At 44.0% G+C, this 245,263-nt stretch overlaps 14 protein-coding genes and 3 long non-coding RNA genes across 29 annotated transcripts in view; 7 read left to right on the forward strand and 10 right to left on the reverse strand.

The window, feature by feature from the left end:
* The window catches only part of per1b (period circadian clock 1b), a 24,352-nt gene extending 17,359 nt beyond the window's left edge, over positions 1 to 6,993 (reverse strand). For 2 of the 3 annotated variants that reach the window (XM_042069489.1, XM_042069486.1), the window contains exon 1: positions 5,533 to 5,805. The gene's annotated coding sequence lies outside the window, so the exon portion shown is untranslated. Of the gene's footprint in view, positions 1 to 5,532; positions 5,806 to 6,946 lie in introns of those variants that run through there. The other variant, XM_042069487.1, reaches the window with a different exon arrangement.
* On the forward strand, positions 4,814 to 12,302 carry LOC121690210 (G2/M phase-specific E3 ubiquitin-protein ligase). The gene is made up of 4 exons (XM_042070639.1): positions 4,814 to 5,038; positions 10,822 to 10,994; positions 11,290 to 11,504; positions 12,094 to 12,302. The coding sequence occupies exons 1-4, from the start codon at positions 4,913 to 4,915 to the stop codon at positions 12,300 to 12,302; spliced, it is 723 nt and encodes a 240-aa protein (XP_041926573.1). The 5' UTR covers positions 4,814 to 4,912.
* Positions 12,303 to 12,613: 311 nt separating this feature from the next.
* LOC121689588 lies at positions 12,614 to 13,822 on the reverse strand. The gene is made up of 3 exons (XR_006024825.1): positions 13,576 to 13,822; positions 12,978 to 13,196; positions 12,614 to 12,887 (listed from the first exon to the last, which is right to left on the reverse strand). It is a non-coding gene; the product is annotated as an uncharacterized LOC121689588 (long non-coding RNA).
* A 7,964-nt stretch (positions 13,823 to 21,786) lies between these two features.
* LOC121690351 lies at positions 21,787 to 29,819 on the forward strand. Its single transcript, XR_006025043.1, has 2 exons — positions 21,787 to 22,283; positions 25,647 to 29,819. It is a non-coding gene; the product is annotated as an uncharacterized LOC121690351 (long non-coding RNA).
* An 8,835-nt stretch (positions 29,820 to 38,654) lies between these two features.
* On the reverse strand, positions 38,655 to 42,490 carry LOC121690435 (macrophage mannose receptor 1-like). 3 transcript variants are annotated; one of them, XM_042070988.1, is made up of 8 exons: positions 42,426 to 42,490; positions 42,034 to 42,080; positions 41,905 to 41,928; positions 41,667 to 41,687; positions 40,972 to 41,352; positions 40,512 to 40,844; positions 38,952 to 39,034; positions 38,655 to 38,852 (listed from the first exon to the last, which is right to left on the reverse strand). In XM_042070988.1, exons 2-8 carry the CDS (start codon positions 42,056 to 42,058, stop codon positions 38,772 to 38,774), a joined length of 948 nt encoding a protein of 315 aa, XP_041926922.1. In that variant the 5' UTR covers positions 42,059 to 42,080; positions 42,426 to 42,490; the 3' UTR covers positions 38,655 to 38,771. The 3 variants fall into 3 exon arrangements, with proteins under 3 accessions (XP_041926922.1, XP_041926921.1, XP_041926923.1); XM_042070987.1 differs by having other exon boundaries at positions 41,905 to 42,080; positions 42,426 to 42,459; XM_042070989.1 differs by lacking the exons at positions 41,667 to 41,687; positions 41,905 to 41,928 and having other exon boundaries at positions 42,426 to 42,488.
* Positions 42,491 to 43,885: 1,395 nt separating this feature from the next.
* Positions 43,886 to 49,323, reverse strand: LOC121690492. The gene is made up of 19 exons (XM_042071085.1): positions 49,223 to 49,323; positions 49,067 to 49,119; positions 48,889 to 48,975; positions 48,682 to 48,809; positions 48,341 to 48,484; positions 48,126 to 48,206; positions 47,765 to 47,935; positions 47,587 to 47,683; positions 47,238 to 47,458; positions 46,811 to 46,964; positions 46,470 to 46,678; positions 46,257 to 46,374; positions 45,771 to 45,976; positions 45,557 to 45,674; positions 45,268 to 45,437; positions 45,053 to 45,150; positions 44,785 to 44,894; positions 44,038 to 44,203; positions 43,886 to 43,959 (listed from the first exon to the last, which is right to left on the reverse strand). The coding sequence occupies exons 1-19, from the start codon at positions 49,243 to 49,245 to the stop codon at positions 43,935 to 43,937; spliced, it is 2,379 nt and encodes a 792-aa protein (XP_041927019.1). The 5' UTR covers positions 49,246 to 49,323; the 3' UTR covers positions 43,886 to 43,934.
* A 145-nt stretch (positions 49,324 to 49,468) lies between these two features.
* Positions 49,469 to 52,786, forward strand: LOC121689625. 3 transcript variants are annotated; one of them, XM_042069591.1, is made up of 4 exons: positions 49,469 to 49,648; positions 49,900 to 50,005; positions 50,659 to 50,747; positions 51,524 to 52,786. In XM_042069591.1, the coding sequence occupies exons 1-4, from the start codon at positions 49,622 to 49,624 to the stop codon at positions 52,364 to 52,366; spliced, it is 1,065 nt and encodes a 354-aa protein (XP_041925525.1). In that variant the 5' UTR covers positions 49,469 to 49,621; the 3' UTR covers positions 52,367 to 52,786. The 3 variants fall into 3 exon arrangements, with proteins under 3 accessions (XP_041925525.1, XP_041925526.1, XP_041925527.1); XM_042069592.1 differs by having other exon boundaries at positions 49,905 to 50,005; XM_042069593.1 differs by lacking the exon at positions 49,900 to 50,005.
* Positions 52,787 to 53,957: 1,171 nt separating this feature from the next.
* arhgef15b (Rho guanine nucleotide exchange factor 15b) lies at positions 53,958 to 71,902 on the reverse strand. The gene is made up of 17 exons (XM_042069594.1): positions 71,517 to 71,902; positions 65,629 to 66,212; positions 62,165 to 62,321; positions 61,341 to 62,095; positions 61,034 to 61,079; positions 60,878 to 60,930; positions 60,351 to 60,634; positions 59,100 to 59,260; positions 58,566 to 58,718; positions 58,061 to 58,190; positions 57,630 to 57,704; positions 56,564 to 56,656; positions 55,903 to 56,057; positions 55,111 to 55,275; positions 54,679 to 54,764; positions 54,441 to 54,545; positions 53,958 to 54,178 (listed from the first exon to the last, which is right to left on the reverse strand). The coding sequence occupies exons 2-17, from the start codon at positions 66,128 to 66,130 to the stop codon at positions 54,012 to 54,014; spliced, it is 3,087 nt and encodes a 1,028-aa protein (XP_041925528.1). The 5' UTR covers positions 66,131 to 66,212; positions 71,517 to 71,902; the 3' UTR covers positions 53,958 to 54,011.
* Positions 71,903 to 73,800: 1,898 nt separating this feature from the next.
* Positions 73,801 to 99,437, forward strand: hdlbpb (high density lipoprotein binding protein b). The gene is made up of 28 exons (XM_042069590.1): positions 73,801 to 73,895; positions 76,550 to 76,630; positions 77,716 to 77,817; positions 79,205 to 79,353; positions 80,011 to 80,226; positions 81,367 to 81,573; positions 82,494 to 82,709; positions 84,014 to 84,220; positions 84,961 to 85,068; positions 85,755 to 85,859; positions 86,739 to 86,817; positions 87,881 to 88,020; positions 88,230 to 88,334; positions 88,517 to 88,630; positions 88,809 to 88,895; positions 89,145 to 89,276; positions 89,850 to 90,068; positions 90,436 to 90,657; positions 91,282 to 91,500; positions 91,835 to 91,973; positions 92,633 to 92,760; positions 92,991 to 93,095; positions 93,348 to 93,482; positions 93,924 to 94,067; positions 94,511 to 94,690; positions 95,448 to 95,564; positions 95,783 to 95,938; positions 96,979 to 99,437. Exons 3-28 carry the CDS (start codon positions 77,742 to 77,744, stop codon positions 97,069 to 97,071), a joined length of 3,798 nt encoding a protein of 1,265 aa, XP_041925524.1. The 5' UTR covers positions 73,801 to 73,895; positions 76,550 to 76,630; positions 77,716 to 77,741; the 3' UTR covers positions 97,072 to 99,437.
* A 2,718-nt stretch (positions 99,438 to 102,155) lies between these two features.
* On the reverse strand, positions 102,156 to 127,440 carry neurl4 (neuralized E3 ubiquitin protein ligase 4). 3 transcript variants are annotated; one of them, XM_042070151.1, is made up of 29 exons: positions 127,243 to 127,440; positions 122,709 to 123,294; positions 122,470 to 122,535; positions 121,584 to 122,047; positions 120,652 to 120,763; positions 120,261 to 120,349; positions 119,996 to 120,068; positions 118,984 to 119,257; positions 118,322 to 118,503; positions 117,865 to 117,950; positions 117,259 to 117,421; positions 116,710 to 116,920; positions 116,167 to 116,243; positions 115,977 to 116,055; positions 115,622 to 115,791; positions 114,842 to 114,970; positions 114,290 to 114,435; positions 112,964 to 113,182; positions 110,647 to 110,745; positions 110,014 to 110,157; positions 108,865 to 109,029; positions 108,463 to 108,621; positions 106,984 to 107,163; positions 106,158 to 106,251; positions 105,409 to 105,516; positions 104,938 to 105,082; positions 104,537 to 104,649; positions 103,024 to 103,186; positions 102,156 to 102,399 (listed from the first exon to the last, which is right to left on the reverse strand). In XM_042070151.1, exons 1-29 carry the CDS (start codon positions 127,405 to 127,407, stop codon positions 102,195 to 102,197), a joined length of 4,866 nt encoding a protein of 1,621 aa, XP_041926085.1. In that variant the 5' UTR covers positions 127,408 to 127,440; the 3' UTR covers positions 102,156 to 102,194. The 3 variants fall into 3 exon arrangements, with proteins under 3 accessions (XP_041926085.1, XP_041926084.1, XP_041926086.1); XM_042070150.1 differs by having other exon boundaries at positions 118,313 to 118,503; XM_042070152.1 differs by lacking the exons at positions 102,156 to 102,399; positions 103,024 to 103,186; positions 104,537 to 104,649; ... (1 more) ...; positions 105,409 to 105,516; positions 106,158 to 106,251 and adding an exon at positions 106,266 to 106,900 and having other exon boundaries at positions 118,313 to 118,503.
* A 5,223-nt stretch (positions 127,441 to 132,663) lies between these two features.
* Positions 132,664 to 138,533, reverse strand: shbg (sex hormone-binding globulin). 2 transcript variants are annotated; one of them, XM_042070155.1, is made up of 8 exons: positions 138,353 to 138,533; positions 138,078 to 138,169; positions 137,779 to 137,968; positions 137,307 to 137,468; positions 136,985 to 137,144; positions 135,699 to 135,844; positions 132,998 to 133,208; positions 132,664 to 132,834 (listed from the first exon to the last, which is right to left on the reverse strand). In XM_042070155.1, the coding sequence occupies exons 1-8, from the start codon at positions 138,443 to 138,445 to the stop codon at positions 132,704 to 132,706; spliced, it is 1,185 nt and encodes a 394-aa protein (XP_041926089.1). In that variant the 5' UTR covers positions 138,446 to 138,533; the 3' UTR covers positions 132,664 to 132,703. The 2 variants fall into 2 exon arrangements, with proteins under 2 accessions (XP_041926089.1, XP_041926087.1); XM_042070153.1 differs by having other exon boundaries at positions 132,664 to 132,837; positions 138,353 to 138,532.
* A 569-nt stretch (positions 138,534 to 139,102) lies between these two features.
* On the reverse strand, positions 139,103 to 141,112 carry LOC121690074. Its single transcript, XR_006024984.1, has 4 exons — positions 140,643 to 141,112; positions 140,349 to 140,534; positions 139,599 to 139,731; positions 139,103 to 139,250 (listed from the first exon to the last, which is right to left on the reverse strand). It is a non-coding gene; the product is annotated as an uncharacterized LOC121690074 (long non-coding RNA).
* Positions 141,113 to 145,745: 4,633 nt separating this feature from the next.
* zbtb4 (zinc finger and BTB domain containing 4) lies at positions 145,746 to 166,376 on the reverse strand. Of its 2 annotated transcripts, none has more exons than XM_042069635.1 (2): positions 166,279 to 166,376; positions 145,746 to 154,693 (listed from the first exon to the last, which is right to left on the reverse strand). In XM_042069635.1, exon 2 carries the CDS (start codon positions 154,260 to 154,262, stop codon positions 149,232 to 149,234), a length of 5,031 nt encoding a protein of 1,676 aa, XP_041925569.1. In that variant the 5' UTR covers positions 154,263 to 154,693; positions 166,279 to 166,376; the 3' UTR covers positions 145,746 to 149,231. The 2 variants fall into 2 exon arrangements, with proteins under 2 accessions (XP_041925569.1, XP_041925568.1); XM_042069634.1 differs by lacking the exon at positions 166,279 to 166,376 and adding an exon at positions 159,278 to 159,568.
* Positions 166,377 to 171,353: 4,977 nt separating this feature from the next.
* polr2a (RNA polymerase II subunit A) lies at positions 171,354 to 190,456 on the forward strand. Its single transcript, XM_042069687.1, has 29 exons — positions 171,354 to 171,689; positions 172,530 to 172,662; positions 172,778 to 172,914; positions 174,108 to 174,281; positions 174,712 to 174,993; positions 175,215 to 175,376; positions 175,605 to 175,825; positions 176,009 to 176,141; positions 176,232 to 176,356; positions 176,983 to 177,193; positions 177,494 to 177,703; positions 178,012 to 178,180; positions 178,493 to 178,587; positions 179,105 to 179,308; positions 179,650 to 179,872; positions 180,010 to 180,193; positions 180,661 to 180,832; positions 181,057 to 181,162; positions 181,845 to 182,050; positions 182,449 to 182,712; positions 183,036 to 183,243; positions 183,505 to 183,605; positions 183,754 to 183,858; positions 184,073 to 184,255; positions 184,491 to 184,694; positions 184,988 to 185,174; positions 185,594 to 185,707; positions 185,815 to 185,964; positions 186,217 to 190,456. Exons 1-29 carry the CDS (start codon positions 171,603 to 171,605, stop codon positions 187,374 to 187,376), a joined length of 5,910 nt encoding a protein of 1,969 aa, XP_041925621.1. The 5' UTR covers positions 171,354 to 171,602; the 3' UTR covers positions 187,377 to 190,456.
* A 2,315-nt stretch (positions 190,457 to 192,771) lies between these two features.
* On the forward strand, positions 192,772 to 204,124 carry capgb (capping protein (actin filament), gelsolin-like b). The gene is made up of 9 exons (XM_042069882.1): positions 192,772 to 192,876; positions 196,219 to 196,412; positions 198,596 to 198,750; positions 200,804 to 200,965; positions 201,525 to 201,674; positions 202,252 to 202,338; positions 202,627 to 202,759; positions 202,949 to 203,040; positions 203,663 to 204,124. Exons 2-9 carry the CDS (start codon positions 196,220 to 196,222, stop codon positions 203,726 to 203,728), a joined length of 1,038 nt encoding a protein of 345 aa, XP_041925816.1. The 5' UTR covers positions 192,772 to 192,876; position 196,219; the 3' UTR covers positions 203,729 to 204,124.
* Positions 204,125 to 207,784: 3,660 nt separating this feature from the next.
* On the forward strand, positions 207,785 to 216,072 carry si:dkey-219e21.2 (E3 ubiquitin-protein ligase TRIM39). The gene is made up of 10 exons (XM_042069881.1): positions 207,785 to 207,882; positions 208,115 to 208,158; positions 208,625 to 208,779; positions 209,350 to 209,448; positions 212,296 to 212,418; positions 212,750 to 212,908; positions 213,077 to 213,205; positions 214,491 to 214,566; positions 214,672 to 214,698; positions 214,838 to 216,072. The coding sequence occupies exons 2-10, from the start codon at positions 208,143 to 208,145 to the stop codon at positions 215,371 to 215,373; spliced, it is 1,320 nt and encodes a 439-aa protein (XP_041925815.1). The 5' UTR covers positions 207,785 to 207,882; positions 208,115 to 208,142; the 3' UTR covers positions 215,374 to 216,072.
* Positions 216,073 to 216,447: 375 nt separating this feature from the next.
* LOC121689770 lies at positions 216,448 to 228,323 on the reverse strand. 3 transcript variants are annotated; one of them, XM_042069878.1, is made up of 10 exons: positions 227,859 to 228,323; positions 225,764 to 225,956; positions 224,147 to 224,207; positions 223,294 to 223,429; positions 222,921 to 223,098; positions 222,080 to 222,342; positions 220,788 to 220,961; positions 219,959 to 220,237; positions 217,609 to 217,896; positions 216,448 to 217,299 (listed from the first exon to the last, which is right to left on the reverse strand). In XM_042069878.1, exons 2-10 carry the CDS (start codon positions 225,843 to 225,845, stop codon positions 216,643 to 216,645), a joined length of 2,118 nt encoding a protein of 705 aa, XP_041925812.1. In that variant the 5' UTR covers positions 225,846 to 225,956; positions 227,859 to 228,323; the 3' UTR covers positions 216,448 to 216,642. The 3 variants fall into 3 exon arrangements, with proteins under 3 accessions (XP_041925812.1, XP_041925811.1, XP_041925813.1); XM_042069877.1 differs by having other exon boundaries at positions 223,234 to 223,429; positions 227,859 to 228,320; XM_042069879.1 differs by lacking the exon at positions 227,859 to 228,323 and having other exon boundaries at positions 223,234 to 223,429; positions 225,753 to 225,882.
* Positions 228,324 to 245,263: the final 16,940 nt, after the last annotated feature.

Here is a 245,263-nt window from a genome sequence, read left to right on the forward strand (position 1 = left end):
CACCTGCCACCTATTTTCTGCCTCCGAGACAAGTAATCCTATAAGCCAGTGAATGGCAACCTAAGAAGTAACCAGGGTGACACTGTACAACAACTGTGTGGGCATGTGTGTGTGTGTGTGAGTGGTGGAGTGAGGTAATTCATGCCCTCACTGTTGGGTCTGGGTATGTGTGACTGCAAAGAATCTTAAGATCACATGCTTGGTCCAGGTAGGCCACTTATTTGATTTAGCAACATCATGGTAATGGCTTAGGGATTCTTTAGTAGATGAGTAAGCATCAATAAAAGTTGCACTAAACCAGTTTTGATTCTGTATAAGCTGGAGATGCTACCAGAATACCAGATGATGAACATCAACAAAAACAGAGCCAGATAAGAGTGCAAAGGTTGACAGGAACTGATGGGACATTTGATTGGTGGCCAAATGCCAAAGCCCATCAGTTCCTGTCAACCTTTGCACTCTTATCTGGCTCTGTTTTTGTTGATGTTCATCATCTGGTATTCTGGTATTCAGACAGCAGAGGAGAAGAGGCAACAGTGAGAGAGACAGTGAGTGTGAGAGAAAAACACAAAAGAGAAAAAGAAAGAGACACGATAGCAAGCATGACAAAATGGGACAGATATGGGATACAGGTGGGACAGACAGAGGTACAGATAACGAAATAGAAAATCAGTGGTAGAGACAGACAGATAGAGAGAAAGAGAGAGAGAGAGAGAGATAGATAGATAGATACAGTAGATAGATAGATAGATAGAGATATAGATAGAGAGAGAGAGACAAAACATTCTCAGTAACATGATGGACAACTGGACCTTCTCCATGCATCTCAGAGCCCAACCCAGTAGAAGGACACATGTGAGTGTGGGTATATCTAAGTACTGAGGCACACTTCCCACATCCTCTCCTCTCCTCTCCTCCAGTCTCAACCAGCCAGCCGTTTGTGCTGGAGAAGCAGCCTACATGCTGCATCCAGTCCACCCACACATACACTTTCACACAGACACGCACACACTCGGTCAGGACCCATCTCCATACTTGCAGGCATCAACACAATAACAACCCTGCGCGCACACGCGCGCACACACACACACACACACACACACACTCTTGTCAGGACCCATCTCCATACTTGCAGGCATCAACACAATAACAACCCTGCGGAAAACAAGACCTCCTGCATAAAGAAAAGCCTATAGCATTCATTAAAACATCTTCAGCTGCCTTCATTCTGCTGTCACAAAAGGTAGCTTTCCAGAGCTGCCCAGCACCCACAGTCTTCACTCTCATGACTTGCCCATGAACTGGTGTTACCTACCCTTTGAGAGCCTGACCACAAGAATAGTTTACTACAAATACATTTAGCTGGTGTTCTACCGAGAACCGCATGTTTTCCACCACAGACTTTGTCAATTATGCAATTAATATTATGCAACTAGGATGAATCACTGGTAGGCAAGTTCTGATATGACTCCATGTACCAATCAGAACTCCATCATGTACCAAAATCGCCTCTGCTTTACAGAACTATGGTGCCAGAATCAATAAATGGAATGATGTTTTCCAGTTATTACACAACTGTGCATGAGTCATGACGATTAATACTTATCAGGAGATCTACTATTAACACTGAGTTCTTAATGCAACAGAGATCTAGTTAATGTACATAATATGGGCAACTGAATCTGCCTGGCTGATAGCCAGGACGATGCCAGAATCAAAACGCTAGCCAGACACCTGCTGAACACTCATCTATAGCCTGATATAGTGCTGGCGCTTTTGGCTTTTCTCTATCAGTATAGCCTACATCATCACACGATTTCGTAAAGTGAACATCGAGCATGCAGATTTGCCTTATAGTTACAGCGCAGAAAAACAACATTTGTGATTGATACATTCATTTAGAATAATACTCTATAATATAATAATACAAAATTGCGCTCCCACCCCGGCTCAAGAATAAAAGCAGCACAATGAGTTGCACCCACCGGTATAAGAAGAGGGCGATGCGGGCGTATTCGGTGCTTGTAGCGGAGTTCAACACATGGTTTGAACGGCTATGGTCGTGGCGGTTTAAAATAATGATTCGTGGAGAGGATTTGACAGTGGGCAACCTGAAAACCCACTCGTTGTATTATAATGGTAGGCAGAAATTTGTAGAATTATTCTGCTTGCTGGCGTTCCCCGTAAGAACAGCGCCCTCGCTGCTCATTTCTGATTATTCGCCTGCCGTTGAAAGCATTGCATAATGGAGAAACGCGATTGGTTGGTGGCCTTCCACTCGGTCTGCCTACGACGCTCCGTGTAAACACTCAGCGCACGTGTACAGAGCAGTGATTTCGTTAGGCCCTCCTCGCTCCTCACTGGTCAGCTCCACTAGCCAATGACTGAGTCTAGCGTTCTCATTTTACCCTAAACCGGACTGCGATTGGTCCATCGCTCGAGCACATTCTGAGCGTAGGCGACTATCACCTGCGCTTTCACGCTTTCGTTCATATTTTAAGTAATTTAATAATTTAGCCTACTGAACTTCCTGAATGCACACCCAGTTGTTCGACAAAATACCCTAACAGACAATTTAACACTATGTTTTGACCTTCAGATAGAAAGCATGGTAACTTTACCTGAAATAAAATCATTGACTAAAATAATTGTAGGCTATACATTGATACATCAGAAGCTATTGAATTTGAGGTTATCTTTCGGTGTCTTACTGTGTGCCAGTTCCTTGACGTCTTTCTCAGATAGGCTACGATTAAGCCATTTCCAGGTCCTTCTCACAATAGTCTGCCTAAAGATAAACACTCTCTGCTCTGTCAATTCAAGCCTTTCACACAGGTCTGAAATAGTCACCTACGCACTAGAAACATTAAAGACGTAGGCAGGGCTATCAGCCTAACTCTAGTGAATCCTTTTGTATCTATAATTCTGGAGCGCCACCTCTCTGGGTCTGCTAGGCCGCCAGCCTACAACTCCCACAGTGCATTGTTTTTTTTATTTATTTATTTATTTTTTGTCCAGAATCACAACCCCCCCCCCCCCCCCCCCCCCCCCGGCTTTGCTCCAAAGGAGATGGAGCGAGAAAGAGGGTGACAATGCACATGAAGAAATTCCATATGAATTATAGCCTACGCAGTATTTCTCTGTCGCATACAAGGTCATCAAATCACAGCTGCTATATGAAACCAACTCAGGTCAAATAAAATTGACTGATTTGAGAATTACCGGCCTACATTTTGATCTGAGGAATGAAGATTTTGTGTCTTTTTTGCAGAGGTTTTGTATATGTAATTCTTTGTCTCAAACTATCTATAACAAGCTTATTTGTCTATAGTCTTTCTATTTTATTTTTTTATTTTTGTAATTCACCTTAAAAAAAAAAAATAATAAACAGGTGCAGACCCAGCCTGCAACATATGCAAGCCATGCAAACTATTCACAGTGAACACAAGTCATCCAACTAATGTATCACTATCTTCCAAAAGGCAGAGGTCACATGACATTCCCAAGTGACACAGTTCTTGTAATCCACTAACACCATCAGTGCCCCGATGGCTAGGCAGCTGCCATGCAGTAAGCCAGTGAGCACACAGAGAAACTGGAAAACCAAGAATACGATCACTTTACATGGTGTCGTATATTATAAAGAATGAGAAAAGCTTTGTTGCCAATTTTATATTTTGTCTTTGCTATATTTGTCTTTGCTTTTGACCTGGTCAGTCTCTGTGTGCTTCAAACTCCCTTCACACTACCAAGACCTGCCTGAAGCACGCTCTACAATACATGCATCTTAATCTATATTTCACTTTCACTTTGAAGAATCCACCTATTATTAGCTCTACTACCCAGACCATTAAATGGATTTAATTTCTTCAAAGAAATATACTGCATTGGACAGTGACAAATAGAATGAGTCTAAAAAAAAATCCAACCACGGAAACAGAAAGTCCTTGAGATATAGATAGGGCTGGTGTATTTCAGCCCTTGGCTTAACACCACTTTGTTACATTAAGTTACATCTTTTTACAATGTTCTTTTCACTACATCTCCGTTCTATCAAAAGGAGCACGTAGCAAATCCAAAGAGATTACTTAGCAGCTGGGTTTTCCTTTTGCACCTTGAGATGACGAACAGACAGACGTATGGTGGATTACATGAAATACAGCATCTAAATGAGCCTATACTTGACCTAATTATATTCAGATAAGCCCAGACAATTTCCACCTTTGTAAGCAGTGAACTGCTACAGCCCGGAAACGTCCTCATCCCAGAGCCATCACGTCTCTCCTGTGCACATCACCAGCTGGGTGACTGATACTATCTGACCGCAATGAACAGTGGCGCTGCTGCACCACCCATCTCCATGCTGCACTCTGAGCAGCGTTTCGTGGAGGAAACAGACTGGACACTTATAGGCTACTGGAATTTGTTTACATTTTGTGGTGCAGATTCCTCAGCTAGCTGCACAAGCCTGGCATATGGCAGAAAGATTCATTTGATGACAGACAGAAATAAGGCACATTAAAGAGATTGTGAGGGTGGTGGGAGGATTCTCATTGGTAGGCCTATATGAAGTCTATCTTCACACAGGCTAAATAGACATAACAATACTGTTCTGGTTTCTCAAAGTGGAATGTCCTTCAATCACTGTTCAAAATGACATGGGCAATCCCAACATTGGCCAAGAGGTAACCTACCTAGGTGGAGGTGACCTACCTAGTTGACACAGGTTGACTCATTTTAAGTACCTATGCATCTGTATGCCTGTCAGGTAGCCTATCTGCATGGCAAAACCTCACGTTTTTGGAAAGGGGTATCAGTCGGCAAGCTGATAAAGCTGAAGCTGATTTAGTGGCAATGGCCGTCACTGCTGATAGTCATTACGGCACCATCGCACTTGTCATCTTTTCATTTTATGCCTGGTGAAATGACAAGTAGCCTAACTCCACATCCATTTGATGCTACCTGTGGGAGAGAGCGTGACGGCGAATGTGCACATGCGCCTTCTGTGAGCTGTGGCCAACTTGTGCAACTACAGATGGTAAGAAAAGCGCACATCGACTAAATAAGTGCCGATACAAACAGAGCTATGCAATATCTTCAAGATCTTCTACCTGCTGACACCTTTTTCACACTATTATAGTCCAGTTACAACAAATTTAAACACAAACCGTCATGTAGCTATCTAGCGTATTTGTATGATAATGTAGACTATATTAAAAAGAGATATTTACCGAGTGATTCCACGCAACACAATGTTATCATGCAGCAACTGGCTATGCAATGACATCCACTTATTGCATTACAGTGACCGGACATAGGCTACTGCTTACAACGTGAGAGCAGCGAAAAGCACGGGTGGACATTCCAGGAGATTTGACATTATTCACGTAGGATACTGAGCAGCTACAGTTAAACAGTCAACAAATAAAAAGCACTGTTAAAATGAGACGTTGTCTAGGCTATTTTATCAAGCCGCAAAGCGACAGACAGTCACCTTAGTATCAGCAAACGTTAGAGATGAATCCTTCTCACCTTTTAGCAGCGGGATATAGGATATTATTCCCCGGTTCTTGATGGCTGATGTCAGTATCGAGACGTTGTCTTCATAATAACTTCATAATAACTACTCCTCAAAACGCAGATGTCGGAGGTTTGGTTATAGCGTCCCGGGTTGATTCAGCCTCACTCATGCACTTCTCCAGATACTGTGGCACACATTTGCCTTCACCACGCCAGTACACGCATAGATACACGTGTTTGTGTACCTTTTTTTCAAGGCATTAACTTCCCGAAATATTATTGGTTTGTTTTTCAGCATAGCTTCGCCTACTCAGAGCGGGCTCTGCACCTACTCATAGCCTACTTTATTCTGATTGGCTAAGGTGGGAACGAGGTGGGAGGAGCTGGCCGCACGAGTTTCAGCTCTCACGTTGCACCGTGCCTGCTCTGAAGGGAACACAACAAGCAAAATGTTGACGGCTACTGTCGTAGTACCGTAAATTGTACAGTAAACGTCCCTACAGAAATTCAGTCCATTAAGTGGCATGCAATGAACAAGCCATACAGGGGGAGTTGTATCGAATATAATTTCCTATGTGTTACGTTAACCATTATTTAACTTAATTACTTATTTAATCACTTATTGATCATTAGACCTACTTCACAATATCTGTACATGTACTAAATAAAATTATACGGCCGCGCCCTCTAATTTCGTAGGCACACAGCAATTCATTCTTTACGGTGAAGCGAGCTCCTTGCATGCACAGTTCCACGTGTTGGCAAGGCACTGAACAAGTGACGTCAATTTGGGCTCAGAAACCTATGCAGTCACGCGGCTGGCGAGCTGGCCAGGCTCACGCAAGCGCACTGCATCGTTTACCCAACACCCATCCTTCTGCCTTGTCAATGTATGTGAAGGACTGAAATGAGCCCAGTGAACTTATATACTGGTTGTCAGGCCATGTTGGAACGAACCTAAGGAACCCGTGTCAAACATTGCATCCAACGCCCCTCACCCAAGAAAGAAAATAGGTTAGCATGGACTGCATGGACGTTTTTGTCTTAGTCCTAAAAAAAAACATTTGACACAAGCATATTATAAGGGGGAATAATTGGTCAATGTATGGGGGTGTTTGGTTATATAAGTCATTTAGGGATATGTGCAACATTTTAAGGCTTTAGTCTATTTTTGTCTGCGCTTATCGTAGGTCTATTGTACACATATTTATCACAAAAAGTTAATTAGGCCTACTTGTTACAATTGCTTGTCAGTGCATGACAGCTCCCAATTAAATCAAACAGTCCATCCCATCATTTTAACTAATTGCCTAAAAACGGATGCCCGTTGCAAGGACCGTTTCCTGAATAACATGGGATAGGCCATCAAGTGTTTCCTCATAGAGGAATTACATGCATATAATAATTCAAGCGAGAAGAAGCTCACCTGAGTAATGTTGCTTCTAGTTGCTCGATACCGGAGATGTCCAGAATTGATTTCGAAGTAAACAATAACGTGACCTAGTTATCCTGTGTGCGCGTCCTATGGTTGGATGGGCGGAGTTTACACACGCACACACGCTACACACGTTCACATTCACTAACCCACAACATTCCATCATCCACAGTAAACACATAGAGGGAACACATAGCTATCTGGGATATAGGTGACAGCAGAGTCATAGGCCTAGACTAGAGACTCTAGGCTACTGTAGGCCTAGTTCCTAGGCTACTTTAAATGTGTTTTTTTTTGGACATCAAGTTTCTGTACGTTATAGACAGGCTTACTGTATTCTCTGTGACCTCTGAAATTCGCCTACAAAAAAGAACCAAAGCTTTTTGCCTATATAAGGAGATCCGGGTGTTGATTGAAGCTAACATAAAACATAACTAGGTGGCTTGCATATAGCTCTGGGGTAGCACAAATCTAAGGTTGCCGTCGTAGGCTACCGAAGATCACAGGAGCTAGGCTACTCTAAGGCAGAGGACAAAAGTGTGTTGAGCAAACATCAGCATTTCCAATTTCTTCGTCCCTGCGAAATTTAACAGGTGCGATATTCAAAACCCCCATGTTGATTTCCCATAGAAAAAATGGCAAGATACCGGATATCAAAGATGGCAGCTTTTTTGTAGGCGAACTTCAGAGTCTATTGCAGTGGCAGTTGAAGTCATGTTGAATCAGGGTGAGAAGGTTTTGTGTGACAATAGCCTACTATTACAACAGGGCTCTCAAGTTTTGAAGTTTGCAAGGAGTGAGACTTTGTTTCTCAGGGGGGGAGGGGCGTGGTATTGACACAGTGCAACGCCCCCTCCCCCTGATCGAAGTACATGAAAGTCCTACGTCTGCTTGAACTACTCGTGGCGCCACGCCCCCTCCCCGATCAACAGACCCACCCTCCCCATGTCCCATCGACCCAGCTTCATGAGAGAGCATAAATTCCATTATTTCAAACACACTGTTTTATTACAGTGCATGAAAATGCACTGTACTGTTCTTCCTAGGCAACTTATTACAGTGCATGACTGTACTGTTCTTCCAAGGCAACATCAACAACTTCTTATTATTATTCCGCTTACCACTTTTTCCGTATGCTATTTCTCTTGAACAGTTTAACTTAGAAACTTCATTCAAACTTTGTAACGTAGGTATTCAAACGGACCAAGCTGCTATGTCTTTTCAACTTTGAAACTTTTATACTTTTTAAACTATTAAAGAAAAACTTTTTAAAAATCCCCATAGACTTAACATTGCCGATTATGACATCATAATACGGCCGTTAAGCAATTAGAATCCTATGGCAGGTGTTCAGGCCACCTGCAGCCTCAGGCTTTAAGCATACAATCTGGGTCAATTAAGACTACACATCCTATTCAACTGTTTCCTCTGCCCAAAACTGTTAAAATAAAAGTCCTCACTACAATAATCCACTGTTAAACAATGTAACCCATTAAACTACTGAACTTTTTACATTCAACTTTTAAACGGTCTACTTTTAAACTATCATTAAACTATTTATCTATTAAACTAGCTGTCTATCAACAACTTTTAAACTATTTACATTCAACTTTTAAACTTTTAAACTATATACATTCAACTTTTAAACAGTCTACTTTTAAACTATTATTAAACTATCTATTAAACTAGCTGTCTATCAACAACTTTTAACTTGTCATCAACTATGACTCCTACCCACTGTAGCTAGTTAGCATGGTTAGCATGTTAGCATTGTTAGCAAAACTGCTAAAAATGATTAGCTAGGTTAGCTAAGTCACATGGTTAGCATACTTAGCATGTTAGCATTGTTAACATGCTAGTTAGCATAACTACTAAAAATGATTAGCTGGGTTAGCTAAGTCACATGGTTAACATTGTTAGCATGTTAGCATTGTTAGCATGCTAATTAGCAGAGTTAGCACAACTACTAAAAATGATAAGCTAGGTTAGCTAAGTCACATGGTTAGCATTGCTAACATAGTTAGCATGTTTAGCAAAACTACTAGAAAACGTTAGTTAAGTTAGCTAAGTAGCGTGGTTAACATAGTTAACATTGCTAGCATAGTTAGCTAAGTAACATGGTTAGCATGTTAGCATTGCTAGCACTGCTATAAAACATTGGCTAAGTAGCATGGTTAGCATAGTTAAAAATCTTAGCATAACTGCTAGCAAACATTAGAGCCAATCCAACTTTCAGTTATCGTCAAATATCTACCTATACACAGCCATTAAACCATTTGAATATCAACATTCATTAAACTTCCAGTCTGTCAACAACTTTTAAACTATTTACCTTAAACGGTCTACTTTTAAACTATCATTAAACTATCTATTAAACTAGCTGTCTATCAACAACTTTTAAACTATCTACTGTCTATCAACAACTTTTAAACTATCTACATTCAGCTTTTAAACAGTACTTTTAAACTATCAACTTTTATTAAGCTATGCAACCACCATGTCTATCCTAGCATCACCGTAGTAACCATCTCTGTATTATCTGTTTTAACTATACATGATATTTTACATGACAACTTTAGCATTTTCATGCACTGGTAATTCCTTGGAATTGCATTTCTAGTTTATTCTAGAACCCTATTGTAGAAAAGGCTTGGACTGTTACGTGCATTTGCCGCGATATATCATTTGTCGCGATATTTTCTTTGTTAGATTTACGTATTTCCTGATGGGACAACCGACTCTTATACGCAAGTCGGTTCAACCGGACGGTCGTTGGTTGGCCTACCGAGTTAATAGATTCGGTCACCGGTTCGCGCGACGGGGGGGGGGGGGGGGGGGGGGGGATATATCGCGCGTTACTTCCCCCGCCATATCGCTCCAAGACATGTAGCCTCAAGCTGCAAATGTCATGCTCTCCATGTCTCTGAAATTAGCTGACATACACACTCATATTGACCTACACTAGACTCAAGCGCTGCCCATGGTTAGCCTACATTCGGTCTTGTTCAGTAGTCAGCTGTGTGCGCGGTCTCCTCGTGAGCCTACCAATAGACTTCTAACATTTAACTTAACTACCAAGATAACATAGCCTATGTCATTTAATGACTATAGGTCATTTTGCGCCGTATTTGTCCTTTAAAGGAGTACTTAACCGATTTGAATTAAGCTTTGAATAATTAGAAACCTGGTCATAGTTTTGAAAATGAATGAATGATTTTAATTTGCAGCTGTCAGGGAGGATGAGTACTACATGGCAGGGAAGATGATTGCAGTTTCTGTTATACATGGCGGTCCAGGCCCTCATTTCCTGTCAGAGGACTTTGTCCTTTACCTTGCAGGCCAGCCATCTTTCAAAGCTACTGTTGATTTAATAACTGATGAGGACATAGGGCAAGCTTTGCGAGAGGTAGGAAAAGAATAGGTGTCCGACCTTGCCACACCCAGAAAGCCAGAGTGGTATAGAAACAGAGTGGCGACACTTCGGCGTTGGATATCATTCATTTGCACTGCTTACAATCGAAAAATATCACAGAATTGGTCTAATCTATGACTTTTTATTATCCTTGCGCTGTCTGTGAAATAATAAAATAGTGAAGGTAGGCTTTTTTGTAACTATGAACCAGGTTGGCCCCGATAGCCAATCATATCGATAGTTCCACATTTTCTGATGAGTTCAATGACTGTCGCAACTCTGTTTCTATATGGCTCTGCTGAAAGCTATATGTAGGGCATGATTTATTTATGAGCACATGTACTGTCATGTACACATTATGTGATTTAACCACAAATGGGATCAAAAGAGATTGAAGAGATACTGTAGAAATGGTGTGTATACTCCATGTTTCTTGGTCTTTTCTGTCTTCTAGATTGAGAGTGCTACTTCCATGGAACTTCTGCAAGACTGTACTCTTAAACACCACACCATGTTGCAGACTGCAGGATGCTTGAGATCTGTGATGTCCCTTGAGGACAAGATGACCATTGTGTCCGACTTCCTGAGATGGTTTATCATTGACCGCAACGTGTGTGTGATTGACAGGTATTAAAGGACTAGAAAGCATGCTTAAAAAGATAAGAAAAATGGTTTAGAACGAATTTGATGTACAGTAGGAATTCCACCATCCCAATGACTCTTGACCTGCTAGATAAGGTAGGAAGGTAAATTAAGCTAAAATTGCTGAATAGTTCCTCTTTAATCAATGTAAAACATTTCATTGTTAACTTTAAGTTTAGGTATGGACATGTTTTTTGCTTCTTTGTTTGTTGGAATTTTGCATGCAGATTAGTGACATGTAAATTGGGAAAATAATCTGTCTGTCACGTGTTCTCTTCAGGTTTAAAGCAGGACTCTCAGCTCTTGGATTGTACAGTGCACTGCAGCAGTACCCAACACTGCTGTCCCCCGTCCTGTGTCACGTAGAAAAGCAGCTCATTGCTGAGGTACTGGAGAATCTCTTCAGACCAGACTTAAGTCCATTGGGGAGCAACAGGAGGGCCAGAAAGGGAAGAACCCTAGGATTTTGGGCTGACTACCTCCTCGATTGTCAAGGTTTGCAAAAATAAAGTGCAAAGTACACTGCAAAGTACTTTATAAGGAATTCAATAACACACATGTTTAAGCAAGCACTCCGATTGGTCAATTCACATTCTAGAGCGTGTTAAAATGCCTGATAAAAGAACGGACAGGAAGAACGTGCCTAATTACACACAGTGTCTGAAAGTATCGCTACGCTAACTAGCCGAAACTACCATCATGAGCCTAGTTTCTAAACAACGTTCAACTGTTACGCCCTGTAACTTCGCAAAATTCATTTTTGTGTCCGCTCTCTGGCCTCCAACTCGGGCAGAAAGCTTGAATTTGAGGGCAAATTAACCCACAGTATGAAAATATTGTACAATATTGTTGATAATGAAGATTGTTTGTGTTATTGAATCACAATCTTACACGAGATGGCGTTCTTGATTGTCATTATTGGTACGCGAAGCACAGGACTTAGGAACTCGGCGCTTGCGATTGTACAAGTCCTGTGCTTCGCGTACCAATAATGACAATCAAGAACGCCATCTTGTGTAAGATTGCTTATTTCAACTTTTTAACACTGACCAGGATATTTGTAAACAATTCTATTAATTTATAGAAGGCCAGGCTGCTGTATCAGTGGAAGAAGTGCTCATGTTTGCCACTGGACTGAATTCTCTCCCCCCATCTGGGCTGATCCCGCAGCCATATCCAATGGCCAATACATGTGCTAACACAATGAAATTGCCACAGTTAGATCATTTCGAACTCTTCAAATCCAATATGGATTTTGGTATTCAGAACGCTCCTGGTTTTGGCTGCTTCTAAACCGAATTAGGGTTGTATTAGTGTACACCCATTTACCTGTTCAGGATCACTAAACAATGTTCTTTTTTACTGTAATGTTAAAATGGAGTTTATGTGAATGTCTTCAAATGAAATATGTTATGTATATGTAATATGAAATATATGTTTAATATGAGTATGTACAATGAGTATGTTTAGAGATAATTGAATTTTCTTTGAATTTCAGAGACAGGGGAGGGAGTATGTTAAAGTAAGAGGGAGAAAGAGAGAGGGTGAGGGTGTCTGCAGTGTTTAAGAATTTGTAGGAATAACATGGGAAGTAATCAAATAAATGGATTTGTAAACATTTATGTTTAATTGATTTTTACTGTGTATACTCAAAATACTCAGCTGTGCAATTACAGCTGTCCAATTTCTTTGAGCCGTAGATATAGTTCTGATGCAGACTCCCAGTTCCCTGGCCGCTGTAATTGGAAGTGCTCCATTACATATTCCAAGTACTCCTGAATGTTTGCATCACCACATGGAGGCAGAGATGGATTTGCTTCTGGAAATGCATCCAGTTTTTCCAGGTCAACCCCAAAGCCACAGTCTCTGGAGCCAAATCTAAATTGAGATGTGTATCTTTAAAATCCATGTACATTTGACAGAAATTAAATGTATAGTTATAGGGAAGTAAGCCACCACCCACATTACCTGTGTGGTAGGTGAAACAACTCATTGGGAACTCCTCCAGGACAAGAAGCAGTTCGAGAGGGGCGAATCCTGTGAGTGTTCCATAGTTCCACACATTCGTCAAGGTCCCTCTGAACAACTTAATTAAAGCAAAACCTGAGGACACATTGGTCTTCGTGACTACCACTGAAGTGTCCAGAGTCTCTCAGGTCTGCAAATAATTCCATCCAGAATTGAGATCTGTAAAGGAATACATTCAACTGGTCAGCAATGTTATTGAATGTAGGCTATAGGCCTGCAGAGGCACATAATTTTCGGTCATGTTCACTTAGGTATGTTTGTTAATTTGGGACGTCATTTTTTTTTTCACTGGTGTACAGACCCATTTTTTTAAAAAAAGTCAAATGTCACAAAGGCTTATTTCATGCAATCGGTTATTTCACCTAAAAGTAGGCTAGGCTATATGTTAACCTAGACATTGGCTACTCTGGATTAACCTACATTTGCAAATGTAGCCTATAGGAATTAGTCTATAGTTCTAGACATATTTTCGTAACTAGAGTATTTTTGTGTTAGGAAAAACATTGAAGGAAGTGGGATTGAATTTAACATCACATACCTTGACCTTCTAAATATGGACCACCATGACTCAATTCGTTGATTGCTAGTGGATGTGCCATACTGTACATATGGCTGGACGCACCAGCGAAGTGGTCAGTGTGCTGGTGACGTAGGGTGGACTGAATTGTTGGCATGGTGCCGTTCTCTGTTCCGCAATCAGTCCGCAGTCTCATTGGGACCAGCCCAAGAGATCGCACACATGACAGGTAATTAGCGGCGATGACAGATGGGTTGTTGTTCGTTGGACCCATAGACAGTAAAAGAAATGGACGAACAGACTCCGTCGTTTTCAATGGGAGGGCACTGAGTCAAATAGAACGATTTTTCAGTTGGTCCCCCCAGTACTGCGCAGACTCACACTTAACTTCGTGACGTTAGCCATCGAACTGAATCTTGTAACTCATATGATAGATACACAGAAATTCTTCTCACACTTCCTTCGCCTTCAAAGTCATCAAAGTTAAACATTTATTTATGTATTATTATTAATATCATCCTCACCTAGTCGTGTTAATGTTGAAGCTACCATACATGATCATCTTCAAAAACAGTCAACAAAACAAAAAAGTTATAGCCTTGAAGCTAATCTTCTTTCCACTTTTCCGACCTACGGTCAATCCATCGAAAACCTCTGTAATGATTAGTGCCGTTTTTTTTAAAATTAGGTTTACTTTTTTTTTTTAATTATTATTAGGTTGCCTCTGTGTAATGCTTTACCTTAACATACGGTCGTGTATGCTAGGTTTTGCTTATGAGTTACCGTCATAGACAGGTGGACTGAGCTTCTTATCCAAACAATACGGTTATCTCCCTACGGCGCGAAAGAGAGATTACGTCAAAGCTAGCTTCCCTCCAACCGAACAAGCTAACCATTCTTCTTACGGGTAACCAACGTTACAGACGAGGTAGTGGAGTCTGTTTTGCCTTTGTAGTGTTTATGTGGATTACACAGAAGCTACAATATCGGCACAGGATATATGTTATATGAAGTTATGGTATTTCAAAAAAATCCTAGAATGAATGGACTTCTATGGGAGTTAGCAGAGAAGTGGTCCCTCCAGCCTACGTCGATTCTTCTACTTCCGGGAATTCGCCTGCCCCCTTGGTTGGACCACATACCAACCACAGCACCTTCCGGGAGAACCCGTCTATACACCCTGAGATGGCCAAGCCAAACGGTTTTAACTTGTCATAACCGTCTGCATTCCAGAGATAATTTGGGCCCATGGAGTGGTATGTTCTTCGGACAAACCTCCTCCGCGATCTCCTTTCGCATCCGACAGGATTGAGCTCACGTAGGAGTACCATCACATCATCCCGTTTAACTGTCAGCTGGTACTTTTGCTTCAGAACTTGCCACATTGTTCTGTAGCCAAAAAGTTGCCCTGGCCCACGAAGTTCCAGCCTGATCGCTCTCCTCACTATTCCTTGGGGAATATCCTTTGCGACGAGACAGTCCAGCCTCTTTTAGTTTGTTTTTCAAACCGCGCAGACTAATCTTAACCCCATGCAAGGTGGCCATCATGTCAACTATGACATTATAAGAATGGCCTCGATTAAAGTAATAAATTATCTGACGAATAGCGGATTCGCAATACATTTTAGCTAACAAGAAGGCTAGGAAGTGTGAAGTGTCTGATAGACCACATTTCCGTATATTGTACCTACCCTTTCCGTAAAAAACGTACATTTGTTTAAAAACTTAAAACTTGTAAATGTGTTCACTCATTGTAAATTTGTGTAAAACTTGTACATTTGTTTAAAAAAAATGTAAATTTGATTAAAACATTGTACATTTGTTAAAAAAAACTTGTAAATCAGTTTAAAAACTTGTGAATGTGTTTTTAATCTTGTAAATAATTAATTTACCATTGTAATTGTTTTTTGCCCTTCCAGGCCACCATACCTTTGTAATTTAGGATATGAATTTCAAAGATGCACGAAACATAAAGGCTTTTGGCAGTTGATAACTCAATTTACCAAGAACCTAGACACCCGTTTGATTAGGCTACTCATGCATTAGCACGGTTACGGTCTCTAACCTGTTGTACAGTCTTCGTGACAGACTACCGACAAACATCTTATTTAACATAACTACCAAGATAACATGACGTGTATTTGTATTTTAAATCCATCGGTAATGTAGATGAACCTCTATGTAGGCTACACAATCACCTAAGATGCACGAGAAATAAATAGGTTTCTGCGATCGGTTGATAACTCAAACTTGCGATAATAACCGTTTGATTAGACTCATACCCTCGGTTACGGTCTCCTTCAGTAGCCTGGCTCGCGGTCACTTCGCGAACCTACTATGATGAAGCCAGCAACATTCACCTCTAACATTTAACTTTCTAACTACAAAGATAACATGACGTGTATTTGTAGGCTATGTGATGATCTTCTCCATCGATATATGAATGGCCATGAACACAAGCATCTACGATGCACTAAAAACAAGGCATGGTTAATAACTTGTCGCGAACCTAGACAACCGTTTTGATTATATAGACTCATAGCCTATACCTCGGTTACGGTCTCGTTTGGTAGGCTAAGTAGCCTGATGCGCGGTCAAGCCAGCAACTTTATAACTAGGCTACCCAGATAACGTGCCTATTTGAAGCTTATGTGATGTAAGCTACTTCCCCATCAATAATGTGTAAATTGCCATGAACACAATCATCTACAGTACGATAGGCTACTAGAATAAGGCTTGGTTAATAACTAACTTGTCGAGAACCTAGACCAGGGGTCTCAAACTCAAATGAGCTGGGGGCCAATTCTGCCAACGTCATCTGATTGGAGGGCCGGCTATATCTGAAAATACAATGTTCTTTTTTTCAAATACCACACAAAACTGCAAACAGAAAGTGCAAGTGTGCTAACAGAAAGTGACACCTGTGCTAGCAACCTTAGCTTATAAATAAAATAATGATAAAATAAATATTAATACAAATTATAAAATAAATGAAAAACATAAAAACAGGTATGTGTGTGTGTTTCACACCAAATAAAAATATTTCCTCTCATAACTTTTTTAAACCTGGCAAACTAGGCATCAGGGTTAAGAAAGCAACACCATTGGATTTTTATATCAAAATGTCAAAAGGCCATGGCTTGAAAGTGGTCAGAGATGAAGTCCTACTGTAAATGTAAAAATCTTTGAGTAAAACAAAAGTTTATGAAGGGGGTAAATTTACCCATGTAATTTGTCACTGGATGGCAAGCACCTCAAATTATGCACCTTTCAGTAAATACTGGATGAACATATTTAAGCAGGTTTACTTTCCTTTTTTCATATTACCCACATAACAAATTAACAGGAAAACACCTAAGATGTATACCAACACCTAATATGTTGTGGTTTAGTAATAGATTACTACAATATAGGCCTACAATAAAGTATTCTGGTCAAACAGTTCCTATCGCGGGTAATCTGCAGTAGCCAGAAGTTTGCATCATATTGCGGTTGACTTTGTAGTTCTTTAGAGCCCTATTTCTACTAGCCCTGCTGTCTGTACCACATCCATTACGGTTCATCATCACGATTACCACTGCAACCTCCAAGCTATGTTGGGCAGAGGGTCGAAACAAGCATGGTATGCTTAGTGGACACCGCTGTATACACGCACCTCCATTCACAGACGCACCGTGACTATCACTGTCATAGACGATCGATCATAATCTCCAAAAGGATATTTCTCCTTCAGAATTAGAATAGGTGAATAACATAGCTTATCTAAGACTTCATCGCACGTGAACGTTTTTCAGCATTTGGTGTAGGCCTATTTCTGCTTAATTTCTGCTTCAATTTCTGCAACACTATGGCCTGCATCGCTTCCGCGTCATTACATATGCACGTCTTTGTTTTTCTCGCGTGTAATACAAGTATTTCCTGAAAACTTTGCGCAGCGATTTTGGGTTTGACAAAGTGGAGCAGAGCAGGCCTATAAATGAGATTTGTCACCGTACCTGGATCTATCGTCTACTTTAATCAGTATCGTTGTTTGTCGCAATTAATAGCCTCAAGGGCCGGATTACATTATTATTTTGTCATACGTCGCGGGCCGGAATTAGGCAGGACGCGGGCCGGATTTGGCCCGCGGGCCGGGTGTTTGAGACCCCTGACCTAGACCGTTTGATAACATTAGACTCACCCTCGATTACGGTCTTGTTCAGCCTGGCACGGTCTTCGTGAGGCTAAGCAGCATTCACTTCTCTAACATTTAACTTTATAACTTTAAGATAATATGACGTGTAGGCTAATATGAGATGTAGGCCTACTTCCCCATCGATAATGTGTGAATTGCCATGAATAAATAATCTAGGCTACGATGCACTAACAAGGCAGGTATGAATCAAACTTGCCGAGAACCAAGACAAGATAAAGGGTACAGCGTTGTTGTTGCACGGTTACGGTCTCATTCTGTCTCCTCGTGACAGCCTGCAGCCTAGTCATTCACTTCTAAGCATTTATTTAACATGACTACTAAGATAACATTAGGCCTATGTGTATTTGTAGGTATGTGATATAATACTTTCCCATCCATAACATTTCCATGAACAAGCATCTAGTTTGCACTAGAAAGGCTTACGTGATCGATTGATTACAACTTGCCGAGAACCTAGCGAACTGTTTGACTCGTGTGGCAGCCACAGTTACGAAGCCCGGAGAACCTAGCGAACTGTTTGACTCGTTTGACAGCCACGGTCATGACGCCCAGAGCCATATTCACCCCTTGCAGACACGTGACTTAAGTCACGTGACGGCTCCATGCTTGGACGGCAAAAAGATGGGAGACGGAGGGCAAAGTCCTGAGTAATCCAGTCGTTAATATTAAGAGTTTCGAGTCATTGACTTAAAGTAAGTTTGTATGAAGTTAATATCGAGTGAATCCATACTGGTATGCAAGAAGTTGCTAACGTAGTTAAACTTGCTCTTGCTGTAGTTTCCTTGAAGTAATATAGTGTAACTGTTCTAGGAGATTGTAATATTTCATGTGTTAAGCTTAGGAATTTACCACCTGGTGTTTAGACTGTTGTAAGAACGTAGCATCTCCGAACGGAGGAAAAGAGTCTACATGTGCCGTTAACGTCATTACACAGTACCGTTTTAAGCCGCTAGATGGCAACATTGACCATGGAATAGTTATAGTCACGAACTAAAGTTCTACTTCCTAATTTGAAGGGAATTCGTGTTGTATGTGTTTCTAGCCTACTATTTCAGCCTGATAAGCATAATAGTGCATTTATGTATGATGAGCTGCAGAAAGATTATTTGCAAGGAATTAGAATCCAAGTTGTATTTGTTCTTTTCTTTCAGACTATATATGTATGTGATATGTATACATGTGTGTGCATATTGGCAACTGAATATCAATGCTGGAACAATACAGAGTTAAACCCCATCTCTTCTTCGTCATATATTCTGACTGATATACCATCCAGTATAGCGCCACTACCCTACACCCGAATCAGTGCAACCTTATAACCTCCCCAATACCTATAGTAAATAATGATAACATAGATTATAATAATAATTTCACCCAAATGGGCCCTTTGAACAGCAGTGGCTCATTCTGCTCTAAACAAACAGAAAACAACCAAATCAGAAAAAGCACATTTAGCCCCAAAATTGTCTCTTGAACAGTGGTGGTTCGGTTTGTGTGTGTGTGTGTGTGTGTTTATGAGTGATGATGTGTGATGTAGGAGTTTGTGGCAGATTTTGATGCCTTGATGACTGATACTGGGAGCTCCCATTTAAAGCACTGTGGTTCAATGTCAGCCATTTTTACAGTCATGAGGCCATCCTTAAAAATATTCTTGTTTGCAGTAACAGCCAAAAAAAAAAAAAAATGGGTCAGTAGGTAGGTCAATATTTTTTTTTCAAGATTCTAAATAAAAAAAGAAAGTACAATTTTGGTCATGGTGATTACGTAGGTATGAATTTAAACAAATGTGCATATTGTGGCGTAACTGACTGGGTCCTCAACCCGTGCCTTCAGGCGCATCACTGCAAACCTCAATCTGATGCAGGTTATGTAGACCAGCCTTTCTCAAACTTCTTTGACCTGAGGCCCAGTCATGGCAGACTTGGGCCTCAGGGGTCATAGGGCTCATCTACACGTACCCAACCCCACTCCCTCCAAATCAAATTGTCATTATCATTATCACAATCCTTATTATGCCTATTGTTATACATGCACTTTCACTTAAATGTTTTGTGACATGCACATCAGAGGACTGCTCAGTAAGATATAATTAGTTTCATTGCTTTTGCATGGTTGCATGATGCTTGCATAAGAAAAGAAATACTTCTCAAAACAGCAACTAGCAATTATAGGGGTGCTATTGTTTTGGGATGTTTCCCTCAAGCCTAGCATTCAACTGGTTGAAGCGGAGCTTTGATACCAACGTTATCAATTAGTTTCAGTTTCTCTCGCGCAGACGCCTGCATTGAATGAACGCTCATACGACCAGTTTATTGTATGGCTCCATGTTTAATGACATCGATAGCAGAAACGTTTGTTTTCTTTTTTTGTCGGTCCGCGGTATCTTGATCAACTGCGCAGCAAATTATAAGACGAAGCACCGGGCCTAATTTCACTCCACGACTCCGCGGACCAGCAGTCTCCACGTTGCGGACCAACATCAAAACAAAACTATTTCCTGATTGGTTGAGAAATCCTATTTTCTGATTGGCCGATAGGTTGGTTAGTAACTGAACAGCAGCTCTCTGAGCTGAATGAGCGCACAGACAGCATGACACGTTTGTAAAATATAGCCCTTAGAAATTTCTGTGCGGGCAAGTTAATAATTTCTCGGAGTGAGAAATGCCATGTGTGGCGTGTGAGCGTGTGAAGTCATTGAAATGCGTGTGTCTCACGCTCAATGCGTGAGACTTGAGAGGTCTGTATTACAGATACAGAGCTCTGAGTAACTGTCATGTAGGACTTTTGAGACAATCAAAGAAGTTGCATTTTATACACTCACTGGTATCACTATAAAATAAATGTTTCTGTTTGATATTTGTCAGAGCTAGTTACAGTATCAGCTACAATAGTTGAAAATAGTAGTTTCAAATAAAGCTGAAAAACATACATTACCCATAATAATAGTAACAATAACAACAACAATATCAGTAATGATAAGAATAACTAGAAAAACAGGTGTTTATAGGAAAAACATTAATGTGGCTTCAATCTTTATTCCAATAAAAAGCAATCTCGGGCCGTTTATACGAGGACGATTGCGAAGGAAGACGACAAAATATTTTATCATAAGTGCCTTTCGTTTACACGGCGACTTTTGCGTCGCCGTGTAAGACTTGAAGACGCAAAAATCTGAAGACTCCTTCCAGTGTAGAGTTTTGAAGACGACCCGGGTTGCGTCTCCGTCTAAACGGCTAAACCAAAGATCCTTGATTACCTCTCTGGCTAAACTGTCAAATTAGAATGTCTGCGCGTGACGTACCGGGGTTCTATCACACCACCACCCAGCGGTCTGGAATGCATATCCAATCGAATATCACATACTCTTGCGTCTTCATATAAACAAAGATTTCCCCCTGAGAATGCTTGTCTAAACGCGAATAAAAAAATGAAGACGAGACGCCACTTCTGCGTCTTCTCTTTTCATCGTCACCGTATAAACGTTGCCTCAGAAGCACGTTGGACATCTGGGCACCGATCTTGTAGAGTGAAGCTTGATAAGTGACTTGATGAGTGAGCCTAGAGCTTCTCCTCTTGGCATATATTCTGTTTCAAAAGTCCCTCCTACACTCTAATGCTAATACCATGGTCTGGTCACCTTTTGTAATAAAACTCCACCTTGATTGTGTGAGGGGAAAATGACAGAGGGACCTTAACCTTTGATTTGATACTTGTGTTTCTGTATGATTTCACACTTTTGAATGGACTCTTCTGTGTTTAGCCTAGCTCGTGATGTTCCGTATAATTGATACTTCTAATGCAGTGTGAATTCACTTTTTCTGTTTGACACAAATCTAGTTCTTAAAGTTCTTATTAGTTCCTATTATTTGATACTTCTGTTTCAATACCTAATGGTCCGATGGCAAATTATGTGTTGTATGACGTTAGAAATGTTCTTAATGTCCTTGATTCTTAAATAACCCATTTGACAAAGTCATGTGTATGTGCAGAGAGGGTGTAATGATACAATGAGATTATGATACTGTGTGAGGTAGCCTATAAATGTGTGTGTGAGAAAACAACTGATTGTCTCTTGGGTGCACAGACTTTGTCTCTGTATCCTGATAGCCTGATGCTTATGAGACCTCTCTGCGCAGAGATTAATAAACTACTAACAAGAAAGACAAACCTTATTTCAGACTTCAGGTTTTTACAGACCTTTAAGCTAAAAATTCTTCCACATACATGGCGACGAGGATGGGATTCCTTGGCTGACAACGTCCGGAATTCAAGGCAAAGGTGACGGATCATCCTGGGACAAATTCCCCAGCCCCATTGTCTCCAAGTTGAGACCAGAGTGGGGACCTAGCCTGAGGACCGGACCGTCTCCACAGGAATCCCAAGCAAGAAGGAAGAGGGCAAGGATCTACAAGGGCACCTCAACCAGAGAGGGTTCAAGCGGAGCTAGTAATCAAGGATCTACAAGGGCACCTCAACCAGAGAGGGTTCAAGCGGAGCTAGTAATCAAGGATCTTTGCCTCAACCTGTTTAAACGGTGAGAAAGACTCTGATATAATGTTTGAAATTATATAACTTGTCTTTTGAGCGACATAATTTAATTTGTGTTTCAAATTGAGATGGCCTACTAATTTTGGGGGTTGTACCACTATGGCTATAATTTGGGTGGGTCAATAGGTACTGGATTGCTGCTTCATGTGGAAGCACCTCAATGTTTAGCTAAACTGTAGAGTTGGAGCGCCAGACCTGAGGTATAACTGGTTAAGTTTCGTTAAGTTTCGTCATTTGACTGAAGCTCCAGATCTGAGGTAAACGGGCTTTTCGCTGGTGTAAAAGCCCTACGTTGAGGGAACTGGACTTTGGTTCACTGGGAGATATAAGAAGGGGACATTTAGGTATTGTTTTCCTTCGTAGTCCGTATTATCTCCGTTAGCATTCCGGGGTTGTGGCGACGGCCTCAGCTTTATCACAGTGGTGTCCAAGTGACGACCACACGTATAGGGAAAACAGATAGCTCGAGTTATAGCCATGGGTGGGACATTAAGTGAAAATCAAAAATCGAACTCTGATCCAGTGCAATGGCACAGTCCGCTCATAATACAAATGAAAGAAAGGTATGGTCAACGGGCCGTAGCGCCCCTTCTAGTTTGTTAACTACCACAGTCAAAGTCAAAGTCAAAGTCAGCTTTATTGTCAATTTCTTCACATGTTCCAGACATACAAAGAGATCGAAATTACGTTTCTCACTATCCCACGGTGAAGACAAGACATATTTTGCCAATTTAGGTCCACAGACAAACATAACATTCAAGTAAACAAAAAAGTAAGTAAATAAGTAAATAAGAGGGCACATATAATAATGAAAAAATAAGAGCAGCAAAATTTGGTTGAAATTGTGCATAGACAGTCAATAAAATACTAGTGCAAAGTCAGGCCAATAAAAGGCTTGGGTAGTTCTGTTTGACCTAAGTAAGAAAGAAAGTGGCATAGTGGTGCAAGTTATGTAAGAGCAGCAGAAGTGTTGTTGTTTTCAGGACAACAACACCAAGTTGTAAAGTGTACAAGTGTGCAAGTGTGCAAGTGGAGTAGTGCAGGCGGCCATTTTGGGTCCAATGTCCAGGATGTTATGTAGCTGAGGGTGGAGGGGGGAGAGGAGGGAGAGAGTTCCGCATCCTTACAGCTTGGTGTATGAAGCTGTTGGTGAGTCTGGTAGTGCGGGAGCGCAGGCTTCTGTACCTCTTCCCAGAGGGCAGTAGATCAAACAGATTGTGAGCGGGGTGACTTGCATCACTCACAATTTTGGTCGCCTTGCGGGTGAGGTGGGTGGTGTAAATGTCCTTCAGGGAGGGGAGTGAAGCACCAATAATCCTTCCAGCTGTGTTCACTATGCGCTGCAGGGCTTTCCTGTTGTATTCAGTGCAGCTTCCGCCCCACACAGCGATACAGCTGGAGAGGATGCTCTCAATGGTGCCTTGGTAGAATGTGGTCATGATGGCTGGTGGAGCACTTGCTCGCCTGAGTTTCCGCAGGAAGTACAGGCGGCGCTGAGCTCTCTTCGCCAGTGATGCAGTGTTGGTGGTCCAGGAGAGGTCTTCACTGATGTGCACCCCCAGGAATTTGGTGCTGCTCGCTCTCTCCACCACAGCACCGTCGATGGTCAGTGGCAGGTGTTGGGTGTGACCTCTCCGGAAGTCAACAACAATCTCTTTGGTCTTGCTGACGTTCAGCAGGAGGTTGTTGTCCCTGCACCACGCGGTCAGATGGTCGACCTCCAACCTGTATTGAGTCTCGTCGCCCTTAGTGATGAGACCCACCAGAGTTGTGTCGTCAGCAAATTTCACTATGTGATTGTTGCTGTAGGTTGCAGTGCAGTCATGCGTCAGCAGGGTGAAGAGCAGCGGACTGAGCACGCAGCCTTGGGGGGCCCCTGTGCTCAGTGTGATGCTGCTTGAGGTATTGTTGCCAACACGTACTACTTGGGGCCTCTGACAGAGGAAGTCCAGTAGCCAGTTGCAGAGGTAGGTACTGAGGCCCAGTTTGTCAAGTTTGCAGATGAGTTGTTGTGGTATTATGGTGTTGAATGCAGAACTGAAGTCTATAAACAGCAATCTCACATATGAGTCTCTTTTTTCCAGGTGGGTGAGGGCTGGGTGGAGGGCAGAGCAGATTGCATCCTCTGTAGACCGCTTGGCTCGGTATGCAAACTGGAAGGGGTCCAGGGTGGGGGGGGAGAATGGATTTGATATGTGACATGACAAGCCGCTCAAAGCACTTCATGATGATGGGTGTCAGTGCCACAGGGCGGTAGTCATTGAAGCAGGATGGAGCAGTTTTCTTCGGCACAGGTATGATGGTGGCAGCTTTGAAACATGATGGGACGATGGCTTGCTTCAGGGAAGTGTTAAAGATGTCTGAAGACATCCTTAAGCTCCCCTGCGCAGTCCTTCAGCGCACGACCTGGGATGTTGTCTGGACCTGTTGCCTTACGGGTGTTGATAGCAGCAAGTGTCCTCTTCACGCTGTCGGCAGAGAGGCACAGGGGCTGCTCATGTAGAGGGGGATGGGTCTTCTGTGGGCAGGTGCTGTTTTGTGCTTCAAAGCGAGCAAAGAAGCGGTTCAGGTTGTTGAGCAGAGGGATGTTGCTCTCACAGCTCTGTGGCGCGGGCTTGTAGTCCGTGAGGGCCTGAATGCCCTGCCATAGGCTTTGTGCGTTCCTGCTGTCTTTGAAGTGGGTGGTTATCTTGTGAGTGTATTCCTTTTTTGCTTCCTTGCAGTCACGAGTTGGGTCGCGATAGTCTGTCATTTTTTAAAAAAGTGGGTCCCCAGAGAAAAAGTTTGAGAAACACTGATATATGGGTACAGGAATTTGGCTTTCCCTCAAAGGGGAGTCAACGTATGAGACAGATAGAGCAACTGGAAGACAAATTTAATGAGAGGAAAAGGTTGTATAAAAAACAAAAAAAATCTAAGTTAACAGTGAAAATGATGCAGGACATTGCAATGCATTATGATGGTTTTATTTATTATTATTATATATTTAATTATTACTTTTTATATATTTATCCTTTATTTCGCCAGGGTAGACACATTGAGACAATAGCCTTGTTTCCAAGTGAGCCCTGGCCAAGAAAGGCAGCACTTAACTAAATAAAAAAATAATAATAAACACACACACACACACACACAATACAAGCAACAAAACAGGTAACCTGGGTAAAAAAGACAATCATGATACATTTGCATTGATAATTGTGTCTGTGACACATTGTTTTTTTTTACAAATCAGAAAGTGTGATGAACATACTAAGTCTATGGTCTTTTTGTATGGAAATGTTCAGCTACAAAAAAAGTAGGGATAGTGATAAATCTGCTCAGAGAAATTCTACTTTGTGTCCAACAGTTCCCCAGTGTGTGACGGTGGACCCTGACCTCGACTGCTTCCACCCCCGCCTCCGCCACCACCACAACCACCACAAGTCCTGCCAGCAAACCCTGGATTCTCAGCGGCCCTGGAGAATACTCAGGGGCGCGCTGAGCCATCATCATACAGCCAACAGCAACGACAACTATCTCCTGATTCCACAACGCACACGCTGACGACTGACAACCAAAGATCAATAGTCCAATGGCAGTCTGAAGACAATGACCGATTCTATGACTCCAGGGGTCAGTTCTCCGACGTTGAGGAGGATGAACCTACTTCATCGATGAGTCCCCTCAACCCTTTTGTAAGAGGGGGAGAGGGGGGGGCGTCTGAGCACACCCAAGGCTAGCCTGACGAGCCAGACCCACATTAAAATGTAGGGTCTGGAAACTCACCGTTCGCAGTGTTCAGTCCGAAGGGGCGGGATAATCAGGTGTCTTTCAAATTCCCTCTGCATGCAATAGGACAGCGGCAGCGCTATGAGTCAATGGCTATTGCCACAGCATAGTCCTGTGAGTGTGTCCCTCCTTGAGGAGGCTAAAAATAGAATGCTCAATGGCCGGGTTGTTTTTGTGCCAGAAGATGAATTACATTGTACCGCTCATTTGGCCTTGGAGCCAGACTCACAGTTTGAAGTGAGATGGGACAAAGTCACCCAGCCAGAGGAATTGATCATAACAGCCCTGATATGGTCAACTCATGTCTGTTTTGCTCTGGTCACTTTGTCAGAAAATCAGTTATCTTACTTTGATGTTTCCCATGCTCTTCCCCATATCTTGCTTGCAAAAAGGGAATCAGATAGGTGGGAGGACTTGGGGCGCTTGGCGGATGACTGTAAGCATGTGAGTGATCGGATACAAATCTCAGAGAGTTTGTGATTTAGCAAGAGTCTGACAATGTAAAACCATGTTTTGGTGTGGTAACACATGCGCAGCGAACTGTGAGACTGTTTTCACTTTCTACTGACACTGACTATCACATGTTGACTGAGACTGAGGCTGCAGCCATTCCAGCACTACAGAAGGTCCCTATGACTCTGTGGGCAAAACTCAGATACCGGTATGACGTTGGGTTAATTAAAGACGATAAACCAGAGGTGATCACCCCCAAATCTGACTGTAGGCCGTGCCAACCCTTCAGACCACCCCAACTTTGGACCTTCCCAATCCTGACAAGCCTTTTACTATTGATGAAAAGGGGGGACACATGTCTTCTGTTCTTTTACAGGACCATGGAGGGAGACAGCGCCCTGTTGCTTATTTTTCTGCTAAACTTGATCCTGTGGCGGCAGGGCTGCCCTTGTGTCTCAGAGCGCTGGCAGCAACTGCAAAGTCTGTGCTAGCCTCTAGAGACATTGTAGCTTATTCACCTCTCACTCTGTTGGTTCCTCATGCTGTATCTCTCATACTCCTTGAACAACGCACCTCTCACCTCTCTGCAGCACGACATCTCCGTTATCACGCATGGCTAATATCACAATACAGAGGTGCACAGTTCTTAACCCTGCTACTCTTCTTCCCACAGCTGATGATGGTGAGCCACATGACTGTGTGGCCGAACTTAATCATGTGTGTTCCCCCAGAGTTGTCCTTGCTGATATGCCACTGCCAAATGCTGAACTGTAACTGTTTGTTGATGGCTCTGCTTCCAGGGACCCAGCCACAGGCAAAAATGCAGTAGGTTATGCGGTAGTGTCGACCCATGCCACACTCCAATCTGGCCCTTTGCCACAACACTATTCTGCCCAGGCTGCGGAATTGGTTGCACTCACTGAAGCCTGTAAATTAGCTGAGGATAAAACTGTGACTATTCTAACTGATTCTCCATATGCTTCTCAATATGCATTTGGGGTTGTGCATGATTTTGGGGCTATTTGGAGACATAGATTTTTTTTTTTAAATCTGATGGTAAGCCTATTCTTGAATTTCCCCTTGGATTAATAAATTATCTATCTATCTATCTATCTATCTATATATTCTGCATCATGACAAAGTGGCTGCGTTACTGGAAGCAATATTGCTCCTCAAAGCAATTGCTGTGTGTAAATGTCAGGCACACACTAATGGCACTGATCCCGTCTTTGGGTAATGCGAGGGCTGACGCTGCTGCCAAGGCCGCAGCTGCTCTGACCCTCAATGTGACTGCATCTTGTCCTGTTTTAACCTCTTCTCTCCCACAAGACTTACTTGCTTTGCAAACGTTTGCCTCTCAGGGTGAACGAGACCCCTGGCGCCGTAATGGCTGTATCCTTTCAAATGGGGTTTGGCAGAGTGCTGATGGGAAGCCCTGCCTACCACGTCACTTCTTTACACATTTTGCTAAACTAACGCATGCGTTGGACCATGCGTCAAAAGGAGGGATGTTTGAGATGATAAATAAAAAAATGGTTTTACTGCATATGACCAAGAATACTGTCAAAAATGTCTGATTTGCATGACGCATAATGTAGGGAAAGGATGACCTCAACCACTGGCAGCCCACCAACCACTTGAAAAAACCTTCTGATCATGTAATAATGGATTTTATTGAATTAACACAGTGAAGAAAAAACTAAATATTGCTTGATATTTGAATGGTCAGCTTGTTTGAAATAACCAGTATTTAACCAAATATTGCTTGATATTTGAATGGTCAGCTTGTTTGAAATAACCAGTCAATATGGAGTATGGACAGATAGGGAAAGATAGCATTTCCACTGGATATTGTCATGATCAAATGCTCAAGTATTCTGCAAGCATGTCTTCTGTTTTTATCTCAGATATCTAGGCAAGTCAAGGTTCCCAACACCATCACAAGGACCATTACACAATTACAAACCTTGTGACTATGTGCTAATCAAAGACTTTAGAAGGAAACACTGGAAGTCAAAAAGGTGGAACAGGCCATATCTGGTGCTTCTTACCACTCAAACAGCTGTCAAGGTAGCAGAAAGAGCCACATGGGTGCATGCCAAACGTGCACCAACACCGGACATTTTGGATTAGAGGGATCAAAATCCACCACAGGTTGAAAGCTCTCTGAGTCGGGGTAGGAGTGATGGGGTGTGCCGCACTCCAAGCTCGCAACAGTCAAGAAAGCTGATATCTGGGTGGTGAGGCCCTTGAAGACATCATGAAGAGGATACAGCTGTTTGAGTTGGAAAGAAGGGTTGTGCGAGAAGAGAAAAGTGTGAAACTGTGGGAACTAGGACTATTGTTACTTATCTGTTTTGTAACGGCATTAGCTCTTCTGTGTGGAGGAGTGAATTGCACCGAGGTCAAGAAGGTCTAGAGGACGTGACAAGACTGGCACACGATCTACAAGAGCGGCAAAAGGCGGATGGGAGGATTGGCTTCCTAGTTTGTTCCCAGGACTCAAAGGCTGGTTTGTAAAATGTTTAGCCCCTGTGATGGTAGTGTTTATTCTGTTAGCGTTTGTGGTTTGTTGTCATACCTTGTGTTAGGGCTTTAATTATGCGCCTGGTTGAACGCACTGTGGGACTGCAAATGGTTTAGTATACTGCTTTAGCAATGTATGACAAGGAAGATGAAGAGTGGCTACCACCCTTTAATGACATGACGACTCAAGCCTAAAGCTTATGTGTATGAGACGGATTGTGTCTGATGTGATGGTTATTAAAAATAATAAAAAGGGGGGAATGTGAGGGGAAAATGACAAAGTGGGACCTTAACCTTTGATTTGATACTTGTGTTTCTGTATGATTTCACACTTTTGAATGGACTCTTCTGTGTTTAGCCTAGCTCGTGATGTTCCGTATAATTGATACTTCTAATGCAGTGTGAATTCACTTTTTCTGTTTAACACAAATCTAGTTCTTAAAGTTCTTATTAGTTCCTATTATTTGATACTTCTGTTTCAATACCTAATGGTCCGATGGCAAATTATGTGTTGTATGACGTTAGAAATGTTCTTAATGTCCTTGATTCTTAAATAACCCATTGTATTGACCAAGTCATGTGTATGTGCAGAGAGGGTGTAATGATACAATGATACAATGAGATTATGATGCTGTGTGAGGTATAAATGTGTGTGTGAGAAAACAACTGATTGTCTCTTGGGTGCACAGACTTTGTCTCTGTATCCTGATAGCCTGATACTTATGAGACCTCTCTGCGCAGAGATTAATAAACTACTAACAAGAAAGACAAACCTTATTTCAGACTCAGTTTTTACAGACCTTTAAGCTAAAAAAAATACCACAATTGTTCTCAAAGGCCTTCCCCCATACCGTTTCTTCAAAAGTTAGTGTTACTTCTGTAAGATAATTCATTCATTCATTAAGTGCAAGGTCCACAGGTGAGTCTTTAACCATTTCTTGAAATTCCTCAAACTATAAGAACGTAGAACACATAACACATTCCCCCAATGAAGAATCACTGAGAAAAAGAGTCTTGACTGTGACCTCTTAATGGGGGGTTGACAGAGTAGACTCTCATCAGGGGACTGCAAGAGGGGATCTAGAGTTGGATCATGGAGTTAAAGTACCAAGGTGCCGATCCATCAAGTGTATATGGGCCAGAGAGGGATCTGAATTTAATTCTGGCTGCTAGGAAGCCAATGAGGTAACAGAGGAGTTGCACATGTGTCTTCTTTGGCTGATTAAAGACCAGATGTACAGCTGTATTTTTGACAAAAATCATTGCCTGCACAAGACGCGTTACATATTGTGCTAGAAAAGGTCTGAAATTCCTAATATTGTATAGGATAAACCAACATGACTTTTTCACATAGGTCTCTGTTTATCAAGGTCACCGAGTACTGTTGTTACGAAAACCCCCCTGAAAACAATCGGTTCTACCTAGCTTGAGTATAAGTATATTTTGTTCCCGTGAGGGAAATTTGGTCTCTGCATTTATCCCAATCTGTGAATTAGAGAAACACAGTGAACACACAGCACACAGTGAAGCACGCACTAATCCCGACACAGTGAGCTGCCTGCTACAGTTAGGTGCCTTGCTCAAGGGCACTTCAGCCGTTCCTACTGGTCGGGGTTTGAACCGGCAACCCTCCAGTGACAAGTCCAAAGCCCTAACTAGTAGGCCTGTGAGTTGCTTTAGCCAACAGGCAGCTACAGTACTACACTCTCAGGGCAAGATGGGGACTCATGAACCGACTGTTTTTTTTTTTTTTTCATAGCCTACCGACAGTACTCAGTGACCTCACAGAGATCTATGTAAAAAATCATTGGAATTCTAAGAGCTGAGCTACACCAGGCGCGTAACTGAAGCGTTCCGTTCGCGTTGCGTCTGCTGCAACAATTAGCGTCCATTATAATCAATGGAAGTAGCTACACCAGACGTGACAGTGGGGCGTACGTTCGAAAAAAATAGACCATTCATCTAAAATGGATTTTACGCGTCGCGAACGGAACGCTTCAGTTACGCGTCTGGTGTAGCTCATACCTAAGGTTCAGGTTCAGTGCTATTCAGAATATCATTGTGGATTAGATGCTAACAGAACTCATGACTGGACCAAAAAATGGCAAACATCTGAATATGATGTGCAATGCTTGCAAAACAAGGAAACGGCAAAACAAAGAACAAGATGTTTTGTCATCTGTACATCATGTGCTGATAAAGCACTACTCAGTAAAGACATTTTCCGTTATCATGTAGCCTAACCATTCTGTGCAAAGGCTATGGAGCTAAATTTGTCTCAATAATATTTGTATATGCGCAGAGGGGGATCCACAAATATTTGCATGTGTGTTTTGATAGCTACAAATAAAAAAAAAAAATCATATTTGTAACTTGTATATTGATTTTTACAAATATAGATGTGCATTTGCAATAAGAATTACTGCAACCTAATTACTCTTATCTTGCCTTATTTCTCCTCATTTCGAATGTTGCCTTTAGGCTACTTATTTTATTTCACATTAAACATTAGGCCTAGGCCTACAACTAGGCTCCATCCATCCCGAATATATATTATTAAATATTATATATATATATATATATATATATATATATATATATATATACACATACATACATACACACACATACACAGCCTAAACACGCATGTTAAACATTATGATGCTCCGGACCTTTGCTTGAGGAAATTTTCCGTAACTGGACCTCGCTGAACATTAATTGAATACCCCTGGTCTAGAACAACAGGTCCAGTGTACTTACTGGCTCTCACCTTTGCATAGGCAGAGAGCAGCATTGTATTGTATCTGCTTATGGATGTCATGTCAGTCCCCATTAGCCACGCCAGTGCTCAGGTTGGTTGACGTTTCTTCATCGCAGTATATGATGTCACTCCGCACCTGGCCGACTTGTCTTTTCACCTTTACAAGTTTTTGTAGTCTGACCTTGTTTCTGGAATTAACCATGACCAGGTTCCCTGGTGCTGCTGAATTCAACCAACTCATGGTTAATTCCGGAAACAAGGTCAGATTACAGAACAGCTGAAAAGACTAGTGGGTCAGGTGCAGGGTGACATCATATACTGTAAGGGTGAAACATCAACCAACATTATGCCTATGCAAAGGTGAGAGCCAGTAAGTACACTGGACCTGTTGTTCTAGACTGCGAGGACACAGATGTGTATGTCCAAGCAGCTTACATTTCACAGCAAGTCAGAGGTGATCTGCTGATCAAGCACAAGAATGCGTTAATCATCTGCCACGACATGCTCTAGGAAGAGGTTGCAGATATCATCAATTAATGGCAGTGACAACACCTCAGGGTTCTATGGGCATGGGAAGAAGAAGGTGTTGGAGATGGTGAGGATCAATTCTGAGGCAAGAGAGCTCCTGGGACGAGCGGGTGAGAGTCTGGAATTAAAACATGAAGTCGGAGCGGATATGAAGGCATTTGATGGTGCTTTCTATTTGTCTTGTAAATCATTGTACACCCACTCGTACAACATGTACCAATGAGTGGCTATAGGAACGCGTTTCTCTCGAGCCACGAGGGGCATTAGCAGGAGGCTAGTCATTGTTATTGTTTTGTGCTACATGTAGCCTCTAGCTAAACGGCTGGAAAACAAATTGTTACATTGTATTGCAGGCACAGCAAAACCGTGCAATGCATGAATTGGCGACCGGATTGAAGCAGCAATGTAATCTAGTACATATGCAAAAAAAATACATGTCATCTCATCTCAACTATGGGCGCAGCCATGTTTGTTGTAAGGTCGTACGTCCACCTCGGGGTACCCTCAAGTTTGTTGTAAGGTCGTACATCCACCTCGGGGTACCCTCAAGTGGGCGTGCCTGCCCAAAATGCCGCAAGAAAGCTGGGTAATTTACACTTTCCAACTCGGGCGGCGGATTTACGAGACAAATAGAAAGCACGGTTAGTCCTCTCCGTCATTTATGCTGGGAGCAGCAGGCAGGCCAGAGTTTCCAAATGGCACAAACTGAAGAATAAGTGTACAATCCGTGTCCCACCTGATGATGACTCTGTGAATCTTCATATTGAAAGGATAAACTACCTTACATATTGCCAGCTCCATTACAATTTGCAAGAGAATCCTTCTTCCATTGGTCACGGCTGGGAACTAGTGAACGGAAAGTGTCGTCCAGTGTGTCTGTGTCACACCCTCTGCCCCAGCAGCTCACACCTTATGACTGCTCAGATGAGAGTAGCAGTGATGAGAGGAGTCAGTGTGGAGAGGATTCAGATGGAAAGTCTTTAGGTAATTCAATAAAGAAATCATAATAAATAAAATAATTTAAAAACGACAGACATCTGATGACCTACGTTTAAGTTGTAATTTTACTGTCCATAACTGAACTCAGTATGAGCAGAGCGTCCATTTGAGCCTAATATTAAGGCTCTATGACAATTTTGAAAAATTGACATTTAAAGAGCCAAATATTGGTGGCCATCTTGAATTTAAAGGTCAAAAATAGGTCAAATCAAAACAACTACATAATTTATGAATTGCTTTACCCTAATAGTCTCAGAAACAATGTATTATGCAGCACTGTGGGCAAAACCATTAAAAAAAAGTGGTTTTAAATTTCCAGTTTGGCTGTCGGCAGCCATGTTGGATATAGGGCTCTCAATAAATTTCCCCACATTTTTGTGAGGGGCACCCCGGCTAATTTTTTCTTCTACCTTTATAGATGACAAATCCAGTGAGAAACGAACCTTCGCTCTCCACGGTCACAGAACTGCTATAGATGACCCAACTACTAGTCTTGCACGCTGCACTGTTTGTAACAGTGACTTTAGCATTGCCCATGGTGGGTTAAATGATTGCAAAAGACATGTTGAGGTGAGTTTAACAAGTGTCAATTTATGTGCGTATTATTCATGCCTATAGCCTACTAGATGGCTAGTTGCCAAGGCTACTTGAAAAGACCAAACTACCAAAATCTACATATTTTATTTTCACAATTTCTATCTATAGGCCTTCCTTATTTGTTGTACTGACTATACATTATTGAACATATATAATGTGTATTTAGATAGGCTAAAGTTTTTATTTATTTATTTATTTATTTTTTTTGGGGGGGGGGGCTTCGTAAACTTCAATAAACACTTTGAATAGCCTAGGCTACTTTGGACTTGAGACTTTGAATAAACAAACAACAATCCCGACTGCAAGATCCCAAATTAAAACAAGCGATAGGCCTAATGGTCCTGAATTTATCGACGTTTCAGAATGCCACACAGCTAGACAATAAGTGGTAGACAGAGCGACGTCACTTACCAAAGACTGTTTTTGAGTCAAATCTCATATGATGCATCTTTCTACAAAATGGTTTGTATTCTATATCATTAAGCTATTCAGGCTAAACATAGTCTTAGCCTACATCAAAACTTTAGGATTATGACATTTCGATCAGCTACAGACAACGAGTGACAGACAGAGCCTGTCATTTATATGTTATATGTTGAGTCACAACGTTGCAAATTTCATATGATGATGCATCATTCCACAAAATGGTTTGTCTTCTCGATCAGAGAGTTATTCAATAAGCTTAACAATAAACATATAGCCTTAACTCAAAACAGCTGTTATGCTTATGTCATTTTGATCTGTAAAAATGTTACATGCAGCCATGCCTCAATTCTGCTTATGCACATCAATTATAGGCTATATATTATAATATAATATTCAGTATTAATTATTGAATGCTTAGCTGGAATGATGATGTGGACTGCTGTTCGTAATGGACCATCTCCAGCTGTTCAGCACATCATCATAAAGTCCAATCCAAGCAGAGCCAGTCTGGCTGCCAAGCTGAATGAGTGTGTTCTCATCGTCCGTGTCGTAAAGGGTGGCCAGGTCTGTGTAATTGGTCCTACAGTAACTCTGGGCTTTATTCCAGGTTTTTGATTCCTTCACAAAGTGGTATTGGTGAGAGAGAGCTGAGCTGAGGGGGAAGAAGCCTGTTTGTAAAAGACAGAAGATCATATCTGGTGATCAGACTTTCTTTCCTAAAAATAAATGAAAGAGTTGTCTTGTTTTCCAAATGTTGTGCTGAGGACAAATTGTGAGTTTATAATAATGAAAACTCCCAACATTCAAATTCCACATCAAGTCTTTTTGCAAAATACACTATTCTAAATGTTCCATTTTCAAAATGCACTTCATTTTTGCAATCATGCAGGTGTTTGTGCTTAATTTAAAAAAAACATATGACAAAGTATAGCACAAACTTACCAAATAAAAGAATGACAAGGAACATGATTCAGTTGTGTCCTGGAGTTTCCATGCCAAACCGACATGAGAATCAGAGAAACAGCCTGTGTGTGATAGAGAAGGTAGAAGGACAACACCTATACACAAATAAAACAAAAATAGAAGCACCCCCACATGCTGTCATCTCTAACTTGATGACATCCGCATTGTCTTAGCAGTTGTAGCAGAAGAAAAGCTTATCGTGAGCTGTATCGTGAAAAGCATGCAGGCATGGTGATAATCTCAGTGATTTTATGTCATGCCTAGTGCTTCTAGTGTACAGAGTGGAAAAGTGCTTTTTTACATAACAGCACTGTAAAACCTGATTTGTATGTTTGTCCTAGATTCGATCAAACTACTTTACAACAAGAGTCTTTGCCATGGGGAGCAGAGGTTGTGCCACTGCTGTAAGCGTATTAACTGTAAAAAAGTTTCTCTAAAAAAATACTAACGGCCACTTCAAGATACCAAATTAGATATCACAAACTAAACAGCAACACTGCCCATTAAGCTTACATAGAAACGAAACTCAGAAATATGGGATAAGAGGAATTATGCTGCCTTGTGCACAGATGCAGTGCTGTGCTGGCTTTTTAAGTGTGATCGCCATATGCAGGCTAGTAGAGCTCAACAGTGAGCTCTATTCACTGTTCTATTCACTTCCGGGGAAGGAAGTAAAGATCTAGGTAGTCTTGAAACCAGCAAATAAGTATAAGTATATATACTTTTTTGATCCCGTGAGGGAAATTTGGTCTCTGCATTTATCCCAATCCGTGAATTAGTAAAACACACTCAGAAAACACTGAACACACAATGAGGTGAAGCACACACTAATACCGGTGCAGTGAGCCGGCTACTGGTCGGGGTTCGAATCGGCAACCCTCCGGTTACAAGTCCAAGGTGCTGACCAGTAGGCCACGGCTGCCGCACAATTTGACGATGAAGTGATCGCATATGCTCATATTATACAGTATCCTCATATAGGTGCCACAAGTTCATATGCCATCAATCTTGTTTTACAGAAAAGCACTACAATACCCAAAACACTAAAATTTAAAAGCAGTGTCTTTGATTGGAAGAGACCACCGTTGCCATGAAAATGTTTGATTTAACACCCGTCTCAACACACATTGGTTTGCTTGTTAGAACAAGATGGCTACCAAGACAGTGAAGAGCAATGCATGATGAACAATCTGATGAAAAATGTTTTTTTCCCTCACCTTGAAAGTTGAATTTGCTTAATGCAAACAGAAGGAAGTTAGTCATCTTGTTGTCTTAAATTGAAGAGGAAGAATGTTAAACTATTGTCTGCAGTATAAGTCCAGTGTTTGGACTTTACAGGAAGTGACTGAGAGGTATGTGGCTGCCTGTATTTATTTTTGTCCTACCAGTACTTGGTGACCTCGATCAATAGGGCCCTTTGTTGAAAATTGCCATGGTTCCCCTTTACATTTGGTGTTTGCTGCATGGAGTAAGCCTTAAAACTATATTTTCTAAATCTCTCTCTCGTTTAATTTTGTGCCGTTTCTACCACTGTGTGTGGTGCCAGATGTCCAGGGGACTGAGGAACCGTGGCCACACTACCTACTCCACTGTGGTCACCCAGCCAGTGATGTATGCCTAGGACAGAGAAAAGCAAAGCCACAAACAGGCACATCCACAACTCCACAAAAACACAAATATGTGCAGAGTTAATACGGTAAAGCAACATAATGCAGTTACCCTAAAATAATGGCTTCAAACTCATTTTGATGATCTGCTGACTTATACTAGGCAGAATTACGACTCAACGCTGATGCGTGTCAGGAACCCCTGGTATGGCATTATGTGGCTTTGTTGTTCTGGCCCTTTGTCAGTTGCATTAGGGACCTCCTTGCGCTAAGAGGGAACCCAGTATGTTTAAATTTGACAAAAATGGGGATTTCAATTTCCTACATGTTAGTTTACTTTGTTTTTTTTTTTTTTTTCGTTTTACTGATTTACACTTTGTTCTTACATACTCTGCATATCACGTCTGCATATGTATCTCAGTGGGCTTGTTAACCTGTTACAAACTGGCAAGTTTGACTAGGGTCCTTCAATTCTAATGGAAACAAGGACTGAGAGGACCGAGTGAGTGCAGGTTCCTGGACAAGTTCCCTGTCTCAGGTTTTACCCCGTAAGCCCGTATGGAAACAAGCCTTGAATTAGTCTATTCTCCTCGGAGGGGCCACGCTAAAGTAGGCCTACCTACCCCGAGGCAGGGACTTGATTTAGCCCCGTAGAAGTTCGCGGAACTTTGCGCCATCTGCTTGTCATTCCATTCCAAGCACTCCTAGTGAACTTCTCATTACAAGATAAAGTGCCTAATATTTGGAATGGTAAATGATGACAATGATTCATTTTGTAAAATACATAATCATGATTTTATTATGTTTTAAAAAAGCACAGAATATTTATGACTGGTCATTTTTTTTTATTAAATCTTCATGCAGGCAGGATTAATTTAGCCTGCAGTGCAGTTCCCAAACATTTACAGGCTGTTGTTAAAGGAAGAGGTGAAACAACACAGTGGTGAACATGCCTACATGAGAAATCAGGATGCGGAACAAGACTCTGTATTTGGTCTCAGTGGAAGAATACAGTGATTAACTATGACAATCCAAATCATACAGCATTGACAGCATTGAATGTGAGTGAAGACAAATTGGTTTTAAAGCTGAAAATGAGAATTATGTGTTCACATTTCTCGTTCACTTGTAATCTGGGAGTAGGCTCATGGGCGGATTATGAACTTTTGGGCCCCTGGGCCCAGATGTGTTAAGGGCCCCCCACTTTGTTGTCGTAAATGTGGGAGGGGGGGTTTGGGGGTCCTCCCCCAGAAAAAATTTAATTTGTTTGATGTGATTTCCTGTATTCTGGTGCATTTTGGGCATGGCCAATACTAAATTCAATTAGATTCATAGCCTACATCCTGATTTGTTGATATTGAGGCAATGATTCAATGCAAAGGCTTGGGTTTCAGGGCCCCCTGATCCCTTGGGCCCCTGGGCCTGGGCCCGGTAGGCCCGTGCAGTAATCCATCCCTGAGTAGGCTACAGAGCACCTTTAGAGACATCAAAGTCCATTTTCCAAAAAAACAAATGGTTTTATATTTGAGCTGAATAGCAAAATAAAAGCTTACTTTCTGGAAGGGGGAAAATAACACAACACTTGCTCTTGATCGGCTAGGTGATAAATGCATGGCTCTGTATGATATACAGTGCTTCTTACAATCTTCCTTTACAATAATAATAATAATAATAATAGAAGTGTGATTTTATATGACAAAAATAATTGGCAAAGCCGATTTCAAGAAATTAATTGATTGGCTAGGCCTACCGTATATGTTTAATGGATAGAAACAGGAATTAACAAGATGTAATAGGCAGTTAAACATACGGTGTTGATGGCTGGACACGTAGCCAGACATTTTCAGGGATTGATCGGATAGACTCGCCTTAGACTCAGGGTGGTGCTGTTCGGAAGCCCATTCTGGAGGAGTTCCTCACGAAGCTGAGAATCAAATCAGGGCAAGAACATACTGTGAGTACCCAAGGACAATGGCGCCATCTGGTGGACACAAACTGCAAGGAAGTACAAGTATTTACTCACTGGTTTTAGGACGGTCTCCTCAATCTCTGCTTCGGTGAGTTCAGTTTCAGTGTCAACCACTACCCTTAGACTAGACACATATGCTGTGAACAGCGAGACAATTCAATCAGCATGACATTTCAAATCATCAGTTAGAATCCAAGATGTAGCCTAGCGAGTAGAATATGAAACGGATAGATCAGCGATTAGGCCCATCCTACATTCAGAATGATGGATGTAAGACGACCTAAAGGAGCAGAATTAACAAGTGAAGATTCTCAGCAGAAAATCAATACTGTGTTGCCTTCATTTGTGAGAGTAACTTCCTTATATCATACAGGCTATGCTTAATATGGGCATTTTTTACTGTGCAATCCGTTCAATTATTACACTGTTAGTATAGCCATAGTCGGGGGGTGTAGTGGGCGTTGGACGCGGGGGAACGCTGTCCCCCCACTTCTTGGAGCATTGTTTTGAACATTTTAATAAGCATTTATTAATATAACTGTTGTTACCAGTGATAACAACGCATCACGCAAACGTCTCCAATTAGGCCTCCGTCATAAAATTCAAGAATGACAGTCATGCTGTAGCGCTCCACCATGCGTATAAGACATTAAAAACTGCGCAGCTCGTCATTCCGCGTTACCCGAAAGTAGCTAGAAAACCATAGATTATACAACTGCCTGTATCCGAATCTAGCAAGCATCTTCATTCACTATTGCAATTCCTTCTTTTGTGTTTTGCAGAAAGCAGGTAGGCTAATCCAGTGGTCAAAATGACACGAAGCATGTGTGAGTACGAGTGATTTTTAACGAGGGAGCTCCAATATAAGTCATAAGGCTATTTTACCATAAATGACCCAACGGTGAACCTGAACAACTTTAGGAAAAACTTACGATTGGTTCAGCGTGCAGCTACTTCATCCAAACAAAAACTTTTCAAATGACTGGCACTTGCCTGCCCAATGTTCTTTGTTGTTTTATTGACTGTGCACCTCTGCATTTTAATCATTCGCAATGACATTCATATGACGCCTCAAATTGAGCTACGCTGACCACACAGCGTGTTGAATGCGTGAGTCCTGCTTGTGCTATTGTTATTGTTTACGTGTGGAAATGAATGAAGCCATGCCGCGGCATGTTATGCGTCAAGGAGATTAGACTACACTAGATTACATAGGCTACTCTACATTATGGTTTGTCTGTTTATTGTATGATACAACAAAAGTAAAAGCTACAGACCATATTCATAGACTTTGGTGGAAAAGTGTAGCGTGGGTGAAGACATTATGCTACATTTTGAAGCTAATCCATATAATTTAATTGTTTTTTTTTTATTCGATTTCATGTTCACGAAAACTGGTCATTTTGGCCTTATGCACCGATGTATGTGGAGGTGCGTGACAGTTTTTGCAATGATGTCATTAAAATAGCGTCCCACCACTTTAAAAATCCCCACTACACCACTATAGTAGTGTATCGAAACAGTATTGATTTATTTTCAGTGTGTTTTTAAAACACAGCAACTCATATGCAGTAGTAATAATAAAGAAGGCATGAAGAGCTGCCAGATGTTTACCTGTGTAACAGAAGAAAGGGAAGAGATTAATTGAACATTCCTCATCGGTCCACTTGCCCGAGTCACTAAAGCGCACTACAGCGCATTGCAGATCAAAACTGCTGACAGGTTGGCCTGACCCCCAGTTTCTGAAAGAGGATTCACTAGCGTCTGACCACATTCTGGTTCTGAATAGACCGATGTACACCGCATTTCCTGAAGCGGCTGTAAGGACATCATCATTTTCCGTCAGATTCCTTATGCTTGGAAGATCGACAAAGTTGGTCCTGCAGTATGTCTGGGCAGCACTGAATGTTAGGAACAATTTAACTAAAGTGTAGCTGCCACCGGTTCCTATGGCAGAAAACAAAGCCTCCTTCGTTAATCTTTTCAAAATTATTATTATTATTTTTTTTTTTTAAGTTTTAAAAATGAATGAGATTTTATGACTACTGTCTTTCATGACCATTTGAGTACTAACCATAGCAAACAAACTGTAGGGAGTCTCCACAAGATACATCAATCCAAGTTCCCAAGGAGTCCATTTGTACACAGACCATTTCCCCACCCCTATCGTTTGGCTCTCCTGTTGCCCAGTTTCTAAACGCCGTCTCTCCTGGACCATAGAAACTGCTGTTCGTAATGGACCATCTCCAGCTGTTCTGCGTGTCGGCATAAAGTCCGATCCAAGCAGAGTCCGTTGGGCTGGCAAGCTGAATGAGTGTGCTCACATCGTCCATGTCGTAAAGGGTGGCCAGGTCGGTGTAATTGGTCCTGCAGTAACTCTGGGCTTCACTCCAGGTTTTTGATTCGTTCACAAAGTGGTATTGGTGAGAGAGAGCTGAGCTGAGGGGTAGAAATCCTGTGGCCCAAAACAAGAGAGAGAGGTGAATCTTTTTTCTTGGTCTCAAACAAAAAGTGTTTCAGTCTGTTGGAGTGAAATGTCTGATGCACATCAGTTGATAAGTTGAAAGTGCTTCCTGGATGAGTTACGTGTAGCCTACACATTCAACTTTAAATGTAAAAATGTAAATCAGGTTTATAGGCCAAGTATACTTGCTTATACAATGAATTTAGTCTCTGCACTTATCCCATCCGTGAATTAGTGAACACACAGTGAACAGTAAGGCGAAGCACACAATAGGCAGCAGTGAGGTGAAGCACACGCACACTAACCCAGAGCAGTGAGCTGCCTTGCTATAGTGGCGCTCGGGGAGCATTGAGGGGTAAGGTGCCTCGTTCAAGGGCACTTCGGCCGTGGGCATGGAAGAGCAGTGCTCAAACACTTCCCCCGCCCACATTTTTCCTACTGGTCGGGGATGGAACCAGCAAGCCCGAAGCCCTAACCAGTAGGCCATGGCTGCCCCAGGGTCTTTAGGGTCTTTGTTTGTCATTTTGTGCAGTGGCTACACAATGAAATGTGTTCCACCTTCAAATGCTGCAGACACGCTCAAGAATAATAATTTAAAAAAAACTTCCATTTTTTTCCTTTTTCATAAGATTGATTAAATGATTCAAGTTTGAATGGACTTTGTACACCAACCTGAGAAAAGCAGAGCGAGGAACATGATTCTGCAGATTGTGGACTACCTGTGGGAATACAACAGAAAATAACTGAAATGACATCAGTATAGTGGAATGTGGACATCTTGAACTGTCTAAGAGGAACTACTTTTTTTCCTTTTTGATCATATAAAATTGAAGCGAACATAACGGGACTTCTACCTATAAATAACAAATACATAATGCAATGTTAATTGTAATGCAATGCTAATTTGCATCTAATTTCTATGATGACAAAATAGCCAGTTATTTTCTCTGCAGTAAGAGTAAGCACCAAGATTCAATATTAACTTTTTACATCTGTTAGAATGAACCCTCCACCCCCAAATGATTTGGTGGAAAAAATATCCTGAATATCGAAAAGTTTCTCACCAGGCTTATCACTCTGCCGTTCAACAGTCTTCAGCTTCTGACTTGGGAGATACAAGACCGTATGGTTTTGATCAGCAGCAACAAGGTGTCTACTGGAAACACCCTGACTGGTTTGTGCACAAACCAGTTCCGCAGATATAAATGACTGACTGTTTCCTGGACGACATCACTGGTCATCAGTTCAGTTGTTATCATCCAAAGCCACTGTTTGAAACCAAATATCCTGAGCTGCAGGTATCCTGATCTTGAGTTGCTGAGTAAGGAGGTTAGCATGGGTATGCTTCTCCAGTCATGCATTTGGCATTAGCACCTTCAGAAGTCCTTAATAAGGATATGCATGATCTCACCCTCTTGCCAGCTCAACAAAAGATATGATTTAATAATGTTACTCAGATCAGCAGTCTTAATTATAATTAAAGTACCAGTACTATACCCAAAAACCACACACTGTGATACATGTAGAATTATTATCGAAATGCAAAATGTGTTTCATTATGACCACTTTTGTTCATGTTAAAATATTGTACAATCTGGTAAATCTTAGGAAAAGTAGGATAAGGGCATTCATCCTACATATACGAATATCCTTGCAGCTCACGTAGATATGACTATATGTGAATCATCAGCTCTGATCAGCATCTTAATGAGTTGCTGATTCCAAATTAAAAGGAGTAAATTCAGTCAGCTCTGGTGAAACATGCTTCATCCTTTAGGCTTCTCCAGTGTGGAGGGTCTGCCACCTGTGTGGACCATGGAAGAGCTCATCTTTATCTTCTAAAATGAACTCCGAGATGCTTATTGTTGTGTTAATAAATGTATAAGCTTGGCTATTTGTACACTGTAGATTTGTATGGAAATCACTGGTTGGCTAAACCAAAAGGAATGGGATGTTTGTTTTGGAGGACAAATAGTATCACTTTTCTGCATTAGGTAGAATGAGGTTCATATCTCTGAATATAAGTTCTCAAAATACATTCCTTTACTTGCAAACTTCCTGATACTAAATATAGATGTCAGGTATTGACCATGTGTCCAACCAAGACTGTTACTCTAGTTCCCTGCTATGAGTGAAATGTAATCAGGTAATGAGTGTCTGCTCACATAATTTAAGGTAGGCCAACTGGTTCCAATGTGCTATACATTTTCATAAAGGGCAGAGGGTCACCAGACCTCAGTCTTTGTACGTGATCATCCAGATATAGCCAAGATAAAACAAAACAATAGGCATGCCGTCACACACACACGGAAGCACATACTTGAAAAACGGCCTAACAAGATTACAGCATTTTGAATACAGATCTTCTCATTGTGCCACCAATATGACTGTCTGTAGCACACAAGATGCTGAATATCAACATAACAGTATACAAACCATCAATCCCCATTCAACAAACATACTGCATTAAACTCCAGAGGTTGTGAGTTGGAAAACTTTGTAAAAAAAGGAGATAGAGACCGACTTCTGTTTGTATTTTATTTGATATGAACAAGAATACTGCCACTCACATCTCATGAGTGGATCCTCCATTTGTACCTGACAAACACAACAAGTTTGTTTTACTTTTGAGAGACAGACACAAACACTTTAGAACTTCACGCATAATCACTATACCTTCTGTAGTCTGGTTCTGAGCTTTGACTCTTGGCACTGTGGTGGCTGTGGACCCTCATGAACTTGGCAGGCCTCTGAGTGGGAGGAGTCTTTATCCTGGGTGTGATGGGGACACTGGCTGTGGTTACCGCCTCCGGTGCAGGCAGCATGATGGGCTTCGCCAGAGCTGTAGGGTGAAAGTTATGAGTCTGCTTAATGGGTCTCGCACACAGTTGCGTGCGTTGCAGTGCTGGGGACTCATTCCGTTCACTATACATGGGCTTACGTCATCCGTTGCCGAACCGAATTGTGGGTCCGTTGCGTCGCGTTGCTCCCGTTGAGAAGTTCAGCTGTTGCTGCACCGACGGACGGCACCAGCCAATCAAATTACGAACAAGCGAACAACAGACGGCACCAGCCAATCAAATTACGGTTATACCTTACAGTAAGTAATTTGCATGGCTACCGTCGGGAACACCCACTGGCGTGCGTTGACGGAACGCAACTGTGTGCAGGTGCCGTAAGAATGACCATTTCTCCTCTTAGATCCAACAGTAAGAAAAGGAACAAGGGGGACAATCGAACACCCTACAACCAGTACTTGAAAGTGCATGTAAGAGCTGTGTGTGTTAGATTAATATAAGCACTACAAGCAGGGCAAGCAACCAATGCATTGCATACCCCTAAACTCCAAATTCAAAAGTTTTTTGGAAATCTACTAAATAAAAATCTAAGCAAATTACAGATTAAACTTAATCAGTTCCTCACCCGTCTCATATGGCTTGGCTTCTCCCACAGAGCCCCGGCCTGGCACGCTGGATGCAAAGGCCACGTCCATATTGACAGCCTTCACTGGGTAGGAACACTGGACAGCCAATCTGTGGGAAAATATGCAGCCAATTAATAACAAACAAATCAACAAAGCCACCGACTAAAAATGGTGACAGATTGATGCAGCATAATAACACACAAATGAAAGAAACACGAGTGTAACAAGTGATTTCCATATTGGAGATATTTCACTGAAAGATCATACCTGAAGGTGGCGTCTCTTGTAATTACTGGGCGGTGACTAGGGAGCGGCTCTTGCTCAAACATGATGGTGTTCTCAAAGATCATCAAGTCATTCTTCACCTGATATAGAAACGAAGGGGGAAATAGGGGATTATTGTGGAGACATGGGATAAAGTGCCTGGTTTTGCATGCTGTGGTAGACCTGAATTAAAAAGGAACCTTTTTTAAAAATCACACCTTCATTCTGGTTCCACATGTTCTAAGATCAAACTCAAAGAGAACTCTGGTCTCATCAGTCTCTTTAGGCTTGCATGTTGTGTCAAGCAGGGTGGTCCTCTGTGGGTCAGCTTTAGGAATGGATTTGACCACACTGGTCACCACGGTCATGACCCCTCCTGTGGAACACCCTACAGAGAGCAGAGGAGAAGGCCGCATTACATTACACCCCGCTCATCTGATACGGATCTGATACGGATCCGATCTGATCTCATGCTTTCCACTGGTAGCCAGGCCACTGCTAACCCACCGATGAGCTCTGTGGTTGGGAAGGGACAACGCTTGACTGAGTGCTTCTGAATCTCCAGGGTTTTTGCATCTCTGGAGAGGATCTCAAAAGTGCCAAAGAACTGGTTCAAGTTTATATCCTACAAGGGAATGAAAAAGTATCCTTCACCATTACACAAAAATAGACATTTACAACATGTTTGCCTGCACAGGGTTGCTGTAATGGAGTGCCATACCTCATAAAGATATCCAGGAGTGAATAGGGGCACATCTAGGAGAATTCCCTGGCTGTCATTGGCCATCAGGTATCCCTGCCTCACAGCATATAGCTCTGTAAGAAGATTGTTACCAATGGTAATGTCCCACATGTGATGGAACTCCTCATGGGCCAGTTTAAAAACTATCCCATGCTCCTGGCACAGTCCACTGAACGAGGGAGGATCTAAGAATAGAGGAGAATGAACCCCAGTCAACCTTGAGATCACCCATACCATCTTTGAAACTTTAAACTAATAGTGTGGAGCTTGATATACAAATAGTTGTACTGTGAATTGCATACAAGCATTTAGGCAAACATTGCTATAGGGATTGGCCGATTCAGCTATTGAATATAGAGTTTTGTTTGGACATTGTTCACAGTAACCAACAGTTCTTGGCTGATTTCACAGCTTACTGTTGCATTGAGGAAAACATGGCTCTTTTTTCAAATTAGCACAACTTACAGACATCATGGATCCTAGCTTTCAAAGAAGTCAAATGGAAGAAGTAATTCTCTTGAAGCATGATGTTAAAAGTGAAGTTAACAGACAGCAGGTATTGCAGAACACCCTCTGTAAAATACTACAGAAAGAAAAGAAATTTGAAGACACATTAATAACTGTTAAAGTTAAGTTACTGAAGTTACTGAAAAAGTAACCCTGAACTCCCCAACCTACCGATTTTAGCACCATGGGATCCTCAAAAGGAACCTTGATAATGTATGCATGGGTTCCATTGGCATGCGGAGCCTTCACAATGGTGTATCCATGCTGGGTTGCCTCAACAAGGTTGAATTCATGTCCATTCAGGGTCACAGTCATCAGCACCACATCAGAAGGAAAATTTCCCACGTAAAGAGTGAACGCCCTCTGCTCAATGACTGTCTCTGCCAGAGGAGAAGACCTCATAAATATTACAGTAGTCATACATGAAAAAATATAGGGAATACACATGACTATACAAACCTTACAGATGTCTGTACTATATTAAAATGATATTTTCTTTAAAGAACACTTACGGTTTATAGTGATGGGGACGTGTGGCAGTGATTGAGTCATCAGAACCTTAGTATGGCGGTGTCTGTTCTCAGTGTGAAAGCTGTCCATGAACACGCCCTCATAGTAGAGGTAAATCAGGTAGAACTCCCAGTAAGTATTGTTAAGCACAAAGCTCTGTAGGAGGAGTCATCCAGTATGGCCACACACACACAGTAAAGTGAGTTCAAATCAGCGATCATTTTTCAGCATCACTATCTCCAATCTTTAACCTCCACCTTCAAAAGGCCTCAGATTCCTCCGACATGTTCTCACAGTAGGCTACCTACCAGATGTTCTCTCCCACGTTCAGATCAAATTCTCACATGGCTGTTCTCAGCTTTACATACATGTACATCTGGGGCTGTATCAATACGAACTCAAAGACTAGATGACACTCTGGTCACTTACCTGCCGATGGCCACCTTCAGCCCCATAGGGAATACCAATGTCAACCATTCCTTTGCCAGTGCTAAGGCTATATCCTCTGTCTGCGGTCACCTGTGGGTCCAAGAGTGTGCCATGGACACCAATACTGATATTTTTGGTCTCAAAATCAGTGTGGCTGGATAAAGGGAACATCACAATTGGAACTTGCCAGTGGAGACTGGTTCCATCAAAGAATCCCACATCTGAAAGTCAAATTTAAAAAAAAAAAGGATTATGAATGGATGTATTATCTGATTATTAGAAATGAATGGATAACAAATCAAGCCCCCACCACTTGGTATAGGAAGATAGTCAGAGTCTAGATTCATACCTTTACTACATGCAGCCACCAGATCAAATATGACAACAATCCATCTCTGTCTAGAGAAAAGGACGGCATGAACGACTTCCACAGGAACCCCATTTACCTGGTGGGAGGGGATAATTTATCCACAACTCATCCTATAAATCTCATTTTGGAGGGCAACATCTAACAGGAAGCTTTTTACCAGGGAGTCATGAGACAAGGGTTTGCCATAAGGCATGCGGAGGAGCACACGCCCAGGGGTGAAGTGTAGCCTGTAGCCTTGCTCACGAGCCTCGTCGAGGGAAAGGTCTGTGGACATCTGGCCCTCCTTCAGGAAGATCAGCTGCCAGCCGGAAGAGGCCAGAGTGTATGCCTGGAGCCATGAGGACCATCAGTTACACAAACAATTAAAATGAGTCATCAATAACCAGGCATCAGATACACAAATGAAATAGGTCATCTATACCAGGCATCAGATACACAAATGAAATAGGTCATCTATACCAGGCATCAGTTATACAAAGTAGCAGTCTATCAGACATGAAAACTGACTGAGGACTTACAGAGGAAATGCCATCATCCCATTGCTGATGCATGACAGTGCCCCCAGTGCTCACATGTGGAACTGCACCATCTACATGTACCTGAAAGTCATACAAGCAATGCCCTATGCAATGAAACTGAATATGTTAAATGTGTATTTCCTTGCCACTTTAAAGAGAATAAGCCCAGTCAAAAATATTCAACCTTACAATTAATTTTTTCTAGAGCAAAGTACCTCCATGTAATCCAGTTCACAGATAACCTCTCGAGGAGACCAGGGTAGAGGCAGAGTGCATGCCTTAGACACTGCATAGGTCGCCTCCTCTCCATGTTGGTCTGTCATGATCACACTGAAGTTAAATGTGAACTCCACATCACCCTGGAAACAATCTATAGTTTAGATTTGCAGGCCTAGTTTTGTGCATGTGTGCGTGTGTACGCATGTGTGTATGTGTCATGTGTGTACGCATGTGTGTATGTGTATGTAGTATGCATGTATGTGCATAGGCCTATATATAATCTCCAACTTTTACATTAAAATTAAGAATGCAGTGTAGTTTAAAACGGGCCTATTACCTGGTTTCCTGTATGGCAAGAGAAATAAGATGCCTTTAACTCGGCAATTCCAAGCTCACAGAAAAGCTCATAGGTATACCCGCAGCCTGGACCATATTCTTTTGTTATCGGATGGACACCTATGGTATCTGAAATGGAAAATTCCCAATGTTTAAATAGCCAACGTTCATAGATGTCAGAAAATTAGATCATAAAGAGACATCTTACCAATGGCCTTAAAGTGTGGCTCAGAGCCATTGTTCAGATGAACTTGTACAGCAAGATATCTTTCTCTGCAGTCTAGCTCAATAACGCCTGTGAAAATATCTACACGTGAAATCCTATTTCTATTGTTGTCAATTTAATATGTGCATTATAGGCCTAGGCCTATATAAGAAAAACCCACCTTTTGCCATTTCTTCAGTTCTCACCTTTACACTCAAGAGGAAAAGGAAAAGCCTGTGGATTGACACACGTTAATTTATGCAGGACAAAAGACTGGCTTATTAAAAATGTAAACAAAAATGTAGGCGTGCAGTAGGCCTATGATTTGTTCACTTACGCAAGCGAAAAATCCAAATACATTTTCCAAAACAAAGTCCTTGCTAGTGGTGTAGCCTACCATCCCATTTAAGCTTTTAGAAAATTAGCAATCATTGCTAAGCAGCACACCTGTCTATGAGTCAATCAAAAGACACCGTTGTTGTTTTAATTAATTTCAGGTGGGCGCTGCATTTTGCGCTGGGTTGCAGAATGTTGGTGGGAACCTGGGAACACGATGCCGTGCTTTTAATAAAAATCCACTAGATGGCGCAGTGAACATTTCGAAGTCATAGAAGTCTGTTCAACATTATCTTTTTCAAGGGAACGACCTGCCTTCGGGGTTTGCGTACGGCAGAAGTTGTACTAGTCCATACGTTGTATTACCTTTATTGTTTTTTTGTATTTTTGCCCGACCACGATGAATAATGGCACATCCCAGACCAGCGTGAGTTGACCTGTCAATACCATCCTGGTAGAGGCTAGGCTATAACCTCAAGACTCAAGTTTGTCCGAGTCGAAATAGGAAATGTCAAGTTTGTTTAAAAGTGGGGCTTCAGAGGTGACTCTTGTTGTCTCCTTCTATTTAGCTTAGGCCTAGGCTACTATCTTACCCGATATGAAACAAGCCCTTGAAAAAACATAGGCTATGGAATCAAAGTTAGTATTTACAACGACCATCTCAATGTTTTCCCTTAGAGAAGGCCTCCTGTCTTGACTTCATACTCAAATCGCACAATCAGTCATCCAACGTTCATGCCGATTTGTCAAGAGCCTCTGCGGAGGTGGTCGGCTACTCCACCAGGTGAGAGAGAACTGAGGTTGGGTTAGCCTGAAGCGGCCTACACAGATGAAGCTTGAACATTAGGAAACGCACGGTCACTCTTCGTCATAAGCTCTTTAAAGAGCATATGTCAGGTTAACACATTTTTCATTCATTTTAACTAATGTGTAGATAAATCAGAGGAGATGCACACATTTGAAAAATTATTACTCGAAATCAGTGGTTCTCAATTTTTTTCTGTCATTCCCCACGTTGGAGGTGGGGAATTTTCAAGCCCCACCTGACCCCATAAACCCGGCCAAATGGAAACATTCAAATATTTTTTCCCGCCATTTTGGTTCCACATTACATTTACCGTCTTAGTCCACTGGATCTGATGTTATTTTGATTCATATGTCAGTCTATTTATGACTCCTATGTTTGTGTGTGGCTATTTTGTTTTGGATCTATGATCTTCATTGTCAAAAAAGAAAAGGCATTTTTAAAGATAGGCACAAAAAAAACAAACTTCTTCCTGTTCATAGTGCCCCACCTGTCATGTCTTGCCCCACACTTTGAGAACCACTAGCCTACTCTAAATGCACTATAACATTTACAGCCATTTTTGTTGCCAATGCCTTAAATGATTAAGCAAAAGGATTATGCAGATCTGTGTTTTCTGTGTCGTTTTACAGTGCCAGTGATGACCCCCATGGATTTCTACTATACTGACCCCAGCCTGCCCCCAGGCCACCGGGTGCCCAATATTGTTACGAAGTTTGAGGTCAGTAACCAGAAATGGGCCAATACTGGTTGTTTTCCTTGAAATCAGTATTAAAGATAAACATTAATTAACATGGAGGTGCCTGCAAAAGCAACATAGGCCATGCTTCTTCTCAGACACAACAGATTAATCTTGTCCATGCGGTATATCCTGGGGCTTTTCTCAAATCATCCTCACCCCATGCATGACCTGTTAAATTTATTTATTTTTTTGAACCAGCAAAACTAGCAAATGATTTTTGTCACCCAGCCAATAGGATGACTGGGGCTTTAAGCACACAACATTAATTCTGTGTATTAATTTCACAATCTTTAAACACATACCACATAATGAGATCTGTGATATTAACTATGGTTGATCCAGCTTACCCAGGATTAGATGACCTTTATGGCTCAGAGAGGGTGCTGGTGGGGTTTTAGGGAGTTTGGGGAAGGGACTGGGGTCCAGCGTAACCCATGCAAGATTAACATGGGATCAGACAGACTGACCAGTTTAATAAGATTGGCCCCTGCTCTGCTCAGACAGATCTAAGCAGTGGGCTTTTTGAGAGGAAATTGCTCTTGTAATGACAACATGGACCTAAAACCATTTGCATGTAAAGCGACATACATGATGTGGTAACTCAGTGAATTTTGTTAAGGTAGCAGTGTTACAATGGTTTGCAAGAACTGGGCTGTAGAATGATTAAGTAGTTTACCAGCATCCAGCCTTTTTTTATGTTGTTTACATGTTCCGTTATTGCATTTCCACACTTCCACACACTCCTTCATCCCTAGGCCATTGAGAAGTTCCAGCTCAATACTCCCCCTCCAATCATGTCCTCTCAGCTGGCTCCCCGTATCCAACCAGATCCCTTTCTGAGCGGCACCCACCCAACCCGCAACCTCGGCACCCGGTCGTGGACCCTAGACCTCTGCCACCGTCCCCAGCCCTACATGACCCGACCTCAAGCCAAAGGGACCGTGGAGGTCATTCAGATGTCACAGGCGGAAGATGAAGCCATCACATCTCTTCTGCTTCTCCACCACAGCTTCGGCGCTACGAGTCAGCGAGACGAGGTCAAGAGGTCGCCGTCTCCCGAGCTTAGGCTTATGGCTCAAGGTCAACAGTTTCCTGGTCAGTCTCCCTCAGGGGATATCCGCAGTCAAAGCCGAGAAGCCGGATCAACAAGGTCGGGGAGAGCTCCTGAAACATCTTTATCGAGGGCCGTCACTACCACAATTAATGCACCTTCCCCTAAGGAACATGCCTCAAGTCCAGGAGGAGTCTCCCCCTCTGGGTCCTCAGAATGCCATCCTGAGCTTCCCATTGGTTCGCCTGAACAGTCACCTGAACTTGAGCATCAGCCTGGTTTGAGTTCAGTCCTGGAGGTGGGCGGTGATCTATTTGAGCCAAAGGACCCGGGGCCTGCTGATGTGTCTCCTTTGACTGAAGTGTGTGTGCCACCTGTGGACAGAGGGCCAGAAGGTACATATCCTCTTGTGTGTGTAGAGTCTCCGCCCAGGTCTGCAGCGGAACAAGAGTGGAGTGGATGTTGCGAACATCCATCAGAAATCCCTCAGGAAGGTAACCAGCTGGAGAAAGCCAGGCCACCTGAGATGCCAGCAGATGAGGGGTAGTTATGTGAACGTGTGAGACTTGACCACCTCATTCTGCTGCTGAGGGCCATGCATTTTGTCCACTACCAGAGGAAGAAATAAGAGACTTTTTTTTCTGTGATTGTGTTCATAGTAATACAAAAGTTTTAAATCCTGGTCTTGGTGTTTTAGTCTCTTGTACTAAATTACAACTTGTAATTTACTTTGGCATAACGAGACATTTGTTTTTGGCTACCAAAATGCATGTGGATCTCTGATATGCTCAGATATGACATCACACATTTTTCTTTTATGACTTGGCAAAGAATGCTCCAACCTGTTTGTTCAGATGTTTATTAAAATAGAAAAGGCATGACTTTTTTTTAATTTTTTTTTTTACTTAGAACAGTTTTCAATGGGAGGACATCCATCCCCTTTCACATATAGTACATATATACAACATAAAAAACAAACATGCATTACTTGTTCTATATGGCTACAAATAGATACTGAGCTGGTGACAATCTCTCCAGTACACCAAAATGAGCAGTCTGCTCCTCATTGTGCTACTTAAATCCTGATTTATGCTTTTTGGAAATCCTGTCACTTTCATTTGTTAAGTTTAACTGACAAAGCAGTAATCAGTTACCTTCTCCTTCACACCATTCGAAAGACACAAGTCACTTAAGTGAAAATTACTTCAGTGCTAACCTAACCATAGCATTTTAAAATTCCAAGCCTGATTCTGTTTTGTTTTTTAATAAAAAAAAAAGTACAAATTCTGATTAACGTAAGAGCAGGATCTTCATTTAGAATGAACAAACCCAAAGAAAGGGTGGTTGTCGTGTTGTTGCAACGTATGTGTCTGAGGGAAGTAAACAGTATTCCTGAGAAACCGCAGTTAGTGGTTTGATACAACTCACTCCACCAGAGGGGGCAGTATGCTGTCTGACTCCCATCCTCTGTGCCGTATCCAGCCTGCACTCTGGTGTATATATATATATATATATATATATATATATATATATATATATATATATATATATATATATATATGTCGCAGCAGCCTGGCAGAGAGCAGAAGTAGGAGGATTCTCAAGGATGGCAGTGATGGATGACTCACAATTGATTATGATTCATTTCTTTCCTTGAACCCTCAGGAGCGATAATGAGGCTGGGGTGGGTGGGCTGCTGCAGTTACCATGGAAATGGGAGGGACTTATTTGGCAGTCTAATGAGCATGTTAATTTCTGTGGAAATGACAGATGTTTGACTTGCTCCGTTGGACAGGAATGGTCACATTTTTTGGAGCTAAGTTCAGGTTACTGTGTGGAAATACTCACAAACAATAAAATGTACTCTGAGGAGGGTTTGCACAATGTGTTTCCATATTTAAAATATATATATTATATTCTCAAGCTATAAAAAAATCAAACAGCAGGGAAGTTTCCATGAGCACAGGGCTCCAGACCAAAGGCTTAGGCCTGTTTTTCCATCCTTCGTTTTGACCTAAATCCTGCTGCTTGGTGAGGCTCTTCCTGGGAGAACCATCTTGTGGTTGATAAAACAAAACCACTGATGAGAACATCGCCCATTGTTTCACAGGCACTTCAGAGCCTTGTGTGTTTTTTGTCCATGTGCTTATTAAATTAGTATGTCTGCTTTTTTTTTTTTTTATCCCCGTCTGTTAAAGGGTAAAACCGCTCTTGCCGGTGACGATGCTGGCCGCCTGAATGACGCGGTACCGTTCCCGGAGGTTCCTGCGTCTCACGTGCTCGTTGGTAATCTCCAGAACATTCGGAACCGGGAACCAGCCTTTCTGTCCATCAGACAACCGGATGCCCTCATACCAACCTAAACAAGTGCAGGAAGATCGTGAAGGGGAAGAAGGGAAGAAGGAAAAAAAGGAATGCAGAGAAGACAAGAGAAAGGAGAAAATGGAGTCAGTATAGACGGAAACATGTCACTGAAAATGTCATTAAATTAGTGTCTTTTAGTACTGAACCATTGAGGTGCTAAGTTTGCTGGTCTCTAGTTGGACCACTGTAATGAATCAAGCGTGAGTGGGTAAGATCTTTACACATAGGGGGCTAGAGGGCATAGGGGTCGTGCTCACCTTCGTTGGTTTTGCGGATGACGTTGATGATCTCGGTCGGCTCTAGACTGATCTCATCAGCCTGCTGGGCAACATACTGCTCCACACACTGCACCTGTGGACAGTCTGAGGTACGCACACACACACACACACACACACACACACAGAGAGAGAGAGAGAGAATTAAAATCAACAGATGAAATCGTCTTCATAATGGCAGCTAGGCTAAAGTGTACTGAAGTGTGTGCCCAGTACTAACCCCAGTCCTCGTATATGACTTCCTCTGCGTCCCGGTCGGCGTCGTTTGGATTCGGGAATGCAGCAACCCATCTGTGCATTTCCGACCTACGTAGAGAAGGACAAAGTTAACAATGTCCTCCTGCCTATGGACCACTTTGGAAACTGGACTATGTACTTCAGCTGTGATTACCGATGGAAAAAGGAGTTCACAGTCTTGTGTTCTCAATGATTAATGGTACAAATAAACAGGAAGTGTACTCTGTGTACAATGTGGAACATACAACAGCAGGAACAAAAGTCAACTTCATGGTATCACAGATCCAAATACTTGCCCTTAGGGGGCATGTGTGCTTGTTATTATAGGAGCACATGAGTTCCTGCTTCCAGCGTTTACTCAAGGAAGTCACACTAGTCATTAAGGTGAATGATCCGGCGTTGAAGTCCCACTCACTCGGTGGCAGCCTTGAGCACACGCTCAGTCAGGCGCCCCTGGTGGTTCTCCAGCAGGGTGAGGAGAAAGCAGTTGTCCAGGCCCCCGCTGGACAGCTCGTCACTCATGGTCGTCACCTGGACCAGGGAGCGGTGGGCATAGTCCAGAACCACGTGCCGCTCTGAGCTGGAGGAATGAGTGAGTAGACGTGGTGCAGTTTAGGTTACAGATTTTTCATACGCATATGTAAGTGGCTGTGACTGACATCTGTTTCAATGGAGATGCACACTGAACATTGTATCTAAATATTTGGATAGTCAAATGTGTCTGCTGCACCACCTGCTGCAATAAAGGCAAACAGCTGAAGTAACTGTTTTTTCAAATCTATTCATGTTGTTTATGTAACAAGTTATTGGCATATGCAAATATTAACTGCAGCCCAGCCTCCTGTTATTCATTGTCCGTGATGAGGATTAAATTACCCTACCGCTGCCACACTGTAGTCTCACCAGCTAGTTTTTTGCAGAGACTAATCTGTAAACCATAGTAGATTGTTGACCAGGGTTGGTTAAATGTATTGCTTGTTATATCACCCCTCAAAGGTATAAAAGGAAATCACAAGGGCAAGGGTTATGTGGCTTAAAATCATGCTGCTATGGGTGGGATAATAAAACAAACTCTCTTAATTACAACAATAAACATTTTCTCTTCTGTGCATTTAAAGTTCCATTAAAACAGCATAAATAAAATCTTATGGCAGAAGGTGTGTGTGTGTGTGTGTGATTCAGAGTGTTAATGATATGCAGCCCTCACCTCTTCCTACTGGCGATGACGAGGAGGTCGTTGAAGAGGTAGAGGAAGACAGGCGTGAATTTGGACCGCAGGGTGAACATGGTCCCACCTTTAGCCACATCCTGCAACTCTCCGCGTTTCTCTAGGAAGCGCGTTTGAGAAATAATGGGCAAAGCCTGCAAAAAACATTTAGAAATGGGAGAGATGTGTAAGAAAAACTTCTGGAAATTCAAATAAAAATATACACCAAAGATATACATTTGTAAAAATGTTCTCGAGAGTGTATGAATACAGCAATTAGAAAGCTGTAGTATAGAGAGCAGTCCGGCTTAAGAAAGTAAAAGTCCTGCCACATTTTTGTTCTGCCTATTCACTTAATCAGCTGATTCTAATTAGCACAATAGCCAGATAGATCAGCTAATTAATGAAATCACCTGTGTTAAGCACACAGATAGAACCAACACATGGCAGGACTTTTACTTTGTGAAGCCGGACTTTCACATCTCTGTCTAGTAGAGAGAGTGAGACTGAATTATTCTCGGATGTTGTGAAAGATGGAGCATTAAAAATGTTGAATATTATGGAAAAATGAGTCATGGAAATCCAAAAGTGCACACTGGCGGAAGCTCATCCAGGCCAGCAGCTGGCGCCCTTAATGAGCCCTCTGGCCCTCTCTGCTCACCTTGAGTTTGTCAAAATGCAGAGTCTTGTTGATCTCAATCAGCTCCTCCATCTGTTTCATCTTCCCAACCTGCCTGTTGCACTCATCTATAATCTAAAGAGGGAGGGAGAGAGACTGAGTACAAGTACAAAGAAGTCAGTATAGCCAAAGTCCTTTTAGGCAAGTCCCTCCACTCGGCGGCCATATACCAACGTTTTATGGGCACTCATCGGGCACAGTCTTTGGGTCGAACTGCGCGTGCGCAAGGCTTCACGACACCAATCTTGCTCCAGCGGCGAGATCACAACACGTGATTGGCACGATGTCTTCACAACACACCATATGATTGGCTCAGTGTATTCACATCACACCACATGATTGGCTCAATGTATTCACATGTCGACGTTTTGCCGAGGAAGGGGTGGGATATGTGTAGACAACGGCCATATTGGCGTGACAAACTAGCCCCATGCATTTCTATGGAGTATTTTTTGAGTGCTGTGTCTCCACATTAGAAAGTCTCTGGTATAGCAGCGTGTAGGAGTGAACAGAAAAATGGAGAGAATACGAGCAGATTTTGGTGCAGAAGAGGGTGTGGAAGGTATTTCAGAATGAGGGGGAGAGAGAGAGAGAAAACAATGGAGATGTCAAGTGAGCGCAGGGATCCACTGAGGGGTGTAGTAGTGAGCAGCTTGTTTTCATTGTTTCCAACCGCTGATCTTGACACCGTGCAACTCCCCCCCCCCCCCCCCTGTAGCTCAGCTGAGACACACGAGAGCCGCCACCTGGCCTGTGCACATGAACTGTGGATACTGCAGACAGGGAATGCAACCATCTCAAAGTGAACACACTCCTCGTCCGAATACTTTTGTCTTCGCAAAACAATCAATCTTCTCTCTCTCCTGCCGCCAACCCCCCCCCCCCCCCCCCCCCCCCCCCGTCTAGGATAGGATATCCTCTGGAATAACTGAGACAATGGACAGGGATGGGGACAGTGACGTCACGCCACTGGAGTGGGCCAGGCCTTGGCGAGAAACAGGGAAGTCTAGGAATGGAAAGGAATGGCTAGGGTGGGATGGGAGAATACCTTTGAGACGGACGCCAGGGCCTTAGAGGCTGTCTGCTCCTCTGCCGTGTGCTCCTTGGTTCTCTTCAGAATGTTCTGGAAGAGCAGAGAGAAATAACTCATCTAAAACAGGCCAACATTTCAGGTCAACAAATGAGGAAAATATTACTAATATTACTGACTGATATTACTGATATGGCAAATCTATGTACACTCATAACTGCCCGTTATGGTTTATTCATAAGAAAGCTGGCTTAGGAAGTGCTGATGTGGCTTAGCACTGCTCTTATTGATTGCAGTCCCACGGAGCTCAATTACTGATTACTCATTATATCCCTCTCAGCATGCCGTCACTGGCTAATGAAGTCTCTGTAGCCTCTGCTCTACTGAGATCAGTTCATGGCAGCTGGTTTGTATGTGTCTCCCTGCCTGGCTCCTCTTGCGCAGCTCACCTCGATCAGCATCTTGATGCGGGTGATGCGCTGGAAGGGCAGCAGCAGGAAGGACATGAAGGGCAGCCGCTGGCACTTGGGAGACTCCTGCAGACGGGTGATGACTGCGCCGAACGCTGCGTTCGAGTGCCTGCTCAGGAAGCGTAACCCGACAGCGACAGTGATCAAAGCAGAAAGGACGTGTCAGGATCACAAGTCAGGAGCAAATGGGGACATGTGCAGTGAACAGCTTTGATGAAGGCAAGGTGCTGCATTTTTTATGGTTTGTTATGCACAATGCACATCTGTATTTCAACAGGAAATCTGAAAGCTCAAGAAACCTTCCCATGACTTCAGCTTTTGGCTGCAGTTAACTGATTTATGCAGCACCCACTCTCACTATCTTAATTTTGCACTACCACAGACATTTTATTCTTGCGACTCTATAGAATTTCTTCAGTAAAAGCCCAATAACGGACAACAGTAACTGCCTGAGCCAGAACAGCTGGTCTCTACTGGTTCTCACATGAGGGCGGTGTAGGTCTTGTCCTGGTAGATCTGGTTGCGGACGTAGTCGATGTAGGCAGGGAAATTGTGCTGGGCGTGGTAGTGGATGATGTCACAGATGTCTGTGATAATCAGGCTCTCCTCCATACGGTCTTCTAGATCCTTCAGAAACCTTCCAAGGTCAAAAGCCAAACACTTAATGGTGTGTTCTGTGTAGGAGGTCATCATTTTGCATCATATCTTTCATAGAAATCATAAACATGGCAAAGAGGAAAACAAACTCAACATATAGACTCCATGCAAGCTAGGGCCAGTTAGGCACAGAAACTGGACAGACAGTTCTACTTTACGTTGCTAAACAACACAGGCCATGGTCATTTCTACACACTTCACACACTCGTTTGCAGTGATTCATTTCTCGCTTGCTACAGAATTTGTTCCACACACCTGCATAATCATCGTCAACCACATACGCAATCAGTCATCTCATGCCACTTCCTGTAATGTCCATGGCCTCTTCCTGTCTGCCTTTGTTGTGGTGACCCCTCCTTACCTCTCGCTGACCTCGCGGATGCGCAGGATGTTGGAGAAGAGCGGCACCTTGTCCCTGATGATGAGCGTGTCCAGCAGCTCCCGCGAGTCCATGAAGTGCTCCGTCAGCACACGCAGTGAGCGCAGGTACGACGCCTCCGAGGTGATCACCTCAAATATACTCTACACACACACACACAGACACAGAAACAGAAACACACACACACACATAAAGAACACACATACATAAACATTTGTAGATGGTTTGTTTCAGATAGATGTAACATAATTTCAGTGTTAACGGTAGTACAGAAGACTTTTCCAAAATGTTGCACTCATTGCTAACTTTGTTCTCATATGTCCAACAAGGACATCATTCTCATCTCCTATTATTTTTAACCTTCTCATCCTGCCCTTCATGACGTTCTTTCACCCCCCTTCTCCCATCCACCCTCTTCCTCCATTCCCCCATCCTACCGTTTCTCCTCCTCTTCTTGTTTACAAGAGTTTCCATCATCTTCACGTCTGCCATCATTTTGTCTCTCATGCTCTTCCTGTCTCCTCCTCTTCCTCCCCTCTCCCCTCCACCACCTTCACCACCACTTCCTCTCTCTGCTATGTCCCCTTCTTGAATCCTCATCCACTTCCTCTCATTCCTTGCCCTCCTCCTTCACCTCCTCCTCTCATTCCTTGCCCTCCTCCTCCTCCTCTTCCTTCTCCTGTTCCTTGCCCTCCTCCCCAGCCATCCTCTCTACCACTTCCTCTGTCCTCCTCTTGGATCGCCCTCCTCCTCCACATGCTCCTCCGCTTCTTCCACCTTTACTTGCCCTCCTCCCTCCCTCCCTCCCTCCCTCCCTCTCTCCCTCTCCTCCCTCCCTTCCTCCCTCTCTCCCCCTCCTCTCTCCCTCTCCTCCCTCCCTTCCTCCCTCTCTCCCCCTCCTCCCTCCCTCTCTCCCTCTCTCCCCCTCCCTCTCTCCCTCTCTCCCCCTCTCACCTCCTGGTACTTGCCCTCCTCCTCCTTCCCCTCTTCCTCCCTCTCTCCCCCTCCTCCCTCTCTCCCCCTCCTCCCTCCCTCTCTCTCTCTCTCTCCCCCTCCTCCCTCCCTCTCTCTCCCCCTCTCACCTCCTGGTACTTGCCCTCCTCCTCCTTCCCCTCTTCCTCCCTCTCTCCCCCTCCTCCCTCCCTCTCTCTCTCTCTCTCTCTCTCTCTCCTCCCTCCCTCTCTCTCTCTCTCTCTCTCTCCCCCTCCCTCTCTCTCTCTCTCCCCCTCTCACCTCCTGGTACTTGCACTCGTCTGAGCTCAGCGTCTCCAGGATGCCGCTGTCCCGGACGGACGGCAGGTCCTGCCAGAGTGTGCTGCAGGCGCCCTGGGGGATGGGGCTGGCCCTGGAGCCCAGCGTCCTGCCGCCGACGCTCCCCACCTCCGAGGCCGCCGAGCCGCGCCGGTGCCCGTAGTCCATCTGGAAGTCCACGCTGGTCTTGCTGATGTTCCGGCACACCGTCGCCTGCCGGATGGCCTTGACGATGACCGATTCGCGGTACGTCTGGTAAAGAGGTTCTAAAGGCAGCGTAGAGAAAGTGGGGCAAGAGGCAGAAGGATGAATGCATGGATGGGTGGGTAGAGAAAGAGAGATAGAGTGCTGACCAGAGAGATATGAACAGTCAACATTGCATCAGGATCTCTGCAACGCTCAAGCTCAGGTCTCCTGCTTAACATCCTTCAGGCTTTGCATACTCATCACGGTTACGATGAATCTGCAATTGAAATCCAGCAGAGTGTAAATAAATAATTCACACTCACCATCCATGCTTTCCCAGTCTATAGACTGCTTCCTAGGCGGTGCCGTCGGTGGTCTGAAATGTTGAACACGGATAATGAGAGTGATGAAAGGACCGTAATGGGAAAATAAGAACATACTTCAAAGCTTTTGTACAGAGACAGAGACAGGAGGCTTACTTGTGTGTGTCAGCATCCTCTCCTTCACTATTCTCTTGTTGAACTTCTACAAAAGAGGTTATGAGGAGAGAGAAAGAGATATCATCAGTTACATGTGATGATTGACTTCATACAGATTATCTGGTCAATTTGACTAGGATCATGATATACATTGAACTATAAATGATGATTACATATGATGAACAATTACATGTGATGATTAGGAGGACTTCAGACAGATTATCTGGTCACTTTGACTATGATCATGACATACATTGAACTATAAATGATGATTATATATGATGAACATATTACATTATGGCCTTACCTGTGCATGGGGGGAGGGAGTTTAAGGACTGACTGCTGCCGCGGAGTCCATTCTGTCCCTGCTTGCTAGGGGGCACTGGAGGGGGAGGCCTGTTGAAGCGCGGGCTGGCCGGAGGACTGGCAGGGTGGGGAGGCAGGGGTGATGCCGCGCGCAGGGCACGCCTCTCGTCGGGGGACGGCATGGGCAGCGCGATGCCCCCCAGGGGTGCCATGCTCTGGAGGCGGGTGCCCTTGGGCTTCTCTGGAAGGAGTGGCACCCTGGGCGGGATGGCCGGAGGGGGCCTGTCCCCCCCGCTCTTGGCCAAGTCAGCGCCGTCTGCCTCGTCGGACGCCGCGGACGAGAGCTTTGACCGCCGCGGGGGCTTGACGCGGATGAGCGGCACTTGTTGCTCGGGGGGTCGTGGGGGGGTCACGCTTTCCACCACGATGTTGAGCTCGTAGATGTCCGCGTCGTTCTCCACGGAGTGGGCCTTGGAGATGCCGCCGGGGGAGAGCGCGTGGGACGCGTAGGGTTTGTAGGAGGTGAGCTCCACCTGCGGCCCCGGGTCCGACCTCCTCCTCAGCTGCTCCCCCACCAGCTCCAGGGTGTGCTGGAACTTGGCCTTGCCCGTCAGCTCCCCATCACCGTCACCATTCCCATCCTCGCTCTCATCCGAGGACTCGCTGAGGTACAGCTCCTCCTCCTCCTCCTCCTCCTCAAACTCCGCTCCCAGTCCGTCCCCCTCCTCCCCAGGGTCCTGGTGCTCCCCTCCCTCACTCGCACCCTCCCCTCCCCGCTCGTCCTCCCCTAGCTCTCCCCTGATGGCCGCCACCGCCTCCGCGTACTCCTCCTCCTCCTCCCCGTCCTCCAGGGGGACCCACACCAGCTTCATCCCCGGCCGCTGCAGATGGCAGATGCAGCTGCAGTTCGGCTCGCAGCGAGGGCCGGGGGGAGCATCTGGGCCGGCGCTGGACAGCAGCTCTCCTTCCTTCCCATCAGGAGCTGTGAGGAATGGACACATCAGTCACATTATGCCAGATACATAAAGGACTTTGAGCTTAACGCGGATCCTGATTTCACATCATAGACGACACTACGCAGTGGAACCGGACTGCAGAGTAATACTGTATGAATAACAACCACATAAGGGTTTAATAATAATTTAGGGGCAGTCTTGGCCTACTGGTTAGGGCTTCGGGCTTGGAACCAAAGGGTTGCCGGTTCGATCCCTGACCAGTAGGCACGGCTGAAGTGCCATTAAGCAAGGGTACCTAACCCCTCACTGCTCCCTGAGCGCCGATGTAGCAAGGCAGCTCACTGCTCCGGGTTAGTGTGTGCTTCACCTCACTGTGTGTTCAGTGTGTGTGCTCTGTGTGTTCACTAATTCACGGATGGGATAAATACAGAGACCAAATTCCTTGCCTAGAAACCTGATTTACATTTACGATTTAATATAATTACTCCTTTCCAAATAAACAACTTTCCAATGACTTGTTATCTGATGACATCACATAGAAGAGCTGTAAACGAAACGTGATAACGTTTATGATAAGCTTTGCCAGTCACATGCGAAAAGAGATAACAACTAAATGAAGTCTATTGATGTCTGGGAATTCTCTTCAAGGAAATTCCCAAAGACAACTTCACCCAGGTGGACATATATGACCCTTCATGCAGGCTTTGAGGGGCTCCTTCTTGTTTGATGTTTTCATTTCCTGTGGATGATCAGCCATTCGAAGGCCAGCCCTGTAAGGCTCACATGATGCCTTACTATTAAAATGTCAGATCTGACCCACTTTGAGCAAGCACTCATCTCCCTATCTTTCTTTTCTCACTATCCTGGCAGTAGGGAGCAGATTACTGCCAACCTGCCATCATCTCCTGCTTCAGGATTTTTTTTTATTTGTTGTAGGGACACCACTTATCAAGGTTTTCTCCACACTGGAACTTCTTAAATGGACTGCTGAAATGCGATCGCTGCAAATCGCATAAATCACTTAGCATAAAAAGCCTAAAGGAAATTACTGTAGCGTGAGCGACCACATAACTGTGAGCGACCACATCAGTAAACTGGCGCCATGCAGCCCCAGTCTGGTACCTACCTGTCCCTCTGTGGTCACGAGCGTGTGCCTTCACCTCCACTCACCTCCACTCATCCCGCCTTTTATCCCTTTTCCTCCCCTCTTCTCTGAATGTCCCGTGGTTCCAACACGCACGGCCCATTTCGTCGTGGTGGCGGCCGCTTTCAAACCTGCCGACCTCACCACGGCTATGTGTTTATTCAGTGACCTCTTGAGCTTGGTCTTGGTGGTCGGCTGACTCGGCTCACTCTCTTTGGTCAGCGCGTCCTCCATGGACTCGCAGACATTCTGCTTGATCTTACTGAGCGCTCGCTTCACACTGTCTGCCATTTTAAAGCTAACTGGGTTTTGCGATCTATGGGTCTCTTTGACCACAACGGTAGAACTAGATTGTTTTTTCCTGTTGAATTTTAACCCTGTTTATTGGTCTACTTAAACAGGCAATGCTTCCATGGTCCAAAGTCTCAACACTAAAAAGTGAAAAAAGTCACATACTTGCAAATACTTTATATATATATAAAATATATAAAGTATATTTATATACTTCTTGCTTGGGTGCATAGTGGTTTGGGTGGTAAAAGCCCATATAAGCACAATGCATATCTTTATCATACCTTTCACAGACATTTAGTCTATTCCTAAAAAATCCACTGTGTTATACAGATATCGGCATAAGAGATTAGAGAAATAGAACACTACACTAATATTTTACAGAACCTATAAATATGAACAAGTTTCCAAGTATGTAGGTCAAGTCACAATGCTCTTTGTATTACAAATTATTTCATTTGAAAATTATTTTCCCAGATGTGTGGATTAAATGGTGAATAAACTCTCATGCCAGGCTAGTCTGTAATGTGAGCTTTATGTGAAGACTCTTTCCTGCCAAGTCTGCTCTAGCCTTTTACATATGTATCCTGTGATATAGCAGCTGAATCAGGCTAAGAAAACAGCCTTTCTTCCACTCCAACTGTTAATTCGGTGAGGTAATGTAGCCCTGAGCTGGAAGCATTGCAGGAAAAGACAGTTACACTTCTCACACACATCAGGAAGAGTGATGAGATACTAAACACCCTTGCTGTTTCCTCAACATGAGTGAATGGATAAAGGGACAAAAGCGACCATCTGAGATCACAGTTATGAGGAAGATGCAAACCAGCCTGGAGAGCTGGACAGCATATGCGGCTAATCGCGTGGTGTAGGTAAATATCTTGGGGAGTAACATTTAGGAGTGTGTGTGTGTGTGTGTCTGTGTGTGTGTGTTTATGTGTGTGTGTGTTGGGGGGGGGGGGGGGGTCAATGGAATGTTGGATGAACCACTTCCATCACCCCCCCTCGCAAGGTTTAACAGAAAGGACCCCCCCCTTTAGAAGTATTGAATTCCTAAAATATTATACAAGGTTGATTTCATGTGGAGAGAAATTCACTATTTATTGACGTTGGGTGTGTGTGTGAGTGTTGTTGTCTTTGTGGGTGGAGGAGAGTCGCAGTGCAGGATGAAATAAGAGATGTGCTCAGCAAACAAAATCTGAGGCTGCTTGTCGAGAACAGATTTGCCTGAAGCACCGTTCTGGCTGTCTACAGCAAACATAGAGCAACGGAGAAAAGAGGCTCGAGTTTCTCAGTGAGAAAATAAATTAAAATGGGGGGTAAATAAATATGGCCTCTCCTGCTCTCTTCCTGAATCTTTCGGCCTGTCAAAACAGACTACATTTTTGGGGGGGGGACTTTCTCATTTTAATGTCTGATTACAAACAAATGGTAAATCAATAAATCACAAATGGGCAAACCCATAGTTTGGGATATTGGGGCTCACTTCAAAAAATCTCAAGCATGCAACATGTAAGACACCAAGTCAACATGGAACTGTGAGAACATTGTCACGCAAAGCATGTGGTGTGCTGTGGTTCTCCAATTGTCACATTTTCCCCTTCTTTCTTCACCTTTCAGACGTGTGTCTAAAGAATTGCAAACAGACAGGCACAAACAGGCACAAACACAAAAGGGGTGTAACACTTGAGCAACAACAAAACCAGTTTTTCGGTGCTCATGTTACACTTCCAGAAAAATGTTGCAGAGGACTCATAAGGGCTTTAAGATATGGATAGAGCCATCAATGGACATTCAGGAGGTTTCAAGTGACCACTCCAGGACAAAGACACAGTATCCTACACTCAGGTACAGTGGAAGTGTGATGGATATTAACGCAGAAACAATGGGCTGCTCACCTGATCGGCCATCTTCCAGACTGACAGGTGCGAAGCCGCTCCTCGCCCTTCCCCCCGGCGTGTCTCCGTACACACCCACGTTGGGGCCCTTGCGGAGGCGGCTCCTCTTCATGGGCAAAGGGGGCGCCTGATTGGCTGCTGCTGTTGGCCTGGGCATTCTGGGTTTCGGCAGGACCTCCGGCGCCTGCTGTTGGGGGCTCGTCTTGTCCGCTCCAGTGGAGCCATTGTTCCCGACGGAGCCATTGGTCCCGGCGGTCCCGGTGTTCCCGGTCACTGGTGCTGGCGCTGGGGTTTGGCCTGAGGCTGGGGAGGGCTGAGGCTTAGGCTGGTTAAACTTCTTGACGATCTTCTTCACCTTCCCAGAAGTCCTCGTTGGGGCGCCGCTCTCCATCGGCGGGGGATCCGGGGTGAGCTTGGAGGGGAGCGGGGGCCTCGGCTTGACCTCTGGTTTGGGAGAGAGAGTGGACAAGGGGGCGCAGACCGCAGACTCTGAGGCAGACATTTTGTTTGCAGTGATTTGTCCTGGCTGGCCCAAGGTTGGGCGGCAAGATGAAGAGTCAAACAGGGATAGTCATCATCATCTGCTGGGGAGACAAAAGAGTAAATAAGAGAGAGGAAGATAAACAACACAAAACCTGCTGAGTCACTTTTTGAAGATCTACAATTTATCAGAGATGGCGAAAGTACACTCTTACCGTACTTAAGTAGAAGTTCAGATAAGGACAGGCCTATCAGTTAAAAAAAGACTGATATAAGTACTAATTTAACTTTACTCAAGTGAAAGTAACAAAGCACAGGCTCGGAAATGTACTTGAAGTAAATGAATTGAATTTATGATTGGACATGAATATGTCCAACAGTACTGAAATCAGAATTACAGACAGTAGAATGCTAGAGAAGGAGAGGAACATCTAGAGAAGGAGAGGAAGAAAAACAAATGGAGTCTGTTCATGTTCTGTTCATAACGTTACCCGCCCTCTGTCTGAGTGGATGTGCTAAAACTATTTCAGCAACGCATGGTTATGCAGCTGGCCAACAACACCCAGATCCCTAATATAACTGACGGCTCATGACATCAGAGAAATTCCTGACGTCTACAGGAGTGAATAAGTCAGCCTTACAACCCTGCAGGCGGTGGGGACTTTGTCCTGGAGAGAGACACACCCACTGCTCAAGTGACAGACACACCCCAACTAAAGGAATAATATGTACATAAAGCAATAATATGTACATAAAAAAAGAAAATACTGTGCAGCCTTACATCAACACAGACTGACATTCAAGGAAAGAAGGCAAATGAAATTGTTGGCAGTCATTCATTATTTTTTAACTACCTTTTAAGACAATACTGGCATATTGCCATATGCCACCTGCCAACTGTAAAGTATACCAACTGTGACTTAAAATCACCCACTTCTGCCAGGTATGTGATTACTCATCAACTTCATTTCATCCCTAACCATATTCCATACCATAAATATGATAACAATATATACAGTATTTAATGAAACCTTGTTTATAGCTGTTGTTCTGAACAGTCTGTCCCATCTTTAATTTTTCATTTCCAAGTTAATGATAAACAGGACAAAAGACTGCAGCAAAAACAGTCTGAGCAGAGGGTCTGACTCTGCGAGGCAGCCAAGCACTGAGCTTCCCTTCCCCTCAAATGCTGACTGAGGTTGGAGCTGTTATTGTCATGCATCCAAAACGAAGGCTGGCTAATGCCAAGATTACTTCACAGAGATTTCTAGGGAGCACTGCGGGAGTTCAATGGCCCTTTCTTTTACCAAAATCCGGATTTAGTTACATAGTGCGCCACGCACAAACACTGAGGGACACTGTTGCAAAAATAATATAACACAGCACATGTTTTATCTACTACTAAAAGGATTTACAAAGGTTTTGAGACAAAAGGAGATTTAATGTAGTGTTAAAACCAGCAGGGGTTATGAAAATAATTACATTAAAATGATACGAATGCATGATGTGGGGAAAATATGATTAGCAAATCAAATACCAAACCACTAAAAGGATCAGAGCAGAGCGCATGCTTTGCTATGGATGGGAATATTTACTTCAGTCACACCCCATAGCCCACCTCATCTCAGGATCTTCAATGACCCAACACTACCAAAAAGTGTGAACCTGTGGCTGCAATAGGGAACATAGATGGATGGGAAAGAAAAAAAAAAAAGATATGAATACAATAGAATTACTACACATCAACTTGTACCGTCATGGGCGTGACGCATTCACAAGACAAAGTCAAAATGTATAAATTTAGGGGTTGCTGTGGCGCAAGCAGCAGCACTGTACCACATTTGGGTGGCAGTGCCCACGGGGACCCAGGTTCGACTCTGGCCTGCGGTCATGTCCTAATCCCACCCCATCTCTCTCTCTCTCACTTGCTTCCTGTCTCTCTCCACTGTCACATTGATATGAAGGCAAAAAGACAAATATATATACTTAACGTATAAAGTAATCAATTTAAACATCATTGTCTGGAGAAAAATAATTGGTCTAAACTGTACAAATGGATGACTCCACAGGCCCTGAATCTCCTTCCTGAACTGATGAACTTGTGGAAGAGGACGCTCAAAACTTGTTTGCAGCTGAATGCTTTTCAGAGAAGCAAATAGGGAAACACAAACAAACTATGGAGGGAACTATGCTGCATTGAATGGTTTGACAAAGCACAAAAAGCCTATTGGCACGGCAACAATGCGAAGTATGGCTGAAACTAGAGAGAACTCTTTGCACTGCAAAACAACAGCGGAGCCAGCCAAGGTGTCACCAGACAAGGTGAACTAATGAACAAAGGGGAACAAAAGCGAAAACTATTCCCCTGGTATGTTTCCACACAGACTAAATTCAAAAGCAGGTTGCAGTGTTGCAAGCAAAAACTGTTGAGACACCGACCCCGGTGTAGCTTACGGCAGCAATGGAGATTAGCGAGCTCTGACAGAATATTAAACAGAACAGAAGCATGGAGTTGGTGATGGCAACACCGTGGCACACTTGGAAACGACACTGGCGCCCTGGGCAATGGGTTTTACAGAACTGGGCAATGTGTGAAGTGCCCCAGTCATATTTGGCAGATGGGATATGTCTACAGTATGGTCTACTTGGCAGCTCGAATATATTTGGAGGAGGGAGGCTCAGGACTTCCCTGCATTTGCAGCGTGGGCTGCACCTGCCACAACTATGCTCACTCCCATAGATTCTCACCATGCTAGTCTTCACCACAATTTCCTAATAACATTTTCCTCGTATGACTCAACTAAGCTATTAAAAAATGAATGATTGAATGAATGAATGAATGAATGAATTAATTAATTAATGGACCAGGAAAAAAATAAATCAAAGAAAAAAACAAACAAACAAATGACTATGCAAATTAATGTATCTTCATACCCATTTGTTTACCGCTTTCAACACCACTTCTCTAGTCTGATCTAGTCTCATGGACTGTGTGAATGAGCTGTGCTCGATGTATTGTGTGCTTAAACTGAACATTTGTATTGTCATGCAAATGATCCTGATGCCTGAAAGCGATGCCCATGTAGCTTAGTGCAGCACTCTATGAAAAAAAAAAAAAAACCTCTTCTCCGAGGACTGAAATAACTGCTACACTCTGAATTTTTAAAACAAGGCTGCTCAATTCCCAGCCACATCACAGCATACGCTCCGGAGCCTATCGTGATCTGTAAGTAATGTGATGGTATCTGAGCAGGGGTGATTTTGGCAGAGGGTTTAAACAGACTCCCCCATCTGTCAGTACGCTCGATTGGCCATACGGGCCACGCTACTCGGGCTGCCGTGCTGGAAGCCCCCAAGAGGGAATGTTTACCCCCGTTTCTCTCTGCTCGGCTGCCGTCGTATGTACACAAATGAGAACCATTCACTTCATTTGTCAGCGAAACGGATCGTGAAAAACGAGAGAGAGAGAGAGAGAGAGAGATAGCGGAAACAAGAGAGGATCCCAATAGAGGGTGAAGCATGGAAGAAACCTACAGATAAGAAATTGTTTGGGAAGTACCCCCCCCCCCCCCCCGCCGCCATTCCCAGCACAGTTGTGATCTCTTGCCAAAAGAAAATACACACAGTAAAAAGCTTGAGCTGACCGAGGGTCAAGCCTGACCACAGGGATAAGGGATGGCTGACTTACTGGATCTTGGCTCTTTGATGTGTAGAGGGTAAAGAGGAGTGGCATGGGCAATAAGAGCACGAGCATGTGGTGGTGGGGAGGCCACCAGGATATAAATGATGTCATCCTATGGCTTCATCCTCCCACTGTTTTATGACTTTATATCACCCTGATTGCCTTCATTGTGCATTGAGAAGTTTGGCTCTTTTGAATAAACCACGAGGACCATAACGGCAAAACAATCAGAGACACACACACTCACATTCACTCATCTGCCATGCAATATATCTATACACATCATATGCACGCATGTGCATGCACTGCATATGCACATAAATCATATTCACACACACACACACACACACACACACACACACACACACACAGATCCAAATACTCCAAGTCAACAGCTCAACAAGCAATGTGTGCCTGGAGTGCTCGAACAGCAGTGTACGAAAAAGACTGCTCTAGCCAGTCTGACAAGTTTGTCAACCCCTTCGGGAAGACGAGACTCATGAAAGAACGATGAAGGGGAGACCGCCATGACTCATGTCAGTACTGGCCAAAGGCAATGCCTCGTCCATCACACAGTCCATCTTGAATTTCCCCTGGGGATCAATAAAGTATCTATCTACCTGCAGAACTCTCACCCCACACACACACACACCCCTTCCAATCCCACCTCCAGAAGCATCTAGGTATGTGACCCATTGTCTTGTTTGTCATGTCTGTCAATTAGCCTATATGCTTTATTTGTACACACACCACTCTTTAATTTCATTCAATCATTCTTTCCAGTGCTCGATTTTTCTCTGCATCCGCCTGATTGGATGCAGTTGTGATCAGCTGTATCATACACTGATCTGTGACAGATGATCACACTCCACTTACAGTGATCTTATAAGAATCTTGTTTTCATTAATGTGTTTCTTAGTGTCGTAGCCTCAGGCAAAATACCATGCCCAACACCGCACACATAAGCAACACAAGTTCAACCAAAGACATGGTGTTGAACTTGAGGGCAAGAGTATGGCCAATGCAGGATAGAATTATCAGATATGGTCATGTGAAATATAATCGATGTAGATAGGGAATATAAACTGTCATAGCCTACTGACTATCAGACATGCCAAATTTGCCAGCTGTAGTTGATAGCTTTCAGGACTGTATAGCCTACTTCAAAATATAGGCACATTCTAGGCTATTGAATTTGCTTAGGCTATCACATCGGTCAGAGACACTTCATTATAGGTTTTTTGACACAGCCATCAGATATTGTATCCGGTCTTTCCTAACTGATCAAGGACATGTAACAGAAGGGAAGATGGGTTAGTAGGACATTCATTCTGTACGTTTGAATAGAAATAATACAGCCATCCCATGTTAAACACAAAGAAGGGCAAGCTCAGTGACCTGTTCCTAAACAGACGGACAGTCAATCCGTTTGGGAGACATTCTTAGGTGGTTTGCTGTGTAGGGAAACCAAATCGCTCTCTCTCTCTCGACGTGGACAGGACAGACAGCAAAGGGTGTGTGTGATTCAGCCTGGTCGCAGCATTTATAAAACACCCATGTGGAGGAGGTAGCCTACAAGATATGGCAGGCTAATATGTCGTTAGGCTACATAGCAGATGTGGATAACACGCAACGTGAAATTATGTCTACGCTATGTCTAAACGACAACTGTCAAAAACAACCTGACAGACTCACAGAGAGAATAAAATGTGTTGCTTTCACTTACCGAATAGATACGAAATGTGTCCGTAATGCTGATATTCTCAGGTAAATGACGGCCGTCGTTTTATTTTTCCAAGTGTGAGCTTTACCTTTGGGCGTCAGTTTAGCCTACGTTGAAATCAACAGTCTCCTGTGATACATCCTTGCGCGTAGCCTGCTATAGGCTAAACTTCATAAACCAGCCGAGTCTAGAGGATATGAGCGCTTCGAAAGCATAACCAACATGAAAGTTGTTGTGGCAGTAGCCTAAAAACAGACAATCGGATCAGGGCGGGACTCAACTATTTTCTTGGTGCTTTTGTTGTCTTTGCAGATCATTCATGCGCCCCATACCCTGTTCTTTGTTTCCTGACCGAGTGTGCCTGCTGTCGAGCCGGTGTCATGCCCCCCCCCGCGCCTCGACTGACTCTCCCTCCCTCTCCTCGCCATCACTGATTCATTGTAGGCTGTGCTATCATCATCTCGATCTCATCCAAACTATTATTGGTCCATTAAGGAGAATAGCATATAGTCTAATTTCTTATTTCTGAATCGGGCAAGACAATTAGTCTAAGCATTTTCCTGTTAAAAGTATGTATTTTCTCTTGCCTTAAATTGACACTACTCTGTTTGACCAATTAGACTAAGATAGAGAAAAAAAACATACCGATGTAAGCTACACATTTGAATAAAGTCTAATAAGGAAAAATATAGATCCTAAAACACATTTTATATGTGCCAATCTGACGCACGCGCTCATCTTCAGCAGGTGGCCAAAAATGGCATTTTACTTCCACCTAGTGACAAGTCTGCGTGCTGGTCTAATAATTAAAAAAAAATGTGTGGAAATACAGTTTACTGGACGACGACATCTTGCTAAAAAATGTCTGAATGGTGTAAGACAAAATTCACTCTGAGAATGATTAGCCTATCTAGATGAATTGACAATGCGTTACTTGTCCGGGTGGCCAAAAAGGCAATTCAAACCACAGCTTCCCAACTCGCGCTGTTTGTATCTATATGAACTGATCACCCAAGCACCCAAGGCCTGATCAATGCTCAGGCGCGCCGGCGAGGGATACGTGGGATATATGACACCAGTTTTGTAGTTTTGAAGAGACGGCAATCACCCCCCTCACTTTTGACAACGCTTGATGGGGAAAAATAACAGCCTATTCGCTGGGCTAAATAAAACGTCCAATTAACAGCACTACGCACTACAGCTGTCTACACTGCAACATGTCACTTTCACTCTTAACAGTTAGATATGATGTTTGATTGTCAACCATCATAAAGCCAGGCCTGCTCATCGCGCTAGCTATTATGTTTAACTAGATGTAGCTACAAAAAAGCCCCGCACATTCTCTCCGCAAAAAACAATTTGTCTCCATCTCCTACTCTTGCAACTTTTGTGTAAATGAGTGCATGCATGCATAGTGTGTGTGTGTGTGTGTTTATCTCTGTGTGTGCGTGTGCCTTGCCGTGCGTGTGTGTGTGCGTGTGTCTTGTTGTGCGTGTTATGTGTTTCCAGGCTAGCCTACTGTTCTCTGCCCTGCTCACCTACTTTTTCATACTCTCTCTCTTTTGTCTCTGTCTTTCCTTCCCTCATTCATCCCAGGTTTGGTTTTGTGTTTAGCCTATAGGCTACTTGACATCTATCATTTTAAGGCTACCGTTTATTGCAGTAATAAGTTCCTTGATCTAACTCTTGGAGTGTCGTGCCCTTGCATTTATTTGGTTTACTGTTTAGGCCTGTTTAGTGATAGACACTATAGCCTTTTATAACAAATAGTGATATGTTTACTGTTTGTAGGTCGTTTACTAATATTATGGAGTCAGATTACGTGTAGGCCGTTCTGACACGCATCAACCTTCCCGTTAGATGTTTGGCCGTCGTTGTGACAGTCCTTACAATGGTATCTAATTTTACCACAATTTAGGCTTATTTGGCATATAGCCTACTGTAACTGTGAAAGGCTTTGTATATGCCTTATTGCGGCTCCAAAGAAGTTGTCCCAGTATCATGTGAGATAATCTTGGCCTGTCATCGGACTCTATAATGCTGTAAAAAAGTAGGCTCCTACCTGCCTGTGTGCTATTACTATTTCCATGTAGGCTAATTCATGCTATGCTATGTGCAACTATTTCACTAGAATCAGAAATGTTACAACTGACCATTACATTCTACACGGTGTTTGAAAAAGAAACAACAATAATGGATCCAGTAGCCGAATATAATAATTTTTCTTACTGAAAGCACATAGTTACATACGTCACTTTACGTGCGTTCCCTTCGCGTCCAGGGAAAGACAGCCTACAACCTAAACAGAGCGCGTGAATGAGTGTGCGCATGTTTACACCATCAGCTGTCAAATCCGTGTGCCGTTCATTTTCGTCTGAAAAGGTAGGCTCGTTTGTAGATTTATGTTTTAATATGTTATATATGCAATGCCGTTTCGTTCCTACGTAGCGAGTAAGTTTGTGAACGCTATGGTTCATTCGATTGTCCGGGTATGAGAGGATTTTAAAATCCGCATTCTGTATTACTTGTTAGCCCGCTAACATTCGCTGTCATTAGAGCGTTAGCTAGTAGCTAGGTTATCATATCTGCCCGACAGGCAACGTTAGCTAAGGATGATCATCAAAGTTAAGCTTCCCCTTGCTAGTTGATTAAACACGATTCCTTTATCGATCCCGAAATCAATTACTACATTTAATGTAATGATGTTGGGCTTTCACATATATCTGAAAGTAAGCTAGCGATGGTGATAGAAATAGGTAACGTTATAGGTGTATCTGCATTTCGATGTTGCACTGTAGCAAACGTCAAAGCTAGATGTACTTTGCTAGCGTTAGCTTTATTCTAATGTAAGGTGAATGATCAACTACCGTTAGCAGGAAACCCTATGCAGAATGTTAAGGTTAAGCTGCATATAATTGCGCTAAATATTCTATAGCGCATTCATTTGAGTTAAGTCACGTTACATCATCTCTGCGGTACGTGCCTGATAATTAACGGACTGTAAAAGAAAGCCAACAGTATCAATCGCTATTGTGTTGGCTCATTGGGTTAGCAGTATATCTGCTAGCTCGGCACTTATTGTATTACTCATTTTTAAAACCGACAGGCTAAGCTAATGTTGGTTGGATTTAGGCAGTTAGGCAGAGCTGTCATCGTCAGAACCAAACCACGCTCGCTCGCTCATATGCATATCATTATTTATCCATACACTATTTCGAATTTGTTTATCAACCAGCAAACGTAATTAACGTTACGTAAAATAAACATACATTTGTTTCGCTTGTTGACTTGCTAGCTAGTTGTTTGAGTGTTGACAATACCCGTTTAGTTAATATGCCTAGTAGTAGCGCACTTGCAAGGTCTGTCAGAATTACCACTGAGTTGATATTACTGTCGACGCGGAGCTGGAGATCCAAATATCGTAATATCACATTTATCTGGCTAAATCATTTTGTGAATCAAATAACCTAACGTAGCTTCTGCGACAGATACAGCACGAGATGTTTTCAGGTAAATAATAAAAACATAGCTTCGTAACTGCAAATCTCGCCTTGTTGCTGCCAACAAAAGAAAAAAATGACGCATGGACACGAAACGGTGTTAGTAGGTTTGGGTCTGGGTACCGTATGAGGCCTTTCCTAAAGTCTGAGGGAAACACTTTCACAGCCCGCTTGCTGATATACCACGGATAATGACTGGACGACGCAACGTGAGGACAATCTGTCAGGTTATGTCAATGAATAAATGTGTGTCAGCAAACAACTATTTGAAAAGCCAAATTTACATACAGTCAGACTTGATCGACTAAGTTAAGTGTAAGTGATGAATAGCCTACTCAAAATCTTATATGGAAGTCACTTGTCTTGTGGCTGTTTTGTAGGCTACCCTTTTTGTGCAGTGTGAATGAAATGACCAGTAATTAATAACGAATAGTCCATGATGCAATCATGCTGAGTAGGTGATATACTGTGATAGAAAAATGGTCCTCAAAACCTCAGGCATAACACATCCTGGAGGCTAAACCTTTCATTCAACAGTGTGTTTCTCAAATCTACAGCAAACCACTCAGTATCCATCAACAAGATATTTCCTCTTGATCACTGAATTGAGATGAAACAATATTAAGCTATCAGAATATATACATGTAGCTCTGACTGTCTGGGTCCTTGTTTTAAACAAAGCAACTGTGATGTTGTTTGTGTGGAAGGTGCTACAGTGTAGTTTGTGCATTGCTGCAGGTGATAAAGGTCTCTGCAGCCCTGAGCCCCCTAGAGATTGTGTTCATCCGTGTGTTTGTGTGGAGAAGCAGAAGCTGCCAAACAGATGAAATTGTCAGCGATAGGCCTACGTCCTCTTTGTTGCTTGTTCATCTGTTTTTGTTGTTGTTGTTGTTGTCTTTTTAGTCTACTCATTTGAAGATGAACATGATCAGTATTTTTTCTTTAACATAATCAATTATCAGTAATATTTGTTATAATAATAAAGACTCTAAAAGCAAATTGACATTGAATGCTTGACAATTCTTTGCTCTTAAATCAATGGCTAAGCTTACTGTTTAGAATATCATGTGTTTTCCCTCTCTCTCTCTCTCACTCTCTCTCTGTGTGCACACATATAGTCATGTTCTCAGTCAAGGGGTTTGTGTGCTTGCTTAGACAGACACACCAATTAGCCTGCACTCTCTGGAGGGGGGCCTCGGTAAGCTATCCTTAGCACGAGCATCTCTTTCTCAGGCAATCCCACCTGACGGCCACCACACACACCTCACAGGACCATGGGTCCCTCCTTGAAGCCTCTGTGGAACTAGGTGTCTGCTGAGAGTTTTAGTTGGTCTGTGTCTGTCTGTGTGTGTCCAGGTTTATTTTAGCTCATATGAGTGGGCTGTGGTTAGAGGAAAGCTAAGAGATGCAGGTTTTAATTTCCTGCCTTAAGGTAGTTTGAACTGTTGCACAGGGTTGTGTGTTTGGTTGTGGTTTGTTACTTTTGGAGTTGTTTATCTTTCTGGTTGAGCTTTGTTTTGTTTTTTGCCTCCTCAGGACCAAACACACTGACTCAACACTGAAGCGCTTACAGTAACACCCTTCAGGACGGACTTTCTGGCATTTGACCTTTTGCAGGTAGGTACACTCAGAGACCTGATGGCTTGAAGGCTCGATACACTCAAAGGCTAGTCTGTGTGTGGATGGACACGGTGGTGGTGGGGAGTGGTAGAAACATGTAAAACAATCAGTCTCTGATCTTCCTGATCATATGACATCACTGCAGCGTGAATGCATAAGTTGCATAATGTGCACTGTTCTCGATGGTACACAAGACCACTTTGTTGTGTTTGGTTTTGGGTATAGCCTGAGCCTAAATTCTTTTGACTGAACGTTAACTCACTTTTCCCTTGTGGAACATTATGCTGTAAGATGCAGGTTTTGCTCTAGCCAGTTGGTGTCAGACTGAATGAATGCCCTCACAAGAAATTCACTCTGTCTGAACATATGGGGCGACAAGCTGTACTTTCTACTGCTGTGAAGTTATTTCACAGCTCACTTAATGTGTGTGTGTGTGTGTATGTGTGTGTGTGTGTGCGTGTGTGCACACTTGAATATGTGTATATTTATGTGAATATGTGTATTACATATTATACTATAACCTTGTGTTCTTTGGTCTTAAGAACAGTCAGCACATGTCTGATGTCTAAGGCTACGTTTATACGGTGACGGTGAAAAGAGAAGACGCAGAAGCGTCTCGTCTTCATTTTTATTCGCGTTTAGACGAGCATTCTCAGGGGGAAATCTTTGTTTATATGAAGACGCAAGAGTATGTGATATTCGATTGGATATGCATTCCAGACCGCTGGGTGGTGGTGTGATAGAACCCCGGTACGTCACGCGCAGACATTCTAATTTGACAGTTTAGCCAGAGAGGTAATCAAGGATCTTTGGTTTAGCCGTTTAGACGGAGACGCAACCCGGGTCGTCTTCAAAACTCTACACTCTGGAAGGAGTCTTCAGATTTTTGCGTCTTCAAGACCCGATGGCGGGGTCGCCGTGTAAACGAAAGGCACATATGATAAAATATTTTGTCGTCTTCCTTCGCAATCGTTCTCGTATAAACGGCCCCTAAGAAAATGTACAACTAACCTCCTCTTTGTTTTGAAATCTCTCCCTCTCCTCCCCTCCCCTTCCCTCCTCTCTCTCCCTCGGTCTCTCAGTGGAATAGCGGAATAACTCTTGAAGCATGAGTTCTGTGGCTGTACTGACCCCGGAGAGCTTTGCGGAGCATCGCAGCGGGCTGAAGGATGAGGAGATCTCAGGTACGGCGGACAGGTGTGGTGTGTGCGGTAATTCACACCGCTGCAACTCTTTCTGCAACGGTTTTGTCTCGTCGCTAATCTTTGATGTGAATTGGGCCTTGCATGGCTGCTCGCCTGGCAGCTGGTCTTGATGCCTTGACCCTCTGTGTGAATGTGTGTTCACCCTCATCTCATGACATCGACTGCCTCCCAGTCATTCACTTTAGCCCTCACTCCACAGATTAAACTCTGCTGCCTGTAATTGCTGTGTTGTTACAGAACTCCAGTTGAAAAGCTTGTGTGTGTGCATGTAATGTATGTGTAATGTGTGTGTGTGTGTGTGTGTGTGCGTGTAATGTGTGTGTGTGTGTGTGTGTGTGTGTGTGTGTGTGTGTGTGTGTGTGTGTGTGTGTGTGTGTGTGTGGAAATGATGAATGGCTTGAGGTGGGAGGTGGACTCGTCTGTGGGTCAGGGAGCAGGAAGCCATTAGTGGAGCAGCAACATAGCAGTGGCTCTCTAAACGCTACTGGGATCAGGACTGGGGCTGGTGGCTGTGTGTGAGGACTAAGCGTCGCCATTGTAGTTGGTTTTGTTGTTGTTGTTTTTGTTGTTGTTGTTGCTGTTGTTGTCGCGCATGCCATTGATTACTGCCGTGTGAGTGGTGTCCAGTTAGGCTATTGAGTTTATGTGGGAAATATTGATTTGGGACATGCTGTGTGTGGTGTGTGTGTGTGTGTGTGTGTGTGTGTGTGTGTGTGTGTGTGTGTGTGTGTGTGTGTGTGTGTGTGTGTGTGTGTGTGTGTGTGTGTGGCAAGAGCAGCAGCTTTGCATTTACGTTTCATGCTGTCATTGAGCCCTGTGTGGGGAATATGTGAAAGTGTTGCTGCTGGAGTAGACTGTTTTCTACACTGCAAATAAATGCACCTGGGCAACGTTACCTGACTTGGCAGTTCTCAGTCAAGGGCACCAAAAGGGACACTGTTAGTGGAAGGTGTTTTTGTGAGGAGAAAAGTCTCCTCAGCTCACCTGCCAACCATGTGACTGAAACAGGAGACGCTGTTTGTCTTATTTTGGTAAAGGTCATTTTTTAAAAAGGCTGCTTTCCTCCAAATGCACTTGGGTATCGAGTTTCTGGCAAAAGGGGTATTTCTTTCTCGTTTGCTTTTTTTACCGCCCTTGTTATCCCCACCACGGAGGTTATGTTGTCAGTTGTTTGTCTGTGAGCAGGATTATGCGAAAACTGCCAAGCCGATTTACATGCGTACATGCGGTGCACATGCGTAGCTTGAGCCAAGGGAGAACCCAGTCAAGGGATAGATCTTAGATATTTTTTTACTTTTGCTAACATAATGAAATGGTACCCTTCATTACATCTATCTGTCTTTCCTCTCTCTCTCTGTTCTCTCAGGTGGGGTCCCTGAGGATGAGGCGTACATCCCCACCTACCTGGAGGCCTTCCCCCCGCTGCCGGAGAAGGGGGCCCCGGGGGACCGATCAGGGGAGCCCGCGGGGGCCTGGAACCGCATCCGACCCATCAAAGCCTCGGTCATCACGCAGGTGCCCAGCTTTACCTTCCCCTCACATTGCATGCTAACTAGTAGTGGACAGATTCAGCTGTGGACATAAGAAAGTGGTTCATCTCGGCAATGAACATGAATATGAACAGATACAGTGTGGTGGTCATTTTAGATGTATTTTTAAGTTATAAGTATGTTCAAGGACGTCACTTGTATATTTGTGGTATTTGATTGTCCTTACTTAGTATGTCCTTACATAGTCCAAAACAATGTTAGCATGGACATTAAACTCTAGTTTGCCCTTTTAAAAGTGGGTCATTAAAGTGTTGTCATATGACAACAGTCATATGTTTGTTTAAAATCTGCATAGCTGTGTTACATAATTCTAGACGGAATAGATCATGTGCCAGATATCCACTGTGTGAATGTTCCGAGTGGAACAATTAGACCAGTGTGCTTGAGTAAAGACAGACATTGCCACTCTCAAATTGGCATCAGACCAAATAGCATTGGGCCAACTTTTGGAGCCTTTAAAGAGAAGTTGGCCTCCATCTCCACCAAAGGGTTTTCTCTGCTCCGTGTAAACAAATCACTTTCTCATCTTTCTTCTCCCATTCTTTCTTTCTCTTTCTCTCTCTCCCTTTCTCTTTCTCTCTCTCTCTTTTGATACCTCCGTCATTCTATCTGTTTTTCCCAGGTGTTTCATGTGCCCCTGGAGGAGCGGCGGTACAAGGACAACAGCCAGTTCGGGGAGGGCGAGGAGGCCAAGGTGTGCCTGGACATCATGCAGAAGACCGGGGCACACATCGAGCTCTCGCTGGCTAAGGACCAGGGCTTGTCCATCATGGTGACGGGCAAGCTGGACTCGGTGATGAAGGCCCGCAAGGAGATCGTGGCTCGGCTGCAGACTCAGGTACGCGAAGGAGTTGGAACTCCTCTCAGGCCCGCACATAGAACAGTATAACTAACTAGTATAAATTTAGGTCAGTTCAAATCAAGGTCAATCTGCAATGTAGATATCAGAATATTGATCTACTCAATGATCTGTCTGGTTGCTACATGAGTTGGTTTATTTATGTAAATATATTCAGTTGTATGTATTACTACATATGTATTATATGTATAATCAGGTTATTGTCACTGTGACCACCCTGTTGACCTGTAGGTATATTTTTATTTTGGAGTATTTAAACCTGAGCCTTCTTCCATTGAACTATGCCTGTAAACTGGAGATGTCAGCAGGTTAAATTCATTATCCCTCCCCTCTTATGCTCTTCATCTCATGTATTAGGGCTGCAACAATTAATTGATTAATTGTCAACTATCATTTTATTTAAGGACAATACGTTCACATTTTTGATGAATCAAGAATATAATTGACAGATTAATTGACTGAAATCTTTTTTTTTAAATTGCAGCTCTATCATGTCAGCAAGTCAGATTACAGCTATAGTGTTCTTGAATAAAATTTAATGAATAATGAATGTAATGACTGAATGAATGGATGAATGGCTGAATGAAACATGTATTGCCTTTCAGTAGAAAAAGGAAATCCAAGGCACTCTTGACACACTTTAAAATATTTTTAAAAAGCCTTTATTTCAATGGCTATTTCATGATTGAAAAACATGTAGTAAAATGCATATTAAAAATAAGTTGAGAAGCAACCGACGCAGACAGCCCTCCCGACCCACGCGTAACGACGCAGACAGCCCTCTTGACCCATGCGTAGTGGCGCCGACAGGCCTCTTGACCCATGCGTAGTGGCGCCGACAGGCCTCTTGACCCATGCGTAGCGGCGCCGACAGGCCTCTTGACCCATGCGTAGCGGCGCCGACAGGCCTCTTCAGTGTTTCTTGCTTTTATTTGTCTGGCTCTTCCTTGTTCCCTGTAAAAAGATATCATTCACTTTTAGAAACAGGACATGTTTTAACTCAAGACAGTCCAATGTGTGCGCTCATGGTTTGTTTTCACATTTGTGTTTACAGTTTGCAAACATCATCTGAGTTATGGCTCCTCCCCTTATCTCTTTCTCTCTGGATGTTTCCCGCAGGCCTCCGCCACGGTCACCATCCCCAAGGAGCACCACCGCTTCGTAATCGGCAAGAACGGCGAGAAGATGCAGGAGCTGGAGCTGAAGACGGCCACCAAGATCGCCATCCCGCGCCCCGACGACCCCAGCGTCAACATCCGCATCACCGGCACCAAGGAGGGCATCGAGAAGGCGCGCCACGAAATCCTGCTCATCTCCGCCGAACAGGTCAGGGGGTCAGGGTTCAAGAGTTCACAGGTGTTGGAGATCAACATCGTATTGAGATTACTGCTATTACTATGTGTGAGGAAAGATTATCAGTGAAAAATAGCAGAGATGACAATAGTGAATGATTAAAATAGTGATTGAATTAAATGATTGACGGATTGCTCCTGTTGTCAGTGAAGTTTAGGATCTGTGTTGTAATGGGAGCTTATTCCTACACAGACTTACTTACACAAGACTGAAGTCACTTAAATATGGTCCAGTGCTCATCCCCACTATTCTGTTCTCATCTGACTCCTGCACCTTTGACCGCTCCTCCACCTGATAGTATATTTTTACTACCATATTTCTTTTAAGACTCAATCAGGACGATGCAAGATCAGGATCCAGGCTTTATTCTTTTCAATGAGGGGCCAGTGGCCCTCAAGGGAGAGAAGTACATGTTTCTTTCACCCCATCATGGATTTCACCAGATTCTCAGTATTCTCTGACTTCTCTGAAACAGTGTACTAACTTTATGTTACAAACAAAAGAAGGAGTGACCTCTAGGTCCAACCCAGTTTGAATATGCAATAGAAATGGAGGATGAGGATTAGGCCTTCATCAGGTCTGGTCAGCTTCTATTGTCTTTTAATTAAAACTACCCCCTTTCCTGGGAAGTTCCTCAGAGGCCTGGACACATGCTGTTCTACAAACATTAACATTTCACACCTGGTGATAGGCAAAAGGCTATAGACAGGCAAAAGAAAGGCTTTCATTGAATTCAAGGATAAACAAAGGATGCTTGCATACAGACCAAAGACACACACAGGGTACACATGGGTACAAAAATCACAGATGACCATAAGAAGTACGCAGTATGTACATTTACAGAAATGAGGCTGATTCACAACACTTTCACACCCTGCCTTCGTCCCTCTCAGGACAAGCGGGCGGTGGAGCGTCTGTCGCTGGAGAAGGCCTTCCACCCGTTCATCGCGGGCGCCCACAACCGGGTGGTGCAGGAGCTGAGCCAGGAGACGGGCGCGCGCATCAGCATCCCACCGCCCAGCCTGCCCAAGGACGAGATCGTCATCACCGGCGAGAAGGAGGCCGTCGCCATGGCCATCGCCCGCATCCGCGCCATCTACGACGAGAAGGTGCGTGCGTGCGTGCGTGTGTGCGTGCGTGCGTGCGTGCGTGCATGCGTGCGTATGTACGAGCGTGTGTGCTTCTGTGTGCTTGTTTGTGTGTGTGTGTGTGTGTGTGTGTGTGTGTGTGTGTGTGTGTGGAGTGGGTACAGTGGAGGACAGAAAAACAAAAAGGTGAAAAAAGCTTTAAGAGAGGAGAGTAGGTAGGAAAGACACTATAGAGGAGGGGACAAAAAACACGTGAACACTGTAATGCCAAAAAAAGCAATGACGGGAGCCTGTTCACACTTGTATTGTAGAGTCTCAAGGTCTGATCTGCCGTGAGAGATGGATAGAACACAGATGAATAGGTAGAAGATAAATTCCTCTTTTCTTTCACTGCATTTGCTCAGTGTACGACGCTACTCCTTCTCCTACCCTGACTCTCTTGCCTTCTGTTGCCGTGAGTGGTGTGAAGATGCTGCAGCTCTCGGGTGCCTCAGTTCGGTCTTGGTCTGGTCTGGTCTGGTCTGGTCTGGTCTGGTCTGGTCTGGTCTGGTCTGGTTCGGTGTGATTGCCAGAGGGAAGCAGGGAAGCGATAGCGCCGGGTGCCACTGGGCGCTAATGAGAAAATGAGGGAGTTTCTGACAAGCTGAAGATGAGGGGGGAGAGGTGTGGAGGGTAGGAGAGGGTGGGGTTGAGAGTGACTGTGTGTGTGCGTGTGTGTGTGTGTGTGTGTGTGTGTGGAGGGGAGGGGGGTTAGAGGGTGGTGTTGAGGGTGAAGATGGGTGGGGGGGACGGCCAGGCAGAGATACTAATGAGGGCAAATTGGATTGTGAAGGAAAACAACAGGATGGGAATTCTAATGAAGCCAGGGAGGCGCGGAGGAACTGTGGGCTTTCATCAGTACACACACACACACCCACACACACACACACCCACACACACACACACACACACACACACACACACACCCCCACCCAGCCACACACACACACACCCACACACACACACACCCACACACACACACACACACACACACACACACACACACACATAAACATAAACATACAACCACACACACACACACACACACACACACACACACACATAAACATAAACATAAACATACAACCACACACATGCACACGTCTGGAATAATATAAACACCCACACAAATTAACCAACTCATCCACAGAACACCTGTATGCTTCATTGAGTAGTAGTTGTACATTCTTGCTCTTAAGGGTTTTGAGGAATAATGCTCACCCTCTAGATTGCCTAAACTTCTTCTCTCTTTTTTTCTTACTCCCTCTGTTTCTGTTCATCTTTAGAAGCGGAAGACCACCACCATCTCTGTGGAGGTGAAGAAGTCCCAGCACAAGTACATCATCGGGCCCAAGGGGAACACGCTGCACGAGATCATGGAGAGCACCGGCGTGTCAGTGGAGATGCCGCCGCTGGACTCCGGCTCGGAGACCATCATCCTCCGGGGCGAGCCGGATAAACTGGGTCCGGCCCTCACACAGGTGTACGCCAAGGTGAGAAGGTGGCGGCCCTGTGGAAATTTAGCGCTCGTTTTAGGACTTTTTTTTTTACATTTGTTTATATAGATTCCAGACCTCATAGTTCTGGCTGTCTACATGTTATCAAGTATTTTCCCTCTATGGAACTAAGTAACTAGGGTTTGGGAACCCTAGGTTAGAAGATGGAGACCCTTTAGAAAGTTATTATAAGTTAAGAATATTTACTCCAACAGACCAAGGCACACATTGAAACAATTCCCATGTGCATGCATATAGCAGAAACAAAATTGGTCAATTTCTCCATTCATGGTTTGTTTTTACATTTGTGTTTACAGTTTGCAAACCTCATCTGAGTTATGGCTATCTTGAATTCATCAAACACGTACATTCAAGATAATTCCCAAATCATGTATATGAATATGCTCATGGCATGGATGGAATAGAATATGCTCACAGTATTCAAATGGTCCAAATTAATAGAGGATTTGTTTTTGTCTGAGTATTTTCCCATCATGAAACCACAGTCTGGGATTTGTGCAATCCAGCATAATATACAACAATATCCAAGATCCAAATCATATACTCACTGTGCTGAAATGCCTTTCCTCTGAATACTGTATCCAGAGCGTGTTGTACTGTATTGTTTAGCGTTAGCACGCTGGTCTGGGTGTGGGTGTAGACATGGGCGTGGGTCTGACTCCTAATTGGCTGTGTCCTCCGTGGGTCTGACTCCTAATTGGCTGTGTTCTCTGCAGGCGAAGAGTGTGACTGTGGTGGAGGTGAGCGCTCCTGCCTGGCTCCACCGCTTCATCATCGGCAAGAAAGGACAGAACATCGGCCGCATCACCCAGCAGCTGCCCAAGGTGAGGGTGGGAGAGAGAGGGGGGGAGGGAGGGAGGAAGAGGGAGGGAGGGAGGGAGAAAGAGAGAGAGAGGGAGATGGAGATGAAAGTAAGGCTTTTATTGACTGATCTAGCTGAGGGGGGAAGAAAGGAGTAGGTGGTAGATATGAAAGAGAGGAGGTCTTTTCAAGAAATGCACTGAACAGACCAAGGATAGGGGGACATCATGTCTGTGGCTGACGGCAGTCGTCTGCAGTTGAAGACAGCCGCCAGAGCAGAGACGTGATCAAATTATATTTAAGATTGAGGTAAAGAAAAAACAGGCAATATGTATTTCATTTCTGTGGACGGATATAGTAACATGATAGTATTTTGTATCTGTGATTTGATGGTGGGCATAATGTAAACAAAGTCCTTTTAGGCAAGTCCCTCCACTCGGCGTCCATATTGCAATGCACATTGGGCACTTATCGGGCATCTGTTTCGGGCAGAACTGCGCGTGCCCAAGGCTTCATGACACCAACCGGCACAATGTATTTACATGTGAACTTTAGGCAGTGGAAGTGGTGGAATATATGTAGACGACTGTCATGTTTGTGTTACAAACTAACCCCATACATTTCTATGGGAGATTCTTTGAGTGCTGTGTCTCCTCATTAGAAAGTCTCTGATGTAAATCCCTGCTCCATGACCTTTGACCCTCCCAAGGTTCACATCGAGTTCACAGACGGCGAGGAGAGGATCAGCCTGGAAGGACCCACAGAGGAGGTGGAGCAGGCGCAAGTCCAGATCCAAGAGATCATCAAAGACCTGGTCAGGGCCCAACCACACACACACACACACACACACACACTTACATACACACACACACCTTTTGGATGGTTATTAGGTGTTGAACAATACCGTACTTGTAAGCTGTGCTGATCTCAGCCTTGTATTAGAAAAGCTCTGTGCCTGGAAAGGTTTTATATGTTTGATCCTTTTGGCTTCTTACATTAGAGGCACCCTTAACAGTTTTTTACATTAGAGGCACCCTTAACAGTTTTTTTTACCATAACATAACATTTCCAAAATAATTTTGATGGCACAGAACCTCATAACATGACAAACGGCACTTCTGCCATTGTCTAAGCGGCCCTCTGTAGGTGATTACCGACCTAGCAACTATATTATATCGGAGTTATGTTCATACTTTGTTGCAAAAGACGCATACATATTTAGTTTGCTTATTATTGTGCTTCTCAACCAGAGGGGGACCCCGAGAGCAAATCTTGTTTAGTGCTGCTTTAATTACAAGAATAAGTATCTCTGAGTGAAAGGAGTTTTGTCCATTAAACGTTTTTTGGTTTTATGAAAGGCTGTTGATATTTGCTCTCAGTAGCCAATCAAATCTTTAATGGCATCTTGCCAGTTTGGATAAGTGTTTTGATAAATGACTCGGAAATGCAGTGCTTGGATTGAAAGCAAAAAATATTCATCTGTGCAATGAAGTATTGAAGTCAAAAGTGTAGTTAGCAAGATTACATAGGCTTACAGCATGGAGAATTTTTAATGAGGGGATGTCCTTTCAAAATCTTTCATCATTGACTGCAACAGATCCTAGCTGCATTGCCACTGTGAATCACTGTCTGTGATGTGCAGTTTTAAGTGGAACGAGCTACTTCATGTCTGTTTTGTGTCTTCCTTCAACAGATGTCTCGGATGGACTATACTGAGGTCAACATCGACCAGCGCTTCCACAGACACCTGATTGGGAAAAATGGCGCGAACAGTGAGTTTGGCCTCACTAATGGGGGAGGGGAGGACTGCTGAGAGAGACACATAGTTAAAAAAAAAAGGCATTTTTAAAATGTTATTTTTCCCTTCAAAGTGACTCCTGTCAGTAACTTATATTCTACAAAGTCAGCGTCTGCCTGTCAACATCTTATACTCTTGCAAAGTGTAAGTGCAAAATTCTGAGCCTGAGGTTAGTAAGTAGAAGTGTATGAAATGAGCAATAGAGAGCGAGGGGGCTCCTTTGGGGCAGAGTTGAGTGGATGTCCATAGACTGGTGCGTGTCTCAGTGCTGGGGTTTTAGTGTTTTCAAGGGATCAGCTGATGCCAGGCCTCTGCTGAAGTGGTTTCCAGCCATTCTAAAAATATCCTGTGTCAGCACTGCACTCTGCCTCTGAGGGAGAACACACACATTCATGCATACATACATACACACACACACACACACACACACACACACACACACACACACACACACACACACACACACACACACACATGAAGAAACACACAAACACACATACAAAGACAAGGCTGCAGGAGATCACACATAGCTATAACAGGAATCAGATATACAATACACACTCTCTCTCACATACAAACAATCACACACACACACACACTTCTGCAACTGAAATCATACACACTCACAGGAGAATATGCACACATACGTAGGCCTGTCAGAGGATAAAGCACAGGCACAGACACACACACACAGTGTAAAAGATCATATAAAATGCACATACACCTGCTTTAACAATACAGTACGTTCCTCTCTAACCACTATACAGTGGCCAAGATCACAGTAGCCCTGGGATGTGCTACAGTATACAGATTACTGAATATTAGCCCTGGGATGTGCTATACAGATTATATTCGCTCTGGGATGTGCTATACAGATTATATTAGCCCTGAGATATGCTATACAGTTTAAATTAGTTTTTAAGTCTGTAGAAAAGTGCTTATTTGATTGGAAACACTCAGTCTGTCTCATTTACTAATGCTTTTCCTTTTCTTTTCCTCTATCTCTCTCCTCCATGCATCACTCCATCCCTGCGCAGTAAACCGCATCAAGGAGCAGTACAAGGTGTCGGTGCGGATCCCTCAGGACGCAGACCGCAGCGGCCTGGTGCGCATCGAGGGGGACCCCCAGGGGGTTCAGCTGGCCCGCCGGGAGCTCATGGAGATGGCCCAGCGCATGGTGAGCAGCACCAGGGGTCACTCAGGGGTCATCCGATGGAGAGAGGCCAGTGAACGAAATTAAAAGCTTCAGCATGCGCTGACTCGGCCTTTCCTCCTCTTCTCAAAAGTGCCACTCTGGCCATTTTCTTGTTTGGTTTGGCTTGTGCTGAGCAGATCACCTTTCGTGTATTTTTCTCCCTCACATTTTCTTTCTTCTCTCTCTGTCAGGAAAATGAACGAACCAAAGACTTGATAGTGGAGCAGAAATTCCATCGCACCATCATAGGCCAAAAAGGGGAAAAGATTAAAGAAGTCCGGGACAAGTTTCCAGAGGTAAGTCGCCATCTTTTTTTAGTCGGTATCTCACATCTGTCTCATAACACATGTTTACTGACATACTACATACTGTACTAACTTTAAATATATCTACTTACATTACAACTCTCATTGCCAAGTAAACCTTACAAACGATTTGTAAAGCCATCACAGAGTTGAGATTGAACGCTCTTGTTCAGGTCATCATTAATTTCCCGGACCCGGCACAGAAGAGTGACATTGTACAGCTCAGGGGACCAAAGAACGAGGTGGAGAAATGTGGCAAGTTCCTGCAGAAGATGATCGCAGACCTGGTATTAAGACAGCTCTACTGTACATCTCTTTTTTTCTCTCTCTCTCTCTCTCTCTCTCTCTCTCTCTCTCTCTCTCTCTCTCCCCAATTTAACCCCTCTAATGTTAGACCACACTTTGTCATCGCCCCTTCTCTTTCCTTCTCGGTACAATCTAGCCTGTTCTCTCTTTACTTTTCAGATTGAAAACAGCTACTCCATCTCAGTGCCCATCTTCAAGCAGTTCCACAAAAACATCATAGGCAAAGGAGGCGCCAACATCAAGAAGGTACGTACAGCGTAGATGACCAAGCTGTACTTTTGGACATCTGTGAAGCGCTTTGAGTGTTGAGAAAAGCGCTATATAAATGTAACATGTTGTTGATGTTGCTGTTGTTGTTGTTGTTATTGTTTGCAGTGCACACAGTGACGGCTCACTCGGGCACTACTGGAGAAATACACAGCCATAGTGAGCGGTCACTGTCACTGTCTTGCTGATGTGTGTGTGTGTGTGTGTGTGTGTTTGTTTTGCCCTTAGATCCGTGAGGAGACCAACACAAAGATTGACCTGCCCACTGAGAACAGTGACTCGGAGATGATCGTCATCACAGGGAAGAAGGTCAACTGTGAGGCCGCACGAGACCGCATCCTGACCATCCAGAGAGACCTGGTGAGAGCTCAGAGAGATTTTTCACTTTTCCTTAAAACTTACACTAATGTCAGTACGCTCATATTATGTGGATACAGTAAATTGGCGATAACCTCCATTTCATTCATTTCAAAATGAAGAAATATCATAAATTGTCATCTTTCACATCACGTCTCTTATATCATTCTGCAAGAAGTCCGTTCGCTTTTGCAATAGAGTTTCATTGAAAGTGAAAGTCAGCTAGTAGCCTAAGACGTTGCCATGCAACACCTGAAACTGTCACGTTCTCTCTGTGTAGCGAACTATTTATTTTGTCAGCAGAGGCCACGAAATGGTAGCAAAATCATTTTTAAAGACCCATTGAGTTAAGCTTTTTTTCTCGTTTTTGCAAGTAGCCGTATAATGAGCGGGATAATGTATTGTCTGCCTGTAATTATCGGAAAATAAGTCCCTTCAGGTCAAAGCAAAACGCCTCCGCTGCCCGTCGGGGTTCTGTTTGCCCTGTCGGGAGTCGGGACTTATTTTCCGATAATTACCGGCGAACAATACATTATCCTTTACGTGTCCTGTGGTCTCGGTCTGGTTGCCCCTTAGGCCAACATAAAGGAGACGGAGGTGACCATCCCGGCCAAGCTGCACAACTCGCTGATCGGCTCCAAGGGCTGCCTGGTGCGCTCGGTGATGGAGGACTGCGGCGGCGTTCACATCCACTTCCCCTCCGAGGGCTCGGGTTCTGACCGCGTCACCATCCGTGGGCCGGCAGGCGAGGTGGAGAAGGCCCGCAAGCAGCTGCTGCAACTGGCCGAGGAGAAGGTGAGGAGGGAGGAGGGGAGGAGGGAGGAGCGGAGGAGAGGAGGAGTGGGGAGGGGAGGAGGGAGGGAGGAGAGGAGGAGAGGTGAGAGGGGAGGAGGGAGGAGTGGGGAGGTGAGGAGGAGAGGAGGTGAGGTGAGAGGGGAGGAGGGAGAAGAGGGGAGGAGTGGGGAGGTGAGGAGGAGAGGAGGTGAGGTGAGAGGGGAGGAGGGAGAAGAGGGGAGGAGTGGGGAGGTGAGGAGGTGAGATGGCAGGAGGTGAGGAGACATTCCACTACAGGAGGATCTACAGGAGGACACTTTACCTGCTCTCTTTCCCTTTCTCTCGTTCTTTGTTTTGCTCTCTTTCCCTTTCTCTGCATCTCCCACAGCAAGTGAACAACTTCACGGTGGAGCTGCAGGCCAAGCCGGAGTACCACAAGTTCCTGATTGGCCGTGGCGGGGCCAACATCCGACGGGTGCGCGACCGCACCGGCGCCCGCATCATCTTCCCCTCCCCCGACGAGCCCGAGCAGGAGCTCATCACCATCGTGGGCCGAGAGGAGGCTGTGCGACTCGCCCAACGGGAGCTGGAGATCCTGGTGAAGAACCTGGTAAGAGCCAATCAGAGACAGGCTTACTGAGAAGTCAGCATGAGAGAAAAGATGACATTAATCATGGTATATTTTTATGTCAGTGCAGCTGACATAAGAATTGGACTAGAGTTTGGTCACAACTGTTTTTATTAAAATTATATCGAGTGAAGTCAAGTCATTTTTATTAATAAAGCGCATTTAACATGTACTTAGTACAATCCAAAGCGCTCCACACACAAGACATTGAAACATAAAGACAAACGATGCTGGACGGAGCGGCGTAGTCGCCAGTGTACCCGTGACAACAAGACATAAACAAACAATTTACAAAATAACAAAAGACACAAGACACACCAAGACGTACACAAATAAACAGACAGACAAATAGATAGTGACAGTAAAGCAAGCCTGTCTTTACAAAGACAGTAGGCTTACAGAACAAGACCAGACATAAAACAAACGGACTCTGCGCTCACGCAAACAAAGACAAAGACAAACAAAATTATTACAAATTGGACATTTGGACATATGTTTGGGGAAAGTAAGCCACTGTTATATTTTTGATGATTCAGACATCACACCTAACTTTATTGACCGGCTTCCTGTGTCTATTTTTCTGTCTGTTTGTCTGTCCCGCCCCAGGATGACGTGGTGGAGGACGGTATGGTGGTCGAGCCCCGGCACCATCGCCACTTTGTGTGCCGCCGCGGGCAGGTGCTGCGGGAGCTGGCCGAGGAGTACGGCGGAGTGGCCATCAGCTTCCCCCGCACCGGCACGCACAGCGACCGCATCACGCTGAAGGGCGCCAAGGACTGTGTGGAAGCCGCAAAGCGCCGCATCCAGGAGATCATCGAGGACCTGGTAATGAAACATCCAACTGTGTGTGTTATGTTAGTGTGCGCACGTGTGTATGTGTGTATGCGCGCGCGTGTGTGTGTGTGTGTGTGTGTGTGTGTGTGTGCGCGCGCGCGCGCGACGCGTGGATGTGTTTTCTGATGCTGGGAAAACTCTAATGTGTACAAATGAGTGGTCAGTATGTGAACTGGGAAAGCTTAAAGACCTACCTTATATTACCTAAGTTACATCTGTATTGTATTTTATCAGTGAGATAAGTGGATGTGTGTCACTTGGCAAGTGTTCAAGTGTTTCACTTCAAGTCATGACCCCTGCTGACCTTTGACCCTTGCGTTCCCAGGAGGCCCAGGTGACGGTGGAGGTGGCCATTCTGCAGCGGCACCACCGGGCAGTGATGGGCCCCAAAGGCTGCCGGATCCAGCAGATAACCCGGGACCATGAGGTCCAGATCAAGTTCCCTGAGAGGGAGGAGTCCACAGGTCAGACAGCATGCTCTCCCTCTAGCTACGTGTATACCGTTAGACCTGAGAGGGGTTTGATGTGTAGTTTGAGTTTGATTAATTCTGCTCATAAAATAGACTACATGCACAAAAGGCTCGTCATCTCATTTGTTTCATCTCATTTGGAGCGTTAACTGTGTTGTAACGGCATCTTCTTTTATATTCTGCTCCTAACATCTTCACTCTGATGATACTGAATATGTCATTTGCCCAATAATAATAATTTTAACACACGCATAAATTCATATTTATCATACCGTGCTGATTCACTAGGTTCAACACCCAACAAGGGTCCCTGTTGACGCTAATTACATTAACAATAGCGGCAGGTTCAGACACACCTGGCTCCCTCGGAAACAAACGAGCGCCTTTTGTGCACGTAGCCTATTATACTCCTGATCCTATTGATGCACCATGCCTTTCAAATGTAGCTGGAGGAGTTTGCTGTGCAAAGTTAAAGTCTGGTGCTCTTTCATGCTCTCTTTAATCCAGATGATGACAGAGAGGCGCAATCGCAAACTAGTGACCTTACCCTTTAAAATATTCAATAAAAAATAAATTAAAGCATTTGTTTTCCTTACTTGAAAAAAAGGAATTTTGATCTCAAGTGAAATGTGCTGTTGCCATGGCTACCTCAGGTCAGGAGCCCCATCCACAGGAGAACGGGGACGCCAGTCCGGAGGGGGAGCCTGTCCCCCGCAAGTGTGACATCATCGCCATCTCAGGGCGAGAGGAGAAGTGTGAGCTGGCGCGGCAAGCCCTGCTGGTGAGGACTGCATTTCCCACAATGCACCTCTACCCTCAAGCACTCGCTCATAACTGACCACACTCTGTAACGTTTTTATGAAGGGTTCACAGTTTGATTAATGGCTTTCCTTTTCATCCTGTTTCTACTCCCCCACTCATCTCTCTCTCTCTCTCTCTTTCTTTCTTTCCTTCTTTCTCTCTCTCTCTCTCTCTCTCTCTCTCTCGCTCTCTCTCTCTCTCTCTCTGCAGGCTCTGGTGCCTGTGACGATAGATGTAGAGGTGCCTTATGATCTCCATCGTTACATCATTGGCCAGAAGGGCAATGGGATCAGGAAGATGATGGAGGAGTATGAGGTAGAGCACGAGTGGAGGGAGAGGGCCGGGGAGTGGGAGGGGCTTGGAGGTCAGGGCGGAGTTCAGTAGTGTAATGGTGAGAAACCGTTCTAGTGCTGTTTACAGCACCCTGCCTCTCTCATCCTGCCAGCTAAATCACTTTTAAGAAATCTGCTTGAATAGCCAAGTGATGCGCATATATATCTATCCATACACTACTGTTCTGTGCTACTGTTCTTGACCCTCTTCTCTCTCTCTCTCTCTCTCGCTCAGGTGAACATCTCTGTGCCTCAGCCTGACCAGCAGTCAGACGTCATCAAGATCACGGGTCAGGTGACCAACGTGGACCAGGCCAAACTGGGCCTGCTGGAGCGGGTCAAAGAGCTGCAAGCGGAACAGGAGGACCGGGTACGACCCAGATTTCACCGAACCAGACCTGGCCACAGTGACCAGTGATCTAATAACCTGATCCAAACATGGCACCAGTGAATTAATACATAATTGGCCAATTCCACGCAAAACGGTCACATCCATAACGCCAACTAAATACCATGGCATTGTGTTGGCGTTATGGATGTGACAGTCTTGCGTGGAATTGCTCAATACAACAAAGGAATTTACTGTTTATTCTCGCTGATGCTGTGAAATTCTGTTGCTGTGTGTTGCTTGTTGCAACAGTGATGCTGTTATAAATAATTTTTTGTTCTGCTGATGTTGAGGCGTTCTCTGTTTTAAGTGATGTTTTGTTCTGCTGATGTTGAGGCGTTCTCTGCTTTAAGTGATGTTTTGCTCTGCTGATGTTGAGGCGTTCTCTGCTTTAAGTGATGTTTTGTTGTTCTATGTCCACAGGCGTTGAGGAGCTACAAAATCACCCTCTCAGTTCCGCCCAAATTCCATCCTAAGATCATCGGCCGTAAAGGAGCCGTCATCTCCCAGATCCGCAAAGACCACGATGTCAACGTGCAGTTCCCAGACAAGGGAGATGAACTGCAGGTGTGTGTGTGTGTGTGTGTGTGTGTGTGTGTGTGTGTGTGTGTGTGTGTGTGTGTGTGTGTCTTTCTGCATGCATGCACTTTTTTATTGATTTGTTTTTGGGCTGGGTTTCCTGATCTCATCTTGATCTATTCTCTCTGTCTGCTGTTCTGACATGTCATATCTCATCCCATCCTTCTCTCATTCTCCTTGTCCATCTATCTCTTTTTTTTCCTTTTTACCCTTTTACCCTATCTTTCCTCCCTCCATCTTTCTCTTTTCACTCCATCACTGTTCTCTCCTCCTCTCTTCTCTTCTTGTTGTCCCTCCTTCCTTGCTCTCTCTCCCTCTCCGTTCCATCTCTCTTTTTACTCTCTATCACTGCTCTCTCTCTTTTCCTCCCTCCCTCCCTCCCTCCATCTTAATTTCTCCTCATCTCTTCTTTAACCCCCCCCCCTCCCCAGGATGTGATTGTGATCTCTGGTTACGAGCGTAATGCGGAGGAAGCGCGCGTGGCCATCGAGCAGCTGGTGGCTGAGCTGGAGGAGATGGTCAGCGGAGATGTGCAGCTGGACCACCGCGTGCACGCCCGCATCATCGGCGCCCGCGGCAAAGCCATCCGTAAGCTCATGGATGAGTTCAAGGTGTGTGTGTATGTGTCTGTGTGTGTGTGTCTTATGTTATTAGATGAGATAGATAGATAGATAGATAGATAGATAGATAGATAGATACTTTATTGATCCTCAAGGGGAAATTCACCTCACAAACATGCACTTACAGCAGAAATGGTAAACATAAGTATAAGTATAAACATATAGCTAAACTCCACTGTACAATAAAGACAGTAGAAGATAAGACAGATAAGAAAACTAACAAAACTAAATACTAAATACACTATATAAGTTAAATTAAGAAAGTCCAATGTGCTTGAGGGTGATCAAGCATAAGACGCTTGTAGTGACAGGGCCGGGACTGATGAGGTGCTAAAGGGAGTGAGTGTCATGGTGAAGATGCAAACAGTAGTCCAACCATAGTCCAACAGTGCAACAGTGCAAGAGTAAGGTCTAGAGACCAGCATAAATAATATAGACAAATAGGAGAGTAAAGTGTAATGTAGACAAGGTAAAAAAAAAACTATTTCAGTGCAAGAACAGGTTGAGGTAATAGGGTTATAGCCATTCATTCATTCAGTATTGTATCAGAAGCCTGAACGCAGCCATTGATCATGGTGTGTGTATTATTGTAAGAATATCTATGGATTGACATGTCAGTATTCCTTTTCAAAGAATTGCCCAGAGAAATGTATGATAATTGTTGATAATTGTTTTCATACTTGTGAATGAATGTCATACAGTCTACTTATCCTAGTTATTCTGGGATCTGGGATTCAATCCCCTGCAGGTGGACATCCGGTTCCCCCAGCCCGGTTCCGATGACCCAGACCGAGTGACTGTGACTGGCTTGCCCGAGAATGTGGACAACGCCATCGACCATCTCCTCAACCTGGAGGAGGAATATGTAAGTGTTTCTACTGCGGAATCTGGCATCTGGCTTTATTCATAGGCTTTTTATATATAAGTACATGCCACAGACTACATAAGCTCAAATGTCTCTAAACTCCTGTTGCTCTTCTCATCCCATTTTATGGTCATATTTGCTCTTTCTTGCTCTGCCTCTCTTTCGCCCTTCCTCCCTCCCTCCCTTCCTCTCCCTCACTCTGTCTCTCACACGCACAGATGCTGACTGTAACTGAATCGGAGACTATGGCTGCTTACATGAAGCCCCCATCTCGGTCAGCCGGAGGAGGACTCGGGGGAGGAGACGAGGACAGTAAGGGCGCTGCCAAAGGCTTTGTTGTTCGGGACGCACCCTGGAATGCCCCGGGCAACAAGGTGAGATCACGTCGCCATCTAAGGCTGTGTCTAGGATGAAGTCCGGTAAATTGGGGCACTTTTTGGCATGAAAATCCCCATATCGCCAACCTTATCTGGTCCATTTTAGCTAATGGCCGAATTTACCTGACTTCACCCAACATTAAGCCGGGTAAAGTTCGAGGTGAAAACCATCTCCGTTCACTTTACCATTTTAGTGTTGTTTGTCATTTTTTTAGTTTTGTGTCCACACTAGAAAGCTGAAAAGCCATAGAAGTGTTTGTTGTTGGTGGTGTCTGGAACACATACTTACATTAGTATCATGGCAACTACACGTCATCGTACCTGAAGCTCTCCGTTTGCCCTGTGTGCGCTACAGCGCTAACCTGGAGTTTTCAGATTTGTCCACCTCAGAGATCATTTTCGAAAAGTATCGTTTTCAGTGTCGGAATAAGCCGTTTTAATGTGGACAGAAGGACTTAACGAAGAAATAATCGTGTATTTAAATTTACCTGGCTTAATATATACAGGGTCTAAGTGACTGGTTCTCAGGGTCACCAAAAATCAATTATAGGTTATGATTGTTGTAGTAGTTTGTTTTGTTAATGTTGTGTCAAATGTGTGTATGTTCAACATCAATCAACTGATAATATGCCATACTTGCTGATGATTGATTCACACCATTGCTGTCTCCAGATTATTAAATTAAAGGTACAGTACATGATTCTGGGGAAAGGTTGCTACTGAAGCAATGGGTTGATTAGCTGGAATTGTGCATAGCTTGATCCAAGATTAGATTAGATTCAACTTTATTGTCATTGTGCAGAGTACAGGTCCAGATGTGACAAGCCAGTGACAAACCACTACGTTTTCTTAATGCATACAGAGATGAGTCCGCTTGAGGACCATGAGAATCTGAATTTGACCCAAAATTGGGTTTGATTAAAATTGTGGGACCTTTACTGTAACAGCTTTTATATACAGTATGGAAGACAGCAATGTGTTGGTACCTGTGTGTTTACCTGTGTGTTTACCTGTGCGCCTCGGCCTGGTCTCCGCAGGCTCCGGACATGAGCAGCGCTGAGGACTTCCCCACCTTCGGCACCGGTGTGGCTCCCAAACAGACGTCGGCCTGGGGACCCAAGAAGTTCTGAATGGCGGAGGAAAACGAACGAGCATAGAGAGGAACGGGAGGAGTGGAGAAGAAATGGATTTTCATTCCTCTATCGCCAATCTTGTCCCCCTTCTTGTCTCTGGTCATCCCTCCACTTCAGTGCCCTTTGACCTGTGAGGAGATCCTTTGTCTCCCACTCTCTTCCTCTGTCCTGCTCCACACCAACCAACCCGGACACCCAGACAGAAAAATGTGGCCTCAATCCTGTCCATGAGCTCTCTCTCTCTTTTGCTCTTCTTTTGTTCATGAACTCTCTCACTCTATTCTTTTGTCCCTCACTCTATCCTTTTGTCCATGAACTCTCTCACTCTATCCTTTTGTCCATGAACTCTCTCACTCTATCCTTTTGTCCATGAACTCTCTCACTCTATTCTTTTGTCCTGGGTTGTCAATTCCTCCACTGGTTTTCCTCTGGCTTCGCTGGAGTGCCTCAGTCGCTGGGTGGGTGGTTGGGGTGTGGGGTGTGTGTGTGTGTGTGGGGGGGGTTCTAATTCTTGCAGCTGCTGCACCTACAGTACACTAGACTCTTAAAAGCTGTCCCGGCCTCTTTTATTCCGTCGTTTAGGCTGGTTGAGACCCATCAATCTTCAAAGGAAAGGACGAAAAGAAAAAAAAAAGTGTGAGGTCTTTTTAAAAACATTCTGTTTTTGAAAACAGAAATCCTCAGAGAGGATGCTTGTTTTTAATTCCTTTTATTTATATATTTATATATTTAAACAAATAAAGATATGGTCTTGTTTGTTTGTTTAGTTAGTTGGTTGGGTTTTTTTTTTTTTTTTAAACCTTCCAACCTTTCTGCAGCTTTCTTCAGTCAGCAACTGAACCTTTTCAAGCACATGCGCAGCCGTTTTTAAAAAGGGTCAGTGGCACATTTGTCCCACAACTTCACAAGCCTGTAAAGCAGTTTCCAGTCTTCATTGGACCTCAGCGCACACCATAGCTTTCTCTCTACTCATACTGAGTCTTTTTCAAATGTGAAAAATAGTGAAAAAAAAAAAGATTACAAATGCAGCCCTTGCGACCTTTGAAGGTTTGACAAGAAGGTGTTGACCTTTTTGTGACTTGTGTCTGTTTATTTATTTATTTGTCTCTATTTATCTATTTATTTCTTTGTTTATTTAATATTTTTTACCACTTAAGCTAGCTGGAATCTTGCAGGGGTCAATTCCATGTCTGAAAGTAAGGTATGATGTCTAGATGAACAATGGCTGAGAACATGTTTTGCAGGTTGTTTATGTTTTTGTTCTACCTTTGTGAACTTAAAAGGAGTTGTCTGTGAATATTTGTGTGTGTGTCTGTGTGTGTGTGTGTACGTCTACTGAGGGGGTAGAAATTGGGCAAAGCTTGAATTTTTTTCTTATTGGATATTTTATTCTTATTCATCTTTGGTCTTTTTACATCTTGGCTTATCCAGCTTATGTGTTGTGGTCAATGCAACCAGTTTTATAAAGGAATCACTCACCATCCGGTCTTACCTTAGAGCGAGAATGGCCACATGGACAGCAATGTTACAGCACACAGCTGCACTCACTGTGTGGAGTCACTGAAGTTAGTATTGCATCATCCTCGGATCCCAGCCAAAGTAGTAAAGTGGAGAAGGGAGTACAGGCAACAGTTTCAGCACTTACATTTTTAAATAGGTTATACTACACATACGCTGGTAACAAAGTCTTATTTTCTCTGCCATACAATTTCAAATAAAAAACACACAAAAAATCCTTTAAAAGGAGAGGTCTTTGACCATTAACTTATGCCTGTTATTTCCTCTTCGGTAGGTAAAGGTTTAAGGATGAAGCTTTGTTTTTTTCTTTTCCTCCAAAAGTTGTTTTTGTTTGTTTGTTTGTTCTGTAAACAAAATGACAGAATATGCAACTCTAGAGTGGGGGATTTCATAGTCTTCTCTATGTATGAGGGATGTATGTGTATATACCTGTTGGGGAAACTGTAGCCTTTCAGAGGGGAGAAAGGTCTGTTATTCTTTTGCACTAATTTCATTGTTTTATTTCTTGTTTTAGTACCCAGCCTCCTCCTCTCTTGGTGATTTTAAAAATGATCTCGTGTCCATCCCCATTCCCTGATCTGCCCTTGTGGCTCTGGTCTAAGGTGCAGGTGAGCGTGTGTATATGTGTAGTGTATGTGTATGTGAAAAGGGCAACAGTGGGTGTCGAGTAAACCTATTGATTTTAAACAGGTGAAGCAAACACTATTGGCCTTAAGAATTAATTACTATTATTTTTGGACAAATGGAAAAAAAAAAAAATGTATGATTGAGTAAATATGCAACACTGCAATAACATGTCAGTGAATGGACTTTTTTCCTACTCCAAATAAACCATTGAAAATGGATATCCCATGCTTCTCATTCATGCCTTTGACTCTGTAGGATAGAATGGTGATAGAGGTACAATACAGCTGAGGGACGGCCGGCCACACGCGCACGCACGCACCACGCACGCACGATGTGAATGACCTTGGGATGACCTTTCTTTTAGAATGCCCAATATCATAGCTGAGCATAGGAAGTAATCGTCTTAACCACATAAAGAGTATTTCTACAGTTGTAATGCTGCCCGTTAGCTATCACAAACGATTTATGTGCATCACATAATAAAAAATACAATGAGAGGTGGCTAGAGATATTTTACTTGCCTGCACGTGTAGATATATGGAATGTTATTATACAGAGATTCAATGACCCTGTGTGGCTAAAAACAGAAGATGTAATGTCGAGGCATTTCATATAATGTGCATACAGTCTCTTTATTTTAACTTTTTTTGTGTTTTGATTTTTTTTAAACAAAATCAGGAAGATATGATTTGTGGTGCGTAACAGCCTGTACTGTACAACGAAAAAGAAACAAACAAAAAAACCAAAATATTTTATATTATAAACATGGACAAAGAATACAAATTAATTACTGAAAAAAGCAGCAACTGGGTAAACAAACCCTATGTTTTTCACATTATGATTTACATTGCAAGCAGAAGTCTGTCCTCACCATTGCAATAAGTTAAAATGACGTGCCCTCATAAGTTAGCCAATGAAAACTCATTAAGATGAAAATGGAGGAAATGCACTGGTAAAATATAGTCGGTCACTGATCAAATTGGCAACGTAAACAAAAATATCTCTTCTAGATATGCTGTGAAGCTTTTACAGTAATGGGGGGAGGAACAGAATTTTGTCACAATGTCTTGTCATACAATCAAATGATCTTTTTTTTTTTAAAGAACAACGGGTTACACCCGTATATTTGTCATCAATTACATATAAAAATGTATATTGGCTTTTTCAATGCAAAAGGTGAAGTAAATAAGTTATCCAGAATAATAATTAAAAAAATCTGAAGCTCACATTCACATATGAGGGCCACATCCTTCAGAAGAAGGACTACATTTCCCATGAACCTTTGCACAAAACCATAGAGGCACACTGATGGCACTGTCTGCCGTGACCTTCATCCTTCTCAAACAGTGCTTGACATCCATGGGTCTTGGAGGAAGACTTTACACAGCAATAATGAAGTAAACAATGTCTGGGACAAGAATACAGTCAAGCTAAGAGAGTTTAGAGAAAAAAAGTATTGCTAAACAGCAACACCGTATAGTGTTTTTTTGTTAAATCTAATCAGCAATAAGCTATTTCTGTACTCTCTGGGGGCACAGAACATTATAACAGTCTAAATACCACATTGATAACCTTCTATTGGTTATTTATTGTGCTCTTCCACGAGATAGGAAGTGCTCTGTGCTAAAAATCTGTTCTAACGGCCAAATTGAGGCCTAATTAAATTAAATTATGGAATATGAATTTAGTTCGTAAGGAACAGCGAATGGCTCTCTCGAAAACTTGACTGTCAAAGAAGGGAAAAAAGGTACCAGACAACTGGCAAGACAGCAGGGGCTAATGAAATGTGTGGGGAATACGGTCTTGGCTGATTCAAAATGGCTGAGAAGGACTGAGAAGACGCAAGCTTGCACGTGGATGGCACTGAAACAATGACAACAACAACCAAGTGCAAAAACAAACAAACAAACAAAAGAAAACAAACGACAGGACTGTGGTGAGACGGTATGAGAAGGAGTAGAACGAACAGGGATGAGCAAGTGTGGTCAGAAGCTCAATGTCTGCTGCTGAGAGTGTCTTTAACACCTGTAAACATGATTTTTTTCTTTTTCTACCCTTTCATACTCTCCTTCTCTTAAACAGGCTGTTGACGTTTTTTCCTCCTGATCTCAATTTAATTTCAAGTCTTTTTTTTTTCTCTTTTCAGTTTTTTTCTTCTTTCTTTTGTGAGTGTGTGTGTCATTTGTAGGCTAATTGTTACTTGGTTGGCTGTTGAAACGAGTCTAGTTATTTTTCAAGTCGACTTATCCTCCCAATAAAGAGTTTTTGCCTTTAAAAAAAAAAAAAAAAAAATGTCCAGGACTATCCTGAGCCTGTGGAGCTGAGTAGACACAGTAGGAGTCCAGGCCAAAATCCAACATGGAGGGAGGGGGGGGGGGGCATCCTTCGCTCTCTTTCTCAATTAGAATGGAGATGGTCCTTCCAGCTTGCATCCAAGCAGGGTCAAGAGTACAAGATTTTGAGGAAAAAGAGAAGGATATCCCACCATGACAACTGTGAAGGAGAATACATTAAAACCTGCGCTGTGCAGAATGAAGGGTCTCCGATGTTCCAGATGTCTCTCTTTGTTGTTTGAGCTTGTTTTGTGTTCTGAAGTCTCCCTCCACAGTCTTCAACATAAAGTGCAGGCAGCATGTCTAAAACTGCTCCCCTCACGCGAGAGAAGGACTAGAGTCTGGCCCCCGACTCAGGGGTGTAGCGTGTAAAAAGAAGGGAATCTGGCCTCGGTGGCTGGGGTATGGAGGCATGGAAGAAGGGAATCAAAATTTGGTTACGCAGGAAACGAGGCACAAGAGCAGCACCTCCGCTCCTTCCAAGAACATCCCTCCAATTTTTTGTTTTCGTTTGTCCTCCATTTCTTTTTCTTTTGTTCACTTCCTATAACCCCCACCCCATTCCCATTCCCATTCCCAGCCCCAAACCCCCCCAACTTCCCTTCCCCCTCCCTTCAGGCTGTTTTCCCTCAGGTCCTCTCCTCACTCCACCCGGACGAGCAGGCCGTAGAGCAGTGTGCCGCCACGCTCCTTGGTCACCCACTCGATCTCGGTGTTGCTGAAACGCGGGTCCAGCGGCTCGCTCAGCCCCAGGGTCTGTGGACCCACCTTGTAGGAGCCCGGCCGCACGCACACCTGGAAGGCCACCTGCGCCAGGTGGCAGCGGTGGGATCGCGGGTCCCGGAATCTAGAAGAGGGAGCGCAGGGAGGGGTGGGGGGTGAGGGGGAACAGAGAAAGGCTTTAATCTTAACTTCACTCTTAACATCACCTACATCTGAAAACTCAAATAATTCATGCCATAGAAACACAAGTCTGTCAACAAGTGCGAGGTATTAAGATATGCCATGTAATGCACACTGAACACTGAAAAAAACTGTATACTACACAGTTTTTAATTGTAACTAAAAACAATTCCATCAAAACACAGATAGACCTCTGTTTCTCAAGGTCACCGAGTAAAGTCGATATGAAAAAACTTAAACAATTGGTTTTACCCAGCGAGTTGCTGCAGCCAACAGCTAAAGCAGCCAGGCAACTACAGCGCTAGACTCTGGGGACATGTTTTTGAGGCCCCATGTTCATGCCCCCAGAGTGTAGCGCTGTAGCTGCCTGGCTGCTTTAGCTGTTAGCTGCCGCAACTCAAGCTAAGTACCCGTGAACTCGAGAAAACAGAGATCTATGTGAAATATCGCCAGATGGAGAGGGAGAGACACATGTAGAACCAGAGGGACAGACGGTATAATAAACAGAAAGAGAAAAAAACAGGACGATGAACAGACACAATGAACTCCTCCCTCTCCCTCGACTTACTGCACTTTGGGGGCGAAGATCTCCAGGCCGGAGTAGCGCATGGTGGGCGAGAGCTGCACACGCGGGACCTCCCTCTCGGGGGCGCTGTTCTCCTCCGGCTCACCGTAGCCGCCCTGGCTCTCCGTCTTCACCGGGGACACGGAGAAGATGGACGACGACTCGGCTGTGGAAGACCACATCAGATGGTCAGATGAAAACACTCTATGGTGGGCCAGCAAGGTGCTAAGTGTCATTTCAATCTCATACATAGACCTCCTTTCCTACTAAATTTTCGACTCAATTTTGGAATTTGAGAGCAATCTGTCTCTGTAAACGTCATGGTGGGTCAGTAAGAAGGAAAGGGTTTCATTTCAAACTCCTTAAAATTCTCCACTTATCCATTATTTTTCAAGATATCAAAAACATGTCTATAAAAAAGTCACTCCAAGTGAAATATAAAATTCCATGACTTTTCCCTGACAAAAAAAAAAACTGAATTTCCATGACCTACTCTATAATGAAGGGTACAATATACCAACTAAAGATTTCATAAGAGTGACATAGCATTTTTTAGAGTGGGAGATGAATAAATGGGCATTGATTAAACAAAGTTGGACTAACCACAACTACTCAAGTGAGCAGTAAGGCTCATAACAAGATATAGACCGATTCTGTGTGGAAATATACTGTATTGATATTAATGTATTTTGGCAAGTAAATTAAACTGCTATAGTAACTGCTACAATAAAATAATATTCCATGACCTTGCCCCAAAATGATAAAACTCCCTGACTTTCCATGACCGATTCTGTGTGGAAATATACTGTATTTATATTAATGTATTTTGGCAAGTAAATTAAACTGCTATAGTAACTGCTACAATAAAATAATATTCCATGACCTTGCCCCAAAATGATAAAACTCCCTGACTTTCCATGTCTGGAACAGACTTTCCAAAATTCCATGATATTCCAGAAATTCCATGACCCGTGGGAACCATGAATTAACAAACGACAACAGTCTTCCTTTGTTCTTTTAACCTCCGTTAATTACAGATTCAAGTCTTGTTGTCAGGTTGTGTTTGTGGATAAGTGAACTATGGTCAGACAGATTAGGACCTGACGATGGATCAATCAATCAATGCAGAAGGATGGCTAGTAAATGGAGAGTTCAGGGAGCGGATAAGCCAACTGACAGACTTGAGATTAATGAATGGAAACACAGGGGAACAGGAGAGATGGATGGGTGTGTGTTTTAGGACAGTGCAGACATGAGTGGGTGGAGGTTGGAGTCTGAAAGCTGAATCAATGAATAGTGAATAGAATGGAATAAAATGGGAGGATGGGTGGAAGGATGAAAGGATGGATGGATGGGTAGAGATTGGAAAAGGTGTTCCTAAGAGCAAAGTGACAATGGAGAGATGGGTGTAGTAAGAGGGGGGTGGGGGTCGATAACAGATGTAGGGATGGACAGATAGAGGAGATGGAGGATGGAGGAGAGGACAGAGGAGAGGAGCATCTGTACGTTCCCAGACCTGGGAGCAGCTGGCTGAGGTCCAGTGTGCGTCGGAGGGCTCCCACGCTGGTGCCGTGGTAGGCGATGTGCCACTTCTTAAAGGCGTTGGACACCTCACAGTGTGGCTTGATCCTGGACACGAGAGCATGAGCACCATAAGGGCCAACACAATCCACTTTACCACAGAAGACAAACACTGTTCTCTCAGCTTTATATCACTTCCTGACTAAATCTCTTGCACTTCATTTTCTCAAACAGTAAAAAACAGACAACAAAAATCTATCAAGCGAGTACTTCTATTTTCGTCTACCCTCTTTAATGACAGTTCTTAGAGTTTACATGAGAAGTTTATCCATGCAAAACCATTACTTTCAAAGGTAAATGGGTATTGGTCAGGAAGTGAAATGACATGTTACTGACCGTAGGGCGAAGCGGCACCAGCCGAAGGGGAGGGCGTAGTCCCGGGGCGGCTCCCCACGTTTGTAGTACGCCTCGTCACCACGGAGCTTGTGGCAGGACTCACAGTAACACAGGTTATACTTGGCATCCTCGTTAAAGTAGCCGTCTTTGGGAGAGATGGGTGACAAATACATTTCATTATTCCTTCTCAAATATTCTACATCTAACAAATAAAATCAGGTAGAAAATGAAGGACTGTAAAAAAAACTTGTGCTGTGACTTTTAAATATGTTTTACAACCAGGATTATCAATGCTGTAACATCTATATCTAATGGTTGCTTCACATAGGAGAGAGAAAGAGAGAGAGAGGAGAGAGAGGAGAGAGGAGAGAGAGAGAGAGAGGGAGAGAGAGAGAGAGAGGGAGGGAGAGAGAGAGAGAGAGAGAGAGAGAGAGAGAGAGAGAGAGGGACAGAGGGAGAAGAGGTGCTCACCAGGTAGAGTGAGCAGGTCTTTGAAGCGGGAGCACAGGGCCTGGTATTCACACGTCTTGTTGGGGTTCACCTCCGGAGGGGGCGTCCAGCACACACTCTCTTTGATCCCTGAGAGAGAGAGAGAGAGAGAGAGAGAGAGAGAGAGAGAGAGAGAGAGAGAGAGAGAGAGAGAGGGAGGGAGGGAGGGAGGGAGGGAGAGAGAGAAACAGGGAGAGGGAGAGAGAGAGAGGGAGGGAGGGAGAGAGAGAAAGAGGGAGAGAGAGTGTGGCACGTGTGAAGGTAGGAACGCAGAGGTCTGAGCTATTGTGCAAGTGCTTGGCCAAGTTACACCAGTTCTCAAACTGGTGCATGATCACAGATGGGTAACAAACACTCCCATTCCTGCCTCAATCAGTCCACACTCACCAGTCAGTCATGACATACTGTAGGTACGCTAACCTACAACGGGTGATGGTCTCATATACCTCAGCTTATCACCATCATATGGCAACAGTAAAGATTATGCCTAAAATATACACAACTAGTGCAAATGTATTAGAATAAAACATTTGAACTACTTCATAGGTGTACAAATATACAAATTTCAGTGAAATTCTGAAAACCATACATAGTCCAATCAGGGAGGTCATCAAAAAAAAAAAAAAAAAGCGAAATAAAATTTGAATGAAAATGATATTTCGAATGAATATTTGCTCTCTTCCCAGGCCGAGCAAAGGCCCGAGTTCCAAACTTCCACGGGTTTTCCTTACCATCAACCATGTCCGCCTTCTCCATGTCGGCCTGGCAACGCGTCTCCCCGCTCTCGGCTCCCACCTCCGGCACGTTATTGGTCACTATGGTGACCTGCCATGACAACCAGAAAGAAGCAGCGTGTCACTTCCTTGTTTCTCTCCCCGTGGTCGTCTCGGGGATAAGACGCCCGTGGGAACCACAGTCACCGTGCCAAGCAACCAAATGAGCTTAGCTCGCCTAAACCCGGGTCAGACTGGAGTATTTTAGGCAGCACGGTTGCAAAAGCCGGCAGATTACGAGGGTGATACAATGAGCGAGGCCTGTTAGAAGCAGGGCCGGCTAAGTCCGTCAGTGTGCTTTATAGTTTCAAAGCTGATCTCCTGCTTAGTATAATTGGGCTGGAGAGAGCCAGCAAAGGGCCAGCCAAAGGCTATTTGTCTGTGCTCTGACAATGTCAGTCATTGCAAAAGGTCCTACAAATTATGCTGTCAACCACTATGCATTTAGGATATTAAAACAGGATAACATTATCAACTGTAGCCATGTTGCCATGGAAGCATTGGAAGCACACCCTATAGTACCAATTCACTGCCAATCACATAATAAAAAATCTGTCTTGTAGAGTTCTATAAAACTGAAACTCCTTTTCAGTTTTTCACAGCTGGTCCACTGTTTGTTGATAATTGTGCATTCATGGTGGACTATTCCCCAGAAAACATCACAGCAACGTCCAGAGTGTATTGCAGGGAGTCAATCAGGGCTGTGTGTGTAAACAAGCAGATTAGCCATTGTTATTCCCCCCCCCCCCCCCATGTGTTTGTTTGTGCAGTGGGCTTAACCTGCCTGTTCACACTGCCCGTAGAGGTCGATGAGGGGGTAGCAGGGGCTGGGGATGTCCTGGGCGGCCACTCCCTGGTCCATGCCGTTGACGTAGAGGTGCAGGCAACTGCTGGCGTCCACCAGCAGCCCCAGCACGGTGCCCTCGGGACACGTGTCCAGGTTGGGACCGTAGTTCTCACAGATCTGAGGGGGGAGAGACGGAGAGAGGAGTGAAGGGAAAGAGAGAGTGTGAGCAATGAGCATGCATGCTAAGTGAGAATTAGGGCTGGTTGAGAACAGAGGGAAAAATGCCAAGACCTCAACAGTTGTGTGTGTGTGTCCAAGAGACACAGACACACACACAAACACACACACACACACACACACACACACACACGTTGAAGTGTCAACATAAACCGACCTCGGACTTCTTGCTTCTCTGAAATCACCGGTGTGGAAAATATGCACTAACTTACTCAACTTAGGAAGTGAAGTTCAAGATTTTATGCCTTAAAATGACTTTAAGGCATAAAACATACATTAACAGTGTAATATTCCATGAACACTAATCGTGTGTCTCTTTCTACTGTGCTATAACAATCAAATTATCATTCCGTGTATAATTAATTTCACTGTGTTTGTTTGTTTGTTTGTTGTATGCATGTTCGTTTTTGTCTGTCCTGGTAAGTAGCTCACGGTAGGAATGGTTTCAAAATAAAACAACAGTTTCAAAATACAGGGTTCCCATTCTAAGTCAAATGTAAAATTCCCTGACTTTCCCTGACAAAAAAACCTGAATTTCCATGACTTACTACAGGGTCATTCCAGGTCAATTCAACCAGGGCCCACGCACTTAGGTCTCAAAAAGTTCTGAAAAAATGACCAGGTGTACCTATGTTACCCAGGAGACACACTGTAAAATTACTTATGTATGTAAGATCACCAAGTTACAGCCAGTTTTACGGGGGGAGGGGGATGTCGATTTTGTTCGGCCTGTTTTTTTGTCTAAGTTCACAAGCCCATACCCCAAGAACTAAACCATGTAGGAGGCTCAAATTTTGCATGCTGGTCCATAATTAAGCAATAAGCCCTGAGAGGCCGTAGGTTACGCTGATTCTACAACAGCTAAGGGGCGTTGTTAGGCACGACGTGCTAGCGGAGCAAAATTCCCTGATATTCCATGACTTTGCCCCAAAATGATCCAATTCCCTGACTTTCCATGTCTGGAATAGACTTTCTAAAATTCCATTATATTCCAGAAATTCCATGACCTGTGGGAACCCTGAAAATAAAAGCCCCCCTCGAAACAGGAATGCATGCAAATGCAAAAATGCATTAATAGCAATAGAATTGAATAAAGATCGAAAATCAAATCGTGACTTTCAAACTGAAAATTAAATCGAATCGACACCGACCCCTAGTGTGCATGTGCTTGTGTGTGCATGGGGTTGTGATTGTTTGTGTGCGTGTGTGTGTGCGTGCATGTGTGTGTGTGCGTGTTACCTTGAGTGAGTTGTGGAAGACGGAATCTCTCTGGAGTAACCACACGGAACGCTTGAGACAGCAGGCCGTGGAAGGGAAATTGAGCCTGTCAGGTGAGTGACCAATAACACCCAGCGACAAAGACGACGTCCACGATGGATTCAGACGGTCGATCTGGAACTGATGGAACACAGGAGACTGGTTATAACCATGACAACACAAACAAACACACACAGACACAGACAAACACGCACGCACACACTCATACACACTCTAAATACAAAATACACATAGAAAAAACAAGAGAAATGGAGTTGTATAATCTGCATTGTTTATATAACAAAATTAAACAAGCAATCAAGGGTACCAAATGTCTCTCCCTCTATCTCTCACACACACACACACACACAGACACACACACACCTGAAAGAGCTGTTGCCGAGGCAGGGGCTGTGCTGTGACCAGCAGGCCCTGGTTGTAACTGGACACCCTGGCGGCCGTCAGGTTCTGATTGCCCAGCTGGATGTTCTTCCCGTGGTTCTCCAGGAAGGCCATGACGGTGGGCACCTGGGTCGGCTCCGCCTCACACTGCACAGGGACCAGGGGCATTAGATGGACACAACATACAGTAGACAGAGTGTATATGACTGCAGAGCATGTATGAAATGCGCTATATAAATAAACTTCACTGGACTATATAGGATTATATACTACTAAAACAGTAGTGTTTTAAAAAGTAGTAAATGTTGGGCAGTTTCAGCATCTTATTCCACGTCCTTCATCTCTTTACCCCAGTGAGTTGTGTTCCTTCATCACCCCTATCATTTCCTTTGCCAGCTCTCGCACACTGGTCAGGTGTTAGTGGACGGGGAAGTGACTAAACCTCTTCCTCACTGCCCTCTTCTCTGCTTCACCTTCGCTGTCTTCACTCCTCCTCTCCCTCATCTCTCACCTCCCCTCTCTTGTCTGATGGGATGAGGGTCAGGTGATGTGCCTTTCATTTTCACACTAACCCCTGATGCTCTCCCATCATCCATCTCTCCTCCTCCCTCCCTCCCTCCCTCCCTCCCTCTCCTGGGCGCCATCATCATCTCCTATTTATTCGTCCTCTTCCTCACTAACGTGTGCTGTGTAAATCTCCTCTGCAGGCGCTGTCTGGCTGACAGAAGGGGCTTTGACTCGGTCTTCCCTCTCCCCCTTTCTACCCTTCTCTCTCTCTCTCTCTCTTTCTCTCTCTCTCCATCTCCCTCCTCCCTGGCGTGCTGTCCTCCCTCTCCCCCTTTCTACCCTTCTCTCTCTCTCTCTCTCTCTCTCTCTCTCTCCCTCCTCCCTGGCGTGCTGTCCTCCCTCTCCCCCTTTCTGCCACTCTCTCTCTCTCTCTCCTTCCTGGCGTGTCCTTCTTCTCTCCCTTTCTGCCCCCCCTCTCTCTCTCACTCCCTCACCCTTTCCCTCTCTCTCTCTCTCTCTATCCCTCCATCTCTCTCTCTCTCTCTCTCTCTCTCTCTCTCTCACTCACTCACCCTTTCCCTCTCTCTATCCCCCCATATCTCTCTTGCTCTCTCTCTCTCTCACCGGCGTGCTGTCCTCCTCTCCCTCGCTGCAGCTGTCAGAGGAGAGCGAGGGCGCCTTGACACTCTCCGTGTCCTCCGAGGCGGACGAGCTGACGATGGAGATGGCCGTCACCTTGCCATACAGGTCCAGCACCGCGTACACATTCTGCAGGGCACACAAGCACACAGAGGGAATGAGTGGGTCGTGTGTGTGTGTCTGCTTCTGTCCTTTTTGTGTGTGTGTGTGTGTGTGTGTGTGTGTGTCTGCTTCTGTCCTTTTTGTGTGTGTGTGTGTGTGTGTGTGTGTGTGTGTGTGTGTGTGTGGGTTATGTAGGGTCTGAAGAAGAAAAACATGACACTGAGTAATATAGTGAATGTGAGTCTGCTTAGTCAGCATGAAGGAAAAGCAAACTGTGATATGTAGCATGGGCAAGTGAGCCAACAGAAGGTAGAGTAACAGAAAGTAGAGTAATAGGTGTGTGTGTGTGTGTGTGTGTGTGTGTGTGTGTGTGTGTGTGTGCGCAGTGGAGAAAGTAAATAGAAAACGGAATGGGGATGGATAAATTGTGCATGGCAGGTGGTTGTGTGTTTGGGAACTAAAATGAGAATAGGGCAGATGGCATCATGTGGTGCAAATGTGTGTGATCAGATTTACCTTTGCTACCGCTGTAGCAGCTGGCCCCATATCCTCTCCATCAATAAAGATGTGCATGGTGTCATCACTACATCTCTTCACTCCAACACGATTCCCAACCTGACACACACACACACACACGCGCGCGCACACACACATGCGCGCACACACACACACGCGCGCGCGCACACACACACGCGCACACACACACACACACACACACAAAGACACACACACGCACAAATACACACACACACACACAAATACACACACACGGAAGCAGATGGAAAATGACAGTGAGTGGGCAGATAAAAAATGCAGCTACTCTCAACAGGCTCTCCTCACCTCTTCCCTCTATCCTCCTCTCCCTCTCTTTCCTCTCCCCACCTCATTCTTATATCCTCCTCTCCCTCCCTCTCTTTCCTCTCCCCACCTCATTCCTATATCCTCCTCTTCCTCCCTCCCTCCCTCCTCTCCTCACCTCTTCCCTCTATCCTCCTCTCCCTCCCTCCTAACCTCATCCCTCTGTCCTCCTCTCTCTTTCCTACCCTCTATTCTCTCTCTTTTTCTTGCTAATGTCTAGCTGATTGAGCCGATCTCCACAGCCATTACAATCTGCTCCTCCCTCTCTCTCACATATTTATTCATCATTCTCTCCGTGCAAAACCCATCTTTTGTCTTTCTGTGAAACCTCTTCTCCCTCAGTCATCCATTCATTTGTTTCTTACGGCCCCACTGCAACAAAGACGGCTGATTTATCTAGTGGGAGTCCTTCAGATTCACAGATATGACCTTGGCTGCAAGAATCTTGCTATACCAGTTGAGCAGCAGGAATTCCTTCACTATCCGTCATGTCCCCTCCTTCCTTCTTCACTTCCCTCATCACTTCTTTTCTCTCTCTCTTTTTTTCTCCTCCACCTCCTCCTTCCCAGATCTGACCTGAGTGCATGCCCCCCCCTCCTCTCTTCCTCTCTCTGTCTCACCATCTCTCTCGTTTTCCACTCATCCCATTCTCTGTAAATTGTAACGGAGTCGCTCGAGTAGGCAGCCTGTCTGTTCTGCCTCAGCGGCGAGCCTCCCTTTCTTCCTAATATTCTCTGTCCTCCTTTCATCTCCTCTCCCACTCCTCCTCTCCTCTCATCTCCTCTTCTCCATCTCTCCTCTCCTCTCCTCTCCTCTCCTCCTTGACATAAGATGCTTGAGCAGGCAGCCAGAGCTCTGCCACTGCAGTGGATCACTGAACACTCCACTCTCTCCCTCTCGCCCTCTCCCAAAACACCTTCTCTTTTTCTCCTTGATATTCAGTTTCCTTTCCCCCACTATCATTCAATGTGAATCTCTCCCTACCATTTCCTCCGTCTCTCACTCTATTAATTACATATCTCTTACATGTTGTTCTTTATAATATCCAGATTGCCTTTCCTTAACCCCCCCCCTTTTCTCATTCTGCAATATTCTGTTTCCTCCCCCCCTAATATTTGGGCTCCTCTCCTCTCAAATCTCCCTGCCTCCTACTGTGAGCTGATCAAGTGGGCTGCTGCAGCCCAGTCAGCAGTGGACAGCTTTGCACACTCTTTCTCTCTCTCTCTCCCTTCCTCCCTCTCTAGAATACCCGCTCCTCCCTAAAATCCACTCGTCCATCTTTCCCACTGTGAGCCACTGCAGTGATTTGCTATACATCCTGTCTTCCTTTCCCATCTTCCTCCATCTGTGTGCTTCCTCTCTCTCTCTCTCTCTCTCTCTCTCTCCCCCTCCCTCTCTCTCTCTCTCTCTCTCTCTCTCCTTCAGCGTAATGGTCCAGTGAACAGCAGTAGCTTGGCTTCTGCACAGCAGCTCCTGCGCCTCCCCTCTCCCTGCATCCCACTCTGTCTCTCCACCCCTCCACCAGTCGCTCAGCCTCTTCATCTATTCTTCATCTCTCTCTCCCTCCCTCCCTCCCTCCATTTCCCTTCCTCCATCTCTCTCTCTCTCTATCTCTCCCTCCCTCCATCCCTCCCTCGCTCTCCATCCCTCCTCCATCTCTCTCTCCATCCTTCCTCCATCTCTCTCTCCCTCCCTCCCTCTTTAGTCTTTAGTGAGTCTGTTGTAGTAGCACTACTGGTGCACACCACTGCTCAAACATGTTCCCTCTCTCTTTCTCCCCTCTTACCTCCCTCTCTTTTTCCACATCTCTCTCTCTCTTTTCCCATCTCTTTCTCTCTTTCTCCACATATCTCTCTACCTCCCCCCATCTCTCCCTCTCTTTCTCCACATATCGCTCTACCTCCCCCCATCTCTCCCTCTCTTTCTCCACATATCGCTCTACCTCCCCCCATCTCCCTCTCTCTTTCTCTCTCACCGTGAGCCGGTCCAGTGAGCAGCCGTAGTTCTGCCGCTGCAGCACTCCGTTGCGCCGCACCTCCGAGCCGGCCAGCAGCCAGGTGACCTTCGACCTGAGCTGCGTGAGCGAGGGAGAGAGGTCGCTGAGCGGGCAGGAGGGCAGCTCGGCGGGCTGCAGCGTGGTCAAGCCGATGTGCAGCGAGCCGGCCCACTGCTCCGCCACCTCGTTGATCTTCACCTGCACAGACCCCAGAGGAGGACAGAGGTTACCAGTTAACAGCTGGCCACTGATAACAATAAATGAGTGATGACTGACCACTGATAATTAATGAGTGATGACTGAAGAAGTGACAAGTGACAAGTGACAAGTGATAACTAACTGATAGCATATCCAAGGAAGGCTTTCGTACCTGAATCCCTTCCTAACTCTTATCTGGGTTAGGATTCAAAGTCAACTCCATCCCTAATCCAGGTTAGGACTCCCTAGGGGGCTTTCCCTGTCCCCAGAACACTTCACCTGATTAATCTTTGGCATGCATGGTCAGGTGTAAGGTGTGAAATCCAATAAGATTAGAGGGCACCTGATCTGATTAATGTATAGGGACACGCATGTAAGGCAGAAACCGCTCACCGGTATGTATATCCATAACTTTACCACTAGCACAAGGAATCTGACATCTTGTCCTGTGTCATAATAGCTGCTTTCTGACATGGGTGTAAGTCCGCATGTTCTGCGGATGTCAAGCGGTTGGGCCGTGTATCTGAACAACATAAACGGCTATTTGGAGTTCCAAACTTAGCCGGCTCTTACACTACTCCCCTCCTAGTATTTCCGACGGACATTATGTAAATGAGCTTGTGTCTGAACGAAGCGAAGAACATGCAGAGATTCTGTTCATGTGCATGTTCAACCACACAGAGATTCTGTTCATGTGCGTGTTCAACCACGCAGAGATTCTGTTCATATACGTCGGTGTTGTTCACACATAATATCCGCAGGTTAGCATCATATCTGAATCACCCAAAGGGTCGGACCTCGGTTTGACAAAGATCCGCATATACTGCGGAGGTTGTGTCTGAAGCAGCTTTTGATACTGGTCACTATTGTAAGGGCAGGCTTTTCCTCTAAGTTGACATAGTAGTAAGTAGTAGTAATAGTAGTAGTAATCATGTTATTGTACCCTGCTAGAGAAATGTGTAGACATATTGCTCCATGATCAACATACAGTAAAACTACTTCTTAGTTGCGACCGTGTACATGTCTGAAATGCATGGGCCTGGTCACTGCTGTTGGTTTACGTTTACTCGTTTCCATAGCAGATTCCCGCATGCTGCCCGCACGCACCTCAAACAGCTCGTCGGTCTTAAGCTCCTTGGCGCTGAAGACGACGCCGTGTGCGTAGCTGCCCACCCGCAGTGCCTGGCAGCCGTCTCCGAGGAGCACCATGTTCTTGCCGTGCTTGCTGTGCAGCCGGTGAGCCACCCCTGCCACTAGCAGAACACAGAGTTAGCCTTGGAGAGAAGAGCCTCACCTCCAGAGAGAGCACTGTCCAGCTCAGTCCATTTAACCATCCACAGGGGAAAAAAAACTTTCCCCAGCTAAGTCTTATTTCAATTTCAATTCAATTCAATTTCAAGTTAATTTTACTTATAAAGTGCCAAATCAATGCTCAATGATTCAATGGTCATTTCAATAGTCAACCTTTTGATCTTTTAGTTTTGTGTTCATATGAGAAAGCTACTCCAGGTTGTGACTAAAATGTAATCATCAAGCAGAAGTTCTTTGAGATTACGCAACACCCAAACAGAGCAGGTAGAGTGCACACAAGAAAAAAAGTAGACGTGGGCAGAAACACACAGAAACACGCACACAGAAACACACACACACACACGATACCTGGGGAGTGGATGGGGAAGCTCTTTTCTGTGATATTGCTGGTACACAGGCTGTTGTCCAGAGGCCCTGATGAGCTGGTGATGGAGACCTGGACACACTGCCCATAGAGGTCAATCACCGCAAACACCTCTGCAAGACGGGGGGGGGGGGGGGGGGTGACAGAGTGAGGTGTGGATGGAGGAAAGAGAGAGACAGGCAGAAACAGAGAGTGTGAGAAATATATATAAAGATAGAGGAAGATAAAGGGGGGGGGGGGGTCTGTAAACTTTTTTCCAAATTCAAGAACTTTCTCCCCAGGATCCACCGCTGTCTCACTAGCATTAAAAAAGGTTCACACACAGTCCTGATTCAGTAAATATTCTGTAAACAGGAAACCAAGCTTTTGGCTGATGAAATATAAACAGTGGCAAGACATTCCCTTCTCTTTTACTATTAACTGAAGTTTGGGCAAGTCTGCCTTCATCTTGGCTGTTGAACTCAAATATCAGCAACCACTTGGAAGACTTGGAAACACATTGTTTTGTGTTGTGTTTTTCTCCTTCCCTTACTCTCTCTCTTCTCATTGGTCCATACCTGAGGGCAGCACCTCACTCTCTCCACTGATTGGTCCATACCTGAGGGCAGCACCTCACTCTCTCCCCTGATTGGTCCATACCGGAGGGCAGCACCTCACTCTCTCTCCTCTCATTAGTCTGTACCTTTGGGAAGCCTCTCACTCTCTCCCCTGATTGGTCTGCACCTGAGGGCAGCCCCTCACTCTCTCCCTTGATTGGTCCGTACCTGAGGGCAGCCCTGTGCAGGCCACGCCCTGGTCCACGCCGTTGATGTAGTAGTGCAGGTCGCCAGTGGCCGAGCGCATCATGCCGATCCGCGAGGCCGTGGTCAACGAGTCCAGATCGCAACCGTAGTTGTTCCGCATGGTGTTGCCGTCCTGCATGATGGCCGTGCCACTGAGGGAGGGAGGGAGGGAGGGAGGGAAGGAGGGACCCAAAGGTGAAAGGGAAGAGAGAGAGAAGAGTGGAGGATGAGAGGAGAAGAGAAGCAAAAAGGGAAAGGCGAAAGGGTAGGCATGTCAACACACAAGAGGGCCAAAAATAGACACAGATATTGGAAACACACACACACACAGACATACCTGAGCATCCATGTGTCATAGTCTATATCTGTCATGGTGTTGGGAAACTCCAGCTCCTCTGGCCTGATCGCCGTGACTCCTGAACACAAACATCAACACGGGTATGTCACACAGCCGAATACAACACAGCAGCACTGAGATGAGTCGGCACTCTGGGTAACGTAGTAAAAACACCTTTTCTCCCTCTCACCTGCTTCTATTGAGCCTGACCAGCGGTCCACCATCTTCTGAATCACTATCTCAAAGAGCTCTCCATCTCGAAGGCACCTGGAAGAGCAAGTAATGGACATTTATGGATGGATATTGTTGGATGAAACAGGTGCTTTGCGATTTCCGATGGGAGATTCCCAAAGCAGCACAGTAAGAAAGAGACCGAGAGTGGGCCTCACTGGGGGACCCATATGATTAATAGAAAGCGTTTCAATACACATTGAATAATGTGGCCCATTTGTGTCACCAAAGGACCTCTAAGCACAGTAAAGAACAAACTCTACCACGACTCATGGCCAGACAAGTCCCAAGTTGTAGGAATGAAATCAAGATTATAAGGGCCTCATGGATCCACAAATCATAACCGACACGATAGCCTGATATATTAAGAATAATATATACATACACGTTATTTATTTATGTCTGAGACCCTGGTTAGGAATGTCCACCCTGTAAGACCTACATGCTTCACTGTCCAGCTGGCTATAAATAAAGAGCGAGCCGCCCACACACACATACACACCTATTGGAGATTACGATGGCGTCGTTGAACTCGCTGCGGCAGTTCTGCCGCAGTGCCGTGCGGCCGCCGTTGGTGATGACCGCGTTGGTGCCGTGCATCTGGTGGAAGCGGAGGTCGTTGGTGGCGTTGCCGCCGCCGACCGAGCAGGGGCTGCCCGGCGACATGGCCGTGGGGCCCTCTGAGCAGTCGTCCGGCAGAGGGGGGAGGTCAGCTGGAGAGGGAGCGAGGGATAGAGAGGAAGAGGAGTGAAGAGCGAATGAGAGAAAGAGAATATGAAAGAGAAAAAAAACAGAAGAGGAAATTGGCACAAAAGAGAGATTAGACTGAGGTATATATGCAATGCAAATCTCCAGTCTGCTGCCTTATGTAACATTACCTCATTTCCATCCCATGCATAATACTAAGACAGCAGGTCTTCTCAACTGAGCATGGCATCTGCACTCATCTACAGACTCTCCCTTTACACTCCCTCACTTTCTATCACTCTCTCTTTAGTCCTCCCTGACCATCTCTTTCTTTCCGCTCCCTCTCTGTCCCTCGCTCTCTTACCCATGTCGTCCATGATGGTGGCCTGGGCGGCTTGTCCGTAGAGGTCGACCACGGCGTAGACGCAGGGCGGCACATTCCAGGCAGCGGGGCCCTGAGCCACGCCGTTCACAAAGAAGTGCAGACTACCGTCTTCCTTGCGCACCACCCCCACCGTGTCACCCGCCTGGAAAGGGAGAGAGCGAGAGAAAGAGAGAGGGAGAGAGAGACAGGGATAGAGCAAGAGAGAGAGATAGAGAGAGGGAGAGAGCAGGAGAGAGACAGGGATAGAACGAGAGAGAGAGAGAGAGAGAGAGAGGGAGGGAGAGAGAGACAGGGATAGTGCAAGAGGGAGAGAAAGAAGAGTCAGCATATAAGAGAAGTATCATAGAAGATCATAGAAAAGGTGGAGAATGAGTGACAGAACAGAGGGAAAAGGGAGAGAATAGAGTGAGGGAAGAAGAAAAAGGAGAGATGAGAGATAAAAAGAGAAGCCAAAAGCGGAAGGATAGAGAAGACAAAAAATGAAAAGATCAACATGACGTGCATTTTATCTTTAGAAAATCATTACAGAACACTTAGGACTGCCGTCTGGTCAACTGAGAAGGGCCAGGGAGATCCCTCACTCACTTTGAGCCGGTCTAAGTTGTGCCCATATTCGTCCAGGATGGTGGTTCCGTTGTGCATCACCCCATTGCCGGTCATCATCCACGTCCCTGGAGAACGGGAGGAGGTGGGGTGAGTGAAAGATGGAGAGAGGCTACGAGGAGCCTTCTAGATGGCTCCGTGGTTTCATGTGTTGCGTTAGCGCGTCATTTTAACTCATGAGTCAGCAGTCCCTGGTCTGAAGAGGCTGACATCACGGATCACGCTCCAGGGCATCAGATAGAGCAGCTAACTACAGAGATGGTGGTGTAATGCCCACAACTGACCACTCCCAGCAGTATTAACATTATTTACAAATCAGTAATTAACATATCAGAGCGGGTAAGCTAGAAAAGGTAAACTTACGTTAAACATTTGTGTGTAGCGCTGTATGTGTATGGTATGTAGGTGTTTGTTGGGAGGTTGTGATTACTTGTTTCACCTGAGCGCAGGTTGGTCATCGTGGACGGTAGCTGCAGGTAGGCGGGGTTGTGCGTCGTCACGCCGATCTCAATGGAACCGGCCCACTTGTCCACCATCTTGTCGATGCGCACCTGGAACACCTCGTTGGAGCGCAGCGGGCGGCTGCTCAGGACCACACCATGGTTGAAGTCGTCCGTCGCACTGCCCAAGGAAAAAGGAGATTGGAGAGAGTGGAGATGATCAGCCTCAGTGTAACAGGAGATAGAGGGGCAGAAACAAGGCTGGAAATTCCTTCCACCAAACAAAAGCGGTTCACCTGAACCCTTATTAATACGTATTACAGAGAATGCAAGATCCTTATTATTGAAGAAATGTCAAACATAGGTTGAACAAACATTACTCAAATGCCAAGTACAAGTACACCAAGGCCACTAATTCTGTTATTAGTGGCCATCTTGTTATTAATATCTATCCTGTAGTCAGATAAATGAGAAACAACACATTGCAGACTACGATATGCAATGAGTAACAAATGATGTCCAATATCTTCACATAAGACCAAAATTCTAACCAGAAATATTCTACAGAAATGTAATCATCTGTAACAAATAGGGTATTTGGGAAGACAAGAAAAGACAAGAAAATGTCCAAATAGAAAAAATAAATAAACCGCTGACTCACTGAGGACGCAGAGCTGTCCTCCCGTCACCAATGATGGCGGCCTTCTGCCCGCAGTTGGGGTGGAACAGCAGACGGTCCTGGGTTTCAGGGTCAGGGGTCAACGACAGGGAGGGGCGTGGTCGCCCCACATCAGGCGACAGAGCCCTCATTATGGCGTTGTTCCGCCGGAGACGGTCGCTATGGTTATGGTTGTGAACTATGGTAACCTTGACGGCCATACCATAAAGGTCGACGACCCCATAAACGACACCTGGCGTCTGAGCTGCAGCCACTCCTGTAAACAAACACACAAGTAAACAACAAATAAACAAAAACAAGTAGTGTTGTCTTGTGTCCGTCATGTCTGGTGGATTATGCAACAAATCTAAGAATGCATGACTGGTCAAGGAAACAACTGACGAATTGTTGCGGAAGGACTGACCAATGGTAAGATAAAACTAAAGTATCTGCTGAAAATGAGTGACATTATGTAAGCTGCTTACTTATAAACAACACAAAAAGAAAACAAGACAAGACCACCAAATGTAGGGCTGTGCAATTAATCAAATTAATCGATTAATCGTCCATTATGGCTTCCAATGATTATAAAAAACAACATAATAGAAATATAGATGAATTTGTTGCATTCTATTTTGCAACAATTCTCTTGTTTTCTCTTGAGTTATAAATCCAGCCCTTGTTTCCTTTGGGCTTGTAAACATGATATTTTTGCATGTATTTTTTAATTTGTTTTACAGTTGAATTATATGTAAAATATTTTTTTATATCTTTTTTTTTTTAAGTTTAGAAAATGGATGGTGTCACACTAAGTAATCATGTTGAATAATTATGATCTCAATACTGACCAAAACGATCAAGACTATAATTTCTGCCATAAACGGACAGCCCTAACAAATGCACCACAAAAAATTATAGTTACTTGTTACACAGTACTGGCTATTTTCTGCAATGCTATTCTCGTACTGAGATTTGAGAGCAGGACATGAACATTAATCCCAAATACGACTCTCACCTTGGTCAATGCCATTGATGTAGAAGTGCAGGGCGCCACTGGCTTTCCTCATTAGACCGATGTGATCTCCCTCCTAACAGTCAGAGCAATTCAGACAAAAGGAGGAGAGAAAGAGAGAGAGAGAGAGAGAGAGAGAGAGAGAGAGAGAGAGAGAGAGAGAGAGAGAGAAAGATGGCTTGACCTCTAGTTATTCTTTAAGACACGCACACACATATACAGATTAAAAAATAAATAAAATCACACACGAGCATGCACACCCACTCACTTGTAGCTCATCCAGGCTGAATTCACAGTACTCCCGGCGAGTGCCTTTGCCATTGGTCAGAATCCCACAGCCACTCATCATTATCGTTCCTGCAGACACCAATGCATAACTGCCCATTAGATAACAAAGACACGTTTCAAAGTCGCCTCAAGAAGACTGCATGGACTTCACGGGTCATAACAGCTGAGCTCGCAACAAGACTGGGCACAAGGAGTCCACAGACCTCTACCAAGGCCAACTGCCCTCTAATGTTTTTAAAATGTAATGTTCCATGAAAATTGGCATTGGCAAAGTTTTTTTTCTGGAATTCTGCTGACTGATAGAAACACTATCCAACCTGAAAACATAACCTCCTTGGTGGAAGTAAAAAAGCTGCCAAACCGCACCGTACCTGACCGCAGGTTGGTCATAGTTGCCGGGTAGTCCAGGTTGTTTGGGTTGTGTGTCGTCACACCAATCTCAATCGATCCTGACCACTTATCAACCAGTTTATCGATGCGGATCTGGAGAAGAAAAAAAAAAAAAAAAACATATTAAGAAAGTAGCATCAAAGTAATACCAAACTAAAACCCTCCATTGTGGGTTGTGGATTTAAAGTGTCAAAGTCACTGTGACAACTTTAAATGGGGAAGAAGAAGTGCACTTCATCTACTTGCTTTCCCTGAAGGGAGACCAAAATAGAACCAGTTCAAGGTTGCCTTAGGGCCACTGGGAGACAACACTGGCACAATTTTTAACACTCGGGCCAGAAAACAAAGACCTGCACTCTCAAATAGTTGCAGGGTCATAAAGGCTCAACAGACTGTAAAATCAGAGGGCAGCCAAACACCTGAAACACGCCATTTTTAGAGCACATCAGACTACTGCGCACACACACGCACACACACACACACTCTCAAACTCTCTCTCTGTTATCTGTGCTGTGTGTGTTTTGTCTGACTTCCTATAATCCTCTCAGACTCTGATCCCTCTCAGATTTCTTTCTGTCTTTATCAGATCTCTTTCACACTCTCACACTCACTGTTTCACAGGCTAGCTAGCTCAGGCCTGCACTCCCTCTTTAAAATCAAATCAAATCCAGTCACACTTGCTTTATTGACGTCGAAAAGGGAATTTGTTGTAGCCAAAGTTGTGAGTGAGAGGCAGTTAGGTTTACAGGAAAGTGTTGGCAGCAAAGCATATAAAACATCATGTGGTGTCTCACGCGGAGTTTCTCGTAAAGCTTCCCGTAAACCGTGGTGCAACAACAATAACACAATATATTTAAAAAGCGCCTTATCTAGATGCACCAAGTGCTTTACAATGAAGAGTCGTGGCACTCACCTCGAACATCTCGTTGTGACGCAGCGGCCGATTGGTCATGACCACGCCGTTGTTGAACTCGTCCAGGGGACGTCGCCGCTCCGCCGTCTTGTGGTTGTTGCTCAGCTTGATGAGCGTGCCGCACTTCTCGTGGAAGAGCAGCGCGTCGTTGGTCGTCATGCTGCCCGATCCCATTCCGGTCACACCACCACCGCCACTTCCTCCTCCACCGTTGCCCAGGGGACTGTGGCCCGATCCCTCGCCGTTGGGCGTAGTTCCTCCACCGCCTCCGCTGCTGCTACTGTTCTCCCCTCCGCCGGGCCCCGATCCCGTCCCGCTGGACCCAGCCCTGGACACGTCCATGGCCCCCCTGGAAGAGTCCGTCTCCCCCCCAGAGCCTAGGTGTCCTCCGCTCTCATCCTCCGAGCGGTACAGCGAGACGATGGCGTTGTTGAAAACGTCGAACAGCTGGTGCTCCGTCAGCACTGCGGATGAAGGGATGGGATGTAGAGGTGTGTGTGTGTGTGTGTGTGTGTGTGTGTGTGTTGAAGGTATGTATGTATAACAAAACAGATGGAGAGAGAATGCGGGATACAAAAAGTTGAGAGTCGGTATGAAAGGTAAAGTGCAAGGTCAGAGAGCAGGACCAGATGGAGAGAGAGAAAGAGAGAGAGAAAAGAGAGAGAGAGAGAGAGAGAGAGAGAGAGAGAGAGAGAGAGAGAGACAGAGAAAGAGAGAGAGTGTATGATGGACAAAAGCGGTTCAAGAAAAGTGATAACAGTGATGAAATGGTGAGGAGGAGAAAAAGAGAGAGTTGCCATGTCAGGTTTACTTCCCCTTGACAAAAACACACGCTATATGATTGGAAACTAACAAAGCAAATGTATACAGTGTTGCCCGTCCTTACCTGTCTCTGGGTCTAGGTTGTTGGGGAACTTGTCTGGCCGGCTGTGACTTCTTGAAAGTTCAGGCACTGAAGCAGGAGAAGGAAATGACAGACAGAAAAACTGAATGGCAGACAAAAAACACACACACACACACACACACACACACACACACACACACACACACACACACACACACACACACACACACACACACACACACACACACACACCTTACAAGAAGATGGCAGGTCGTCTTTACCTTCCTCTGCGCCCCCATTCACCAGGGCTGCAGCTCCTGCTGCCGCCGCCACAGCACTTGCGATGGCCGCATTGTCTTGGTTGCGGCGTGCCGCGGCAGCACGCCCCCTCCCGATGATGCCCTCCGCCGGCTCCTCTTCCTCCTCCTCCTCCTCTTCGTCGTCGTCGTCCTCCTCCGCGCAGACGCCGTCCTCGCTCTCGGCCCTGGCCTCCTCGTCTGCCCCCCCTCCTCCGTCGGGCGGCGGCTCACAGCTGACCACGGTCACCTGGGTGCACTTGCCGTACAGGTCCACCACCGCCCATAGCCGCGGCGGCAGGCCCGAGGCGGCGGGCCCGCAGTCCTGCCCGTTGACCCACAGGTGGAGCTGCCCACGCCCGTCCCTCTGGATGCCCACGCGGTCGCCCTCGGCCAGCTGGTCCAAGTCGCGGCCGTACTCCTCCAACACCGAGCGCCCGTCCTTTAGCACCGAACAGCCAGACACGATCCACGAGCCACCCTTCAGTCCTGTGGCGCTGCTGGGGAAGTCCAGCGCCGCCGGGTCCAGCGCCGTCACGCCAATCTCGATGGACCCGCTCCACGAGTTAACCTGAGCACATTTGGGGGAGAGAGGACAAGCACGTTAAACTGTTGGCCTCTACTCCACAGAACCCTCGCCTTCCTAAAAAGACCTTGAAGTGAATATGCTGCATCGAAATCGGCTATGAATAAAGCCTTGCCTAAAAATAGTGGGAGTAAGGCTACCAAGATTGGCTTCTCCAATAACCAACTGCCAGGAGAGAGGAAGGGATGTGGTCAAGTGTCAGGAAATACTCTCAGGTGGTGCAGTAAGGGGTGGAAGACTATCTCTGATGCTGAGCAAAAAGATTGGCTTGACTACTACAGTACTTTGTCGGCAGTGAGTGGACAAATACACAATATACTCAGTCATTTATAAAACAAACAAAAAAATGGTTAATGATGTTTAGTGTCAAATAATGATTGATGTAGTAAGTCAGTGGTTCTCAACCTTTTTTCAGTGATGTACCCCCTGTGAAATATTTTTTCAGCCAAGTACCCCCTAACCAGCGCAAAGCATTTTTAGTTGAGAAAAAAAGACTTAAAACAGAGCACTGTGCCATCAGTGTCTAATTTAAAATAAAACATATTCTTCAAGATACAGCCGGAATTTTGCCGGCTCTGGTTTGGCCTTCTTTGCCACTTGTCCCTCCGTGTTTTCACAAGAACTACAGCTATGCTTCAACCACGACTCCAGTGTTTGAGTTTTGACAGTGATTGACAGGTGATGGCGGGTGGCATGTGACAGGTTGGGTCGAATCATCCTGGTATGGGGGGAACTCTGGGTTTTTAGGATAATGAAATTGAATAGCCTACCGAAATATAAAATTAATTTTATGAACTTATATTATATTTTTGAAATATTTATTAAATAATTGTATAAAATACAATCATTTAAAGTATTTTTGCATGGATTCTACTTTTTAAATATATGTATATTTTAAAATCTCACGTACCCCCTGGAGTGCCTTCACGTACCCCCAGGGGTACGCGTACCCCCATTTGAGAACCACTGTAGTAAGTGATTGGTGTAGTAAGTAGCCTAGTAAATGTAGCAAGAGTGTGTCCATGACAATGTCAGTTCATTCATAAGCTATTGCAATGCTGAAAATAAGTACCCACAAATGTTCACCTTCTTTGTCACTTTGATTACTCTGGATGAACAATGCCTCGCACATTGTTCTAAGTAATGTCTTAACCACTCATTCCTCTAACATTCCCTGCCAGGTTTAATGCGCAAGTCCAATGTAGACAGACAGTAAACGGCAAACCAGTTCCTTATCTCTTTCCACATCCGCCAGCTCAGGTATTAGCCTACATTCAGGTGCTGCTGCACCGACGGCAACAAAATCACAACCGACTTACTGTTGTATCAAAGAGGCGAATCAGATTTCAAACGCCGATCTCTATCGCTCACTGCTCTCTGTTCTTGAGAGCTCTTATTTCCCAACTCCATTCCTCTCCCTGCACCTCCTGCTCATCTTCTTCCTGAAGTCCTACGCTGTGGGCTGGGCACACGTTCACCAGTGTCCTCCTAGTGCTAAGTAAGGCAGTAGTACACACCAGCTGGACAGATCTAGGTTAGGAAGTTGAAAAGCAGGCAGCATTTTGTGCCCGCTCGACGATGCTGGGGAGAGATCTCCCTCTCTACTTAAAGCCTTATCGGTCAATCCATCTGTCTCTCTCTCTCTCTCTCTCTCTCTCTCTCCTTCTTTCTCTTGTCTGCTTATGTAACCACCGTCTGACCAGTGATCTGAAGTTGCTTTTTGGCAATCCATCTTCCACTCTCTAGGAAGATACCCTAGGAGGCCATCCAGCCCTCTGTCCCTTGCTGTCCCCCTCCAAAGACAATGCTACAGCATTCATTACATTACATTGCACTGCATTTATGTTCACTTTTCATGTGACCAACCATGGTGCAAATAAAAATACCATATTATACAGTACCATAAAGATACCATATTATACAGTACCATAAAGATACCATATTATACTAAACCATATTGTGACTCTAACCATCTTAACCCAACCTCACTGGAAGTGTAGCGTGCGTTTCACATGGCAAAACCTAAATGTGTCAACCAGGCCCTGAATTACTAGTCTGCATTCAATCAACACACGATCTATAAACGTCTATTTACTCAATACCAAAAGCAGGGAACTATAAACAGTTCGGCAGCATCGGGGTTGGCATAATGCTCAGCCAAGTTATCCTGGCGCATCGATTTCCCAGTGTTCCATGCAGGATCTGCTTCATAACTGTCTGTAGCATGGTGCCTACTACCATGTAGTTTTCTATTCATTTTACCGGTTTGAAAAAGGTTGACATGACGTTGCATAGCTTGTGTGGCCTGATTTGAGGATAATATAATATAATATAATATAATATAATATAATATAATATGCCCCCGAGTTACTGCAAAGAGAACCATGGTGTAGTCCACAGCAAGCAATCATATTGGAGGAGCCTTTGGAAAAACAGCGCTCATGGGAGCGATGGCATCAGTGACATTGAGTACAGAGACGACATGCAAATTTATTGGTGTCATGCTATTGACAATAAAGCACTAACATAACATCATATGCACGCGTAAAGAAGGCATAGAAATTAATGTAGTCACACAAGGCGAACCGAAGATAGAATGACATTATGCAAAGGGCAGGCATGTGCCGTTGACTGAAGCAATCTACCATAGCTGGTACATTTTAAAATGAAAGGTATGTGAAATATTAAGCACCAGTCAGTCGTTGTAGGGCACAATTGATAATATAAGTAAAAACCAATGCAAGCAATGACAGCCAACCAACCGAACACAAGGTCATTCATGGAAAGAGCCCGTGAAATAAACGTTATATATAATCCATTTCGGACGAATTAAACGATGAAGACAAATGCCAAACGTCGCTCCAATACAACCTACTTGGCAGCCTATTTGATGAAAGCTGAACAGCGTAGTACCATAGCTAGCCAAGTATTAATGTTAAGACGTGAAAAAATCACTACCTTGGTGTTAACCTAGCGTTAGCTACCGTTAGATTGTTTACGTCCATAGGTAGCATATTTCGAGGTAACATATTTCGAGGTCTGGGCTAGAATAACAAGTGGACATACTTACTATATTTGTAAGGAGGTCCCAAATGCACAACTTGTTCAGTGACGTTTGGTAGCTATCTTATTAATTTGACGTGTGTGGTCAGGTCTGGCTAACTACAGGTTAATGTTAACCCCCGTTATCCCAAACAGTAGCTATACATTGAAGCCTATGCTAGCTAACTCACCATACCCTAAACCTTACCACTCAAAACAACCATAGAGATACGTTCATACAAAGCTGTTACAAACATTATGACCTGACTGATCGGCTCATGAACAACCAACGTTAGAGACCACTAAGCCCAAGCTATGGTTTAAAAAAATATGTTCTCGCGTGCTAGCTTGATGCATTTGACAGCAATAGCAAGTTAGCTGATCATACGTGATATCACTCTGTTCACAAGCGTGGATGTCTTAACTTCAGAGAAGTTTGTTTATACTTGATGGTCAAATCACATCTGTTACGTGTAACGTTTCATTGCCTCAAATATGATATAGCCTACTCTATAGTTACACACCAGTGATGGCTAGCTGGCTGCCTCTTGCTACTCACTTGACACTGCCTTGATCACTAGCAAGCGAGAGCTGTCTGTTGAGCTTGATGTTTACAAGGAGGCGCTCTATGAGAGTGCGAATGTGATAACGTTGGCTGGCTGGCTAGATAACTAATGGCGAATGCAACTACTGAACTTTATTTTTCGACCAACAACCGCTCAGCAGGAAAAATGCAAGCAAGTCATCTAGTCAACAGTTTTCGTTAGGGACTGTCCAAGCCAACACGCCCATGCAATATGATCGGCACTGCAGACACACGAACCCGGGTCCCACTCCACTCCCAACGCATTCCCACCTCACACTTTCATCACTAGTGGCATATTTGTTTACCTTCTTGTCGATTCGAACAGTAAAGACATCGCGATCTTTAAGTGGCTCCCGACTTAAGACCAACCCATGATTAAATTCCTGAACTGGCTGATTACGCTGGGCAGTTCGGTTCGAATTCGACAGGCCGATCAGCTTTCCGCTGCGCGGGTGCAGCTCAGCCGCCATCTTCGCTGGGCGGCACGTTTCGCGACACTATTCTTCACGACAATGCAATACCTTTCAGTGGGTTGCTAATCATGTTGCTAACCCATACAGAGTGATGCCAAAAAGCTAACAAAATGCGTTTTACGGTAGAAGGTAAAACCAAACCCATTTTACGGCAGTGAGGCAAATTAACAACAGCAGAGCCTACAGATGACATAGTGATTTACGATTATTATTGGAAGAGCACACAGCACGCCTAACTTAACTCACTCCTGCGGTTATTCTCAACTGCAGCTCCGTATGCTCACCATATTAGTGGCATCGACACAGCAATTTCATTTAGACTAGCCTAGGCCTACTGTTGTTTGTCTAAAGGTAAAATGTCCAAATGCTATAATTGCCATATTGGCTCGACCTAAGGCAGTGTAGCATACATATAGCCTATCATGTTTTTAACAAATAGAATGAAAATGAGAATGACTACAATTGAAGGAAATATTTACCAAAGGACTGTTTATCTGTGTGACATGACATGCGACTATTTCAGCACTTTATCTAGTACTAGTATAGACTCAGACTGAGCTAATGGTTCCTGTAATGTTTTTTCCTCACCTTTACTGTCCACCAGAGGGCGATCCATGAACGGCTCTGGAGTAACTGCGCCTCATTTTTATTTTCCCACCTTTGCTCAGCGTAGATGCAGAGAATGTCTAATCTGTAAACGGGCTCTGGTAGATGCGTAGATGTAAGGGGGCTATGAGTAGGTTATTGTAACAACAAATCACAGTGAAGTCGGCTCACAGAAAAGTAACTGATAAGTCGTCCAGCTACACAAAGGTAACTGTTAAATGACTACAAATTCAGAAGTAGCCTAACTTTTTTTCGTTACAGAATTAATGTTTTGGGCTACAAGATGGCTTCCATGTTTTGCCTTTTTGGCAATTGACTAACTAGCCTACATTCCCCGCATAGGACATCAGCAGTAGGCTATTTCATATTCTCAAATGTTAGGCCTATCAGCCTTTTCCGGTTTGCGCAGACACACATTGTGGGACATTGCTGCTAAGTCAGTGAGGACAAATAGTGCTCCATCCCTGATGGTGATACAGTGGATATCCAGGGGTGTCCTAACAGTATTTTCACTTGACAGTCAATTCCTCTGAGTATCTCATATCACTAGCAGTTATTGGGTGAAGTGTGGGTCTGGCTCGTCAGGCTAGGTGAAGTAACCACTGGGTAGTGGAAATTGGGAAAGCCATGAGTTCGACTTTGGACTTCATGAAGCAACCGAGGGAAACAGAAGTATGTGACTGCCTGTGCAAACACTGGATTTAGCCTACACAGTTTTTCATAAATTGACACACAGGATCCTGTTCATGTTACGGTTACACACCACTTATGACCTTGCTTTTGAGTCTGTTAAGAGGCACAAACACGGTCTAGTACAGCGGCTAAGGCCAGATTTTTACCCGAATCGTTCAGTTTTTGCAGAAAGCACGAAACTTGGTACAGTTATAGTACTACCCCTAGTGATCAAAAATTGAAATGGACCCCAACACATAGCGCCCCCTAGTGGCCCCTATCTTGACTTCAAATGTGGCCGCCAAATATATGCCCTTTTTTCTACATTTATAATGCTATGCTGCTTTTAACACATAATATGACATCTATAGCCATCTTTCAGCATTATGAAATATATAATGAGACAATCATGCATAAATAATGGCAGACATGTTGGATTTTAAAGAAGTAGCCATACATTCTGACACTGAGTCAAAAACTGGGGTGCGTTTAGGCTATGTGTGAAGTTTTGACTGTGACTAAACCCTGCACTTGCCTGGACTCAATCCTTCTAATTTGCCCCCTAGAGGCTGGCATGCTAGCAAGGAGGCTAAAACCCATGCATGCTAGCGTCTCTTTAAGAAACATGCTTCCTTTTGGGAAATTAGCTATTTTGTCTTCTATCCTAGAGTTAGATAAATTAGTACATAGCCTACACCCAGTCATAGTTAGATAAATTAGTATATAACCCAGTCCAACACATCCTACTGTTAGCCTAATTCAATTGAGGTGGGTGGGGCCAATTAGCATATGCTAATTTAAGGATTATAGTGATTGTTTGAAAAGGTCCATTTTGTTTTATTGTAGTTTAACATTTTGCATCCCATAAAATGATTATGCCTGTCAATGAAGCTAATTTAAATACGTAATACCTTATGAGTTTAGCTCCCTCCTGACACATTAGGGCTCATGCTAGTCAGTGAACCAGCACTTTTAGGACACTTGCTAGTGCGTTCAGCGCCCAGTCCTTGGGTGTGCTTTGTGGTGGAAACACCAAAAGCTCAATACAGGTAAAGTTGAGGTTGTTCTGATATAGTTAAGTCCAAGACTTGCTTGAAGACCACTTTCTCCAAAAACTTTGACAAGAAAGAAGGGAGATAGGTCTGTAAAAACAGGAATGGTGGCAAATGATACTTTTTCCATCTTTATCCTCTGTGACTGATTTTTCAGTAGTTTCACATTTGGCTAGGGTCAGTGTCACTACTGGTAGCATAAGCCAGTACCTGGAACCTACAAACGTTGCACAGGTAGTCCAACACCTCCAGAATGGCACACCAAAACGTTCCATTGCTAGAAGGATTGCTGTGTCTCCCAGCGCAGTCTCAAGATCATGTTGGAGATTCCAGGAGACAGTTGCTCTAGAAGAGCTGGGCAGGATGGTAGAGGGTCCTTAACCCAGTAGCAGGACCAGTATCTGCTCCTTTGTGCAACAACAAACAGTGGGAGACCTGCCAGAGCCCTACAAAATGACCTCCTCCTGGCCGCTGGTGTGAATGTCTCTGACCACACTGTCAGACTTCATGAAGGTGGCCTGAGGGCCCAATGGCCTCTGGAAGGACCTATGCTCACTGCCCAGCACCGTGCAGCTCAGTTGGCATTTGCCATAGAATACAAAATTGGCAGTTTCGCCATTGACGCCCTGTGCTTTTCACAAATGAGACCAGGTTCACCCTGAGCACATGTGAGGTCTAAAGATGTCTTGTAATGCTGCCTGCAACATCATTCAGCATGACTGGTTTGGTGGTTGGCCAGTGATGGTCTGAGGAGGGATATCCTTGGAAGGACGCACACACCTCTACGGGCAAGACAACTGCACCCTCACTGCTCTTAGGCATCAGGATGAAAACTTCTGGGTTCCTCCTGGTGCACAACAATGGCTGGACACATGTAGCGAGAATGTGCAGGCAGTTCCTGGAGGATGAAGGCATTGATACCATTGACTGTCCCCCCACACTCCCCTGACTTAAATCCGATTGAACACCTCTGGGACATTATATTTTGGTCCATCCAACACCGCCAGGTTGAAACACCGACTGTCAAGGAGCTCAGTAATGGCCATGTCCACATCTGATACAGATAGGGGGATCAGATGGGGGATCAGATACCCCAGGACACCATCTGCTGTTTCATTAAGAGCATGCCCCGATGCCATCAAGCATGTCGGGGCCATACGAACTACTGAGTACCATCATGAGTTGCTGCGCTGAAATTCAAGCAAAATGGACTTGCCACGTAATTTTTTCCATTTAGATTTTCGGGGGGTCTTTTAATTCAGTCCTCTGTGGATTGATCATTTTCATTCCCAAATAACGAAGTGGCATCCTTTTGTTCCTAACATATTACCCAGTCCATATCAGTTTGAATCCTACCTCACAGGATGCTCGTTTAACGTATCATGGCTTGGAGAGCTGTCCGCACCTCACCATCCCACCACAGGGGTCTCCCAGGGCTCACTACTCCATGGGCCTCCTTCTCTTTGCTATCCACACCACTTCTTTGGGACAGATTATTTATTCGCACAGCTTCTCATACCACTGTTATGCAGATGACACATAGCTTTATCTATTCCACCTGATGACCCCTTGGTCTCGGCACGGACCTCGGATTGCCTCTCAGACATATCTTCATGGATGAAGGCACACCACCTCCAGCTAAACCTCTCAAAAAACAAACTGCTACAAACAGCTAAACCTACTGCTCCCACCTACTCGAATGCCCTCATACAGGCATATATGCTACCCCCCGACCATTGCGCTCTTTAGACAAACATCGTCTAGCTCTGCCACCGGTACGCTCAGGTCAATCCAAACTTTGTTCATCTGTTATTCCTCGTTGGTAGACGGCGCTACCAGTTCCTACTAGAGCAGGGACATCTCTCTCCATCTTCAAAAAACTCCTGAAGACCCAGCTCTTCAGAGAATATCTCCTCTCGTAGCACTACTTACAACTAGCTAATTCTAGCACTTACCACCTGACTTGACTGTATAAAAACAGCACTCACTGATGCACTTTTTCCTATTGTACTCTACCTTTTTGAATTGTTTTAAATTATTCTAGAATTGTTGAGAGAATTGTTTTAAAAGTGTTAAACTGTTTACCAGGTTGTAAGTCGCTTTGGCTAAAAATCCGTCAGCCTAATGTAATGTAGATATCCAGCATGATGTTTTTCCCCCATTGAGATCTGATGTGTTTTATTTTTTAAAGTGTATAATTTTTTTGAGCAGTGTATAGTAAGAGTTAAGGTTTGCTCAGAAAGAGAAGAAGGTAGAATAAGAATTTATTGATGATGTAGGTAGTTACTTCAATTAACCAAGATATAGAATAATTGTCTTATTTTCTTACACATAGTGGCCATATTGGAATCTTACCAGATTATACTTGATGCCTCGTATATTATTGAGGTTGTCATGTGATAAAATGACTGTTCAAACTTTGAAATTGTTTTTGAATGTTATTTCTATCATGAATAACAATAGAGATGGTCTATATTTTCACATTTTGTATCCGCCATATTGGATTTCAAAATGGCTAACATCAAGTTTGTTTGGAAATCATGTCAATAGCTTCCTTGACCCTAAAAATTGAGTGTTAGAACTTAAAAGACTTTTTTATCTTGTTTAATTTTGAAGTTGTATCAACAATTCTATTAAGAATGGTAGCCATATTTGAATTCAAGATGGCAGCCACTAGGGGGCGCTATGTGTTGGGGTCCATTTAAATTTTTGATCACTAGGGGTAGTAGTATAACTGTGCCAAGTTTCATGCTTTCTGCGAAAACTGAACGATTCCGGTGCTTAGCCGCTGTACTAGTCTGCCCTCATAGCTTTGTAGCATGTGTTAAAATGTCTCCTAATGTCCAGTATGAATCAATGAACCAATATCACCACTCTCATCCATTGTGTTTCACAAAGAAAACCAAAACATGACAGACAGAAGAAAATCTTTAAAATGTATTTTTACACAGGACATGTTATATTTAAACAGGGCAGCTATGGGAAGACACAGATGCATCCTTGAAAGAGGCCTGGTCCAAATCAATTTTTTGTCCTTGGATGAAAATTGTGTCTAGACAGCCCTCCATGTAATCAGAACCACTGTCAAGACCATCTTCTGAAAAAAAGTGAGTTTAAAATGTCCATGTTTACTACAATATGGCAGCGTACACCATGAATCGTATCTGTCATGATTTAATGAACATTTAAATGTTATGATAATCTTGGCTAGAGATTTGCCAGTTCAATAGTGGTTGATATTGATAGAATAAACTCACCTGGTACCCCACCAAAAGCAAGAAGCATTCCCTCATTCCACGCTGCCAAAATACTACTATAGTCACCTGACCTCAGATGAGATTCACTTGAAACGTTTTTTGTTTCAAAGGCCACTGAGGTTTTATGGATGATCACATTAAAGGAAATTAAGTCCTCATCAAACTTCTCATTTATGGGAGTGGTTTCTGTGTTTACTTTGAAAATCATCATCTGGAACAAGATAAAATCAGGCATATACAGTATGTGTAAAATTAGTGAAGACATAACATACATTTTAAGTAAATGGGGAAACATGCACAGAATCATTAGAAAACACTTTGCCTAACTCTAAATGCTAGCTGTGATATACTGTCTGGATAAGATTGTGTGGATTAGAGTGAATTAGCATTAATGGACACAAATGTGAAAACATGACATGATGAGATATTCAAAAATTGCTCATGTTAGTAGTGACAGCTTTTGTTATTTGGAAAGAGCATTTCATATGAGCAAGTAATGCAAGTGAATTAAGGCACTGAGGAGGGCCCTATCTTACACCTGGCGCATCGTTCCTATAGCCAGTCTTGTTCCTAGCTAACACCCAACGTGGTAATTATTATTTCGCTAAGGACTCATGATCACAAATTTTGATCACTGACCAAGAAAAAACGCTCTAAAGTGAAAGGTGCATGCAATCCCCAGCTATTTTGTCATGTAATGTAACAATTGGCGAGACCTTGGCAACAAGTCCCAGGCAACATGACTGGTCTGCTTGGATGAACGTCCTTTCTATTTTTATTCAGTCATTTAAATATTATTAGGATAAGTGTTTTTTTTTTCACAGTATGTTTTCGAATGTAACCCTGTGTCACTGTCTTGCGTGCAAGCAGATTCCTTCTGCAGAGATGTAGCCTACTCACTCGTCGTCAAAATACCGATAAGCAATTTGATTTTGCACTCCTTGCTCTTAAAAGGGAATGGCAGATGTCACTCTTATTGGTTTAATGGATGTTCAGTGTTGGGGACGTTACTCAAAAAAGTAATATGTTACAAGTTACTCGTTACTTCTTTAAATTGTAATGAAATTACTTTACTTCTTAGCCATTTTGGAAAGTAACTTGTTACTCATTACCGTTACTTACTTTTGAGTCGGAACATTCAAAGAGTTAGGCTACACTGTTAATATTTGCAATTTCAGGTTCCGCATTGGACAGCTAAAAGTAGCCTAGTAGGCCTACTTACATGCCTAACAATAGTCTATATTCATTTTGTCACCTTTGCTAAATTTTCCTTTTGTTTACTTTTATTTTACCATTATGTGTGTGTGCTTTAGCATCAGTAAAGCTTTGGGCTTCATTCAGCATCTTGTTCTTCCATCGGAAATGACTCCTCCTGCTGCCTACATTCTTTCTGTTTTTGTTTAGGAAACGGTTGAAGTTTTGAGTTAATGCATTAGGTAAACATTGTTTGCTGGTAACCCTTACATGCGTGCATTCTCACTCTCTCTCCAAAATGTGCCCGTCCTGTAGGCTGGCCAAGTGCATAGATCTGCTGCATAAAGTTGAACGAACAAATTTGTTTATTGTACAGAAAAATATAAATAGCCTGCTGTCAAGCAGTCAATTAGCTACAGTGCAGAGTTGGATGTAGCCTAGGGCAAATTAATTTACGAACCAGAACGTGGGCCATACTGTACAGTTGCCTAAGCCTCAATTGCTTGTAGCCTATTAAAAACGACTGCTAGATAGTTTAAATCGCCAACAACATTGTTTTTTGCAGAAGCCTACCCTAGGCTACAGATTATTTCTTAAAAGTTATTTCTCTACTAAGTATATATACTCTTTTGATCCTGTGAGGGAAATGTGGTCTCTGCATTTAACCAAATCCGTGAATTAGTGAAACACACTCAGCACACAGTGAACACACAGTGAGGTCACACTGCACAGTGAAGCACACACTAATCCCGGCTAAGTGAGCTGCCTGCAACAACAGCGGCGCTCGGGGAGCAGCGAGGGGTTAGGTGCCTTGCTCAAGGGCACTTCAGCTGTGCCTACTGGTCGGGGTTCGAACCGGCATAACCCTCCGGTTATAAGTCCGAAGCGCTAACCAGTAGGCCACAGCTCAGTTATCAAACAGGTGCTTTCTCTTTGTCATCCTCAAACTAAGCTAGAGATAGTAGAGAGACGTTTGAATAAATTAGCGTTTACGATTGACAACGCGATTGACAGCGTTGTGGTAAGTAAGCTATACTAACTTTGCAAACTTGAATGCATCAATTTTGAACAAAGTTGTGTAGGCTACACTGCGCCAGTTGTAGTCTGTATGAACAGTTTGTGCACAAACCACTGCTTTGATTTGCGTAGAGGAGGTGCGGGCTGACTTTGTAACTCGTTACCACCAACACTTGGATGTTACACCCCAAACACCCATGACTAATTAAGAAACATAAGAACAACCCTTTTGAACTATGCGCTTGGCACAGAGATCATTTTTACCACTCTTAAGATAACATATGTCGATTCAGACAAGCCCTGTTTATGCGCATCAGGTTCCAGACACACTTGGATCATTAAAATAGGACCCTGAGAGTCATTAAAGAGTTAAATAAAATAGACCATTTCTGCCATTTGTGAAGAGCATTTCATATGAGTAATTTATGGTAGTGAATTAAGGCACTGAGACTCTTAAATGAAATAGCTAAACAATCAATCTATTTCTGACCCCAGAGTTGGTGTCCTTAGCCACACTCAAGACTGTTGAATGTGATTGAAGTGACCGTAAGGAGAGTATGGTCCCATTCAAAGTCGTTGAAGATGTATTTACAGTTATGATGATCCTCTCTTCCTTTGGATCAACCCCAGGAAGATCTGTTTGCAGAAAGTTTTAGGTGAGTTAATATGCATAAATAGTAGCATTCTATGCTACTTTATACTTTCACTCCACTACATTTCAGAGGTAAACATTGTATTTTCCACCCCATCAGCTTTAGTTACTATAATTACACGTTTCCGCATTAAACAGGAGAAAAGGTGTTATGTGGAGTTGTTTTGTTTTTGTTTAAATCGCCCAAAAATGTCCCAGAGATAGCAACATAATGTAAGGAAACAACCGTTATGACGTAATGCCATAAACACCTATGCTCGATGTTGTCCAGATATTCACTGAAGTTAGCATACAAACCAGCTAGCGCCGGGACAGTTGTATACAATGGTATACCACATGTGGCCGCTATATTACCAATACCATGTTGCATTATGTTCAACACAACTCGTAGCCTACAGAATTCCACATAGCTCCTTTAAAGGCACCCTTGACAATTGTTTGACCTTAACATAAAGTTTACAAATTCATTTTGATGGCACATAACCTCATAACATGACAAACTGCACTTCTGCCTTGTTTGAGCGGCCCTCTAGGCAATTACCAACCTAGCAACTTTCTAGTTTGATTATCCAAAGCCAACCAAATCTGGTTATCACTTGTAACAATTTGGTAGCCAAGGGCAACCGGGCAACCATTAATGTCGAGCCCTGGTTGCTATGCTACAGGAATTCGGAGATCTGTTTCTACAGACTGATGTTGATGCATTCCCTCTATATTATATCGGAGTTATGTACTTTGTTGCAAAAGACGCATATTTAGTTTGTTTCTTAATGCGCTTCTCAACTGTGGAGGGACCCTGAGAGCAAATCTTGTTAAGGGGGCCTTTAAAGGTGGACGGGTATGGTTCTATTTGTTAGAGCACAGTGTTTGCGTGATATCTCCCAAGCAGGTTGAAAGATCACACCTGGCACACAATATTCAATGTTAAAAACACTTGAGTGCATGATATCTCCTACACGTGTTCAGGTATTTTCATCATTATTGACATTTACTCATCATACACTACATGTCATGATAAGGTACTCTAACTTCTGGCGTCAACTACTTCTTCCTGTTCTTTATTTATCTTTTATTTTAATTTCCATTCTGTTCCCTTCTCAAATTCCAACAGAACCGGTCCTCACCAGAAGTGTTGAAAATGGCGAGCCCAGTACCCGCGAAGAAGCTCCCTGCTTTGATGTTTGGAAAGCAAGACATAGCCGTCTTCCTTGGAGTGCTATCCCACAGAGTGCTGAGATTCAGCCAGCGGCCTCCTTTAACGCACCCATCCAGCAGAGGATTCAACTACCAACATGTCAGAGCAGGAAGTGACAAGGACAGGAAATGAGATGAGGAGAACTAGCCCAGAGGGATAAGTATGACTATAAGAATATAGTTCAGGATTTCCCTTTCAATAATTCCACCAATGACTAATACTGATTTGGAGGATTTGAGCGTAATACACACTGGGAGGAGAAGCTTCTTCTCGCTGACCAGGATGCCTCCGAGGGCTAACCGGATGTATCCCTCCTTTGATGTATCAGGCTCATGAGAGTGCAGGCCCATCGCCAGCTCCCGGTGGTCATCGACCTTCAGCACCACAAACTTTCCCTCGCTGTGGAGTTCAAGCTGTCAGGTACCCCAACACATAGACACAGTCAACAAACCAGATGCAACAAGAACACAAACTCATACTCAAGTGCGGAAATTTCTTTGCTGAAGATGCACTCTGCAATAGCTATAATAGGGGTCTATTGAAAACATCAGATTATTACCACTCAGGTAAACTATAGATTAAAAAGGGCCCTAAGATTTTAATAGTTCTATATAAAACAATAATTGACTACATAACATGTAGGAATTGGAAATCAGTGCAGAAAATTTGTAAATTAATGCTCAAAAATAATCACCAAATAGTCAGACCAAAGGTCAGGCATACCTTGTGCCAGAGGCCATCGTTTAGTTTGTGGCCACCTGCCACAGAGACCAGCACGTCTCCCTTCCCAATCTGCATCTCTGGGACACCATCTCGCAGAAAGAGAACAAACCAGTCTTCCCCATTGTCCGTGTCCCCATAGAATAAGGCACCCTCCGGATCAAAAGTCCGAAAAGAAAAATATGATGTGATGCTGTCCAAGAAAGGTAAAAGACAGGGTTTAAAATGAATCTTGCTACAAAAGAAAAAAAACAATTAGGTCACAAACTCAAATAAATAATCCTGTGAAGAAACAGACTAACCTTTCGATTTCAGAGAGTAGGTGACTTAGGCTCATGTAAGGAGTCCAGGTGTGTTCTCTGTTACCAAGATTGATGAGCCCTCCACCATCAATCTCTCCCCAATGAACAAACAGGAAATAAGATAATAGGACTACCCAGGTTTAAACCTCTTAATATGAGGTTTAAATATGAAACTACAAGAGTACTGGAGTTCCAGGTCAGATTAAAAAGCAAAAATGCAATCACTTCATGACAAAAGATGTTTCACGTAGTGCTATTAAATTGTCAGCACTTACCTTTTCTGTCACTGCATCCACAACAAGACTTCCTAATGGAACACACAAAGTCACCAAGGCCAACAACCCTAAAACAACTCTGGTGAGCCCCATTTCGGAAGAGATGTTGCGTTGTCCTCGTCTAGACCCACAGACGTCCAGTTGGACCCAAACCGACCTCACAGTGGCCTCTGGCTATTTACTGATTCCAGGTGATCCTTTGCCCTCAAGCTCACCAAGAAAGACAAATATGGCAATGTTAGAGGCAGAGACCAGAGAGAAAGCGAGAAAGAGAATGTCTGAGGGAAAGCCTAGTGTCTACTATAGACAATATTTCCTACTGTAGATAGTCATAGAATTGTTTATAGATGCATGGAATGTTTTTAAAGATGTGAAAAGAATTTGCATGTCTAGTTTCTCTGTCCAAAGCAATTAAATCATTATGTGTCTGACACACACTGATCTGATATAATATCTCTTTGATAAGCCAGCGGTTGTATACTGTTTACCACCTTGTTGTCATAACTGAAACATGTTTTCAGAAATAGAATGAAAATGAGAATGATTACAATTGAAGGGACTGTTTAAGTACTGTAGCATTACATATTCTGTGTGGCATGACATGCGACTTTCAGTCCTTGATCAAGTTGTATGCCCATACCACTTTCCAATACACACAGTATATTTAAAGGAACCATATGTAAGATTGTGGCCAAAACTGGTAGAGAGGTGTATAAATATACTGCAAAATACTGCTATAGTCACCCTCAATGTTTAACTGCTGCTCAGATTCACTTGAATCAGGTTTTCTTGCAAAGGCCACTGAGGTTTTTTCGATTATCACATTAAAGGAATTGAAGTCCTTATCAAACTTCAAAGTTATGGGAGTGGATTCTGTGTTTAATATGAAAATCATCATCTGGAACAAGAGAAAAAGGAGGCATACAGTATTTGTAAAATTAGTGAAGACATACTGTAACATACAGTTTAAATAAATGGGCAAACATGCACAAAATCATTACATAACATTTTTGCTTTAACTCTTTACACTGTGATATACCGTACTGCCTGAAGAGTTTAGAGTGGATTAGCATTAATGTGAAAACATGACATAATGAGACGTTCAGAAATTGTTCATGTTGGTGGTAGAACTGACCATTTCTGTCATTTCGAGCATTTCATATGAGTAATTTATGCTAGTGAATTGAGGCATTGAGACTCATTAATGAGTTGAATAAAATAGATGAACAATCAATCTGTTCCTGACCCCAGAGTCCATGTCCTCAGCCAGGCTCAAGACTGTTGAATGGGACTGAAGTGACCGTAAGGAGAGTATGGTCCAGAAGATGGATTTACAGTTATGATGATCCTCTCGTCCTCTGGATCAACCCCAGGAAGATCTGTTTGCAGTAAGTTTTAGGTGAGTTAGTGTGCATTGATAGTAGCATTCCGTGCTACTTTATACTTTCACTCCACTACATTTCAGAGGTAAACATTGTATTTTCCATTCCACCAGGACAAAAGCTGCTTTGTGGAGTTGGTTTTTTGTTGTTTAAAGCATCCAAAAATGACCCAGAAATAGCAACACAGTGTAACGAAACAACAAAACAATTATGACGTAATGTCCTAAACACCTATGCTCTGTGTTCACTGAAGATATTCACTTAAGTTAGCATACAAACCAGCTGTCTTCAATACCATGTGATACCACATGTGGCCGCTATATTAAATACATTGCATGTCAGTGAAAGAGTGCTGCGTGGGTCCATTCAAGACAACTCAAAGCCAACAGAATTCCATATAGTTTCTTTAAGGGTGGAAGTGTATGGTTCTGTTTGCATGATATCTCCCAAGCTCACAGCTGGCATGTTTTTATCACTATAATGGCTGAACTGATTAGTTGATAGGTTAAAGTTAAAAACCATTTCATATACAAATCAGAAATCTATACAGAACATTTGTAAATGAATGCTCAAACAATCACCAAATAGTCAGACCTAAGTAATATTAGGCTTACCCTATGCCAGATGCCATTGTTTAGTTTGCGGCCACCTGCCACGGAGACCAACTAGTCTCCCTGTCCAATCTGCATCTCTGGAACACCATGCCGTAGAAGGAGGACAAACCAGTCTTCCCCATCACTTCCCCATAGAATAAGACCCCCTCTGGATCAAAAGTCCGAAAAGAAAAATTTGACATGGCGCTGTCCAGGAAAGGTGAAAGACAGGTTTTTAAATTAATCTTGGTACAAAAGAAAACATAGATTAGGTCACAAACTCAAAAAAATAATCCTGTGTAGAAACAGACTAACCCTTGGGTTTCATTGAATGGGATGGAAACGTTCATAGCAGGAGTCCAGATGCAATCTCTGTTACCAAGATTGATGAGCCCTTCACATCGACCTGTCCCCAATTAGATTCCACTTTATTGTCATTGTGTAGAGTACAAGTACAGAGACAACGAAATGCAGTTAGCTTCTGACCAGAACTGCAAACCAGCAGAAAAGTGCCATGTTAACAGTATAGACAGGTAGTGCAGTGCAAACAATATGTATGAGAATGTAATAGGAAGAGAATTGGCACTGTCTGGTTACTTCCGGTTTCTGGACTGGTTGCAGTTCCTAGATTCCATGTGAGGGCGCTCACAAGCAAGCGCAGAATGCATGGAGGTCTATGGAGCTGTACCCCTCAATATCCACTTTCCTCTGGATATATTTTTTGTCTAGTAATTTGAATGTTGCATTCGAAAGGGGAGGCAAAGAAAATACACACTGTTGATTATTATATTTTTTAAAGTCATGTTATTGTTCTAAAAAGGCTTTCAAATATGTCAATGATGTCATTCATTTGCACAATGCTTGTGTGTTATGGGCAACTTGTTTCACATTCTCCTCCGAGCCGGCTTGTAATAAACCTGGGAGCGTCTCCCTTTTTTAACACATCTCAGTTCGGTTTTGTTTCCACGTCATTTGTAATTCTCACCACACAACAACGACCCAACCTGTAAGAAACGAAAAGGACATAAGTACTCGTTCATTCAACTTTAGATCTAAAATCCATATTGAACTTGCATAAACTACAATAAAATCTGTGAATCTTCCTCAACAAGCAGGTGAAAGAGATAAATTTAGCCGTCTAGCTCCATAGACCCCCATTCAATCTCGATCACAAGGAAATTGAGTGAATTCACATAGGAATAGGCCTACCGTGCTGGTTATTCTATATGTCTAAAGAGACAAGAACCAGTGTGTATGATCTGAGTGAAGGTATATATGTCCAATCTCCCTGCATAGGAGTATATTATATTTTATGTTGTATATATTATATATTATATATATATATTATATATTATATATATATATATATATATATATATTATGTTTATGTTGTCCATCCAGAGCACGGTGTCCAGGTTCTGAATTTCCCCCAGGGGTCAAGCCAGGGGTGGGTAAACTGCGGCCCAAGCACTTGAATCCGGCCCACCGAGCATTTCATTTTGTTATTAGGCTGCTCGCTATTTTTTTTCCTGCGATAGAGTCAACATTGGTTAGCTTTACTGTAAACTGCTTTTCACTCTTCCTAGAGAACGTTTACATGTCAATGTCAAAACATCATGTTACATAGAGATGATAGGCCTACTGTTTGTTATCTCCTTTTCAGCAGATCTAACTTAAATGTTATGCTAGGCTACTCCATTTTATTGGGAACGCGTCTGAGAGCGGCAGATTTCAGCTGGCATGTCATTATTGATAATTGATATCTCCTTTTTATAAGAAACTTGAAAGAAAAAGAAAGAAAAGACAGAAAGAAAGAATGAAGCCAATAGTAGTTCCCGCTACTGACCATTTATAAACTGTGAGAGGGCACAGCCATAGTACAGCACTATAGCGGGAGAAGTGAATTAGAAGATCATTGAGAACTGAACGTGAATTGTTCTTAAAGCAACAATGCACGATTTATACATTAATTACAAATTCAGTTAAACAGTCCACATTTTGAAACAAAATTACTTTTGACACTAAATGATAGGCTATAATTATTTATGTGTGTGTGTGCGTGTTGTTGTGGGGTGGAGAGGTGGGGGTGCGTGTTGTTGTGGGGGGTGCAGCCCGCCTGCCAATTTGCAAAACCCAATGTGGCCCTTGAGCCAAAAAGTTTGTCCACCCCTGGGTTAAGCAGTAGGTGTATTTGCTGACAAGATGACCCTTGCAAAATATTTGATTTAAGTTCTTCCGAGTAATCGGATGTCAGAGTTGCATGTGTGTGTGGGTGGGTGAGTGTGTGGTTTGTTGGTTGTGTAGGGGTGATAGAATGCAAAACCGAATTTACCACTTGACATAGTTGAGTAATGGCAGTTCAGTATGTAAAATAAACTTACAGGGAACTTCAGTTGGCTAGATGATCCAAGACGGCCGTATTTGCAGATAATCATTTGTTTGGCATGTCAATGCTTCGCTTTTGTTAAAGTTAGCAAGAAAAAGACACTGTACATAAAAAAGCTAAAAAAGCCTTTATTGCTTTATTGTAATCCCAAAACACACGAAATGTGTAAGCTATTGGACGTTGGCAAGTTAGCAAGCTAACTACACTCCACTGTTTTAAATGGACACGTCTTGTGTAATCTAAACATCTTTATGATAAACTAAGACTAGCAGTGCATTCCAAATAAAACTGTTTTAGCAATCGTGTTCCCTGTGAATTGTACACCCTGTGCAGTGGGTAGGGAGTAGGGAATACCGTGGAAGGACCTTTGGGATCGGAAGGCAACCTTAGCTAATATGCCCACAGCAAAATAATTGGTAGATTATAATTGCCACACCCCTGGGCGCAAGGTTTAATAAAAATGGGGCGCATGGTAAAAAAATCCTCACTTTATTGAGTGTAAAATAAGAATAAGCCTTGCATTGCGCTTTGCGCCACCGGTTGCACAATAATGCCCATAGTCACACATTAAAGCATTAACATCTTTGAATGTTAAGATGTAACAAGAGAGAACGGACAAGGCAAGGTTCAGGCATTGCCAAAGTCCTTTTAGGCAAGTCCTTCCAATCGGTGGCCATATCGCAGTGCATCTATTTCGGGCAGAACTGCACGTGCGCAAGGCTTCACTCAAGGATACTCTCCCAAGCAGCAGACTGGATGTGCAATGTATGCCGTGTCAATGTGTGCAGATACTAATACATGCAAACTTTTAATTTAAATGATTAATTATAAGAATTAAAAAAGTTGTCATAGAAACAGACACAACATTTTCCACCAGGACCCCCATACAAAACATTAGGAATTCCAATGATTTTAAACTTCAAACAAGTGTCCACCCACCAGGAGGAAGACGTTTGCCAATGACGCATTGGCCAGACTCTTTGCACGAAGAGAAGCGAAGTCACGAGACTGGTTTACAAGGCCATTGGAGGACATGAACATTCTCACAACAGCCCCTTTCAAATTACTCCCTACATAAAGGCATAATGCCTCTTCAGTCTTAAAATAGTAATGAAATCAAAAACAAGAATATAACATATAAACAGATAAGTGACTTAAAATAAAGAATGTTTTAATGGTTATTTACAATAAGCCACCCCTGCCCTGCCTAAAGACTAGGTAAAACATAATGACAGTGTTGCTGTTTATAAGATAAGGTTTATAAGATTTACATTTGTCTATCCTCTGTAAATGTCATGCTGAGGTGAGTTTAAAAGGTGTCACCTTTACGCTGCTCAGAACCTATTCTATCAATAGTCTTTGTGATGAAATCAAACTCCCAATAGACTTGCTTAAAATTGTGTTTGAAAACAAATTAGTTGAATATAATAATGTGTAGGTTTATTGTAATAGGCTGTGGTATAATTAATGTATGTCACAATTTATTAATTATTTTCCAAAAAAATCATCTTTAAGGGGTTATTTTTCATGTCCCGGAGCCCTCTAGCATTTGGGCAAATAGCATTGTACAATACCACTTGCAGAAAATGGCAGTGATGTGTGACTGTGCACTACTTAACACCGCCCTCTAGTGGGAGGGAGACCATGTTACAAGGACAGCATTTTTAAAGGGTAAACCAGAGGCTAGCTCCACAGTTTGTTTATTAACCTTTCATGTTTTTCACGTTTCACTCGAACTTTTGCATTTGGAAATTATCTGACTACAGAGGCCAGAGAGAAACACCAGGTTCCCTCTACACAACAAGCTATAGACCCTTTCAACAATAAAAACAAAAACAATGCTTGAACGTTCTATTTGGGCCCCAATCTACTTCCTCTGCATTAAGATAACATATGGAATGTTAAAAAGGAAGTCTTGTGGGGCCAACTATGATGCTCTCTTGAAAGGGTCTATTCTGTTCTTCCAGCTAAACACAAGTGGGTGTGTGTGTGTGTAGAAGGGTAAAGGTGCGTCTAGATGAGGGCCAACATGTGACCGTGCAAATATGTGCCTTGACTCACTTGCAAACTCTGTCTTTAGCTGCTCAGTTGGCCTGTAGGTGACCACTGGTGACCAATAGAAATAAAACAATAATAATAATAAGAAGAAGCGCTTAATATAATAATATTATAAGAAGCGGTTAAAGAACTAAATGTATGTTGAACAGGAATGTCTTTAGACCCCTCTTAAACGACCCAAAACTATCACAGAAACGGAGAGCACTGGGCAACTCATTCCACTAACATGGAACCACTGAGGAAAAGTGTCTTGAATTAGACCTAGCGTTTATGACTGGTCGACACAACAGACGCTCATCAGAAGACCGCAGTGGGCGGTTGGGGATGTACGTTTTGATTATTGAATTAAAATAACTAGGAGCAGATCCAGTCAGTGTCCTATAGGCTAAAGTGAGAGATTAAATTTAATTCTGGCTACTATAGGGAACCAATAGAGAGTAACTAGGAGAGGAGTTACATGTGTCCTCTTTGGCTGATTGAAGACCAGGCGTGCTCCAGCATTCTGAATCAACTGTAATGATCTTATTACACAAGCGGGTAAGCCAGCTAATAGTGAATTACAATAGTCCAGCTTGGAGATGACCATGGTCTGAACATAAAGTTGTGTGGAATCTTATGTCAGATAAGGTCTGATCTTCCCAATGTTGTAAAGCATAAACCAACATGATTTTGCAATACAGTGAGTCAAGTTGAGTCAAGCTGGATGTTAATCTGTTGGGGAATAGCTGCAATAATTATATAGTAAGTGATGGAAATTCAGGTTTTTTGTCAGGGAAAGTCAGGGAAAAGTCATGGAATTTAACATTTGACTTAGAGTAGGAACCTTGTAAAGAATATCTGGGTTCATTGAATTCAACAGTTTTAGAACCTTATATAGTTGCAGAACAGAATCTTTTGTTAGAATGTTTAAAACTCCCCTGCTGAAGAGTTAAATAGCTTTGTTCTATAACAGAGCAAAGAAATAAGATCTCCTCTTTATGTTGGGTCGTCAGGTTAATACTTTATTCATATGATTGTAGCATGGAGACAGAGAAAGAGATAGGGAGCGACAGAGAACGAGAGATAAAGAGGAGAAAAACCAATGAGAGGAGTAATATTAAAAAAATAAAGTTGTGGACTTGTTTGGGTGTTTTGTGGCTACAAGCCTTTGCATTAAATAATAACACAAAGTCATCAAAAACACATACTTTTTAAAGCCCTACAGTGCAGGCTTCTAAAACTATGGCACAGTATCACATTAACATGTATACGAAACTTGACAACTTAGCCACATTCATCTAACTAAAGTCAATCTCTTTGCGTGTTCAGAGTGTCAGCACTCTTGTTTGATACCTCAAGTTACCCCAACTCTGCAGGCAATCATGTTCAGTGGGGCCATACATAAATATCATTACCAGAACAAGACGTAAAAAGAATCAGTAAAGCACAGACTACCATATCACAAAATCCCGTCTGAACTTTTTGAACTGGCAGGTTCTCTGTTCTCTGTCAGATACTTGTGAATGTAACATGGCAAAAAATATGGTATGGGAATGATTTCAGAATAAATTGTAAAACTGATTTTTTTTTTGGCCAAACAAATGGATTCATGATACATATCTCTGTATTTTTCTGTAGTTTATTTTTGTTTTGTTGTTTGTTTATCTCATGAGAGTAAAGGGATTGAGGGAGGTAGGGAAGGCCTTTTCAAAGCAACGCAAAACAAATAAGGACCTACCAAAAACAGGGCAAACCCCAAAGGGATATGGTGATTGTTTTGGTTTTTCTTTTATTCTCCACTGACTCACTCACTCACTCACTCACTCACACACACACACACACACACACACACACACTCACTCACTCACTCACTCACACACACACACACACACACACACACACACACACACACACACACACACACACACACAAAAGGCTTGTAACCACACCCAAGCAAACCCACGTCGGCCTCTACAATTGGTCAGGCTGTGCTTTGTACCCTCCGGAAACGAACAGTGTTGCGGTTTCATCGCTCGCTTTCAAACGCACTCACACTTCAAAGGCAAGCTGTAAAATGTTTTGGAAATGGCCAGGAGAGGGGGAAATGGGGTGAGGAGGGCAGTAGAGGTGCGGGAGGAGAGAGGGATGGAAGGAGGGAGGAAGGGAGGAAGAGGGGGCGGCCTAGAATTGGACAGCTTCCATACTGATTCAGGCAAAAAAAAGTGGCAGCTGTTCTTTTTTTTGGTATTTAGATTTAAAATATATAAAAAGTTGAGGGTGGGCGATAAAGGGATGTGGTGCAAAGTGATCAAGTGATGAAGAAAAAAAAGTAGTAGTTTGAAGTTTCAGGGGAAAAGAAGAGCTGAGACTGTGTTGACAATAGCAGAGGAGATGCTGTAGGCAAGTGCTGCTCATGCGTTGTGAATATTGAACCCAAGTTTCTTGTCATGTTGCTAAGACTACTGTAGATATACCAAGACTTCATAATGGTTCATTACATGTTATTTTTTTTTCAAGTCAGAAAACAGATTCTATTCCATCTACCATAGTGTTTTCTCTTATGATCTTCATCAACCTCAGGACTAAAATTACATTCATATTTATGTATACTCAAAAACCCTTTTCGCAGAATCCTTGTCCTTCTACCAAAAGGGGTTAAAAATTAAACAAAAACAAAACAAATTATCTGGTATAAAAATCACAGAGAGATATACATAACAGAAAAAAACTCCCAGCAGGCATCTAGGGGGAACTCCAGTACAATGGACTCTAAGCCCAACCCCTACTGAGACACTGTCAGGATCGACTGACGTCATCCCTGTTGTCCCCGCCATGGCGCAGCAGAGGGGAAGAGAGGAGCTGCTAATGGCTAACGGAAGCGCAGTCTGGGACATGGCAGAATTCTCTAGAACATCTCTGCCACTTACAGACTGGGTCAGGTTAGACTTAAAGGAGCTCTCCCTGTTAGCCCTCAAGAATAGAGGAAGGGGGAGATCAGTCCATCTATTGTCACATTTTCCTTTTTTTTTTTTGGATTTCAGGAAAACTCTTATAATGACACCCATGGCAGGTACCTTTATCTGTCCATCTTTCTGACTGTCCCTTGCTTTCTCCCTCGTTTCCTCTGCCTAAATGCTCTCAGACTCAGCCAAGTCAAAAAAGAGTGTGTCTTTGGTTGGACACCAGGGGGAGCAGGGGAACGGAAGGCCACTAACTATAAGGTCAATATTTGTGTAGGCTAATTATTTATGCCATTAAAATCCACAGAAATGAGATGAATAGTAAGAAGACTAGAAGTACCGGAACCAGGTAGTCTAACTGCTCTAACTCTTGGTTATTGGCCAGTTTGTATATAATACATGTTCAAGATAGTGAAGCCTGAAGCTGCATACTGTTTTCTTGTAACCTATAAGAGTAGGATGAAAGATTGATCCAGATTTTTGTGGTATGCTGAAAAAAGGCCTCAGTCAACATAGATTTGTGTCCCCTGGCCACCGAGGTTTTTGTTAGTGTTTTAGAGGCATCAGTTATTGACAATCAGGCACAGACTTACTTTCAGCCTTCAGTTGCTCTGTAAAGCCTGACAGTGGAAGGGTACCATCTAATGTACACACTTAAAAAGACCTACGAGAGGCAAATCCATCTAGCATAGGAATGATATGACGTGCATACCTCAGATCTCTATGGAATGGATCAAGACCTACATAGCTGAGAATAGCCACATATGTTAATAGGCACACACATGCGCGTGCAAATCTATGCACACAGGCGCACGCACACAAACAAACACACACACATACATACGTACACTACACACACACCCTCTGGTACAACCACATCCACTCATCATAGTTTTGCTATCTGACCCTATTTATGCAGAATGACATAACCAGCTTATCCCTTTCCTTTCGTAATACATTTAGCCTGCATTTGAGGTGTTCATATCATTATCATCATTATTATTATTCATTATATCAATATGATTATAATTATTCGGCTACAGTGGGAAGCATACTGAACTAAACTGTCGCAAAACACACACCCTGTTAGCTGTTATATTCTTATTATATCATAGTTATTAACAGAAGGAGTCTGAGAAGACAAACAATCAAGCTCTACAGTTACTACAGAAAGATGTGACTAAAGGAGTGGTGTGCAGGAGGCACATCTGACCAGGAGGAGAGAGGATGGGAGGAAGAGCAAGACTTTCTGTCTTTCCCTTCTCATGCCTCCTCTTCAACTTTCACTGCCCTTCCAAAAGACCTATTCGTCCCTTTACCCCCTTTCTCTAAAATTTCCTACGTCTCATGACTACTTTTACAAAAAGAGAGGCAAGGACTGTCAAGTGCTGTTAGTTTTACCAAAGAGCAACAAAATAACAAAGCAAAAAACATAACAGTAAGTCCTCTGCCAAAAGGCTTGGTCTTCTGGTTTTATTTCTTTAAATATTCCTTTAGAGATGCAGACTCTAGAATGTTCTCCTATGGGTTGGCACTGTCCCTCTTTTTGCCGCTGCCGCTGCTGCCCCCATAGAGGCTGGGGTTCGCCATCAAGGTATGTGGCGCGATGCCCGCGTAAGGAGCAGTGGCCGCGGCATAGTTGAAGAGAGCAGGCAGAAAGGGCAGGGGCTCAGCCTTGTCCCCAGATGCCCCCATCATGTTCAAGGCCATCGGCAGGGTGGCTAGATTGTAGGGGTAGGCTAGCAGCTGCGGGGCACACAGTAGAGGGTATGGGTCGCGGTAGAAGGGCAGTTTGGCCAAATCTCCTGGAGCAACCATCTTGCCCAGTGACGCAAAGGGAAGGGGCCCGGCAGGGTAAGACATGAGAAAGTTGTCCTCTTGTTTTTTCCCAGTGCGAAAGCCTCCGGGCATAATCAAGGGCAAAGGGAAGTCCTGGATGGGGTAGCCTCTGTTCTCCCTTTGGGGCTCCCCAGGAATGCTGGAGGGAGTGCTTTCCCGCTTCTCCTCAGACACCCTGGGGAGCAGCAGAGCGTGGGCCGAGGGGCGCTCGCTGCCCCCCGCCGAACTTGTTGGCAATATGAGCCCCTGCCGGCCAAGCCGGCGGGACTGCTGCGCCTCCTGTTTCGCCCGAGCCAGATCTGCCGCGCTTGGGGAATGCCGGGGTGACTTTGAACGCCTATGCAAAGGGTGGCTTGTAGTGGTTTGAACGACGGAGCATTTTGGAGATGGCGCCGGGCTCACTGGCTCCTCTTTGGGCACCAGTAGAGTCATCTCCTGCTCCCTGTGCTGTTGTTCCATCTGGAAGTTGGACAGCCCAACAGTGTGTTTCACCCTTTCCCTCTCTCTCTCCCTTTCCCTCTCCTCTCTCTCCCTCTCCCTCTCTCTCTCCCGTTCCCTCTCCCACTTCCTCTCTCTCTCCCTCTCTCTCTCCCTCTCTCTCTCCCTCTCTCTCTCCCTGGCCAGGATGGTTGGCATGGTAAGGTCCTGTGCTTCGCTGTCGCAAGGACTGCAGGACAAGGCAGGGACCCTGAGATCCTGGGCCTCTTGTGCATTGTTAAAAACCATAAGAGGTCCCCTTTTACCCTGTTTCTCTGAATCTAAGGAGCTCTCACGCTCTACATTTGCCAGCCTGCTGGGGTCTGTTGTCAGGTGTATGGCTAAAGCATTGTCAGCTTTTACCTGGGGTTTAGCTGGCATGACAGAATAGCAACTATTTGGCCTCTCTGTCAGTCTCTGTGCAGGACTGCGTATCCTCTGATCAATGCAAAGGGTGTCCAGGCTTTTCTTTTCAGGTGTTCGGTAGTCTAAACACTCTGCTCCATTTAGGACCAAAACACTGTGCAGATTGGGTGATGACAAAAACCTATGGCCATCTGCTGCGGAGTTGGGGAGGCTGTCTGGGGTGGCTGGCTTTGTACATTGTGGAATCTGAGAGGGGCTTTGTACACTCTGCTGCGGGCTTTGTACTGTGGGACTTCTGTCGATGGTCACCGCCTCTGGGACATCAGAGGCCTCTGGCATTTGCTTCTCTACTTGGGCCTCACAAGGTTGGCTCAGACTAGACGACTTAACACATTCAGCGAACACCTGCTTCTGCTCTTGTGGTGTAGTTAATGTAGTGTAGTTAATGACTGGCGTTGCCTGCACATGGTCACTGTTGGTCTCTTGTGGCTCGCTCTGAGACCGATCTGCCAGTTTTGGGCTCACACTGAGCATGCTCAGTTGGGCCTCCGCTGCCATGGCTGGGCTGCTTAACTCATGCCTCCTGAGGTGGCGACTCAGTGCTGTGGCTGTCTTGCACACCTTGTTGCAATGCGAACAGATGTTCCTGGTGAAAGGTTTCCTGCCTACTCGAGTTGGACTATCCTTCTCTGTGATGTCTCTAGCCTGGTCGCTGCTGGCATCTGTCTCCATTGCCTCATGCTTGTCTGCAGGGGGGCTCTTGAGACATGGTTTGGGGTGCTGGGTCTTCTGATGCTCCTCCAGCTTGGACTGGGAGGGAAATGAAGCCTGACACAGCATGCACACAAACTCCATCAAATGTGTCAGCTCGTGCTTGTCTCGCTTTCTCACGCTGGAGAACCACCGGCCACAAGTGCCACACTCTGCTGCCGTGCCTCCCACTGACCAGCTCCGGTCCTGTTTGTCAGTGGATGATGGCTTTGAGGTTTCCAGGAAGGGCTTTGAGTCGGAGGAAGGCAACTCGGGTGTTGGCAGGCTCTGTTCTTCCTCTACAGTGTCTTTATCCTCTTTCAAAGGACCAGGTGCGTCTCCATTGTTCACAACATCTTGTTGCATGATGTCGCTCTCCTCCTCCTCTGTCTTAAGTGCCTGGTCTTCCTCGTCCACCCCATCATCCTCTGGCTTTTCCAGCTCCTCCTCCTCCTCCTCTACTGGATTGTCTGTGTGGTTTGCGAGTCTCTCACCTCTCAGCGTCCGCCTCAGAGATCGCTTGTAGTGTAGCTTGCGCTGCCAGCTTTTCACCTTCTGCATGTGCGGGGCTTTGCGCTTGGGCTTGTAGGAGTAATAAGGTCTCCAGAGGTTGTCCTCTCCGTCCTGATCACTGTCCTCCTCTCGCACCTCCTGACGGAAGTAATACTCCCTCACCTTGGTCAGAGTCTTGGGGGTTTTCTTCCGAGGCTCCCCCTCCACCTCCTCCTTACTGGAGCTCCTATGGGGCCGGTGTTTGTGGCGGTGGTGATGAGTGTGCCGCAGCTCCCGCTGTTCCTCAGCTGCGGAGGCATCGCCCTTTTTGGCTTTGCTGGCTGAAAGGTCTTTGTCCCTCATGAGGTCTGTCTCAGAGATGCTCCGTTTGACAATAGCCTCTTCCCCGATACGCACAGTGATCTGGCACAGCGGTCCCGTGCCCTTAGCTTCGGACGTGGCGCCGTGGCTGGATGGCTTACTTGAGTGAGAGTCACTTTTGCTGTGCGACTTGCGCGCCTTGTGATGAGCTTTCACTGTCCCTGTTTGTTTGCTCTCAGTGATGTCTGTGGGTTCTGAGGCATTGCCCATATCCCTGTGGGTGTCTGTGTACTCCTTTTGTGCGAGTTTCTTTGTTGACCGCTGAGTTCTTACCAGCGGCTGCCCACTAGGCAGTGGGGAGGTGGAGCTGTTTGGAGGGCTTTGTGCACTACCAGTTGAGATCTGATTACTGTGAACAATTACAGAAGATGAGACCGCTGTGCCATGCACGATGACGGACGGCTTACTGTGTCCATAGGTGATGACCGAAGAAGCAGCTGTGGTCGGACTGCAGTCCCCCTTGGGAGGCTTGGGAGCCCTGCCATTGCCACCAGCCGGCCCCAGTTCGGACATATTTCCCTCTGTTCCGCTCACTGGCATGCCTGCCTGGGCAGCAGCCAGCTTGCCGACTTCATCCTGACCCAGACTCAAGCTGATGGGGAATGCATCTGGGTCAGCCTTCAGGCCCGTTGGGTGAGCATCAGCGAGGAGGGCCTGCAGTTCACCTTCACCCAGGTTGGTCGGCAGAGCACAGTCCAAAGACAGGGGATCTGGCAACAGACCGTCCACCATCGAGTGGCTGTAGGTCTTGTAGGGCCTTTTCTGGGAGCGCATGGGCAGCAGGCGGTACAGCTTGAGGCCATTGACTTTCTGCTTATAGCCTCCATTTGCTGTTTTCTCGCTGGAGATGAGGCTGGGGCTGATGCCGTGTACGGCCTTCTGGTGGGTCTTGAGGTTGTAGTAAGTGGGGAAGGCCTCCCAGCAGAAGATGCACTGGTAGCGCCGCTCCCCTGTGTGCCAGATCTCGTGCTTGGTGCGGTATTCCGCCAGGGCAAAGACTTTGTCGCAGTAGTGGCAGGGGTACTTCCGGCGCCAGGAGTGGACGTTGGAGTGCCGCTTGAGGCTGGACAGGGTCATGTAGGAGCGCTCACACACAGTGCAAAAGTATATGATGTGACCGTCCACAATCTTGGCAAAGTGATCGTCCTCAGTGATCAGCCCCTCCTCATGAGGGAATGAGACTCGGTGGCGCCCCAGAAAGCCACGTCCTTTCTTCCGGCCAGCTCCGGTCATGTGACCTGGCTCAGCCGACTCGTCCACTCCCACCTCTTCTCCTGCCTCCCGCTCCCCTGCCTCCTCTCCCTCGTCCATGGGCTCCTGTTTGGGCTGGATGGGGAGAGCTGGCAAGGCCTGCTTGCACATGGCCTCGTGGGACTGTAGTCTTTTGTTATGGATGAAGGCTTTGCCACAGTGGCGGCAGCTGAGGGCTCGGCTGCCGCGATGCAGCCTCATGTGGACGGTGAGGGAGGAGGCGGTGCTGAAAAGGCGGTGGCACACCCCGCACAGAAGCTCCGGCTTCAGGATCTCCTGGGAGGCATCACCAGGCAGAGAGGGAGCAGCCGGTGCAGGGGGAGGAGGAGGGGGGCTGAGGGGAGGGGGAGAAGGAGAAGGAGGGGGGTCACCCGGGCAGGCAGCATTCAGCTCCCTCCGTGGGGTCTTTCCATCGGCTTGTTTGCCTTTGGAGCTGTGGTCCATCCTCCTCTCTGACTCCCTCGCCCCCTGGCCCTGGAAGGCCTTGGTGCTCAGTTTGAAAAGGATATGTGCTGTCTCTGTCGTTGAGTGCTCTGGGTTAGTGCCATGTGGGAGGCTCCCCCCGGAGGCGTCCCCTGAACAGCCCTCCGCTGCTCCAGCGGGGGGCCTCTGAAAATGGGGATCAGGACCAGCTGCAGGAAAGGGTGGTGTGGATTTAGAGTCCTTCCTGACTGATGCAGAGAGATCAATGAGAGAGGAAGAGGAGGAGAAAGAAGCAGAGGAGCGGGGAGCGGCTGGCAAGTTGTTGTGTTTTACTGGCGTACGGGGCAGCTGCTTGTCCGTGAGGGAATCCATTTTCCTCATGCCCTCTGCCAGGCTTGTGTCATGCCCCGTAACAGAGGTTGGGGAAAGAGGAATGGGGCAGTGGTTTTGTGCCATGGGGACTGGCAACCCAGCGCTGAGGGGAAAGCGGAGAGATATTTTTGTCGTTTGTCCGACATCTGCCCGGTTGCTCTCCTCCCCCATCCTATTCCCTTTCAGTTTTTTGCTTTTCATTTGCTCACGCTCCTCAATCCTCAATCTGAAAAGGCCAAAAGGCACCACCAGGCTGCAGTCAGATGCCTGGCAACTCTGGGGTCTCGCTGGGAGATGCGAGACACGTAATTGTGGTCCGGCAGGCCGTACAGCGCCCCAGACGGGAGGCAGGAGGGCACCACCACTCTCTCTGTCCCAGGAGTGGTGATGGATGAAAAGGAAGTATCCAAGGTAGTGCTGGTGCCAAGGGAAGACGATAGACGGTGGTGGTACAAGCGGCAGCTAGAATGCTCCGTTGGGCGTGGAAGTCTGTGTTGTCAGCGGCGACGAGTGTGACTTCAAATGGCAGGCTGAGGTCGTCCGAGTGCCCCTGATTCAGCTCAGAGAGAAGCCTGCTGGGATGATGGGGGTTCCATAGCTCCACCTGGGACACCATGGCCCTACCCCCAAACCTAAAAAGGATAAGAAGATAAAAGGATTAACGCGGGCGAAGAAAAACACAGAAACAGAAAGTGCTTCAAGGTCATATTAAGAAGGCATTTGAGCACAGTGACAGTGACTATGATCTAAATATGTTATGCTGGCAAAATTCTCTGCCCATAAAACAGGGCACAAGACCGTGCCGAAATAGACAGAGCAGAAAATGGGGGAAAGATCTATGCTAATCGCACACAGGCACTTGCTCAGTTGGGGCATTGGGTGAGGGGGCAGAGATAGGGGAAAGGAGCATGGTGTTTGCATTTTGGCATAGACAGGACTTGCATAAGGAATCTGATGGTGCGGAGCACTGCTCCAGTGTGATCACGAAAATCCGGAAGTAGAGACCTAGACATATAGGATCCGATTTGTAAACGAATCAACAAAACGGTTGTTTACTGTGGTGCGGTTTGGATTTTGGAATATTTGTATTTTTTGTATATATATTTGTTTGTATTTTTTAAGCTTGTTAGGAACCCACACGATAACCTTAGGTGTGCGTGTGTACATGTGTGTGGTAGGAGGAGGATTAGGTGTGTGGCGTTTCTGTGTGTGTGTATGTGTGAAGGGGGGGGGGGGGGGGGGTTGTTTTTCCATTCTGTGCATCCGGTTGTCTCTGTCGCAGTGAGGCCTGAGAGAATGAGCAATGGCGATTTCCATTACAACGTAGAGTGAAAATGCTGCGGACATTTGTGCAAGAATCCCTCGCTGCACGCACACGCTACTCTAAAGCCACCCCTATATAATGGCATCTTATTGTGATTTTTTTCCAAATATACCTATTTTTAAAACAGTCTAATCAGCCCAGGTTTATGGCACTAACGATGCAACCATAGAAAAAATTCCCCAGTCATGCTTTTCTGCCTGCATTTTCTGTCAGGCACAGAGGCAGGCAGGCAGGCCTCTGTAAAATTCCACAAGCGGCCCTGAACACACAGAAACTAGGTCAGCACTGTTATTGCAGAGGAGAGAGGAGGGAGAGAGAGAGAGAGAGAGAGAGAGAGGGGAAGAGAGGGCAAGTGAGAGAGCGAACACGCAAGAGAGGGAAAGAAGCAGAGAGAGAGAGGGAGAGTGAAAAAGGGCGAGAGAGCGAGCCAGCCTCCAAACAGGAACACACAGACACACTGGCAGAACACACTCTCAAACATGCAAAGGTTTTTGCCTGTAAACAACCTCCTCAAGTCGACAGGTTACTAGGAACCTACTGATGCTGGGAAGCAAGCACTAAAGGCAGAAAAGGAAGCAGAGGGGACAACAGAGATGATCAGAGGTGTCTTTAACAAGCCTGAAGAAGTAGGTCCATCTAAAAAATCCAGTCATTCGGTGTGTACAAAAAAAACAAATCCACCAGATCCATCCAATCAGCAATGAGCTCTTATGTTGACAGTGACACGCTTCCATTTGGAGCCAAGGGAAACACACAGGAAGAAAAGAGGCTATTGACAAAGGTGCGGATATCCCAGACAAATTAGCAGGAAGTTCATGCTAATGAGAGGGCCGTCTGTGTGTGTGCCATGCTGCCCAAACATATGGCGAGATTTACACTGGCCCTGTCGTGCACCTGTTGTGATCTAAATGGCAGTCAGTCGGGGAGATAACCAGACACGACGAGGGCTAAAAATGTCACGATTTCATCTGGTGTTTGCGTCGCTGACGGGAAAATGCGTCTGCCACCCCCGCACTCATCTCCACGCCTCGTGTTTCTGTCTGTCTGTGTGTGTGTGTGTGTGTGTGTGTGTGCATGTGTGACGCATGCACTGCTTCTCTACAAACAGTTCTCCACACAACAGGCTGGCCAAGCGTGACAGAGGCTTCAACCCCCCCCCCCCCCCCCAATCTCTCTGTGCCCCCCCCCCCCCACACACACACACACACACAACCCTCCCACACACCCCTCAACCCCACCCGATACAGAAATGCTCCCCCCTTTCTCCCCTCAACTCTTCCACACACACACACCCATCTAAGCCCCAGCATGGCGAATCCCTAACTAACCCCCCCAACCCCCACCCACCCCCACACCCAAAAAATAACGAGGGCCAGTCCACATCCATCAGAGCTTTGGGGACTCCTGTAAAGTAAAATGAGGGGAAACGAGAATTTGGTGGTCTGCTTCTTGATGATTCACAGGCAAAGAGGAAGACAGCATTTAACAACAAATATCATAAATAAACAAATGAAACACATGCAGGGTGAGGTTTCGGAGCGATGCAAACAGATGCACAAGACCTTGTGATTTTAAGTGAGAGAAAGAGAATGGAAAGTTTAGTTTTTAAAAAAATTGCTGCTTCCCTCCTCAACAGCAGCAGCAACAACAACACACACGCACACACACAAAAACACATACACACAAAAAAAAAACACACATGGCTGGAATCCAACCAAAAACAGGGTCTCGTTCTCACACAGCGGTTGCACTTCACAACATACAATGTTCTGGTCGTTCCCCAGTGGTTTTGAGGTGAAACGAGAGAAGTGTGTGTGGGCACTCGCATGGGGTTAATGGGCTAAAGTTTCACGCTGCCCCAACAACAGGGCACCACCAGGGGTGCGGGTCTGGACGAAAGAGACGGAGAGGTGAGAGCCCCTGCCTGTTTCCATGTGGGCAGCCCAGGGGCGCCTGCCTTCAAGGCAAGGGGTTGGGCTCCACACACACACACACACACAAAAAAAGGTGGGGATGGATGTGGGCTGGTCACTTATGAGAGGCCTGAACTCTACACAACCCCCCGGCCAGAGAACACGACTGAAGCAGGGGCCAGCCAGCTGAGATCAGCGCTGGGGACCTGGAAAAGGGGAGGGAGATGGATGAAGAGAGAGTTGGGCTTCAGGAAGATAGACAAGAGGACAGAGAGGAGGGGAGTTGGGTGGTTAAGGCTGGTTTGTTTGTGTGTGTGTGTGCGTGTCTGTCTGTATAGAGGGGAGGGTTTACGTCATGGTAACTTACTAACTAAACACAACTCCTCCATGTATGGATTTCATGGTTTCCTTGTCTCTTAGAACCTACGCAGCATATCTCTGTGACTTTTTCCTCTGGCAAAACTGTGGTACTGCTGCGATTTTACATGCCAGTCGGAGCTCCAGTAAGCCTCCCCCATGTCAAATGCGTTGCTTTCCATGGTCTGTTAGGTTTCAACTCAGCAAGTAATTCCCATAATTCTGTCGCTGTAATGGAATCATGGGAAGAGTCTGTGAGAGGGTAGAACACAGAAGAGGAGCGAAAAGAGGGGGGGGGAGTATTCAGGGAAAGTGGGAATGGTATCCTGATGGTGACCCCGCTGGAAGTCATTTCCCCCCAAATCATTCCCAATGTGGCTTCGGCAACCTGGCCTAAGTACTGTGGTCTCACTGGATGGCACAGAATGCAGTTAACTATTTCTTACATAAAAATTGGCCAGTACATCTGGTCAGACTTTTTTGCCATGCATCAACCGGAGCAGATGGCACATGGGGGGAAATGGCACAGGCTGGTGTGTCCTGTGTCGGCTACCCCTTGTGGGATACCAGTGGAGCACTTACAGGCAGAGTGAAACTACTTTGAGGAAAACGCACGGCTTTTCCCTCAACGACCAGCCTTGCCGTAACTTGACCTCTGACCCTTTCACTGGCAGGCATCATTTAGGCTGATTTTCTCTCGTGTCGAGAATGAGAGCTCACCACAGCAGGCGAGAGGAATGTTAGGTTTGGTGAAGCGTGTTTTTTTTTTTCTTCTTCTGAGAGACCTGATTATAAAACAGAGAAGCAGGAACGCAAGTGCAAGGGGCTAAGGAAATAGCAATAGGGCTGCGTGACGTCAGTATGCCTTCCAAGGTTTAGCAACAACACCTCCCCACTCCACTAACCCCCACCATCGCCACCACCTCCACCGAGCCCAACCAAAAGAAAAGCAAAACATATGAAGGATATTCCTAATGACGCAGCAGCCTCTGAAGAAACAGGATAAAAACCCGGAAAAAAGACCTCACTCTAAAGACTCTCGAGCTGCAACAAACAAGTATGTGCAGGTCTGATGTGCAACCTGCCGCTGTCTTATTGTGATGATAAGTTGATTGAAATTGACCCGTTTGAGGCCGAGCAAAACCAACAACAAAAAAAAAGATTCCCCAAAATACAAAACCCACGTCATTTCTAATGTCTCTTATGACGTGCGCCACATCTCGATCCGGAGTGGCTCGGATCAGCGTGGAGGTGTCCGTATTTTTAAAAAAGAATGACAAAGAAGTTTCTGCGTATTTTGCCAGAATTACTGTGCGAGTCATCGGCCCTGAAAAAAGAACTGCGTGATTCGCCAGCGAGACAGGAGAGGATAAGGGAGACAGGCCCTCATTAGCACACACACGCACACACAGGCATATACACGCATAAGCTGATACACACACACACACACACTCACATACATACACACATGCTAACAAAAACAACAACAGCAGCAGCAGTACTTCAGTGATAGGGTAAGCAAGAAACCTAGCAGGGAAAGAGAGAAGACAATCAAATCTGCTAACAGCTCCCTCTACTCACTCTCTTTCTCGGCTAGGCAAGCACACAACAAGACAACGTACCTCGAAAAACCTCCTGCTGCATCTCGGCTGCGATGTGTTCTCTCTCTCTCTCTCCCCCTCTCTCTCGCTCTCCCTCTCTCTCTTTCGCTCACTCGCTCACCCTTTTTCTGTGTGCGCCGGACTGCGTGTGTGTGTGTGTGAGAGAGAGAGAGCACAGGGAGAAACGCGCACACGCATACACACACACTCACACACACAGGCAAGCAGTGTGTAGAGACAGAGGGCAGGAACGACTCTCACACTCTGACTCTCTCTCCCTCTATCCCCCCTCCTCTTTCCCCTTCTCTCTCTCTCTCTCTCTCGCGTTGCCTCTCTCGCCTGCTCTCGTCTCTCTCTCTCCCTCTATCGCCTGCTCCTGCTCTCTCCCTCTTTCTCACTTCAGTTTGCCGCTGACACATGATTCTGGGTGCTTTTTCTACTTTTTTCTGGCAAGTGAATTTTTTTTTATCAACGACCCCCCCTTGCCCCCACACACACACCCACCACCACCCTCCCCAACTCTATTCTGATTCCAATCCTCTTTTTATTTGGAAGTATTGTTCTTCACAAACACACACACAGTCTGTCTCACACACAGACACACACATACACGCACACACTACTTTATATACACAAAGCCTGGCGATAGAGAAGGAAAGAGAGGGAGTAGGAGGGAGGGAGGGGGAGCGAGAGGACGCCATTTAAGCAGTTTGTTACGAGCACTGCCAGTCCCCAAAATGGCTGAAAACAAACAGGAGCTGTGCCAACATAAAAAAAGCTTGGGCACTGGGAGACACAGAAAGAGAGAGGAGATAAAGGCAGAGGGGAAGAGAGCGCAGGAGAGAGCGAACGAGCAAGAGAGAGACAGAGACAGACAGACAGACAGAGTCCAGTGTGTGTGAGACTACCGACAGACAATACCAGGGTGGAAGCACTACACTTTAAATAAGTGAAGTTGAAAGGACTCGAGGACGAGATCAAAGCGGCTGAGAGCGAGAGAGAGAGAGGGCCAGGGACAACGAGGTTGGGGTCATGTCTCCAGCCTCTGACTCACACTATTGACTCGAGCCTGGCTGAGCCTCTGGATGGGACAGGTCAGCTATGGTATGGACCCTTTCAAGAGAGTTCCATTATCAGCATCATAGTTGGCCCCACAAGACTTCCGTTTTAACATTCCATATGTTATCTTAATGCAGAGGAAGTAGATTGGGGCCCAAATAGAACGTTCAAGCATTGTTTTTGTTTACCTTGTTGAAAGGGTCCATAGCCATGGATTCACAGGACCCTGCCTCTGGCCTTGTATGGTACTTACATGGTCCCCTTCAGCCTCTGATAGCCAAGCCTGGGCTAATGGAGCAGCCCTGCTGTCCTTTAGTGCCATGCCATGACTGGATGTGGCTCATGTGCATTCTTGGCTACAGACCGCAAAAACTGAAGAGGCACTACGAAGGAGAAGATGAGAAGGAGGGCAGCAAGAGAGAAAGAGGGAGAGAGAGAGAGAGACAGAAAGAGACAGCGAGAGGAAGAGTGACCGTTGGAATATTCATAAGCCTTCTTTTTTTCTGTTCTCCATTCTTTGTGGCATTTTTGCCCCCCACCCCACCCCACCCTCAACCACCAGCACCCCCACCCATTTCACGTTCCTCTCCTGCTCTCTCTCTCTCTCTCTTTCTCTCACTCTCTCCGTCTTCCTCATTGTACACCAGCCCAGCAGACTTGTCTCCATGGGAACTGCGCCGGGATTGGGTGTTGTTCCTATGACCTCTCTGGCTTTTGGAGGAACTTTGTTGCTTTCCCCACTTTTCTTCCTCCCAGTGCACTCTTTCTCCAGAGGAGCGATGGAGTGTGTATGAGCATTAGTCCGTGATTGGACACTGACTGCATTAGTCGTCTAGCTTACACATGTTTGAATTATCCCATGGACGTAGCCAGCGACCAACTCTGTATTCCAGAGAAGTTTCAGCAACACACTCATGTACGCTCTTTCTAAAAAGATCACCACTATCCGCAATGGGGATTTAGTAATGGAAAACCATCTGCTGATCAGCAAATTATTCCCTCCAAATTTCAGTTGAGAATAATTTTCCCCCGGTCAGTAACAGACGTTACTCAAATGGTCATTATTATCCCTCCGCTCCACCCAGTTTGAAAAACGAGCGCCAGCATGAGACTTTCAAGTCAATTCCATCTTCCATCTTTTCAGTCAGTTTCTGTTTTACTGACCTTTTCTGTACATACAAAAACAAAGAAGAAAATGTTCTTCCATAGACGTGCATCAGCCTTTGGACACTTTTGCATACTACTGTTTTTTTTTTTTCTTGTTTTTTTTTTTTCTGGAACATGACATCTGGGTCAGCGGACACTTAGTGAGGCAGTGGGCCGCAGACTCACCGCAGCGTGAAAGAGGAAAAGACATGCAGGGCTGGTCAGACCAGGCCTCCTGGTGAGTATCTGGGGAAACGAGTGGAGAGAGGAGGGAGAGGTGGTGGAGCTCAGGGGGTTTGGGGCGGGTGGGTGGGTGGTGGGGGATGGGGGGCACGTTAGGGAGTGAGAGCCCAGAGGGGCAGCGGCAAGCATGAAGGAGAAACAGGTACGGTTAACAGGGTTAACTAGACCATAACGCACCGACTGCTCCAGCACCCTCCCTCTGTGACGGACATGGCGAACATGGAGGCTGCTTCCGTGTGATAAGTCACAGGAGACCGTCGACCTGCACTACTAGTCCATGTGTTACTATCGTTAGACGACAGTTGCATGTGTGACGAAACCACCAGGGACCCGCAAATGGTGTTGGCTGGCTCTAGTGGTCAACTATGGTGGTGCTTGCAGTCACGTGAGAGGAGAACTCGCACTGGGCCCTATAGTTGTAAGTAGAGAGAACAATTTGTATCATTGACATACACAAAAGCCAACGAGCGAAGCCATGTGACTCTCAATGTTTCCCCTTCACCCGCAAACAAACATATTCGACCATTCAGGATGTCGCTATGGCCTAGGCCCCAGAGAGAATACATTAGAGCATCAAATGACGGAAATGGGCAAAAGTGAAAAGAGGTCGGAGGTGATTCACGACCCCCATTGTGAAGAGGAGAGAGAGCCAAACACGCGCACGCTGGCCGGTATTATGTTGGACAGCTTGCGAAGGCGCACGGGGGGGGGAATAAACATATTGTCAATGATGGCTGTTGGAGGGAGGGAGGGTTATGTTCATTAACGATTTGAGGTCCAAAGGGTAAAGTAACTCAGCAGAGAGGACTGGGCATGTCTGAGGATAGTTTTTTTCCCCAGAAAAAGAATCTCTGTCTCTGTCGTCCATAAAGGGAAGCCTGAAGAGTATTTTCTGCAAGGGGAAAAGGACGTGAGTGAAAGAGGAGGGAAGCGGAACAAGAACTGCCAGGAGAGAGAGAGAGAGAGAGAGAGAGAGAGAGGGAGCAAGCATAGAACGGATCGGTGGAAAATCATCTGGGAGGGGTGCCTGATACGGGGGGTGGTGGCGATGATGGGGGGGGGGGGGGTGTGGAGGGGGGCTAGTTTTTCCACTGCCAGGGAAAGAACGGCTAAATCAAATTAATTAGCTTCTTCATCTCCAGGCAGCTACTCAGGCATGCTGTACTGGTGAGCCAGAGAGAAAGAAGAGAATGCAGGGGGGCTCGGGGTGGAGGGAGGGGGGGGGGTTGGAGTGAGGGTGGAGGCAGTGGTGAATGCCCTGTTGTGTATGTGCGCCATTCAGTGGAGCCGGGTGGTGGTGGTAGCAGCGGTGGAGTTGGGGAGGTGCATTTGCAGGCGGCGGTGGAGTTGGTGTCGGGGGCATAATTGTCTGATAAGAGGGAGGATTGTTTTTGCGGTATGGAACAGAGTCACAGTCACAGGCGTGTACGAGGGCCCGCGAAGGCCGCATGGCGTCCATGTATGAGCGTCTTTCGCTGTCTGCATGAGCGGGCACCGCGCGTTTCCTGTCCCTCCGCTGTCGTCATGGCTGCCATGGCTGCTGCTGCTGCTGCCGCCATCATAGTCGTCGTCGTCAACACCCCAGCCGTGCCTTTCCCATCCTGCTTCTTTAAATAGAACCCACTTCAAGGCAACGCACGAGGAGATGCATGAGCAAAAAATGGAATGAGCCGGAATAAGGAGAGGGAGAGAGAGAGAGAGAGAGATGGAACAAGGGATTCTAAAAGGGAGCCGCTGAAGATAAAATAGAGCAAGAGAAAGGTTGAGTGAGACATCTTAAAAGAGTCTTAAAATGAAATCACTTCTTTGCCAAGCAGAGAAAAATAGGCAAAAATATCCAATATTAACGTAACGTAACAGGGGAGTAAGGAAGAGAAAGACAAGCAGGCAGATGGTCAGAGACAGTGGCAGCAAGCCAGAAGGAGAAACAACCCAGGAGAAGGAAGAACTGAAAAGAAAGTACAGAAAGAGAGGGGGGCAGAAGAGTGTGTACAGGAAGGAGTCTATTCATCCAGCGTTTGGTATCCGAGTGTCTAATGAAGTAAAGAAGAGAGTGGCCAGCCTATGGCATGGACAGGTAAGATCCAGGGCCAAAATACTATCAGATGGTGGCTAAAAAGAAAGACAGAGAGAGAGAGAGAGACGAAAAAACAGACTTGGAGAGAGAATGGGACTCGGGAGTTTGGCCGAGAAGGGAGGGGAGGGAGGAAGAGAAAGGCCCTCCATGGCACTGACCAAGTCCAGACTTGGCGCTCTCCAAAGAGAGCAGAGATTAATACTAAGCCGATTGAAATGGGGAGGTGGAATCAAGTGCAATTAATTTAGCACCCTAGATTTTTTCCTTTTGAAAGAGACTCTGAACTATTCACCAAAGTAACATTATGGACTGGACAGTCTTCCTGTGTGCACAGCCTGATTGTGTGTGCATAGTATGTGTATTTCTCTGTACGTCCCAACTGCCAGTACACCTGTGTTTTTGTGAAAGTCAGATAATACATTCTGAGTCATTCCCTCACATTTGAAGGAGAACTCCTATCTAAGAACAACCTAGGGTCTATTTTTGTGTAAACTGTCGTTAATCAGAGTAGTTTTGAGCAAAACTAGAATATGCATTTACAACAAGATAGCATATATGATAACCTTAGGGGCAAGATTGCTACATCAAAGTCCATTGACAGTAGTTTAAGTGCCATTCAGTAAACATAGACTTCTTCCTAGCAAGATGGCGATGATCGGAAGAAGAAATTACTAATTAATGTACTGACGGCACAAACAGTCCTTTACCCTTTCCGTACACTTACAATGTTAAAATTACTTTGAAGAGAGGAGAAGGCTAGTGCTGGGTTGGGCTCCTCGAGGGCCCCTGATGAAGACTCTTATGAGTTGAAATGCGTAGGTGTATCCATTAGAATAAAAGATTTTTAACTTATACTTCATCTGTGTGCCTCGGATTCTTTGACTGCCTCAGAGCCTACAATATCTTACATACAGGACAGTCACATTTTGCCTTATTAAAATTATTTTGGTTTATCTGTAAGGGCCCTCTCCACAGTATCACAGAAGTATAATGACATTTTTAGCCTTGTCAGTGGCCTAAAGTAATGATTTACTTTGACATTTGCCCCAAGGTTATCACTATATGCTATTTTATTGTATTCCAGTCTTGCTCAAGACTACTCCATTTAACATAGTTTTGGTCCCCAATGAAGGTTTACACTCATCATCCAACATGAGTTCTTAGACCAGAATTGTGATTTACGTACATGATAAATGAATGAGTCTTTTCATTAGTAAATTATGTCAGATTTTGCTAAGCAAGTGCATAAAACACTGTGTAGTCTATCTAATTTTACTTCTTACATTGTTTTCATGTCTGTACAGGCATAATAACAAAATGGATTTAAAGATTTGAGATGGATTTCATTTAATCAAAAAACAAGACTTTAAAAAACAAAAGCTGAAGAATTCACACTCACAACTACAAAAACTGAATCAACTGATCAATAAATCTCCTGAGATGTGCAGGGATCCTGGGGGGGGCTTGAGCGCCGTCCTGCTGCCGCTGCGGAGAACGGCAACATCATCAAAACAAACACCAGCGGGAACAGGACATTCCCTCCACTCCTTTCCCGGCGCTGCTGGGATTCCATTCGGCTGAAGGCCTCGTTTGTTTTCCAGCGATCGCTCTGAGCAAGAGTGCCTCTGCCCTCTCAACACCCGCCCTCCCCTCTCTCATTCATTTACCTCTGAGATGGGTTTTCATTGAAAGCAGTTCGTTTTTTTTACACATGAATTCATTTCTTATGTTTTAATTATTCATGCCTCATCATGGGCTCTGTTGATTATGATATTTAAGATAGATCATATTAGGGTAAATAAACAAATTAGCAGTTTTACCATAATCTCTCCATTGCCCATTTTGCCCAATTCTTGATTGCTGTATGTGTAATAAAAGGCTTTGTTATAAGATGAACTGGAATGGAAAATAGCTCAATTTTATTTGTGGTTCTTTTCTTGTACTGTTAATGTAAATGGATGACACAAACTCGTGTGGCACTTGCATGTTCAGGCCAGAAAAACAAGAGTCAAGTGTGGCTCGAGCCCATCCGTCATCTCAAATAATGATTTTGCAATGGGATGTGACTAATACCATTATAACAGTCTCTAGATACCAAGGTCAATGCAGTTTCCCCAAGTGTTTGGATGTATGAAAGAGTACAAAGTTCAGAGGTCATAAATAGCCTGTCAACGGGACAGACACAGGAAGTGTCTGGGCACAGGGAGGGGTCATGGCCTACTGCCTGATGGTGAACAAAATACTTTGCCACTGAAATAGAACACAAGAGTTAAATTAAAACTAACAAACTCCTGTCACTAATGTTGTGCTGAGATAGCGCTTACATCTATGGTGTGCTGTGCTTGCCAGGATCCTTGTCTGATCCCCCCCCCCCCTCAAGATCTCATCTTACATATTAAAGCACTGCATAGTGGCCTAAATGACGCAGGATATGCCTATTGACCATATTACACAAGCAACACAACCCACAACCATTTCATTCCTCTGTGGTACTTACCTTTCATTGAAAACGTCCTTTTCTTAGAAGGTATCCTGGTCCCCAGAACCAAAATGGAGCCACTCATGTCTCTCCTGCAGCGACGCAAGCTATGCAGCTGGCTTTCTCTCCGCTAGTCTCCCCCTCTTTATTTCGTGTTCGCTTGATTCTGTGCTTCATACCCCCCCACCCACCCACAGCCCCCTTCCCTACGAGCCAGCTCACCGCCTGTCACACACAGGCAGGAAGACAACACCACCACCAAGAGCTCCCATGGTTAAATGAAGCCAACAGTTGCTGCCATATTAAAGCCCATACACACTGCACATTACAGCTACATTAGATGTACAAACATGTATGAATGCTCATACACCTGTCAGTTGTCCCATAGCGCAGATCTAAAAAGGTGGTGTTCATACATCAGTGTGTAATTGTATTCATCTAACACACCTCATTCTTCATAACCCCTTTGATAGGTTTATGCATGGTTATGAGATCAGGCACTAATGTAGTAATATCACTGTTTGTGTCAAATTATTTTGAAGTTGCAAGTGAAGGCCAGTTATAATAATCTTGCAAGGAATGAATTCAAATAACTGACCATCATGAGAAGAGAATTAAAATTCAAAGTCAGGCCTGAGTAAACTGATCAGTTCTATATATATATATATATATATATATATATATATAAAAAAAAAAGACACATTTAGGAAGGAATTAAGACCTAAATATATATTTCTCATCACACTTTCAAGTCAAGTCAAGATAACTTTATTTTTCCCGTTAGAGAAGTTAATCCCTTACTCATTTTATCGGGGCCTTTACTTTCATCCCAGCAGACTCTAGGTCATTCTGTTGAGCAAACTCTTTTACCACCAGGCATCTCTGAAACCACCTTGGTGTTAACCATTGTTGGTCTCACAGGGACAGTTTAACCACAAGACGGCGCACGAGAACATGAACTTGCGCCATTGCGCAAGTCAACTTGATGTGTGCAATACCATGAATTTCCACTGGGTGTAAGTAAGTGAACAGGCACAGACCATAGACACACTAGGGTCAGTTGACATGTTTACATGTTTCAATGAAGAAAACGCTGGCGCCAGATACAGCCAATGTCTAATTAAACTTGTGCTGAAATTGTATTAATTACCAGATACACTTGCAAATGTGCCAGGAAGGGTAACTATGTACCATCAATTTATGTTTATTTTTTAAAATTAGTCAACCAAATAGAAAGTTAGGAGAACGTGAATCATTTTCATAAACTACAGCACTTATTCAGATTTAGATGACTTGTTGACGTTAGGTGGATGGACAGATTGTGAGACAAATACATATTTCAGGGGCACATAAAAGACAATGAGAGAAAATGCTGGTTTAGTAACTTTTATTAATACTATTACATTTTGTCTTATACATTTGCATGTGTGTTATGGCAAAAACGTAAACAAGGAACTACAGCATAAAGTGATGGAACCACGTCTACTTACACTCACGTAAACAAGGGGGATTATACGATGAACTACAGCATAAAGTGATGTAACCACGTCTACTTACATTGCATTAACACCACCATTAAAGTATATACATATTTACAATTTCATGAACATTACCGTGTGTTTGAACTATGTGTTACACAGAATAACACAAGGAAAGGGCTTCACGTTTTTAGCTTGAAGTTAGCCTACCTGAGAAACAGTAACTTAAGCCTAGACACAAAGACACATACAAAATATAAAGGGCACGAATCTTCACATATCAAATGGTTATGTTAAATGCACAACCAATATCACAAATCACAAAGTTATCCATAGTGATACTCACTGGACAAGATTTGGCAGAAGTTCGCAACCACTGCTTCGAAACCAAGAGGTTGACTCGAAATGTTGACTTTGCTAACTTTCAGCTGGGCGATTCCAAGGCAGGAAATCCCTCCACTGCAAACGTTACACGAACACTGCTGCCTATCTATTGTCCTAGAGGGACTTTTTTGGTGTTTCCAAGTTGTATACAAGATTATAGTATTGTGTAACGTAAACGCGGTGAGAATTCTATGTATATCAGGAGACTTTTAAGCTAGGCTATCTGTATTGCTAAAACAACAGGCTAGCAAGATTAGCCAAACGCATAGCTCATATGGTTTGGTCGTAAGTCAGGGCTCAAAACAAAGACTATAGTTCATACAAACTATAAACCAACTGACATTAGAATGGTACAATATTGATATAGGCTCAGGCTATATAATGTGCCATAAGATTAGGCAAACGCATAGCTCGTATGGTTTGGTCGTAAGTCAGGGCTCAAAACAAAGACTATAGTTCATACAAACTATAAACCAACTGACATTAGAATGGTACACTATTGATATAGGCTCAGGCTATATATTGTGCCATAAAATAACAGATTCACGTCTTCGCTGTACATAACATCGCTAATAAGGTATCGTTGACCAACATGGAGCCAGAGTTACACAATCCAAAAGGCTCGTCCTCATAGTCAAGAACCCGCCCAACACGTCTACTGCTATTGCTATCGGAGTCCTTTTCACCAAGCCAGGTTAATAAGACTCCATTTGTGTAACTGCAATCTTGAACTAACCCGCCATGTTGCCGGCAAGTTTCAAAACAATTGCTTGCCTATTTGATCCCTCATTGTACTCCGTAACAAACCCTAAACGATAACATTAAGTGATCAAGGAATTCACCTAACTTAATGTTGTGTGGCACATGGCAAAAGGTTCAGTTTTAACGTTGACTTTTCACCATTAATTAATTTCAGCTTATTGATATGGTTTAACTTTCTAAAAGCAACGTAGGTACATTTGACTGCTTTAAACCCAAGGAATCGTTTTGCTTCATTCAATGTTATCGTTAAGTTGCATAATTGCCCAAGCGACAGCGCAGAAATGAAACGAAGTGCAAAGACAACTAGCAGCTAACATTAGAAATGCTACCTTAGCGAACTGGCTAACAGTGAGCCAGGCTAAGTTGCCTTCCAAGTAGCCTAAGGTTACCTAACATTTACCGTTATCCATTTCCGAAAATAAGTATAACACAATATACATCATATAATAATAATACAAAAAAATAGAGGATTGTAACTTTTCACTTTAAAACAATGATTAAATCGCCACCGTTAAATGGGGACTGTTCAGACGTCTCTAAATTAGCTTGCTAGTTAGCCATTTGCCCCTGTGTAAGGATGGCAGTTTTTAGACATCCACAATCAAACTAACGATATTCGACTAGACACAGGCAATGCTTTAACGTAATTCACTACATACAATTTACTAGCAATAGCCTTCCTGGAATTAACGTTAGACGTTACCAACTGGGCTATATGGTGTGGATGCTATTAGGCAGCCATGTAGAGCGCCTACATTAGCCAGCAAGGAGGAACTCTAAAGCCGCTTATGATCTAAAGTTAACGTTAGGGAGGTGAATAATTTACTTTAACCTGCAAATAATCAATAATGAACGGTACTTGTGTTTGTTAACCTAGGTGTATTTACGTACTTGCCCTATCCTTATATTATTCCCATCAATGTTTCATTCTAAAACGCTTTCTTGAACACTAGACAACGCTGTCTATTGTTCACTTTAGCCAACACTAACGTTACATACCATCGTATAGACAACTGATATTCCCAACTGGCGGCCATATTTCCATGTTGAGCTGTAACGTTAACGATAAATGAACTCAACGTTAAGGTGACTGTTCGCTACAACAGTCCATCAACCACTTTAAATAAACTGCGTTCCTAATCCAGGTCTCGGGTTAACCGAGACAAACGAAACAATTAGTTAGTTACATAAACATGACAAAAATGGTCTGCCTCAACGCAGGTGAAAATACCGTTAGCTAGCTGTCGATAACTGGCTATCGTTAGCGTTCTCTGTTAGCACATTTAGCTTTGATTAGTGCTAACGTTAGTTAACATTACAAATAGTAAGCTAACTTAAAGCACCACCTCGGCTTACTTGCGTAGATGGAGAAGGCAGTTTATTTTATTACTAACTTTTTTTTAAGTCAAAGTATTAACGTTACATCCTAATAGCGCATTGTCAATCGAGCCAAACACAGACCAAAATGCTAGCAGCCTTACTAGCCCCTGGCCAGTGTTAACGCTAAGGATTCTGTGGCCTTTTTTCTAAATATCGTATCTTAATTAAATAGACACCCAGTCACTTAAAATGCAAATATTTTAAGATGTTGATATCAAAACGATGACAATGTTTATGTTTTTATATTAAAAACCGATCATATAACTTTGATTATAAGAATAAGGCTTTCAGGGGACTTTCCAAATATGCATACCGCCATTACAACCTCTTGTCCAGGTAGTGGTTCCACTCGAGTCCGAGGATTTATCCATACTCCCGTATATTTCGCAAAAAGTTAAAAAGAAAAAAATCAGTTGATGGTCGAATTAAAAGAGCAAAGAAAAACGATATAAAGCTGAGAAATCTGAAATTGTGATTACACATATTTCTTCATATATATTCGTTCATTCTTCTAAGTGCTGATTAGGCCCTGCGCGCGAGCTTCTTTTCCAAGAGTCGTAGCTGATCCAGAGCAAGACGAACGAGACAACGCGGATTTTTTTTATTTTTGCTCAGAGGGGAAAATATAGTTCGGCAGAAATCGGTAATGTTCGGCAGTCAGGCGGGTCTAACGAATTTCATTCCTACGCCAGCCCCCCTTGAAAGCTATTGGTGAATGGCTATAAATCAATATATATTAATGAGAAAACTGACGAATCGCCTTTCAAAATGTTGCATATTCATAACTTTGTATCTTAGCAGTTACTGAAACCCCACCTTTGATGTATATAAACCAATCACGCCAATGTTCATGGTTGTGTCATAGATTTGTATTATTTCTATTCGCTGAAGACAAAACGTGACTCCTGATTGGCTATACGTGATTTTGAATGCATTATTCATGATGTCTTCTTGAACAACCAATTATCGTTTTACTACAGAGCTTGTAAGCCCGCCTTCTGACTGTTCAGCCCCTGCCGTGATGACTGTGTAAACCTGTAGCGCAGCGTGCAGTCTATATAAAGCCGTGTGTGAGCCTTTCAGCTTCAGATGCGCTTAGAGCGCACTGGAGAGTAGTTCAGGAAAAGGGAGGGGGATAGCAGTTAGCCAGAATAGCTAGAATAAAGTCTTAAATAAACAGGCTCATTGTTGATCAAACAACGTGGGTCCTTGGGAGACCGCTATCGGAGGCATTCCGGTCGCCATTGGGGACCAGGAGAGAGTCTTGGTGGCGTTTTAAGCTGTTCCTTCTTTCAAAGCGGCGTGCCGGGGGAGGACGCGTCTCTTTGAATAGACAGGATGCACGGACCGCCCTCCAGCGACAGCGCATGCCCATTGCGCCTCATCAAGAGAGTGCAATTCGGCATCATCAGTCCAGATGAGCTTGTAGGTTTTGTCTCGGGGAGGGGGGGATTCAATCTGTAATCTGTTCATTTTAATGTTGAATACATACATATTTATGACAGTTTATTATGTTGCAGTTTCATAGTAAAGGATAACGGATGGTCTGCAGTTAGCGTTGCTATCTAGTTAGCCTAGCTGGTTAGCTAGCCAGCACGCTAACTCATGCTGTTGGTGGCTAGTGAGCGCATGTTTGAGGAAGTTGGAAAAACTTTTCTGCACATACCTGAACAGTAACATAAATCAAATCCCATGTATGCCGAAACTAAGTATGCAGTCTGTTTTCACACGATAGCTTACACCTTTTAGTGATCATAAGTATTGTCGTTAGCCCTTCAGCTAACTTAAATCGACATGCTTTGCTGTGATTCTCTGCTTCAGTTAGTGCCAAAGTCAGTTCTCCCAAACTTTTAGAAATAGTGTCTCATTCATTTTCCCTTTCATAAGTTAAGTCTTTAATCACTGATAATAAAAATTCACAATGATTTATGAAGCGTTGCATGTTTTCAGAAATGTATTAATGAGTCTGTAGATTAAAATTATTTTGGTTAAAGATAAGCTATTATGAGAATTATTCACCCAAAAATGAAAACACGTTCATCCCAACATAAGCGTTCCTTCCGCCATGGAATTGTCAGGGGCCACTTATACCTAGTACTTCAACTATTTTTTCCCAATTGGCCTTTTTATCTTAAACAATGGGTCCATGATTCATCTGATGTGATGTTAATGGCCTACTTGCTGTCATGGGTAATTTGGTGCCCAGTATCACTATTCCTTTTAAAAGAAGATGTTAGTTGTGACCATGTTTTATTTGTTTTTCAGAAACGAATGTCTGTCACTGAAGGTGGCATCAAGTACTCCGAGACTACGGAAGGAGGCCGCCCAAAGCTTGGTGGTCTTATGGATCCAAGACAAGGGGTCATAGAGCGGACGGGCAGGTGTCAGACATGTGCAGGTACTGCTTGTGGATGCACAGATTACATTGGTCGTAAGATCTCAAGGCTTAGCATAACTTGTCGTGTCAATTTACTGCAAAGGCTAATGTTTTGAACCATGTCCTCATTGACCAGGTAACATGGCAGAGTGCCCTGGTCATTTTGGCCACATTGAGCTGGCAAAGCCGGTGTTTCATGTTGGCTTCGTCAACAAAATTATGAAGGTTCTTCGCTGTGTCTGTTTCTTCTGCTCCAAGCTTCTAGTGGATTCTGTGAGTAATATATCTTCTCCCTGTATGATTCATTCATGAAATGTTTCACAAAAGTACAGGTTTAAAAAAACGCTCTTGGAAGGCCGTGCATAAGTACAAAACCAGTGCATTTGATCATTCTTTTTAGTCCTGACATGCCCTTCCAGTGGGTCCCCAGCATACACAGTGAAACCCTTACAGATTGTTCAGTACATGGCTGCCTGTCTGGATTTCGATCAACCCAAAAGGGTTCTTTTCATCACTTTGCCTTCACTGACCTCCGCTGCCCTTTTTTGGCAGCTGTGTTTCTCCAAGGAAAGCTATCATCTGCTAGTCATCTGTCCATACACACAAGGACATCTCAGTCCAAACTCATTTTTGGTTCCTTGTTGGTGGAACAAGTGTTGGTAAAAATATGGCATACCAAAGTGAGACACGATCCAGTCACAGAGAAGTACAATCAAGATGCAGAGTTAAATTTGGCTATATACAGGAGAGGCACACACAAAGCACAATGCGCTCCAAAGTATACGTCTCTGACTTGACACAGATTTATCCGGGGTTTAAATACACGAGCAAAGGATAGATAACCATACAGTAACAGTGGCAGAGTCAGGAAACACAAAGGCTACCCTAATCAATGACGCCAATGGCATTTGATGTAAAACAAACAACAAGAAGTGATATCAACCCTGGTGCCTTACATTATCAATGGTTGGGACGGATATCATACAGGGTCATGAAGTAAGAGCATGCTTTTAGTGTTAAAGTGACCTACTAATGAGAAATGCAGAACATTAAACCACATATTGGAATATTGGAAATGATGCAGGACATTAAACCACATATTGGAATATTGGACATAATGCAGGACATTAAACCACATATTGGACATAATGCAGAGAACATTAAACCACACATGGAATATTGGACCTAATGCTCTATTCCACTTTCTCTCTCAAGCTACCAAATGTAATTAGTGCAGACACAGCTCTCTCCATTTTTATGAATCTTCCTCCTATCCTAGCTCCTCTAACATGTCTAACTCACATTTATTGTGCTCTTCTTTACCTGTTCTCCTTACACTTTGTCATATTGAGTAGATTTAGTACTCAGGACTTTCTCCTACACTTCCTCAATTGTAAGTCACTTGAATGAAATCATCTGCAGACTGAGCAAATATAATGTTTTAACCATTATCATAATTTCCTCAGAATAATCCGAAGATCAAGGACATTCTGGGGAAGTCGAAGGGGCAGCCACGGAAGCGCCTGACCCACGTGTATGACCTCTGTAAAGGCAAAAACATTTGCGAAGGTGGTGAGGAGATGGACAACAAGTTTGGAATGGAACAGCAGGACCATGATGAGGACCTTACCAAGGAGAAGGTACTGCAGTGGACTTTGACATAACATAATCTCACTCATGGCCTGATGCAGGAAACAAATACTTTAGTTTAGAAAATGTTAGTATCAGCATCATGTCTGTTCCAGTAGTTTAAGCAGTTTTCAGCAGTTTTTTAAAAAAAAAAAACAATAATGAAGAGAAACTACATATGAAATGGTACAATCTCACAATGAACTGATCACTGACTTCTTATAGTTTTAAACTTTAGGCATTGATTTTCCCCACCACTGGTCAGACACCTGACACAACTTTGGTCTCTAAGTTAACTCAACGTTAACGTGACTGTTAGCTACAACATTCCATCGACCACTTTAAATAAACTGCGTTCCTAATCCATGTCTCGTGTTAACCGAGACAAACGAAACAATTAGTTAGTTACATAAACATTACAAATTTGGTCTGTCCTCCCAGGGTCATGGCGGCTGCGGGCGTTACCAGCCGATCATTCGGCGCACGGGCCTGGAGCTCTACGCCGAGTGGAAGCACGTGAACGAGGACTCGCAGGAGAAGAAGATCCTGCTCAGCCCTGAGCGTGTGCATGAGATCTTCAAGCGCATCTCTGACGAGGAGGACATCATCTTGGGCATGGACCCCAAGTTTGCCCGGCCCGAGTGGATGATTCTCACAGTGCTGCCCGTGCCCCCTCTCGCTGTCCGACCCGCTGTGGTCATGCAGGGCTCTGCCCGAAATCAGGTGAGTGTCTCCCTCTCCATGTGAAGGCGTCAGCTGTTGGGGAGTACTGAAGGAAATTGAGCATTTGTGCGACGGAAATGCTTCCTGCTTTTGTTAATAAATGTTTGTTTGATCAAGATTGTCAAACTGTGTTATTAGACAGTTTTAAAAGTCGTTGTCAATGTCATTTTACAACTACCTGTTTATGCTGCCCTCATCTTCAACTTCTTGCAACCCCGCAGGATGACTTGACTCACAAGCTGGCTGATATTGTGAAGATCAACAACCAGCTGCGGAGAAATGAACAGAGTGGCGCGGCAGCACACGTCATCGCTGAGGACGTGAAGCTCCTGCAGTTCCACGTGGCCACCATGGTGGACAACGAGCTCCCTGGTCTGCCCAGAGTAAGTAGCCATCCACACACACACACACACACCTTAGAATAGAGATAGACTGCACACTATACTGCACCATTCTACAGTACAACACTTAGTATTTCATTGTGTGGGAAATGCCATAATGTAATTTAATATTTTACTATAATGGAATAACTTATCATACACAAGTTTAGCACAGTTTTGAGAAGTTTTGCAAAATTCTGCTCTTAAGTTTTGTCTGCGCTCTGATCACAGGCGATGCAGAAATCAGGCCGTCCACTCAAGTCCCTCAAACAGCGTCTGAAGGGGAAGGAGGGTCGCGTCCGTGGTAACCTGATGGGTAAGCGAGTTGACTTCTCAGCCCGAACGGTCATCACGCCCGACCCCAACCTACAGATTGACCAAGTGGGTGTGCCTCGCTCCATTGCCGCCAACATGACCTTCCCTGAAATCGTCACACCCTTCAATATCGACAGGTGAGATGCAGTCCCGACCCCAGCAGCACCTGCCCCTATGCGAAAATCGGTTTCATGTGCTCTTTCATTGATTCTTTTTGTTGATCATTTCTGCAATTGCTACAAGGCTGTAAAGGTCACTGTGCATTATTTTGAAAAACACTTGATTTTGTGCTCACTGACTGGCTTCTTAAACTCCCCCAGACTTCAAGAGCTTGTGAGCAGAGGGAACAGCCAGTACCCCGGAGCCAAATACATCATCCGTGACAATGGCGACCGCATTGATCTGCGATTCCACCCCAAACCAAGTGACCTTCATCTCCAGATTGGTTACAAGGTAATAAAATGAAATTCATTGTCAAACCAATGTTTGGTTAGGTTCTATTTTGGAATTGTGGTTGGACACTAAGTTGCTTTTCCTCGTCAGGTTGAACGACACATGTGCGATGGTGACATCATCATCTTCAACAGACAGCCTACGCTGCATAAAATGTCTATGATGGGGCATCGAGTGCGAATCCTTCCATGGTCCACCTTCCGTCTGAACCTCAGGTATGCTCCCAGAAAACAGAGGACCATTATGAGTGCAGTCCAATTTATGACATGCAAACTAGCTGAACTACAGTTTTATCTCTACAAATACGTATAGGGTTCCCACGGGTCATGGAGTTTCTGGAATATCATGGAATTTTGGAAAGTCTATTCCAGACATGGAAAGTCAGGGAATTTTATCATTGTTGGGGCAAAGTCATAAAATATCAGGGAATTTTGTTGTAGCAGTTTAAAATGTACTTGCTAAAAATAATACATTAATTCAAATATTTCCATGCAGAATTGGAGTATATCTGATTATTAGCCTACTGCTTGCCTGAGTAGCCCAAATGTATTTATTTAATGCCCATCTCCCGCTCTAAAGAAGTAAAATAATTTTTTTATTGTTACGCGGCTGCTTTGCAATCATTGGTCGGTATATTGTGCAATTAATTATATAGTAAGTGATGGAAATTCAGGTTTTTTTGTCAGGGAAAAAGTCATGGAATTTTACATTTGACTTAGAGTGGGAACCCTGTATATAGCATGCATAAGGTGTCATGGCATACTGAGCATGTATGTTATGTGGCATTTGAAACCATCTGCCTAGTGTATTTATGCCATCTATTTTGTTTGACCCATCTCAGTGTGACGACCCCCTACAACGCTGACTTTGATGGGGACGAGATGAACTTGCATCTCCCCCAGTCTCTGGAGACGAGAGCGGAGATCCAGGAGCTGGCCATGGTGCCTCGTATGATCGTCACCCCCCAGTCCAACAGGCCCGTCATGGGTATCGTGCAGGACACACTTACCGCCGTGCGCAAATTCACAAAGAGAGACGTCTTCTTAGACAGGGTATGCAACTCGAGCAATCAATCCCTAGTCAAAAACAGCTTCTCATATTGTCCTTGAAATCCAGCTATGCAGTTAAATACTTGGATTTAGCATATAGAAAAATACTTCAAAACAATTACTATTACACTACAATTACAATTACTAACATAGAGATAGTTGGGGCTCACTGTGTTGTGTGTGTGTGTGTGTGACTTTGAAATCACTTGAACATTCATCAGCTAAAGGGATTAATGTTAGTGTTGCGTGTTCCTTTACTCAAGTAAGCATAAAATAATCCCTCTGACCCGTCCCCCCCCGCAGGGCGAGGTGATGAACCTGTTGATGTTCCTCTCCACGTGGGACGGCAAGGTGCCCCAGCCGGCCATCCTGAAGCCCAGGCCGTTTTGGACGGGCAAGCAGATCTTCAGTCTCATCATCCCCGGCCACATCAACGTCATCCGTACCCACAGTACTCACCCCGACGAGGAGGACAGTGGCCCCTACAAGCACATCTCCCCCGGAGACACAAAGGTACTAACACCATGTCCAGGGCTCTCTTTTGATGGTGGACGTTTTAGTATTTTGCAGTTTCCTTTATTTTGGCACAGAATTTTACAACAAAGTGGTCCCCATGCTTCATTGAAAGTAAGTTCCCACAGGGTGATTGGTTAACGTTTTTTTAACCAACTGCTATCAGGGTGCTAAAGCTATATCAACAACTTGCGTCTGAAGTGGAGTAGATCTTCAAGAAGTAGAATGACCTCTTTAGGTCAGGATATTAAGCATGAGTTGATGAAGCAGTTTAGTTGTAAAGTGAAATGTTCTCTTCCTTTTCTCAGGTGATTGTGGAGAACGGTGAGCTGATCATGGGCATCCTGTGTAAGAAGTCCCTGGGAACGTCCGCTGGCTCGCTGGTCCACATCTCCTACCTGGAGATGGGCCACGACGTCACCCGCCTCTTCTACTCCAACATTCAGACGGTGGTCAACAACTGGCTGCTCATTGAGGGTAAGGAAAGGGAACGAAAATGTAGTGTCAAATCTCATGTGGACCATCACATTTAATTGCAGATGTAGGTTAGGTGAAGTATTTAAAAAAGAAATCTGGTTCTGCTTGAGTCTGCATGAGTCATGTCACTATGTGTAGTTAGTATTTAGACAATAAAGAAGTGGAATAACTTAACCAGGAATACAAAGGTCCATTTACCTTTACTTTACACATGCAGCTCATCATTGATCTACTAAATTCTTAGATCAACATTCTCTGACTTCTTTTGCCATGCTAGAATTTCGATCATTGTGTCTATCTTGCTGTCTCTAGGTCACTCCATCGGTATTGGTGACTCCATTGCTGACGCAAAGACTTACTTGGACATTCAGAACACCATCAAAAAGGCCAAACAGGATGTGATAGAGGTGAGGATCAGGAAAGATTGACACTTGAGACTTGTTTTTATTGAGACTTGTTTTTCACTAGACAGATTTCAGTGTAAAGATTTGAAGAGCCAGTTTTTGCAGAAGTTAAGAAAGAGAAAGTGTATACAAGAGTAAATTGCTCTACAGATCAAAAACGAGGAAGTGAAACTGGAACATGCATGCAAACCCCACCTCCACTTGGATTGGGGTGAAAGTAAATAATCTTGTAATGAAAAGATTCACAAGTGATTTATGACTTTGATTTATGACAATAAATCACATGTACATGCAATGACATGTACATCCTATGTACGTTCAGTCCCAACCATCCACTGACCAGAAATGAAGGGTCAGTTCTCAATGCAGACAACAATGTGAAGAACAAGTCCTATCAATTCCTCTTTTAAAGCTGCTTGTGCCAGTATGGCTAAAGTCACTGCAGGCGGACTTTGTCCTGATGTGTTTTTTTTTTTTGTTTGTTTTTTTTCTCGCCCACCCATCCTGTTTCCTCATCCAGGTGATTGAGAAGGCCCACAACAACGAGCTGGAGCCGACCCCAGGTAACACGCTCAGGCAGACCTTTGAGAACCAGGTGAACCGCATCCTGAACGACGCTCGAGACAAAACCGGATCGTCCGCCCAGAAGTCCCTCTCAGAGTACAACAATTTCAAGTCCATGGTGGTGGCTGGGTCCAAAGGATCCAAAATTAACATCTCACAGGTATATCCAGCATGGCTTTTTATATCCTCCATATCGATATATTTCATATTTCAGATCCAGTATTTCCCACAGGAAGCATACAATATACAAGCACAAATACAAATACAACATTTTAAAAACAAAACATCGCTCAATATATGAAAAAAAAAAAAAAAAACATGTAGCAAATATCAATAAGCACCACATGATCAGGGGTGTAGCGCCGTGCGCTGCACACAACTCAACAGCCCCCATTCACGCACGCGCGCACACACACACACACACACACCCTATCAATTCTTGTATATTTGTGTGCATATGAGTTCCTAAAAGGTTCCTAATCTCTGAACATCCCTGTGTAGGTTATTGCTGTGGTGGGGCAGCAGAACGTGGAGGGTAAGCGAATCCCGTTCGGCTTCAAGCACCGGACACTGCCCCACTTCATCAAAGACGACTACGGCCCTGAGAGTAGAGGCTTCGTGGAGAACTCTTACCTGGCCGGACTGACGCCCACCGAGTTCTTCTTCCACGCCATGGGAGGCAGAGAGGGTCTTATCGACACGGCTGTCAAGACTGCCGAGACGGGTAAGGAGGGAAGGGCGATGGTGAATGTGTCGGGGGCGTCTCGGGACCGTTTTGTAGTACCTCTAAGCTGTGGCTACAGCGACGTATCCATCTTGTCTAACATAACGTCCGATTCACTCCTTGCTCCCTCGTCTCAGGTTACATCCAGCGTCGTCTGATCAAGTCTATGGAGTCTGTGATGGTCAAATACGACGCCACGGTGCGGAATTCCATCAACCAGGTGGTGCAGCTGCGTTATGGAGAGGACGGCCTGGCGGGAGAGAGCGTGGAGTTCCAGAACCTGGCCACGCTCAAGCCCTCGCACAAGGCCTTCGAGAAGAAGTGAGTCTACAGGGAAGAAGTGGAGATCCACTTGGCCTTAGTTTCAAGGGCTCACATACACATGTAGTCTTTTGGTGTGCAGTATATTTAACTACCAATGTTGCCTTGAAATTGTTGATATTTGGAGTAATTTGCAGTTGAACTAGAGCCTGGTTTTGTTTATGTAAATGTAAAATGTAAAAAATGCAAATGACATTTAAAAGTCTAGCATTTCTTTTTTTCTTAATAGGAAAAAAAAATAATAACTTTTTTCAGGTAGTTGCTGCTGCCAAGGTTCTGTAACAGCGTATAGACTGACAAGACAACAGCTATGGTAGAGGGAGCAGGTGTTGTCTTGTCACTAATCGCACACCTTTGAACTTCAGGCGCGAGTGCTGAGCTGTGCCGTGCCATGACGCGCGCGATTAGCCACAGGGAGTATGGCCACGTTCACTCTCTCACGCGTCCACTCCGCCTGTAATCCACAGGTTCAGGTTTGACTACAGCAACGAGCGAGCCCTCCGGCGCACCCTGCAGGAGGATGTGGTGAAGGATGTGCTGACCAACGCACACGTGCAGAGCGCCCTGGAGCGTGAGTTTGAGAAGATGAAGGAAGACCGGGAGATTCTGCGTGCCATCTTCCCCACAGGGGACAGCAAGGTGGGCCAAGTGCACATGCCCAGTGGGAAGAATAGTAGTGCTCAACATGGAATATTATTCTTTATTTCTATATTTATTTATTTGTTTGTTTGTTTATTCATTCATTTATGAATTTCACTCAATTCTATCTGAATTTGCATGTTTTTAAAATGCATGCACACATGCACTCCATGATTTGCCCCTGTAGGACTTCATTCAGTGGTAGTTATAATTTTCTCCTGTAGGTGGTGCTGCCATGCAACTTGGCCAGAATGATCTGGAACGCCCAGAAGATTTTCCGCATTAACCCCCGGACCCCCACAGACCTCAACCCACTGCGGGTGATTGAAGGTGTGTATGATTGACTTCAGTCACGATAAACAAAAAGAAAAAATGTCCCTATTTATTTCCGTTCTTATTTCAAACTTTTTACATGGCCCCTCTGCTACTTTAAGTTGTGCTCCTATGTTGCATTTGTCAAATTGGATCCAATTTTTTGTTTAGTTATTTACCAGAGTATATGGGATTAGTTTCTGGTCGCTTGTGGACGCCTTAATGTCAGGCCACTGCTTACTGCTAAATTAAGCCTCACGCTAGCTATATAAAGAGTGCTGATGACTTAGAGCGGTGTGGGGGATCACTGGCGTCACATGACATACTGGAGGCAGATGCGTGTTTGAAGCCATGTTCTGCAGTGTGCAGTACTCCACAGCCTTTATGACATGGCCATAAGAGAAGAGCTCTGGCCCTTCAAATTGCACTAATGTCATTGTGAATAGGATTAAATGCATTGTTCTGGCAATTGCCTCTTAGTCACTATTGATAATTAAAAGATCAGTTTCATCCATGTGGCAGAATACAACTTTTAAAATTAATTAAAGTTAATCTTGCATCCGATGAAATACAAAATTATAAAAGTTGTAATTTTATGAATGAGTTTCCCATAATCTAATTGTAATGATGATATTTTCAACTTTATTAAGTTGATGCTCATGTATCATTTTTCTTTCCCCCCCCCCCCCCCTGTCCGCAGGTACCCATGAGCTGAGTAAGAAGCTGGTGATCGTGAACGGCGAAGACCCTCTGAGTCGGCAGGCGCAGCAGAACGCCACGCTGCTCTTCAACATCCACCTGCGCTCCACGCTCTGCTCGCGCCGCATGACCGAGGAGTTCCGCCTGAGCACCGAAGCCTTCGACTGGCTCCTCGGAGAGATCGAAACCAAATTCAACCAGTCTATCGTGAGTCAGACTTAAACATTGTTCGCGTGGGACTGATTGTGAAGCTTAGTTTCCCCAGACTGCCCATTGGCTAATGTAAATGCTAACTCAATGTGTTTATGCTGTTATTTATGACCATGAGCAGGTGCAGATGTTTTAGGAAATTCTAGTTTTAATTTAATTTTAATAAACATTTTTGATAATGATAAAGATAAGGAACGCACAGGGGCACGTTTCCCAAAACCATAGTTGCTAACTAAGTTGGCAAAGCAGTTTCAACCAACTAAGTTGCTAACTGGTTATGATGCCATTCTATTTCACCCCTGAGTATGGTGTATCAGATTAGCAGAAAGTGGACATGCCTGATGTGAACACAGACCCATCCCGTGACGGTCCCTCTCCCTCCCTTCTGTCAACAGGCCCACCCAGGCGAGATGGTCGGCGCCCTGGCTGCCCAGTCCCTGGGAGAGCCCGCCACCCAGATGACCCTGAACACTTTCCATTACGCCGGTGTGTCGGCCAAGAACGTCACCCTGGGTGTGCCCCGTCTTAAGGAGTTGATCAACATCTCCAAGCGGCCCAAGACCCCCTCGCTCACAGTCTTCCTGGTGGGCCAAGCGGCACGTGACGCTGAGAGGGCCAAAGACATCCTGTGTCGCCTGGAGCACACCACACTACGCAAGGTATTTGCCTGATCTAACTGGTTTCTTAAGTCTTTAATGTACACGTACATAAACGTACGTATGTACATGCATGCTGAATGCATTTCATTATAGAATTCATAAGCCATACAAGATACAAATTGAAGTGTGCAAGTCATCCACCTCAAGACTTCTGTTTTATGGAAGCTTCCACAAAGTGCAACCACAACCCTAAGCAATATCTGCTTTTGATACACTCTTTCACTGCATCTAACAAACATGAGATGTGTTTTACTTTTGTTGCGCTGAAACAGATGAGGCTATACATAAAAATGCCCATGAATATGCCCTGCTTGTGATTACAGGTGACAGCCAACACTGCCATCTACTACGACCCCAATCCTCAAAACACAGTGGTGACTGAGGACCAGGAGTGGGTGAATGTCTACTATGAGATGCCGGACTTTGACGTGACCCGCATTTCGCCCTGGTTGCTCCGCATTGAGCTGGACCGCAAACACATGACTGACCGCAAACTGACCATGGAGCAGATCGCTGAGAAGATCAACGCTGGTGAGGAACATTCTAGAATCTGATGAACGAATTGTGTCCATGTTGCAGACTCTTTTAAAAGTCCATTTTTCAAACGTATGTGGTAGAATTGCTTAATGCTATTTTGACTTGATTGACCTGATATGTCAGATTTTTTTTTTTTTTTTAGTTCTGCTGACTTGTGTCTATGGGAGTATGGCATATGAATGTAACTGTAATAGTGTGCATTTGGCATCAGAATTACTCACGGGTCTTCCTCTGTGTCCCTGCCACACTCTTCAGGGTTTGGTGACGATCTGAACTGTATCTTCAATGACGACAACGCTGAGAAGCTGGTGCTGCGAATCCGTATCATGAACAGCGACGAGAACAAGTTCCAAGAGGTGTGTAGTCACTCAAACACAGTGTGCACACACACACAACAAAAAAACGTCTACCCAATAAGTATTATTGGAGTTGGTGGTTTCCATAACTTGACCAGCATTAGTATATTGCTGAATGTTGGCTGTCTTGTGCTGTTTTCTCCATTAGGATGAAGAGGTGGTGGATAAGATGGATGACGACGTGTTCCTGAGGTGCATCGAGTCCAACATGCTGACAGACATGACCCTGCAGGGTATTGAGCAGATCAGCAAGGTGAGGAGAGAGACACACACACACACACACACACACACACACACACACACACACACACACACAGGGAGAAACTGTTCCTGTTTGATTGCACATCTTTTTCAAATGTTCAGTCATGTTTTGTTTTGCGAATTTAAATGATTGTACATTCTTCCTAATACACACAAATGGTTGATTCGGTTTTCACTGAACTCCTCCTCTCTCTCCTGTTGCCCAGGTCTACATGCATCTTCCTCAGACGGACAATAAGAAGCGCATCATCATCACGGAGGACGGCGAGTTCAAGGCCCTGCAGGAGTGGATCCTGGAGACGGACGGCGTGGCTCTCATGCGCGTCCTGAGCGACAAGGACGTCGACCCCGTTAGGACCACCTCCAACGACATTGTGGAGATCTTTACTGTAAGCCTTCGTTTTTTGTCACTCTCTCTTAGAGTAACCGGTTTTTCACAATTGATACATACATGGGGATAACTCATGTGTGTGTATGCTCACTAATGCCACAAATGGATAGTGCAATGTCAAACAGGAAATGTGTTTCTGTCTTCACAATTTCTTTTGATGAATTTAGCGAAAGCCACAACAAAATCTAGCTCGGAATAAATGTTTCTCTCCCCTACAACCCTCATGTCTGCAGGTGTTGGGTATTGAGGCTGTGCGGAAGGCTCTGGAGAGGGAGTTGTACCATGTGATCTCCTTTGACGGTTCCTATGTCAACTACCGCCATCTGGCCCTGCTTTGTGACACCATGACCTGCAGAGGTCACTTGATGGCCATCACCCGTCACGGCATCAACCGACAGGACACCGGTCCACTCATGAAGTGCTCCTTTGAAGAGACGGTAAGTGTCATACTCACAAGTGTGCTGCCCACAAACACACACATACACTCTATGAAAGAGAAGAGTGAAAGTGTAAGAGCAGTCACTCTTAAAAAAGTAAACCATTTTAATGGGATATCATGTAATTTGTTGGCCACTATAGCCTACAGGGTGAATTGTAGTTCAAAATACTGAAAGCAGAATATCTAGGGGACATATTTTAATATTTTTTGATATCTTAAAATAGGTAAATAAGTAATACTTGAGTAGATAAAATAAATTAAAAAAACACGGTGGTCACTACCTGTCCACAGGTGGATGTGCTGATGGAGGCCTCGTCTCACGGCGAGTGCGACCCCATGAAGGGTGTGTCGGAGAACATCATGCTTGGCCAGCTGGCCCCTGCCGGCACCGGCTGCTTCGACCTGCTGCTGGACGCCGAGAAGTGCAAGTACGGCATGGAGATCCCCACCAACATCCCTGGCATCAGCGTGCCTGGACGTGAGTACCCACTCTTCACATCGTCACCCTCAAGCACAGACTTGAGTACCAACTCCTCACATCGCCACCCTCACAAACACAGACTTGAGTACCAACTCCTCACATCGCCACCCTCACAAACACAGACTTGAGCATACCTGCACACACAGCAGCTTTGTGAAGTGTCCATTCAAAGCTGCAAGTGTCTCTTTAAATGCCTTTAAGAAAGTCTTGGAAGTTTTATTTTTGTATCATATCATTGTGCCATTTTGCATTTCAGTTTAAAGTATTTATTTAGTTAGTTAGTTAGTTCTCTTCTCTTCTCCTGCACTCATGTGCTGTAACTTAGGCTTGGTCTTCGGGGACATACCGATGCTTCGACGAGTAAACCTGCCTTGATTTGTGTGTCATCAAATGTTCCCCTCCTCTCCTCTCTATAGCAACGGGCATGTTCTATGGCTCCGCCCCGAGCCCGATGAGCGCCATGTCTCCGGCCATGACCCCCTGGAACATGGGAGCCACCCCTGCTTACGGTGCCTGGTCGCCCAGCGTCGGTGAGTGCGCGTCCGATCTGCGTTCTTCACATATTAGCTTGTAACTCCTAACGTAATGCTATGCTGTCTGTACTTGCTTTACTGACACGGCCGTTTTGCTGCTCCAGGGAGTGGAATGACCCCCGGAGCTGCAGGCTTCTCTCCCAGCGCGGCGTCCGACGCCAGCGGCTTCTCCCCGGGTTACTCCCCGGCCTGGTCCCCCACGCCGGGCTCTCCTGGATCCCCGGGGCCTGCCAGCCCCTACATCCCCTCACCAGGTCAGTACGCTCAACACTGTAATGTTACGGATGTGACTTATTTTGGGCTGGTGAGAACAGTTTATAGCGGGTGCCTAAAAAAGTCCCATGTTATCACTGTGGTAGTTATTAGACCTATAGTATAATATTACAGTATTTCTTTGTTTACCTACATGCACATTATCGGTAGAGTTCTGTAGTTATTACTGTTTTAGTAAGGTTTTGAAATGAGTTATAGAGTCTGATTTAGTTTTTCTTATGGTTGTCCTGCAGGTGGCGCCATGTCTCCAAATTACTCTCCCACCTCCCCTGCCTACGAGCCTCGCTCTCCTGGTGGCTACACCCCGCAGAGCCCAGGCTACTCCCCGACATCACCCTCCTACTCGCCCACTTCTCCATCCTACTCCCCCACCAGCCCCAACTACAGCCCCACCTCCCCCTCCTACTCTCCCACCTCCCCCTCCTACTCCCCGACCTCGCCCTCCTACTCACCCACATCACCCAGCTATTCACCCACATCTCCATCTTATTCCCCAACTTCTCCATCCTACTCCCCAACATCACCCTCTTACTCTCCCACGTCGCCCAGCTACAGTCCGACGTCGCCCAGCTACAGCCCGACGTCCCCCAGCTACAGTCCCACCTCCCCATCCTACTCGCCGACGTCTCCGAGCTACTCGCCCACGTCGCCGTCTTACTCGCCCACGTCTCCATCCTACTCCCCGACTTCACCCTCCTACTCGCCGACGTCCCCGAGCTACAGCCCGACGTCGCCCAACTACACCCCGACGTCGCCCAGCTACAGCCCCACCTCTCCTTCCTACAGCCCGACGTCTCCGAGCTACTCCCCCACCTCTCCGAACTACACCCCGACGTCCCCCAGCTACTCCCCCACCTCGCCCTCCTACTCACCGACCTCTCCATCCTACTCCCCCTCCAGCCCACGGTACACCCCACAGTCCCCCACCTACACCCCGAGCTCACCCTCCTACAGCCCCAGCTCACCCTCCTACTCCCCGACTTCCCCCAAATACACCCCCACCTCCCCCTCCTACAGTCCAAGTTCCCCGGAGTACACCCCGACGTCCCCCAAGTACTCCCCGACTTCTCCCAAATACTCCCCGACCTCGCCCAAATACAGCCCAACGTCCCCCACCTACTCCCCCACCACACCCAAATACAGCCCCACCTCGCCGACTTACTCTCCCACGTCCCCAACCTACACCCCCACCAGCCCCAAGTACTCCCCCACTTCCCCAACCTACTCCCCGACCTCTCCCAAGTACTCCCCCACGTCTCCCACCTACTCGCCCACTAGCCCCAAGGGCTCCACCTACAGCCCGACGTCCCCCGGATACAGCCCCACCTCCCCCACCTACAGCCTCACCAGCCCCGCCATCAGCCCCGACGACAGCGATGAGGAGAACAACTGAAGCCCGTCGGAGGACGGGAGCCCAGCCTGCGGCTCCCCCCACCCCAGCGATTGGCCCTCAGACCCCGGGACAGATGACTGATGAAGGACTGCCCCTGCAGGGGAGGCAGTTGGGGTGTTGTGGAGGAGGTGGTAGTGGTGGTGGTTCAGAGAGGAGGCTTAGGACCCTGGGGTCCCACATGTGAAAGATTTGTTTATCGTTTTTGTTTTGGCCCATCCCCCCCCCCCCCCTCTCCCGGACCACCTCTTCAGCCTCTTCCCTCTCTGTGGGGGGTCACTCTGTATACTGTTATTGTATTTCATAGACTTGAACTATTTGGCCAGAGAATGGCTGCCTTTAAAAAGACTTGTTGTTTTGTTCTGGTTCTGTTTCTGTTTGCTTGTTTTGTTTTTAATTTTCTGGTGGAAGTTACCTCAGGGTAATGTAGCCACAGAATAAGAAAGAAAGGAAAAACCGTGTGGTAAACACATCAAAATCTCTTTTCCCATCCTCTCACCTTCTTCTCCTCCTACCTATCTCTCTCTGAAATTCAGTGTTGGATGTAAAAGAATGGGAGAGCTCAAGTATTGCCAAAAGCCTTTGAAAAAAAAAAAAAAGCAAATGGTGGATTGTATTTATCTGCAAAGCTTTGAAGTTTCAAACTGTTTTGTTTGTTTTTTTTTTTTTTGTCTAATTTAGAAATAACTTTAGTGGAGTAGAGAGGAGAGCACAGACCTTTTTAATAACATATTTTATTCAAAAAAACGTATCTCATAGACCTTTGTTTTTTGTGTTCTGTAAATATTGTTGCCAGATTGGCTACTAAGATTCTGATTGTTTGGCTTGATATGTCCAGATTGATGAGAAATCCGATATACAGAGAATTGTCTTCGTCCAGAAGTGTATGGTCTCGCTAGCAATTAGTTTATTCATAAATGCGAGTTGAGATTTAATTTTACCTTGTATCTAAGAAGAGGTGACATTAGACGTAACGCAACTCAACAGTTGTGAAGGGGGAGGATTGGTGGCGTTTTGTTTAGTAGTGTACGATTGAGAGAAGGCGTGGGACAAGGGAGGTGAACCATCGCAAGTCAAACTGTTGAAATTGGTCTGTTCTTTTTACACCCCCCCTTTCCCAAACTCTTCACCCCAGAGGATGCAAGCCTTATACCTGTGTAGTTATCTCACCAGCACCTCTCTGTCTCTTTAACCCTGGCAAACCTAGCAGCCAGGACAGACAAAAAGGACAAAAAAGTGAAAGCCAGCAACCATGTTTCCTGAACGTTGGGAAAGTTTATTGGGCGTTACAAGGATAAAGCAGGAATTCTGTTGAGTTCGTTTTCGTTTCTTCTAAAGAATGGGCAGTTAGAAGTTGGGATCTCAAGAATTAGTGCTTTGTTTATTTTTCTCTGCATGAGAACCACCTACCAGAATTTATTAAAATCAGGATTGTTGGTTTATTGTCTTTGGGTCCCCTCTTCAGCCTATACTCTATAGCAACAATTTAGTAAAAAGGTAAAAAAAAAAAAAAAAAGTATAAATCGTTGATATTTTTTTTTTCTTTTTCAAAATTTTAATTCAATGTTCCGTATATTTAAGGCAAGTGAATAATATTACTCATCTGTGTGAATAATTGAGGAAATTTGTGGGGAGAATTTGTTTTGCCACCCACCCCACCCCATCCCCCTTATCTGCTCTGTGTTGGATCGTTGACGCTGTGAAGAAGAGTTGTCCAGGTGCGTTTTGGTTTGAAGGTGGAGACCACAGAGGCTTGTGACTCTACGCCCATTTCTCTGGTCTCTTTCCCAAACAAACTGACCATTGAGTTCAGCTAATAATTGACTCGTGCTATTATTACTTGACATTTTTTGATTCAGGAAATTTCAACGGCTATGAATTTCTTTTACAGTTGAAAGAAAATGGCCATTTTCATTTCACGGTTTCACTTCTTGGGTGAACGACACTTGTGTGGTTAGGGCGAGGCTAACCAAGGAAATAGACAACTATGGTGGTTGAATGTTGTTTATGAAGGAGAGAAATGCTTGGCCCAAAACAGCACTTTTTGTACTTTCAGGTTTGGTCTCGGGAATTAAGTAAGATTGATTTTAAAGTGATTTACATGGGGAAATGAGTGTTCTTGAACAAATCAATTAGTCCCGTCATGTTTTAGATCCATCCATCCATCTATCTGTTCACACATTCTTGCTTTTTCTCAGATTGCACCTGGCCCTCAGACAAATCAGTGTTTATTCTCTTCCAACTACCAAGGTCCAGATAGTTGTGGCGATAGGGCTCACTGGAGTGGGACGTGAGATGGGGGGGGAGGCACAATATTGTACAGTGCTAGGAGTGTTTTGGTGGAAGGATATTGAAGAGCTTTTTCTACCATTGATGTGGAACCAAGATGAATTCCTTACTTTGAAGGAATATGATTGGAACCACTACCCCCCCCCCCCCCCTTTTTTTTTTTTTTGGTACCCTGTATAACCATCCAAGTTTCCTCAATGGTGTTGGAGACCCTAGATTGGGCCAGTCTTTGAGGGGCTGTGAGAGTGACCTTAGCAGAGGAACAGTAAGGTACCATCCGAGAAAGGAGAGCCGCTTGAACTTCAAAGAGCACCGAGCTTCAGTTTCCAAAGCCTTAAGTTGCAAAATGTTTGGAGGAGGTTTTTTGAGGCGTCTCCCCGTTTTTTTTTTTTTTGGTACAGCGTGTGAAGCTGTGTGTGGGTCCTCACCAAGCCTGGCCAGCCTTCAGCTGTTTGGCTATTTTGTGTGATGTCCAGTCGCTGTTGCTGTGTCTCAACTCCTAGAGAGGACTCACCGGGAGTGAGCGAGGAAGAGTGTGTTTGTATGAGTGAGTGTGCGCATGTGTCCATCGGTGAGACAGGGTTTTCCTGAATTCTGAGTTGAAGACTGGACAGGGTTTTTTTTTTTTGTTTCTTTGTTTTTTTGGGGCAGGGATGGGGAGGGGGGTTGGAGGAGGATTTAAATTAAAAATTTAAAATTGCCACTGTATAGAAATCAATCTGATTTACTTCATTCTCTGTATCTATTTGTTGCGTTTGTTTTTGACTTGAGAAAAAATAAAAAGTTTTACTACATTTGTGGTTCTGTCATTACTATTTCTCCCTTGGTCTGTCAAATGTATGTATAGACCCTTTCAAGAGTTCCATTATCAGCATCATAGTTGGCCCCACAAGGCTTCCGTTTTAACATTCCATATGTTATCTTAATGCAGAGGAAGTAGACTGGGAACCAAATAGAACGTTCAAGCATTGTTTGTTTTTATTGTTGAAAGGGTCAATATAGTAAATGTGAAGCTTTGTTTGGGGCCACATATCTCACTCACCTAATGCTTGGCCTGCCAAACTATAATGGGAGCTACCTTTTAAAATAAACTTGCACCTTAGCCAATCTAGTTCTATGATGAATGTTTTTACAGACTTTTGAATTGGACTCTTGATTGAATTCTGATTGAGGCCATTTGCCCTCGAGGTTGATGCTTGCTTAAATGTTTAATAACCACTGTTCACACTTGACCAGTGTTGTCAACTTATTGGACACACCCTTCCATTGTAAGGGGCTATTTTAAACCTTGGTGTCCCCATACGTGTTAATGCAGTTGGACGCATTTCAGTGAAAACACATAAGTCCCTGAATCTGATCCCAAAGGCCTCATTACACTTTCAAATTAGTCTCACACTTAATTTGCTTAAATTAGTGTGGCTGTTAGGCTAATAGCATTGGTGGTGTGGGTTTACTATTGCAGGCTGGTGTCACGACCACGGTGGCAACCAACATCAAGTTGTTGTGACAAGATGGCTCATTCCCCCGGTGACTCATGCCAGTCATGTGTCTGTTTATCCCATTTGGTTTCCTTGGGTGCCCCCTATGGGTCTCCATAGGAACCATGTATTCTGCTTATTCTGTTTTCCACTTGCAGTATCACTTCCCTATAGGTCTGATTAGTGGCATGGTTAACTGGCAGCTCTCCTTGTTATTGGGGGCCAAGCAGCGAAGCTGCGAAGGCACCCATTGAGTTACTAGCTTTTCCTATTATTATTACACTTCCGCCATTGGAGTCTATGGCAGCCCATAGAACGCCTGGCTAAAAAGTGCAGATTTTTTGGCAGAAAGTTTCGGGACACTCCACTGACCACTCACACTCATTTACGGACCTCTAAACCCAGCCGTATAGCGCCACCAACAGGTCAAAATCTGGCCGAAAATTGAACCGCTGGGTCTAAAGTTATGAAATTCGGCACACTGATTCAGCACTGTCCCATGATCGCTCTCACCAATTTACAGAACTCTGTATGACCAATGGGTCAAAACTGGATTACATTAACGCATGTGATCATTGAACGGTGCATCCGTTTTTCACAAATCAAGCACTGTTGGAATCCCTGGACCGACCTAAGTTCAATGACTCCTATTACGTCACTTTCCGCCATATTGGACCTCCGCCATATTGGATTTAGTCTAAACTCTATGAAAAGTTTCAGCGTTCACAAATTTCATCCGATTTTCACGGAACTTGGCAGAGATGATCTTCTGCCCGAGCCGCAAAAACGATACTTGCCAGATTTTTCAATTTCAAATTTGTTTGCCCGTGACAGCCAATCAAATACGGCGACGAAGCCGCCAAACAGGAAGTGGACTAACATCTCTGTGACGCTTCGAGTTAACATAACAAAACTTGATACCATTAGTCAGGACAATGTCCCAATCACTCACAGCAATTTTTATGCATATACATTGAACGCTCTAGCGCCACCACCAGTTCAATGCTGGACATGCGTTCATGCGCGTGATCCTTGACTCTTTTGTCTGATTTTCACAATTGAGGTAGCGTCTGAATCCTTGGACCATCCCGAGTTCATCTACCCCTATCCCGTCACTTTCCGCCATATTGGACCTCCGCCATATTGGATTTAGTCCAAACTCTACGAAAAGTTTCAGCGGTTACAAATTTCATCCAATTTTCACAGAACTTGCCTTCCAGATGGCAGCAGTACAGACGCTGCTGTGCTTTCTTCACAAGGGCTGTGCAGTTGGTTGCCCAGATGATGAAAAAAGACTTGTTTTGCATAGAGGCAGCATTCAATCTGTAAACTTTCTGCATATATCTATGCATGTATATTTGTCCTAACATGTGTGTATAGAGCTAGTTGTTCTCACACTAGAGAGAGGCACTGCAAATGAAAATTAAACTATTTGGCCTGAAAGGTTAGTCAGTTTAACAAGTTCATTCAGCGTCCTGGATTCTCTTGAAATATCAGTCTTCCTCTTCATCTACCTCCAGCACATTCATTTCAGTCACTCCCTCTTCATTGTATTCTGTGTGATGTGTGCACTCTTGAGTGTGTGTTTAAGTGTGACTCATGCAGGGGGTTGGACTAACCCAGTGCAGGCTTGAACAGGAAGTATGTATGAAAGACTTTTTCTCCGACAAATCTGCTCCCCTCTCAGACGCACCCTAAACCAGCACTCTTTCTCTTCTCTCAAAAACTACTGCAAGGTAGGTGCACAGCAGAACTCCAATACTTTGTTATTGTTTGTATTGGACTTCAATCTACTTTGTGAAAGTTTTGGATGTGCTTGTTTATTTTTCTCTTTTCTGTGTATGTTTTTTATCTCTTTTCTCTGGTCTTTCCACTGTGTCCCGCATGCTCTCTGTCATTCCTCATATTGTGTCTGCATTGTTTCCTGTCACTGGGTCAACATGAATAGCCTACTGGTTGCAGTGCTGACCCATGCCGCATGAAAGACTGGGCCCCTGACTCTTTCTCTCTTCCTCTGTCTCTCTTCTCCATCTCTTTTTAGCTATTTCTCTCTACAATCTCTCTCTCTCTCTCTATGCCACACCCAGCAGCTGCATCTTTTCATGTTGTGTGTGTCAGGGGAGTCAAGGCCTGAATGTAGCCTACCTTTTCATATTCACATTCCTCCTAACCATCTATAAACACTGTGTGAATTATTAGAATTATTTTTGAAGATTTTTTTTGTTCTTCACTCATCATTTTAAATGTCCTCTTTTTCCATATTTTTCACCACTTTTAGCCTGCTATAACCTGTGTTTTAGACTACTTTTGTCATGCTTTGTTCTTCTTTGAGGAGAAGGGGATGAGTGGATGGATGGATGGGACAGGCAGGCAGTAATTATCACTGTGGTGTTTAGCATTTGTCAGGAACCTGACTCTCTCCACCCCACCCCACTTCACCTGCCCCAACTACCCCACAGGGCGTCCTCTCCTCACGGCCGCTCGTATTATCACCCTGGCTCCGGTTACTGCCACATATAAGCTAACCAGGCCAGGTGAAGACACCGGCGCACACACACTCGTACACAGTCACACGTAGGCCTACTCTCACACGGTCGGTCACTCACAGCCGGGCGCAGGAATGGAGCAGGAGTCAGGTACCGGGCCGGAGCAATTGGATGGGATCATACAGTTAAGTGGAACGGGGTTGTGTGTGTGTACCTGCGTGCGTTTGCTTGTTATCGTTTTCTTCAGTCGCCCCCAGTTTTATCTGCATTTCGCGAAGGGTTGTGCGTGGGTGCGCGCGCGCATGTGTCTCTGTGTGTGTGTGTGTGTGTGTGTGTGTGTGTGTGTGTGTGTTTAACAGCGAGTGACAGCGAGCGAGAGAGATAGCACCAAAGCGTGTTGCTTTGCTTACGATCAGCCGGTGAGCCATAGGCTGTCAATTCACTTGGTTCATCGTCTCTGTGTTTTACTCTTCAAATATTTAGTCCGTCTACAGAACCCAAGCTTTCCCCAGCCTTTCCCCTCAAACAAATTAAATCATAGGCCTACCTGGTTTGTAGTTCAGTAGGTCATTGGAGGGGTATAAAATGTCAACAAGGGATGTTGTTTCAAGAAAGTAGGGCGATATTTGTGAAATAAGGGCGTGTGTTTTAGAATGCGTGATGTAAAGTTTAAAAAATATTAGGCCTACTTATAAGGAAACGGGTTGACGTGACGGGAGCCGTTTGTCGTTGTCTCTATACGCGCATTGTCTGACCAGCATGTGAGACCATTTCCGTTCTCTTTTAGTCTACTGCAACTGTTTCTCACCACCAAACTCTTTTTGGTGAGCTATGTGATACTACTGTCAGCTCTGTGGTCAAAATGCTCATGCTAGTCAGAGATGATAGTGCACCCCCGTTATTGTTTTCTCCTTGTGGTGTAGAAGGTTTGTTATTAAAGGTTTCTGTAGGTCAATGGCCAAGAATAATATAGGTGTAGCCTAGATGACAGGGGAAGCCAGGCTGACCACAGCTTGTTGGAAATGTAGAAGATTATGAATTTGTAGGGGTAGTAATGGTAAAGAAGAATGTTAAACTGGACTACGCTATTGTATTTTAAAGTGTAGGCGTAATTCCGGCGAAAATTGACCCCAGGATGTTTTTCTGCATTAAAACACATCAAATAAGCTGTGGAGACAGTATTTTTCGTTGATCAACCACTACCGAGCTTGGCCAGTATATTGGCCCTATGTTTGTGGCTATTTTGTTTTGAATCTATGATCATTATAGGCATATAGGCATTATTAAAGAGATAGGCACGAAAAAAATACATTTTCTTCAAAATAATTTTTGTTCGTCGCGCCCCACCTGCCATGCATCTATTCCCTAATAATGGGGCCTGTGAAAAGTTTGAGAACTACTGGCTTAGACTTGAAGTGAAGGTGGAGTCATTACTCAGTCACTGTGCAGCACAGTTGCATCTGTATGCATAGCCTACTGCATGGTCAAAAGTCTGTGGTTCCCTCTTGTCACAATATGTCTATAGGCTGATGTCTGGAAATCAGATAGGAACATCCAGCTTGAGGTGTATTGTTATCTTATGCTGATCTGATCTAGTTGATGGAACTATGAGTGACCATTTCGCCACTGTTTAAATAATAGCACTTGATTAAAACCAGAGACCCCCTCAAGCTATATTGCTGATGCACGGTAGCAATGTTTTTTTGTTTGTGTGTGTTGCGGTGAGTAAGATCTCACTCTCCAAGCTGTGTGTGAATGTTGTTTGCCAGCTACTCAGGCCTTGTTTGGCCAGAGCACTCAAATACACTGGCAATCAGGAGAGTAGTGTTAAAGACCACTCCTAAAGTTACATAATAAATGGGAGAGAGCGACAGTAAGGGGGATGGACAGAGATAGAAAGTCTGATATCTATTGCAGTACTTGGCACATGGCACAATTAGGCATGTCTACACATGCCATATGTGTGTGAGTGTGTGTGTGTCTGTGTGTAGGTATTTAATGTGTTTTGGGTTGGGTCACAGCCAGTAAACCTGTCCCCACTCATTGCCCTGTGGCTGCTTACATAACAGTGATGCAGTACAACTCTCCTTTCTCTCATTCTTTCACCAGGACTTTCTTCTCTACTTCTGTCTGTCTCTCAGCACTCTGGCTCTGAGAATGCATAGTTATTTCCTCCGTTTACTCCTGCCCTCGGGGGGTCTATCCTTGCGTGACCCTGCACCATCTTCAGTACTGTCTCTGCCATTGCCTTGCGGCACAGCTGCCTCCTCCCTTTCACAGACTTCTGTCGCTGTTTCACACACTTCAACAAATAGATCATCATGGAAAAACTCCAAAAAGCATATTTTCTTTGGTTCCTTACCCCCGTCTTGCCTTTGTTCAGAAAAGGAAGTGATGGTGTTGCACAATGGAATGCAACACCATCACGTCCTTGTGTCATCTACTCTTCCCTCTCTTCCTCCCCTCATTTCTCACGATTCGTTTAAACCTCACTTCACACTTCCACACTGGTCCCATCGTTCCCTCTCCTCTCTCTCTCTCTCTCTCTTCAGTCTCTTTTTCTTAACATTCTCTCTTTCTCTGTCTCTATAGAATGCTCCCTTTCCAAGCAGCGCCAGGCCAGTTTGGGCCCGAGGTGAATGAACCAGGCCTGAAATGTTGGCGCGTGGAGAAGATGAAGGCCGTTCCGCTAGAACCGGCCGAGTTTGGTGCCTTCTTCAACGGAGACTCCTATCTGGTTTTGGAGCACCGGGGAGACCAGGGGGCGGACCTCCACATGTGGATAGGTAAGGTCTATGTGGCTTATGCAGAGACTTGATTGAGAACACCACACCCATTGGAACCCTGTCCTTCTTGCTTCTGCCCATATATCTTATTCCATTCCCTTATCTTGGGTTTAATGCTAATCTGTTTCTTCGTGTTTGTGGAGCAAAGATTTGTGGACTAATAGTCAGTCAGTTGTCATGATATTTCATATGTAAGACCTCCCTGGTGTCAGTATCTCTTTGTTTACTTAAACTGAGTCTTTAAATTTCACTTGCTCAATAGGTAGACCAAAAGACAAGCTGTGGCAAAGCTTTGAACTCTTTTTTTGGTTTTGATTCCCACTGACTGCGGTTACATGCACTTCAGTATCCCGGTTATTAACCCGGTTGTGGTCATATTCAGGATATGGTGTTCACATGATCACAGAGAAACCCGGTTTGTAATATCCCTGTATACACGATGAATACTAGTATCCCGGTTACCAACAATAAAGCACACCTAATCCCGGCACGTTTGCATGAGAAACTGGGATAAGGTGTATACATGGAACAGTATCCTGGTTCCACCTAGCATAACCGGGTTACTCAAAACAAGGGATTATCCGGGGGTTTGAAATAAGGATATAATGTTTACATGCTCAAATGCAAAACTGGGATACTTCAAAATCCTATAACCAGGATACTGAAGTGCATTTAACTGTAGTAACTATAAAGTAACAGAAAATGCTGCTTTTTATTGTTTTGTATTGTTTGTTCTTGTTTCTTTAAATGATAGCAGCTGCTTCTGAAATTTATTTCAATGATGTTGGATGGGTGTTTGAACTGTGAAGCTGATTGGAAAAAAAAAATTATTTAACTTTTTGACTTGAGTCATGGCTTGGTTGTCAGCTGCGGTTTACAGAGGCTGGGCTAAAAACAGAGATGCTGTGAAAAGAGACGTGGGCTGCAATAAGTACATGTATCACAGGGTGAAGTAGCATTAGCGGAGTGGCAAGATGAACAGATAGTGAGAGAGGAAGGAGGGAGGAGAATAGGTAGAATAGCCCTGGCACTCTCTCTCTACTCTCGCTCTACTTATCCCCACTTCACTGATGGAGCAGCAGGTGAATGGTTCACTAAGCCCTCTGGCATACATGAGTGTGTGTGTGTGTGTGTGTGTGTGTGTGTGTGTGTGTGTGTGTGTGTGTGTGTATGTGTGCGTGTGTGTGTGTGTGTGTGTGTGTGTGTGTGTGTGTGTGTGTGTGTGTGTGTGTGTGTGTGTCTGCCTGTGTCTGTCTGCATGAGCCCTGACTATTGACCAGTGACAGACAAGTGGACCAAAGGCTTAGTCATGACTGAGTTGACCCTGCATATGAGTGATGGGGGCAATTAAGGGATGACAATGAAAGTGAGAGAGAGAGAGGATGAGAGAGAGAGGATAGAGGGATGAAGTGGGGGAGAGTCCCAGGGGAAAAAGGGAAGGGCGGGTTTTGTGCCGGGCCCCATTAAAGATTCAGCAGGCCCGTTGCAGAGCTCCAGTGTGCCTGTTGTTTCCACCGTGTATCCGGTGCTTGGGTAACACTAAGCTGGTTGTCAGCGTGTGGATACCCCCATTGAACCATCTGCTCCAAGAGGGCCCTCTGATCGACCACCCCTCCTTCATCCTCCTCTCCTGTCCTCCTCAGCCCCTCGGCTTTTCACTGCCATGATGGCACTCTTTCTCTCTCTCTCCCACATGTTATGTCTCCCTCTCTCAGTGTCCCTCCTACCAATTTGATTTCCTGGCCTTAGCACAATCACATTCTCTAATTTAGTCACATTCACAATTGTGTCATTGTGTGTGTTTTTCGCTCCTGCCAGACAATATCACTCCTTCCAGTTTAGAACTTATCAGTGTTCTTTTTTTTCTGTTTTTGGTAGTCAAATCTCTTCCTCTATTTTCAGACCCTCTTGAATCCCTTTTATGAAATGTGATATTCACTTCTCTGTCTGGGAACTTACGCCTTATTTTTGTTTCATATCTTCTTCTCATCTTCTCACTTCCCTGTGAAGACCAAGACAAGACAAGACAAGACAAAAATGAGCAATGACGAAAGCCCTTGAAACATTTCCATACTTTTATGAATTCTCTCTTTTTTGTGTTCCCTCTTGTCTCTCTCTCTCTCTCTTTCTCTCTCTCTCTCTCTCTGTCTCTCTCTCTCTCTCTCTCTCTGTCTACCCCTTAGGTGAGAAGTCGTCTCGTGATGAGCAGGTAGCCTGCGCCATGTTGGCTACGCAGCTGGACAACTTCCTGGGCGGAGACCCGGTCCAGCACAGACACGTCCAGGGCTACGAGTCGCCAGAGTTCATGAATCTCTTCCCCCGAGGAGTCAGCTATAAGGTATGAGGACCGAGGTCTGTAGCTGATCAGCTTCATAGAAACTCCAGTGTGTGTGTACAAGTCCTCCAGTTACCCTGCTATCATAGAAATCAGTGGTTCTCAACCTGGGAGTCAGGATTCCCATGGGCGTTGCCAGAGTGTGCAAAAAAATAACATACCGGTATTTCAATTTCAATTCTACATTAAACATCACTTTTCATCTGTTTTGTTTAATTCCCATTACCATTTCTAACACACACACATGCAAATGTTATCGACACTATAGGCAGCCTATATTGACAGTCTGGCCTTAGCTAAGAGTTGGTAATTTCACAATGGCAATAGCCTTTGTGGGCTAATAATTGTATGTCCTCCGTGGCTGTCGTTCCATTAGCTGTGCATTGTTGCCGATGGTCAGGAATTGCTCTTATGTAAAACAGGGTTTTAGTGAAGTTTCAGTATCAGAGAACCTAACCACTCGGTGCCAAGTCAAAGCTTTAAAATGATCTGATACCTTCAAAAACACTCACCTTTCCACAATGACACACTTCCAATGTTTCTACTGGTGAATGTTGCTATGCCTTCTGCTGTCGCGCATGTTACAGATTATGTTTCCTACAAGCTTGTTGTGGACATGAACTGGACACAGTGTGTAATTAAGCTAAGACGGGTTATTGGACAGATGGCAGAGGTCATCTTGAGGGTTAGTTTACACTTTTAAGATAGTGAGAATGACTTGTAGTGTGGAGAGTGTTGTGGTGAAGGCTATTTAGAATTATATGCACCCTTATGATGGCTGTATGATAAAATCAACAAAATGTCCTAAATCCATTTGTGTTGGCAGCAAGTTCTCTTACATATTTAGGTGATTTTGAATGAACTGGTACTGGACACTGGTTTCTATTTAATCTCCATAGTAAATAGTTCTACTCTAATAGTTTGTGTGCTTGACAGAGTCGATGAGCATTCTGAAAAGTCGATGAGCATTCTGAAAAGTAGCCGTGACAGTGCAATAACATGTAAAAGTAAAATATGTGTACTAACTGGATTTCATAACTGCATGTTCCCCGAGATCTTCATGTTCAAGAACGAACTGACCCCAATCTCTTAGTTTAAAATGTTTTATTTGTTTTACTACTGATTAAGATATTTTGGGTGATCTGTCAGAAAGGAGGTCTTCTGAGTGAACACCCAAAACATTCTGTACTTCTAACTGCTGCTTAGCAACAACCACAAATGTGTTTGTCACTCTCCTGCTCTTCTTCCTCTTTGCGACCACTTGATCTTTCGACTCGATAACGTGGGTGTTGCATGCTGTGAGTTACATACATGTGATGAATAGAGATATTTTTTTATCCCAAAATACATCTCTAAACGTAAATTAAGTGATTCATAACGTCATGCTCCCCGAGGCCTTCATAGTCAAGAACAACCAACCATCTGTCTCTTGGTTTAAACTGTTTTAGTTTAGATAATGATCAAGATATTTTAAATGATCCGTCAGAAAAAAAGTTATTCCTTTCTGTACTTGTAGCGGTGACCACAAATGTGTTTGTCACTTTCCTTACAACCACTTGAACTTTTCACTTGATAATATGGGTGTTGCCTTCTGTGTAAAGTTTATTTATGTTGAAGACCTGACATTTTCTCTCATACATTTGAGGAGATATGTTTTTATCCCAAAAGACATGCCTATTTTAAAAGATGATATTTAATTTTCCTCTGATATTTAAACTTACGTAATGTTTTCCAGTGTTTATTGTATTTGTTTCTCTACTTGACAATTACTTGAATTTTCCTTTGGTGTGAGGTCTGTGTGTATTATGGGATGTGCTGCTATAACAGCTGGCTCATGGGCCATTAGATAAAACATCTATGTCTTTTTCATACAATGCAACATGACTGGTTTAGCTGGTAAGCCACTTACCCCACAATCTACTTGCAAATGTCAGAGTTGAGTATATTCTCTGCCATTTTGCAAGATAAAAAATGTGAATAATCAATATGATTAGGTAGCTTTTACAGTGGCCCAAACAACACCTCACTCCTCCTTCTCTCTTTCTCACTCTCATAGGAAGGAGGAGTAGAGTCTGGGTTCAGGAGAGCCCAGTCGGGTTCGGGTCCTATCCAGAGGTTGTACCAGATCAAAGGCAAGCGGAACATCCGGGCCAAAGAGGTAGACCTGAGCTGGCACAGCTTCAACAAAGGGGACTGCTTCATCCTGGACCTGGGGAATGTAAGGAGGACACTAGGGCTCTTTCAGACTGACATTGGAATGCCTGTATTCATGCAGACCTGCTAGCCTTCTAGAATGCCTGTGTGATTCTGTCTATGGGATTAGAAGCAAATCCCAGTTCTTCTGACTCGGACATTCCAAGCATTTCTTTTGAGAACATTAGGGACAGGGAGTGGAGTTCTCTAGGTGTGACAGGCCACCAGTCCCAACATACAAATGCATACTGCATGCTTTCAAATGACTTCAAATTGGCATCTATTTACATTGCAAAATTCTCATTTAGGTAAAATTAGAAGAAGTATCTGTGCACTGCATTAGAAGCTCCCAGAATCTTTAATTCATATGTAGGTTAACATTAATTCATACGCAAACGTTGAGTTTCTGGGAGCTAATAAATACAATGTGCAGATCTTCGTTTTGATTTTTTACCTTCAGTTTGAGTTTTGATCTAGCACCTGTAAACGTTTTTTTTTTTATGTGGGTAGCCTACCCTGCACTTTGCTTGGTCTTTGGAAATGCTCACTGAGGAAGTGAGCACTCTTGCTCTCCTTGCTTTCAGACCATTGTGTCCTGGATTGGCTCGCAGGCCAACATCTTTGAAAAGCAGAAAGTGCGAGAGATCGCCACACTGATCCGGGACACGGAGAGACACGGCAAAGCCCAGATCACCAACGTCACAGAAGGAGAAGAGCCGCCCGAGATGATGCAGGTGCTCATCCTGAACCTCACTTCTACTTTTAGTCAATCTGTCTGTTTTCACTCTCGCCATGGCTACGCCATGAATCACAGATTGAAGAGTTTGGTTCCAAAACGCTATATCCACCATTTTAATGAATTTTCATAAATCATTTTTTTTACATTTTGTTTTCCAAATAATTTCAGTAGAAATATTTTTTGGTATTGTTATTTGATTTATCTTCAATTTGATTGATATTTCCTGGAATACACAATTAAATAGCATGACTTTTTAATGTTTTTTAAGATGGATATTATAGCGTTTTGGAACCAAACTCTTCAAATATCAGTCGTTCTTTTGCAATAGTGATTGCAATAGTGACTGTTGACCACCATAAATACAGTATTATATTAGACAGTTGCTACTGTCTAATAGTCTAAAGATGCTACTGTCTAAAGATGCTATGCTACTGCTCATGTAATGAATGTTACAGTATTCCAGTCTAGTGTGTGGCTTGCCAATAGCAATATCAAGAGTCTTGTATTGTATCTTTGGTACATTCATGAGTCGTGACCCTGTGCATCTGGTGCTTGTCATTTGTGATTGACAGGTGCTGGGCCCAGTGCCAGAGTTAAAAGAGAGCACTCCAGAAGAGGACAGCAAAGCTGATGCCTCTAACTCCGCCTCCCTCTACAAGGTATTTAGGCAATGCCCTGCTCAGCAAAAACTCTCTACACTTTAAATATTTAATTGTGTTTTGGGAAGGATATATGATTTACTGATTAAAAAAAGTAATTTACATTTACATTTGGCCCTCAGAAAAAAGTCAGAAAATAAAAGCACATTGTAATGCAGACTATAAATGTATTCAATAGGGCTCAAAAATAAAGGTTCAAATACTTCCGTCTGTTGACATGGTACATAAAATGGCTTTGTTATAATATCCATATGAAAGCCTAGATAAGGACTGTTTGTGCTCTTGTAGGTGTCTGATGCAACAGGATCGATGAAGCTCTCTAAAGTGTCAGAGAAAAGCCCGTTTGCCAAGGACCTCCTGGTGCGCGATGACTGCTTTATTCTTGACAATGGAGCCAATGGGAAAATTTTTGTGTGGAAAGGTGAGTAAAACATTTTTAAATACTTCCCTCTACGCATCACACTATCTGTAAATCTACAATAAGTGATCAAAATGTCACACTCATCTTTTATGTTAGTATGCATTACATGCATGCACATTTAAACTGAGAGCAGGAGGTGTCTGAGTTTTCTTTTGTAATTTTATTTTTGACATATTACATGATTGACAGGAATGGGAGCCAATGCTGAGGAGAAGCGGGAAGCTCTAAAGATGGCTGATGATTTCATTCAGCAAATGAACTACCAAAGAATGAAAACTCAGGTCAGTTAAGGCCCATGGCATAGGGAAGGCATACCAGTAGTGATCTCTATCCTGTGAATAATGTGTTATTAATTCTATAAATGTGTTGATAATTCTGAATTAGGGGCATTCAGCTAAGTATAAGTATATTATATACTCCCATGAGGGAAATTTGGTCTCTGCATTTATCCCAATCCGTGAATTAGTGAAACACACTCAGCACACAGTAAACACACAGTGAGGTGAAGCACACACTAATCCCAACGCAGTGAGCTGCCTGCAACAACAGCGGCGCTCAGGGAGCGCAGTGAGGGGTTAGGTGCCTTGCTCAAGGGCACTTCAGCCGTTCCTACTGGTCGGGGTTTGAACCTGCAACCCTCCGGTTACAAGTCCGAAGCGCTAACCAGTAGGCCACGACTACCCCCAATGTATGTAAAAAAAAGCTATGTAAAAAGGTCCCACATTTTCCACTTAACAACATGAATACTTCACAATATTACTCTTCCTAAACAAACCAATACAGCAATCTTTATTTCTAGATTAGTGCACCACAAGCAGTCAAGTGCAGTTAAAGTGTTTAAGCAGGTAGGTGTGTGCAGGTGTGTGCCGTAATGTGGGTGTCTTTACTGTGCATTGCCTGTAGGTGGAGATCCTTCCCCAGGGCAGAGAGACCGTCATCTTCAAGCAATTCTTTCAGAACTGGAACTAAAGTGCCCCGGCAATCCAAGCATATGTTGCACTCGCTCAAAATGTTGAATCAATGTTAAAATAATAATAATACCAGTATCTCTGCCGTCACCACTGGTATAATGAGTAAATTGTAAGTGTCAGCAATGAAAGGCCCAAATGTATTTTGGGTTTGTAATAGGCCTATATGTATATATTGAGAAGGAACAGAGAGAACAATTATGTGACCGTGTGGGCAATTGTTACATTGCTAAGGTTCACTGCAGTAAAGGGCCAGATGAGCTACACTGGTGTGTGTACGCCATAGTAACACAAGACAGCGACTCAACTGCTTGACTCAGTTCAACTGCCACTTGCTTTCACAATTATCGATTAAGGTTGTTGTTTTACTGCATTAAAGCCAATAATGTTTCACACAGCTAATGGCAATACCTGTCTTTTTGTCTAAACCTATTTTTGGAGGGAGTTGATTTCAGTGTATTAACATATTCATTTGGCCAATATTTTCTCCGACTTTACAATGAAGAGAGGAATAACGACGCAGTAGGCCTACTAAGTTATGAGACCTTTTAGATGCCTCAGCTCTTTGCGGTCATTCACCTCAGATTTATTTCCTTATCATAAACACTTGCCCTATATGCCATATAGGTTTTTCCGAGGCTTTCCAAGCATATGACTCCTAGCAAGATAGCAGATAATTCGTTTTTTTCTCTCCATGGCAATCATCTTAACAGATATAGCCCAATCCTCAGGAGTGGTAGGCTATGAGTCACTAGGGCTTACAGTATGTCAGCTAGAGGTGGTTTAAGGTGAGCAGCTGCTGCCATGTAGGCATGTAAGTATTATGTAAAGCTGCAGTTGGCAAGATTTTTTTGATCATATTCACTGAAACCAACACTATGCTCCGACAGAACATCATAAATCAGCCGGTTTTAGAAAAAACCCTGCACTTCTACCTCCACCTAGACCCTGTTATTTGTTTTGCAAAAATCCACAGCTCCCGGTTCTTCTGGTCCAATCAGAGCAGCGCTGTGTGATGACTGTCACAAACTCAATGAGAGGGTGCTCGGTGGTAGTGGGGGAGGGGCATCAAAGTTGCAAACATTCAAAATTTTGGCTAAGTCCCCTCAATCTGTCAGACTTAGAATAATACCTTATCCAGGGGTAGAAATGTTGGGTTCTATGAAGCCTCCCCTCCCGAAATGCTAGGGGGGTCCATCATGGGCATAAAGTGTTTTGTGTTAAAACATTTTGTCCCCTGTACTGATAGCCTACTGAATCGAAACTAGTAGTCAAAATCACGCACGGACTGATAATCGGGACATTTTCCCGGTTGACTGCGGTGTTCCTTCTGCGGTCACGGCCCCTGAAATGAGACAGGCCTAGTGTGCGTGTGACATGTATTAGCACTAGCAACGACAGTAGGCCTACTGACACTACAACTGCATTAGAGCTACAAAGTAACCTTGTGGGGGAAAAGGTGCACAACACATGCACAACCCCTAGCATGCCACTTCACAAAGTCGCGTAAAGAGCTGGGAGCAAGGAAAGTGCCACACTAGGCGTTGTGAACTATATAAATTAACTAGATGCTACCTGCTCAATTAGCACAAGCTAAAACATAGACATCCTAAAGCTAAAATAAAACAGTATATTATACAATAGGCCTACTCGAACCACCTTGCTTACTGCTTATTGTCTTTGCACCTTGCTTATTGTGTCAGAAGATTCATATGATTTAAATGGTGTGGCTTACATAGGCTGTGTTGCAGAACTGTTTAGATTTACATATAAGTTGGTTCAATATTGCAAACAACTGATCTATATTATATTTTATCATGTCTGCTCGCGGACCGCTTGGGATAGCTTGCGGACCACTTTGAGAAACACTGATGTAGGCCTATATGGGCTATTTGCCTAATGGAATGTTCATTCTGATTTTAATTAGGCTGAAACATAGTCTATTTGATATGTTAGATTGACCAACTGATGTCTGATAGGCTCTAGATTACATTTCTGACAGATGGGAACAGACAGAGAAAGGTTGGAGGAAAAAGACTGCATGGACCCATGGTGAATTTTTATTTCCTGAGTAGACAATCAGAGAAACCCCCCTAACAATAGGCTACAAACCTAATTAATGTTTAGTTTAGTATAGTGTGTTTTGTTGCCTGTCCATCCCTGATCAAAGGTGCTTCATTTTTAACTTCCAGGGTAATTAGATAAAAGCTATGACAGCTTGCGTAACGCTTGTGTAACACCCTCATACTTAGGCTAATGTTGCAGTTGGCTTGTTTATATAGGCTTGTTTGTATAAACAAGTAGTGTGATGTCATCCGTAGAGGGGTGGGGTGGGGGTGGTTTCACTGTTTTCAGTATTGGATAAAAGATACTCAATATTGGATCATTGGACTAGTGAATGAAGTGCATTTCATGAGAATGTCAAAGAATAAATTATTGAACAATTTAGATACAATCAAATATACAATCAGTGTTTTGTACCAGTTGTAATACAAGTGGAATAGTAGTAGGGTAAAGCTGATGCACTAGGCCACTTTTTGCTACTGGACTGTGTCCCTGAGTATTGTAATATTGTTCAGTCCCTGCTAAGACCAATGCTTCCCTGCAGTCTGGGAGATGATAAAAAGCCATGCCAGTCATGGACATGGATGTAGTGGAGGCTAAACGCAAGTAAACACAGTTTATCCACCTCTGAAATTTCAGAAATAGAGTTTATCCACCTCTTATTAGTTTATCCACCTCTCAAAAGAGTTTATTCACCAATTGCAACTTTTAACATTAAAAGATCACACTGTATTATCCACATTCACAATATGTACACTCATCAACACTCTAGGAACCATTTAATACCACTTATATTGTTATAAACATTGGACAATAACCTCCACCATCACCAAACATGTTCTGAATGCCTTTTTTTAAACATCCGATACTGCAGGGCGCAGTCCACCTCACCATGATCACATAATTTATACTTTACCCACCCTTTTATTTTACCACCACATCACTGGTCATGGATTGAGCTCTGCTTCATGTTTACATGGCCACTGTTGCTAATGGAGAGAAATGGAGGAAAGTTCAGGAAACTCAGTGAATAAGATGAGTAATATTTAGCTTCAGGGATGAGCTATGGGTGTGTGAAGGATTCACCCAGTCTGCTTTCCATTAGGGTTACATCACACTGAGAGCCACGGAGGGCCTGATGTCAATCAGGGACAACATTAGCAAAAGACTGGTGAAATAAAAAGCAAGAAAGTTAAAAAATGTATGTGCACAAATAGACACACAAAAAAGTGAATGCGCGCGCGCACACACACACACACACACAAACACACCGAGCAAGCCTGTCTGGAGCCACTTTTTATATAAGAGTAGTGATATGATATCTATTATGTTATTGTTGCTGTTAAAGCTTATGGCCTTAAGGAATGTGTGTGTGTGTGTGTGTGTGAAGCAACTTTTCAGAATGGTATTCCAAACTGACAAATTCATAACACTGAATAAAATGACCTGTTTTGCCGTTCACTGAATTGATCTAGACTTGTGTAGGGCTAACCTGTGTAAATTATTAGGCCTGAGGTGACAAAAACAAACAGTAAAACTTTTCATGTCAAAATCTGCATTCTTAGCTCAGACGAGATGCAGTGGCTGAATACAATTTTAAAGTTTTTGATCTCGTGTAAAAGGACACAGAAATCAATACCATTGTATCAAACTATTTGTGTAAATATTTAGGCTCCGATTAACACAAAGCAGTCTAACTCATGTTATAATGTTATATTATATTACATTATATTATATATTGTTATATTATAAAGGCATGTAACTACATTTGGTATAATAAAAATGTAAAAGTCACATAATAAGAAAATGATATAGTCTAGATGATCACGTAGGCATGTTTGAATAAGAGGGATCTGTGTCAGCAACGCAGCCATTATCAATCCTCAACCATCTCTTGCCTGGATCTGGGAGGAGCATTTCCTGTAACTGCAATCTTGTGGGCTAGATGGAGAGGTTAGCCTAAATCTAAACTGCGTGACACTTGCGAGTCCAAAGATCAGCCCGCCGGACGCTTTATAAAAATGGTAGATGTGCAGATCTTTCCGTCCAGTCTCAACACCACCTGTGACCAAGCGCACTCCCCTCCTACTGGTAGGAACACTTGATATCGCTTATGTGCTTTGAGCTTTTAATTTTAGCATAGATATATTGAAATATATTGTTGCAATATTTGCATAATACTTAAATCATGTGTGTATTTAATTTAAGCATATATTAGTGAAAATAACCAAAATATCTCATTTGGCTTTGTCTCAGTGGACACTTTCAGAGGATTCTGAAGGGAAATTAATTTCCTTTTCTCTCCGTTGTTATTCGTTCACAGGAGTAGCCTACACACTTCACTGTTCAAGATGAGCATTCTTAAAAGTAAGCATTGTTTAGTTATTATTACAGGAGTTTTATTATTTTATTATTTTTTGGAGTTGAATTTAAATGCGCATAATGGCTTCTGGCATTTAAGTGTCAAATTAGTCACTGGATATAATCAGAGCAATCACTGGGCATGGACTTCATGGTTTGATTAAGCTAAATAAAGTGGTCAAGTCAAAGGCATAACCATCCAATCATTTTTGCTGTGCAGCTTATAATATCATGTCTATCTAACAGTAATTTTGCAATTCATTGCATTTAATCAATATTACATGTAATGTGGGCAGAAATGTGCCAACTGAAATGTATTTGTGACAAAAATGTGTAACAAAAAGAATCTATTATGACCCAAGAGGCCGTTGCTTCCAGTGATTTTAGAAAAGTTAATGGCCATTGTTAGGCACAACGTGTGAAAGAAAGAGATCGCTTGGTTGATTGGCTTGTCGCTCCTCGTTTTTAACAGCAAGAGCACAGAGGCTGGAGAAGGATGGCGGTGCCCAGAGTAACTCTTTCGGAGGCGTGCGCTGGAGAGGCCTCGACGAGGACCTCAAGGCACACAGCTCCGTTCCCAGCATGCCCTTGAAAAAACAAGATTCCTCCATACAGTCGTCACTGCAGGTACTCATAGCCAACAGCAACATACACAACGCCAGGCATGAACTATCATATTCACACCTGTATATTTAAAGTACTGATACCATTATGGGATGGCACAGAATCAGAGAAGCATTGTGAGACCATAACTTGAGGGATGATTGGTTAGTGTGAGCTCTATTGGGGTACATGTCTGTACAGTCTTTAGCTGTTTGCCTCTCCTGCATCAGGTGAATTGAGGAAGACATGTAAAAGCTATCTGTGTATTCCACACCAGTCCTCTTTGTGTGTGTACATATATTTACCCATATCCATGGGTTTATAGAGAAGGCAAACCATAGCAAAATGGAGTGTACTGAAGTGTTAGTGTGTAAGTGTGTCATAGTCATTTGAAAAGTAACAACAATAGCAAGACACAATTCTCATGCGATCCATTTCATTCATGATGCAAACACTTCACTGCATAGAGAGGGCAAAAGGATGCTCTTAAACTTTTGTTAAATGTGTGTGTTTACAGTGTGTGTGTGTGTGTGTACGTGTATTTGTGTGTTTGCTCTGTCTATGTGCTCATGTTTGTTTGTTTCTTGCCGTCAGATAAAACACAGGCAGCAGGGCCTGAGAGATCTCCGCAGCCTGCAGGAGTGTATGCGTTTCCTCAACCACTGGAAAGACCAAGTGGCCCAGGTTTGCAAGGTGAGCCCAATTTTGTTTTTTATGACAAAGAAAAGCAAAACAAAAAATAGAAGTATTTAGACGACCGCAGAGCGCAGACCCTCACTCTATGAGAACACAAAAACAAATGTAACGAACAAGAGTAGCTTGAAGAGTTAGCCAACTCATTTAACGATTTTTTTTTTAAATAATCGTCTAGTCCTGTCCTGGATTGGTAAGAGAGAGAATAATGGAGAGAGGTAGATTGAGATGTACTGTACATAATGCAAACACAGCTATGCTGTATTTCTTAGCAACATATTTGAAGATGAGAGATTGAGTTAGATAGTTAGATAGAAGTTAGATAAGTCCAGGTAAAAGATAGAATCTTAACATTTTCTGATGGCCATCACGATAGCAGGCAGATACAGTCTGATAACGGGTATGTAAATGAATGCTTGGTTACATAAATAGATGGACTGTTTAGATAGACTGACAACATTGATAGGCGTTTGCTCCAGTAGACTGCTTTCTGGGATGGTCCTTATCCCCATGGCAGTAAATCAAAGGAGAGCTTATCTATAGTGCCATTGGCATAGAGGAGGACGATATCAAAGGGGAGGTGCAGTTTCATGTCAGATATCAGGTCGGCATCGTGAGAAACGAATGTGGTTTTCCCCTTATAAACCCTCTGAATTTAGACTCTCTGCTTCCTGCTGCTCACTGGTCAATTACTAGCCCATAGGTATTCAACCTGTGATTCTGGCATTGGAGGGTCAACTACCACACAGACATATGGTTGAGATGGATGTGAGACTATTACAGGGATAGAAGCAACAGCGTTGTTCTTTGGCCGTTAATTTGTTTTTGAAGTTGAATACAAGACTGTGTTGCTGTCTGTCCCTAAGCCCAGTTTACTGACTGGAAGGCAATATTGCATGCGGTTTATGACTTCCCGTGGTGGAGTTGGTGTTACAGCTCATAACATTTTATAGGATACAAGGCTCGTTGTCAGCACACAAAATTATGATGATGATGATGGGTCACACAAAGTGTTTTGTGACTGATGGGAAAGAGAAAACGTTTTCTGTAATCCAGCTTTATTGCAATACAACACATTGTTTTATGTATGGTAAAATAAAAAAGGTCAAATACTAGTTTAACTTTAACTTCACTGAGCATGTGGTTAGAATTTAGTTTTATTATATATTTGATATAATTTTAAGTGATTATCTCGTTTTTATGGGACACGTACCACAGTTTGAGAACCGGCCTAAATGAAGGGCAATCATTTTCAATAGACGCTATTAAATGCTTGCTGATCAATTCAAGATCAGAGTAATAGCACTTTATTGACTTGTTTGTTTCTGCCATGCACAGAGGTGCATAGAGGTGGCCAAGGCTGGCTGATCAGATTCAGCTCCAGATAATTTGCCATGCTGCAGCCTTCGTGCACTCAATCTCTTTATTGCCATGGGTTTGATAAGCGTTGCTAGGGAAGCCATGCGCAGTTTTCATGATTAACCCATGGCTGAGGCAGATGCCATTTGGCTGAGAGGCAGGGCACCGATAACAAGGACGTCAACTGACTTTCAGACGTCAACTGATTTTATGACTTTCAGTAATCAGCTCAGCATATAACCAAGGGTGATTACCACTGGGGTTGAGGAAAAATAGAGAAATGGGAGAAAGGAGAGAGTGTCAGGACGTCAACTGACTTTATGACTTACAGTAATCAGCTGTCCATGCAACTGATGGTCGTTACCTAAGAAAAATAGAAAAATGGGAGAAAGGAGATAATGTCAGAAGATGTTAATACATGTGATATAATATGACAAATATAGGCTACTGAATCTCAACCAATACAGCCAACTCAACTCTGCCCTGGAATCCCTATCTCACTTTAGCTTTTGTAACTGTTGCCACGGGAGGTATCTGTATACATTCCATTATTCCTCCATAGGATAGACAGACAAAAAATGCAGTTGATACTTCATTGAGACTAGAGGGGATCTGATAAGGACTGCCATAATTTAATTTTATGGGATGGAAGTTATGTGGGGTGGTGCAGGGGTGGGTGATTGTGGGACATGGTAAGTCAGTCAGTCGTCAGCCATCATGGTGACATAACACACATTCTGCTGACACCAATAGGGTCAGAATGGTTATCTTTACAAGTGTTGAAGGGTTCACATAGGTGAGATAGCAGGGTGGGCTTAGGACCTTCTGTTCTAAGTTAACACAGGAGTGTTATGGAAGTGAACTGTCAACATTGGTTGTACAGGTAGCCTACACGGTGGCCCTGTTCTGTAGGTGACATGTTGACACACATGCACTTTTAACAAGATAACTTATCAATGCATTCCAGGTTATTCCCAGTTACGTGGAGGAAAAATGTCCCAACAACTATGACTAAAACACCAACTAAATGTGACTGAATTGAGGGACTAAATTACTGAGTCGACATCTAGTCAACTAATCAACTCTAATCCCTCATAGTCCTATTCACCACTGGCTAGTTTGTAACCCCATAGTGCTAATGACCTATTCACCACTGGCTAGTATGAAACCCTGGGAGCATACCTGGGAACATAGAACCTTGGGAACATAGGACCCTGGCAATATAGGACCCTGGGAACATAGGACCCTCTACCTGGGGAACATAGGGCCCTGGGGACATAGGACCCTTTTTCATGTTCCCATTACCTACCTTGTTAATCTGGGGAACATAGGACCCTGGGAGCATAAGACCTTGGGGACATAGGACACTGGGAACATTGGGATGACCCTGAAACCCCATAGTGCAGTGCTAATGTCCTATTCACCACTGGCTAGTTTGTAACCCCATAGTGCAGTGCTAATGGTGAATGTTTTGTGTTTCTGTGACAGAAGGGGGACAAAGCCAAAGGAGACACCTTGGAAAACAAGATGGACTCTCGCACCGTGCGCAGCCTGGAGGAGAGCCGCAAGCTCATCCTGGAGTGGGCCAACGAGCTCAACAGTGTGGACATGGTGAGGCATGCTGGGTAATAGCTGAAACTTAGTGACACATCAGCTATCTGGCCCACATGATACCTGATCTTTTTATACACTGTTCTCTAATGAGACAAAAACAACCTTACAGTATACTGCGGCAGGACATTAATCTAAAATGAAAATAATCTTAAATAAGGAATAAACAAATAATTCACCCAATGTTTAGTTGTGGGATCCAGGCTTGCCCTGACTTGTGACAAATTCCCAGTTCAATGTAACATCTGCAGGCATTCATGTGTAATCCAATGCATATGCATGCTAGGTCATCTTACTGTGGTAGTAAACAGCTCTGATGTGTTTCCCGTAGCTCTCCAAAGACAGCCCCTGGATGCGGAAGCAGATGGAGGATTTGAAATTGGCCGAAGAGGAGGAGGGGAAGGAGGAGAAGGAGAACAAGAGCAAACAAAACGAGCTCCTTGAACAGAAGCTCATGGAGTGGGCCCAGGACCTGAAGATCACGTCTGAGGTGAGAGAGAGAGAGAGAGAGAGAGAGAGAATTATTATACATCACAACACACAGTTTTGACATTGACAGGCAACTTTCAAACTTCAGCAAGCGTTTAACCAGCCATGTGTTTCTGTGTGTGTTTGATTGTGTGTGTGTCTGTGCGTGTGCGTGTGTGTGTGCATGCAGAAATGTGGCATGTTGGGAGATGAACTGGGTCAGGCGCTGAGACTCTTGGGCCTGAGGAAGAAGAAGCTTGTGAGTCTGATGCCTCTGCTGGAGTTCATCACCTGGTCTCTCCTCAAGGAGGACTGCACGGTAAGGACCCTTTACCCACAGACCCTGAGCTGCCCCAGATTTGGCCTGATTGATTTCATACGGAAGGGTGTAGTTTTTACAAGGGAGGGGCTATGCAAGAATGGATAGAGGTGGGGGCTGAAGAGGTTGCTAGTAGTGCTATTACTAGTGATATTGCAGGCAAGTTGCCCTAACAATAAACGCACTTTGGACCTAACGTGTCTGTCCATAGTCTGATGAAATTACGTAAGCCTTCTGATGAAGCCTGGAGACATGCCAATTTAGCTTGAAGCTTACGGGAAATTGCTATGGCCTTTAGAATCTGACCTATATCTCTGAATCTCTTACTGTAAACTCTTGTAAATGCACTTTAAACATTTCTTGACTTACCCATACATGAACTTCAACCTCAGCTTATTAAAGTATTAATGTAAATACAGGGACCAGATTTAAATAACTTACATTTTCACATTAATTTGCAGTGCAGTCGCAATGATCTGTATAATGGTGAATGATTGACAGCACTCTGTATCTGGATTTTGACTTTGAATCTAGCGATAAGATAGCCTGACGAGCCAGACCCACATTAAAATGTAGGGTCTGGGGACTCACCGTTCGCAGTGCTCAGTCTGAGGGGCGGGATAATCGGTTGTCTTTCAAATTCCCTCTGCACGCAATAGGACAGCGCTGAGTCTCATGCGTTTTCCCACCAGCGGAGCTAGTTGGCTAGTTCAAACTTTTGCCATCTTAAAACAAGCTTAACTCGTGTCACACTGTTGGCCAACAGCAACATCCATCTTCTTTGTTTTCAAGTAGCAATTCAAGCCAATCCGTTGCAACTCTGCCATCAATCATTATGTTAAGCCCGCCTAACGACTCTATACACGATTTGATTGGCCTGATAGAAGTTTAATTTTTCAAGCTCACAATCCAACGGAGAGTTGCTAGACTAGCCCTGGAAGCAAATGTAATTTGCTGCCGCTAGGGTGCGTCTAGATTTCTAGGCTAGCGAAGACAATAGTCTGTCAAGATTGTGGAAACATTGTGTTGAGTCATGAGGAAGATTCTAATTGTGTGCTTGGGGTATTTCCTTTTAGATGCGTTGGGTGTGGAAAAATGAAAAAAAATAACAAAAAAAAATCAGCCACACACAAATAACTCAGTTGTAGGGGAAAAAACTACACACACAGCTATGCATTCTGTCATAAATATGTCACCCAAAATCAGATCATGATTATCAAAGAAGGGCTAAAGATAAAAGGATGACAAAAGTAATTATTTTCATATTTGATCGCTTCCTCTTCAGGGAATGCCCCAACTTTGGCTCTCAGCTAAGCAGCGCAAATGGGAGGGGGGTACTCGCAGATTCATCCCAAATTCAGGTAAACTTTACTCTCTGGCTTAGTGTTGTTGGTGGTCATTTTAACATTTAAATCTAGAATGACAGTGGAATAATACAATATTAACAAATCTACTTCACATTGCAGTGTGGAGCTGGATCATCAGTGCTGCATGTAAGTATCTTCTCATGTTTACTACATAAAAAATGCAAACAACAATAAACAAACAAGCTAATATAATAGACCTACTCATTATATCGTTTGGATGGATAATTAATTTCCTCTCTCTTCTGCCCTTTCCTCCATCCTATAGCTAATGTCTCTTTGGATCCAATGACCAACCACCCCTGGCTCTTGGTGTCCGATGACCAGAAGAAGGTGATGGAGTCACACACAGAGGCTGACCTGCCCTACAGCCCACAACGCTACGACGGCTGGCCATGCGTCCTGGGCTGGGAGGGCTTCATGAGTGGCCGCCACTACTGGGAAGTGGAGCTGGCCAACGAGGGCTACTGGCGTGTCGGCGTGACCACAGGCTCCTCCAAGCGGCACGGTCGCTTCCCCATGAACCCCGGCAGCAACTACTGGACCCTGTGGCGGAGCACGCGCCAGTTCTACGCCTGCACCAAGCCCGAGACGCCACTGGCCATGTCGCTGGTGCCGCGTCGCCTGGGCGTCTACCTCGACTACGAGGAGGGCCAGATCTCGTTTTACAACGCTGAGAACCGCTCGCACATCTACACCTTCAAGGGCCACTTCCGCGAGAAGCTCTACCCGCTCTTCGCACCCCTGGACGGGCGGACCCTCATCACAATTAAGGTCCCCAGCAGCTCAGTGACCAGCTTGTAAAGTTGACCGCCTGCACACCACCACCAGATTGGGTGTCCACTGGGACTTGGGGACCTTCCAACTCCTGCATACAACTGTAGCCTACTTAAGCTCTGAAGAAATCAGATGCAGATGAATAGAAACGGGTTGATTATACAATAACCATTAAATGGCTAGTTTATAGGCCTACAATAAATGTAAACAATTTGGATAAGAATGTTTCTCTCTCTGTATATTCTGTTATAAGACAGCTGGACAAAAATCTCCAGCACTGTAACTAGCATGCACAAAAATAAAATGGCTATATTATCTATATATTTATCAATATGTAATGTTTGTTTTTATGTCTATAGATATAGGTCTGATGTGTGTGTGTGTGTGAGTATGAATGTGTTTGTGTGTTCCTTTTGCACTTTTAACCTGTATTGAGTAGATTACTCCAATATGTAGGCTTACTTAGCTTCTATGGTCATCAATGCAGGGTTCTTTCTAGAATATTTTCAATAACGCCACTTCAATGTACAGTAACATTATTTTAGAAATTCCTGCTAGATTTGTAATGTTATTCTTTTGTTTATTTTCCTTTTCATCATGTATATATTAAAGAATTCATGTTTTCTTTATGATTGATGATCATGATATTGATGTAAATGCATCCAAAGCAAAAAGAGGATAACATGTATGTATTTCTATTTCAAATAAAGAGTATTTTATAAACTACCAGAAGTCTCGAATTAGTCATTATCTTCTCTCTCAGACGTCACTTAAAAAGAGAAAAGTCAGTGTGTGTATCAGACCAGTTCCAATTGTATGAAAAACATTTATGGCAGAGGCAGCAAGAGGGCCTGAATAAATAGTCATTCTGTCTCAGGAGTGAAAGACAAGACCTACATAGACCTGTTTGTAAATTCCATCTAGAGATGGAAAAATGCTAGCTAAGCCAGCATGTTTCCCTTACACAATTCTTTGATTCATTTTTAATTTTATGACTGAACCTTCTCCAGGCCTGGCCATTCAACTGATGGTAAACAGTTTATGTCCACCGCATGCCAGTATGGCTAAAATTAATTTCTCCATTTAAAAGAACTTCACAAGTACCAGAAAAAGCCATGTTTATTATAAAAAAATCTTGACAAAACATACAAACTTGAAAAAGAACATGCATGCATGCGCATTTCTTACTGTACAGTCAGTATATATATAAGTACATAAAAAGAAATGTTTTTCACAGTTCCTTCCTGTCCCTGCTCCTCCGCCCCTCTCCCTGAATGATGGCCGTAAGTCCCGCCTCTATCTCAGTCCCATTGGATTGCTCTGCAGACAGGCCAAGTAACAACACACCTCCCAGGCCCTGTCCAACTGAGCGATGGCAGCCTCTGTCGGCACGTGGACCATCCGCAGGTAGCGGAAGGTGTGCACTCTATTCGTCAGCGACCGGACGCTCAGTACCTGCAGGCACGGCGTGCCGTCGGCGGGCACGGGCACGAACCCTCTCTCGTCGCCCACCAGGTACGGCGGGAGGGCGGGCAGGGTGTCCGGCTCGGGTCCCTCGGGTTCGGTGGCCCAGTCCTCCCAGTCCTGCAGCCGGCTGGCGCTGCAGAACCCCAGGTGACCCTCGGGGGAGGCCACAGTACAGCCCCGCTGCGGACACAGGTACCGGTACGGCCGGAGGCCGGGCTCGGACGACGACGATGGCTCGGACACAGCAGTGGGAGCCTTACGCATCTTGCGTGTCTTGCGGAGCTTGCGGGTCTTGCGGGTCTTGGGGGGTTCACGAGCCCTGTGAGGCTGCTTTTCAGCTTGCGCCAAGGCCTTGCGGTCACTAAACATGGCATCGAAGAGGAGGTCAGTGCACTCGAGCACGGCCAGCTCTCGGCCAGCGCCCAGGTGGAGCGAGTGCTGCGGCTGGAACCGGTTGATGTAAAGGTGGCTACCGCGCACAGGGACCTGAGGAAAGAGAGAGACGGAGACAGACACAAAGAATATCACAATCATTATCAATTACAGAGGCAGAATGCAATTAGACACCCGAATGACCCACACTTATGCAAAAAAATCAACCATCATGTCCAGTAGGTGTTTCTTATGTTGTTACAACTAGACATATCTCAAACAAAACAAACAGTACACGTCATGGCAGAGTATTTCCGTTTTAAATGGGCAGTGTGTCGGTTGTGACTGGTGGTGATGTGTTTTTTTGTCAGCCCCACTATTAAATGGAAATCAAATGTAAGCTCAGCACTGCTGTGAACCCACCTGTTGCAGGCGCCGCTGCATGAGGCCCATCAAGTCGGCCCAGACGCGGCCAGCGGTGGAGTCCGGCACCTGGAAGCGGAAGCCCGTGTCCTGCACCAGCATGCCCAGACGCAGGCGCGCCAGCACCATCAGCAGCTCGTCCTCAGGGGCCAGAGCATGCTTGGACGGTAGTGACCGCTGCTGCAGTTCGGCCATGAGATTCATGCGCACAGACTCTGCTGTGGCCTCATCCTCTTCCTCCTCTTGGAAGAGTGTGGGGTCATCGCCCTGGGTGGGTGGTGTGGACTCCTGCAAAGGTAAATATATTAAACTTTATACAGCGGAGAAAATAAGTATTGAACACGTCAACATTTTTTTCAGTAAGTATACTTCCAGAGAGGTTATTCGCATAAAATTTTCTACAGACATTAGTATTAACTTAGGTAATCCACACATATTAAAAAATCCAAACATTAATGTCCCTAAGTAGAGTTATGAGTGAAAAAGTGGAATGGCACAGGGAAAAAGTATTGAACACACTAAGAAAAAACAGTACACAAAGGCAAGGAATGGCAAGGAACGAGCTGGAATCTATACATAGTTAGAGAGTAATTATCCCTCCTATCTGTGCAAATTAATGTAAGCTGGGTTAGTACATATAGATGAGCTATAAAAAGGTTTTTCGTTGCCAAGTTGTCACACAAGAAACATGTCATGATGGGTAAAAGCAAAGAGCTCTTCCAAGACTTTTGCAACATTATTGTTGCAAAACATATCAATGGAACTGGTTACAGATGCATTTCAAAACTTCAGAATCATCCAGTAAGCAGTATTGGAGCCATTATCTGCAAGTGGAAGGAACATCACTGCATCATCAATCAGCCATGCACAGGATCTCCTCACAAGATTTCTGACCAGGAAGTCAGAAGTGTAGCCTAAGAGCCAATGACCACTCCAGAAAGACTTGGAGGCAGCAGGTTCAATTGTTACAGAGAAAATCATAGGTAATGCACTCCACCGCCATGGCCTCTATGCACGCTCACCCCACATGACTCTATTACTGAAGAAAAACATGTCAAAGCTCGTTGAAAGTTTGCTACACAACATTTGGACAAGCCTATAAAATACTAAGAGAATGTATTCTGGTCAGGTGAGAGCAAAATTTAACTCTTTGGATGTCATACTACACACCATATTTGGAGGAGAAATGGCACTGTGCATCACCCTAAAAAATACCCTACCAACAGTGAAGTTTGGAGGTGGAGGCATCCCGGGGTGGGGCTGTTTTTCATCTCATGGTACTGGCAGACTTCATACAGTTGAAGAAATGATGAATGGAGCCATTTTTTCTGGGAGAATCTTGCCATCCACCAGAACAATTAGACATGGCTAGACCTTCCAGCAGGACAATGATCCAAAGCATTCAGCAAAGGAAACTCTCAATTGGTTTCAGAGAAGGAAATTCAGGTTCCAATTGAACAGTTTTGGAAGTTACCAGAGGGATTTACAAGAGGGACCCCTGGAGTCTTCAATATTAAAAGACTATCTGTTTAAAAGAATGGGCCAAAATCACACCCGAATACTGCGACTGATTAGTTTCATCATAGAGGAAATGCCTTGAAGCTCTCATTACAAATAAAGGGTTTTCCACAAAGTATTTAAGAAATTTCAGTAGGCGTGTTCAATACTTTTTTCCTGTGGCATTCCACTTTTTTACTCATAACTCTACTTATAAACATTAATGTTTGGATTTTTTATATGTGTGGATTACCTAAGTTAATACTAATGTCTGGTGAAAATTTCATGCAAATAGCCTCACTGGAAGTATACTTACTGAAAACAAAGTTGATGTCTTCAATATTTATTTTCCCCGCTGTATATAGATAGATAGATAGATAGATAAATAGATAGATAGATACGCAGACAGATACATAGACAGATACATAGACAGATAGTGACTATATAAAAAAATAAGAAGAATTCATACAGGCAAGGGAAAAACATATCAAGAGATAAGCAGTGGCACATGAGTTACATAGTTCCACTTATATGTCTACTTTTACTATAACCCACATTTAGTAAATGAAACTGAAATGACCTTTCTATTCCTGCTACTACTTGCCACTGTCTCACACAAAAGCCCATTGTTACCAAGGCAAAGGGAGACACCTTGAGGATTTCCAATGAAACTGCCAAATTACAATCTCAATAAAGCTGGTGTAAATTACAAATAGCTAGTCAAGTCGACAAATTACATGTAGTGACAAACACATTCAGCCTTGTATACATTAAATGTTATGTTGCATAAAACCAAATGAAACAAATGGAATATGGAATATGACATAATATGCCCATAAATCCATGCCCTTGCCTGGTCAATCCCATCCGTGTCTGACGGTCCATTCTCCGTCTTCCTCTCCACGGTCTCATCCTCCTCCTCCTCATCCTTCTTCTCCTCTCCTTCCGCGGCCATGCCGAGGGAGCTCTGTACCAGTAGGGTGCTGTCCCCACTCTGCAGGAAGGCCAGGAAGGCCTGAAAGCGGGCGTAAGAACTGAAGCCCGTGAAGAAGCGCACCCACTGAGCGGGGCCGCGGCTCAGCACGCGGGCAGAGAGGGCAGTGAAGGTAGGCTTGGGTCGAGGAGGAGCGGGCTTTTTGAAGAGTGGGTAGGAGAGATAAGGAGGGAGACAGGGGGCATCCATGAATAAAAGCTAGATGCACTAAGATCTGAGACACGTCATATGTATGCTCCACGCGCTAGAACTTGCAGCAACGTAGGTAGCATTGAACGAAACAAAACAAATCCACCTTATCAAAGTCTCTTACACGTCAACTATTACGAAGAGATAATCAAACTCATATCAAGATAATTTTTATCTACTTGCTTTGTGTTCCTGTCCAAAACTAGTTATCTTCATCTGCTGCATGATGATCACCAACTCAACTAATGAATGTGTCCCATCAGAAAATGTGTATGCCCATCACCAGCCAATAAAATGGACCTCCAAATCCAAATCGCTACTTGACTCTGCAATCTTCAAATCAGATGTGAGTGACCTTAGTCGTCTATGGTGCGCTTTCAGTCTTCCAGTCCCTATTGTATCACAAGACCCTATTAGCAGTCTGCAAAATGTGTCACGGCCGCCTTTTCGACATCTGCTCAGACTTGTTAAAGTCGTGCAGTCTGAAGCCCAGCCGTACCTGGCTGTGCTTGCTGCTGAGGAAGAGGATGGTGTTGTTGCTGGACACCAGCTGTGCTTTGGCCTCCTTCAGCTCCTCCTGCAGGTGGCGCTTCTCCTCTCGCTCCCGCTTAAGCTGCACGTCCAGAGAGCAGAGCTTGGCGCCCAGCTCACTGTAGCGCTCCTCGAACCTCGCCTGACGGAGAGAGAGAGGGACGGGGGCAGGACTGAAACATTCATATCACTGCGCTCTACACACCTACGATGCATTAGAACATCTTAGACAACGTCACAGATAGACAACGATCAGACCCTCGAAACAGCAAGACGGCTTTCGTCTTCTACTTGGTCACTTTCTCCAAATGCACTAAGCTAACACAAAAGAGAAAAAGTGAAGAAACAGAGAGGGGAGTAAGCAGGGGTTAAAGTTGGGGGGGGGGGGGGTGGGGGGGGGGGGTGGGATCAGGAGGAACGCAGTTCCGCCGCCTCAGATAAATTAATAATAAATATATTATTTCATACCAATGAAATAGCGTGATGATATTGTTAAAATAAACGGTGAGTTAATTTTTCACGTGTACAGAGGTGACCAAGAAGCTAGCTATTCTTGTCCAAAAAGTATTGCTACACCACAATACTCAATATGTTGTCCAACGGTGAGTCATTTTTCCCCGTTGCACAGACACTGGATTTTAGGGTTCCCCCACCTGCCAAATCCCACTTTAACCACTGGGAGTGAGTGAACGAGAGAGTGATAGACAAACACCAAGGGATGAATATGGAAGAGAGAGAGAGACCGGTCTTGACCACTGTCAATTCATAATAGCACTTTCACTAGTTCATCCATTGGATTGCTTAGACTGAATGCAAAGAATAGCAAGTTTGGCTTGGTAGCTGGCCATGGTCCTGGGATGCCAGTAGTGGGGGATCACATGCAAATGATTTCCGAGTGATTTCCGCTGACACCCTCTATGGATTAGGGGTAATTTTGAGCTTAGAGCTGATCGTGAAATGGAGGACCAGGGGAAGAAATGGAAGGCTTTGCACCTCCTTCTTGAATTTCCCCTGGGGATCAATAAAGTATCTATCTATCTATCTATCTATCTATCTATCTATCTCTAGCGTGATGTAATGGGCAGTAAGGAGGGAGTAAGGATGAGTGATGGCTGTCAATCAACCCTATGGGCGCCTCCTGAACTTTGTTTAGAAAACATCATTTTGTAAATCACTACTCAAAAAAGTCCAGCTTCACCACTTGACTAAGTAAGCTTAAAAAAGCATAACGACATCAAACCCTGAGAAGCTTCTGTTCACCTTGTTTTCCTCCAGCTGCTGTTCCTTGGTCTTCAGCCTACTGCGTAAGGACAGGACTTCGTCCTCATCACGGTGCTTGTCCTTGACCAACCCGCTGACCAGAGCGGCGAGTCGGGCTGGGTCCGAGGGGAGGGACAAGCAGCTGTGGTCATTCTGCAGCCCCCGGCTGGCCTGCTGGTGCCTCTGGATCTTGGCCACAGTGCCGCTGACCAGTTCCAGCAGCTCTGCTGCCAGGGCGTGATCCATCAGACAAGTGCGAGAGTCTGGAGGAGAGCGAAGAGACAGAGAGAGAGAGAGAGGTCACTACATGATGTGCACATCTGGGTTATGTAAATTTCAGAATTGAATTGACAATGAGTCAAAAACAGGATCTAGAATTACAATTTGAATTTGAATTAAAGGAAGTAGAATTTAAATTCAAAGAAATTCATATACATTACATTACTTTGATAAATTAATCCAAATAAAGTAATCCAAACAGCATTTATAATGGGTAACTTATAACAGTAACCAATTACATTTCCAAAGTAACTTTCCCAACACTGAATGTATGTGAGATTCAACACATTCTTTCTGTTGCGTGACTGTGTGGAATTTCTTTGAATTGCAATGAATTTAGTTCCACTTCCTGTCATTCCAATTCCAATTCAACTTCCTGTGGGGTGGAGCCAATTCAATTCAAATTTCAATTCATGAATTGAATAGTGGGCAATTCTAAAATTCTGAATTTTACACAAGCCTGGTGCGCACATTGAGGCACAACCAAAGGTAAATAAGAGCCTAATCCATCTTGCCAATTCAACCCCATTTCCACAGTACACATTTTCATGGGGAGATTCACCTTTAGGGTCTTCTGCATCCTCTGCATTTTGGTTCTCGTCACTACGCCACTTTCTTTTTTGCTTTGGTCTTTTTGGTCTAATTTTTACATTAGAAACGTTCTTGGGCACTTCAGGATTCCTCTTTGTCTGGACCAAGTTAGACTTCCTCTCTGTTCCTTCACAACTATTAGTCTTCATCTGTGAAAAAATGAATCGGTGTGAAGGAGAAAATTAGCTAAACACTTCCATTAGATCACAAAGGAATTCAAACTCTGTGTTAAACAGCAAAGCGGAGCATGTGAAACCGATCAATAAGTGAGACCAGGTTCCCACCTTGTTGGTATCAAATCGAGTTTGTGTTGAGTCATCTCTCAGTGGAATGATTTGACCTACGTGGTCCAACGTGTCTGGGGAGAAGTTCTTGCTGCACTGGACACCATTAGAGGAGGGGCTCCACAGCGGGTGGTCTGTGATCCGTCCGCCCAGGACCACGCGCCACTGAATCCTCTTTGCCACATCCTTTGAAGACCTGCAGGTCAGTAGGACCCAGAGAGTGTCAACACAGGTTCATCACACTGCTAACACTTCTACAGGGAGTGGGGTGTGTGTGTGTGTTTGTGTGTGAAAGAGAGTGAGTGAGTGAGTAAGTGAGAGTGTGTGTGTGTGTAAGAATTTTCTCAAGTAGGAAAGTACAATTTGCCATCCTCGCAAGTCATTTTGTAAACTTCAGTGTCAGATATATCTGACACATCCTTTATCTTAACCAAAATATTTGGTGATTCTAAACAAATGCATATCAGCTTGGCATGTCTTTGATGAGGCTGCCAAATGAATATCATTTTGAAAGAGAATAGATTCTTCCCTTGGGGATGCAACTGGTGGGATAGGGGGAAGCTGTGGCCTACTGGTTAGGGCTTCAGGCTTGTAACCGAAGGGTTACCAGTTCGATGCCCGACCAGTAGGAACAATGTGGGTGGGGGAAGTGGTTGAGCAGTGCTCTCCCAAGCCCACATCCACGGCTGAAGTGCCCTTGAGCAAGGCACCTAACCCCCTCACTGCTGCCCGAGCACCGCTGTAGCAAGGCAGCTCACTGCTCCGGGTTAGTGTGTGCTTCACCTCACTTTATGTTCACTAATTCATGGATGGGATACACGTATACGAGTTTGTGGCCTAGTACTTGGCCTAGTAGCCTGCATTTATATTTACATTGTTACAATTTACATTTACAATATTGGGATGTAAATACCTCATTGGTCGCTGCTGAATGCCACGAGTCTGTACATCCTCCACATTGGAAACGTCATTACCTGTTAATATACAAACACAAAGGTTTTTCAGAAATAAAGACTTTTGCATCACAAAATCAACAGCAACTGACTTACTTCTGAAACAGTTTTCCTGAAAGTTGTGTTGATAAAAACATGAGAAAAATTCCTGTTAGCTGGACAATTGCCATGCCACAAGATCACAAATATTATTTATGTTAAATATATTATTTTCATCAACCTTTACTTTAGTCACTCATCCTATACAATAACAGAGTATAATAACATACATAACCTAGCGCATCAAGTGTTTGAGACTCTATTGTGAGCCATATGCATCCACTCCCAATGTGTTTTGCCATTAAGAAATGTTTTACTTCAAAACCATTGAATATGGGAGTTGAATAGACTAAATTAGTTTACTTTTATCATAAGTTATTGTGTATAATTTAAGCAATAAAAATGTCTGTTTCTAAAAAAGAAAAGGTCTTCTCTTGTGTATATTTATCATTATCTTTAGCAAAGCAAAACAAATTTCACCTGATTACTCCAATAATAATGAATTCATCTGTAGAATGCTCAGTTACTAAACCAATCAATAGCTGCAGACCTGAATAAGTGATATAAAAACTCAGCATCTGTATCTGCACTGAAATTGAACGGGTTCATCTTCGGTCAATAGAGTTCCAAGAGCCACATGACTCGTTCGGTTAACACCTCCACAGTGGCAGGGAAAGGCGGAGCAAAACAGAATGGCACCGGTATTGATTTCACAGCCCAATTTAATTTCAGTGACATTGATGTATTGCAAACCTTAATTAAACAAAGTCGGAAAGTCACATATTTGAATTCAATCTCAATAGACAAAACTCTCCTGAGCCCCCCCACCTCAGCAAACTTGCTGGGAGCCGGCACACGACCAGTTTGCTGGTCTAGGTCATTATAAGATCTCTATGCTGCAGCCAGTCTCAGTACAATGGAATTAATAGGAAGTGAACAGGCTCTCTGTAGATGGACTCAGGTCATGCCCATAAAGTTAAACAGTCAACTGCCCACTCCGGTTCCATAAGTAGAAACCTCATTCATTTTTTCCATTGAGAATTTGATTAGAAGCCAACCATGCTGCTCAATGCAAACAGTAGAAAGTTAGTCAACTTGTTGCCTTTATTTCAAGAGGAAGCGCAGTAAACTATTGTTAAGTTGGAAAAACTATAATTGTTGGGATAAGTAGTTGTCACTTGAAAAAAAATATCTACAGAGCCTTGTTGTGCCTTTGCCTTTTTTCCATTTTCCTGCTATTGTTTCTGCACAAATTCAAGTGCTTTATGGGCACAATTCATATAACTGGCTGACCTTGTTCCAGGCTTAAAACTCTTTACATAAAGATTGTCTGAATTCTCAATGAATCTCATCTCAAAATGAACGGGAAGTTTACTTCCGGAACCAGAGTTCTTGGAGAAGTGGGTGGTCACTGGTCAGCTCACACTTCAGGGCCCTGTCCCCTTCCATCAGGCGGTTTATTTCAGCACACCTACACCCACACAACTTGTATTCCATCATTGATCTCTTGTGAGCGGGCTCGCAAACCTCAGTTCTACCTGACGCTTCTTCTCCATCCTCCTCTAGTAGCGTTGGTGCTGCTTGTCTTTGAGTGTCGTCATCCACTGCAGTCTCATCCATCGCTGGCGTACTCTTTGTCCCTCGCCGTTTTATATTTGCCTGGGCTTGGTCTCACTCTGACCAAAATTTACAGACGGTGCCCGGGTCTGGACATTTCATATGCTGGTTTACCTGGGAACACAACCAATCAATAGGGTTAATAACATCCTGGCTAAAGCAAAAATCTCACAAACAAAGTACAGTTAAGAACAAAATTATTCATACCCCTGGCAAACATTGATTTAATGTTGATTTTCTCTTTATCAATATGTTTGACTGAAAATGACACTCTCACATGCCAAAAGGTTGCAAAACAATGTGGTAGAAACATGAAATCAGAAACGTTTTCATCTATTTTTTTTAATGGAAAAATGATGTGTCCAAAATTATTCATACCCTTTTTAAATAATCAATGGAAACATCTTTATTTGCCACATCACAACTCTTAAAATGGTTCTTATAATATCTACCAAACCTCTCCATGTCTCCACAATTATTCTAGACCGAATCTTTTTAGCAGCAATCCAGGTTTTTAGGTAGGAACGATTCTTTGCCATCACTCTGGCCTTGTCCTCACTATTTTTGACGGATCGAGGTCTAAACTCTGGCTGGGCCACTCTAAAATGTTGATATTGTTTTGGATAACTCCCTCTTACAATGTAAAATTAAAATTGCTGTTAGTTGGGCACTGAAAATAATAAACTGCAGAAAGACAGGGCACCCAGTGGCACAGAGTCTTGTGTGCAAGGGTAAGGATATGAAAAATAAAGTTTGGGTAATCAGCCTTCAAAGAGCAGAAATTGGGTGCCCTGTCTTTCTGCAGTTTATGTGGGTACTTTGGTATGATAAGATTGTTTTTTAGCATACAACTTTGATGTGTGAAATGTGACTGTTGCCAGGGCTGGTAGGCCTACCACTGAATGCAAATTGCCCGACACTGAAGGACAGTTTATTAGCCTGGCTGTAAATAACCGACAATAAATAGTTTTCACAACTTTTTGTGTGTTTAGTTATATGTAGTAATTGCTATAGATTGTGTCTCAGAATAACATATCACACCTGTGCATAGGGGGAAATAACAGGATGCAATTTTTTCAGTTAGGACATACACACTGGTAGGCCTGTGTTTGCTATTCTTAATTTGCTAAATCGGCACACAAATACAATATGACAAGGAACACAAAAGAAAACATAATAAGTGATAACATAGGCTAGTTTATTACACAGACATGTGTGTTGATATACAGTGGGTCAATCTGATGTTAGCCCCGGCGGCAACATGAGCCTACATGTCACTACTGATGCACAGAGGCAAGGCTACAATAAAAACGATAAAAATAAAAAAAGTAGACTATACCATTACAGCCTACTGAGGTGCCAAATGGTCAAGCGACCTCAGATACTACCACTGATTAGTCTGATGACGTTTTGCTTGACTGGCTGTTACACAAGATCACAACATTGACGCCACATCTAAATGTACTCGACGACGAAATGGTAGCCTAATGTTTTCCCTTAATAACTCATGACAACATCCAAACACGTGTTAAAAGGCCCTGGTCTTCTAACTTCTCGCTAACATGTTCAGTTCCATTTGATTCACGCTTCAGCTATGGGTGCCTAGCTAGCACACGACAACCTTTGTTCACAAATATTCACGCTAAGTTAAACTCCACCCATGGAAACGGAGAATCTCACGTATGGGCAAAGATTGCTAAAGATTGCAGCCTGTAGGCGAACTTCAGAGGTGCCATACCTCCTCTCATACAGGTCTCTGTTTTATTTGTAGAATCAGAGTTGCATCTGCAGTCAATAAGGTAAAACGAACTACTTTGTGATGATCTGCAAATGTTTATCCCCAACGGTCTCCCAAGAACATCCAAGTTACCCAAAATAAAACACAGTAATCAGGCAGAACCATTGCGATCAAGTTAACTTCGTGCAAGCCTTGGGGTGTCTGTGTGTCTAGAAGCAGAATGAATGATAGAAACAGAGGATGTAACCTAAAACTTAAATGCACTTTGATTAACTTACCAGAATGAAAATGTTAGGACCACTCGGAATTGGTGTCGGAATCATAGACTGCATTGGTGTCTGAATCAGCTGTCAGCCAAGTCATATTCGACCACTCTTGGTTAGGTTTGCAACCTGGCTTCTGTAATTTTCGCGCCAAAAAGCTAAACAGTAAAATACTTTTCTTGTCCCACAATAATAGTCATGTGGAGCCCTGCTGCACGTAGGGACACAACACCATTAGCACACTCCACACACATATTACCTCCATCGGAGGAGTGTGGATGTGTGTGTGTGTGTGTGAGAGAGAGAGAGAGAAAGAGCACACAGACAGGGAGAGTGCGTCTGTCTGTAGCGTTGATGAACTACACGACTGGCAGCAGGCTGACCGCAAAAAGTACTTCAGACTATCAAAACAACAGCGAGCTTCCAATATGGCGAATCTACCAGAAGGCACTGCGGTGTGACGACATCGAACCTGTCATCCCGAAAACACGTTCATGCATACACGGGTTTCCCGTTTACCAACAAAACTAGATGCGCGCGCAGCCGTGAGGCAGAAGACGCTTGGTGGCTGTCGCAGTCCACAAGTTATAAACCTAAATAGTCGGCTGTTGTAAGCTACAATCGGATTTTTTTGTATACCCCTGTTGTCTCAATGATAATAACATCTCATTTCAGACTATATTTCAAAGTTTGACGTTCATTTGGATTATTAATATAACATCTTATTTTGTCATTTTTGGCGAAGACATGCATTCCGTTAGGGATATTGAACATATTTAACATTATCTAACTATCGTGATTTCGAATTGGTGCAGTTTTCAGCACAAAAACTCATTTTATTCTTTTGCTCTTTTGCATTGCTCTATGCTGTTCTATGGTGCTTTCTGCCTCTTGGTTGCGCACGCATGTTTTCGTGACGTTCCAAAGAAATCCATGTGTAGGAGATGGAGACAAGCGTGAGTTATTTTTGCGGAGAGAATAGACCTCTCCAGAATAAGTTTCGGTGCCGTTTAAGTAGTATAGTCTATAGTATACTACTTAAACGGCACCCACAATCAAAAAATCCAGTGGAAACTAGATGGCAGAAGTGTGTAGGCCAATCTGCCCACCAGCTTTTTCTACTTCGCTACTTACAGATGTTTTACCGGTATGATATTTCGAAATGCCCTGTTATTTCCCATAGACAATCGACGCCCGGAAGTTGGATGGATACGGAAGTTACGGAGGCAGGACTTATTCTGGAGAGGTCTATGTGCACTGTAAAAATTGGATAGTTCCTTGAAGAATCTCAATGTTACTCCAAGACCCAGGGGCTCTTCTGAGAACGTGCCTTGATGCTCTTAGAGATTAAAGCTGCCCTGCCACACAAAACCGTTTTTACTTGTATTTTTTTAAACATGTTAGGTCCATATGTGTTTGTGCTATGTCGTGAATGTGAAAATGAACAGCTACCTCCTCTGTCAGCTCTAGCCACTGAAAAGAAATAAGCGGAGAAATTAGGCCAATTGCAAAAGCTTTTCAGATTGACGTGAAATTGATGAGCTCATTACTATTCATGAGCTCGCCCAGTTGAGACCATGCCCACAAAATTTGATTAGCTCTGTGACAGTTTTCGTAAGCCTATGCAAGGATTGCTGAATCAACGGACTTGTGCGCAATGCACAAATTCAACAATGCATTTTGCCCAAGAACCCAGACTTAAGGATCAAATGGCTTCAGTTTATTTTTTTGAAACAATGCCACAGGCTTTGCGAAAAGGTTGCTGTTGAAGCCTGGAGCAGTAGGCTACCATCGCAGTCTACGACCAGTGCCTGTAAGTAAAACGTAATTGTCAACTCAAGGAAGTGCTATGTTATACAGGTTTAATGAACTCGCTATCTTAGCAGGTTTTATTTATTCACATTTGGACAATGCTAGCACTCGCTAGCCAAGCTAAGTTCATGCCATGGAGCTAAAATTAGTTGATAACGCCTGTCATGTTATGGACGAAACCTACTAGCGGTTAGCCAATCAGAGTCAAGCAGCTTAGCTCGTTGAATATTAATGAGAACTGGAGCAAATCGAGCTGAGTCTTCATGCAGGCTTTCAATACCACGCTAAAATGGCTTGAAACAAGGTAACCAAAGCATGTTTTCCACAAAAAATGTCCATGGTAGAACTTCAGACATTACCACAAAGTAATAAAATATGTGTCAGGGCATCTTTAACGATTTTTCTGTTTGAAAGGAGGTTCCTCAAAGAACCCAATTCAATCAAGGTTCCTGGAGGATCTCCAGCTGAGAAAGCAATTTTCTTGAATTTATCTTTCATATCCTGGAGGATCTCTAGCAGAGGAGGTTCCTCAAAGAACCCAATTCAATCAAGGTTCCTGGAGGATCTCCAGCTGAGAAAGCAATTTTCTTGAATTTATCTTTCATATCCTGGAGGATCTCTAGCTGAGAAAGAGCAATTTTCTTGAATTTATCTTTCATATGCCTAGGCCTACATTAGTGTTTAGGCCTAACTTATTCAAAATATAATCAGATAATCAGATAATGTGGATATGTAGGCAATAGGCCATGACAACAAAATAAGAGTTTTGAATAATTCGGCTATAGTTTTTTTTTTTTTTTACTTTCATTGCGCAAAAGAAGCATTCAGCAGCTTTAGTTAGGGAAAGTTAGGCTTTTTTTTTCACCAATCTGCAAAAAATTTCTTACCAATAGCTTTTTTTACTATGTGTTCCTATACATGGATTTCTATGCAACGTCACGAAAACATGCGTGCGCAACCAAGAGGCAGAAAGCACCATAGAACAGCATAGAGCAATGCAAAAGAGCAAAAGAATAAAATGAGTTTTTGTGCTGAAAACTGCACCGATGGTTATCCAATATCCAATAATGCAAATGGACGGCAAACTTTGAAATATAGTCTGAAATGAGATGTTATTATCATTGAGACAACAGGGGTATACCAAAAAATATGATTGTAGCTTACAGCAGCCGACTATTTAGGTTAACCTATTTAGGTTAAGTTTATAACGTTGTGGACGGCCACCAAGCGTCTTCTGCCCCACGGCTGCGCGCGCATCTAGTTTTGTTCTGGGTAGGTTAAGCTCCCTTCGTAGTACAGGCCCCTGATGTTGTCACACAACTGCTAGAGTGCTGTGAGGAGGATCTGAGAAAAGACCTCACCCGTGCTGCAGGCAAAAGCCTAGTGGACAGTGATGAAAAGGACGTTCTCTCTGCCATGAGGGCGCTCGCTGTCCGTGCAGAGAACACAATGGTAGCTCGAGTGGCCCTATCTAACATGCGACAGGGACACGAAGAACCCATCCGATCATTTCACGCTCGCTTAAAGGGGCAGGCAGGCACGTGTAAATACGAAATGATATGCACTAAGGAGGGGTGTGACCAAGTCAATGACTTCACAGAGGAAATACTGCGCGATGTGATCGCCCGCGGCATAGCAGACCAAGAAATACAGCTCGATCTGCTTGGCGAAAAGAATCAGGATATGCCACTAAAGGACATGATAGAGTACATCGAAGCCAAAGAGTCGGGAAAGCGCTCAGCGTCACGCCTGCTTGACCCTCAGAGCGCAGACACTATTAGCAGCTCATATCAACGAGGGAAGCAGCAGGACGTCCGTGCCAGAGCGGAGAAATCCAAGGTTAAGGCCAAGGGGACGTGCATCTACTGCGGCGAGGCAGGATTCTTAGGGCCACCGTCGTCAGGTTCGCCGGCAACAGCAGCGACGCCCGAAGATTGGAGACACGCCAGATCGCGTACGTGACTGACACCTCAGACCGTATATTCCTGTCTCGTACAGCCTGTGTGGACCTGGGTATGATCTCAGACAGGTTCCCAACACTCGGGGAGGTCAACCTCGCGAGCACAGACCCATGTGACTGCCCGCGGCGTGCGGAACCTCCAACCAGGCCAACCACGCTCCCCATGCCGGCCACGGAGGCTAACAGGGAAGCTCTACGAAAACACTTACTTGGACTATACGCTCAGAGCACATTCAATACATGCCCACACCAGCCCTTGCCGAGGATGGTCCACCGCTTCGTCTCATGCTCGATGAGGTTGGCCTGGCTCTACAAATATATGGAGAGAGACATACATTTTTAAAAGGGTTACCATAATTGTATGCATCAATCAGCAGAGGAAATTCAATGACTGAGAAAAGCACAGACAGCATGGCATTACTCCCTTCCGTTACAAATAAATGGGGCCAAAATTAAAATGACAGATGCCAGATTTGTGCACACTAAGAGCATATTAGGTACCAGCAGCACAGTAGACAGAATATTGGACAGATCTGCCAAGAGGTTAAAGGTACTCTAAGCGATGCCACACATTTTTTAGGCTAAAACATTTTATGTCACTTACTGCAAACATCACCTAACCAACCGCTAGCTGTCTGTGTCCTGAATACACTGTAAAAAAACGCGATCTCTGTGGACAGCCCAGGCTCCAAAAACGGCAACAAAAACAACCTGGGCAAACCTAGCCCATAAAAACATAACAAACCAGCAAATCACAGACGAGTTGTGCGTTAAGGAGAGTTTCAATTGCACGGGAGCTGCACGAGAGGGAGGGGGAGGAAGTAGCGAGCTAGCTCTCTGTTTTGTTTGAAAGTCAACAGAAGTGTCATTACCCTGCATCGCTTGGAGCACCTTTAAATCTCCTTCATTTCATATGGTTACTTGCTTCACTTAAGCTTACATGACCAGCTTCACTGGGTAAGTTTAATTTTTATTATTATATATTTTTGGGCTTTTTATGCCTTTAATCAGATAGGACAGTGGAGAACGACAGGAAGCGAATGGGAGAGAGAGTCAGGGTGGGATCCGGAAAGAACCACGGTGCGGCAATCGAACCCGGGTCGCCGGCGTACGGTGCAGGTGCCTCAGCCAGTTGCGCCACAGCTGGGGCCACAGGGTATGTTTGACTGGGTAACTCTGATAGCAGCTCATTTTGGCCCTGATGTGGCTCTGATCTGGCCCAGATCATCAGTGCATCCAATCCAGCGTTGGTTACCAGCCTTGAAGAGATTTAGACTTAGAAGTGAAGTGGCACAGTCAAGGAGGATGACACTGATATAGTCATAAATGTGACAAAATGAACTGTGCACGATTATTTGTAGCGTTTGTGATTAGGTAATTGAGCTGGTTCATATTACGATTGCAATAATTGTGCAACCCTAGCATCGAATTCAGCATTGGCTATCAGCCTTAAAGAGGTTTAGAGTGGTAACTAAGGGCATCGTTAGTTACACAAAGAGAAAGATTGACTGTGAAGATTTCATTATTTCTTTATCTTTTGATTTTTCATTCACTGAAAAGGGACTTACTTGTGAAGCCTTGAATGGTTTCATTTTCCCCCCCAAAGGATTCATTGACTTGTGCCCACACAGTAATGTTGAACGCACTTCCAGGCACAAGTCCTGTGGCATTAAAGTTGTCATCTTTAGTGCTATTATCAAACAGGACAGATCCATTATCCATTACAAATACACGGTAATTCTGGACATCTCCCTCTGGTTTTTCCCAAACCACCTTGAAGGTATTGGGTGAAGGATCCTTAACTTGCAGATTCTTCACTTTGTTTGGTCCTATGCAGGAAAAACAAACAAACAAAAAAACAATTTGCAAGACATTGTATTGTCATGTTGTAAAAAACATTTATATCACTCAAAGACAGTGACTATCATTAGTGTCCACAATAGCTCTGAAAGATAGCCAGCACCATCCTGACTGCTCATTTCCATGTCCCTATGTGGTATCCTCTGAGGTGAGAGTGACCAGTAATATTAGCAAACAAAACACAAGGTCATATAAATCCTGGTTCTCTATGCTCATGCCCTTTTATTTGCTGATTTATTCTGCCCTTCTAAAAGGGAGGTCTAGCCTTGTTTCCTGGACAGAGTCTTTGTCACTCTGAGAGAAGCAGATGATAGGAGATGATAGGAGAGCTGCACTTACTAGTGAAGAAACTTTTATTAAAGCGTCAACCTGGTATGGACTCGTACTCTGCACTGACCTCAACGGTATATTCCTGACCTGCTATCAGGTGCTTAACAGTGTGCTGACTTATTTTGACATTTGTACAGTTAACTAAGTTGGATGTGTCATACACACACAGACGGTAGAAGTCAATTCCACCTGGGGGTGGACTCCAAGTTAAGTTGACTGAGGTCTCTTGAATGGCTGAAAGACTGAGGTTCTGAATCTGGTCTGGCTCTGAGAGAGAAACAGAGAATAAAACACATTAAAACTATGCGTGTAGTATCACAAAGGGTATAAGACCACACATTGTAGAAAATCCATTTAAGCAAGATATACTGTGTGTTGATGGCAATATATTTTTGGCAATATATTTTTACAGGTTACAAATTGATCACAGTTTGACCTCTCTCTAACCCCTCAACCAACAATGGTGTCAACAGGTCTCATGTTACTCACAATTGAAGAGCTATCAGTGTCAATCAAATAAGAACTTCCACTTACGGCTGTAGAAGTAGTCTGTTTGGGGATTAAGATCCCTCCCACACTTGATTGGAAAGACATAGACCGTGTACTTTGTACCAGAAGTCAAGTTAGTCAACTCTGTGGTCAGGGCTGAGGTTAGCGAGTCTAGAGTCCAATTATGCTCCTGACTTTTCACCTCCACCCTGAAGCCAGAGATTTCTCTAGGTGCCTCCAACCAGTTCACTCTCGCACTGACGTATGTGATGTTATGCACCTGTACCTTCCCATAGAAACTATCTGCATACAGAGAAATGAGCAAGAGAGATTAGTGGAAAAATTCTGTAATATTCTGAATAATAATATTATATATAATATATAAACATTACAATTAGGAGAATGTTATGAGACTGGACATTTATATAAGATAAATATAAATGCACTTACCATCATAACAGATGTAAGGTAAGACTTCAGAACAAGCCCTTTCCCACCACAACCCAAAGCTCAGCAATACCAAGCAAGCGTCCTCAATAAACTTATTAAGGTCTTCCTCACGGCTGTCAGTGAGATCGGGACATGGGGCAATGGTAGGAGGTGGAATAGTACTAGCGGGAGCGACGCTAGTTGAGATAGTACTTGGAGCCGAAGTACTGATTGCGGCACTAGTACTTGGAATAGTACTAGGGGGAGCGACACTAGTTGATATAGTACTTGGAGCCGAAGTATTAGTTGCGGCACTAGTACTTAGAGCCAAAGTACTGTTTGTGATGGTACCAGTAAAGGTTGTGTTGTTAGTGTTTGAGTTTGTCACATTTGGATTGGGGGTCACAACGGTAGTGTTGATTTTTGACATGGTGGTGTTTGTGATGGTACCAGTAAAGGTTGTGTTGTTAGTGATTGAGTTTGTCACATTTGGATTGGGGGTCGTGGTGGTAGTGTTGATGTCTGACATGCTGGTGTTTGTGATGGTACCAGTAAAGGTTGTGTTGTTAGTGTTTGAATTTGTCACATTTGGATTTGGGGTCGCGACGGTAGTGTTGATGTCTGACATGGTTGTGTTTGTGATGCTACCAGTAAAAGTTGTGTTGTTAGTGTTTGAGTTTGTCACATTTAGATTGGGGGTCGTGGTGGTAGTGTTGATGTCTGACATGGTGCTGTTTTGAGAAATGGTGGCATTCCAGGAGGTCTGATATAAACTTGGTGTTGTGAGAGATCTAGACAGAGCATCCTTTGCTTCTGGATCTTCTATACATTTAAGAAGTTTCTCCAGCTGTGGACACATGGATGTCTGATTTGTCATTCCGAACGTGGAATTGCTGTCCACCGTGGAATTCCCGTCCATCGTAGAATTCACCCTTCGCTAAGCCACACCCGAAAACAGCCACAGGCCAATCGTGGCTTAGCAACCCGTCACTAGGCACGGGAGGTCTGACAAGCTTTTCGAGTTTTGCCATGTTAACCTGAAGACTGAAGGCCTGTGGGTCACGAAGGACACTTATTTGGATGTGTGGTGCCCTAACCCACGTAAAGACACAGTGAAATAACATGTTACACTATAGAAACTTGATATAATTGGGAGCACATATTGTTCTAACTATAAAAAATGGCATATTGCATGATATTTCCATAACCGCGAGATACACGCTTCACGATAACGGCAAGAAGTTGTTAACAGACATTCACCAAGATGTATAGCCCATCAGCAATCTATTTAAAATAACACCTATTTGAAGTACCATTCATGATATGTTGTCAAATATCGAAGTTGTGGGAAGTACATAGCTTAAATGGTATGTTTCTTTCGTCCCCCATGCCTGTTCCATTCATTCTGGCCAGGAGAGTCGAATGAAACAAAACGCATATTCGACTTCTGCTTAAATAACTCATGAACGGTTTTGTTCAGAGATGAAATTCCAACTGTATTTGACAGAGGACAGATGTAGGTTGCTAGTGTTAAAATATTAGCTTTCAGTGTGGTACGATGTCTTTGTAAATTACATTTAATTGAAAAGTCCCGGTTCTCCCCCTATGTAATAGATGTGCAGGGTCCTAAAGCTTGTCAGGCATAGCAACAGTAACTAAGGAGGGCAGGACTTAGCGAAGGGTGAATTCCCATCCACTGTAGAATTCCCATCCGCTGTAGAATTCCCATCCGCTGTGGAAATCCCATCCGCTGTGGAAATCCCATACACTGTGGAAATCTCATCTGCTGTGGAATATGTGGAATAGCTGGGTGTAGAAGTCGTTGAAATGAAATAGGTGTTAAGCTCACACTTGATTGGTTCCGGCTTGGGCTTTGGAACAGGACGACCTGGATACCAGTTCTGGATGGTCACAGGATCACCATTGGACCAGCGGGACCACGGAAGTTTTCCCTCAAAGAAGCTGAACCACGTAGTCTGGTAAACCAGACCCTGGAATCTTTCAGATTAAGGGTCTGGCCACGAATAATGAAAATGGCCCAATTCGAGGGGTGGCACCAAGCATGCATTTGAAAACTCTCACTGCACACAGTTGGATAATGCTACGACCAATCACAACAATTCATCAGTGTCAGTCATCAGTGTAGTTTGCCTTTGTCCAGCCTACACCGATTTGATTGGTCCCTCTCGCTCGAGAGATAGAAGAAATTTGGATCATTGCTCATGGCCAGAGTATCTTGCGGGCACAATTCAAATTGTGCTCTCGCGAGAACTCTGGATTTCCAGGGTATGAACCACGTGGAGTTGACGTCAATGGTGCCATCGGTGTCATTGGTGCCATTGGAGAACTGGACCCACGGAGGTGTGCCACTGAACCACTGGGACTCGGGGCGCTGGGACTTCGTGCTGTTTGTGGTGTTGGACAACGGCGCCACGGTTTCGTTGAGCAGCCTCCGCAAACCCACCCAGGCAGCTCTGCTGCGGTTGTCCATTTGTTCCAGCAGGAGGTGTGCGTCTTCGGCCGTGATGGTGGCCAGCTCCCTGTAGCACACCTGGCAGTGCTGCCGAGCGGATTCCCAGCTGGAGGCATTGGGCTGTAAGAAATACTAACGCTCTGCCCTGCCCAGATACACTAGTAGGGATGAAAAGCAAGGTAGGACAACTCAGTTATGTTATGTTAGGTAAGATGTGTCCATGTTCTGAACACTGTATCTTTTCAGAATGTTAGCTGCTGTAATAACTTATTTATTATTAGAAATGATTGAATTTTTAATTAAAACCAATTACAATTATATTAAAACAATAAACAATTATTAACTGTATTAGGTGGTTATCAAGAAATGATGAAGCACCATTGGACACCATTTATCTATAAATGATAGGAACATCTGTCTGTTTGTTATTCACATTGCATATCTCTCGAACCGTTCATCCGTTTGATTTCAAATGTGGCAGGTGTCTTGCTAGGACACGAGTGAGTGCCGTATCAAGTTTGATGTGCATGTGCGTACCTATGTCTACATGTCTACTGTGTGTGTGTGTGTCTTTATGTGTGTGCATGCGTGCATGTGTGTGAGTTAAGGGGGCTTCACATTGCGCTCACCGCTAGGTTGCTCTTGGTTGAGATTTTTGTTGTGGTTGCCGCCGGGCTCAGAGCAAAAGACCTATGATGTACAGCGTGCCGCAGTCAAAGTTCAACATGGTTCAACTTTGACCGCGGCACGCGCAAAGCTTGCCGCTTGCGCTGCGCTTTGCTCACCACAGCAGCAGGCCAGTTTTTCCGCGCGCAAGCCATAGACAATAATGGATTTCATCGTACAGCGCTGCCACTTGCGCGTACAATGTGAAGCCCCCTTTAGAGGATGACACTGATTGGCTACTGCTAGCCGCAGAGTAGCCTATCAACAAACGTATTGTGAGTTGTAAGTGGTTCTCTTTTCTAAAATGAAATGCCTCGCAATCTTTGGGCGCACTCACCGCATTGCAGCATCATTTTTTAATTAAATCTCCATCCCGCTTCCGCTGATTTCTATGCTCTATCCCGTCCCCATCATGTTACAGTAACAGTGAAATTGACTCCTGTAGGCTACCGCGGGACTCCCGCGGGAATACCCTGACCCTCTAGTGTGAGTGTGTGCATACCTGTGTGTGTCTGTGCTAAGTGTGTCTGTTTGTGTGTGTGTGTGTGTGTGTGTGTGTGTGCGTGTGTGTACATGTGCGTTTATGTGCGTGTGTGCGCGCTTCACTGCACAGCGGTCATTCAAAACTGCTGTTAGGCTTATGTAATTTTGATCTGTCACATGCAGTCATGCCTAATTTGTTTACTGCACATTAATTATAAGCTATAATATAATATTCAGTATTCATTATTGAATACATACCTGCGGGCATGTAATTGGGCTATGGGTTTTCTACAGGAATGGCATGTTTGAACGGACACTGTAGGCTAATGTAAAACTAACAAAACAATATTCTTGCTGATAAGCAATGAGCTTCATGTTTAGTTAACTGAAGTCCTTAAGACAGGGTTGGGCAAACTTTTTGGCTCAAGGGCCACATTGGGTTTTAAAAATGTTAATTGCTTAAAAATACTGCTAATTTGATGCTGTTTAACAAATGTATAAATTGCCAACTATGGCTACTACTGTACCTATGGCTATGCCCTCTCATTTAGTAGTGGGAAGTAGTGTTTCCTTCATGATATCCTTTTAAAAGTTTCTTATAAGAAGGAGATATCAATTATCAACAATGACAAGCCAGCTGGTTCAGAGGCCTGGTTCCTGGATTCCGCTGCAGAGGACATCTATCCATTCACATCTCCTGCCTGTTCAGTGTTGTTGCTGGAGGATTTGTGAATAAAGGCCTTTAGTGGCTACTTCTCATCTCAGACTGTTCTCCGCGGGTTGCGTTATTCAGAGTATTTAATTGGAGGTTGGGGTAATGGATTATTTCCACCACAAGCCCTTCATGGTTAGTTAGTTAGTTAGATAGATAGATAGATAGATAGATAGATAGATAGATACTTTATTGATCCCCAAGGGGAAATTCAAGTTACCTGCATATCTTTCTAAACTCATTCACTTTCACTCTGCTCCCCTCACCCTCAGATCCAATAACCATTTCCTGCTAGTCATACCCCGCACCCACCTTAAGACTTGTGGTGATAGGACATTTGCTGTTGTAGCTCCCAAACTGTGGAATGCCCTGCCCATGGACATTAGATTTGCTGACAGTATTGAGTTTTTTAAAGAGAGGTTAAAAACACACCTCTTTAGGATGGCCTTTGTAAACCTTTGACATTTTATTAATTTATTATATTTATTGAAGTTTGATGCTTATCTGTTTTTAACTTTCTGGTAACCTGATTTTAATCTTATTTTGTGTATTTTATTATGTACTGTAAAGCATTTTGTGATCTATCTGTGAAAAGCGCTATACAAATAAAATACTTACTTACCTATTCATTATCTCTAAAGCATCCATTCAAATGTGCTGTCCTTTGAGGAAATGTCGTGTTTTTTTTGCTCGTCAAATAAATGCATATTTAGGATTTTTGAGTTATATCCTGATTTTGTATTTGTGTAACAGTGGATAGAAAAATGGATAATTGAAAAATAGAAACTGTAGTGGACTCCATGAGAGTGTGTCGGCCACTGTTAAGGTTTTCCGTGGTGCATCGGTTTAAAACTCATAAGTCTCATGAGTAGCCTTCGGCACCGTATTGGCACATTGCCCAGGCCTTTCTGATTCATGAGTGGCACCAGAGGTTTGTGGTGGGTGACCGGTGACTGGTGATTTGAAGCTCTCAAGGCCACACAGGTACTTTTCAAATCTCTCGCAGGCGCCGGACACTCGGCAAACACTCCTTTTCAATCTGTGCACGTCTGGTCTCGGCATCAGACAGACAACATGAGCAGGTTTCCATTCCCCTTCATGTAGCTGCAGCAGTACTCCGCCTATGCCATAACTGCTGGCGTCAGCTGAGACGGCAGTAGGGCAGTTTACATTGTAGAACTGGTAGACTGGAGAAGTGTACAGGATGTCTTTGATCCACTGGAGTGGTCCCACGTACATACTGAATTGGACCTGAACAGTTCAAATAGTGGCTAACCCACTGTAGACAAATTGGGAATGTATTGGGAAGTAATTAAACATGCCTAGAATACGCTTTGGGTCTTGCACATTCTGTGGAAGTGGGAGCTCGCGGATTGCATTGACTTTGTCAGGGTCAGGTGAGGTCTCACAACTGATTTGTCAATGACTTGGTGCTTTCTCTGTGTAGAGGTATCTGCCAAAACCTGGAAGCGGCATCCAGCCATGTGAACATGGTTGCGCCACTGAGTTTAGCAGTAATTTCCTCAGCAGTTGGAAGGGCATACCTCTCTTTCCTTACAGCCTCATTTAACCTCTTCAAATCAACACAAATGCACACCTTTCACATTTTTCCTTGGAACTGGCACCATTGGTGCATACCAGTCAGTGGGCTCAGTCACAGGCTCAATCACCTCATTGTCCTCTAATTTCCCAATTTTTTATTTTCAAAAGAAAACCCTTCTGGCATTGCACACTTTGCATGTGTGTTTCAAGTTTCAGATTCCAGGAATATTATTTACATGGACAACAGACTTACCCTCACTGTCCTGAGATGAACCTTTCTCCCTTACAAGGACAGTTGTAAATCTGTCAGTTGAACATTCGAAATGGCAAAATCTTTTAATTTCTGATGTTTAGCTGTGGATAAATTCTACCCTTGAGTAACATTACTAAAACCCTAGCATGGTACAACCATGAGAACAAGATTACTCAACAAGCATGTCACCACAGCTTTTCATCTAGACGTACAGAAATAAGTTAGAATATCTCAAATTTAAATAATGATTTCAAAATTCAATAATTTCTTGAATTTCCCCTTGAGGATCAATAAAGTATCTATCTATCTATCTATCTATCTAATGGATAAAGGGTGTTGGTCACCAAGCAATGTATTTGCTCTACTTTGAAAGTCTAGAGTTGCGTATTCTATCTGACTTGGCAAAGATTGTCTGTTTCTTTTGTACTTTCTAATTTTAGGAATATAACCTCCAAATCCTGGATAATTAATTATTGTAAACATACACTACAATGCAATTGTATACCAAAAACTAATGCAATGATTGCAGTGACTAAATGTTAAAGTGAAGCTTCCCAACATCAGATACAGCACAACATACAAAAAGAGAAGAAAAGAAAACCAGCATCCCACTTTCAGTATTCCCAATAGTGAGATAAAATGTTGAACAGGGAAAATTCACTCACCCAGTAGAAACACCAAAAAAACAATCCACATTCTGCGTCTCCTATCCGGTTACATATAAAATGCAGAAGAGTGTATAACCAATGGTCAGAAACAAGTACTTATCCTGCTTGCCTTGGATCATGTTATCAGTGGTCTACGTTTGCATAGAGAACATCTAACAACCAATTTGAGGACCTCATTACATGCCAGATTATCATGACCACGGGCCATTGGCACAAAATCAGGGACACACAGTGTTTACAGCGCATTTAACCTGTAACAGGCTACAGATACGTATGTTTTGGTGGTGTTTTTTTCTCATGGATTAGCCTACCATTTTGAAAAAGTTTGAAAACTGTTGAAAAATAGGCAAAACGATCAACTCGCCTACAAGCTGACATTTGGTAGCCTAATGGATGAAATTGTAGACTACACAAAATCGGGGGTTTCTCCTCAAGGACATTTTTTGAATTCTGGCAGCTAATTGGAAGTTTTTCACACAATTTTGGACAGAAACGTTAAGCTGAAGACAGGCAAGCTGCCCGTCTGGCTCATCCAAACCACACACTGCATGCGTCATGAAACAAACACTAACAACTTGGACATCACAAAAAATGAGGATACCCATAAATAAATCTGCACTGATAAGAGGTTTAATTGACACAAATCAATTTTGTTCGTGTAGGCTATCATCTAGAGACTACAAAAAAGTCTTTCTAAGCAGCCCATCAGTGGTTGTCAAAGCTGCTGTAACCTAATGGTTGTGCTTTAGGATTAGTGAGTCTGGCCATGCGAGCGGCACTCTCACGTACCAGTCACGATCAGTCTTACCTGCTGATCGAGTAATATATTCACCTTTAGCTTCATCTCTGGTCAAAACGTGTCATATTCATAGCATGTATATAGCTCGCTCTATGCGTAAAGCCACTAAATTATGTGTGTGCTTACTGCGCTAGTAGATTTCATACTGCATAATGGCTGCCGTGCCTCACTCAGGTGGGTGCTACATACTGGTGGTGGTTAGTGAAGTAACCCCTTTCACTGAAAAGTGCTTTGGGTGCCTTGATAAAGAGCTATATAAAGCAAAACAAGTTGTTATTTAGGATCCACTTACTTCTCTAAATAATTTATTTAGGCTATTCATTTAAAAAACAATCTTTTGTTTTTTTCCTCATAACATTATTAGGTCAAAGTTGTAAAGTCTGTGGGAATATTTTATGGGAAGATGTGTCCTATAAACTATAAAAAATCTGAAGAGGTATTAGCATACATTTTGTTCCTGAAATCCACCCTGAATACATTGTTCAGCTCCTATTAGTTAATCCTGATTGTTATTATTATTTCTCAATCCAAATTCAGAACACCACAAAGAGAAGGGCTGATCTAGATCAAAGACTGGATTATGAGATCTAATCTGATTTCATGATGCTTTTTCTTATTGTAAAACAACTAATTTTCAAGACTTGATATCTTAACACACTAGCCTGGCTAACGTCCTCATCTCATTGAGCTCGTATTTGAAACATGGTTTACGAATGCCCAGAGCCGTTTATTGGGCGCTACGAATGTCTATCAAATGCGTCTGTACGTAGCTCATAACCGCTAACGTGTGTCGTCATCGTCTTGCTGTCCCCCCCTGTTCTGTGATTATTTTACTTTACTTTATTACTGTGAAACAAAGTCCATGGAATCCAGGCTGCCTAGCAGCGTCAAAAATCGTGCGCAAGGCAGCATGGGAAAACCCACTGGATTTTACATGCACTTAGATATAGGCCTTCCGATCAGGTGACAGGGCTCTCAACAGTGCAGCACGTACCAATCTGAAGAGGGGCATCCGAAAGGCCATGTCGGACTACAGGAGGAGAATCCAGGACCATCTGCACAGCAACAATAGCAGGCAGGTGTGGCAGGGAATCCAGCACATTACCAACTACAAGTCCATCTCCGAGGCTGCAGAAGGGGATGCCTCACTGGCGGAGGAGCTGAACCACTTCATCGCCCGTTTCGAGGTTAAGTCACCAGAGGCAACCACACCACACCCAGCAGCCCACAGCGACTTCATCCTCATGGTAGAGGAGCATGAGCAACCAACATTGGATTATCACACTCCACCTGCCTCTGGATTAAGGACTGTCTGACAGACCGCATTCACTGGGTAAGAGTGGGCCCCCATCCATCCCCCACTGGCTGCGTGCTGAGTCCCCTGCTCTATACCCTCTACACCCATGACTGCACCCCCGTTCACCACAGCAACACCTTTGTCAAATTCGCTGATGGCACCACGGTAGTGGGGCTCGTCTTGCGAGGGGATGAGTCCAACTACAGAGACGAGGTGGAGCGATTGGTGGTGTGGTGCAGAGTTAACAACTTGCTCCTCAACACATCAAAGACTAAGGAGCTCATCGTGGACTTCAGGAGGAAGAAAACGGACATCCAGCCGCTGCTCATAGGCGGGACATGTGTAGAGAGGGTCTCTGACTTCCGTTTCCTGGGAGTCAACACCATGGAGGACCTGACCTGGAGCGCCCACATCACGGCGCTTGTGAAAAAAGTGAAGTCCCAGCAGAGACTCTACTTCCTGAGGGTTCTCAGGAGGACGACATCCCTCAAAAACTGCTGGTGTCCTTCTATCGCTGCTCAGTTTAGAGCATTATGTCATACTGTCTCCTGTGTGTGGTTTTCGAGCTGTACTGTGCACAGAGGAAAAAGCTCCAGGGGGTCACAAAGGCAGCACAGAAAATCATTGGCTGCCCTCTCCCCTCTCTGGAAGAACTTCATAGCTCCCACTGCCTCAAAATGGCCAAAGCTATACTTCAGGACTCATCACACCCCAGCCACACACTGTTCAAATTACTGCTGTCAGGCAGGAGATACAGGTCCATGAAAACAAGAATAAACAGACTATCCAACAGCCATAAGTGCATTAAATAGTGCTACTATAGCTCCCACCACTCACTTATGTCATAGGGCTTTGTGCAATTTTTAAATGTGAATGTCTGTATGGTTGTCTCCTATGTGTTTTTAGCATTATACACTGCTCAAAATAAATAAGGGAACACTTTTTCCTAGGAGTATAGCATCAAGTTGATCAAACTTGTAAGCTATTGGTCTGGCCAGTTACGTAACAGAGGTGGTTGTGAATCAGTTTCACCTGCTTTGGTGTCATCAAAGTTAACGACAGGTGCACTAGAGGGGCAACGATGAGACGACACCCAAAACAGGAATGGTTTTACAGGTGGTGGCAACTGATAATTTTTCCATCTTTATCCTTCTTGACTGATTTTTAACAAGTTTCGCATTTGGGTAGGGTCAGTGTCACTACTGGTAGCATAAGCCAGTACCTGGAGCCTACAAAGGTTGCACAGGTTAGTCCAACTCCTCCAGAATGGCACACCAATACGTTCCATTGCCAAGACTTCTGTGTCTCCCAGCGCAGTCTCAAAAGGAGATTCCTGGAGACAGGCAGTTGCTCTAAGAGAGCTGGGCAGTGTGGTAGAAGATCCTGTACCCAGCAGCAGGACCAGTATCCCTGCCAAAGCCCTACAAAATGACCTCCAGCAAGCCGCTGGTGTGAATATCTCTGACCACACTGTCAGAAACAGACTTCATGAGGGTGGCCTGAGGGCCCGATGGCCTCTAGAGGGACCTGTGCTCACTGCCCAGCACTGTGGACCTCAATTGCCATTTGCCATAGAATACAAAATTAGCAGGTCCGCCATTGGCGCCCTGTGCTTTTCACAGATAAGAGCAGGTTCACCCTGAGCAC

The sequence above is a fragment of the Alosa sapidissima genome, chromosome 18, assembly GCF_018492685.1.
Source record: "Alosa sapidissima isolate fAloSap1 chromosome 18, fAloSap1.pri, whole genome shotgun sequence".
NCBI classification, from domain to species: Eukaryota; Metazoa; Chordata; class Actinopteri; order Clupeiformes; family Clupeidae; genus Alosa; species Alosa sapidissima.

What these genes read in the sequence shown, in the direction of transcription:
- LOC121690210 (XM_042070639.1), top strand. Translation starts at nt 4,913, where the DNA reads ATGCCTGGTGAAATGACAAGTAGCCTAACTCCACATCCATTTGATGCT. An exon ending in AACTTGTGCAACTACAGATG is followed by an intron (nt 5,039 to 10,821) that starts GTAAGAAAAGCG and finishes TCTGTCTTCTAG; the next exon opens with ATTGAGAGTGCTACTTCCAT. An exon ending in AACGTGTGTGTGATTGACAG is followed by an intron (nt 10,995 to 11,289) that starts GTATTAAAGGAC and finishes TGTTCTCTTCAG; the next exon opens with GTTTAAAGCAGGACTCTCAG.
- LOC121690435 (XM_042070987.1), bottom strand. Translation starts at nt 41,971, where the DNA reads ATGGAAGTTTTTTTTAAATTATTATTCTTGAGCGTGTCTGCAGCATTT. An exon ending in TGAAGGTGGAACACATTTCA is followed by an intron (nt 41,688 to 41,904) that starts TTGTGTAGCCAC and finishes GCGCCACTATAG; the next exon opens with CAAGGCAGCTCACTGCTCTG. An exon ending in AGGAGACCGTCCTAAAACCA is followed by an intron (nt 38,853 to 38,951) that starts GTGAGTAAATAC and finishes TTTGATTCTCAG; the next exon opens with CTTCGTGAGGAACTCCTCCA.
- LOC121690492 (XM_042071085.1), bottom strand. Translation starts at nt 49,245, where the DNA reads ATGTATTTGGATTTTTCGCTTGC. An exon ending in TATTTGGATTTTTCGCTTGC is followed by an intron (nt 49,120 to 49,222) that starts GTAAGTGAACAA and finishes GTCAATCCACAG; the next exon opens with GCTTTTCCTTTTCCTCTTGA. An exon ending in CTCCTGGATATCTTTATGAG is followed by an intron (nt 45,675 to 45,770) that starts GTATGGCACTCC and finishes ATTCCCTTGTAG; the next exon opens with GATATAAACTTGAACCAGTT.
- LOC121689625 (XM_042069591.1), top strand. Translation starts at nt 49,622, where the DNA reads ATGAATAATGGCACATCCCAGACCAGC. An exon ending in GTGGTCGGCTACTCCACCAG is followed by an intron (nt 50,006 to 50,658) that starts GTGAGAGAGAAC and finishes GTCGTTTTACAG; the next exon opens with TGCCAGTGATGACCCCCATG. An exon ending in ATATTGTTACGAAGTTTGAG is followed by an intron (nt 50,748 to 51,523) that starts GTCAGTAACCAG and finishes CTTCATCCCTAG; the next exon opens with GCCATTGAGAAGTTCCAGCT.
- arhgef15b (XM_042069594.1), bottom strand. Translation starts at nt 66,130, where the DNA reads ATGTCTGCCTCAGAGTCTGCGGTCTGCGCCCCCTTGTCCACTCTCTCT. An exon ending in AAGACCTACACCGCCCTCAT is followed by an intron (nt 58,191 to 58,565) that starts GTGAGAACCAGT and finishes CTTCCTGAGCAG; the next exon opens with GCACTCGAACGCAGCGTTCG. An exon ending in CATCCGCAAAACCAACGAAG is followed by an intron (nt 54,179 to 54,440) that starts GTGAGCACGACC and finishes GCACTTGTTTAG; the next exon opens with GTTGGTATGAGGGCATCCGG.
- hdlbpb (XM_042069590.1), top strand. Translation starts at nt 77,742, where the DNA reads ATGAGTTCTGTGGCTGTACTGACCCCGGAGAGCTTTGCGGAGCATCGC. An exon ending in GAAGGATGAGGAGATCTCAG is followed by an intron (nt 77,818 to 79,204) that starts GTACGGCGGACA and finishes CTGTTCTCTCAG; the next exon opens with GTGGGGTCCCTGAGGATGAG. An exon ending in TGGCTCGGCTGCAGACTCAG is followed by an intron (nt 80,227 to 81,366) that starts GTACGCGAAGGA and finishes TGTTTCCCGCAG; the next exon opens with GCCTCCGCCACGGTCACCAT.
- neurl4 (XM_042070150.1), bottom strand. Translation starts at nt 127,407, where the DNA reads ATGGCGGCTGAGCTGCACCCGCGCAGCGGAAAGCTGATCGGCCTGTCG. An exon ending in CAACCTAGACCCAGAGACAG is followed by an intron (nt 122,048 to 122,469) that starts GTAAGGACGGGC and finishes CTTCATCCGCAG; the next exon opens with TGCTGACGGAGCACCAGCTG. An exon ending in GTCACAACGAGATGTTCGAG is followed by an intron (nt 120,764 to 121,583) that starts GTGAGTGCCACG and finishes TTTCTTCTCCAG; the next exon opens with ATCCGCATCGATAAACTGGT.
- shbg (XM_042070153.1), bottom strand. Translation starts at nt 138,445, where the DNA reads ATGGGGCTCACCAGAGTTGTTTTAGGGTTGTTGGCCTTGGTGACTTTG. An exon ending in TGGATGCAGTGACAGAAAAG is followed by an intron (nt 138,170 to 138,352) that starts GTAAGTGCTGAC and finishes CATTGGGGAGAG; the next exon opens with ATTGATGGTGGAGGGCTCAT. An exon ending in CTACTCTCTGAAATCGAAAG is followed by an intron (nt 137,969 to 138,077) that starts GTTAGTCTGTTT and finishes TTTCTTGGACAG; the next exon opens with CATCACATCATATTTTTCTT.
- zbtb4 (XM_042069635.1), bottom strand. Translation starts at nt 154,262, where the DNA reads ATGAAAAGCAAAAAACTGAAAGGGAATAGGATGGGGGAGGAGAGCAAC.
- polr2a (XM_042069687.1), top strand. Translation starts at nt 171,603, where the DNA reads ATGCACGGACCGCCCTCCAGCGACAGCGCATGCCCATTGCGCCTCATC. An exon ending in TCTCCCCCGGAGACACAAAG is followed by an intron (nt 177,704 to 178,011) that starts GTACTAACACCA and finishes TCCTTTTCTCAG; the next exon opens with GTGATTGTGGAGAACGGTGA. An exon ending in TGCCTGGTCGCCCAGCGTCG is followed by an intron (nt 185,708 to 185,814) that starts GTGAGTGCGCGT and finishes TTGCTGCTCCAG; the next exon opens with GGAGTGGAATGACCCCCGGA.
- capgb (XM_042069882.1), top strand. Translation starts at nt 196,220, where the DNA reads ATGCTCCCTTTCCAAGCAGCGCCAGGCCAGTTTGGGCCCGAGGTGAAT. An exon ending in GGACCTCCACATGTGGATAG is followed by an intron (nt 196,413 to 198,595) that starts GTAAGGTCTATG and finishes TCTACCCCTTAG; the next exon opens with GTGAGAAGTCGTCTCGTGAT. An exon ending in AGCCGCCCGAGATGATGCAG is followed by an intron (nt 201,675 to 202,251) that starts GTGCTCATCCTG and finishes TGTGATTGACAG; the next exon opens with GTGCTGGGCCCAGTGCCAGA.
- si:dkey-219e21.2 (XM_042069881.1), top strand. An exon ending in ACCTGAAGATCACGTCTGAG is followed by an intron (nt 212,909 to 213,076) that starts GTGAGAGAGAGA and finishes GTGTGCATGCAG; the next exon opens with AAATGTGGCATGTTGGGAGA. An exon ending in CAGATTCATCCCAAATTCAG is followed by an intron (nt 214,567 to 214,671) that starts GTAAACTTTACT and finishes TTCACATTGCAG; the next exon opens with TGTGGAGCTGGATCATCAGT.
- LOC121689770 (XM_042069877.1), bottom strand. Translation starts at nt 225,845, where the DNA reads ATGGATGAGACTGCAGTGGATGACGACACTCAAAGACAAGCAGCACCA. An exon ending in GGATGGAGAAGAAGCGTCAG is followed by an intron (nt 224,208 to 225,763) that starts GTAGAACTGAGG and finishes GTATATTAACAG; the next exon opens with GTAATGACGTTTCCAATGTG. An exon ending in GGATGCAGAAGACCCTAAAG is followed by an intron (nt 222,343 to 222,920) that starts GTGAATCTCCCC and finishes GCTCTCCTCCAG; the next exon opens with ACTCTCGCACTTGTCTGATG.